Consider the following 288358-nt stretch of genomic DNA (forward strand, 5'->3'; position numbering starts at 1 on the left):
CCTCGTTGGTGGAAACTGCCCTCCTGCAAGGGTGGTGCTGAGATGAATATGGACCAACCGATGTCAGGCAATTCCTGTTGCAACTTATGGATCAACAGCCATATTCAGTGTTGTGGCAGGACACTGAAATGGCATTCATTGATCCAAAAAGCAGACCCTGCACCTGCATGAAAATGCTAGGAAGAAGGAGAAGGAGAAGGAGAAGGAGAAGGAGAAGGAGAAGGAGAAGGAGAAGGAGAAGGAGAAGGAGAAGGAGAAGGAGAAGGAGAAGGAGAAGGAGGAGGAGGAGGAGGAGGAGGAGGAGGAGGAGGAGGAGGAGGAGCAGAAGATTTCCAATATCAACTGTGAGGGATCATCTCATTTTACATAGTTCTAATATCTCAATGAACAAATGAATGTAAGAGTCACTACCTCTGTGACTGTAAGAGTCTCAGGCTGATAAAGATTCAAGTGACTGGGAGGTAAACAACTAGCTACAAACTGCTCATAATCAGCAGACAGACCTTCATCACTTCCAGTGCATTGTAAGGTTGTGAGAAAGAAGAGATTCTACTATAATGTACACTAAGCTACTGTATATTGGTTCTATACTGAATTATTGGAATTTGAGATCGCACATAAGGTTCACAGGCATACTGATAATCCAGAATGAGCAGGATTGGAAAACATTTTTGTGTCTGTGTGTGGAATGACTTATGTTAGACTATTATAAAATGCTTACTAACAAGGTCAGTTTTAGGCTAAGGCTGAATAGAAACTGGACTAGGGCACCAAAGGTTAGGAGGCACTACCGCGTCTCCTTCTGAATCATTCTAAAAATGCAAATCTTCATATTGGCAGTGGAAGGCGGTGCCAACAGTTAATATAGTCTAGGGCCACCATATACCCTTGAGCCAGCATTATTTATTAATATGTTAATCACAGAATCAGGAGGGGTTGTATATGTCCTTCATCAGCATCTAGATGCATTGATGGGGTAGATGAAGGTCAATAAACTGAGACTGAATCTTGACAAGATGGAGAGGTCTGGATCCCCAGGTTTGGGAATTGGGGAGTTCTAACTGGAGTTGCATTCCCCCAAAAAGAACATGTTCATGTCTGGGGAGCGTTTCAAGACTCATCATTGTTGTGTTAGACCCAAATGACTTCTATGATTGAAAGTTTATTACTAGCTTCAGTTGTATACCAACTGCACCCTTTCCTGGATAGGGAAAACCTAGCTACTATTGGTTGAGTTTTGGAAACTTCACATTTAGATTATTGTCAAGAGCTCGATGTGGAGCTACATTTGTACTTGTTCTAGAAGTTGCAAGTGGTACACAGTGCAGCAGCCATGTTGCTTAGAGAGATACCTGGCCGTGTACATGTTACACCATTGTTGAAACAACTGTGCTGGTTCCTAATTAGTTATCAAGTCAGGTTCAAGGTTTTGGTTATGACATCAAAATGAGACCAGAATACTCATTAGATTGCCTCTGCTATTATAGACCTTGTCAGTCATTGTGCATTAAGGGACGTGTACTGAGAACTGCTAAAGGTCATCTGGGCCTTCTCCCCCATTGTGGAATTTGTATTCCCCCTCCCCCCCAAAATCAGTAGTGTCTACTATATAAAATCTTCTAGGTTCATGGGAAAACTCTCTTTCCCCAGGCCTTCTTATATAAAATATTGAAAGAATGCTTCCCTTCCTTTTCCTCCCAATATATTTTGTTGGTTTTTCATTTATTTTTTCATTCATTCATTCATTCATTCATTCATTCATTCATTTCATTAGATTTAGACCCCACTCAACTCCAATGTGACTCTAAGCAGTGTCTAAATCTAATGAAATAAATCTAATTTACTGTAACTGATTATAATTTAATTTTAACCCAGACCTTTGTAAAGGAATACTGGAAGAATGCATTTTCCCCTATCCCCCTTTTTAATGAACATGTTTTATTTAATGTTTTGTATTGTTTTAATCCCCTTCATGGATCACTGCCTTGTCGTGGCGAAGGGGCTTGCGTAACTCAGTGAAGCCATGAGCTATACCGTGCAGGGCCACCCAAGACGGACAGGTCATGACAGAGAGTTCTGACAAAATGTGGTCCACTGGAGAAGGAAATGGCAACCCACTCCAGTATCCTTGCCAAGAAAACCCCATGGACAATGTTAAAAGGCTAAAAGATATGACGCCGGAAGATGAGCCCCTCAGGTCGGAAGGTGTCCAATATGCTACTGGGGAAGAGCGGAGGGCAATTCCAAGTAGCTCCAGAAAGAGTGAAGCAGCTGGGCCAAAGCCGAAAGGACGTTCAGCTGTGGATGTATCTGGAAGCGAAAAGAAGGTCCGATGCTGTAAAGAACAATATTGTATAGGTACCTGGAATGTAAGATCTATGAACCAAGGCAAGCTGGATGTGGTCAAACATGAGATGACAAGATTGAACGTCGACATCTTGGGAATCAGCGAACTGAAATGGACGGGAATGGGTGAATTTAATTCGGGTGACCATTATATCTACTACTGTGGGCAAGGAACCCTTAGAAGAAATGGAGTTGCACTCATAGTCAATAAGAGAGTGGGAAAGGCAGTAATGGGGTACAACCTCAAAAATGACAGAATGATCTCAGTGCGTATCCAAGGCAAACCATTCAATATCACAGTCATCCAAGTCTATGCCCCAACCACTGATGCTGAAGAAGCTGAAGTTGACCGCTTCTATGAAGACCTACAACACCTTCTAGAACTAGCACCAAAAAAAGATGTCCTTTTCATCATAAGGGATTGGAATGCTAAAGTAGGGAGTCAAGGAGTAATCGGAATAACAGGCAAATTTGGCCTTGGAGTACAAAATGAAGCAGGGCAAAGGCTAATAGAGTTCTGTCAAGAGAACAAGCTAGTCATAGCAAACACTCTTTTCCAACAACACAAGAGACGACTCTACACATGGACATCACCAGATGGTCAATACCGAAACCAGATTGATTATATACTTTGCAGCCAAAGATGGAGAAGCTCTATACAGACAGCAAAAACAAGACCAGGAGCTGACTGTGGCTCAGATCATGAGCTTCTTACTGCAAAATTTAGGCTTAAATTGAAGAATGTAGGGAAAACCACTAGACCACTCAGGTATGACTTAGATCATATTCCTTGTGAGTACACAGTGAAGGTGATGAATAGATTTAGAGGATTAGATTTGGTAGACAGAGTGCCTGAAGAACTATGGACGGAGGTCCGTAACATTGTACAGGAGGCAGCAACTAAAACCATCCCAAAGAAAAAGAAATGCAAGAAAGCAAAATGGCTGTCTGATGAGGCTTTACAAATAGCTGTGGAAAGAAGGAATGCGAAAAGCAAGGGTGAAAGGGCAGCTGAATGCAGATTTCCAGAGAATAGCCAGGAGAGATAAGAAGGCCTTCTTAAATGAACAATGCAAAGAAATTGAGGAAAACAATAGAATGGGGAAGACTAGAGATCTCTTCAAGAAAATTGGAGATATGAAAGGAACGTTTAGTGCAAAGATGGGCATGATAAAGGACAAAAAAGGCAGGGACCTAACAGAAGCAGAAGAGATTAAGAAGAGGTGGCAAGAATACACAGAAGAACTATACAAGAAAGATCTTAATGTCCCTGATGTCCACGCTGGTGTGATCACTGACCTTGAGCCAGACATCCTAGAGAGTGAAGTCAAGTGGGCCTTAGGAAGCATTGCTAACAACAAAGCTAGTGGAGATGACAGGATTCCAGCTGAGTTATTTAAAATACTAAAAGATGATGGTGTTAAAGTGCTGCACTCAATATGCCAGCAAGTTTGGAAAACGCAACAGTGGCCACGGGATTGGAAAAGGTCAGTTTACGTTCCAATTCCAAAGAAGGGCAACGCCAAAGAATGCTCAAACTATCGCACAATTGCACTCATTTCACATGCTAGCAAGGTTATGCTCAAAATCCTACAAGCTAGGCTTCAGCAATATATGAACCGAGAACTACTGGATGTACAAGCTGGGTTTCGAAGAGGCAGAGGAACTAGAGATCAAATCGCCAACATTCGCTGGATCATGGAGAAAGCACGAGAGTTCCAGAAAAATATCTACTTCTGCTTCATTGACTATGCAAAAGCCTTTGATTGTGTGGATCACAACAAACTGTGGCAATTTCTTAAAGAGATGGGAATACCAGACCACCTTACCTGTCTCCTGAGAAATCTGTATGCGGGCCAAGAAGCAACAGTTAGAACCGGTCATGGAACAACCGATTGGTTCAAAATAGGGAAAGGTGTACGACAAGGCTGTATACTGTCACCCTGCTTATTTAACCTATATGCAGAGTACATCATGAGAAATGCCAGGCTGGAAGAATCACAAGCCGGAATTAAGATTGCAGGGAGAATCATCAACAACCTCAGATATGCGGACGATACCACCCTAATGGCAGAAAGTGAAGAAGAACTAAAGAGCCTCTTGATGAGGGTGAAAGAGGAGAGTGCAAAAGCTGGCTTGAAACTCAACATTAAAAAAACTAAGATCATGGCATCTGGACCCATCAATTCCTGGCAAATAGAAGGGGTAGAAATGGAAGCAGTAACAGACTTCATTTATTTGGGCTCCAAGATCACCGCAGACGGAGACTGCAGCCATGAAATTAAAAGACGCTTGCTCCTTGGGAGGAAAGCTATGGCAAGCCTAGATAGCATATTAAAAAGCAGAGACGTCACCTTGCCGACAAAGATCCGCATAGTCAAAGCTATGGTTTTTCCAGTAGTAATGTATGGCTGTGAGAGCTGGACCATAAAAAGGCCGAGCGCCGAAGAATTGATGCCTTTGAACTGTGGTGCTGGAGAAGACTCTTAAGAGTTCCCTGGACTGCTAGGAGGTCAAACCAGTCAATCTTAAAGGAAATCAACCCTGATTGCTCATTGGAAGGATCGATAATGAAGCTCAAGCTCAGATATTTTGGCCACCTAATGCGAAGAGAGATCTCTTTGGAGAAGACCCTGATGCTGGGAAAGATTGAAGGCAAAAGGAGAAGAGGACGGCAGAGGATGAGATGGTTAGATAGCATCACTGAAGCAATGAGCATGAAACTGAGCAAACTCAGGGAGGCAGTGAAGGACAGGAAGGCCTGGCGCAATATGGTTCATGGGGTCACGAAGAGTCGGACACGACTTAACGACTAAACAACATTGTTTTAATGTATTTATTTATTTGTTTGTTTGTTTCATTAGATTTATATGCCACCCAACTCCAAGATGATTCTGGGCAGCCTCTAAACCTAATGAAAGAAATCTAATTTAATGTGTTATTAACCTAATTATTATATCAATATATTAAATAAATAAATATAAAAATAACATCTATATGATTTGGGCTGTGATCTGTGTGTTTCCCATATATTCAGAAAAAAATCATTGTAAATAATCTTACCATTTAAGGTTAACAGGTTAGCAACAAAGCCTTCAATGCAGGTCTTTTGCACTTCAAGAGAAAATTGTAACCTAAAGGTTCCTCCTGCATCCAACCTGACTTAGATCATCTACCTACTCTACATGCTGATCCATTAGCTGGGTATTCTCATTTTGTTCTGCCTTGCTCATCCAAAATGTGGTACTAAGGAGTTCCTGTTGATCCTAAGGTACTATGGCTATGAAAGTTCTATGAAAGATGTGATGAGCTACCAGTAATAGGTTGCCTATCTACTATATCTCTTCTACTAGTCAGTCTGAGTAACCAGTGAAAGACTCAGGATATTGACCAAGATAGCTTTAATTGCATTCTTGTTTGCACTTTACCCAAGAATCAGTAAGTAGTTTAGCACATTAAATATTAACACTACAAATAAAAGGCTGCTCTCTTATGGGCCCACTTCTAGGAGTTATTCAGGTGCCAAATACAAAGACCCTTTTCCCTAATTGTTTGGAGTTGGGTGGCTTAAAATGACACAAATAAACAAACAAATAAATACTCCTACTCAGGTTTCCAGCTTTCCTTTGCTGTACATAAATGGAGAATTGGGTTGTTGTTTTTAAAAAAAAAACACACACACCTTAATGGAATTAGAAGATAGAGCTGATCTTGTGTATCAAAGGCCCATTTGGAGCTCTTCTGTGAAGAACATTTGATGTTCAACTCCTCTTCTTTCAAAATGACCTAACAAGGAGGCACAATCCCATTTTATACTTGATAGTTGCATGGTGAGAGCAAGATAACAGTTTTATTTTGATAAAGGAATAAGATATGTTGTTTTAATTTGAGCTTTAAATATTTAAAAATAATGTTTATGCTTTTATTGAATATATTAAAGAATTTTAAAATTTGCTCCTTAAATAATGTATTACATTGCCTAAAATGCATGATGAATCATTCTTCTGGCATGGTTTAACTTTTTTCCAATCTCAGCTTATAAAAAGTACCTGAAAAATTCAGATGTACTCGTTTGCCTCTTCAGCTGTCAAAATATTCACTTATAAATATGAATGGGTTATTATGAAAGCTGCAATTGAAATGCAGCTCTGTTTTCGTAAGCGTAGTTTTAATATTCATTTGTTAAACCAACTTTCTGACTTCTAAAAAAATGGGTGAGAAATATAGTGGAAACCATCTTATATTTACATGAAAGAGTGCCTATTGAAATGTAATACATTTTTCTTGCTTCAAACTTCAATGCATCAATAATTTTCAGAAAATGTTTGAATTAATATTTTTTTCTATATATATTAACCCAGTGAGACCTTCAGATGAGCAAATGAAATGTGGGGAAGAGGTGCAAGAGAAGGAAACCCATTATAATTTGAAATAAAAAATAATTTGATGCAATCTGGAACATTTTTTTTAATGTGATATTTAGTCCTGGATGAAAAAACTAAATAATCTTATGCTTATTAACATGGACATTTTCAATTATAGTTAATATTGATATAACATTTCTCTTTTTTCTGTCGTCAAGCGTCTAAGTTATCTAAACATTAGAATGTTAATATTCTTTAGTCAATACTGTACAAATACCACTGTATCAAAATAATATAATGTATTATGTATGCTTTACAATAATATATTAAAAGAAAAAACAGAAGGAAATCATTTTCACTGGTAATAGAATGTCCCAATCTCTGTTTGGTTTAGTTGTTTGCTGTTTGTCTGTTTGTTAGTGACCTGTAAGATGAAAAGGAGTTATTAGACCTTTGGTGCACTGTATATTGATTGTTTGTATAATTGTTTCTAATTATTTGGATTGTTGGTTTTTTGGATTTATTTTCTGCTAGCCACTCAGAGTTGCAGTAACAAGATGGGTGGTATATAAATTGCAGGTAGGCAGGCAGGAACTGACAAATAGCTAGTACCAGTTTTGATCCCAGGATTTTTTTTTTTTTAAAAAGACAACACTTCATTCTCCAAGGCAGTTTGAGAACCAATTGAACGATTTCAGTTTATTGTACAGCTCTAATTTTGCAGAACTTATTTGATTCCATGTGCCGCACTGCTTTTCCCTTACTGGCTTTATGTTCTTATTACCTTTATTGTATTATGACTTTGCAATCTATATTTTTAATTTCGCTGTATACCACTTAAAGGGCTTGATTATTGGGTGGCCTAAAAATGTAACAAATAAAGTGCTTTCTCTTGTTCATAATGCAGATTTTTATTCACAGAGCAAAATTCCATAAACTGGACTTATGAGATGGTAATACATGACAATAATTAAATATATAATTACTGATCATCATTGTCTCTAAAGGACTCCTTTTGTTTGTTGATGACTCCATTCATATGGAAGTTTTCACCTATTTGCATTAGATGTCTCCTTGTAAAAGTCAATATGTCCTTATTTTCTGTACGTCAGTGAAAGCTGATTGGAATGTTGACTTTAAAGACAGGTCACAAAGTCAGAGAGAAGAAAAGCAACAACCTTTGCTGGAATGGAATGACTCTAAATGTCACAGAACAAAAGACTTGCTGAAGTGCAATGCAAAAATGTTTATATAGCAGTGTTTACAGAACATGCTGTAAGTCATGTCAGAGTTAGAGGATAACACAGTAGCTACACAAAGATCTGAATATGCAATGAGATTCTTCACTAATACATTACCTTGCTAATTAAAATGTGAACGAGCAGGGTTTAAAACTATCTCTTTAAGAAGACTGAAAAAAAGATGGTCAGTGCAGAGTCAGTTGGAAATGTAAGACAAATTGCTTCAAGCAGACCAGACTCTTTTTTGACTTAATCAATGCTCTTTTCAATCTTCAGTATCTTGCTGTGCCCTAGAGGTGAGCTTCTGGTTTTACCAGAAGATCAGCAAGGAGGAAGTATACCTCTTTCCCTTGGATGCATACTCTGTACAACTTTGTGTTCCCATGTAATGTTTCAGTAGGTAATGCAGAATTAAGGAAGCATTTATTTTAGATATAACTTGGGTTATACTTTGTTTTGTCCTGGTGGGGAACCTGTGTAGAGTACAATGATCTTTCTTAAACCTTGAGATGGTCTCATCACTCCCTGGTATAAACAAAGACTCTTTAACCTTGATGTTCTCATTCTTGGCAGGAATAGGCAAAGCATTCCTAGGACAAGATAAGAGGAACTAATCCGCCTTGGTTTTTTTTTTTTTTTCCTTATCAATAATATATAACAGGGATAGTTTGGGTTTTGTTTGTAAATCAAATATACTAAGCCTATTTAGCACAATTGTTGAAGCTTTCCCTTCTCAAAATGGTGGGAAACAATGTCACCAAATTATAGTAACTAGACTCAGAGATGGCTCCAAGGCCAGGGACATCCACGGGAGTGAGCTGGAGGGGGAGAATAGGTGTGTTCAATGATCAAAATGTTGGCTACAACTGCATGATTGAAGCCTTATGTTGTTCAGATGGTCACATCTGCCAGTTTGATTTTTTTTCTGATATTTCCCTTTGTTGAAGCCATTAAGATTACTTTCAGGCTCCAGGGGCACCAGGAGCAAGAGTTCAGAAGTTAATTAAATTCATCTTTAATTATCCTAATAAGATTGTGGTAGTCTAAAAGTCAAATAAATAAATAAATCCACAACAATTCCTACTATAAACCTCACTAAAGCCAAATATTACATCATACAATCAAATTTTAAAATCACTAGAAACTAGAGATTTTATTTTGAAAATAATACATTTTTGCAAATCAGCCAAGCACTGTATTTTAAACAAATGTACGCCATTTCTAACAATATGTTTTAAAGATAAACAAATCAAAATATCCTCAACATATATGGAAAAAAAATATACTTAAAAAAAAATCATAGTGATAACACAAGGAAAAAAGACTTATAACAAGATATCCTAACTTTTATAATTCCCTAAGTTTTACAAACAAAAACTTGTAATGGAGTGGATCACGAATGATCCAAATGACATTTAAAATGCATCTTAAGTTATTTATGACTTAAGTCCCATTAATTTCACTTAATCTAGGTAATGAAAGTAAATTGAATTTCAGTAGATTTGCTAAGACTAGATCTATGGGCAGAGAATTTCAGCTGGATTTCAGTAGATTCACTAAGCCTAGATCTATGGGCAGAGCACCATTGCTTGAGTTAAAAGTAAGAGAACTAGATAAGACTGATTTTGCAGAGCAGTAGCTAGTCTCAGCATATAATTGCTGTACAGTTAGTACTTAAATCAGTAATAATAAAATAGTGCCTGTAAGCCTCAGGTTCCCTCTTTATCAGGACTGTACAGAAACAGCATACAACCCAAGTTTATAGAATTTTAGTACTAGTTTCAAACATGCAAAATTCAACAACCCTAGAACTGATTATCATTCTTTTCTAGAGCAGACTATCTGGAAGAATGTCCTTCCATTTTTCCAGCACAGTGATTATAAGGCCTCACCAAAGTACTTTCAGTGTACATGAATGTACAATTGGAATTGCAAATGAATTGTATTCACCAAAGGACTAGATCACTCAGAACGCTTGTAGCATTTTTTAAAAAACATATTCATAGGCAGGTCTGCTTTCATAAGGAACAAACACTATTGATGTACCCTCTGAAACCGGAAAACTGCTTTCATAGTTATTTTCATCTGATAACATTGTTTACACAACTCCCCCCTCCTCCCAAAAAGAAAAATCAATAACAAGGGTGAATATTATGGAAAAAGGGCTTTCACAAAGCCTGGTACTCATAGAAGAGAATGGAGACCAACTTAATTATCAGCAGTGGGGAGCACTGTAACTGCCTCACTAATTTTTGCTCCATTCTCCCCAAGGTTCAGCTATCCCTTATTCTTTAATCCTCAGCAGATTTTCATTTTCTAGTCATGATCGGACCATGCAAAAGGTAATAAGGATCTACATTACTTCCTTTACATTTTCTGTCTTTCTTCTTTCCCCTTTCCCCTTTCCCCTTTTTCTTTCTCTGTGCTGATAGGAAAAAAAAAAAAAAGATGAAATAAATCTTTTGCTTGTTTGGGCCTGGAACAGGGCATGCTGATACAGCAAACTGAGGACCTAGTTCAATGCTGAGCACTAAAATAGGGCTTTCCAAGGCCAGGGAAACCACACTTGGAAATGTAATACATTTTTCAAGATTAATGTGCATATAATTTACACTATCGAATCTGTCTAGAAAGACTAGCTAACAATATTGATGCTTTTTTTCTCCTTGTTATTTTCCATACACCTTCATATAATCACTTGTCTCCACAGAGGACTCTTATAAAGTTTTATTTTGTCATTTCCTAAGAAGTTCTAGTGCTGATTTATCTTCCTTAAATCCCTTTTCAATAGATCTTTGGAATTAAGACAAAGGTTGGAACTAAAGGATTAAACCAACAATTTATTTGGATCCTGGGGTTGATGGGTTGCTTCTTGTTGGTCTGGTCTTTTGCTGATGCCCTCCATATTTGAAGATTACTGAGTTTCACTTGCTAAGGCTTCCACTGTCTTTTAAATCTCTTCATATCATCTCATCTATATTAAAAATTTAAACTTCTGGGATTTAATAATGATGAAGAATATTTATAGTGGAGCTTAAAGTACTGTATATAAACAAATACTATATGTTTCTGTTATAGCCACTGATGGATATTTAAGTTGTGATTCCCAATTGTATGGCTTTAGAACAAACATCTATTTATTACTTATACTGTACTATTAAAGAATAAACATTTTCTTTTTATCTCCTTATCTTCATAACAAACATATTGGATATATAGCTATATACTGTTTATTTTGAAATGAACACCTGAGGCTTTGAGGCAGCAGCATCCTAGTTAGTCCACACAGTAGTCCAATGATTTGAAGGAAAATTCAAAGATCATCTACAGTTGTGTGAAAAAGAAAGTACACTCTCTTTGAGTTCTATGGTTTTACGTATCAGGACATAATAAAAATCATTTGGTCCTTAGCAGTTCTCAAAAGTAGGTAAATACAACCTCAGATGAACAACAACACATGACATATTACACCATGTCATCATTTATTTTACAAAAAGAAAGCCAAAATGGAGAATCCATGTGTGAAAAACTAAGTACACCTTATGCTTCAACAGCTTGTAGAACCACCTTTAGCAGCAATAACTTGAAGAAATCATTTTCTGTATGACTTTATCAGTCTCTCACATCGTTGTGGAGGAATTTTGGCCCACTCTTCTTTACAACATTGCTTCACGGAGCTGTTCGTGAACCGAATTGTTCGTGAACAGAAGCATTCGTGAACCGAGGTACTACTGTACTTGTAACAGTCTTAATCTTTTGCTTATTCAAATATTGTTGTAGGATTTGATTTCTCTTCATTTCTTCTGTGTCCCATTGCACAGAGTTCCTCAAGGCTTTAACAAGCCTCTTTTGTAAATCCAGTAGGAAAAAATTATCCAGGTCACTCTCTTGGTTTGTCATTTATATTTCCTTTTTAAATTTTAAAACCTCAGCAAGTTTCTTTTGTAGATCCAGTGAAGCATTGTTTTCCAAACCATTCCTTTGGCCTGTCATTTGTAGTTCCACTTTTGATACCATCTGTATCTTGTCAGATAAAGTTTCTTGTACATCTGATATTTCTTCAATAACATCTTTTGGACATAGTCTATCCATAGAAGCAGACATCATTACTGACATTGTTGATATTGTGGCTACTATTTTCTGACTCCATTCTTCAAAAGGCTCCTTCAGTATTTTTATTGTCATAACCATCTTGCTGGCCTGAATATCTTTCCTCTATCTAAAATCTTTAATCCACTCTAGTGTCCAGTTTTTGAAATCATGAATTTATTTATCTATGTTGTGTCTTGTAAAAACCCAAACAGGATCTATTTCCCACAAGAAGCTGTTTGTACTTTATAATTAATTCCAAAATCTTATTGCAAAAGTTTTGATATTCCAATTTTATTTGGACTCTTAGTCCACTTATAACTTTCTAAGAGAAAATCTTATTTAGCTTTTTGCTGTTTATTTCAGATTCTTTAAATTCTTAAGTTTATGAATAAAATTTTCTTTCATTCAGAATTGAAGGCAGACTCACCCAGTGTTTTCAGACTTGTTGTTCCAAAGGTCTCTAATAGTTTAGAAGTACTTAATGAACAATTTCTGAAAGTGATTAGAAAGTAAGGTTTGCAAACTTAGTGTCCTTGCGGTTGCAAGCAAAATGGCTGATCCCATCATCTCCTGGTGCTCAAACCTGTGGAAAAGCATTGTCCTGTGGTCTCTTCCCAAGGAGCAGGTATCCATAGCACATGTGGGTGATCTCCCATCCTCTTCTTATTTGGAGAGGTTCCAAGCAACTAGTCTACTCAATGGTTCCTTGGTCTTTGCCACAGCGGTCAGATTCTCTTTCACAGAGCTGTCTTCAGTTCGCCATACTTCCCCCAGAAGCCCATTACATGACTTTTTCTTCAGTTTCACACCATCAATATAGTACTCCAATTTGTTGCTATTTTTCTATAAAACCCACATTGGATTGCTGACTTATATTTTTCTCCGGGTCTAGTAAAATTCATAGAACCTGAGTCAAGAGAGTCAAGTTTCTCCAGAAATAGTCAGAGTTAATAACTAATTAACAATTGTAGAAACTTGGTGGAATGAATATCTCAGCTCAGTAAGGTTGCCACCTCAATAATGTTGTTACAGAAGCTTTTGGAGAGGGAAAATGATATTCAGAAAATGTATACCTTGAATGAATGAGAAGAGTCAAAATGAAAATGAATTTGCATGAATGAATGAAACAAGCGTTTTGAAAAATAATGTGTTCTTCAAGATCCTTTGAAAGACCAGTAATACTAATAGCTTAAATGCATCATTAGAAGGAAATCAGGTGGAGACATGGTTAGATTTTAGAACAGAAATAGAGTTAAAGGAGAAAAAGGAGATTGCCAAGAAACTGACATTTAAAATTGAGGCAGTCATCAAAGGCAAGCCATTTTTGGTCTCTGTGGGAGACAGAACAATAAAATATGTTCTAGTATTACCTTTTTCCCCCCTAACTTTCTGTGGAAGTGTCTCTGCTCACTCATTTCAAATTCCCCAAACTGAACGTTACCATTTCAAAGGAAAACACTCTCCCTCCCTCCCTCCCTCCCTCCCTCCCTCCCTCCCTCCCTCCCTCCCTTCCTTCCTTCCTTCCTTCCTTCCTTCCTTCCTTCCTTCCTTCCTTCCTTCCTTCCTTCCTTCCTTCCTTCCTCTCATTCATTTCTATGCTGCCTCCTCTTAGGATTCTTGGATTCTTGGAGGATCACAATCACACAGTCATAAAAGTGTTACTTGATATCAGAATGTTGTCTGGCTTATTTAGCTTTGCACTAATATGTTTTTAGTGAACTTCACATCTTTCACGTACATTTTTAATATAGCAATATTTCCTAACATGGAATGATAGCATTGTTTCATCTCCTCTTCAAAGGAATGTTGAAGCTCTGATATTTAGGTGGGTGTATATCAATGATTCCATGTCTCAGGCCATTATTTTACCCTGCTGATTGTCACTGTATCAGGCACATAGCATTTAAGCAGAAGTGCCCAAGATGTTAGAGGCTGATTATTCATAATGTCTCAAAGGAAATAGCAGCCTCTGCTCTGTGGAATACCTCCCCTGAGATCTGGAAGGCCCCTCCCTACCCTCCTTGCCTTCCAAATGGCCTTGAAGAGCTGGCTCTTCCCACAAGCATTAGGGTAGGATGAGGCTGGAGCTCCACAAGATGGTACACTGATGTGTGGAAAAGCATTATCCTGGAGCACCAGTTTTTATTGTGGTTGTCTGAGGGCTTTGTTTTTTGTTTTTTGTTTTGTTGTTTTTATTGTTTTGCAAACCACTTAGGATTGTGGTTCATAATATGAGTGGCTATATATGTCAAAGAAATAAATGCATAAAAAAAATGATGTTACCTGGAACATGATAGTTTCCCATTTTGTTTTGTTTTTTATATGGGAAAACAATTACCTGAGACAGCCAGTGTGACAGGATTCTTTAACTCTTTCCTTGCTGTCATCTGCTTCCCTCCAACAAGTGAAAATGTATGGAATCTCTAACTTGTACTTCGCTTAGTGGTCCTACCTTTGAGGTAGACAATTCTTGAACACCAAAGTCATGAATATTAAAACAACTTTTGTTATAGGTTTACATTCTGCAACTCTGAATGTGCCTCTCCCCTCCCTGCTTTTATCCTAAAGTGAACTAGGGTGCCTGAGACATTTTCTCAAACAACTCAGACTTAACAAGTACCAGCATACAACAGACAACCTCAAGGAACAACCATGATCCCAGAGTATACAAATATACTCACAACCACCATCAAGACCACATCCCTAAGACAAGCTGAGGAAAGAAAAACAAAACTTCAAACTAAGGTGCTCTAAACCCCAGAAACAAAGAGGTACCTGAACCAGAATGGGTAATCAACATGTCCAGCTCATCACTAGCACAATATCCTCCAGGAAGGCCTCAACTGTAACATGGACAATGCTAATTAGCTAGAATTCCATGCAGTCTTAGAAGCATCATTTAAAACTATAGGACTTAACACAGAGACCCAAGAAAACAAAAAGCAGACAGCACAGATCAGAAGAACACAGTATCAGCACCAACTTGAAGCAGAGAACAGAGCAGCCCTCAAAAGCCTAAGGAAGGACCAAACCATCATCATCCTCCCATCAGACAAAGGCCAAAACACAGTTATTATGGATAAATCACAATACTTGCAAGAAGCCAAAAAGTTATTAGAGGACAAAGAAACCTACATCCCAGTTAACTCCAACCTAATACAGAAACTAGACAACCTAATCAAGAGAACCCTTAATGATCTAACCAAGAAAGGCCAGATCACAAAGAAGAACAGTGGTGGACGAAAAGCAGTGGACCCATCCTCCCACATTTCTATGGATGACCAAAAATACACAAGCCTGACATACCTCTTCAACCAATTGTATCTTTACCCAGGACTCCAACATACAAGATAGCAAAAGAACTGACAAAAAAGCTTGGACATCTCACAGAGAAGAGCAAATATTCTATCAACTCCTCACTACAGTGCCTCCAGAAAATCAAAGATGTACACATAGATGAAGATGAAATTATGGTCTCATTTGATGTCAAAGCACTCTTTACATCCATAAACCCAGAACTAGCAAAAGAATCCATATCAGCAGTACTACACAACACACCTGACCTAACCAATACACCCAGATCAAAATACCCAGAATCATGGACCTCATCAACCTCTGCCTCACTACCCATTTTCAGTTTGATGGACAAATATACCAACAAATCAGAGGCACACCCATGGGATCACCACTGTCAGGACTCATAGCAGAGATTGTAATGCAACACCTAGAAACTCTAGCATTTCCACACATACAACCTAAAGTATGGATCCAATATGTAGATGACACCTTTGTTATAATAAAAAAGGAACAACTAGAGAAGACACATGTAACTATCAACAACATCTTCAAAGGATTAAATTTACCAAAGAGGAAGAAAACAACAACATGCTACCCTTCCTGGATATCCTCATCAGCGGAGGAAACAACAGTAAATTAGAAATCCAAATCTATCAGAAGACAACTCACACTAATCAAGTACTCCATTACCAAAGTAACAACCCTACCTCCCACAAGGGGAGGTGTTCTAAGAACATTATTCAAACAAGCACAAATGCACTGCAGCAACTCAGAACAGTAGAGAAAGGAAACAGACCACCTATACAACATCTTCCAACAAAATGGATTCCATGCAACTTTATCAAAAAGTGCCTGACCACTCAACCTACCTCAATACAACCAGGACAAACTATGAAAAGGATAACACTGACATACATCAGAAACGTCTCAGAAACCGCCAACAGACTACTACAACCACATGGCATCTCCGTAGCCCACAAACCAACTAAAGCCCTCCAAAACATCTTAAGCAAACCAAAAGACTCAGTAGCCCAAGAAGAATAAAACAGGAGCCAGCTACAACATATAGCGTAAGGACTGTAACAACCACTGTGTAAGACAAACAGGCAGAAGGCTAGCAGAGCACACCCATGAACACCAACTAGCAGTCAGAAGACACAATGAAAACTCCTTAATCTCACAACACGTGGACAGACTTAACCATAGTTTCAACTGGGAAACTGTCAGCATCTTAGACCAAGCTAAATCCAAAAATGCGAAGGAATTCCTGGAAGTTTGGTATTCAGACAAGGCAGCCATCAACAGGCACATAGAGATAAACAATATCTACACACTAGTCAAAACAGACAATAAAAAGGAAAACAAAAGACCAGAACACCTCCTTGCCGGCAATCATCACGCAGATAAGCAGAGATTAACACCAAGATTATCACCAGACATACAATCAGCAGTAAACAATACTCTAATCAAGGAACTACCAGAAAGAAAAAATAAAACAAAACCGACACCCCCACCAACACTGGCAGGGCATGCCCCTGTATATAAATAGAGCAAACCCCATTCCATTCTAGCACCACTGAAGATGTTACCTAGCTGGGTAATGAAACTGACAAAAAAGCTTGCAAGAAAACAACCAAGCTCAGAGAACCCCAAGGACTCCACTCTTTCTCAAATTCCATTCCTTCTTTGGGCTGAGATTTCTCTTATCTGACCATTGCCTTGGCTGCAGCTCATCCTCCTCTTTCTCAAGGTTATTCACACAGCCCATTACACGTAGCAAAATGATGGTGGAGCATGTTTAAGCAGCAAGAAGATAAATGTAAAGTTAAGGCAATAAGTTAGCATGTAGAATTGGAGCAGCAAGAAGCCTTCCACTCTAGAAATCATGCTGAAGCTATCTGCTTCATGGGAGCAGCAGAACTCCCTGTAATGGGGCCTTCCACGTGAATTCAAACCTTCCATATCAAGGTCCCATCATAAGTGGAGGATTTTGCATGTACTGAAAGGCTTTCTGCTGCAGACATTTGTGAAATTGGCCTCCTCATCGATATCTTGAATAAGACTGAAGAGGGGAGTGGCTGCTTCTTGCTGCTCACATGTTTCATTAGACATATCTGGACAGGTTATTGATGATATGCATCTGCTGCCTGGCCAATTTCTCTATTCAATCACAATGCAGGTACATGCCTTTGATATTCTTGTGGTAGTACATTTCAGCTAATTAAACATTTATCACCACTCCTGATGTTAAATTAAAAAAATCTCCCATGTGCTTTTCCTGACCTGAATATAAAAGAGAATGTTGATGGGCTATTTTCTTCTCTGAACTAAATTATTTGACACATTTTCTGTAGGTGCTTTGCTATGTACTGAATATAGCCTTAATAGAGTACCATGGACTGAATGTTAGGTGAAGATTTGCAAATTATTTCCTCTTATTTCTAGCCTTGTAGCAACTGTCTGAAGCCTAGTTGTACTAAATGAATCAGAAAAGCACAGCTTATTAAGCCTATCACAGTCATCCAGCTACCAGGATGCGTTCATGCATATTTAAACTGATGTATAACAGAGAAATATTATGCAAAATCCAACTATTTTCATTTATTTATGTATTTATTTATTGCAATAAGAGTCTGGTAAAATGCCTCCATTTTACCAGACTCTAGATGATTCACAATCCATAAAAACATAGGTAAAAACAATCCAGTAATCTCTATAAAACTCAAAACACATTCCATTGAAATTCTAAATTAAAAACACAAATTAAGATTGAGATTTAAGATTAAATATAAGCAATAAAATATAAAGAACACTTCAACCTAACAAATAGCCTGTTAAGGCTCAAAGTCCTGGCAGAACAAAACCATCTTAAATGAGTTCCTAAAATATAATCATGTGGACCACTGGAAGCAAGCTATTCCATGATAATGGGGAAGTCATGGAGAAGGCCTGTATGTAGACTCTTGCCCCTTTCATCTCTTGCAAGAAGTATCTGAAGATCTGGTCCTAGTTAGAACACACAGAATGGACAGATTCTGTTAGAAGATGATCTCTAATGGTAAATGGGAGCCGAGCCATCCAGGGCTTTATAGATTAACACCGGCATTTTGTATGATACTCAGATTTATGAAAGGATTTATGAGTTCTGATGGCTGGTTTGGGTCCTATATATAAAGCTAAATTCTGCCTTATTCAGATACTAGAATTCAAGCCAGAGAGATATTTGTACAATTTCAGATAGACTCACACTTCAGTTTGCCATGTTCCTGTGATGTTGTCTTCCTTGGCTGAACCTATTTTTTTCTGGCTTGGCTGTGGCACAACTCAATTGGCAAAATGTCTATGTGGGATTTATGGCATTGGAGCTCTGCAGGGTTTCACAGTGGGCAGCTTGACTCTCCCTGCCTGAATTGGGAGCTCTTTAATAGATTTCACAGGCAAGCTTATCAGCAAGCTGACCTTAACCCTTTTAGTCCATCATTATCATAACCACCACTGCCATTATACCATTATCACCCTGAGTTGATTATCCCGTTTATACAAGCAGCATACAGTGAATTCTTGCCTTACCCAGCCTCTGGGCTCAAGGAACCATTGCTCTCCTTAATCACCACCCCCCACACACATACACAAACACTGATAACTACAACCATGTTCAGTACTTGGCTACAGAAATACCCGATTGCAATGCTGTCATGCCATCAGCAACCCAGATTTCAAGGTGAATGTATATTGGAGAAGACTCTTGATAGCCAGGTAGCTTTCTTTGCATGCTGCCAACTCAAATTGTTTTGCAAAATCAACATATGAATGCTTACCTATTTTTCTATCTGGAGTTAGAGTGAAGGGATTTTGTTACTCAGGGGATAAGGTCCTGACTGGATGACAATTCCTATTGGTTGGTCAGAGAAGCACTGCTTGGCTCATGGAGTCCTGAACTGGCAGAAGTTCAGGTGTTCAGTCAGTCAATTTCATAGTGCTTTGGAGGGATATATATAAAATTTTATTAAGAATTTTTACATAAATGAAAGGCAAATATGAAGAAAAAAGATGAAGAAAAGAAAAAAGAAAGAAAGAAAGAAAAAGAAAAAGAGCAAACAGTAAAACAGAAAAAAGATAGTGAAAGAAACAAGAATCAGGAAAAATAAGTGACTTCCAACCTTCTTTTCAACAGTTACAAACAAACTCATCATCCCTCCTCCCTCTTATTACAAAATCCCTTCAACCTTTTATTTAATCCTTTTTCAATCATCACATCCATAAATCATCAATTCATTTTTTTCCATTTTCAGCATTTCCATAAAAAGTTTCCAGTCTTTTATAAAAGTATTTATTATTTTGTCCCTGACCAAAGAGGTCAGTTTTGCCATTTCTGCCAGTTCTGACATCTTCACAATCCATTCCTCCATTGGGGGAATTTCAGTATTCCTCACGGACAATCTGAACAAGCAATTATCCCAGACTGGAACAAATGGAAGGGAAACTCATATATTCTGGTTACCTGTGTATACACAAACCATCAACATTTTTGAAAAATGCCCCAGATTCTTGATCAAAGGCAAACTAGATATGAATAGGGACCACTGTTGAAAAAGGAGGAAAAAAATGAGAGCATATTTAAAGGACCCCTTCATGGATCACTGCCTTGTTGTGGCGAAGGGGCTTGCATAACTCAGTGAAGCCATGAGCTATACCGTGCAGGGCCACCCAAGACGGACAGGTCATGACAGAGAGTTCTGACAAAATGTGGTCCACTGGAGAAGGAAATGGCAACCCACTCCAGTATCCTTGCCAAGAAAACCCCATGGACAATGTTAAAAGGCTAAAAGATATGACGTTGGAAGATGAGCCCCTCAGGTCGGAAGGTGTCCAATATGCTACTGGGGAAGAGCGGAGGGCAATTCCAAGTAGCTCCAGAAAGAGTGAAGCGGCTGGGCCAAAGCCGAAAGGACGTTCAGCTGTGGATGTATCTGGAAGCGAAAAGAAGGTCCGATGCTGTAAAGAACAATATTGTATAGGTACCTGGAATGTAAGATCTATGAACCAAGGCAAGCTGGATGTGGTCAAACATGAGATGACAAGATTGAATGTCGACATCTTGGGAATCAGCGAATTGAAATGGACGGGAATGGGTGAATTTAATTCAGGTGACCATTATATCTACTACTGTGGCCAAGAAACCCTTAGAAGAAATGGAGTTGCACTCATAGTCAATAAGAGAATGGGAAAGGCAGTAATGGGGTACAACCTCAAAAATGACAGAATGATCTCAGTGTGTATCCAAGGCAAACCATTCAACATCACAGTAATCCAAGTCTATCCCCCAACCACTGATGCCGAAGAAGCTGAAGTTGACCACTTCTATGAAGACCTACAACACCTTCTAGAACTAGCACCAAAAAAAGATCTCCCTTTCATCATAGGGGATTGGAATGCTAAAGTAGGAAGTCAAGGAGTAATCGGAATAACAGGCAGGTTTGGCCTTGGAGTACAAAATGAAGCAGGGCAAAGGCTAATAGAATTCTGTCAAGAGAACAAGCTAGTCATAGCAAACACTCTTTTCCAACAACACAAGAGACGTGGACATCACAACAACACATGGACATCACCAGATGGTCAATACCGAAACCAGATTGATTACATACTTTGCAGCCAAAGATGGAGAAGCTCTATACAGACAGCAAAAACAAGACCAGGAGCTGACTGTGGCTCAGATCATGAGCTTCTTACTGCAAAATTTAGGCTTAAATTGAAGAATATAGGGAAAACCACTAGACCACTCAGGTATGACTTAGATCATATTCCTTGTGAGTACACAGTGAAGGTGATGAATAGATTTAGAGGATTAGATTTGGTAGACAGAGTGCCTGAAGAACTATGGACGGAGGTCTGTAACATTGTACAGGAGGCAGCAACTAAAACCATCCCAAGGAGAAAGAAATGCAAGAAAGCAAAATGGCTGTCTGATGAGGCATTACAAATAGCTGTGGAAAGAAGGAATGTGAAAAGCAAGGGTGAAAGGGAAAGATATAAGCAACTGAATGCAGATTTCCAGAGAATAGCAAGGAGAGATAAGAAGGCCTTCTTAAATGAACAATGCAAAGAAATTGAGGAAAACAATAGAATGGGGAAGACTAGAGACCTCTTCAAGAAAATTGGAGATATGAAAGGAACGTTTAGTGCAAAGATGGGGATGATAAAGGACAAAAAAGGCAGGGACCTAACAGAAGCAGAAGAGATTAAGAAGAGGTGGCAAGAATACACAGAAGAATTATACAAGAAAGATCTTAATGTCCCTGATGTCCATGCTGGTGTGGTCACTGACCTTGAGCCAGACATCCTAGAGAGTGAAGTCAAGTGGGCCTTAGGAAGGATTGCTAACAACAAAGCTAGTGGAGATGACAGTATTCTAGCTGAGTTATTTAAAATACTAAAAGATGATGCTGTTAAAGTGCTGCACTCAATATGCCAGCAAGTTTGGAAAACGCAACAGTGGCCACAGGATTGGAAAAGGTCAGTTTACGTTCCAATTTCAAAGAAGGGCAATGCCAAAGACTGCTCAAACTATCGCACAATTGCACTCATTTCACATGCTAGCAAGGTTATGCTCAAAATCCTACAAGCTAGGCTTCAGCAATACATGAACCGAGAACTACCGGATGTACAAGCTGGGTTTCAAAGAGGCAGAGGAACTAGAGATCAAATTGCCAACATTCGCTGGATCATGGAGAAAGCACGAGAGTTCCAGAAAAACATCTACTTCTGCTTCATTGACTATGCAAAAGCCTTTGATTGTGTGGATCACAACAAACTGTGGCAAATTCTTAAAGAGATGGGAGTACCAGACCACCTTACCTGTCTCCTGAGAAATCTGAATGCGGGCCAAGAAGCAACAGTTAGAACCGGTCATGGAACAACCGATTGGTTCAAAATAGGGAAAGGAGTACGACAAGGCTGTATACTGTCACCCTGCTTATTTAACCTATATGCAGAGTACATCATGAGAAATGCCAGGCTGGAAGAATCACAAGCCGGAATTAAGATTGCAGGGAGAATCATCAACAACCTCAGATATGCAGACGATACCACCCTAATGACAGAAAGTGAAGAAGAACTAAAGAGCCTCTTGATGAGGGTGAAAGAGGAGAGTGCGAAAGCTGGCTTGAAACTCAACATTAAAAAAACTAAGATCATGGCATCTGGACCCATTAATTCCTTGCAAATAGAAGGAGTAGAAATGGAAGCAGTAACAGTCTTCATTTATTTGGGCTCCAAGATCACCGCAGACGGAGATTGCAGCCATGAAATTAAAAGACACTTGCTCCTTGGGAGGAAAGCTATGGGAAACCTCGATAGCATATTAAAAAGCAGAGACGTCACCTTGCCAACAAAGATCCGCATAGTCAAAGCTATGGTTTTTCCAGTAGTAATGTATGGCTCTGAGAGCTGGACCATAAAGAAGGCTGTGTGCCGAAGAATTGATGCCTTTGAACTGTGGTGCTGGAGAAGACTCTTAAGAGTCCCCTGGACTGCTAGGAGGTCAAACCAGTCAATCTTAAAGGAAATCAACCCTGATTGTTCATTGGAAGGACTGATAATGAAGCTCAAGCTCAGATACTTTGGTCACCTAATGCGAAGAGAGGAGTCTTTGTAAAAGACCCTGATGCTGGGAAAGATTGAAGGCAAAAGGAAAAGAGGACGGCAGAGGATGAGATGGTTAGATAGCATCACTGAAGCAATGAGCATGAAACTGAGCAAACTCAGGGAGGCAGTGAAGGACAGGAAGGCCTGGCGCAATATGGTTCATGGGGTCACGAAGAGTCGGACACAACTTAACGACTGAACAACAACAACAACAATATTTAAAGGATGCTCTTTCCGTCACCATATCTAACTTATGGTTTTCTAAGTGACATATGCTTTTCTAGTATTAATTCATCCCCTTTTCCCATAGCACCTTTCAGGAGCTACTGAATACCAAATATCTCCTACTGCTTAGAATTATAGGGATACAGTGGTACCTTGGGTTACGAACACCTCTATTAACGAACTTTTCGGGTTACGACCAGCTCCGACTGCAAAATTTTATCTCGGTTTGCGAACTCTGCCTCGGGGTACGAACAGGATACGTGGCCATTTTCCCTCCCGGGACACGCTCCGTGGCCATTTTTCCGCCCCTGACATGTGGTCCGCAGCCATTTTCTGCCCCTGACACATGGTCCGTGGCCATTTTTCCACCCCTGACATGTGGTCCGCAGCCATTTTCTGCCCCTGACACGTGGTCCGCGGCCATTTTCTGCCCCTGACACATGGCCGTAGGGAGGGGGACTCTCCCTCCAAGCAATAACTGCCTCCCTGTCGTCCACGCCAGAACGGATTAACGGTAATTACATTGAACCTTATGGGCAAATTTCCTTTGGGTTGCGACCAGTTCGGGGTACGACCAGAGTCACGGAATGAATTAAGTTCGTAACCCGAGGTTCCACTGTATCCATCAACATTTGAACACTATCTTTGATGAAACACAGTTATTCTTTTATATGAAACATATTTTCAAGTTTACTTTTGTGAAAGAGCTATCATATAAGGTAGTAGCAGGCATTTATTATTATTTATTTAAAAGATGTATATGGCCATACTCTTATACAACATAACCCTGAGCAGCTAACAATAACATACACAAATAACAAAACACAAGAAAATTAAAAACATTTCATACGACCAAGATGCCATAATATTCCTATCCTAAATATGCGTACTCTGAGATCAACTCTCATCCAGGCCCAATGCCGGGGGGGAAGAGCTATCTGTGGACATCCAGTTGATCTGGACTTGTTCTAGGGGCCTCAGCCAGTATGACTACATGGCAAAGGAATGTGGGAGTTGGAGTCCAATGCATCTACCAGATGGCATTTTCCTGATATAGGTAATGGAGTTACACCTTTGATTCTGCCTTTATATAGAACTTGTCCCTTCTACAGATGTCAACATGTTAGCGTAGTAGTGTGCTATGAAAAAGCCTATATATAAACAGTTGCTCACATGGGAACTTCCACACAGCCTGGATATGTGCACAGTCAGGTTGCTGATCATATTAAACACTGGCAGTATTCAAATGCTATCTTCTTACAGATGTGAATGTTTCTCTTAGACATTCTAGTAGAAATCTATTTATTGTGTTGCAATGTGGTCCAAAGGAAGAGTGGGAACCCTTTTTGATCTCAAGGTCTGCATAGGCTATGAAGTTAGAAAGGGAAGCAGGACAAGTATGGCAACTTGACCACCTTGGAGACATGTTGAAATAAGAAATGAAATGCATGACATCACAGTCAAGTCATGTGGTGTATGAAACATGCACTACAACCATTGAAAAGTTTTGTTAATCTCTTCAAACTCTTATTAGTTTCTTTCAAAATTACTATGGCTATTTGTATAAACAGGTTCTCTAGATATTAGGATCAGATTTCCCTAGTGACATTCTGTGTCACTCTATAAATGTGGAGACTTCACCTGAAATTACCTTATTATCTGTAAAGTATTTTTTTAATTATTTTTTTAGCCTGGGAAATCAACTCTGTGAATCCACCACACATTTCCTTTTCTTTTTGCTTGGAATGGTTTAGTATTCTCTCCTCTCCCAAGCACTCTGTAGAGACGGCTTCTTAATATGAATCTTACATTGCCCTCAGGAACTCTTGGCTTTGCCGACCAATTCTACAGGAGAGGGAGAAGGAAATACTCATATTATTAGCTGACATCAGCAAGGTACAAGGTTAAAGGGCTGGATTTTTTTTTCTTCTTTTGCCTTCATCTTTAATTGTTCCAATAAGAGAGAAATAAATGATGCTTGCTTTCAGGTTGTCATACTTGAGTCCTTAAGGAAAGGGAACATTTTGAATTCTGTAGATTCCTATGTAAAGATGGGAGAAATTACAAATGTCATTGTTGGGGAGAATTTCTGTAATAAAAATGAATGTTTTGCCTAGAATGATGTTTGTTTCAGACAATACCGTTTTTGACAACTGATTCACCATTTAAACAGTGGCAGAATAATATATCTAAATTTGTAAGGCAAAGGGAAAAAAACACGATTTAAATATAAGGTGTTACAAGATGCAAAGGAAAGAGGAGGATTGGGTTTATCTGATTTGAAATAGTATTTTGCAGCTTGCTGTTTAGAAACAGTGGGTGTTCCTGAGAAATAGAAGGCTTTTGGAGGTAGAAGGATATGACCTTAGATTTGGGTGGATATTTGTGGTATGATAAAATCAAGGTTAATGTGGATTTTAAAATCATTTTGTTAGATGTGCCATATTGAGAATATGAAATAAATACTAATCAAGGTTATGCCCAAAAACACCTTTGTGGCTCTCAGCACAAGAAGCATTTTATGGATGAGAAAAAATAGACAAACACAAATGGTTAACATACTATGAGATACTAGAATTCTGTCAAAAGGAATACAAAATAAATCAAGAGAGCAACTGATGGGAGAGAGACATAATTGTCAATGGTTTTCCTATTTACAATTATCAGAAAGATTCAAAGTGGACAAAAGAATTAATGATATTGAATATTCTTAAGACTGACTTTGAAATGGAATTGTGTACAAAAGATGAACCTTTGATTGCTAAAATGTATAAACTTTTACTGAAATTTGAAATGGAAGGAAAACAAGTGAAAGAATGTATGATAAAGTGGGCTAAACATTTTGGCTATAATATACAGATGGAACAATGGGAAAATATGTCGTTGAAAGGATTGAAATTTACACTATGTTATAATCATAAAGAGAACTTTTATATAATAATGTACCGTTGATATATGACACCAGAAAAATTATCTGGAATGTATAAAGGTACTTCAAATTTATGTTGGAAATGTAAACAACAGTAAGTGTCATTTTACCATGCTTGGTAGATGGGCAAAAAAACTAGAAGATTTTGGGATCAAATGCATATACTGATTCAGAGGAATTTAAAGATTAATATACAACTGAAATCAGAACTTTTCCTCTTGGGACCGATGGATAAACAGTTGGAAAAAAGTCGTGAAACTTTGTTTTTATATATAATAACCGCAGCAAGATTACTGTATACACAAAGATGGAAAGATTTGGCAATACCTACAATGGACGCTGTCAGATTCAGCTGGCATGGTACGGCAAGGCGAACACCGCTGCTCAGCTTCACCTAGTCAATTTCACCGCCCCAGGCTCTAGCAGCGAAAAAGGGGAAGTTAGCAAATCGCGAACTGATTGCTGACAGGTGGTGGTAGGTAACTCCGGCCGAGAGCAGATACATTGTATCATCGCCGGCTTCCCTCGAGTGCTGCAGGCAAAGGGAAGCGCAGTGGCTCGGAAGCACAGAGATCAGCGCGCGATTGAGAACTCCCGGCTTTATGCGCAACAGGAAAACCCAACAAAGGCAACAACCGTACAACCAATAGACGGCAATCAAGAAGACAAAAGAACCGGAGTGAATCTGCCATTTGGGCGAGGGGGGATTTCTGCGGGTAATCGGTGACTAAGCAACGGGGTAAAGCGCGGGAACAGGGAAACTATAAAATACCATTGTAAGTTATGCCAAGCCAACCCTGGCTTTGTCTGTACCTACCTACGTTACACTCTAGTAAACTTTGCTGAACTTGCGTGTCACAAGAGTTTCTTTGGAGCTGAATGGGGTAAACCTTACAGAGGCATGGTTAGTGAAGATGATTGAACTTGCTGAGATGGCCAAACTGAACTGTTTGACTAGAGAAAAGACAATATCTACATTTATTGCTGACTAGAAACCCCTTATGGGCTTTTTGCATAAAACAGGGGAAAAAAAAGAATTTATAATCTATAGTTTTGATGATTAAATAGGATAGATTATAGAAAGAAGAGAGTCACAATGTAAGCTTAGAGAAAGAGGTAAATCTACAATTGTACAACTGCTGTAAAGAAGATCGGAAGCCACTTCTTTATATCTTTCTTTCTTTTCTATTTTTCTTCTACTTCTTTTCTTTTTTTCTTTTTGCACTTTAGTTTTCTCTTTTATTTCTTCCTTTTTCTTTTTTCCTTATTAGTTTATTTTAGTTTGTATTAATTTTTACTCTTGTTTTTAAACTTTCAATAAAATTATGCTAAAAAAAAAGAATTCTGTAGATTCCAAGCTTCTCAGTGTATGCTTTGCTGGTACATTGATGGAATAATGTATACATACCTTTTTTTGCTCTCTTTTTTGCCCAAATTCTGACACTAGATGTGGACATCTTAAAGGCTACAGGATTTTATCCTTTCTTTTTAAAATTCTCCTCGTAAGGTAATCAGAATCTACAGTTTTGGCAGCTTGTTATCTAAACATTTTTAGATGTTTTCAGTAAGCAAGCAAGTATTTGTAAGAAGCAGTTAAGCTTAACCCTTGAAATTATTTAGAATATGATGGTGGTGATGGTGATGATGATGGATAATAGATATTGCCTAAGAACAAATCCAATATTTCCTTTACCTAGCTCAGTATTGTTTATTTTGACTGGCCCTGGCTCTCCAGAGGTTTAAATTTTCCTGAGAAGAGGAAACTTTTCTCCCACCCAATTATTTTACTCCCACCTAGCGTAAAATAAAAAGGTTACACTTTTTAGAGTGCATTGATTCTACTGGACAGAAAATTCCTAGAATTAGGAATTCGTTCATAGAATGAATGCTATTGCATGCAATTCTGTTTGTTCTGTTTTAACAGATCATGTTTTTACAAAGAAAAATATGGAAGTAGTGGTGGGAAAAGGTGGGAGAATTACAAAATAGGACAGCATTGCCTCTGGATCTCAACAAAATAGGACAGGGTGATTCACAGTAAATGCTCTCTGAGAAACTCCTCATAATTTGGAAATCTGATAATCCCCTCTTTGTAACTTGGTGTGTGAACTGAGAAAAGTGTGAAAAAAAGAGAACAGACTAGAGAGACCTTGAGCTGAGCTTGACATGCCAGAGCATACTTAGAAAGGTGATATTAGACAACTCCTAATATCCAAAACTTCCCCTGGTTTAGAGCCACCGCCCTCCATTCCTTTTTCCTTTTTCCATTTCCTCTGTTTCATATGAATTTTAGGAACATTTTAGGCCAAGAGTGGATGAATTAAGGCAAGGGCAGATTGATTACTATGTCCACTGTGCCTTGTACTGAGTGGCAGGCATTTAAACCTCAAAGGCAATTTAAAAAGGAGGAAAGTTAGAGGTGTAAGAAAGTGAAAAACTGAGAATGTAAATCAGAAGCAACTCCTTTTGACAGAGCAGAATATTGAGATGGGGTGGAAAATGGGGAGAAGCCAGCAAATAGGAATCCAGGCTGCTTTCTCTGTGAGTTGAAACTGGGATCATTGTAGCATATGAGGGCATTTAAGCACACTAGAAATACTAGAAGTAGTAATAATAACATGAAAAGATGCTGTCATGTTTGAATTCTTCCAATCTTTCTCCAGCTTAAGGAAAAACATGCATGCACCTACATGTACACAAATAAATTTTCTTTAAAAAGTTTCCCAAATAAGTTATTTTTCCCTGCCTTGCAGGCAAAGAAGGCTAATGTCTCCCTGCTGAAAGCATTAACTGATTGCGTTGTTGCTTGAGCACAGCAGCTGTCCTTACACATTTAGACTCCCAGTGACAACAAAATTAAGGCAGCTTTCCCTCCCGTTAGGCAATAAAATTATTTTCTGAACTTCTCAGAGAACGAAGGACTCTTTAGAGTTTTGGGGAAGCATAGGTGCAGGACAGGACTGCAGAAAATTAACCCCAGAGCAGATATGGGAAAGGTCAGCTCTGTTGTTAGTTTTTATTTGTTTACAGATTTAGAAAAAGGCTGGAATACTAAGAACTCATTAGTGTATTCCTTGATTATGTTGTAATTATCTGATATGGACAGATATACAAATATATTCTGGGCCAAATGGGAATGGTGTATTTCTTTTTCCATGCTGCAAAAATATTGCTTATTTATTTATTTATTTATTTATTTATTTATTTATTAAGTCAAATACAGAAATGAAGGAATTACATAAAGAATAGCATAACCACAAATTCAGGACTCCCCCCTGACACCTCTCTTTTCAAGATGATTTCAAATCTTCACTCCATAAAATCCACATTATTGAGGCCAACTAAGGCCCACTTTTTTCTTTATTTTAATAAAAAAAAGTATATATATTTTTTCCAAACTAGATTAAAAGAAATATTGTGTCTGAGACCCTGCAGACCCTTGAAGACCTGGTTTTGCCGTCAAGCCTGGGGCCCTGGTAGTATGAGTTGAACCCGTTTCTTGGCTGTATTGATTTGGGATGAATGTCATGGGTTGTTGCTCAGCTGCTATTTTGTTATTTATATTTTTGTTTATTGCTTTTCATTGTTAATGGCCCAGAGTAATGAACTTGAGAAGGGAGGCTATATAAATTTAATGAATGAATGAATGAACGAATGAATGAATGAACGAATGAATGAATGAATGATGTTGTGGCACAACAAAGCTGGATCTTAAACATTTAGCAGTACAACACTGAGTACATCAAAAATTTGGGGTTTTCCATGCATATATTCTATATTTCAATTTTACAGGGTATCTAAATGAGAATAGGCTTTTAGTAATATGTCTTAAATGTATGGTAGTTTATAATCTTAGCAATTTGTACTCTGTTGACCATTGTTCTTCTTATTCATGCTTAGTTCAGAGATTAATAGTGATTTTCAGTATTTTAAAATAATATATTAAGTTACTCATAATTAACTAATATTACTTGGGAAAATTATAAACTCCATAAAATATATAAATCTCTTCTCTATTAACTTGTAGTTTATTCTTTTAACTCTTTTATTTGTTTTATTTAAGGATGCTTATATGTCTTCTTTAAAAATGTTGGAAGGGAGGGAGGGAAGGAGGGAAGCTACATAGATATGTCCCATTCATGAAGCCACCTGAAGTAAAAAATTTTTTTTCCCTTTTTCACTAAAACAAACAAAAATAAACTAACAGACAGACAAAAAACATTCTGCTGCTAACAAGAAAAGAACTAATGTTAAAAGTCAACCAACAATAATATTGACTCTTCCCCAAAATATATCTTCCATAGAATGTAGGGAGATTTATTTTCAGTTAGCCTTAAGGAGTAGTCTTAATGAAAAATGAGTGTTGCCTGCATAATATTTTGATGATCTTACTATAACATAGGATGCAACAATGTAATTCTGAAAAACTTTATTTGCAACCCTGTCTGCAGAAATATATTCTCCAAAGTACACTTTAACTTTTATTCTTTATTAAGCAGGTTTCCTGTCTAATTTCTCAGTTTGTGCTTGTACTGAAAGACAAACTTAAAGACAGAGCTTCTAAGTAGATAAAATAAGTTAAAAGACAATGTCTCTAAGCAAACAAAAAATTTCAAACATTATTTGAGTTATTTAATATATTTTACAAGTTGCATGAGTGCTCATCTTTAGAAAATGACATATAGTAAACATATTTGTACTTCTCTTGTCTATTTCTCTCAATGAGATGCTGTAAATTATAGAGTTTTTCAAAGTGTAATAGAGACATTTATTTTCTAAAACATTTTTTTTCTATTCTGCTGTATATGAAAGTGTGAATTAATAGCACTGATGCAGCAAATACAAAATTGGTTAGTAAAATGCACATAACATTAAAAATAACCAGAAGTTATTAGCCATACTAAAAGAATATTATACTAAAGAAATGCTATTTTTTTGTTAAAATGTATGGCTGTTTTCATGGAAGAAAAAACTTCTAGCATTTTAGTATTTGATTGGCAAAACTTGTATTATTTATCAGAATTGGATTTTTTTTAAAGGAACCACCTGTGTTTCTAAAACATTATTCAAACAAGAAGGTGTGGATGGCTACTGGTTTTTCATTTTGTGATAGAAGAAAAATTCATCTAATAATTTATTCATCCAGTGACAATCATAATTTTCTAACCATCACCAGAATAAGCTGGAATATGCAATATCTGGGGTACTTTTAAAAGAAATGTGTCACAATGATGCAAATGATTGAACCTTAATGTTCTTTCTCCCCTACCCCCCTTTCCACAAGCTCTTCAGTTCAGAGACTCCTAAGTGTTTTATTGACCCTACAAAATTCAAGAATTTTTTGCTTAGAACACTTGCCACTAGTTATTAACCTATTTTGAGGAGTCTAGTCATCGTGGCACTACAGGAACAAGCAAAGATTGCACCCCTGAAAAGATTTGCAGAGTTAACCAAAATGTAGCAGACTACAGCTAAAATGACTGTACAGCTGGAGCACCACCATTACAGTAAACTTTTGAATATGTGAGTCAATTACATTTTTAAAATGTAAGATGTAATAGTATGGACAGAACATAGTGAAAGAGACTGGCTGCAGGTTGGCAAAAGAGTGTGACAAGTCTGCATACTGTCCCCTTATTTATTCATCCTCTATGTTGAATATATATTAAGGGAAACTGGATTGGAAGAAGATGAGCATGGTCTTAAAATTAGAGGAAGACACATCAATGCACTATGTTGATGACCCTACCCTGATAGCCAAAAATGCAAAGGATCTATAAGCCCTAGTATTAAAAGTCAAACAGCACAGTGAAAAAATTGGACTAAAATTAAACATAAAGAAGACCAAACTAATGACAACAGGTAGAACAACCAACCTTAGAATTGATAATGAAGATACCAAAGTGGTGGATAGATTCTGCCTTTTAGGATCAGGAAGGAACAAGCAGTCAAGAAATACACCACAGACTGACACTCGGTAGAGCACCCATGAATGTCTTGGAAAATATATTCAAATGCTGCGATGTGTCTATACCTACAAAGATCAGAATCACGCAAGCCATGGTATTCCCTATGATACTCTATGGAAGTGAAAGTTGGATTTTGAAGAAACAGGATAGGAAGAATATTGACGCTTTTGAACTTTGGTGTTGAAGAAGACTCCCGAGAATACCATGGATGGCCCAAAAGACAAACTGATGGATCACTGAACAAATCAACCCAGAATTCTCACTCAAGGCACAAATAACCAGGCTCAAATTATCCTACTTCAGGCACATTATGCAAAGACCAAGCTCTCTGGAAAAGGCTCTAATGCTGGGTGACATTTTATCATGCTTGGTGGACTTCTGAAAAAGCTGGCAATTTCTGGGTTCAAATACAAATAAAGGTACAATGAATTTTAAAGATCAATGTTCAACTGAAACCAGATCTTTTCTTGCTGGAATTAATGGACAGCCAATTTGATAAAAGCCATGGAAGGTTATTTTTATAGATGATTATTGCTGTGAGACTATTATATGCACAAAGATGGAAAGGCTCTGAAATACTCACAATGGAGGAAAGATGACAGAACTAGCAGAGATGGCAAAATTAACTTGTTTGCTAGAGAAAGATCAACAACTACATTTATCAGTGACTGGAAACCCCTGATGGACTTTTTGCTGAAAAAAGAGAAAAATGAACTTGTGATTTCTGGATTTGAAGATGTACTCCCCATCAAGGAACAGGTTTATAGTCTGTGAGTCCCCTTGAATTAACCATTGACATTGGACAGCCACACCATATCAGTCACAAGGAATATTTCTGCTTTCCTACCTGAAGGAGAAAGAATTACCTTCAGCAATTCATGTGTTTGTTAACTCAAGGGTGAATTATCACATTTCACTTTTCATGGAGTAGCCCTTTAAGATGATTCAGAAAATGTAGCTGGCCCAAAATGTGGCAGCAGAGATGGTAGGTAGATTCCCTCTTGGAACCCAGTTTACCAGTGTGTGCTGAAACATCTTCACTGCATATTAGTTGTTTTCTGGGTCCAATTCAAAGTATTCCTAAAGGTGCTTAAAGTCTTACTTTAGGCCTAATCAAGTACAGAATCTGTATTCCTGTATAGTCTTCTGTGTACTCTGAAGTCATGAATGAGGCATCTTTGGCGCATCTCACTGTGCATGCATTTAACGTCAACACTACATTCAACCCCCCCCCCCCCCCCAAGGTGGGACCTAAACTGCCACTGTGATCTGAATCTGAAGGGTAAATGTTGAGATTAATGAACAAGATCAGGTAAATGCTACAGGCCTTTTAATTCTTTTGTTGTCATTTTAATAATTTTTCTTATGGATGTTGAATATTTAGTACAAAGCCATAAAGGGAGTGGGTAACATTTAAGTACTTAAATAAATAAAATAATTGGCTCCATAATGCCTCCAGGAAGCAAGATGCTGGACTAGGTAAGTCTGTGGTCTGAGGTCCTCTGATGTACAGTGTTCATCACCACTCTGATGCTTGGATTAAAATTTCAAGTGTTAACTCTACTGTGTATATATTCATTCATTCATTCATTCATTCATTCATTCATTCATTCATTCATTCATTCTATGCTACTTGGCCAATTTGGTTGGACCACTTCTGGCAGAAGAGATCCAGAACAACAGATTAAAGTGGCTTTCAGGCATTAAAGTAATTCCTCATTAGCATGTATTACAGAAGGAATCTTTTGTATACCTGAAAAATAAACATGTTCTGAGAAACCATGGTAAACAATATGGTAATAGGATTGTATCTCATTGGTACTGGCTGGTACTGGCTGGTATCTCAGTGACCAAATTGCCTTCATTCATTATGTTATTTGCTCCATTTGGCTTCCACCTGGGAAAGGAACACACACAGTATTGTAATATGTCCCTGGCAAGCATCTTTGTAGTACAGATCTAAGAGGCATCTGATCTACCATAAATAATACAGGAACTCTTATTAAAGACTAGACACATGTTGAAGATTTGATTTAAAACCGACAGGAAGACTTGGTCTGGGATATTTAAATGTTATTAAATGCCAGGCTATGTACCAGTATAGTTTGGAGAGCCTATGAATCAGTAAAAGTTGGCAGTTTTATTTGGTTTAAGGAATGAACTGATACAAGATGACCAAATCATGGTTAATGTCTTTAATTTAAAAGAAAACCATCTCTCTGTGTGTCTGTGGTTGTAAGCAATAGTCCATGTTTTTTTTTTTAATATTGTCTCTTTGAAGTTATATTAAAATGCTTTCTAAACAGTTATTAAAGTAGAGAATACATTGTCATTTTTTTTTTAAATCCTCAGGGTAACTGTAAAAATCACTTCTATATTTATAGAAGAAATATTCGAGTAGCTGGCTCTGTGTAGAGAGAGGAGAGATAATGCTTGAAAATGATTGGGAGTCCATACATATGAGTTTCATGCCAGAGATAAATTAGATAAATTATTATGTTGGGACTTAGCTAAAATGTCTGCTGCTATATACTATCTAATAATTCAACTCCATTTCTTTGATTTTCCTTCTCAGGGAGAGAGGGATAATGAATAATTGACTATATGCATTTGTCTCCTCAGCTTCTAAAATAAATATTTTTACTTACTTCTCTTCTTCCAGCTAAGCAAGAATATGCATTGCCTCCAAGAACACTTAGAATGTAAGGAGTTGATAGGGTTAATTATTTCTATTATGGTCCCATCAGGACTGTGTAACAATAATAGCATCATGAAAGTAGTGGAAAAGAAGTAAAAGGTTCAATCTCACAAGTCTTAGTTATCTCTAAGATAATTGGCCTGTACGTATAGTACATGTAATTGCTTTAGTTTGCTCTTATCATGGGAAGGGTTATATGTCTGTGTCAGAGCACATGCAGAAGATCTGAAATTCAGTTCCTAGCAACGACAGTTACTAAGGGGTGTTTGCTGGGCTTGGAAAGACCTTTTGTATGGGTCTATGAATTGATGCTGCCTACAAGAGGGCACACTACAGAGCTCGACTGACAGTTCAAGTGTCCCTATGGCTGAGGTTCCAAGGGCTTCTGGTTAGAGAAATGACTTGTGGCTAAATGCATTTTTGATGTAATCCAACTGACCCAAAGACAACCTATTCCATCTCTGAGGCTGAGCTGTGTGTTTATATGGGAATTAGACCCATCATCAAAATACATTTAAAAAATTACCATATCTCCAAATAACCCCACAAGTGAACTGAAACAAGGGCTAAATATACGGAAGGAAGGAAGGAAGGAAGGAAGGAAGGAAGGAAGGAAGGAAGGAAGGAAGGAAGGAAGGAAGGAAGGAAGGAAGGAAGGAAGAGTTTAGGTCATAAGATAACATGTAACTTGTAGATTTCACAGAATCAGAGAATAAAAAAAGTCTGAAGGGATCTTGGAGATCATCTCTACCCTACCTGGTGGAAGAATCCACTATAAGAACTGGCAAGTTGTCATCCTGTAAGTCGGGCAACCTCAAGAAACAAGAATCACATGGCTTTCTGGAAAGTATCTTTATTGCTAGTATGTGAGAGAAACTTGAGAGCCTATCAAGGTAGTTCTCCTGCACAATTTATACTTTGTATAATTAAGGCAGAGTTACCCTGAGTCACTTCCTCATTCTTCCCTCCTCCCTTAACAAAATCTCTTCTGCAATGGCCCTGCTTCCTCCCTTAACTGTCTTGCTACCTGTTCAGGGTTTCCAAGGTCTGGTAAGCATTCTATCACAGCTAACCACTGTTTAAATGTCTGTTGCAAAGGAAAGTCCACCATCTCCTGAAACAATCTGTCCCAATGTTGAATGCCTCTTACCATTAGGAATTTTCCTTTTTTCGGTCTATATTCCTCACATTAAGCTATATAGAAATCTTGTACACTGCAAATTCTACAGGATGCACAAAAATTAACATTTTTGGATCTTGTCTGGCTATGGAAAGTTACAATTGATCTGAAACAATGACACATGAGGTGTGTACTTGTAGTAATGCATGAACATTCTTGCACTGGAGGACAAAAGAATATGCTCAAGTGACCTTCAAACTTTATAATTATGCTGGCCTAAGCTATTTTAAACTCTTGCAGGTCCCAAATATGACATATACTTCTTTTTTCTTTATTCTCAGAATAGTCCTTTGGTTGCTGATTCAACTAGTGTATATGGAAATAGGATTCATTAAGGTAGACATTTGGCTGGAAGGGATCATCTTGTTAGCCATAGAAGAGCAACTGTTATTCCCCTGTACCTCTCTTGACCTTGAGCTATTGGTATGAAGTCCCGATGTCCTCCTTTTCTCAGTTAAAAAAAAGATGCAGGTAAAACTGATATACAACTGGATGTTGAAACTTAGTAATATTCTTCTCAATTTTTTTTCCTACATGCTGAGCAAATGTGAAAAGTTGCTAACTTGAATGAAATATCTATTAACTAGGGTTGTTTTCCTTGTTTTAAGATACAAGCAATCCACTGAACTGATCCAATGAAATAAAATGGATATTTTATTTTATAAATATCTGCTTCCTAACTAGCTTCCATGTTATTCAATGCTCTTCAGGCAAAAAATTATTGCTTCAGAAAAAGAGTGGTTCAGAGAATTTCATTGACTATTTATAAAATGTGATGAACACCAGCCATTAATTTTGTTCTTGGCAGTCCTGTGTCCACCATAAGATAGGGTGGGGAGGAAAATACTAGGGACTAAACAGAGTGATTCAGTTTTGCTTTTATTCTTCCAAGAACACTATGTGAAGATTCTGGAGACTACAATATATAGCTGGGCTTCAGGTAGAGGGTTAAGTCATACAATATTTAGGATTGCCTTTGCTGCTTCCTTCTGAGTGTTTTCCTCTTGCAATCTGTGGTCAAAAGCTAGAACACAAAACAATAACATTTCTTCACTCTGTAGACTGGTCTGATTCAGGTCATTTTTGTCAATAAAGAAAGGAGTCAATCACTCTTGAAGGCCGTTTCTTTTTACATATCACTGAAGCAGGCTGGCAGTCATAGAGTAGCTGAGGTACCTCATTTAATCAACAGGCTCTACAACGTTGATTTCGCTTAAGAAATTGTGAAGGATAAGAATGTGCCATTAGATAATCCAGTGTTCTTTGGTTTCATATTTATTGAGGGAAGCACAATAATTGTGAAGCTTGAAATACCAGGAGAATGCATCCTGGATGTAGCCTAGCAGAGACATTAAACATTCAAATCTTGTGTTGTAAACAACTGACTTTTACTAGAGTAGGGATGGGTTATATTACTAACTAGAGGGATTTGTTATGAAGGAATCTTTCTTTAAGGATGAGACCTGATCATGAAATCTATTATTTCAGTCAAATGGGAGGAGGGGAGGAGGGCAAAAGTGGGTTAGCAGTTTTCTATTCAGAGAAACACTCTCTTCACAATTCCTTACAACTCAGGATGTAATTCTGCCCTAACAAACAGGTTAGAAGAATTAGCACAAATTAGAACTACTTAGGTATATGGGACTGGTTCTTTCATTGCTGCAACAATATAGTCAGCCTGGCAGAAAAGGATTTGTTTTGGAACAGACCCCCTTGGAGCCCTGACACAAATAATGCACAAACATTACATCATTTCTCCTTGGGCCCAAAATGCAGAAAATGACTCACTTGCGAAATTACATGTGGGGATGAGTTATGAGAATATTGATATATGAAATTATAAGCAGAGTAATATTCCATGGACAAAAATAAGCCTTCTATTACAAAGATCTTCTTGTAATTACTGAAGCGTTCTCTTGGTCTTCCCTTTCCATAGGCCTACACGATCCAGATTGCAAAAATTCAGGTAACCATTAGAGGGCAGGAAATGTACAGAAAATTCTTAGCTCCCATCTACCTGTTGTTTGGAGTTCTGCAACCTAAATATGGTGGTTTTACTGTCCCTAAACATTTTCTTCCACATCACACAGTATGTACAACATCGATTGTTTAAAAAAACTCTACTCCTAGATGCCCTCCAGATGTGTTTTAATGGCAATCTCCATCAGTCCTAGTTAGCAATTCTGGGACCTGTAGTCAGTAGGTCACTGGAGGGGAGAAAGCTATTCTGAGAAGGCTAGTAGTGTGTTTTGTGTGTGTATTTTCTTCAGTACACCCCAGTATACACACAAAGGGAGCTGTCTTTTATCTTTTTCCTTCATAATGATAATGCAACATAATTATGCAGGTTCTTCCCAGAGCATGTTGAGCCCACTTACATTATGTAAAGGAGCTAGACTGCTAGTTAGAAATCAGATGAGTCAGTGTAACACTTTAAAAGTGTGGAGAAATTAGGGAAGTCAAAATTAAGAGACAACTGGACTAAATCATAACACTTTTCCAAATACTATTACCTGTCAAGATCTAACCTGACTGATATTTGGAAGGGATTTTGGAGCCAGTATCCCCTAGCTCCATAAAAAAGAAACACGTGGAAAAGGGTTTCAAAAATTCATAATAATTCCAATCTGTCCATTTTCTGTTTTGCAATTCTCAACCCATATTCCAGTCTTTAAAAATCTTTGCAAGATTGCCTTCCCATCTTGCATGCATCTCAATAGCATCCAGTGTTTCATTAACTCTTGCAAAAGTTCATTAGCATCAGCATAACTAAAAATCCATGGCAAGATCATTCTGGATTGATTAGATTCATGTCAACTTTACTGATGAGAGCTCAGAACCAAAGAAAACTAGCTTGTTGAATACTGATCTCCAGAGGGAATGTGATATGTGGTGAACTGGCATTTCTTCATTCGGAAGTGACATTGACATGGATTTTAAAGTATGATAAAAAGTAACACCAGAAATGCCCCAAGCATCTTCTGGAAGTCATGTGAGACTTCTTCCACCATTTCCCAAGGGAGGTGAAACTTAGAGAGTAGAGTCAATCCAGATAGTGAGTTGTTCAATTCTAGTAATGATGAAACTAAAATGGGGCTACTGAACAATGATGAGAAGAGTTTGACCAAGAAATCCTAACAACAAGAAAATATATTGCATAGGGGGATCTGCACAGGCGAAATACCCAAACAACTCAATAATGTCTATGAATGTTTAATGCATGCAGAATATTAAGTATCTGCTTCAGGTGAAAGAATTGAATTGAATACTGAAAAAAGTCATGGCTTGCTAGCTGCCAAAAGGAAGCTCTAGAAATTGTCATAGTGTAACATTTTGCTGCAGTTCACTCCTCTGCCACAGCACTCCTTCCATCAGGGCTGTCAGCAGGGTGTGGTTTATGGTGCCGCACGTAAATATGTGTGGAACTTTGATTGCATTGTCAGAGCTGCCATCTTGACATTTTAACCAGATCCTGCAGATGTCCCTCCCTTCTGTAAGGTATGAAGCACCTGGCTTTTCCTTGAAACACTGAGGCAAGGCAGTTAGGTGAGCTCTGTGGGTTAGCTGTTTGTCTATGATGGAAGGGATTTATTTGGATCCTTGTCACATTGTGTACTGATTGTTACTGCAGTTGTTTTTAATTAGTTTGCATTGTTGTTTCTGTTTTATTACCATTAGCCACCTACAGTCACAGCAGCAAAGTGGGCACATGTAAATATAAATCTTTTAAATAAATAAACACATCATTCTTTTCACGTTCCAGTAATTTTATTTTAGTCTCTTCCCTAAAGGATCATTTCCTTCAGTCCTGTGAGATAGTTGAACTTCAGATTAAAAAGCAAAAAAATAATTCAATGATACTTTAATCTTTGGGGCTTCAATGCACCTAGAAATCCATACAATGGTTTTAAGAAAGAGAAGCCCTTTATGTGCATCCAAAGCGATAATATACAATTCTGCAGCTTTCTTGCTATCAACAGGTACTGTTGGTAAGAAGATAAATCAGTGTTTATAAAGTAGCTTGCTTCAATAGTTGCAGGGGCTGAAGTAATAAGAAAATTGCAGTCAGTGATTCTTTCATACATAAGAAACCATCATTTTTGGACAGTAACTGATATAAGTGTAATTTTATGCTTTCACTTGTTGGAGTCTTTTAATAGTGTATCTGTGCTACATCATGCCTTTTATAATCTGCTGTAAGCTGCTCAAGATTCAGCAGTATACAAGTATAACAAATAAATGCAGAAATAAATAAAATAAATAAGAACATTGTCAGACTCTTTGGCAGCTATCTATCTAAAGTGAAAGTGAGCCTTTTCCAAGCAAAATTATCACAGCGTGCTCTTTAACAAGATTTATTGAGATGGATCTGGTAGTGTTAAAAGAGTTCCAGCAACTGAGTTATTAACATTTTGATTATGATTGTGATGATGTGTCAACTCTTAGTGTCAAGTCAGTGTCAACTCTTAGTGATTTTCTTCAGGATGACCTGTTCCCAGGGTGGTCCTTCAAGTCTTCCAACACTGAATCCATCACTACTGTAATTGAGTCCATCCACCTTGCTGCTGGTTGTTCTCTGCCCAGCATTAGGACCTTCTCCAGAGAGCTACGTCTCTGCATAATGTGTCTAAGGTATAATTTGAACCTGGTCAACTGTGCCTTGAGTAAGAACTCTGAGTTGATTTGTTTGATGAACAAATTTCTTTGTTTTCTTGGCTCTCTATGGTATTCTCAGGAGTTTTCTCCAACATCAAAGTTCAAAAGCATCAATACACTTTCTATACTGCTTTTTCAAAGTCCAACTTTCCCATATCACAGGGAATACCATAGCTTGCACTATTCTGATCTTTGTAGGTATGAAAAAGTCATTGCACCTGAATATATTTTCCAAGGCTCTCATGGCTATTATATAAAATGCTAGTCTGTGGCATACTTTTTGACAACTGGTTCTTTTGCTGTTGATAGTTGATCTAAATGGCAGAAGCTATCTACCACTTCAATATCTTCATTGTCAGTTCCAAGGTTAGTTGCTGTATCAATTGTCATTAGCTTACTCTTCTTTATATTTCTTAGTCTTTCTCTCTTCATTTTGCTCTTTGACTTTTATTAGTAGACCTTGCAGATCCTTCACATTTTCAGCTATCAGAGTAGTGTCATCAGCATAGTGCAGGTTGTTGAAATTTCTTCCTTCAGTTTTAAAATCACACTCATCTTCCAATCTAGCTTCCCTCAATATATATTTAGCATATAAGTGGAATAAATAAAGAGAATATACAGACTCTTGCCCCTTTGCCAATCTGGAACCAGTCTTTCTCACCATATTCATTTGAAACTTTGGCTTCCTGATCAGTGTAAAAGTTTTATATGAGGAAAATGAGATGTTCTGGGACTTCCATTTTTCCATTCAACAGGCTGACAGAATTAATACCACTGAAGGCCTTTCTATAATCACTGAAGCACATCATGACTTCTTTTTGGTATTCTTTGCCTTTCTCAATTTTCCAGCATGCGTCAGCAATAACTTCTCCTGTTTCTCAGACTTTTCTAAAGCCAGCTTGAACATCTGGCATCTCCCTTTCCATGTAGGGCATTAATCTGCGTTGAATTACCCTAAGCATTATTTTGTTAGTGTGTGAAACTAAGGATATGGTATTACAGTTTGTACACTTTGTTAAGTCTCCTTTCTTTGGTATTGGTATATAGATTGACCTCTTCCAATTTGTTGGCCATTGTGCATTCTCACAATTTGCTGTCATAACTCCGTTTGCTTGCCATATTTCTATACATATCCCATGAATTCCTGTAGCCTTCTAACTTGGTAATGATTGGAATGCTGACCTAACTTCATCTTTTAGTACTAGAAGTTCTTATAAGTAGGGAATACCTTCTAAAGTATCTTGGATGTTGACATTTCTACTGCACAGAAATTCAGTATAGTCCTTCCATCTTTGATCTTTGAATTGGTTATTGTCAGTCCATTGGCATCCTTTAGCATTTCATTAAAGGTTGGAACCCCCTTCTGAATTCAAGGATATTTTGGAAGACTTTTTTGTTGCTCTGTGTCTATTTCGATTTCCAATGTGCCTACAGACATCTTCATAATACCACTTCTTATCTCTTCTAAAAGGTCCCTGAAATTCTTCCTGAGATCTTTGTTTTTCTTGGGCTTTTCTTATGTGTTTGTTCTGACATACAGTTTGCTTTCTTCTGTTTCTTGATATTTAGAAGTCACTTTTCACATTAATCCTTAACAATTTATTTAAATTCATTCCAGAGTTCCTCTGGTTCCCTATTAATGAAGTTCAGGACTTCAAAGGATTCCTGACGTTCTCCTTGAAAATAATATATCCTTAAGATTATATTCTGGAAACTGGTTGTCTTTCTTCTGCTGCTTTAGCTTAACTTGGAACTTGTGCATGAACAGTTCATGATCTGTTCCATAATAAACTCTATGCCATGTCTTTGTTGCTATCATTGACTTCTTTCACCTCTTTCTGTCAACAATATAGTGAATTTGGTTTTTGTGTAATCCATCTGGTGATGTCCATGTATATAGACATTGCTTTGGTTTGAAGACTGTGTTAGCAATGAAGAAATAATTGGATTGGCAGAAACGGAAGAGTTATCCTGCTTCATTTTAGTTTCCTAAGCCATATAGTCCAATTACCTTTTCCTCCTTAGAATTTCCAACATTTGCATTCCAATCTCCAGCCACAAGCAACACATCTTGCTGTCATGTTCTGTTGATTTCAGATTGAACTTGATCATAAAACCCATCAACCCTCTCTTCCTCTGCATCAGTGGTTGGAGCATAAACTTAAACAAGCATGTTAAAGGGTCATCCACAAAGTCTAATTGATATTATCTGGTCATTGGTTAAATTATACCCTAGTCCTGTTCTTGCTATATCATTTCTAACTATGAAAGCAACACTGCTCCTTCTTTGTTTTTCATGTCTTGTGTAGTGAACAGCATGATCTTCTGACTGAAAGTATCCAATTCCAACTCATCTCAATTTGCTGACACCTAAGATGTCTATGAATAGTCAAGTCATTGCAGCTTTCACTGTGTTGAGCTTCCCTATGTTCAGGCTTCTTACGTTCCCTGTTCCCACTCTAATTCTATCCTGGCAGCTTCAGCTTTTCTTTTCTTACATGGAAATAGTGTCAGCAATTAGATGTCCTGAAGGCTTTAATCTAGCCATGTCATAAACACCATTAGTACACCAAAAGTTTGTCAGCTGTTCCTCAGTAGCATGTTGAGGGGTCCATCATCTGTCACTTTATCTTCAATAATTTTATATTTTCTCTCTATGTGGTTTGCTTGGTAAAAATACAGAAATGGTTTCCTATTGCCTTCTCATGCGCAGTATGAATTGATGCCTTTGCCATTGTCACTAAAGTGATCATCTGCCTCCAGCATCTTCCTATATTGCTGCTGCCCAATGCAGGTGCCTGTTTGCTTAAATTGGGTAGTGGGATGACCTTCATACCTTGGATGACCCTGCTGGGAATACATATTCCAGGCATATACTCCTGAAGTTCTTCTCTCATCCCTGCAAGGAACAACCCCCTCCCTGCACAATGAGGCAGCAAAGCAGGACATGGGGGGCGGAATTTTCAAATTAGAACCAATTTTTATTTATGTCCATTCAGGCAAAAGTTTTCTAATTCTACGGCTATCAGGTTTCTGAGAAAATGGCAAAGAGGCAGGCCTTTGCACTGATAATGGGGACATTTGCAGCTGATTATTGACATAACCGTCTCTTAACTCTCTAATCAGTCTGAGAACCTAACTTTTACAAATACAATGATCAAGAATCTTCTGAAGTATGTCAGTAGGATCAGGAATTAGATATAAATTCCAAAGGGAATAATAATAATAATAATAATAATAATAATAATAATAATACCACCAACACCAGCACCAACACCAACACCAACACCACCTCTTTGATGTGGTGGTGGGGCTTGCATGCTCCAAGGAGGATGAGAGCTATGCCAGAGGTTCAACCATACTGGACAGGTCTCATCAGAGGAGCCAGACAAAGAGTGTCTCTCCCATAAACAATATGAGGAGATATAATTTACAGAAACCTATACTGCATCGGTCACTGCCTGGGTCAACAAGGACCACGCTAAGTATTCTAGTTCCTGGTCATCTGGTGACAAGTGGGCTTCAGGACTCAGGATTGTTGACTGAGCAACCAGGGCTAGCAGCTGCAGGACTACTGGAAAAAAAGTTGTTTACCTGTCACATGTCAGATTCAGTCGGCACAGCACAGCATGGCGAAGCGCTGCTCAGCCGTGCCTAGTCAATTTCACTGCCTGGGTGCTAGCCGAGGAAAAGGGGAAGTGAAAACTGCGAACTGATTACAGCAGGTGGTGACACTTAACTCAAACCACAAGTAGATACTTTGTATCAGTGCCGGCAAAGGGGAGCGCAGCGGATCAGAAGGGAAGCAATCAGCGCGTGATTGAGAACTCCCGGCTTTACGCGCAACAGGAAAACCCAACAAAGACAACAACCGCACAACCCATAGACGACAATCAAGAAGACAAAAGAACTGGACTGAATCTGCCATTTGGGCGAGGGGGGATTACTGCGGGTACTCTGTAACCAAGCAACGGGCAAAAGCGTGGGGATGGGGAAACTATAAAATACAATTGTAAGTTATGCCAAGCCAACCCTGGCTTTGTCTGTATTTACTTACATTATGGTTGAGTAAACTTTTTTGCTGAACACACGTGTCACAAGAGTTTCTGTGAGATGAACAGGGTAAACCTTACATACACAAATATATGAAGACTGAAAACAAATAAATAATGATCTGCTATTACAAATCAAGTCCAAAAAAGAGGATATCTGAAAAGAACGCACCACTTCTGGAAAGAACAACATCCAGAATCAGACATAACAGAACAGGGGCTAGCAGATCAGTCAATTTATAATATGAAATAAAATATTCACAGAAGTAGAACTGGAAGAACTGCAAAGGTCTACGCAGGGCAAAGAAATTGAAGCCTTGCCAGAAGTAGCTCAGACTATAGAGGCAAACCAGGGGGAGTCGGCACTAGAGGAAGCCAGAATAGCTATTGAAAATTGTTTTCATTCCCAAACCAGGCACCCTCTCCTCTGCCTTCTCCTCAGAAAGAACAAAGCCCTCTAACTACAAAACAAGAGGAACTGAAACAAAGAATAACTGAGCATCTAGAACAGCACAAAAACAACAGGATAAAGTTGCCTGCATTGAAGATTGTTACAAAGAAATATCTAGCACAAGTATTAAAAGATGCCAATACTGTAATATCAAATATAAGGACCATCTCATTGCAAGGAAAAGACCAACTAATGTACAGCACAGCTGCAGTTATAAGCGAATACCTTGGATGAAAAATCAACAAGCAAGAAAAAAAGCCAAAGAGTGCACCACCAAAATGGAAGATCAGGTTGGAAAATAAGATAAGCATGCTAAGATCAGATGCAAGCAAGCTAGAACAGATGAAAGAAAAGAAGCTGAAGAACAAAAAGACCAAAGAATACCTGATCAACAAGTATTATCTAGAAACAAGGAAGATCAAGGAAGCACTGGAAATAATAAAGCAGCAAATAACAGCCAGAGCCAAGAAGATCAGCTGATATGAAGCTCAAATTGCGCACTATAGACAGACTCTCCAATTTCAGTCGAATCAGAAATGTTTCAATGGAGAGACTGCAATGAACCAGTCAACACCTGTCAAAGAAGAAACTGTGCAGTTCTGGGCACAGCTATGAGACAACCCAAAGAAGTACAATAAGAATGCAGCCTGGATAAAGGAGCTAGATAAGAATACAAAAGAAGCTGAAATGAAAGAACTTGTAATAACAGCAGAAATGGTGGAGAAAAGGGCAAGGAAGGTCAAGAATTGGTTAGCACCAGGTGAAGATGAACTGCATGTTTTTTTGGTTGAAACATCTGACTGGTCTAATCCACTCATTGCCAAACAGCTTAACAATAGTCAATTGCAAAAGGCAGCTTTACTTGAAACATCTTACTTGCGACAATACCTTTAACACCACCAAACAATATCTGCCTATTCCTGGTCCTTCGGAAAGACTAATAAGTGGATAAAATGCCAAATACAGTCTAAACAATTGGCTGACTGTGTGAGCAACAATAATTTATTAAACTTTTATGCCACCTGACTCTCAATGACTCCAGGTGGCTCACAACTATCAAACAAAGAAATTATAAATCTATAAAACATAAAAGATAAAGATAAAAGATGGCAAGTGAATGAAGTGAGAGGTCTTGCTGTCCCTCACCAAAGGCCGTGGTGAAGAGTATGGTTATACAATTTTCTATGTAGATCAAAGATCACATTCTCCTATATGTATTAACTGAATAATGAATTCATGCCTGCAGACCTTGTTTCAAGTATTCTTGTCATGTGAAACGAAGTTTTCTTAGCAATGGCATCTTGGCTATGAGTCTATTCTGGCAACCTCATTTTTTTTGGCTCTAAGCTTTATTCACTCAGGTTTTTTGGAAGGTATCCAAACATATCTTGTTGTTGTTGTTTAGTCGTTAAGTCGTGTCCGACTCTTCGTGACCCCATGAACCATATTGCGCCAGGCCTTCCTGTCCTTCACTGCCTCCCTGAGTTTGCTCAGTTTCATGCTCATTGCTTCAGTGATGCTATCTAACCATCTCATCCTCTGCCGTCCTCTTCTCCTTTTGCCTTCAGTCTTTCCCAGCATCAGGGTCTTCTCCAAAGAGATCTCTCTTCGGATTAGGTGACCAAAGTATCTGAGCTTGAGCTTCATTATCGATCCTTCCAATGAGCAATCAGGGTTGATTTCCTTTAAGATTGACTGGTTTGACCTCCTAGCACTCCAGGGGACTCTCAAGAGTCTTCTCCAGCACCACAGTTCAAAGGCATCAATTCTTCGGCGCTCAGCCTTCTTTATGGTCCAGCTCTCACAGCCATACATTACTACGGGAAAAACCATAGCTTTGACTATGCGGATCTTTGTCGGCAAGGTGGCATCTCTGCTTTTTAATATGCTATCTAGGCTTGCCATAGCTTTCCTCCCAAGGAGCAAGCGTCTTTTAATTTCATGGCTGCAGTCTCCGTCTGCGGTGATCTTGGAGCCCAAATAAATGAAGTCTGTTACTGCTTCCATTTCTACCCCTTCTATTTGCCAGGAATTGATGGGTCCAGATGCCATGATCTTAGTTTTTTTTAATGTTAAGTTTCAAGCCAGCTTTTGCACTCTCCTCTTTCACCCTCATCAAGAGGCTCTTTAGTTCTTCTTCACTTTCTGCCATGAGGGTGGTATCGTCCGCATATCTGAGGTTGTTGATGATTCTCCCTGCAATCTTAATTCCGGCTTGTGATTCTTCCAGCCTGGCATTTCTCATGATGTACTCTGCATATAGGTTAAATAAGCAGGGTGACAGTATACAGCCTTGTCGTACACCTTTCCCTATTTTGAACCAATCGGTTGTTCCATGACCGGTTCTAACTGTTGCTTCTTGGCCCACATTCAGATTTCTCAGGAGACAGGTAAGGTGGTCTGGTACTCCCATCTCTTTAAGAACTTGCCACATTTTGTTGTGATCCACACAATCAAAGGCTTTTGCATAGTCAATGAAGCAGAAGTAGATATTTTTCTGGAACTCTCGTGCTTTCTCTATGATCCAGCGAATGTTGGCGATTTGATCTCTAGTTCCTCTGCCTCTTCGAAACCCAGCTTGTACATCCAGTAGTTCTCGGTTCATGTATTGCTGAAGCCTAGCTTGTAGGATTTTGAGCATAACCTTGCTAGCATGTGAAATGAGTGCAATTGTGCGATAGTTTGAGCAGTCTTTGGCATTGCCCTTCTTTGGAATTGGAACATAAACTGACCTTTTCCAATCCCATGGCCACTGTTGCGTTTTCCAAACTTGCTGGCATATTGAGTGCAGCACTTTAACACCATCATCTTTTAGTATTTTAAATAACTCAGCTGGAATACTGTCATCTCCACTAGCTTTGTTGTTAGCAATGCTTCCTAAGGCCCACTTGACTTCACTCTCTAAGATGTCTGGCTCAAGGTCAGTGATCACACCAGCGTGGACATCAGGGACATTAAGATCTGTCTTGTATAGTTCTTCTGTGTATTCTTGCCACCTCTTCTTAATCTCTTCTGCTTCTGTTAGGTCCCTGCCTTTTTTGTCCTTTATCATGCCCATCTTTGCACTAAACGTTCCTTTCATATCTCCAATTTTCTTGAAGAGGTCTCTAGTCTTCCCCATTCTATTGTTTTCCTCGATTTCTTTGCATTGTTCATTTAAGAAGGCCTTCTTATCTCTCCTTGCTATTCTCTGGAAATCTGCATTCAGTTGCTTATATCTTTCCCTTTCACCCTTGCTTTTCTCATTCCTTCTTTCCACAGCTATTTGTAAAGCCTCATCAGACAGCCATTTTGCTTTCTTGCATTTCTTTTTCTTTGGGATGGTTTTAGTTGCTGCCTCCTATACAATGTTACGGACCTCCATTCATAGTTCTTCAGGCACTCTGTCTACCAAATCTAATCCTCTAAATCTATTCATCACCTTCACTGTGTACTCACAAGGAATATGATCTAAGTCATACCTGAGTAGTCTAGTGGTTTTCCCTACATTCTTCAATTTAAGCCTAAATTTTGCAGTAAGAAGCTCATGATCTGAGCCACAGTCAGCTCCTGGTCTTGTTTTTGCTTTCTGTATAGAGCTTCTCCATCTTTGGCTGCAAAGTATATAATCAATCTGGTTTCGGTATTGACCATCTGGTGATGTCCATGTGTAGAGTCGTCTCTTGTGTTGTTGGAAAAGAGTGTTTGCTATGACTAGCTTGTTCTCTTGACAGAACTCTATTAGCCTTTGCCCTGCTTCATTTTGTACTCCAAGTGTGAGATTTGCCCCGTTCGACAGAGAAACTCTCGTGACACGTGTGGTTCACAAAGAAGGTTTACTCATGCGTAACGTAGTAGTCACAAGCAAAGCCAGGACTGGCTTGGTACAATTGCATCACTTGTTATATTCCCCCCTTCCCGCGCTTTTTCCCGCCTCGTGATCGCGTTGCGGCTGTGGGCAATTAGGCCCCCCAATGTCCCCCCTGATCGTTCATGATGGCAGGGTCGGTCAGAGTCCATTGTCCTTGATTGCCAGTCCCCCTCCGGCTGGGTTGGCCCCTCCCTGCTACGTGCAGACCCGCGGGTTCTGTGCTGCGTTGCGATCTTGTTTCGCTGCCCTGCGGCCCCGTTCCTTGCTTGCTCGCGCCGTTATCAGTTCGTAATTAAAAGCTTCCGCTGCGGTTTTCCTGTTTAGCTGGCCGCAGGTGGCTCGTTAATTAGCGGCGCTTTCGGTTCCTCTTTTCCCCGCTAGCTACCGCCGGTGGATTCCGCGTGGTCTGGTTGCGAGCTTCCCTGCAGCCCCGTGCTTCCCTGAAACCTCGTGCTGACCGAACCTGACATGCCGCCCCCCTGACGACAACTCCCCCCCTCGGTCCTATTTCGGCTTCCCGGGGTATTTACTGTAAAAGTCCCGCACTAGGTCCGGCGCCCTTATGTGGGCTTTACTCACCCATTCGCTGTGGGACTTGGGGAAATGTTTCCATTGCACTAGGAGCTGGGTCTGCCCCTTGTGCCTCCGGGCGTCCAGTATCCGGTTGATTTCGAAATGCTGCTCCCCCCCGACCATGATGGGTGGTGGTACTCCCTCCGCCTTGTGCCAGGCGTTCCCCGGCTGGTGCAACTTTAGCAGGCTGCAATGGAACACCGGGTGGATCTTCCCGAGGCTTTTCGGGAGCGTCAGCCTGACGGTCACCGGATTGATGATCTCCGAAATGGGGAACGGCCCCACAAACCTCGGGCTGAGTTTTTTCGATGCCTGGTGCGTCTTTAGGTTTTTGGTTGACAGATACACCTGGTCCCCCACTTTCCACTTTTCCTCGGGGAGCCTCTTGCGGTCCGCGTGCTTCTTGTAGTCGGCTTTGGCTCTTTGCAATGCCGCGTGCGCCGCTCGCCGGGTCTCGTCGATTTGGGCGAACCAGGCGTCCAGGGAGTTGATCTGGGATTCCGGCTGAGGCAGCTCCGGCATGGGGACGAATTCTCTCCCGGTGGCTACTTTGAACGGAGAGAACCCGGTGCTCTTGTGGACGGCGTTGTTGTATGCCACCTCCGCGAATGGTAGTAGCTCCGCCCAATCGTCCTGTTGGTGCCCCACGTAGCAGCGCAGGTACTGTTCGAGCCCCCCGTTCAGGCGTTCCGTGGCTCCGTCCGTCTGCGGGTGCGCCGCGGAGGATAGGGCTTGTTTCGTCCCCACCCGCTTCAGGAACTCCCGCCAGAACCGCGCGATGAAGTTGCCGCCCCGATCGCTGACGATACGTCGAGGTGCGCCGTGGAGTCGGTAGACATGTTGCACGAACAGTTTCGCCAGCCCCTCGGCCGTGGGGACTCGCCGGCACGCTACAAAGTGCGCTTGTTTGGAGAATAAGTCCGTGACCACCCAAATGGCGGTCTTCCCCTTACTCTCCGGGAGCTCCACTATGAAGTCCATGGCGACCTCTTGCCAAGGGCCGTCGGGTTCCGCTACCGGCTGGAGTAGGCCTCTAGGTTTGCCTTTGGCTCCTTTCGCCGTTGCGCACACCGGGCAACCCCTGAGTACGCCTCCACGTCCTTCCGGAGCGTGGGCCACCAAAACTGCCGCCGGATTAAGTGGAGTGTCTTTACGAAGCCGTAATGCCCCGCGCTCCGGCTGTCGTGGGCTCTCTCCATGACCTCCCGTCGGCAACCCTCGGGCACGTACAGCTTTCCTTCGTGCCACCACAATCCCTCTTGGCCGGTTAGCGCCTCTCGGTTCTGCTTGAGCCAACCGTCCCGCTCCGCTGCCTCCGCGAACCCTTGCCTTACTTCAGACGCCGCGTCCCGTCGCTCCCCCTTGGTCTGGCTTCGGGTCACCGCCTTTGCAGCCAGCCTGCTGGCGGGGATGACGGAGTCCACGATCTCCTCCCGTAGGCTGGCGTGTTGGGGCATGCGAGACAGTCCATCCGCTAAGAAGTTGCGCTTCCCGGGGATGTGTTTCAGTGTGAACCTGAACCTCCCGAAGTATTGGGACCACCGTGCCTGTTTGGGGGATAGCTTACGCGGGGTCTTCAGGGCCTCGAGGTTCTTATGGTCCGTCCACACCTCGAACGGTTCAGTTGCCCCCTCCAGTAGATGCCTCCACGTGGCCAGCGCCCACTTGACCGCGTACGCCTCTTTCTCCCACACCATCCACCTCCTCTCCGTCTCGGTGAATTTGCGGGAGGCGTAGGCGCACGGGTGGATGGCCCCTCCGGGCTGGGTTGGAGCAGGACTGCTCCCGTTGCCACGTCTGATGCATCCACTTGGATTATAAACCGCCGGTCTGGGTCGGGATGGCGCAGGATCGGCTCCGCGGTGAACCGCTGTTTTAGTTCCTCAAACGCCCCCTGGCATTCTGCAGTCCACGCGAGTGCCATGCTGGGCTTGGGGGTTTCCCAGTGCCCTTGGTTTTTAGCAGGTCGGTTAGGGGAAGGGCGATTTGGGCGAAGTTCGGGATGAACTGACGATAGAAGTTCGCAAACCCTAGGAAGCTTTGGAGTTGCCTCCGGGTTCGCGGCGCTTCCCAGCCCAGGACATCCCTTACTTTCGCCGGGTCCATCTCAATTCCCCGGCTGGATATTCGGTAGCCGAGGTAGTCTAGTTGCTCTCGATGGAACTCGCATTTTGAGAGCTTTGCGTACAGCTGTGCCTTCAGCAGTCTCTGGAGCACCGTGCGCACCAGGCTCACGTGCTCCGCCAGGGTCTCGGTGTAGATGAGGATGTCGTCCAGGTAGACCAGGACGCCCCGGTAGAGTAGGTCGTGCAGCACCTCATTAATTAGCTGCATAAATACCCCCGGGGCCCCTTTTAATCCGAACGGCATCACGGAAAACTGGTAGCTTCCGAGCGGGGTGTTGAACGCCGTCTTCCACTCATCTTTTGCGCGGATCCTAACTCTGAAGTAGGCTTCGCGCAAGTCCAGTTTTGTGAACACCCTCCCCTTCGACAGATGCGACATCAAGTCCTTCATCAGGGGGAGGGGGTATTTGTACTCCGTGCTGATTGCGTTCAGCCCCCGGTAGTCTACGCACATACGGAGCGAGCCGTCCTTCTTCTCCCGGAATAACACCGGGGCCGCTAATGGTGACTTCGCGGGTTGGATGAATCCCCGTGCTAGGTTCTTGTCTATGAACTCGCGCAGGGCTCCCATCTCCCTCCTCGACAGGGAGTACATTTTTGGCTTAGGCAGGGTCGCTCCTGGCTCTAGCTCGATGGCGCAATCACTGGGCCGGTGTGGTGGGAGCTGGTCAGACTCCTTCTCCCCGAACGCTGCCGCCAGGTCTCGATACTGCCTCGGGATTCCGCCGCCCGTCGGGGGTGCCCCGGGTCCGGCCCCTCGCTTTGCGGTTGCCTCGCCAGTCGCCGCTGCCTCCCCTCGCCTCGGGATCGTGGCGGGTCTCCGGGGTCCCGGCGCTGCTGCTGCTGCTGCTGCTGTTGCTGTCGCCGCCCGGGTCTCGGGCCCCATCTGCTCTCGTCCCGTCTCCCGGTGTCCCGGACCCTCCGCTTGTCCGCCGGTGGTTGCGGCTGCCTCCGTCTCCGCGGCTCGGTCCCCTCTGCTCTCGCCCCTCGCCGGTCTGTCGACCCCGAACCGCACTGCCTCCGCCGTCCAGTCGACTCGTGGGTTCCGCCGCCGCAGCCACGCCAAGCCGAGTACCACCGCGTAGTCGGCCACCGGGACCACCACGAACCTCAGTTCTTCCCGGTGACTCCCGATCGTCATCTGGACCGGCTCGGTGTAATACTGAGCTGGTCCCCCTGCCAGCGTGCCATCTAACTGGCTGAATGAAATGGGCTCCCGGAGGCGCCTCAGCTGTAGCCCGAGCCCCGAGACCACCGCTGGGTGCATCAAGCAGTGGGTGCAGCCCGAGTCCAGTAGCGCCCGTAGCTGCGCCTCCCCTCCGGATCTCACCCCCGGACGTGTATCCTCACCCGGAACGGTGGGCAGTCCTCGTCTCCTATTGGGTCCGCGCGCCTCGACTCCCTGCTCGCACTGGGACGCCGTTCAGTGCGAGCGCGCCTCGTTTCCCGCCGGCTCCGAGTCCTCTCCGGAGGATGCTGGCTCTGGGGTCGACCACCCCCGCGTCCTTTCTCGGTCACCGCCGCCACTGCCCCCTTCCGCGGTCGGTCACCGGTCCTTTTCCCGTTCGCACGCGGGGTTTTGACTTCGGGCCGTGGTGGGGCGCCTTCCCGCTCCGTCGGGCACTGCGCCGCTCGGTGGCCTCTGCCTCCGCATCGGAAACACAGATTCGGGGCTCTGGTCGCCTCTCGCCTCCCGGTGGACTGCCGTCGACCGCTCCGTCTCTCCTCGGGGGTCCTCTCCCTCGGCCGGTCCCTCGTCTGGTCCCGTCGTCTTGTGCTCTGTTGGATCTGCCGCCACGCCGATTCCGCCGTTCCGGCCAGCCAGATCCAATCCTTCACTGTGGCCGGGTCGTCCCGCCCCAGTGCCCGTTCCAGGATCTCTGGGTTGAGTCCCCTCTTAAAATACTTCACCTTCAGGGACTCCGGCCAGTCCGCGAGCTTCTCGGCCAACCTCCGGAACTCCAGGGCATATTCCGATACCGATTTGCCCCGCTGCCTGAATTGTAGGATGTCGTCCTCCGCCCGCTTGGCGCTCAATGTGTCCTCGAATCTGTCCCGGAGCGCCTGCATGAAGTCCGGGAAACTCCGTAGTTCCGCCGCGTTGGCATCGTACAGCCCGATCACCCAGCTGGCGGCTTGGCCATCTAGCAGCTCGGCCACGTAGGATACCCTGTCCTCGTCTCTAGCGAATAGGTGACCACCCCTCTGCATGAACCCCCTGACGTGCGTCAGAAAGTGCGGCAGCTGTTCGGGGTCCCCTGAGAACTTCCCAGTGATACCTCGAAGTCTCAGGGCGTTTGCCGCCCGTTGGTCCTCCGACCGGGGCGCCGTGGGTGGTGCCGGCGGGGGTGTCGGACCGCCCCTGTCGCTCGCCTCCTCGTTTACCGCCGGTGGCCCCACTCTCTGCAGTAGGGTCTGGAGCATCGCCTCCACGGCGTCTAGGCGTCGCTCGACTCTCTCCTCTAGTCGGGCGAATTTCTCGCTCCACTCTCGGTCCCGGAACCCCGAACCCCGGGTCATCGTAACGCCCGAATCGTCTGGTCCTTGATTCACGCCCATCGACCACCGCTCGGATGGAGTGCGCCCGGCCCTGGCCGCTGCCCCGTCGCTCCCGGGCGGCTCCGACCGCCCTTCCGCGAGCCTGGATCCCTCGCGCTCCAGCTGACCCACGGATTCCTCGTCGCTGGTCATGCCTGTATTGAGGAAGAAAACGCTCCTCGGTGGTACCGGGTAGCGCTGACGGTGAGTCCTGGCTTTATGTGAGATTTGCCCCGTTCGACAGAGAAACTCTCGTGACACGTGTGGTTCACAAAGAAGGTTTACTCATGCGTAACGTAGTAGTCACAAGCAAAGCCAGGACTGGCTTGGTACAATTGCATCACTTGTTATATTCCCCCTTCCCGCGCTTTTTCCCGCCTCGTGATCGCGTTGCGGCTGTGGGCAATTAGGCCCACCAAAGTCCCCCCTGATCGTTCATGATGGCAGGGTCGGTCAGAGTCCATTGTCCTTGATTGCCAGTCCCCCTCCGGCTGGGTTGGCCCCTCCCTGCTACGTGCAGACCCGCGGGTTCTGTGCTGCGTTGCGATCTTGTTTCGCTGCCCTGCGGCCCCGTTCCTTGCTTGCTCGCGCCGTTATCAGTTCGTAATTAAAAGCTTCCGCTGCGGTTTTCCTGTTTAGCTGGCCGCAGGTGGCTCGTTAATTAGCGGCGCTTTCGGTTCCTCTTTTCCCCGCTAGCTACCGCCGGTGGATTCCGCGTGGTCTGGTTGCGAGCTTCCCTGCAGCCCCGTGCTTCCCTGAAACCTCGTGCTGACCGAACCTGACACCAAGGCCAAACTTGCCTGTTATTCCGATTACTCCTTGACTTCCTACTTTAGCATTCCAATCCCCTATGATGAAAAGGACATCTTTTTTTGGTGCTAGTTCTAGAAGGTGTTGTAGGTCTTCATAGAAGCGGTCAACTTCAGCTTCTTCAGCATCAGTGGTTGGGGCATAGACTTGGATGACTGTGATATTGAATGGTTTGCCTTGGATACGCACTGAGATCATTCTGTCGTTTTTGAGGTTGTACCCCATTACTGCCTTTCCCACTCTCTTATTGACTATGAGTGCAACTCCATTTCTTCTAAGGGTTTCTTGCTCACAGTAGTAGATATAATGGTCACCCGAATTAAATTCACCCATTCCCCTCCATTTCAGTTCGCTGATTCCCAAGATGTCGATGTTCAATCTTGTCATCTCATTTTTGACCACATCCAGTTTGCCTTGGTTCATAGATCTTACATTCCAGGTACCTATACAATATTGTTCTTTACAGCATCGGACCTTCTTTTCGCTTCCAGATACATCCACAGCTGAACGTCCTTTCGGCTTTGGCCCAGCCGCTTCACTCTTTCTGGAGCTACTTGGAAATGCCCTCCGCTCTTCCCCAGTAGCATATTGGACACCTTCCGACCTGAGGGGCTCATCTTCCGGCGTCATATCTTTTAGCCTTTTAACATTGTCCATGGGGTTTTCTTGGCAAGGATACTGGAGTGGGTTGCCATTTCCTTCTCCAGTGGACCACATTTTGTCAGAACTCTCTGTCATGACCTGTCCGTCTTGGGTGGCCCTGCACGGTATAGCTCATGATTTCACTGAGTTACGCAAACCCCTTCGCCACGACAAGGCAGTGATCCATGAAGGGGAAACATATCTTACATATTTTTATGTAAGTCACTTTTATTCTCTGTTTTTAATTACTCTAAACAATATTTGTAATATTGTACCTGTTTTGGGTTTTGCTTTGTTAGTATCTAGAGACTATGAAATTATATATTATAGTCATATAAATGTTATTAATACATAAATAACTTGAGTCTTATGTTGGCTCACAAGCAACATTTCCACTGGTCTTTCAGAGGAACTTTAATATACTGAGTTGTATGTGTGGAAGTTAGCATATAAAATAGAACTATTTGTTTCTAAACTTCATTGAGAATCAAAGCAAATTGTCCAAAGTATGATTTTTAGACTAAGTGTTCACCTTGGGGCCAATCACATGAGAACTCTAGTGTATGTACATTTGGAGAGCATTGTAGATGTCTGATCTGCTGTACTGAAAGCCATGAAGTCTGATGGTAGCAGGGTGGAGGGGTGGAAGGAAGGAAGGAATTGTGGTCTGTTTGTCTCCTGATTCTTTTGGGCCATTCCCTGACCCTCTTCTGAGTTTGACCACAGACAGTCTAATGGGAGAAATTAACACCTACTAGCTCCAAGGTTGGCAAAGATTTATTGCCAGCCTTTTCGCTATCTTCCCTCGAAACACCCACAAAAAAACTGTTTTGCTGTGATTTTGCTGTGTGGGATCATCTTCTGTGAGAGTGGACTGTGTCTCCATCCTTGAATAGGAACATCCAAAGCCTTCCTGGGTAATACAGGATTGTAACCAACCTATCAATAAGCAAGTTTTGTCTATGAAAGCTCTACACTTTGTACAGCAAATAACATTTGACCAGAAGTAAATAAACATTTTGGCCATCTCAAGGAGATAGTTCCAAATATACTTCTTAGTACTTTTTTTTTTTTGGATATACTGTAAATGAAATGCATATTTATCTGCATCCTGCCTAAAGATGATGTCTTCCTATTTGTGTGAATGCTATACCCAATTCAAGAGGACTGACATTATACTCTAGAAGTTACACTTGTACAGATTTCTCTGAACAGTTCCTTTCTATCTTTAGTGAGTTTTCATATCATAAATTAGCCGTCCAAGGAAGCAGAGCAAAGCTGGAGCTTCAGTCTAAGTCTGTTCTTTGTAGACTTCATTACTTATACCAAGGAATACCAAATATGTGAAACCAGTCCCAGCAACAAATATTGCCTGCAAAGGCAATGAGAGGTAATAGCGTGAGGCCTGGCAGCTTGGTGAAATAGCCAGAGGCAACCCAGACCTTTGGGGAAAAAAGTGCTACACATGCTCAAATACAGTCAAAGGTGCCAGAAGAAGCCCTGTGGCAGATAGGCAGATGTTGATAACTATGGAAAGAAGGAATATATGCTGAGGAAGCCAGCCAAATTGTAAGGTAGATTTGGGATGAGAATTCCATATGTACCTTTGTTAGCAAAAAACATTAAGCATGAAAGACATATGGAGCCTGTAAAAAACAAGGGAGTACCCTGGATGCCTGACCACTTTGCACCTAAAATAACTTGTACAAAAAATGTCTCTACATATGTATTTCTACTCAACTGTTTCCTGTTTAAGACCTCAGTGTTTATGTTGACCCAAGAATATGTGACAAGGACAAGCACAGGTATTGTCTGTGGATCTGAAAATTCAGTTATAAGGCAAGGATGGTCTGATATTTTTTAACACGCAAAGTTTTTCTTCTGTAAAACATTCAGCCAAAGTAATTCACCAAAAATGATCTGAGGGGCTCATCTGAGAAAATAACAGAGCCATCTATGCCTCACTCTATGAAGATATTGGAAAAAAGCATTATTTTCAATAGAAAATAAATAGATTTCAAGAACTTGTGTCATCTGTGTAAGAAGAGGATATTCCCCCAGTGATGGCAATTAGTCATTTAATTGATGATAAATAAAATCAAGAATAAGAGTTTACAATCACAACTTGAAATATATAATAAGAAAAAAAGGCACTTGGTTGAATACAGTCCTCTGTAAACTCTAGTGGACAAGGACACAAAACTTGACAAAGCAGTGGAGGAACGACTAGGTGGTGTGTATATACACTTTAGAAGAAGGTTTAAAGCATGTTGCTTCATGAAGGCATTTGAGTAGAAATACAGTTGAGTAGAAATACATATGTAGAGACATTTTTTGTACAAGTTATTTTAGGTGCAAAGTGGTCAGGCATCCACATTCTAATGTGTTAGTGTTTTAATATTAAGTGTCCATTATTTTAGTTTTTATATTTGTTAATGATGCTTCTATTGCATTTTGTTGCCATTCCATTGTATTGTCATGCATCACTGTTAAAGGAATGGATGGCATATAATTTTTCTAAATAAGTGCTCTAAATAAATCAGTGGATGATAAGTATGTGACCTAGTGTTTGTATAATTAAGGACTTTATAAATTGCATTTCTGCATCCTGATCCTATGTCACATTAATTCTTATTCTACAATTGTAAAAAAGATGGACACTGAGATAAATGATAATTATTCAAGGAGAATAATAATAATAATAATAATAATAATAATAATAATAATAATAATACTTATTTACAGGATATTATTTCTGATCTTGAATCAGAATAGGCAATTAAGTCTATAGAATTTCCCATTAACAGACTTCCATATATGTTTGTCTATATGACACATTCAGATTACAGAAACCCTCGAGCTGTTTTAGCAAGCTATGTTGTGAATTTAAGCAGCTTGCTCTGTCTCTGCATTACAAGGCATTCCATATCTCTGACTTTTCAAATTTGGTGGGACTCATTTAGCATATTTTTCAAATGCTAACTGCCATAGAATATTAACTAATAATGATGCTTTTAGAAGACTCTCAGAGCTATACATCTCACCAGTAATTTCTTTGCATCAAGCTTATGCTTCTGTCAACACTGAGACAGTACTTCTTAAAATCAACTGATTCTTGTTTTAATATATGCTTGTAGAATTACCTAGAATTAGAGGCATGAAGTCCTAAAGTTTCATATGCAGACAACCAAGATTCTTGCTACTGCTGGAGACAATAAGAAAAATGTTGTCATTTCAAACACTGCATGAGAAGCTATATGCTGGCATGCCTTTGTTCCTGTCCTTACACATGATGTGGAGGCCATTTCTTCATATAGGCAAGATTTTTTAACATCAAAACCTCAGACAATATCAGATAACAATGCTTCCATTTAGCATTCAGTTTCATCATCCTAACTCACATCCTTCAGTTGTTATCAAAGTCACTGCAAAGAATTCAGCTCGAGTTCTCTCCTTCCCCCTGGGCAATTTTTTCTAACATCTTGAATTGGCTATCAAAACTCTTATTCTGCTTTCTTTCTTCTGTTTCACATGTGAGTATCACCACAGGTTTACAAAATCTATGTGATTTCTCTTTTTGGTAGGGCAATATGCTGCACATTCTTGAAAGAGATAAACAGAGACCAAAAGTATTTGATATCTACCTCTGTCTTCCCTGTAATCACTGTTTGACCATGTCCTTCTTACAGATATGAGAAATCTTTTGTTCTAGGTCATTCTCCAAAATGGAGGCAGCTGTTTATTTTCCAAAGAAACTGTCATTCAACAAAGCCATTTGAAAGCATCCCTATTACTTTTGTATCATGGTGGGACAGATTAATAAAATAACATGAACATCACTGCAGGTGTTCTCCTTAGTTGGAATTTATTATTTCTATGAATTCTCTGTTTCATTATTTGCCAAAGATCACTGGGTTATGGTATTCTCTGCCTCTCTTCCAATTCAGGGAGACTTCCTTGTGAGATGGGCAATGTCTAAATTTGAAATATAAATAAATAAATAAAAATTCCTGTGGAACAAGAGCAAATGGACACCAGAATAATTGCTCAATCTTGGACTGGATTGGACTACTGGATAATGTTGTGCCTTTTCTACTTGGAATTTCTGCTGTTTCTTTTACTGAAACTTCCAGAAGAGCTAATTTCAGGGAGACTGCAAGGATTACAATATATACAGGCATGCTTAATCAACAAATGATAACAATAATGCAATTCACTACAGGTCATGTCCTGTACTTAAAAGGCTAATAGTACTCTGTAAATACTAGTTATAGGTTAGGCCTGTGCAAATCCACAACAATGTGGTTCAAAATAGGCAAGATTGGGAGAGAGTATGATTTGATTAGAATTTGTGATTCAAGATTCAAAGACAAACAGTTTTGATTTGAGCTGATTCAAGATTCAGGTTGATAAAAGATTTGTCTGCAGATTATAATAGGGAAACCTCAAAAGCCTTGCAGCTGTTTCATTTTTTGGCAGAAGGAAATGAAAATTGCAGTAATGGAAGACTTTTTAGAGGATAAACCAGTATCAATTTGATATCATTAAAGGCTCTACTGTAATACATTTTCAAGTATTCCCTCTGCAACTGGAAGCATCTACTGAGGTGGAGATGGGACAAAAAATTCAAGATGGCAGGGTGATGAACACCTATAATCATTAACCTGACAGCCATTTATTCCTAGCTGAGAGACTTATAACTGCCACAATTATACAGAATTTTTAAAAATAACCCAAGAGTACCTACTGGACTGGCAAGCCTTGAGCCCATATTGTGAGTGCTGAGAGCTGAGTTGAATTCCAATCTTATTGGCAGGGCCAGAAGTCTAACATTTCATTAGCATAAGAGAAAGCAGAAGTTCAGGTTTTTTTCTGGCCACAGGTAAGAAGCTGGAAGCCAAGAAAATGATTGAAACACAAAGTTTTGTCACCTCGAAAGAGCTCTAATAGGCAAAAGTTATTTAAGGTGACAAAAGTCATGGATTGGGTAATCATATTATTGTAAGAGAGCCCATCACACTATCAACTTTTCCCCAGCATTTGCTGTATGTGTCATATACAGAACATATACAGTTTGTATAGAACCAGGTTGGCATAGTGGTTAAAGGCACCAGACTGGAAATCGGGAAACAGTGAGTTCGAGACCTATCTTATACATGAAGGCCACTGGGTGAATTTGGGCCAGTCACTCTCTCTCAGTCCTTGGAAGAAGGCAAAGGCAAACTGCTGCCAAGAAAACTATGGCCTTTCCCAGGCAATCACCAGGAGCCAAGACTGACTTGAAAGCACACACACAGAAAAATCCCCCAGAGTGAAACTAATGAGCTTTTAAGCCCCTACCAAGGCTACAAAATGCTTGGAAACCATCTGGTCTGATTCACTGCTCTGAAGTCGGTTATTGCTTCAGTTTGTGATTTTGTTTCATTATGGTGATTTAATTGAAACTCTTCTTCACAGCATCCTGTTAGTGATAGTGTTTATAGCACCTTGATAATCTGTTCAGAAATATTAGATATAGTCATTTCAAGATGAAAATCAGGAACCAGAGGTGCCCATAGAGGATGCCAAAAAAGTTAAGATGGTGGCTATATCTGTACAATCAAAGTCCTAACCATTTTTATATTTGTTGCATGTGTAATGTATGTAAAAAAGGGGCAGGTCTTTGATCACATGGTTGCAGCTGCCATCTTAATATTTTTAACACTCAAATCCTCTGTAGATGCCCCTGCCCAGGACTTCAAGTGGCTCCAAATTACCCAAAGTTGGTAACTTCCAGTGAGGACATGGTGAGCTGAACATCCTTGAAGGAATGGGAGTGGCATTGCAGCAGGGATCTGCAACCAGAAGATGATTTCTGGCTCCTTTCAATCTCTCCAGAAGAAAGAAAGATTGTGAGATTGCCCACATGCACTCTGGACAGCTGCTCCTTGTGAGTAGACTGCATGAACCAAGGTTTTTGCAGTTGGCTTGTGAATGGAGTAGCTGGGAGCCAAGCGAGTTCCACCAAGCTCATAGCCATTAACGTAGCTTATATGGACAAAAAGCTCACCTGAGCCTCATTTCTTAATCACTTTTGGAATTGTTTTTTAATTGCTTTTTAACTATTAAGAACCTTCGGATCAGCAAGTTTTACAACATTCACTGGGTGAGTCTCTTTCAATCCTTGGAGAAAGAAGTTTTAAGTACAAGATTAAGGACTTTAATTTGGGAGGGGGGAATAAGCAGCAAAAAGGCGATTAGAATCTTGATTTGAGAAAGTTATAAATGGACTAAGGGTCCAGAGGAATTTGAAACAATTTTGAAATTAATTATAAGAAATCTTCCCATGGGAAAATGGTATTGTTTAGTGAGCGGGGAAACATGATAAGATGGGATTTTGAAGGTTGGACACTGAAGGGAACCGGAAAGAACTAAAGTTTGTAATTAAAGGAGAAGAACACTTAAATTTGCCTTATTAATATAGAATGGAACAAAATACTTTGAATGAATTCAAGTATATTTGGGAACAATGGACTCAGAAGTTAATCTTAAGATTATCTGCTATTATAGACAGACTGGATTTAAAACAGGTTATAGAAGAGGAACAAGTATTACTGGACAAGACTGAGACTGAGGCTGACTCGAATGTGGTCAGGAAGTTACAGAAAATTATGTGGCCAGAGGCTGACTCGAAAGTTGTAAGAATGATATGGAAAAAGATGTTACGCTGGATATACAAATGAAACCTGCTAATGTCTTAATAATTAAATTAATTATTTAATTATTAATAAATAAATAAATAAATAAATAATTAAAAGGCATATACAAATAACAAACCAGAGAAGAGAGTTGGATAATTTTCTTATTTTGGATTTACAAAAGAGACTTCTCAAAGTTTTGAAGGATTTTCTGAGGAGAAAAGGAGAAAAGGAGAAAATGAAAAGAAATAAAGTTTTGGGACATTATTTAAAAGGATTAAAGATCAAGATTATTAAAATCAAAGGGAAGAAATATAAAGTTGGTTTATCTGATCAAGGCTAAAATATATATGTTGCTGTTTCTGGTAACCCTTAATGAATTTTTGCTGACAAGGACTGAATGACGAGGCTTTAAAGATTTGGAAAAAGATTTTTTTGTTGTGTTTTTAGAGAAAATGTCTTAAGTAAAGGGAAGGAATATAAACTTAGTTTATTTGATAGAGGTTAATACTCACACACACACACACACACACACACACACAATGTTTTCTGGTAACCCTTGACTAGGACTGAATGACAAGGCTTTAAGAATTTGTTTATAGATAAGAGATGAGATATGGGAAGAAGAGATCATGTGTTGTATTCTTAGAGAAGGTGATAAGTTACTGAAATTGTTTGTACTTGTGCTGAAGGGGGAAGTCATTTTTTAATATATTTCTTTTCTTCTTTACTATATTTCTATTTTTCTTTTCTATTTTTCTTTATATTTTCTTTTCTGTACTTTCTATCTCCTTTTTTCCATTCTTTTATACTTTTTTAGTTTGCATTAGTTTTAGTTTGTATTAGTCTTTTAGCTTTGTAACTGCAAAATTTAATAAAATTATTACAAACTACCCAAAGTTGGTGGAATAGTTACTTACCATTTGAGATAATTAACAAATGTGAAATATAATTTAAATCCTAAACTAAGATTAATATTCCTTTTTGAAATAGAAAGAAATTCCCAAACTACTGTCACAATTGCTTGGTCCATCCATATATGACTCCATCCTACATGTTTTATTGCCCTCATGACTACAGCCCTCAGCATCTCCAAATTGTTATGTACTCAAAATTTTGGGGACCATAAAATGGAGTTAGGGAGTTGCATGCAGATGGCCAGTCCCATGTTAATGAATTAATCCTTGTAAGTAGCTTAATGAAGGCAGCATGGCTGATGGTAAAGCAGAAATGAAACTTCACATATGTACAGATTTATTTTTGCAGATTCCTTTTTGAACTGAAGTTCAGGACATTGAGTCTGTAGATGACTTATAAGGATTTTAAAATGTTTTCTGCTTTTCAGCCAGAATGTGGTATTTTGGCTTGATTATATCTACTTCTATAGAATGCTAGCTTTCTTTCCACTTTTCTGATTGAATTATAAGTTTGCTAATTCTTCACTGTAAGCATATGGCTTGCTGGCTCCTGGCTCCTGGCTAACCTGTGAGCTGTGATAGTGTGGTCAGACATATGCTTTCCCTGCCTTCTGTTCACACAGGATCACTTTTGATCATGCCCATTTGCTATTTGCACATCTGACAGGTGCATTTGGTGCTTGAGGTCATGTGGTTGAGATGATGTATCTTTGTGTGACAGAAAAGCATGTTGTTTGTAAATCTAGACTTAGATCAAAGAATGTGTGTGTATATATCTATATCTATTTATATCACCACTTACTAAAGGCCTGAATTACATAGTAACACAAGAGGTTCTATCAAATTTCCATATTCCAAAATAAAGAGGGAAACAGCTCATTTCTTTTCAGCTTTAGGAAAAATAGTAGGAAAAAATCTCTCTCTCTCTCTCTCTCTGGTAGAGGCTGAGGTTTAGAGGAGTTAGTTGGCTCTATGAACTATTAGATTATTTAAAACTGTTGCAGTTGATTGGATATCTGGATTTATTTTATCTGTTTCTTTATATACTCTTGTGTGATACATGATATATCATAGATCATAGCACGAAAACAATCTCAAATAGGTTGAAAATTCTTTTTCCATCTTTCTAGAGTCATTTATTATGTACATATGTGTGCATGTTTGTGTTAAGGGGGATTTGGGGAGAGTGATTGGTAGCCTGAATATAAAATAATGCAGCAAAGGAAGCAGCCATTATCTTTCCTTCCACCCCCAACAATGTTCCTATGCAGCCTGCCATAGAACAATCTCTGTCATTGCATTTTGTAGAAACACAGAATTATGAAGGGCTATTGATTGTGTATTCACTGTGCTTGTCTGGTGGCAAAGAGTGTGAAACACAGAGAGACAGTTTAAAAATCCTTTGCTACATTATCTTAATAATAGCAACCTCCATCAAAAGTCATTAGAATTTACACCTCTCATTCCCTAGTCCCTCCCTCTAGAACAGTGTTTTCTCAACCTCAGCAGCTTTACAATGTGTGGACTTCAACTCCCAGAATTCCCCAGCCTGCATGATAGCTGGGGAATTCTGGGAGTTGAAGGCCTCACATCTTAAAGTTGCTGAGGGTAAGAAACACTGCTCTAGAAATTAGTGGAGAGAAGCAGGGGAACAATGTGATCCTAATGTATCAAGAATTTTAAGGCAGAACTTTGAAAAACATATCATAGCCTACAAAGCCATTTTCAACAGTCTGAACTAGATGGATCAACAATCTCATTTGGTATAAGTTTCCTGGATGCTCAGCATCAGATGTAAGCTGAGATGGGAGCAAAGTGAATCAATTCCCTATTTATCAGTTGGCAAATTGGAGAGATCTATTCTCTTTCCTTCAGTGACAATTCAAAGCAATGACAATTTCTTCAAGATGCTTATCCAGTTGTTCGATAGATCTCTTAAGTAAGAGTGAATTCACCTTAAGTATAATTGTATCTATACTTCCCTGAGAATCATCTCAATATCTGAAGACAAGATATGTATATTGTGTCAGGGCACTTTCACACTGTAGTCAATCCCTGAAAAGCAGTTTGAAGATACTGCAGAGAGACTATTACAGGCTCAAAAGTGTAAAGGTTCAACACTACCTACAACAGAGGAATGCTTGGTGAAGATGATGGAGCTTGCAGAGATGGCTAAATTAATGTTCTGGATCAGAGAAAAGCCACATACAGTATACTGTACATTTATGGCTGACTGGAAACCCTCATAGACTTTTTCATGAAACAGAAAAAAATGCACTTATGCACATATGACTTGTGGTTTTGATGATTAGGAAAAACAAAAAGGATAATAGAAAAAAGTGAGCTTTTTTTGTAATCATAGAGTAAGAAATAATTTTGTAATCATACACACATTTGCTGCAAAAGAAATCAGAAGCATCTTTTTTCTATTTCTTTTTATTCTTTCTTTTTGCTCCTTCCTTCCTTCCTTCCTTCCTTCCTTCCTTCCTTCCTTCCTTCCTTCATTCCTTCCTTCCTTCCTTCCTTCCTTCCTTCCTTCTATTCTGTATTAGTTTGTATTAGTTTTTATGTTCTCTTTAAAACTTTTAATAAAATTTATATAAGAAAAGCAGTTTGAAAATGAGCACAATTGCCTTCTCTTCCACTGAACTCACAAGGCTGAGAACAAGTAAGAATCACTATCCCATCAGTTCTGGAGTAACTCCAGTATTTATTTCTCCATACAAAAGGAAAATAAAATAGATTGCTTGCATGTATCTTTTTCACTCCTTATTTTGTGCTCTGTGCACTTATATCAAAGAAAAGAAAAAAATATATCTGGACCTTATGAAGGGGAGCTGCAGAGCCACAAGGCCACCTTTTCACTTAAAAGACAAGGAGCTGGGAGTGAGGCAAGAGTTCCTGTAAATGGGGAAATGGAATTCCCACAAGCTGTGCAGAATTACAACATTTTAGGGAAAAGACTGGATTAATGCAGTTTCAATTACAGTACTAAACCATGATATTGATCATGAGGGTCTGAAGCTGGTTTAGAAATTGTGTAGAGAGCTCATGTGAAACTATCACCATAAAAACCTTTAGATGGGTTCAATCATATATTTGAAAATGTTCCGATGAATTCTAAACTATCTGTCATCTTTCTACATGGCCATGAAATCAGCAGGAAATGATTTCAGAAGATTGTGACATTACTTTTTAATATCTCTGAGTCTGGGGCAGGGGAAGTGCTTTTTGGAATTCTTGTGGACATCTGGGACATATGTCATAGCTGAACGTGCCTTCTTTCTCAACATCAGGTTCATACCAAAATACTAATCTGTTGGGTCATCAAGATAATACTTTTTCAATTATACATTCCATGCGCACAATTCTAGAATCAAAAGAAGAAAAATCAATTGTTAGGATGACATATAGAAAAATTTATAAAGCCCATTTAATTTTTTAATCATGAATAAATATGATAAAAAAGGTTGAACATCTTTTCATATGGGATAGTGGTCCTAAAACAATACATTAATTAAACTGCTCAGTAAAAACATTTTAAAATATATTTGTAAAATGCATATTTTGGTTACATTTCTAAAAATGTAGACTTCTATCCTTGTGTAATGATTTTTTATTTTCTTGATAACTTATTTAGTTGTCTGGTCTCAAAGTTTTCCATACAAAACTTGGCTCATTAGTATTATTATTTGTTCTTTAAACTGAATTATAGTATTGGAATAAAATTCATGTGCTTTGTATGGTGTTTTTTTTCTGCTGATCCAAGATACTGCTATAAAAAAGAAAATGGTAAGGAAATATTTTTTTATTAAATTTGAAAATGCAATAAATATTGATTTAGTTTCAGACTGGTTCTGACAATATCGTACATCACAAACAATTGGAACTTTTTCTCATATTGGTCAGGACTGGTGATTCTTAATAGTTTGCATGTTTAAGATACATACAACAAAACACTGCAATACAACCTAGTGTACATTTTTTGTTTTTACTATTGCTATTTAACTCACAGAGATATTAAAAGCACAGATTTTAAATATGCTAATGTTCAGTTTCAGTATAATCTTACATATGTCCACTCAAAAAGACCTCAGACTCTCCTAGGAAACTAGGCAGAGGATTACAGCCTGAATTATATTTACATTTTAAAGGGGAATTAATTATATTTTCTTCATAGCTTCTATTTTCAGAGACAACAGATGAAACTGGTATATGGAGGTGAAGGGTTAGCCGAATCTTTCTGGTTGCTTATTGTTTTATTTTTAAAAGTGCAGTGTCTGCTTATTCGCTCCTTGCAGTTAAAAAATATCCAGCAGAATTGAAAATATAAATCAGGATTATAATTTTATTTGTGATTATGTCACCAACTGAAGGACAGGTGTGCATCCCTTTGGAGCTTAAACCTAGAGAAAGAAAGAGAGAAGACCATTGAAATTCATGAAGTAGAAGCATTGTTTCTGGTTTCAAAGAGTTAATAAATATATTTAAATGGCATGGGTTTTGACTCATTTAGGTTGCTATTCTTTTAAAGAGAATAAAAGCCTCTTCCTAGTCAAGAGAACCATGCCATCAGTTAACTGTGACTGTATTTCAAGGAGTTTTTTGTACTTCAACACTGTTCCCTAACACCGTGCTGTTATCTTTCTTGCATCATTGATCAAAACTTACAACTCTGTAGTTATATTTAGAGACTACCTGAGAAGTTCAAGCAACAGTCCAATAAAGAATATTGAGTCTGAATTCCAATCCAAATACCAGCTGAATGGCCCAATATGGTCTATATGTGTTTGCTTGACAATGAAATTTGAAAGGAAATCTATGGTCTCAGAATTTGGATAGGACTACTAGACTAGGCAAAGGGGCTACAGATTTCTTTGCTGCCACCTAATTGTCACATTTTTGCAGCTCAGATTTAGTAGCTCTAGGTTCAGGATCATGTGGAATACATGAGAAAATTAATTCAGGACAGACTTCTGCTTTGTACATGCAGATACCAGTCATAAAATGACATCACAGGGATGATGTCAGAGGGGACTGGGCTTCTCATCTTTAAGCAAATAGGGAATTTTACCTTTATTTATAATGAATTCTTTATTTATATACCATTGTTCCAATCACTAAGACTTTGAACAGTGCACGCCAAAGAAAATCAGAGAATAAAAATGTGATCAGTAATAATGAATATAGTTCTTATCACGAGCAAATTCTTGAATGGCGGGGAACCAAGAAGTTGTTCTGTTCTATTGTTTTAGGTTTTTCTCTACCCCTATAAATCTTGTGTATAACAAGGAAACTCATCAAATGCTCCATTTTGTCTTAGATCTGCCAGTCTTCTTCTTATCCCATTTTTCTTTCACTGTCTTTATAGTTCTCCTTGTTTATCAGACAGTGATCCTGACAATCCTTTAGCGTCACTTATTACTAATACCTCTGCATGGAATTTCCTACTCTCAATATTTATTTTACCCTTTATCTTATTAATGCATTTCCAGTTCTTATCTTACTGTTCGTACTCTTGCTCCCATATGCTCTGCCCTACCCACTTAGGTCAACCATGAGATACTTGTCATAGGTCCAAATGTGGATGATTTTGATATCAGAGGTCCATCTGCCTTTCTCCATGGTGGAGTCCATCTTGTGGAACAAATTACAGCTTGCCAAAAATACACTTTTTCACTCTTTTAATGTTTAATGCTTTAATGTTACAACTTTATTATTGTAGTTTTTAGAGGGTTTTGTCTGTAGCTTTTAATTATTATTTTTAAATCACTATAGTTTGGTAAGTTGCTCAGAGCCACGGATGACCTATCAGTTCTCCAAATCACCCACTCATTCTTGCTTTTTTCCCCCTCTCTCCAGTGTTACTCTTGGTTTCTAAAAATCATGTGTTGCCTCTTTTTCACTCAGTGGCTGCACATTCACTATGGAATCTTCTTTTCAGCCTTACAAATGTTTTTTCAATGGAGTTTCGTTCACAGATGTCATCACAGTAAACACACACAGACACACATACCAGGCCTTCATTAGCAACACTTTTTTTCCCCCCTTCCCTTTTGTCTTTCATTTTCAGCTGATTGTGAGCCTGTAGGCAGGGATGTTATACAGTTTAACCTATCGATCACACTTGGTATATTTTAAGCATTTCTAAAATAGTAAATAATGAGGATTATTGTGCTGAACACTAATTTCAGTGCAGTACAAATTTCCACACAATACAAATTTCCACACAGCTGCAGGTTTCATTTACATCAGCAAACTGCAGAGCTCTATATCCCAACCACCCAGGAAATCCAAATGCGCTTATTTAATATATCAATTGCTTTTCCTTTTCCTAACCAAGAGATGGTCCCTACATCCAGTTAGCTGCTTACTTAGATGCTGTCAGGTATGTGCCAAAAGTCCTTCCAGCATTCATCTTTTCCAGCATTCAAGGTCTATAGCAATTGTTTTGGAGGGAAGGGGGAGCAGGGGAGAGAACTCACTTGACTGGGTTGGAATTCTAATCTCTTCACTGCTGCTTCCATCTCCTCCATCACTTAGAGTTCTTATTTCGATGAGGTAATCTTCTTCCAAAGGTACTAGCAGCTCAGCAGATGTCATGTTGGTCTTCAGGGTATAAGTGGTGCTTTGTCGATTTTGCCTATACAAAATCTGAATATAAGAGGAGAAAAGGGCAGAGCAAAAAGGTTCCTTTTGTTTTTGTAGGGTTTCTCAACTGGCCTCATTTATTTTCTATTTATTTATTTATTAAACTCATAAAAGAATATTATTGTTTTAATTCATGAAACAAATTTCCAAGTACCCTCTGGGCTCATTCTGCAAAAAACATGATCTGTTCCTGTTGCTTATAAGTGTTGTCTATAGAGACTTATAGATCCTATGATGTCAGTGGGGCCATAAGGACATATTCACAGCGCCTGTCTGTTGTTCATCTAGTGGCACATCTGTTTACATTCGCATCATTTTTGTTGTTTAGTCGTTAAGTCGTGTCCGACTCTTCGTGACCCCATGAACCGTATTGCGCCAGGCCTTCCTGTCCTTCACTGCCTCCCTGAGTTTGCTCAGTTTCATGCTCATTGGTTCAGTGGTGCTATCTAACCATCTCATCCTCTGCCATCCTCTTCTCCTTTTGCCTTCAATCTTTCCTAGCATCAAGGTCTTCTCCAAAGAGATCTCTCTTCAGATTAGGTGACCAAAGTATCTGAGCTTGAGCTTCATTATCAATCCTTCCAATGAGCAATCAGGGTTGATTTCCTTTAAGATTGACTGGTTTGACCTCCTAGCAGTCCAGGGGACTCTCAAGAGTCTTCTCCAGCACCACAGTTCAAAGGCATCAATTCTTCGGCGCTCAGCCTTCTTTATGGTCCAGCTCTCACAGCCATACATTACTACTGGAAAAACCATAGCTTTGACTATGCGGATCTTTGTCGGCAAGGTGACGTCTCTGCTTTTTAATATGCTATCTAGGCTTGCCATAGCTTTCCTCCCAAGGAGCAAGCGTCTTTTAATTTCATGGCTGCAGTCTCCGTCTGCGGTGATCTTGGAGCCCAAATAAATGAAGTCTGTTACTGCTTCCATTTCTACCCCTTCTATTTGCCAGGAATTGATGGGTCCAGATGCCATGATCTTAGTTTTTTTAATGTTGAGTTTCAAGCCAGCTTTTGCACTCTCCTCTTTCACCCTCATCTAGAGGCTCTTTAGTTCTTCTTCACTTTCTGCCATGAGGGTGGTATTGTCTGCATATCTGAGGTTGTTGATGATTCTCCCTGCAATCTTAATTCCGGCTTGTGATTCTTCCAGCCTGGCATTTCTCATGATGTACTCTGCATATAGGTTAAATAAGCAGGGTGACAGTATACAGCCTTGTCGTACACCTTTCCCTATTTTGAACCAATCGGTTGTTCCATGACCGGTTCTAACTGTTGCTTCTTGGCCCGCATACAGATTTCTCAGGAGACAGGTAAGGTGGTCTGGTACCCCCATCTCTCTAAGAATTTGCCACAGTTTGTTGTGATCCACACAATCAAAGGCTTTTGCATAGTCAATGAAGCAGAAGTAGATGTTTTTCTGGAACCCTCGTGCTTTCTCTATGATCCAGCGAATGTTGGCGATTTGATCTCTAGTCCCTCTGCCTCTTCGAAATCCAGCTTGTACATCTGGTAGTTCTCGGTTCATGTATTGCTGAAGCCTAGCTTGTAGGATTTTGAGCATAACCTTGCTAGCATGTGAAATGAGTGCAATTGTGCGATAGTTTGAGCATTCTTTGGCATTGCCCTTCTTTGGAATTGGAACATAAACTGACCTTTTCCAATCCCATGGCCACTGTTGCGTTTTCCAAACTTGCTGGCATATTGAGTGCAGCACTTTAACACCATCATCTTTTAGTATTTTAAATAACTCAGCTGGAATACTGTCATCTCCACTAGCTTTGTTGTTAGCAATGCTTCCTAAGGCCCACTTGACTTCACTCTCTAGGATGTCTGGCTCAAGGTCAGTGATCACACCAGTGTGGACATCAGGGACATTAAGATCTTTCTTGTATAGTTCTTCTGTGTATTCTTGCCACCTCTTCTTAATCTCTTCTGCTTCTGTTAGGTCCCTGCCTTTTTGTCCTTTATCATGCCCATCTTTGCACTAAACGTTCCTTTGATATCTCCAATTTTCTTGTAGAGATCTCTAGTCTTCCCCATTCTATTGTTTTCCTCAATTTCTTTGCATTGTTCATTTAAGAAGGCCTTCTTATCTCTCCTGGCTATTCTCTGGAAATCTGCATTCAGTTGCTTATATCTTTCCCTTTCACCCTTGCTTTTCGCATTCCTTCTTTCCACAGCTATTTGTAAAGCTTCATCAGACAGCCATTTTGCTTTCTTGCATTTCTTTTTCTTTGGGATGGTTTTAGTTGCTGCCTCCTGTACAATGTTACGGACCTCCGTCCATAGTTCTTCAGGCACTCTGTCTACCAAATCTAATCCTCTAAATCTATTCATCACCTTCACTGTGTACTCACAAGGAATATGATCTAAGTCATAGCTGAGTGGTCTAGTGGTTTTCCCTACATTCTTCAATTTAAGCCTAAATTTTGCAGTAAGAAGCTCATGATCTGAGCCACAGTCAGCTCCTGGTCTTGTTTTTGCTGTCTGTATAGAGCTTCTCCATCTTTGGCTGCAAAGTATATAATCAATCTGGTTTCGGTATTGACTATCTGGTGATGTCCATGTGTAGAGTCGTCTCTTGTGTTGTTGGAAAAGAGTGTTTGCTATGACTAGCTTGTTCTCTTGACAGAACTCTATTAGCCTTTGCCCTGCTTCATTTTGTACTCCAAGGCCAAACTTGCCTGTTTGGGCAAGTTTACTTGATTACTCCTTGACTTCCTACTTTGGCATTTCAATCCCCTATGATGAAAAGGACATCTTTTTTTGGTGCTAGTTCTAGAAGGTGTTATAGGTCTTCATAGAAGCGGTCAACTTCAGCTTCTTCAGCATCAGTGGTTGGGGCATAGACTTGGATGACTGTGATATTGAATGGTTTGCCTTGGATACACACTGAGATCATTCTGTCGTTTTTGAGGTTGTACCCCATTACTGCCTTTCCCACTCTCTTATTGACTATGAGTGCAACTCCATTTCTTCTAAGGGTTTCTTGCCCACAGTAGTAGATATAATGGTCACCCGAAATATATTCACCCATTCCCATCCATTTCAGTTCGCTGATTCCCAAGATGTCGATGTTCAATCTTGTCATCTCATGTTTGACCACATCCAGCTTGCCTTGGTTCATAGATCTTACATTCCAGGTACCTATACAATATTGTTCTTTACAGCATCGGACCTTCTTTTCGCTTCCAGATACATCCACAGCTGAACGTCCTTTCGGATTTGGCCCAGCCGCTTCACTCTTTCTGGAGCTACTTGGAATTGCCTTCCGCTCTTCCCCAGTAGCATATTGGACACCTTCTGACCTGAGGGGCTCATCTTCCGGCGTCATATCTTTTAGCCTTTTAACATTGTCCATGGGGTTTTCTTGGCAAGGATACTGGAGTGGGTTGCCATTTCCTTCTCCAGTGGACCACATTTTGTCAGAACTCTCTGTCATGACCTGTCCGTCTTGGGTGGCCCTGCACGGTATAGCTCATGGCTTCACTCAGTTACGCAAGCCCCTTCACCACGACAAGGCAGTGATCCATGAAGGGGATTTGCATCATAAGCCGTCACAAATATAAGAAGTAACAATAGTCCAATATTTGGACCATTACGTTTACATGCACATTTGGCACATTTTGAAAATGTGTTCTGGACATCACTGAAAGCCAATTGCTGTGGTGGGAAACACCAGTCACAACATGTTGGAAGTGTTTCTCCTTTTTCTCTTTGTAAGTGAAAAGTTTTTCTCTTCCCAGTGACTCTGTTACAGATCACCCTGTCTCTGCTCTTCAGTCTATACTAGACTGATGTTTTCCCATTCCTATGCATGTATATGAAGTGAATCAGTGCCTGAATGACCATGAGTGTGTTTTTTGATATGTGCTGTATTTGTGGATAAGTGAAAAAAATACTAATAATGAGAGCCAAAGTGAAGGTAGTACTACCTGTAACATGCTAATTCTCTATCAAGCAATGGGGCTAGTTTTATTCAGATTTAGAAGAGCCACATGTGATCTGGAAAGTGTCATAGTTTAGTCACTTATTTAACTCATTAAGAACAAGGATGTTTTGTTAAAGTGAGCGAGAGCATATGACAGCCTTCTCCAATTATGACATGCTCCAACTGTGTGAACGCCTAACTCCTAATGTGCTAACTTCTTAGCAACTGGTTGACTTATCAACAGTCAGCAAGATGCATAGTCTAACTCCCAGAGAATTCTGGGAGTTAAGCTATACATTTTGAGGGTGCCTAGGTTTGAGAAGGCTGTCATATTATGCCTGAGTGATGCTGTAAAGTAGGATAGCATATTTGGATGTATCTATGGGTGATTTTCTGTACAGCCCAGATTTTAACAACCACGACAGGGAAAATACTTCCTCCACTTTCTAAATTAGATTTCTCTAATTAATAAATTTTGGGGGGAGGAAAAAACAGTTGCATGAATGTTTGACACCTGGCACCTAGTTGCATGCATTTTAGTTATAAAGCATCATCAGCAAAATAAACCCAGGAAGCCTGAAGTCTGTTGTCTTATGGGGATGGAGTGCAACCAAAGATTTTTTTTTTCTGTTCCTAAACTAATTTGTGATCACTTATCTCCTTTGGGATCCAAGCTTCCATAAGCTTGGTTTCATCCAGATAAGTTGGGACTACAATTCCTAGAATTCCCAGCCAGCATGGGTAGCTTCAAAACATCTGAATGGTGTCAGGTAGGGAAAGGCTGCTCTGCATAGAGACTTTTGAGCAATATTTGCATTTTGAAACAATAGCTTTTTGTCATCATTATTTCATAATCTGTGTTTTCTTTGACCACTAATACCTCACTTTGATATACATTTTTGCATTGACAAGTTTATTTATTTAAAGTGTCTGGATTGCAAACTAGCCAAATGCTGTTATGTAACTTCCTAAATTTCATAGTACATGCTCCAAATATCAATATGTTTTTATGTAGTAAACAACCTTTTAAAAAAAATAGATCAAAGTAGTTACAAGAGAAAGAAGTATTTAATTCAAAATACCACTACTCATGTAACATTTACCAGGATCTTCATGACAAACGTACTTTGTAGCCTAGGACATCAGACTCGTTTTCCATTGTTTTCACGCGGTCCCAGTTCAAGCATAGTTTTGAATTGGTCAGTCGCCAGACTATGTTTGCTGGGCGCTGACTTGGAGCTGTAATAAAAAGAAAAGCAAAATATTCATGAAATATTCAATTTCAGATTGCAACCGATGAACAGTTCACACAATTGTTGCAAATTCATCTGAGTTACAATAAATCAAGTCACTCTTTGCTGTGTAAGGTGTTTCTAGTCCTACTCAGAACTGGGGACATATCATTGATATGAAAATTGTATAAAGTTATGTGAACAACTGTCATTATTGCCCACAGTTTGACAATTATTTCTTTTAGTATCCACATGTTGGGTTTCATTAAGAGATTCACATACCGTTTGACTTTCAGTATCTATCAGAACAGAAATTATTGCTGGTGCTGACCTGCATTAATGGGGAAAAGGTTCACTGTCCTTCATGCCTTTTTCTCTCACTGTGGTGAACCTGATAACATTTATTCTTGCTTGGACATGATGGTGGGAGATGACAGCATCTCCTGACTGTCCCAGAAGAATGTTGATGCCAGCATAGGTCATAAAGGTAAGATAAAATTATTCAAGAAGCTGGACAATTCCCACTGGCATTCAGTAGATTTAACTAGGTCTCTTTTAGCACACCACAAGTAAGATATTGATTCAGTATTAACTTTCCTAGGAGATATTAATTCATTTCTGATACTTGGGTATTATTGAACTTGATCCATGCATAGTTTGATCTTATGCCCTTGTGTTACCCAACTGAGAATAAAAACAATTGCATCTCTGCAAATAATAAACCAGGAGAAAATAAACATGGGATGTACACTACCATAGAAACTAACATATAATCATAGCAGATCTAAGGAGAATTGCTTGCTGCCAATCCAGGCAGCTGGGAAACTGAAGAGGGGAACAATTTAAAATGACTGCAAGCTCTGGCTGTTGTTTCCATGGTCAATATTTGGGATGTAAATGAAGAAAGGGGAACTTGTTTATTTATTTATATTGTTATAGTATGTAGGAAAGTCTTGATCTGAAAAGCAGACCTTGCAACTGTGGGAAAACAAGGAGAAGGAGAAGGAGAAGGAGAAGGAGAAGGAGAAGGAGAAGGAGAAGGAGAAGGAGAAGGAGAAGGAGGAGGAGAAGGAGGAGGAGGAGGAGAAGGAGAAGGAGAAGGAGAAGGAGGAGTGTAGGAAATTGTGACTTCTAGGAGATGCTGATCATATGGTACAGCAATGTAGGTAGCAGCCTGGAAGTCTCCTGCAGATGGATGTAAGCTGAAATGAAGATAGTTGAGGCTTTTTAATAAATCTGATAATTGGCCAGAACCTAACAAAGTCTTCTTGTATCTTTTTACTCCCAAACTCTCTCTGAATGCTAGTTTTCTTATGCAACCATGTCTGCCTTTTCTTGGGATCCAGCCTAAGATACTGTAAATTGATGCTAGATTTTTAATTAATCATTTGTACCAACAATTGAAATCAGAATAGCATGTCTTGTTGAAAATTTATAGATATTTATATTATAAATATATTTGAAGCATTCTGTTCATACTTCTAAGTTTAGGTTTTCTGAAAAGCCTATAAAATTGGATAAGACAAAATTAGTCAAAATGGCCATTAAAATGGTCCCTTTTTGTCCGTGTGAAGACTGACCACAAATTCACAGCTGGAAAAAAGAAAGGGGGGAAAAAAAGTGTATAACTAGTTTTTAAAGAATATTGCCCCAAATTATATAATACATAGTTTTTACATTTTTCCCCCCAAGGATAGAGTTGACTGACAGGATAAATATTTCAGATTTATGAATCTCATAGTCAATATCTTGGCACAGGATGGCTGGTTGCACATTATTTAAACAAAGAAATGCAGAGTTCTATGCACAGTTACACAAAAATGTGTACCCACACATACATGCTCACACACAGAGACACACACAGAGACACACACAGAGGTGTATATATGTGTGTCGATGCATGTGCATATCTAATTATCTACCTAACAAATTTAGAAATGCTTTAATTAAAACAAAATAATGTAAAATATTAGACCACAGACTGAGAGCAAGTTGGTTCTGTGGGTGTCATCCAGCTGTAGTTTATGGATAAAACTCCTGCTTACTATTTTATATTTTTAACTGTAGTTGGAGAGGACATCTTCAACCAGAGGCAGGACACAGCTACCCTATTCAGGTATAGTCTCAGCCAATAACAATGTTCCTATGAAGTCCCTACTGGAAGTATTTAAAACTTTCCACCCTGGATCTGGGTAATATTCGCTTCTTCTTTCAGCATAAGTACCTTAGAACTCACTCCTCAGCACTCCCAATCTCCATGCTTTTGGAATGAAGCATCTCATGTAGAACCTTGTATGCAATAAATATTTCTTGGTTCCATTGAAGATCCTATATAACTGCATGTAACTGCTCCTGATCTGCTGTTAATTGCAGATGACAAGTTACATATAAATCCACAAATAGTTCAGAATATTTATCCTCTTCCTTTTCCTTTTCCTTTTCCTTTTCCTTTTCCTTTTCCTTTTCCTTTTCCTTTTCCTTTTCCTTTTCCTTTTCCTCTTCCTCTTCCTCTTCCTCTTCCTCTTCCTCTTCCTCCTCCTCCTATTCTTCTTCTTCTTCTTCTTCTTCTTCTTCTTCTTCTTCTTCTTCTTCTTCTTCTTCTTCTTCTTCTTCTTCTTCTTCTTCTTCTTCTTCTTCTTCTTCTTCTTCTTCTTCTTCTGATTGATGATGATTCACACATCTATATCCTTTATTAAAATATAGTAGATTCAGCCTTAATGTAAAACTTGTTTTTTGACATTATTTTTCTTCCCACTTTTTATAGCATTTTTTTTTAAAGTTCTATCCATGGGATAGATGGAATGATAGATAGATAAAGATAATCTACTTTTTGTTTGTAAAAATGAACTAATTGTGGTGATATGATTCAGAGATAGTCTGGAGACATTGTTATGGCCAAGCAGGCCATGTTGCAATGTTGTTGATTTTCATACACGTAGCCTCTCAATAAAGTCCCCAGCCAGAAAAAGGAGATATACTGTACATCACAATCCAATCCTAGTTGTTCTGTTAGTATTTTATCCAACTAGAATCAGGAATAAATAATAAGCTAATTTTAAATGAAGTGCAGAACCATTAAAGTCATTTTCCCAAAAAGCATTTTCAGATATATGACCAAAATGCTCCATATCTGAAAATATATTTGATATGCATCTGCCTTAATTTGGTACCTTACAGATATCTTGGGACTAAGTGATCATGCAATCTATGAATTCTTGAACCTGTAGCCCCAATACATCCAGCAAGCATCTATTTGAAGAACAGTAATATACATAATTTCAAATTGGATATGCAAAATAGGATTCTTTTAGTGAAGGACCCTATGTCCCTTATTCAGATGTAAGGAATGCTTCTGTTGCCTTAAAGAGATGGGGTAGTTACTGCTGTATGGCAAAGGATTGGTTCAACCTATAATCTTTCCCCCACTCTCTTTTTGATGTGCACTATGATGAACACTGTTTATAAGGATTCAGCATGCATTAAAAATAAATAACCACAAAGCACCCTTTACCTGGGCATTAGAGGCCACCTCTCCACATGTAACCTAAAAAGGAGAAAAAGTTAAAACAAAAAAGGGCAAGGTGATATTCCAGTGAGTTAAATATATTTATTGGGGGCCAATCTTATAACCTAAAGGAGATTATGAACAAGCAAGATTAACAGTAGCCCTATCAACTTAATAGAAGATAAATGGAAACACTTTTTTTTTTTTTTTTTACAGAGGATTGTAAACATCATTCCAGCTTTCATGCATGTCCAATTATACTTAATCAAGGAGGGAAACTGAGCATGAAAATGTTTGCATTATGAAACTTAGATGTCTCTGTCAGAGTTTTTAAGCTTCCTCTGTTTAGACCAGTGTTTCTCAACCTTGACAACTTGAAGATGTGTGGACTTCAACTCTCAGAATTCCCCAGCAGCATGCAACTAACAGAGTTGTACAAGTCTGCTTGTGTTCTTCTCCTTCCTCTTATACCGCAGTGAGTCATGGAGATACCAGCCAGACTCTCTTCCTATCTCCTTTCCCAGGCCTGAAGGAATACTTCTGCCCTTTTTGTTTGAGTAGAGGCTTCTGAATATTTCCCTCAAGGCCATTTCCATGGCTCTCTACTCTACCTTAGACTATTATTGTTATGGTTGGTCGCAGACTGGATTTTATCCACCTATAGAGTCCTTCCCAAGGACCTGGGATAGGCAGATGTTGTCTGATGGCATTAAAGGTATCATCACAGGATGTAAACTGTTCAAAGTATTTTTATTGTTGTTGTTGATGTTGTTGTTATTATTATTATTAGCCACCCAACTCCCAGTGATTCTGGGCACTTTACAAATTGTTAAAAACATTTAGAAATGAAGAAACAACCCGAAACACAAAAACAACAAACAACAAAAGAAACAAAGATGGCAGAACAAACAAACCCAGGTGGGAACAAAGAAAAAGAAGAAAAGGAGTCATTAATCATCCTCACCAAAGGCCTAGGTGAAGAGCCAGGTCTTCAGGGCCCTTTGAAACATCAGTGGGGTGGGAGCCATTTGAATCTCAGGAAAACCTCATTCCAGAAGGTAAGCACTGCTGCCGAGAATGTATACTTCTGGGATCCAGTTAGATGACATTGTTTATTTGAAGGAACCTGGAGCACACCAGATTCTACAATCTACAAGATCAAAGTGGCCAGGCACATACTATGGGAGACATGCGGTCTCTCAAGTATACAGGACTGATGCTATGTAGGGCTGTATAGGTATCTGTCAACACCGTGAATTGCACCTGGAAACAAACTGGCAACCAGTGCAGCCTACAAAGCAGAGGTGTTACATGGGCATATCAAGGCATCCCCATCACTGCTTATGCTGCTGCATTCTGGACCAGCTGAAGCTTCTGGGTGATCTTCAAGGGCAGCCCATGTAGAGTGTGTGGCAGTAGTCAAACTGTGAGGTTACCAGGGTATGAATATCTGAAGGGCCTCTCAATCCAGGAAAGGGTGCAACTGGCATCCCAAATGAAGCTGGGCAAAGCTCTTCCTGGTCACAGCTGCAACCTGCTCATCAAGCAGAGCTGTGATTCCAGGAAGACCCCCAAATTGTGCACCACCCTTTGAATGGGGAAGTGCTACCCTATCCAAAGTCAAAGACTGAGATTTTGAAGGTGCATGTTATGCCAGTGAAAATAGATATGGATTCATTAATGTGGTAAAAGAGTCTGGCAAATAATGCCCCAAAGCCAACTGAAATGAATGCATTTAAGCACACCTAATTCCTTCATAGATGGTGGATTTCTTATAGTAGGTTATAATGAAATAGCAACACTCATTTTCTCCTAATACTTTTATCAATAAGAAAATAAGTACATGCCCAAAGGCCAAAGCAAACAAAAAGAGGACTATGCTTCTTTTTCTTTATCATATTATTGTTAGATGCTGAAATTTCAAATGTTTACAAGCATTTCAACACTTTTAAACTCAAGGTTGGTAGAAATTCCAGCTGTAAATGTGATCAAGCCTTCAAAATGACAAAAGGACTATTTTTTTTTTTAAGCATTTATTATTTCTATTCCCAAATTATATACTGTATGGAACTTAGTGTGAATATAAACACTAAAGCATTTATTTATTTTGTTTTATATAAAGTAGAAATGTACAACCAAGGCGTCTGCAGAATCTAATGGTCTTTGTCACCAAAGAAATGGAAGAAATTAGCTTATGACTTAGGCTCCACCACTTACATATATCTGGGCAACATCACCATATAAATATTAAAAAGGGGTGGAGCTTGCACCATAATGTCACACTGCTCATTTCATCATTTGCCCTCCCCCAGAGGCACCCATTTACTGTCCTCACTGTACTGTCCAGTTGTGAACTTGTTAAAAATGTAAATGCCCAAGAGATAGATGAATATAGGAGACAGGAGGGTTTCATTTAAGAATATTGACCAACACACGAATACATTTCATAATCCATGGAATACAAGCATTATCTGGGGAAAAAAAGAAGCCACTTTTGATTTTAGTCATTTATTGTAATTAAGAATCCATGTCATAGCTTGCTGTTCAAATGGTTTGGATGTTTTTATACTGGATTGAAAGGATTCTTCATTTACTGTGAATCAAAGGCACGTGTGCTTTTCAGTCACTGCCAGCTGAAGATACTCACGTGATTTTTTTGTAGTTACATTCACTGGAACACTGGATGGTCCAGTTCCAGCTGTGTTGTAAGCCCTCACTGTGGCATAATACACGGTATTGGCCTTAAGGCTGGTAATGTTTTTTGCTGTTACGTTGCCAATGACTCTGACTTTCCCAGTTGTTGAGTCCTTTGAATCATCCATCCAATATAAGACCTAAAGTTTAATAACGAAGACAGAATTTTTCTCCCTCAATTATGACCAGAAATGTTGAAAACTAAAGCTTCAGAAGGGACAAATCATTTTAAAAATATCACCAGGATATAAAAAGAGTAGCACACATCACATATTAAATATAAAATACATGTAGGCGCACAAATTAATATTTTCCTTTTTTAAACATCCAAATGTGAAATTATTTTTATCCATGCAGTTATAATTAAACAGCTACTGACTTAGACATTTTTTTGAGTTTTAACAAATGTTTGAAGAAGACTAGTTAGTAGTCTATCAACTATCTTGAAATTAGCTATTCTAACAACAAAGTCATTTCCCAAGTGTGGATTACTCACACAAAGTGGGAGGTAGCAGCTAACTTAGCAGAACTCCAAATTTCGAAGAACTAAAATAATGATCAGGAAAAAATAGCCTAACAGACAGACTGACAGATGTAACCAGGTCCGAAAACACCACTGAGGTCCAAACCCTGCTTCTTGACACTGGAACGGCAACTCACTGTTGCAGAGGAAAATAACAGAACATTATTCTTTAGAGCTGTCATTGGCCCTAAATATCTATAGAAATTACGCCTTTAGTGAGATGCAGCAGGTTCAGAGATGTGTAGTTACTACTTTGTTATCTCTCCTCGTTCTGCTGTTAAGTACAGTACAGGGTCAAGCTGTTAGAATTACAGTTCTAATCTTGGCATCTCTCATATATCAGAGTGCTGTGCTGCATTTCAAAGGATACAACTGTAGTGTCTTCACACTTTGAATGATACCTATGTTTCCAGTCTTGTTATTTTGCATCCTTAATCAGTTGTAAAGTAATTCTTCCCTGTATCTGGCATGTGCATATTCACATTGTCTTTAATCAACATTCTACGTAAGATCTATATATCCTTGCAGCCTTTGCTTTTAGCTTTTCTGTGTGCAAGAAACCAGTCGCTCACTCTGAAGCTTTGAAACAATTAAATGATTGTTGGATCTTCTCCAGTTATTGGAGAATTTTCTTGGTAAAAATTTCACGACAGTACTTAATGGAGTAAGCTATACTGCTTGCTAGCTTGCTACTGAGATAAATGTCTTAAATGTGGGTGCCATCTTCCTTACATCTTTTTTCCATTTCCATATTTATTCATTATCTGAGGCCCTTCTAGAGATTCCTGTTGGCAATAATGGAGAGTAATACATTTTTGGTGGTAGTTCCCAACTATTGATGCCTCCCAGTTGAATTCTCTAACCTCTAATCCTATATTCCTTTTTTAGGTGTTTGGTCCATAATCCAGTTGTTTAGTATATTTCCTTCCTTCCTTCCTTCCTTCCTTCCTTCCTTCCTTCCTTCCTTCCTTCCTTCCTTCCTTCCTTCCTTCCTTCCTTCCTTCCTTCCTTCCTTCCTTCCTTCCTTCCTTCCTTCCCTTCTTTCCAAAAAAGGGACATAATTTTTTTTAAAGATAACATTCTACCTGTAATGGCATAATGAGATAGAAATGACTTAAATCAAAGAAAGGGTCAGTTGTCAAAAGTGAAATTCAGATGGTGAGAAAGTACACTAAAGAACACATGTGAACTTAGTGAACAGACAAGGTTATTTTAGAGAATACAGCAGATGGATACAGATGGGAAGCATATATTTTGGCTGATAATATCTAATAGGTTTTCAATGACACCACCTCATAGCCAAGAATCCTTCCAGTATGTCTGCTCCATGCAAGAGGGTTCCAAGAGACTTCCACTTCAGAAGACGAGAAGCTTTGTATTGAAATGCCAGTTGGTGCTATCTGGGGCTCTAGGAAAAAGAATAGGCACAGCAAACCTTGTTACTTAATTTTTTAGCAGACTATTGGTGAAAACATTGTGAACATAGTTGCATAATTGTTAAGGTGAAAGATAGAACAAACTGCATAATAGATCTGAAGTAATAAGGTTTATAGTCTAATCTGTAAGATTTATGTCTTCATTCAAAGATTTCCTGTGTATTAAGCATCAAACCACCATAACATCATGCTCATATTGCACCAAATCTATTAATGACAGCATTTCAGGTGGGTTTCCAAATTCTGTTTCAGAGGACATAAATAGATAGAAACAGTGAGATAGGTACTACTTTACTTACCATCCTCTCCAGAGTACACAAGGGATACTGGGCTCAGGGTGCCTATTCCTTCATGATTAAAGACACCTACTTTTACTTCAAAGGGAAATAGTGGCGGGATGCTTTCATTTCTGTAGACATATTTGGATGCTTCCACTGAAGTCACCACTGCTTTAGTCCAGCTCAAGGAGCCAACCGGCCGAAACATAATCAGGTATCCAAATCCTTCCCCATTTTGTAGTTCTTCAGGAATTGACTGCAAGAAGCATAATAATCACTTCTAACCACTGTACCTGCTCTCTTCATCCCATCCATATATTTTAGGTGCATTGAGTTGGTTGACTGGACCTTGAAGAGAAAATGTTTGTTCCACCAGTCAACGCAATATTGAAAATAATAATTAAAAGAAAAATCTATTGAGACAATCAATTAAGAGACAAAAGACCTAACCAGCAACATTAAAATTATATACTTAAACAAACAACAACAACAAAAAAAGGGGGGGAGAGAGAGAAGGGTCAATGGGGAAAAAAATAACTACAATATAAACCCAAACAATTAAGAACTGAAACAGCATTTCTTTATTAAAATACTCCATAACAGTGACCACTGAGCTCCCAGCTAAACTAACTGAGAGGCCCGACAATAGATTGACAAAGTATAATATAGAAGATAGAAAAAGTACATCAACAGTCCTGAATAACTAATTACATTACATGGGCAAGCAAAAAAAAAAAAACCCAACCGCATATCAGCAATAAGATAGTCAGCCAGACCCAGACTTGGTGCTTTGGTCTTTTCATCAAGATCTACATTTCTCTGTATTTTAGAGTAAGGTGACATTTTTCCATACTTCTTGCCAAAATGCAAGTCCACACCTTATTATCTGCTTTCTGTCTCATTACCCTGGGTCACTTTAAACTGAATTCTATTATCAAAGGGCACCCTGATTCCCAACAACTTTCTTAGTTCCACACAATCTTCTATCAACACAGAAGACATGATTTAAACAGAAAAATCTGTTTTAACGAAGAATATCAACTTTTCAAGACTATTAACTTTTAAACTAAAAAGAAGACTATCACTATTATCTCAGATTCAAACTGACTTTTCTCCCCTTCCTTTTCAACCCGCACTTTGCAATCTTAACCAGTTAGCTTTGAGATCTTACAATGGAAGAGGAGAAATGCAGCAGCTAAGGTATGCGCTGACTGCATTGGACACTTTTGTACCATATAACATGAGATCTTTGATAGGCTCACCTAACAGGTTTATTTCATGAGAACTGGGTGGGTGATGGAATTCAAATTGTTACCAGCCCAGCTCCGAATCTGCTTAGGTTTTTTGAGATCATTCAAGGTCAGCTAGCTTCTGCTGCCATCTGTGACTATCAGCATCTAAGTAATTATACATTCTGCTGTTTACTCTTGTCTGAGTCTTATGGAATAAAAAAGTTATACAGTGGCAATATTAAGTTTATTTATATCCATAATTTATTGGATTTTCTTTTCTTTATTTTAGTTTCTTAGGCTTGAAATATTAACTGGTAGATGATGGATGGCCAGAAGATGTGTGTGTGTGAATGGACATCGCTTACATAATTTAAATTGTTCCTGATGCTCCTGTAATCTCAGATTTAATCAGCTGGCTATTCCATTCATCATAGTAAAGCAGGACTATGGTGTTCTGTTGTGTTAGCTAGTTCCTAGAAGTAAAAGCTTCATGTCAAATTCAAATTAATTTGGAGCATCTGGGGGACTCAGATATTCTCTATGTTATTTTTTCTTCTTCTTCCTGGTATAAAGAAGAGAGAGATTATGAAAGGATGACTTCAGTGTATGGTGGCAAGTATATTTTAAAAGCCACTATTTACAAAGTGCCATTAATTTTTGGCCTGTAGTTTATATTCATTTACTTTAAAAAGCATGAAAATGATTGGAAGGTATGAAGAAATATTTTATATATATAAAAACTCCTGTTGCACCACTTACCCATTTTCTTTCTAATGAACCAAAATGCCCATTTTGTTCTGAGCTTTTCTTCCTTTTTTCCTGGCATTACACACAGAAAGCAACTGTCAGCTGTCAAGTCAATGGGAATAAAGGACTAGCACCCTTTATGTGCTCCTTGTCACATGCTGACAGAGGAACATTTTTTTCTCAGAAAGTTGGGTGTCATGCAGCTGTTTCTTAAAATAATACAGCTGAAATGTTACATTGGACTTATGCCATAGCTATAGTTGTAAAATAAATAAAAGAAATTTCTCCTTCTCACTTACAGCATATAGTGCACAGATACACACATACCAACTATATGTTCATAGTTCTTCATTCATTCATTTATTTGTTACATCACAAAGCCCAAAGCAATTCTCAGCTGTTTAGAATACTGCTAAAAACAAAGCATACCACAAAAATCTAGAAAAACAGAAACAGTGATCTATAACCATATAACAATATACATCCTGAGGCACAAACCCGAACTCAGTTCCCAAGCCCTACAGTAAAGCTGTCTTTATAGCCTTTCAGGAAAATTCCAAACTGAGTGCCAACTGAACCTTGGGGCGAAGCTGTTCCACAAGATGGTTATCACCCCAGAAAAACATTATTTTGGAGATTCACTCCTCTTACCTCACACATGTGGGAACCAGGATGAGAAAACAAGGTTGATCAATTCTAACCTTTGCATGTGGTCCAGAAAGATACCATTGTTGATGGTATTGAATGCTGCCAAGTGGTCAGGTAGGATGTGAAAGGGACATACACCCCACATCAGGTCCTGATGAAAAGTTATCTACCAGAGTAACCAATGCCAAAAACACATCTATTTTCTGTAGTGTTTCTGGAACATTATTTGTCCTAGTTCTTTAGATTTCTGCACTTTATTCAGTCTGACTGGTTTTTAAATTGGAATATTCTTCACATCAAATGGAAAAGATGCATGGTAATGAAACAAAGATTTACATCAATCAGTTTTTAGTGGAATTTAATCCTTCTGCAAAGTAGCCCTTACATGAAGACCTAGCTCTCCTGAGAAATCTATAATGTTGGGAAAGATGAAAGGAAAAGGAAGAAAAGAATGACTAGCAGCAAGCTGGATGAACTTAATCACAGTGACAATGGATGCACTGTTGGAAGACCTGAAGGACCAGACTGGGGATAGATCTTCCTGGAGAAAATCTATATATGTGGTTGCTAATAGTTGACACCAACATGATGGCACATAATCAAAGTAGCCCTGGAGAAACTGATTTTATGAAGCTTATTAAAAGAAATATACAACATAGGCTTTTAATTATTTTGCCAGTACAAATATGAAATTTTTAGACATTTGGAGGCAATGAGAAAAATGTGTTTTTCTGCCTGCTTTTCTTTTCAAACTACAAAAAATTGAATGCATATAAAATTTAATGTTTTATATCATTTACAGCTATAAAATATATTATGTATAACTTGGGTTATTCCTGAACCCATCATCCAAAAATCTTAGCATCTTCATCTTACCAGGATTCATTCTCAATTTATTGGCCCTTATCCAGCCAACATTGCAAATTGAGCAGGTGAAGAATGAAGGCAAAAGTAAACGAGAAGAAGTATGTAGTTATTTCAATTGTTGTTGCTGATAATTATGTAATTATAGTAGGTGGGGATAAGGAACTGTCAGTCTCAAATTGTTGCTGGAATATAACTCCTAACAGCTCCATCCATCCAGGATGGCCAAAGTTGAGACATGTTTGGTATTATAATTTGTTTATTTGATTATGATTGATTAGGTGCCATCAAGTTGATATGATCTGTTAGGGACAACATAGATAGTTCTTCACCAGAATGATCTAACCCCAGCCTGGCCCTTCAGGTCTTCCAATTTAAGCTATATGATACTTCAGTAGAAAGTAACTTAGAGCAACAGTTCCAGATCCAGCATACAGATTAAATATATATATGAATTTAAAAAATCAGTAAAATATATAACACAATATTACTCTGAGATAAACTAACAACAGTTGCTGCAAACACTGTTCTCAAGCAGGGACTGGTTCACGTCAGTTCCAGCTGTGTCAAGGCTGTTTCTGAGATAGAAACAAATTCTTAGAGAGTCCCTGAAACAATTTTTTTCCCTAAAAAGTTTTAATACATGGTGGCCACAACAGAAGTGAAAAAGGAGCAGAGGTGAGCATGGATAAGTCCCCCAATTCCGTTCTCAGTGGACATTTAAAAAACAAAAAACAAAACCAAAAGCATTACATTTTAGCAAAATTGGGAAATATCTGGAGAGTAGCTATCTGGCTCAACTGTATTGTCCAACTGTATGTGTGTGTGTGTGTGTGTGTGCATGTGTGTGCATGTGTGTGTGTGTGTGTGTGTGTGTATATATATATATATATATATATATATATATATACACATACATACATACATACATACATACATACATACATACATACATATACAGACAATAAGTATTCAGCTGGTAGCACTATTTAAAAGCAAGCTTGAAAACTAAACCCATAAATGCTATAGAGAACGTGCACTATGGAGTTGCAGAGATTATTATTCCTGCTTTGCTGGAAAGCAGGCCATACCTATGATTAGATAATGCAAGAGAGTTGCTTGTTTGACTCTGGCAGGCAGGAGTCAGCTCTGAGATAATGAAACATGGAGTTATGGGTGACACGTTCCCTGCGCATCCTCATAAGCTAAACTTTTATCCTCAGATGTGATGCAGAACACTGTCCCATGAGCAGTGAAAAACCCAAATCTAACTATGAGTCTAGTCAGCGTACGTGAAAGGAATAAGAGGCAACATCAGATCTTAGGCAGGGAAATACTTTGGGTTATCCTTGCTGGAGTGTTTCTTCACTATCCTCCAAAGTCACCGTTCACTAGAAATCCATGTTGATTTCATTGGAACTTACTCACTAGTAAATAAACCTAGGTTGAAGTCTTATGTATGAATTTTCTGTTTGCCAGCTAAATATTCATACAGTGGTACTTGATACTGAAAGGCCTAATCCTTTTTTTTTTTTTTTATGTATGACAAGATATAACTTATTATATTCCAAAATAAAAAGGGTGGAGGGACTGACAAGCAAATAAAACTGTGTAAAGTGTTTCATGCGGAAAACACTCAGACAGATTGGAATGTTAAGCTGCCTTCTGCATAACAATGATAAGCGGGCTATAGATGACTTCCAAATATCTTTACCACATTTCTCTCAGTTTACTCTTCTAAATTGCTAACAATGGCACAACAAAGTGATTTTGTTAGAGCTGTATTATAGGTTCCATTCATTATCTTGAAGAATTGAGATTGATTTACAAATTACCTCCCATGTGATGACAAGTTCAGATCGGCTTCCTCCACCTCCACTCACATTTGTGGGTGCCACTGTAGGAACTGACAGAAAGAAACACATACACACACACACAACAGACATTTATATTTTTTTAAAAAAAATCTGTCATATGCATGCATGGCTTTGTGAAAGGAAGGGGATAATGTGAAATCCAAAGTGACAGAGAGGTTTATATCACCACAGCTAGCTATGGGAAAAGAATAATAGGTTACTGAATTCCACTACTCTCTGGCTCACTGTATTCTTATTTGAACTGACCACGACTATATCTACAAATAAAATGTGGAAATTGTACATTGAATCTAACAGGGAGATTATGCTGGTAGTCCAGCTCCATCAAGATTTGGGGCTTGGTTTTGACATCCATTGGGATAGCAGTTTCCAGAAAACCCAGCCAGCTGTCATTGTGATATAACTAATGTCTCTGTCATAGATCATCTCACTGAAATCAATCTGAAGCAATAGGCATCTATAGGAGACTTCTGGATAGGCTGGAATCCTATACCCACTTACAGATAGTCCTTGACTTACAACCACAATTGGGACCAGAACTTCCATTGCCAAGTGATGCAGTTGTTATGTAAGTCACACCTGATTTTACAATCTTTTTTGCCACAGTCATTAAGTGAATCTGGCTTCCCCCACTGATTTTGCTTGCTGGAAGCTCCCTGGGAAGATCGCAAATGGTGATCATGTGACCCCAGGACTCTGCAACTGTCGTAAATACATACTGGTTGTCAGGCACCCAAATTTTAATCATGTGACTGCAGGGATGCTGTGATGGTTGTAAGTCAGTTTTTTTCAACACCATCATAACTTTGAATGGTTGTTAAATGAATGGTCATAAGTCGAGAACTAACTGTACTTGAACTCATAGGATTTACTTTTGTGTAGATATATCTGTTACCACCAATGCCACAAAATTATCCACATCATGAGCTACTGGATACCTTATAGTTCTTGTATAGTAATGCCTCAACATATCTTGACTTCCAATCTACAGTATAGCCAAGAAACATAACCTTTTCATCTTTGACAAATTTCTGATTTCTTTTACTGCTAGATACTCTATATTCACCAAAATAAATTTATATTTTATTTTTTGATCGAAATACATTGTCAAATTTTGCTGTTATCAATAACTTTGAGTGAATTGTTTTGGAGTTGCCAAACATGGGAAAGGGGAATGGGATGATTAACTAAAATGAAGAATTAAAATGAGACTTTTAAGCCAAGCACAGCTAACATTCCACTGTCCAATGAACTAGTTAATGCTCAATTAGAGCTTGCATTAAATAAGTTAAGTATTTACTGTATTTGCACGGAAAAGAAATTTATACCACTGCTCAACAAAGCCTCAACTGGATCATAGTTGAGAATCAGATGAAAATTTACAGTTAACTGCACAATTAATTCTTAGTTCCATTTTAATGAAATGAGTGGTGGCTCATTTGCTTCTAGAAAAAGTATCAATGCATGATCAGGTTTCAGTTGGCAATATAGACCTTATAAGACAAACTCTCCATTCCCCCTTTTATTACCATTTGTCACACCTGTTGCTCTGAGGCTGATTTTAATTAGCAATCTAACCATTTAGCAGAGAGCTACAAAATACAATTTGTTCCCTATTGTGTTTGGAACACTTATATAGCTAAAGTGAGTGGGGTTTATCCAAATCTCTAGGTCCTGCATAGTACATGAAAGCTGCTGTTTTATTTCTGTATCTTCCATACTGTAGATTTCAACACTCCTACAAAGGAGATATCTAACATGAATAAAGCTGTTCATTAAAGGTCATTTGAATAACTTTTGTTGAAAAAAATCCCTATCCCTTTCTGCTTTCTCTTTAGAATGTTTCAGCATATAAAATACTCTAAGTAGCATAAAAAGGGGGGAAAATGATATAGGTTCCATTTAACATATTTAGTTAAACAATTATATGCTGAGAATATTAAGCTTTCTGAATATTTGGAATGTGTTCAGTATTGGTAATCAAGGAGTGAGATGGGTTTCCCCTCTCTGATAAAATATACTGCTATATAGGGGGTGTAGGGCAAATTCGATGGGTGCACAGGTTCAGAGGAAGAATGGTAAGTCCAATAACATATATAATTATTTATTTATTTAGTTTGCAATTATGATAAAAAATGAGCAGAGGAACAATTGATATACCCTTAATTTATGTAAAAAAACAACCATAGGGTGGGCTGACTTTTATATTTCTTTGTAGAATTAAATTTATCTATTTAATTATTTAGTTTATGTAGCTACCCATTGCAGTCAAGTGACTCTAGGTGCCTCACAACAGAAAACATAAAAACACAATGATATATGAAGAAAACTGTATTTACAGTAATTACAATAAACAGTAATAATTCCATACATGCTAGGCTTAGTTTACAACCTGGTCTTAATGCCTGAGGGAAAAACCAGGTCTTCAAGGCTTTCTGGAAGGCAAACAAGGATGGGGTGATCCAGATCTCAGGGGGAGATGTTATTCCATTGGGCAAGCTGCATGACAGAAAAGGCATACTTCCTGTGTTCCACTAGAGGACATTGTTTCACATAAGGGACCTAAAGCATGCCTATCCTGCTAGATATGGTAGGAGAGACAGAGAGGTGGTACTGCAAATAACCTGATTCTGTGCCATGTAATTGATTCTGTGCCATCAAGTCATTTTTTTACTTCTAGCAACCACATAAATAGATTTTCTACATGGTTATCATTTCTAATCTGGTCTTCCAACAGTGCACTCATCACCACTGTAACTGAGTCAATCCACCTTGCTGCTGGTCATCATCTTCTTTTCTTTCCTTCTACCTTTCCCAGCATTAGAGCCTTCTCTACAGACCCAGGTCTTCACATAACATGTCCTAAGTAGGATAATTTATTCTGGTCATTTGTGCCTCAAGTAAGAACTCTTGGGTTGATTTGTTCAATGATCCATTTGTTTGTTTTCTTGGCTGTTCACATTATTCTCAAGAGTCTTCTCCAACACCAAAGTTCAAAAGAGTCAATACTCTTCCTATCCTGCTTCTTTAAAGGCCAACTTTCTCTTTCATAAATTGTCACCATGTCTAATACCATGGCTTGCACAATACTGATATTTGTAGATATGGAGATATCATGGCATTTGAATATCTTTTCCAAGGCTTTCATAGCTGCTTTACCAAGTGCTAGTCTGAAGCATATTTCCTGACTACTTGTTCCTTTACTGTTGACGGTTGATCCTAAAAGGCAGAAGCTTTTTACTACTTCAATATCTTCATTTCCAATTCTAAGGTTGGTTGTTCTAACTGTTGTCATTAGTTTGGTCTTCTTTATATTTAATTTTAGTCCCTTTTTTTTCATTTTGCTCTTTAATTATATTGCTAGGGCTTGAAGATCCTTTACATTTTTGGCTATCAGAGTAGTATAATCAGCATAGTGCACATTATTGATGTCTCTTCCTCCAATTTTAAACCACCCTCATCTTCTTCCAATCCAGCTTCCCTTAATATAATTCAGCATATAGGCTGAATCAATAAGGGGGGAGTATACAGCCTTGTCACACTCCTTTGCCAACCTGAGGCCAGTCTGCTTCACCATATTCTGTCTGTACTATGGCTTCCTGACCTGCATTTAAGTTTCCCATGAGGACGATGAGATGTTCTGGGATTCCCATTTTTCTGAGCACTTTCCACACAATTGATATGATTGACACAATCAAAGGCCTTTCTATAATCAATGAAGCATAAGACTTATTTTTGGGGTTTTTTTTTTTTTTTTGGCTTTCTCAATTATCCAGTATGCATCTGGAATAATGTCTCATGTTCCTTGGTCTTTCCTAAAGCCAGCTTGAAATCTCACATCTCTTTTTCCATGTAGGACTCTAATCTGCATTGGATGATCCTAAACAGTATTTTGCTACCATGTGAAATTAGGATATTGTATGACAGTTTGCACACTCTGTTAAGTCTTCTTTGTTGATATTGAAATGTAGATTGACCTCTTCCAATCTGTTGGCCACTGTATTGTTCTCCAAATTTGCTGGCATAGCTTGGCTAGAAATGTGGCTGATTCCTCTTCTGCTGCTTGCCATTTTTGTGTGGGTATTCCATCAGAAATAGTCATCAAAAGGCTATTCCTGTAGCCCTTTGATTTGGTAATGAGTGGAGTGCTGATCTAACTTCTAATACTAGAGGTTCTAGTAAGTACAGAATATCTAAGGTATCTTGGATGTTGAGGTCTGTACAGTGTTTCAGTATACTTCGATTTTAGTTTGATCTACTTTGAATTGGTTACTATCTGTCCATTGGCATCCTTTAGCATACCAGTTCCAGGCTGGAATCTCCTTCTGAGTTCAGAAGTCTTTTGGAAGGAAACTTTCCATTTTTCCACGTCTGTTACCATCTTCAATATCTTTACAGATGTTTTTGTAATACTTCTTGTCTCTTCTAACAGGTCTCTGAAACAAGTGACCACCAGCACCTTAAATTGCACCTGGAAGTCTACTGGGAGGCAGTACAGCTTGTAAAGCAGTGATATTTCATTGGCATACTATGATGAACTCCAAACTGCCCACAACATTGAATTCTGGACCAGCTATAGTTTCTGAATGCTCTTCAGGGGAAGCACAATATAGAGTGTGTTGCAGTAGTCCATCCATGAGGTGACTAAAGCATAAGCGACCATGAGCACAGCCTCCTGATCTAGGAATAGGCATAACTGACACACAGGATCAAGTTGTGCAAAGACCCTACTGGCCACAGCTGCCACCTGCTCCTTGAATGAGTAGCCACAAGTCTAGAAAGCCTTCCAAATTGTGCACCAGCTCTGTCTGAGGGAGTGTTACTCCATCCAGAGTCAAAGGTGGTAAAGCACCAGAATCAGAGGGCTCTAAATCCCACAGCCACTCAGTATTTCTGGAGTTGAGTCAAAGTCTCTTCTTCCCATCTTGTCTCTCACAGTCTCCAGGCACTGGGAAAGAACCTTGACAATATCACTTAGCCAGCCAAGGGCAGGGACGTACAGTTGAGCATCATCAGCATACTGATGTTATTTAACTTTGTGTCAGCAAATGACATCACCTAACAGCTTTATGTAGATGTTAAATAGGAGTGGAGAGAGACCATAGTCCGCTGCCACCTCATATTGCAGGGTCTAGTGCTAGAGCTCTCCCTCTATGAACATTGACAGAGCAGCATTGGAGGAAGGAGAATTCGTGTAAAACAGTGACCTCTAGGCCCAAACCTCTAAACAGTCCAAAATGATACCATGATTAATGGTATCAATTCACTGAGATATCAAGGAGGGCCAGGATAGGTGCACTACCCCTGTCCTAGGTCCATCAGAGGAAATCTGTAAGTGCAATCAATGCCATCTTGGAACTACTGTATAATCTAGACTGAAACCTGACTAAAAAGGGTCTAGGTAATTCACTTCCTCCAGGGCGTTTTGAACCTGTAATCCTACCACCTGCTCAACAACCTGACTCAAAAAGGAAAGGTTGGAGACTGGATGAAAGTTGTGCAGTTCTGTTGGATCCAGTGATGGCTTCTTCAGGAGTTGGTGAACCACCACTTCTTTCAAAGTGAACAGAACTCTCTAGCTGCCTCTGCCTCTGAGTAGCCAGTTTGAAGTCTGCCAGTAGCATAAGTCTGGGAAACTGTACTGGCAGCCCAGTCATGTCATCAAGCACTCAGTAGGGAAGCCACTATGCAACAGGGAGGCTGATATAAAAGCAGTAGACCCAATTAACTTCACAAACAGGGTCTCACATCTAGTTATTTCCAATACAGATACTGGCAGCTACAAGTTTCTTAGATGATAGTAGCCACTTGACATCTTGCTTAAGAGTTACAGCTGGGTGCCACACTCAAACCCATCCCCTCTGTGCCCAAGCAAATTTCAGTAATGCATAGCAAGTCAGCCCTCTTATCCATGAATAAATCAAGGCAAGTTTTTTTACACACCAACATTACATTAAGCAGTAGCAGTAATCAGAGACTAGGGCACAAAAGCTCCAAACAGCAGGCATAAGGGTTGAACATTTACTTGAATTGGTTGTGTTACTGAGCAGTGTGTTAAGAAACTCTTTTAAGTATTTCACATTTCTGAACAAGATGGAAAAGCAAGTTGCTGAAATAGATCCATGGACAGTGCCAGGTTTAAGAATCTTTTTTTGCGGGGCTGGAGGTGGTGTGGGGGGCTGCTGGCCATCATTCCATTCCCCCCAAAGGGAGGGAGAGAAAGAAAGGAATGGCCACTTAATACTTTTATATCTACACACAACTGTCTTCATATACATATACACATACAAACACATATATATTCTGATAAAAAACTAGGAATAGAAAAGGATGTAATTTTTGCTGTTAATCTGGTAAAAGTTAAAAGAACTGGAATGCATATATGCACTAAGTTTTGTACACTGATGCCAGTCTTTTTTTTTTTTTTTTCCTTTTAATCAATGAGGTCTACACAGCAGCATCCACTGGGGCCTTTAAACCAATTAATCTGATGAAAGCAGCATTGTACCACTAGATTCAAGCCCCACCCCTTTTGTATCTCCATTGCTGTACATGCTAAAGGCACAGAGCCTGTGGCATGATTGCATCATGCTGCCTTTGCCATTTTACTGAAAGCAGCTCGAGCCTACAAATATTCCTGGGTTTGCAACTGGGAAAAAAAAAAAGTCTTGAAAAATATGTATAAAAATAATGCACATTTTAGGAAATGTATGTGTGCAAATACATTAGGAAAGTCTTAATGAGTAGGATTGTATGCATTCAGATAGTTGCGTGTATGTCAGTATTATATAACTATGTTAATACTATAAATGTTATATATACTAGTATAAATGTGCTGATTAATATCCAACAGAATTTACTGATTTCTCCTTCCTTCCTTCCTTCCTTCCTTCCTTCCTTCCTTCCTTCCTTCCTTCCTTCCTTCCTTCCTTCCTTCCTTCCTTCCTTCCTTCCTTCCTTCCTTCTTTCTTTCTTTCTTTCTTTCTTTCTTTCTTTCTTTCTTTCTTTCTTTCTTTCTTTCTCAGTGCTATTCTATACATCTGTACAGAAGTAAGTTTAAGCAAGTACAATAAGGCTTAGACCAGGAAAATGGATATATAATTATACCCTTTAAAAAGAAATATTTTATTGAAGAGAGATAATAATACCACAAGGCACTTTTCCTTCATGGCTGGATCTAGGAGCAGTTGAAAACCCCCCTCCAAGGTGTGATAAGTGATCAAAAGAAAAAGAGAGCATTGTCTGGCACCCTTGGCATCCTCTCCCCCCTGCCCTGAATTTTTCCCCCATTATGGAAGATTTTATATTGCAGTTTAGCTATTATTAGTCTTAAATTAATGTGAAGTACTTTAGCTGCCAATATTTAGCTGGAAAATGGGGACAGAGAAATATAAAAAATAAATACAAATAACCTTCAAATCCCTTTATTGTGCTTTGAAGGTTACTGAAAAGTAAGCCATTGTGATTTAATGTTATAATGAGTAAAGCTGCATTTGAAGAGCTTCTAAACCCATCAACAATATTTTAAGTAGCTTACTCGATGCTTTGGTTCTTAGTAGCTCAGATGGTGTGCTCGGTTCCCCAATTCCAACACTGTTGGCAGCAACAACTCGAAACTCATATTCAACCCAGGGGTTTAGATCAACCACTGTAGCTGTGTGGGTCTTCCCGTTAATAACTTCAGGAACTTAACAAAAACAAAGAAGAAAAGGGTTAGAGACCTAACAGCTGAAAACAGCATAGAATGTAAGTTGGAAATATGTACCTGTTGAAACTGCTTGCCATCCAATGGAAAAAGGGGTCCTTGTCTGAACTGTGTATGTGTGGACAGGACTGTTATTATCTGCTCCTGATTTCCAGTTCAACACTGCAGTGGTACTAGAAACATGCTCAGTACTAACCTCCTTCGGTGGGCCAGGAATGCCTTTGAAATTGAAAGAAAAGATCCATGTTATTTTAGCAGAATTGTTTGAAAACCTATTGCTCCTTAGAGTTTACTGGCCAACTTAGTACTAATTCACCTGATCAAAGGGGGTTGTTTGAGATACACATGAGGTATTCCCTTCAGCCATCTAGTATGTGCCCTAATGGCGAGAGGATCTTACCTGAATACCTATATACAGTAGATTTGATTTGGAGAGATTCTTTAAGATCGAGGCTTAAGACCTTCCTGAAACTGAGAAAAAACAATACCCGGGGTATCTCAAAGGTAGTCATGCTGACTGGGAGGTGTAGTTCAGCAGCTTCTGTTGCCAGCAGTTCCTCATCCCTCTCAAAATAATGCAAACTAAACTACACAAAGTTTTTTTCTCTCCACTTTTTAGTCAATTATACAAAATGATTCCCATCTGTCTGTAGCCACAAAATCCCTTAAATGGTCTTATGACTGGAATCAACAGATTATATAAATGAAATAAACACTAAAATCCAAACTTCCATTCCTATTTCATTTTGCTACTTCCAGTTAATATGGAATGAACCCATTATTGTCATATCTGCTAAAATACAAGGTATCCTATAGTTCCCCTATCTTCTAATAGCTGCCTAGAGGATATGTGAATCAATTCCAGCCTACGGTGGGAATATGGCAAATTAAGTTTCCAAGATCAAATCTGCGAAGCAGCCACTTTCAACAATATTTATGTTCACACCTATTTCTTGACTGGTACCCCTGGGAGTGGCTTTCTTTCCCAATCACATCTAAACAATCATACCTTAGCCAGATAAAATCTCAGTTTCCGTTTCCATTCCAGCCTTCATCAAATGATTCAAGATTAAATAATTCTTGGCTCTAATATTTATAGGTCAGCCTTTAGGGCAACATACATTCTCAAAAGAAGAGAGTGAAGATAACAGGAGGAAGAAATCATGTGTATTACTACTTCCATCTGAATTAGTCAATTGCCTACTGAGCAAATTTTAGTCTCAAGGGAATATATAATAGTAGGACATATATCTGATCATCAGATATGCACATTTCATTTAACCAGCTTCTCTGAAATTTCAGAGTATCATGCTCTTCTGTATAGTTAGCTGAAGTTTTACAGTTTATAGACTTACCCCTTACAATTATTTCTGCTGATTCTGATAGAATGTCCATCGAAGTTTGGACGGTGCATGTGTATTTTCCAGAATGTTTTAGCTGAATATTTCTTATCATCAGATCCCCTACAGATTCCTTTATATAAAAAGAACACAAACATCTAATCACACATGATGCATTTCCCATAATGGATATTTCTGTAACTTGCTAAATATTAATAAAGATGCAGTTTTAAAATTGAATTATACATTACTGTCATCCATTTCTTTCATTCAAACACTTTTATTACAGCTTCCCACAAATAATGCCAACACTGAAAGCAAAAGCTAAATGGATTTGGCTATATAAAGCAATAAAGCTTCCACTGAGTAGATTTTGGAAATGGACTCAAAAGTAAATTAGAAGAAACATACCCATACAGTGAGTTTTGGGGACTCAGGACCAATTACTAGTACACGTGTAGTATAATAAGATTCTATCAAGCATGTTTTAGAAGAAGGTGCTCCATTCCTCCTCATGGTAGGACTGAGTCAGCTTCCCCTTAGTTGTAAGAAAGAACACTGAGATACCTAGACTGAATATTTCTTTAATTACTGCAGCCACTCAGAGTTCCTGTGCTGGAAATATCCTCTAGAAATATAACACCAGTAGAGATTTGCAACTATTTCTATACATAAGATCTCAGCTGTACATTTGGAGGCAATGTCTTCTTTAAAAGAAGTCATAAGAGATCTCTTTGAATCTTTGGAGGTTTTCAACTTTTTCCATGGTTGCTACTTGCCCTTTCCATGGAAAAAAAGTGATCCTCTAACTGTTCAGTTTCTTAAAGCATCCAAAGTACAGAGAAAGCATAGCATTTATAGAAATACTCTTTTTTTTTATGATCATTTAGGCCTGATAATAGATTCAAATAAGTATGCAGTGCCAGACTTACTACTAGAAGATAATTGGATAGACGATAGATGCCTAACTATACATTTCTCACACACATATAGTTTACAAACACACATTTAAAAAATGTCCCTTTATGTTGTTTACAGAGGAAAATTTTAAAACTATTTTTCATGTGATTTCAAAATGAGATGTTTTTAAATGTGTACACAAAAATAGATGCACACAATGATTGAACTAAACTTACACCTCCAGCTCTTTCAAAATGAGCCTTTCTTCTTTTAAAATCAATAAGATATCCATTGAATGACCATGAAAAGACAACCTCAATGGATGGATCCCTGGATACTTGACAGGGCAGAACTATACTTTCTCCAACAGTAACATCCATATCGCAAGGTGGGTTAGTGATGACAGTTTTTTCTGTTGGAGAAGAAAAAGTCCTTCTTGGTTATACATAAAGTTCACAAATATCAGTTATCTCAGGAATAACTACAAAGATCTCAAAGTCTTTTTCCAAAGATACCAGTTCAAAAAACCATTAAGTCATTTCAAGCATACCCCCAACCACTTAATTAACAACCTTCTAGTGTACTTAGGAGACAAGCAATGAGCTATAGATTTGATTCCTGCACCTCTTTACTATTGTTGAAATGATTGCCTGATAAATTAGAGATGACAACTCCCCTATTATAAGCAGTTTAAGTGAATACAGCTTATGTTGATGAAGGCATTATGCAATCATGGTAATTCATATGCATGTAAATAAATTGCACTAGGAAGTCTGGCTACAGTGATAAGTACAGTATCAATTATGTGGACTGGTAGGAAAAAAAGAGCTGGGGACAAAAAGGATGAGGGATGTATTTTGACATAACAGTATAATGGCTATCAATCTGGACAATAGTATAAATAGAGGACTCCAGTGTTTCCAATGTGCAAAGCTATGAAAACATCTGTTAGAAAATGTAGTTATTCACAATCCAACCAGCACTTATTTTGGGAAGCTAGCTAAATAGCATAATGTTTGTTTGTTTTTTTCCCCTCGGGCAGGGGGGGGGGAAGTCTGATTTTGAAAATGAGTTGATACTTTGAATCAGGCATAAAACTCTCTTGAAAATATAAGAGAATAGTTGGTACCCTTTTGCCCACCCTGACTGGCCCTAGATGGAGCACTGGAAAACAAACCTTTGTCTCTTCCTGCTTATGTGAACCAAAGTTCAGTTGAAAAGGCTATTTAAGTTGAAATCAGTTGTCTGAAGGCAAGTAACATGCACTTTTTAAAATGTATATAGCTTCTCTGTCTCTTTCTTTCTCTCTCTATTGCAGAATCAGGATTTCATCTCACCAAGATTAAGGGTTAATCTTTCAGATCACAATCCTGCTTTATCTCTTTTTATCTTTTTAACTGCCCAGGGTGGTCAACAGTTAGGCTGCATGATCTGAATATGAATTTCTAGCCAACTATATCTTTTTAAGCATGAATACAAAGACACCCCACAAAAAACAGTATCTAATTTTCCATGTTTTTCATGCATTTAATATACATGGAAGCTATTATCTGATAGAAATAATTGGAGCATCTGAAATATAATCTGCCCTTTGCTTAAGCATACCCACTAAGAAGCTGGGGAAAGGCCTACAATCATCATTTTATGTATTTCTCTTTGTGAAGAAAAGGCATCTGGAAAACAGAAGCCAGAAAATACCACACGCTATTGTTCCATTTTGTTTTATTATGCTATGTTAAGCAGTTCAACCATGCATTCTGTGAAATATGCATTCTTGCAGTCTTAGCAGAACAAAAAGTATCTCTTATAGAAGACTGAAGTCAGGTCTTCCTGGATATATCAGTCTAACCAGATCACATCAACTTCTATGAATGATGCTGAAATGATTGCTTCATTTGACCCAAGCTGTTGTTTCTTATGAGGCTTTCTTTAAAATTCCCATGCTGAACTTTTTAAACGGCTCTTAAAACTTCCATTTTCTCATTAGCTATCTGCTTTGCTTGCTATCTGCAGGAATGAATCATGGAGCATAACCTGCTTCCAAAAAGAAGAATAGACCAAGTACTCAGTGCACTTGAAGTATAATAGAGATTTCTGTCACAAAGGATAAACAGCCCAATGAGCAGCAGTAAACATTAGATTTGTGTGTTTGTTTTTAATTCTGACATTTCAGTTGAATACAATACAGAAGCAATGAGGCCTGTAATTGAACAGCCAAAACTTCTCCAGAAGGGAACCAAAACAAATGTTCTCTGAAAACACCGTAATTGTGATACTATGTTATTATTTTCAGTTTTTAATAAAATTTTCAATTGTCAAATTAAGGCTTTCCATTTTTAAAAACATAGTTGTAACATCATACACAGTTAGAATCCATCTCTGTTGTGTGTAAAATGCTATTCATTAATAACCATTAAATGCTGGTTGAGATCCAACAAGTACTCTTTAGAACACAGACGTAGTACTCTTTAAATATAGATCATCATCATCATGAGTTTGAAAAGTTCCAATCCCAAATCTCTTATATTCTGAAGTTCTCACTAATTATCCAAGTGACTTTATTTATTTATTTATTTGCCAAATTTACATGGCTGCCCATCTCACAAACAAGTGACTCTGACTGGCATACAACAGAGCTAAAAACACTATATATATATATATATATACATACATATATACACATACATATATATATATATATATATATATATATATATAAATAAACTACTACTACTACTATTAATATTATTATTATTATTATTATTATTATTTATTATTATACTTCAAAACAATAAAAACACAAAGCTAAAAGAGAAGAAATATTGGGCAAACAGCAGATGTTAATGACAATGGAGCCACCTCAATATTTCACCAGTCCCCCGGGGTCCCCTGCCTGATGGCACAACCAGGTTTTGAGGGACTTCTGGAAAGTCTAAAGGGATGAAGCCAGCCTCACTTTGGTGGTGGGGGTGGGGGAGATATTCCATAAAGTAGGCATCACATCAGAAAATGTCCACTGTCTAGGACCCACTAAATGTAGCTCCCTAGCTGACAGGACCCACAGCATGTCCTCTCTGCTGGATCTGGTGGGATGAGCTGATGTAATTGGGGGGAGGTGGTCCCTCGGATAACCTGGTCCCATGCCATGAAGGGCTTTAAAGTTTAAAACCAGCACCTTGAATTGGACCTGGAAACAGACTGGTAACCAATGCAGCTTGCAGAGCAGAGGTGTAAGGTGGTTTTTTTTTTAGAAACACACATAACTGCCCATGCCACTGCACTTTGCACCAGCTGAAGCTTCTGGATACTCTTCAAGGGCAGCCCCATGTATAGCACATTACAGTAGTCCAACTGGGAGGTGACTAGGGCATGACAGACTATTAAAGCCCCTCAATCTAGGAATGAGCACAAGCAAAGACCCTCCTAGCCACGACTGCCACCTGCTCTTCAAGCAGGAGTTGTGAATCTAGGAGGATCCCCAGATTTCAGACAGGGTCCATTTGGGGCAGTGTAACCCCATTCAGTACCAAAGATGGCATAGTCCTAGAACCGGTGGGCCCTAAAACCCAAAGCCGTTCAGTCTTCACAGGGTTCAGTTGAAGCCTGTTGTTCCCCATCCAGATCCTCACAACCTCCAGGCACCGGGAGAAGACATCCACTGCATTGCTTAATTCACCAGAGGCAGAGATGTATAACATCATCTTACTGATGACACCTCACCCCATGATGATGCATGAACTCACCCAGTGGCCTCATGTAGATGTTGAATAGGAGCAGAGAGAGCACCAAACCCTGTGGCACCCTATACAGTTGGGCCAAGGGTGAGATCTCTCCCCCCCCAAATCACCACCAGCTGGAATTGACCCCAAAGAAAGGAGGTGAACCAACACAACACTGTGCTGCCCACCCTCAATTGTCTGAGCCAATCCTGAAGGATACAATGGTTGATGGTATTGAAAGCTGCAGAGGAGTCAAGTAGGGCAAGGATGGGTGCATAACCGTCATCCTGCCTGCACCAGAGGTCATCCAAAAAGGTGACCAATGCTCTTTCCAACCCATACCCATGTCTGAATCCTGACTGGAAAGGATCCAGATAATCCACTTCATCCAAGGTTCTCTGATGCTGCTGTGCAACCACCTTCTCAACCACCTTCCCCAAAAAGGAGAGGTTAGATACTGGACGAAAATTGTCCAGTAGAGTGGGGTCTAGTGATTGCTTCTTCAGGAGGGAACAAATCAAGGTCTCCATAAAAGGTAAAGGAACAACTCCCTCACTCAAAGAATTCACTATCACTACAACCCATTCACACAACACCCCTCAGGCCACTTTAACAAGCCAAGAGGGGCATGGATCTAAGGAGCATGTGGCTGAGCTCACAGTCTGAAGGATCCTGTCTACTTCATCAGGGTTCATAATCTGCAATATTATGCTATGAGGAAGAATGAAAAGGAATGCTTGGTGGGATAATGAAGTCAAAGAGGCTGGGGATAAGAAATGGGAAAAAATAAGATATACAAATGTGGGGAGCAACGTAGTGGATAGCATGTGGTCTGTTCTGATGTATGTTTGCCAAAAGAAGCAAAAGTGGCTATGTAGAAGAGCATACTTCTATCCATCTAGCTACATGGAAATAGAATTGAGTATGTTGGGAGAAATATAAACATAATTTGAATGCAGTGGGAATGGGTTACCTTAAAAAGTGTCAGAAAATATAGGAAAAGATAGGTTTAAGAATGAATGGGTACTGAATGAATGTGAATTGAATTCAGGCATGAGTGAGCAGTATGAAAATAGTACATTATGAAGTTTGGTCATGTAAAGAGAATAAGTATCACAAAACAAATATAAGAAAGAAGGGTAAATGGATTAAAAGGAAGGAGAAGATTGAGGAAGTTATGGTATATGGAGTTGATGAGGTCCTGAAAGAGAGGAGTGAATAGTTTAAAGAACAAATTGATATGTATGAAGCTGTGTATGGCCAACATGGAAGCAAGAATGGTTTGCAAGGATAGAAAGATATAGAGCGGTGATGTATGCGTAAACTAGATTTAGCTATATTTCCTTATCTTTTTCTTGTGCCCATGCCTTCTATTCTTCGCATAATGTTGCTTACTTCAAAAAGGAATAGTACAATGGGAATGTATGTACATATGGACACTAACACTTCATTTCTGGTAAAATATTGTTGTGATCAAATTCATGGATTGGTTGTTTCAATTCAACTTTTCAACTTACGTCACTAGAGGATTTCAAACATTCAGTTAAGAAAGCCTGGTGAGCAGTTGGTTAATTTCAACTACAACCAGCTTTTATAGCCTGGGGAGGGTGGGTGGGCAGGAGGCAAACGAGTGACATCTCAAGAAAAATGGGTAAGAAAAGCATACAATGATAATTATATTGTTCTATTATAAAGTACAATAAAAAATGTTCTCATTTTTAGGGAAATATATTGTTTTAACATGTTGAAGAAAAAGTTAGATTTTTCTAACAGGAAGAATTGATTAAAGCACGTGAATGAGATATATGTACCTTTTTCAACTTAGTGTTGTCATTTTATTTATTAGATTTATATCACACTTCTCACACAGGAACTCAAGGAGCGCACATCCCGCTGTCTTCTGGCAACAACAACCTGTGAGGTAGATTGGGCTGAGAGAGTGACTGGCCCCAAATCACTCATGAGCTTCCATGAATGAGGATTAACTACAACTTGGTTCTCCCTATCCCTAGTTCAACACCTTAAATACTACATCAAACTGGATCTCTTTTATTTGTACGTACATGCATGTATCTGTACATAGTATGTACATGCATAGATTCACACATAAACATGCACATGCTGAAAGCAGCATAGTATTTAGACATGTAGGCAAAAAAATAATTAAATTGGGGCTGGGCAGTTTTATAAGAACAAAAGACAAACATTCCTCTGATAGGTCCAACTACAGCACTATCTCGTTCATGGCTATAGTTTAAATTCAGGTTATGTTATTTATTGCTAACTAGACTAGAACATCTCGCCTCTTCAGTGTGTTTGTTCTCTAATCACTGCTTCCATAACAACTGGTGAAACTTACTTCACCTGATTAATGAGCTTATGAAAATATGTTATTGGCAAGATAAAATTGCTAGGGAAGGAAGGAAGGAAGGAAGGAAGGAAGGAAGGAAGGAAGGAAGGAAGGAAGGAAGGAAGGAAGGAAGGAAGGAAGGAAGGAAGGAAGGAAGGAGGGAGGGAGGGAGGGAGGGAGGGAGGGAGGGAGGGAAGGAAGGAAGGAAGGAAGGAAGGAAGGAAGGAAGGAAGGAAGGAAGGAAGGAAGGAAGGAAGGAAGGAAGGAAGGAAGGAAAACTATGGAAAAGGAAAATAAATGTTACTACAAAATATATTGGACATTTGTTTTTTGTAAAACAGCCATCATTGTTAATGTTATCTAATGCCGACCTTTTTTACAGAGGGCTGATAATTATATTTAAATAATTTGTCTTAAATCCTATTCTTCATCAGTTATTGTACAATTTAATATCAGAATGCAGAGTTATCCATAAAGAAAACCAATTATTTTCAAATGTCAGACAAGATCAGATTGTTGAAAAACTGAAGGGAAGTGATCATCATTTAAGTTGCCCCTCTGTATTTGAGTTTGCTTACACTTGAATAACCTCTTCATGGATTCATTACTGGGGACTTAACAAAGTCATTATGAATCAACTCATGCTACTAGCTCTACAGCTATAAAAAAAATCTCTACTAACTGGAAGCCATGAAAGATTTCCCCCTTCCTGCCACTAAAAAAAAAATAAAATTCCCCTCTCACCCCTATGGGTGGTCTGTGTCTTCCTCAGTCTTGGGTCCTCTAGCAGAGGCCTGGGAGTTTGGGGGTTCTGCGCAGAATCTTAGCTGTTCCCAGCACTGCACTCTTCTGGACAGAGAGCTCTGATGTTGTTCCTGGGATCTGTTGGAGCCACAGCCCTGAGTGCTCCTACCACTACTGTGACCACTTTAGCCTTGACTTTCCATATCCTCTCTAGTTCTTCTTCAGGCCCTGGTATTTCTCCAGCTTCTCATTCTACTTTTTCCTGATGTTATTGTCACTTGGCACTGATACATCTATCACTACCTCTGTCTTCTGCTCTTTGTCTATTACCACGATGTCTGGTTGATTGGCCAGTACCTGCCTGTCCATCTGGATCTGGAAGTCCCACAGGATCTTAGCCCTGTTATTCTCCATGACCTTCTGTGGAATCTCCCATTTGGACTTGGGAGGGACTAGCCCATACACTGTGCAGATGTTCCTGCATACAATGCCAGCTACTTGGTTGTGCCGTTCAGTGTATGCTGTTCCTGCCTGCATCTTACACCCTGCCACTATGTGTTGGACTGTCTCTGAGGCATCTTTGCACAACCTGCAGCTTGGGTCTTGTCTAGTGTGGCAGACCCCTGCTTCTATGGATCTGGTGCTTAGTGCCTGTTTTTGTGCTGCCATGATCAATGCTTCAGTGCTGTCTTTTAGTCCAGCCCTTTCCAGCCACTGGTAGGATTTCCCAATGTCAGCCACCTCAGCTATCTGTTGATGGAATGTTCCATGCAGGGGCTTGTCTTGCCATGGTACTTCTTCCACTTGGACTTCCTCCCATGTCTGCTACTGCCTCAGGTGTTCTCTCAGCAGCTCATCTTTGGGTGCCATCTTACTGATGTATTCCTGGATGCTCTGGGTTTCATCCAGGACAGTGGCTTCGACACTTATCAGATCCTGCCCACCCTTTTTGTGGCTGGTGTACAATCTCTGGGTGTTGGACTTGAGGTGGAAACCTCTGTACATTGTGAGGAGCTTCCAGGTCTTCACATCAGCAGCCTCCATGTCCTCCTTTGGCCAGCTCACTATACCGGCAGGCTATCTGATGACTGGCAGGGCATACATGTTGATGGCATGGATCTTTTTCTTCCCATTAATCTGGCTCTTTAGGACCTGTCTTATCCTTTGGTGGTACTTGGATGTTACTGTCTTCCTTGCCTCCTCATTGTGGTTCCCATGTATCTGTAAGATATCAAGGTACTTGCAGCTGGTCTCTATGTCTGCTATGTGGCCCACTGTAGTTCCACCCCATCAGTCTTAACTACCTTCCCTCTTTTTACTACCATCCGGCCACACTTCTTCAGTCTGAATGACATCCCAATGTCCTCACTGTAGATCTGTTTTAGGTGGATCAGTGAGTCAATGTCTCATTCACTCTGAGCATATAGCTTGATGTCATCCATGTAGAGAAGGTGGCTGATGGTGATTCCACTCTTGAACTTGTACCTGTATCCAGTCCTTGTGATTATCTGGCTGAGAGGGTTTAAGCCTATGCAGAACAGCAGTGGGGACAGTGCATCATCTTGGTATATGCCACAGTTGATGGCCATTTGTGCGAGCTGTCCTGAGTTGACTTCCAGTGTTGTCTTCCACAGTCCCACTGAGTTCTTGAGGAAGGTCCTTAGTGTCCTGTTAACTTTGTATAATGCCAGGCATTCACAGATCCATGTGTGTGGCATTGAGTCATAGGCTTTCCTGTAGTCAATCCAGGCTGTGCTCAAGTTGGTTTGTCTAGAACCTGAGTCTTGGGCAACTGTTCTATCTATGAGCAACTGGTGTTTTGAGCCTTTGGTGTTGTTCCCAATGCCCTTCTGAGCTGTGCTTATGTACTGACCCATATGGTTTTGTAGCTTGGTGGCTATGATGCCTCTGCTCTCTCTGTCTCTGTCTCTGTCTCTGTCTCTGTCTCTGTCTCTGTCTCTCTGTCTCTCTGTCTCTCTGTCTCTCTCTCTCTCTCTATATATATATTAAGCCTGTCTACAGTCAGACTTCACCCACAGCTTTAGTACAGAGTTCCTGTATGTATATGTTTCTGATATGTGTGATACAGCACTCAGAAGACTGTCCAGAGATTCTGTATATTATGATCATATCAACTGATAAATATCAGAATTAGAAAGTATAATATCCAGAAAAGGAAAGGAAGGGAAGGGAAGGGAAGGGAAGGGAAGGGAAGGGAAGGGAAGGGAAGGGAAGGGAAGGGAAGGGAAGGGAGGGAGGGAGGGAGGGAGGGAGATTTAAAACTCAGGGTGTGCTTCAACACAGTAACCATTGTGTGTTGAAGTCAGAAGAAGCAAAACCCAGATTTTGGGTGATCCTCATTCCACTGAGTCACTCTATCTCAGCCCAGCCTACTCACCAGGCTATTGTTATGGGGTTGAATAGAACAAGCACTATGTATACTGCCTTGAACTCCTGAATGTAAAGTGAGATATACGGTAAATTTACTAAAACTCTATGGGAATTTTCTAGTGGACATTCAGAAGGCCACTCATTTACTAAGTGGCTTTCTGAATATCCACTAGAACATTCCCATAGAGTTTTTTTTTCTTTTCTTCTTCTTCTTCTTCTTTTATGAAAGTGATTGTGGAATCTGTATAGGCAAGAAGCTCTTGTTCATAGTGGACAAGATTTACTAGCAAGGTATTATTGATTCTAAATTCTTTAATTCAGAAGCTGGTTATTCTAGATGTGCTGGAATAAGACTCCTCTCCACAAATTCTATCCCAGAACTCTTATTTCAACTCATCACAACCCTTCTATATTTTTGTATATTTATTTTAGTAAAAATGGAAATCATGATAACTATTTTTAGTAAGCATTTACAGTCCTTAACCTTTCATAACCTCTCCCACCTAAGGTTAAAAGTTGCAAACACCTGTGATGAAATGTGATGGTTTCACATTTCTGCCTTGAATTCTATTAGCTACAAAGTCCTTGAGATATGCTGATTTCTTCGGAAGAGAGTCAATCTAGGCAGTTTTAATTCTTGACCTTTTTCACGTTGATTAGAACCTTGGCTTCATGCCATTCCTTTTGGATTGGTCTCTGGTGTTACATATTACAGCAGACACTATGACACATCATGCTGTAGCAGCTTTTTTTTTTTCCTTTGAGAGCACAGATGTCTGACTTTACAGTTAAGTACATTCTCTTTAAATGTCATTAGTTGATAACAATTGTGGCTATTGGTTTTGTAATAATTCCAGATGATTATTTTGGGGGCTGAACTATATCAACACAGAGGTACTGTGATGGAATGGTTTGATGAAGGCCACACTCAGGGAGATAAGCATTCCCTTAGCCCCCAACAGGAGCATGAGAAGGTTAAGAAGATGAGACTGGCACCACCCTAAGGAATTCACAGTGTTTTGGCTTGCTGGCTTGGGAAGTTTAGATTCAGTCTGGAGAGATTGATGTCAGGTTCATCCCAAAGAACTCCATGAGACAGTACAGATATAGTTCTGTTGCATTTATTAGCTTCCACCTCCTATTCCCATCTTCTTAACCTTCCCACACTCATGTTGGGGGCTAAGGGAATATCTCCCTGAATGCAGCCTTCATCAAACCATTCCATCACAGGTACCTTAGTTTCAAACTGAGAGGCCTCTGATCCACTTGTCTCCTTTAATTGAAACTATGGTAGTAGAAAATACTATTAAAATAATTTAGTGACTTGCTATCACTAAATGATGTGCTAGGTATCTTATAAATGGAAAAGTGTGTTTTTAGTTTTGGATCATTATTCCAATTCCTGTATCTTGTAGATTATACAAGAAGTTGGAATATATTTGTAAAATTCTGCTTTCCTTTAAAAGTAAATAGATCTATACTCATCTTCTCCAATGGACTTGCAGGATATCCATTTAATAAAGTCCATTTTAGTGGATGATGCCAGAAGAATGGCATGCATTACACCTTTCCATATAGACCTTGCATGTTTTAACCCAAGTCAATACTCATCATCTGCAAATGTCAGTTCTCCTATGTGAAACAACAATCTTCTTTATATAACTTTTGTGCAATGAAACTGGAATAACAAATACCTGCCCACAATAAGTCCATGTTGACACTTCCTTAAACTGAAAATATACTTCTACTCCCACATATCAATTTTACATTTCCTTTAGTTTACCTGTTTTAACTGGGAGACATTTCCATGCTGGTCCAAAGCATGGATAAGTAGGGACACTGGAGAAAGATCAGGTGACCTGCTCCAGCACCATCACCAAAGCTTTATGGAAAGGTTCTTGAAGAAAAGTTCAAAGGCTATTATCAGAAAGTATGACCCCAGGCTAGGTCTCAAACAGGTTACTGGGGAAGAGCAAAGACATGCCACAAGTAGCCTAAGAAATAATTATGCAGAAAGGGGAATTCTTGGAGCCTGAATGCTGATGAAGCTTTCCTTGACAAAAGGAACTCTCTGTGCTAGGAGAAAATGAACAAGACTGGCATGTGAAATGTATGAAGCATGAACTATAAAAGCTGGATATCATCAAGAAAGAAATGCCAAGGACCGAAATAGACATTCTTGGTGTCAATGAGATCAAGTGGACTGGAAATGGCTACTTTCAATCAGATGACTTACAGGGTAAATGGAAATGTCAACATCAGAAGGAAATGACAACATCAGAAGAGTACAATTAATTAACAAACAAGAAAATCATCAAGTCACTTGAAAGCTTCTGAACAGTAAATGACAGAATAATGGTTATCTGAAACTCTGGATATCACAATTTCCCAAATTTATGCACCAACAGATGCATCCAAAGAAGAAACAGAACAGTTCTGTGCTGATACTCAAGTGCACTACAACAAACACCAAAATGAGATTATATACATCATGGGAGATTTCAGTGCCAAAATTGGAGACAAAGAAGCGGCAGCAACTGTTGGTAGATTTGCCTGCTGTGGAAAATGCCCACCTAAATAAGAAACAAAATCATTTGAAGATAGATGCAACAAAGTATCGTTTATTGGCAGGCACAAACTTACAGTGAATGCTGGGCTGCCAGCCAAAGTACCATCAAAGAGCCCTGAAGCCTACAAGGTTACCAATTATATACCCTCAGAAGACTCAGAAGATGACACAAAAGAATTACAAAGGAAATATAAATTATTATATGACCCTTGGGTCTAGAATGCAACATCAGATAAGGAAAGAGGGTGACATTACTACTAGGTCCATTCTGGTACCTCTAAATTCTGCATTTCTAAAGGTGGCTTTCCATCTGTCCTCCCTTCCTGATAACAGCACCGACTAAAATAAACAATTACAGCAAAACAGTAGCTGTTTTATTATGGTCATATATTTGATTTTTTCCCCCCACTTTGAGGAAAAACAACCACCTGCTTTTTGTTATCTGTCTTCTTTTCCTCCAAGGTCATCATTTACAAGGCCTTGAAAAGCTAGGTGTTCCCTTGGGCATTGGGATAAGGTAAGGCTGGAGGCCTGCGATTGCAATTGTTGATTGGTTGGGGAGTGTTGGTTTAGGTGCCATGATTCATTTTTTGTTTTTTTTAATTTTTCTTTATTTATTTGTATCTTGGTTTTAATATTCTCATGGGTTTATTATAGTTTTGTGAGCTGTCCAGAGTTGTGACGCATAAGAAGGGAGGCCATGCAAGTCTTTTAAGTAAATGAATAAATTCATTTTCTGCCCCACCAAAAAGAATATTGCATCCAGGAAAAATGATATTGACAAAATTTCAATTCTATATGCAGTCAAAATAAAGAACAGATTCCACTTACAGTACTTAACTTTATGGAAAAATAACCAGATGAACTATGGGAAGAAATGAAAAACATCATCAGTGAAATAGCCAAGAAACACGTCCATGCAAAAAACCCAATGAAGACAAGCAAATGGTTGTCAGAGGAAACTATCCAAATTGCTGAACAGAGAAGGAAAGCTAAAGCCATGGTTAACAGAGATGAAGGTGGTGAAGTACAGAGTTTCAACATTAAGCTAGAAAGGACAAAATTACTGGAATGAGCATTGCAAAGAAATAGAAGAAAGAAAAAATGTGCCTAATAAAGAAAGCTTGGATACCATATACTGCATGCAAAGGGACAATAATGGGAAGAGGTAGGAAAGCACTGAATGATCAGAAGCAAATACAAAAATGGAAGGAATACACTGAGGAATGGTATATGATTAGTAATGTTCTTCAACCATGTAACAGAGATTTGAAAGAGAGCCAGATATAATGGAGGAAGTTAGCATGGGCAATGAAACAGCTGCCAAAAAAAAAAAAAAAAAAAACAAGCTCTGGCACTGATGGCATGCCATCAGAACTGTATACATCAGTACCAACAGCAGCAGTTACAAAATTATGGGGCATCAATGAATGGCCAAAAGATTGGAAAAGTCAATGTTCATGTTAGTCCCAAAGGAGGGTGACACAGACAACTGCTCCAACTATCTCACAACAGCCCTGATATCAGTAAATTTTGTTCCAAATCATACAACAATAGGGCCCAACAATGGAAAAAGAGATGTCTGATGTGTAGGCTGGTTTTAGAAGAGGAAGGGGCACACAAGACCACCCTGCAAATGTTTGATGGATCATAAAATAAGCACAGGAATTTCAAAAGGATGTATATTTATGCTCATCAACGATAGCAAAGCCTACACTGAACGTGAAAAACTATGGAAATATCTGAAAGAAACTGACATTCCAGAACAGTTGATTTAGTTAATAAAATCATCATACAACAATGAAGAAGCCACTGTCAGAACAGTTTATGGAGACACAGAATGATTCAAAATTGGAAAAGATGTGCTGCAGGGCTATATTCTATCCCCACTTCTATTCAATTTATATACAGAGGAAGTTTTGAGAAACCTTAACTTAGAAGAATTGGAAATTGAAACAAAGATTGGTGGCAAAAACATTAACAATTTAAACTTGGTTGTTTTCTTGCAGATGTTACCAAACTAGGTAACATCTTCAGTACTAGAAGGGCATGGGGTTTATCTGCAAGAAAACAACCAAGCTCAGAAAACACCAAGGACTCCACAGTTCAACTCTGAGCTACATATATTCTCTTCTATTGGTATTAACAGCCTAAGTTATGCAGATCATACCACTCTACTAGCAGAAAATGAAGAAGATATAAAACAACTTATCCTGAAAATCAAGTCAGAAAGTAAAATTGCTGGATTGTAGCTAAACACTAAAACAAACAACAAAACAACTAAAGTAATGATAACAGCTGAAATTGTGACATCAGGATAAAAATTGACAATGAAAAAATTGAATCAGACCAGGAATTTATTTTCCTTCATTCCAAAGTCTACTGAACAGGAGACACTGGACCTGAAAATTAAATTTAGTATATTACTGGGGCATACTGCAATGACTAGCAAGAGGATCTGAAAAACCAAGGACATCGGTCTTAATACTAAATGCAGAATAGAAAATGTTATTGCTTTTCCTATAACTATGGTTATGAAAATTAAATACTGGCTATGACCAAGAAACATTAAATAAAGTTGTAAAACTTTGAAAAGAATGGAGAGAGTGAACCTATAAAGTCTCTGAAAGTGAGATGTAACCAACAGGGTACATCATGTTGATTGATTCAGATGTCCTGATTTCCTTGGATAGCTTCTTCAACACCTGGTAGATGGGTTTAATTGTGGATTTTTTGTGGAGTTCTTGGTGCTCTTTGAGCTTGGTTGTTTGCTTGCAGATGTTTTATTACACCACTAGCTAGCATCATAGTTGGGTAATGAAACATCTGGAAGCAAACAATCAAACTCAGAGAGCACTAAGAACTCCACAGTTCAACCCTGAGCTACAGATATTCTCTTCTATTGGTAGAGATTTTCCTGGTTAGTATCTGATCTCCATTTAGTATGTTTATGAGTATACTAATATTCATTGCAACAACTGAAATACGTTAAAGATAAGCTTTCACAATTTTCTCCAGTAGTTTGGCATCAGAAAGATTCCCATAACCATACTGGTGGAAATTCTGTATTTCAAACACCACAGCTACTAACTTTTTTTCCTACTCTTGCCTATAATTATTGTTTTTCATAGACATATTGATGAAAAAAATTCTGCTTTTGCTTGAATATTGGATTGGTTGCTCCTGAAAAAAGTCTGAAGCTTCCTGACAGCATCTTAGGATAGGGACACTGGCTCAAATACTTTTTTTGTGGTGACCTGCCCAGTCTCATTCTACAGTCTCTTTTTGTTTTGTTTTTGTTCTAGCTTTTATGTTTGCCATATATAGGTAGAATTTAGCCAGGAAGCAAGATAATGTCTTCAGGTAATGTCCTTTGGTGGTGCCCTGTTGTTCCAAATTGCCTCTGCCTTCCTAAATCAGATTTTATTCTTCAGCTCACAGTAAGTGTCCTGTGTATGTCACCTGTCTCAGTTTGAGATTCATTTTGTCTGGATTTAATTTAATGTCCTTCTCTGCAGTCTGAAGGAAAGACTGTACTTTCCAATAATGGCCTTTTTCTGCTTCTGTATCATTTGTCCTTTCTCCAATAATCAGGATATCATTTGCAATCTCTTTTATGGTAGGCAAACTTTCAACAGCCTGGCTGTTTCCTCTGAAATATGCAGGGAGATGCTGATTGGAAGAGGTAATGATTTACATCAAACAAAAGGTGTAGAGAATGTTGTCAGTTGCTTGACTTTTTATTTTACTTCACATGCTAGGAGCCATTGCTAACATCACAATAAGTGAATATTCAAGCTCTGGAAAGATTGGGCAGGATGTTATGACTACACCTATTGGTTAATTGCATCATCTGAAGGCCCAGTTTAATGGCTAGGGGGTTATGCAAATGTGCAATTTCCTTGATGGGTTCTTTACTACAAACAGGTTGCTTATCCAGGGAATGTTAGATTGTGCTGCTATGATTATATCCCCCTTTTGCAAGCTTTTGAGTTCTTTACAAGCAGACTCATATAATGCTATTGGAACACATTTTCCTCCGTGGGAAACACATGGGTGTAATAAGGGTCAATTTAGTTGCAGTTCACTTTCAGAACATCTTTGGCATAGTCCCCATTGCTCTGGAAGGGAGTTTTCATGCCCTGGAATTTTGTATAATACAGATAAAATTCTGATGCCGTATTCTGATTCATTGCTTGGATAACTGTGCTGCCTAAAAGGAGAGATTAGTCCCTTTCTTTCACAACTACAATACAAATCTGTAAGTTTTATTCTTTTTGGGACTTGTAAGTGCCAGATTACATTTCCCTGCTGTCTGCATAATGCTCTTATTTTACATTTTCAGGAGGCAGCTGCTCGACCAAATAATTATGCTAAGGTCTGTTTCATTATTGGGGAATTTATTAAGTCCACTGACAATTATCCTTTCCTGCTAATCCTTGTCATTTAAAATGATACTGCCAAGAGCAACTACAACTGTATCACCATGGATTCGGAGATTGAGGAGAGAACCTCAAGAGCCTGGAGGTTCAGGTGGTGTTCTCACCCATCTCTCCACTGAAGGAGAAAGGAAAACATTGCAGGTGAATGATTGCCTTCAGTAATTATGTCATTGGGAAGTATTTGATTTTTGGAGCTATGGTCCAAGTTCTTTGGATGAAGGTCCAAAGCTAGCAAGAAGGTCTGCACTTTACAAGTGTTTGGGTGAAGTATAGCAAGCTTGATTATCTGCTTATTATTACATGTATTGTACTGGCCAACTCACTAGACTCTGGGCAATTAACAGCCTCCTGAAGGCCCCAGTACAACAAAATACAACAACAATCAACAACATCATGTCACCCTATAAATATAACAGATATAAAAAAGATTAAAATGGCAGTCTGGGTAAAACCAAAATAAAAATAACCTCCCCCATTCAAATCAACAGTCAGTCTAGATCAAATCACTTCCCCAGAACCCATTCAAAGAAAATTTATTGGTAGCCAATACAGAAAGTACCTGGTAAACCTCCAGAGGCAAAGCCTATCATAGAGGCTTATCTCTGGGCCCATGTTTGCTCAATAGCAGGGATAGGATACTAAGTGAAGAGGGGATAGGCAGAATCACTTTGGAGGAGATGGTCCCTAAGGGCACCTTTAGACCACACCATAGAGGTCAAACACAGAATGTTGAGTAGGACTTGGAAGTCTATTGGTGACAAATGTAGGAACTGTAGAACAGGTGTTATATGTTAATAGCAGCCTCACCCCATAATAGCTTAGCCACTGCATTTTGTAGAAAATGTAGCTTCCGAGTTAACTTCAAAGAGACCCCATGCAGGATGCATTACAATAATGTAATGGTGAAGTGATAAGAACCTGAATCACTGTTGCAAGAGCCTCTAGAGGCAGGTATGTTATGAGTGATGTACCAGTTCTGTCAGGATTATGAACCCTGAGATTTGAGGACAAATACTAACTCTATCTTGCTGAGATTTAATCTCAGCTTGATTTATTCCATCCAGCCACTGAGAGTCTCCAGATAGTGGGTCAAGACTTCCACATCTCTGGTCTGGCCTGACCTTAGCTGATAATGTGAAGCTAGGTATCATCAGTGTTCCAAAATCAATAGAATAGTTCTCTGGTAGTTTCACATAAATGTTAAATAGCATGGGAAGAGGACCAAACCCTGTGGTATCTTGCCGTGGAACAAACATGGTCTTGATTGTTCCTGCCCCATGACTATTTCCCTAATTATTCAGATAGGCAGGAGTGGAATCACTGTAAAATGGTACCTCCAACCCCCAACACTTATGCATGGTTCAGAAGGATACAATAGTCAACATCACAGAACCTGATGAGAGGTTGAATAAGACTGGAAGGGGCATCTCCCTCACTTCGTCCAACAGGTTATCAGTGATACAAGTCAGGTTCATCTCTTCATTTACAACAATATTATATGTGGAAGAGGTCTTATTTTGGCATTAAACAACAATACCCTGAAGCCAGCGTTTCCAGCAATCTCCAGTTCCCATGGTAGGCATCGCAGGGAGCTTTCTTCCTCCAGATAAAGGAGGAAGCTTGAAATTAACCTATTTGATCTCTGGATGGCCATTCCTTGTGAGCAAATCACAAAAACAGAACTTTTTGAGAGCGGCTTATGAATGGAGTGGCTGGGAGTTGAGGATTACATTGCTGTTCGTGGCTGAGGTGCAGCCTGTATAAGGACATGGAAATCAGCTGAACCCCAGTTCAATAGCAGTTTTGGATTATAATTATTCTTCAGTTTAAGAGAGACTTCTTTTTACAGCAGGTAAGTATTTCTCTTGGTATTTTTCACATATTTGGGGGGGACTATAAACTTTGGGAAGATCTGGAGATTTAAAATAATTTATTTTTTGAAAACTCCACAAAAAGCGGGATGATTAAAGTGATATGAGAAAGCTAGCAATGGAGAAAAGGGAAGATTTTCTTTTAATTTTATTAAAAAATTAAATTGATATATATTATATATCAATTTGATGATTAGTAAAATTAATAGTTCATAGAAAAAATGGATGTTAAGTTGTAATCCTAGAGTAAGAGTTTAATGCATGTTTTACTGATATCTGCTGTAAAAGAAGTCAGAAGTCATTCTTTTTTGGTATTTCTGTTTCTTTTTCTTTCTTTTTCTGAACTTCTGCTTTCCTTCTTTCTCTTTATTCTTTATTTTCTTCTATTCTTGATTAGTTCTTGTTTTTATCTTTCTGCTTTTAAAATTTAATAAAGTTATTATATTAAAAAAAAAGAATACAATAAGACCAAGAAAGGAAGACCTTATGCCACTTCTGCCAAAGTCTACATCGAAGTTCCAATCCATGTTTTTTAAGTAGTAGTAGTAGTAGTAGTAATAATAATAATAATAATAATAATAGGCAACTTTACTTGGAACAGCTTACATCCTGTAACAATACCCTTAACATCATCAAACAACAACATCTGCCTATCCCAGGTCCTTGGGTAGGACTCGATAGGTGGATAAAAATGCCAAATCCAATCTAAAGATCTGACTGACTGTGTGACCAACCATAATAATAATAATAACCAACAATAATAATATAATTTATTAAACTTGTATGCTGTCTGACTCTCCATGACTCTGGGCAGAATATATAACTTTTGCACCCTAATTAGGCACACCTGGATTTTACCAAGGACAACTAGGACAAGTCTATCTTATCTTGAAATACTTTTCCCTTCTGCCAAGAATGAAACTGTTAAGGGTCAGGGTTGAGGATTTCTGCCAAGAACAAGACCATCAAGGCTAAGGAGTCTTCCATTTGAAGATGAAAAGATCATTGTATTCTACACAGGTGTTTCACCAAGGACAGCACAAAACAAAGTACGACTCTTTAGTGTTTTTTGGTCCCAGGCCTGGGGTTGATGTTTATTTTTTGTCTAAGGTTCTTGTTTTGTTTTGTTGATTCTGTTGTTTATTAGATCATTTTAGTCTGGGCTGTTAATCTGATTTAATGTTTTTAGCTATTTTTTTTTTATTTTTATTTTTGTATGCTGCCTAGAGTCCACTGGAATTGGGCAGCCAATAAATTATTATTATTATTAGTAATAGTAGTAGTAGTAGTAGTAGTAGTAATAGTAATAATAATAATAATGCCATATCCAATCTAAACATCTGGCTGACTATGTGACCAACAATAATAGTACCAATAGTTATAGGTGCCTTAGATGCAATCCCAAAACGTCTGGAGCACTGCTTGAACATCATCAGCATTGACAAAATCACCATCAGTCAATTGCAAAAGGCAGCTTTACTTGGAACACCTTATATTCTGCAACAATACCTTTAACACCATCAAACAACATCTGCCTATCCCAGGTCCTTGGGAAGCACCCAATAGGTGGATAAAAATGCCAAATCCAGTCTAAAGATCTGATTGACTGTGCGACCAACCATAATAAGTAAAATAAATTGCTTGTTTAAGTCTTGCTGAATTCTGTACTATATTCTGAACCATTATATAAACATACAAAATCATATAGAGTTCTATGTACCATGCACCAAAGGGAAAGAGGTATTTAACACTATTTAATTTCTTTTCGCCAGTCTTCTGGTAGAATCACCACCACTACACTCTCCTTGCCTGTCATCATGGATATATGGCCTCCACCCATATTCCCACCATCAGTTAGATTGATTGATTGATTGATTGATTGATTGATTGATTGATTGATTGTTAAACTTGTATGGCGCCCATCTCCCCCAACGGGAGACTCTGGGCAGCTCACAATAACAAAAAAAGGAAAAAACACCAATCCTTCCAACAATGGCTAAAATCCATAAATAATTAAAATAGAAACATACATTAAAAATATCCTACCCCCCCCCTGTAATTTTTAGCCCTAAAACCTTCAAGATGCTGGGGAGGGAACCAACCCATCACCCCACCAGCCATCTCCACAGATGCGAGCCCCGATCCGGCCCCCAGGCCTTCTGGCAGAGCCAGGATTTAACCCCTTTTCTGAAGGCCATGAGGGAGGGGGCACACCAGACCTCGGGAGGCAAGATGTTCCATAGGGCGGGAGCCACCGCAGAAAAGGCCCTCTGCCTAGACCCCACCAATCGAAATTCCTTGACCGGTGGGGTCTGCAACCTGCCCCTTCTGCTGGACCGAGTGGGGCAGGCTGAAATAAATGGGGCGAGACAGTTCCTCAGATGACCTGGTCCTGTGCCATAAAGGGCTTTAAAGGTGATGACCAACACCTTGAATTGGACCCAGAAACAAACTGGCAACCAATGCAGCTCACGCAACAGCGGTGTTATATGTGCCCTCCTAGCGGTATTAAGAACTGTCTGCACTGCCACATTCTGCACCAGCTGTAGCTTCCAGATACTCTTCAAGGGTAGCCCCATGTAGAGCGTGTTACAGTAGTCCAAACCGGAGGTGACCAGGGCATGAGTGACCGTGTGGAGGGCCTCCTGATCCAGGAAGGGGTGTAACTGCCGCACAACACTAAGTCGTGCAAAGGCCCTCCTAGCCACGACTGCCACCTGCTCTTTGAGCAGGAGTCGTGAGTCCAGGAGGACCCCCAGATTACGCACCGGGTCTATCTGGGGTAGTGCGACCCCGTCAAGAACCAAAGATGACAAACTCCTAGATCTTGAGGCTTCCCATATCCACAGCCACTCCGTCTTACCAGGGTTTAGTTGAAATCTGTTGTCCCCCATCCAGGCCCCCACAGCCTCCAGGCACCGCGAGAGGGCAGTCACAGTGCCACTTAAGACACCTGGGATGGAGATGCATAATTTGGTATCATCAGCATACTGATGATACCTCACCCCATGGTGCCGGATGATCTCACCCAACGGTTTCATGTAGATGTTAAATAGGAGCGGTGAAAGCACCGACCCCTGAGGCACCCCACAAAGTAGGGGCCGGGGGCTGGACCTCTCGCTCCCTATCAACATTGATTGGGTTTGGCCTTGGAGAAAGGAGCTGAACCAGCACAACACTGTGCCACCCAGCCCCAACTCCTGCAGCCGACCCAAAAGGATACCATGGTCGATGGTATCGAAAGCCACCAAGAGGTCAAGAAGAACAAGGATGGATGCACTCCCCGCATCCCGGTCTCGGCAGAGATCATCCAAAAGTGCGACCAATGCTGTTTCTGTCCCATAACTAGGCCTGAACCCTGACTGATAGGGGTCCAGATAATCCGTTTCCTCCAGGATCCTCTGAAGCTGCCGCGCGACCACCTTCTCTACCACCTTTCCTAAAAAGGGGAGGTGGGAGACTGGATGAAAATTGTCCAGAAGGGTGGGGTCTAGTGATGGTTTCTTGAGGAGTTTTTTTTTTCATTTCAATTTCAAGAATTTTCCATTCTTGTTCCCATCTAAGTCCAAACCAGCTCACTAACTACCAAAACACACACACACACACACACACACTTTATTATGGTCACAAACCAGAATACATACAAATACAAGCAATTAGTCATAAAATGTAGCATCAAATAACTAATAAAATGTCAGTGTATGTCCTTATCTGCTTCAGCAGACATCCTTGAAAGATATTATACTGCTACAAACATGTGTAGCAAGATAATAGAATTTTGCAACTGGATACGTCAGGTTTGGGTTTTTAGCAGACAGAAGATAAAAGATAAAATATTCATCTGGGCAGCCAGGCCTTTTGTTAAGTAAAGGGATTAATAACCTTGCCTAATTTTTATGTAAAATTTACATCTTAAGATAACATGTTCAATCAGTTCCAGGTCGAATCGCCAAAATCTTTGAGGAGCTGGTATATTGTTATATACGACCTCTAACACTGCCCATTGGAGGCCATCATAGCAGAAAATATCCATTGATAACTTGCAAAGACAAATGTTTTTAAGTAGTCTCCTTGGAGGTAAACTACCAAAATACATCTAGCTTGATACTTGGGGGAGGGGAGGTTAGAATATTGTGAGAACACTCAGGTGAACTCCCAAAACATAATCATCTTTCTATGAGCATTTTAGTTGCCTCTTAACATATATCTCTTATCAACATAACAAGTATCTAACCCACTCCACTCTGGAGAATCCCCACCCCCAAGCCTTACAGACTCTCACAGGGGATTGCAGATCCCCCCCTTCTCATTCAGGGAGGGCTTTGTGTTCTTTCTTCATTTCTCATGCAAGGAATCTCTACTACCAAGGCCTCTGCCAGACCCAGACCTTCTTGTTTTTGCAACTACTGCTGCTTTTTGGGAAAGGATTATTTCTATAAGTCCCAGAAACCATAGAGTTCCTTCAGTGCAAAAAGCTAAGTGCAGATTATCTGAAAGGTAACTTTTTCCCCCATGGCTATTGGGTCTTGTTAGTAATCAACCTTTTACTTGAAGACCCAAACAACCCTTTCAGAAGACACTCAGTTCATGAGCTAGTCACCTTCTGTAAACTCCATTCAAGCTCAGTACACAGGGAATATATATATATATATATATATATATATATATATATATATATATATATATATATATTTAAGAGGTATGAGACTATGGTTTAGTAAGTAAATGAAGCCACTCAGTGCCATTTTTTTTTCTATTCTTGTGTGGCCCTTTAATCTAATTCTGAGATTTTCCCAAGACTAATCATGCTGCATGAATCTAGAACAATTGCCATTTTGTTGGCAGAAACTGGAACTTAAAACAAAGGATGGTCATGAGTTCAGATACTGGTTCCTGATACCTGAAAATGGTGGCTGCTCCATGTTTCTCAACTAGCTTTAGATAAACCTCATGACTTAGCCACATTTATAGGGGGTAAGATGGAATCAAGTGCTGGCTCAGTAACTAGGATGTTTGGCTTAATGTTGCTTAGAATATCTCAATGGTTCCTTCACTTACTTTTGCCTGAAACTTGATCATTTTGACCAATACACATACACCAATGTGTCTCTCTGCCTGGCCCACTGAAAAATTAATTTTCCAATGAAATTTTCTTTAAATAAATTATTGTTCTCACTTTGATCAGGTAAAATATCCTAGGTTATATTCTAGACAGGTACCAAATGTACCAACGTCACTTTGTGTGAGATCGGCGGCTATATAAATAAATAAGTGAGATGGGCGGCATGGATGGATGGATGGATGGATGATATATGTGCCTGAAAATCTGGAGTTTCAGGAAGACACATTTGCACAATTTTGATTTCTGAGACTGAACAAGGGTTGTATAATCTCTCAATATCTTCCTACCCCTTAGAGCTTCTTTTGCAAAACAGCCATTTCCTTGAAATGCTTCATGATCTAAATTTGAAATATAAATCAATCAATAAATAAATACATCCAGTCTGAAGCTTGGGTACTAATTTTGAATTTGTTGTCTGCATCTCCCTCTAAGAATGGTATCAAAGCACAGGTATTGCCTGCACCTTGGCCAGGCACCCTCTGGGTTGCCACAGGCATCTCCACATCCTTGTCCTGCTAAGAAAATAAGTTTCAAACCACATTCACAGAGTACTACATTCTCTGACATCTCAGCATGGTTAATAAAACATGCATGTGGATTTCCAATATGCATATAATACAAATAAAGACAAGAAAGTACCTTTCACAATTAAGTTTCCTGAATTCCTTGCAACTCCAAATTGATTCATTGCTATGCAGCTGTATACTCCTGCATCAGATTTGGAAATATTATATATCTTCAGACTGTTATCTTCTAAGATAAAGATTCTGAAGGGGGAGGAAAAAAAAATAAACAAAACCATGCAAACCAATTATTAACATGGTATGATACTGAAGACTAACAGCAATAACTGTGATATAATGTTATTTGTAATATTTGGACATTAATCATAGTTGCTGTTGATTACAGCACACTGAAGCACATTTCAGCCAAATTTTCATTTCAGTGCATCATTGATCATTATATTAGATACAGATTAGACACAGCAGAATTTACTAATATTCTAACTTTACAACTAGTCCACATCTTTCTCTGGCCAATTTATTCCTGCAGAGGAAGAAATAAATCCACAATATGAGCTCTAAGTGTGGTGTGTTTCTTCAGGGAGTAAAATATGTTTTCAGTCTCAGATGGTGAGCTATTTACAGTACGAACTATGAGATGATGCAAGTTCTAACAGTTTGAAGAAATATTATTCATCACTGAGGTGGTTGTATTCAGTCCAAACAGTCAAATGATGAAAGGAACTTAAGCTGATTATCATAGGAAGGTTAATATGTCACATAGTTATCAATTACCAGTTTAAGGCAATTTATTATTAGCAGTAGCAGAGTAATAATCAGTTGAAGACAACAAACATGGATTAAATGATTACATCAAGGCAAGCAAAGATTATAATTTTATAATTTTAAATTTTCCTGAATGTGATATAATTCCAAAATTAATAAAAAAGTTGTTGAAAATGATAATAACATTTAAGTGAGTTTTGCAAAGTGATCACTATCTAGAATACAACACACCGGATATAAGAATAATTGAAAAGGAAAAAAAATAGAGAGAGATTTCTGGAAAAAAATATCCAATTAAATTGGGAACCAAAGTGATTGCAGACAGATGCAACAAAGTACCTTGAATTGGCACACACATCTACAATGATCACTGGGCTCCTCATCAAAGGAATACAATAGAGCTTCAAGACCCACAAGGTTACAGGTTAGATACCCTCTGGAAATGATACATAGGACTTACGAAAGCAGTGTAAATTATAGCCCAACCTTTCTTGCAGGAATGTAGGATCTAATAACAACATGAGGTGACCTTACTATGGGTTGACCTGCCAGTCTACATTTTGCTCTTCCGAAGAGACCCCAAGCCTGCCCTTTCTCCTGATACTAGCACCTTCTAACATAAATAATGTTTTTTGTTTTGTTTTTTACTGTATCCATATATCGACTCCACACCACAGAAAAGACAACAACCTTGCTTTTGTCATCTGTCTCCTTCGCCTCCCGGGTTATCAGGCAGCTTCAGATTGTCTGCCCTGCCTAATATGTATTTCAGTATCGCATAAGTAAGGAGAAGGTTAGTTGTCCTTCACAACCCAGAGACAGTAGAATGGAGGAAAAAGAATTGGAAACAATTACAAAACATAGAGTTCTAACAATCAAAATGGGTAGAACTCACAAAATCATCCCTATATTTATTGGAGCAGGCAGAATAGAAGATGAAACAAAATTTTACAAGCACTAAATATTTCAGTCATATCAGCTGTGGATTTGCCAAACCAAACCAAACCAAACCAAACCAAACCAAACCAAACCAAACCAAACCAAACCAAACCAAACCAAACCTGTTGCTAAACACATATTATATCTTAAGACATTGCTTAGATTATTCCTAAGTTTCTGGATAGAGTTCAAATTTCCAAAGGACATCAGTTAAAGCTGTGATTCTTTTCATTTGTTCTTTCTACTATTATTGTGTTATTCCAATAATAATAAGACAGATATTCAGGTCTGGGAGCAGAAGTGTATTCTTCAGAGCATATGTGACAAAGAGCACTCCATGGCTTTGTTACAGGAGAAAACCTATAGCAGCATCTGGTTTGTTTGTTTGTTTTTTACTACCCAGTTATCCTTATATTATAATCTGAACTTCTCTTCTTGCTTATTTATGCAGAAGACCAGAAATGCTGCTGTTATAGAGGCGCATATGCTGGCTCTATGTTCATATTAACTTTGTCACTTCTTCCCCCATACTTGGCAGTTTCACAAGAAGTATGTTTTCACTTGATGTTTTTCTAGTGGTACCTCTATCTCATATTTTGCAAATACTATTTTCCTTCTGCTTTCCTACTCTGTCCTTAATTAGGATATTTAGAATTAGTGTACTGGTGCTCCAGAAGGGAGGGAAAATCTATTGTTCCTCCAGATTGCAAGATTGCAGTTCCCATCATTTCTTACCACTGGCCATGCTGGTTAATATCACTAGGAGCCACATCTTGCTCATCCTTATGCTGGGGGTTGCATTTTCTCCTTTGTAAAAGTGGATGATTGCTTCCAAATGTTCTCATCTTCATTAATACTTGTCTGAGGTAATTTTTTTCCAGCTCTCAAAAATGGAAGTTTTTGTGACTCAACTGCTACCCACTGTTGCTACATTTTAATGTTTCATTTGAGCTTTTCTCGTCCAAATGGTGAGCCAGAAAGTACTGATCCCCAAATAAGAAAATAAACAGTGTAATAGTCCCTCAGTTAAAAGCTCCTTTAGAGTAGCTCCTGGCAGTGCATGATTATCTTAAGGTGAAAAGGTAGAAAGAGAAGAGACAGAGGACCTCTTGCAACATTGGCCTGATGACATAAGATTCTTAAAAAAAACACACACAGACATTTTGTGCTAGAAAAACAACATTGTGTTATTCCAAGTGAAAAAAATTGCTCTTTTATAAAGAATTAATTTACGTAAGGCCCAGCTGCTATGCTGTCTTTTTTATATGCAATTTTTAACGGTTGAAAATAAGTTCAAGTGATGAAAAGGGAAGTATCCAGGCCACATTTTCCCAAAGAAAGAGAAGGAGTAGCAAAGAACAAACAAGCAAACAAAATAAAAACACCCCCCCCCCCCTTAATTACTCATTGTAGAGAACTGCTGTGCCATCTGCAAAGCGCAAGAGCAAACTATGATTTCAGTGGAGCCAAAGATGCTGATTTGGAGTTAATTATCACTGACTTTGTTCAACCAACTGTCAAACACAAGAGAATTTTCCCACCTGTGCTCAGTGTTTGAGGTGATAAGGAATCAAAGTAAAAAAAAAAGAAAAGAAAGGCAAATGCCCTGGGAGTTGCTTAGCATGGTGACATTTTTTTCTCTCCCTCTCAATTTGTTCCCACTGCTGAATCAGTGGGTTCCTTTGTTGCTCTGCCTGTATTCAGTTTGAACATCTGTAGTGCCATCAATTGAGTTTTAAGACAGCAATAGACATGGAATTTTTCAAACATGAGAAATGGGGGCTGATTCTACACCTGATCAGCTGCACTCCCCCAAATATACAGAAGAGATTTCTATTGCATAGAAAGACAAGACAGAATGGAAATATTGATATAATTGCACTTTTGCTGAAATTTTAGAAGTGACCTCTGGTATCTACTGTGACTTTGACAAATAATGTTGATGAAGTTCAAGTTGGAATGAAGAAGTGAACCAGGTATTTTACATGATTATTCCTGAATGGTTTCTCCTGATAAATAAAGCAAAATAAGTTCCTTTGTTTTTTATTTATTTATCAAATTTAATGGCCACCCATCTCACAAAAAAGTGACTCTGGATGGTGTACAATAAAATTATAAAGCAGTTAACATATAAAAACATTTATTTGGGGGGGGAGATGGGTGGCATATAAATGTAATAAATAATTTTATATTTTATATACTATAAATAAATAAATAAAATAAAAATATAAAATAATATATTATTTATATAATGTAAAAACAAATAATAAAAATAAAAATATAAAATATAAAATATAAAATTAAATAATAAATAAAATATAAGTACATTATAAATATATACATATAACTATAAAATAAATATTGTATATTGTATGTAAAAACAATTATGCTTCAGATCTTTTTCAGGGAACTGGGCTAACAAACTGAGTTGGATGGTGGCTTGGTAATCTTTTGGAACTAGTTAGAGCATACTCTGAAGATACAATCATGTGTGTGCTGATTTTCATTAATATTTAGAACAAATTAAGTTAATGGGACCTGCTTGTCCTGTTATGGTGGACATTTCTTAGCATACTAGCATACAGCTGGAACAGGGTAAAGGGATAATTAGCAAGAAGGGAATTAATTTTTGTATCTACATTCAGTGGAGAAGAGGGGATTACAAGAGAGCAAGCAGGCACACAATGGGGAATGCACATCAAAATGAATGCACTGGCATTGGCTGTTTGCCTAGCTTACTCTCTTGTAATCCCTTTCTCATCAATCTCTCTGCAGGGGGAGCGGGGAGAAAAGAAAATGGATTAGGCACAGTGCATTAACTGATCATATTTCAATCATATACCACTGTATAGTTATTTTTTTTAAAAAAAAATCTGTGCCTTGATCATTTGCATATCACTAATGTTAGATGTCCAGAAAGATAAATGTGTTGGTCTCCATTATATTTTCTAATTATACCCAGCTACAAAACTTTCATTTTCTTTTCTCAGTCCATCTACTCATGCCTATTCAAGACATCTCACAAAAGAGCAATTAACAACCAATTCACACAGAAGTTTTAATTACATGATACTATGTCCACAATCAGTTGATGAACTTCCATTTGATGTACTATTAGAAGTCAAGATGAGGAATGATTAAAAAAAAAAATAGCAGGTAATACTATGTATGTTATTCTAGAGCTGCATAAATGCAACTAATCCCAGTCTAGATATATTTGATTTAGTACTACTTACATCCTACTGAAATCATCTTTGCATTTAAACATATAACAATACTATCTAGTTGAGTAGTATAGCAGAAAGACATCTAGCAATCTCTGTTCTGTTCTGTCCTTTCAATGAATGTATACAAATATTGCATTTTGAGGCAACATACTTGAGAAGATGATGTCAGGTTCAGCTGGTGCGGCACTGCTAGGAAACCTGGCCAGCCGGGCTGAGCCAATTCTACCGCCCGCTCGCAAGCCAGGGAAAAAGAGGAAGTGAGAGCTGTGGCTGATTAATGGACCACCTGTGCCCACTTAACAAGGAAACCACAGAGTGGATGTTTTGTATCCATTCTGATGAGCGGCGTGCACCGAGACAGAGGGCAAAGCCGTGGGCTGCGGAAAGGCGATCACCACGCGATTGAGAAAACCCCGGTTTTGCACACAACGGAAAGGACCCTGGGGAAACAAGACTATGCCGGAGGGGCAGAGGAATCTAGGGACAATGGGAAACGGGCTGAACCTGCCATTTGGAACATTAAGGGGGATTATTGGGGTATCGATAATCCATAACATGTAACTTGACGACCAGGTGAAATGCGGGCAGGGGAGAGCTATAAATTGTACCACGAAATGTGCCCAGCCAGTCCTGGCTTTGTTTGTAACTGTTGCATTACGCTTGAGTAAATCTCTTTGTGAAACACACGTGTCACGGGAGTTTCTCTTGACGAACGGGGCATTCCTTACAGATGATAGGTAGGCAGCTCCAGGAATACCTTGGGCTTCAACCTTGGCCAATTCAAAAATAAGAATACTACCACTTACTAAATAGCATACACTTTAATGTTATCATAGGGAAATTACTTTCATATTCAGTTATCCTGTTCGATACACTTTATTTGGATTTGAGTCCTAGATGACTTGTATGTTTTGTTGTACATAACAAAAAGTGTTACTAATCTCAGATTATCTGGAAAAATCTCAGATAGGCATAATGTCATTATTATGTGTAATTCTACTGTTAGTTGTTCATGCTTACAGTGGATAGTGAATTGAAGCAGTCTCCTATGAGCCTAAATTAATGTAATTAATGTAGTAATTAAATGGTTTACAGATAATTTAAATGGATATTTGTGACCTTCTGTCTAGGATAAATTACTCCTAATCCATCTTTACTTTCTGTTAATGCTTTCTGTCCTATAGCAGATATATAACAAAAGAAAAATAAACAGAAAACTCTCTTGTCGGATCAAGGATGTTATTATTCCTAGAGCAGCAACTTTATCTACAGTACATGTAAGAAGTGCTGGGTGGAAGGAAATTTAGGTAAGAACACACTTCGAATACTCTGTAAAATTGTAGTCACATTTAAAAAAAGAAATTGTAGAAATGGAAAATCTGCAGAAAGGGAGCTAGGAATGATTAAAGTGTTCACACTTTTTAGAATATATAGAGGACATATAAAATCCTGCATGACATGGAAGATATAGATTTTGTCTGTTTCTCACAATTTTAAAACATTAAACCTAAGTGCAGGGAGATAGAGGACTGATAAAAGGAAGTACTTCTTTATGCAATTATAATTAATGTGATGATGGTCAACAATTTATTTCAAAATTAAAACCAATCATTAAAATAATTTGCAATTAAAAGCTTGATGAAAGAGAAGTTTTTAACAACTTAATAAATGCTATGAGACTGAGAGTTAAATCCATCTCCTTGAAGAGTACATTTCATAACCTGGGAGTCACAAGCAGAAGGCACTTTTCCATGTACTTCTGGAACCATGGACATCTTCGGAAGGGACTCTTCTACTGATTGATGTAACCAGGCAGGTTCACCGCAAGAGTGGTAATCAGGGCCTAAGCTATTTAAGGCTTTAAATATCAAGATCAGCACTTTAAATTGTGCATACTAGACAACCTACACCCAATGCAGATCTTTCAGTACAAGTATCATATGATCCCTGCACCTTTTCAAGGCAGTCCACATAAAGTGTATTGCATTGTAACCAAGCCTGGATAACTGTTGTAAGGGCTTTACAGCATCACCCCCTATTGATTCCCCATTCACCATCAAAGTGATCTGAGGATGTGTTTTTCTGCTTTACTTCCATAGTACACTTTTCCATGTTATGTCACCTCGAGCGCTCCTATTGATTTTGGATAGCACAAGTTTTGTACACTAACCCCAGCAATTTGTTGGCAGTTTTACACAGGCAGGAACATTCATTCAATTGAGTCAATGCTTACCATGGTCTCTATTACCATTTAGAGCTACCATAAATATTATAAAAACATCAGAGTTATAACACCTGTTTTTAAGAAGAAGGTTGCTGGTTCACAACACAGCAGGTCAGGTTGGTCAGCCTCCTGCTTACTCAGTGACTTTGGACCAATGACTTTCTATTAGCCCATCCAACCTCATAGAATAATTGTTTATGGGAAAAATTAAAGGAGTGCTATGTATGCCACCCTGTGCTCCTGAAGGAAAAATGGGATACAAACCTAATAAATAAATAGTCAGGGCAATAATTACAATTATTAATTCACATTGTGTTGTTTACAGGAATTTGTACCTAAAGTTGCTGCTTTGCTACTGGATAAACCACAAGTTTAAATTATATTTATAATTTTGAGAAGTGAAAATAGAACTATAGCAGAACTGCAGCGGCAGTGCTTATTAGTACAAGATAGTGTTAAATTTCAATTGGCCAGAGAGGCAGTTAGAAAAAGAAAATGATTCTGCTGAATAGTCTAAAATTTTGCATAAATCTCATATCTCAGTAGATGATGCAATATGTGATGACTTGAAGCATGAAGGGAAATCTATGGCTTTGATTTCTGTCATTTCACTCTTTAATCAAAAATAAAGCTGCAGTGATTAATTAAAGTTAGATAATGAAGAATCAATCCCATTGGTCCACTAGAAGTTATATTAGTTAATACTAGCATGTCATCAAGAGAAGAGAACAATTTGCGTTAATTTTGTCTCAGTCCTGAAACTTCCTAATGTACTGTAACTTGAATAGTCCTGATTCTAACCTAAAGTCCATTTAATTTTTTTTGTTTTTTAAATCTGGAAATGGAGAAGAACTTTCTACTGAGATGAGAATAGAGTAATAAGGTCTAGTTATAGGAGCTGCTACAAATGTATATGCTACTAGATAAAAAAAGGTCAAAAAAGAAAGAGGGGAAAAAAGAATATTAGAAAGAATGATTTGATAATAAAAAAGTAAATTCAACCACATATTTTAAAAATCCATGAATGGAACTTAAAAAGGGTTCAACATGTTTTAAAGAATTAATGCAGATAAATAGTACTATAGAATACCTTAACTTTTTTTTCTTTTTGCAGATAATAACATTGAAAAGAACAACTTAGTATTAAAAATCCAGCTTTGTATTCAGCCACATCTTTCCACCATTTTTTCTCTGTCAAAACTGAAAGCCTAATATAGTATGGAAGAAAACAACATGGAAAATGCCAACCATGCTCTAACAACAACAAAAATAATAAACTTTAGGAAATGGAAGAAATACTGTAGTTCCAGATATAATGTATTAGATTTCAGAGATATATCATTTAGCAATTATTGAGAAAATTATATATTTTGCTAATTAGAAAATGTCACTTTCTCTCTCCCTTTGGAGAAAATTCTTGGAGAACACTGAAAGCTTAGTTTCCCCTTTTAAAGTCTTACAAAATCTTTAAAACTTGGCATATAGCTGTAATTACAGGTTTGTAAAATTGTTTTCTGTTGGATGATTTTTTTTCTTTTTGTGTGTGGTGAATTGTTCATTTTTATTTTGGGTATGACTGTTTAAAAATGAATTAATAAAAACAATTTGCCCCCAAGCAAAGAAAAAAAGGAAAAAGGAAAAAACCAACAAAATGGAAATGAGGATATTAAGTATTATTCATCTATCCAATAGCCTTTAGTTGTTTTTATAAAGCCTACTAAAATATGTGAAGCCTTTCTGTTATTTGAATCCCATTTGTAATATTTCAGCCTGAGATTTTGTAGTGCAACAGTATAAAAAGTACAATGGCAAAAACAAGCATAGGGTAGCACCATCCATAGAAAACTGAAAATTCAGTTCCGTTTTCCCATGAGTTTTACATCAATACATTTTATATCCAGCTTTCTTTTTCTCCAAGGTCAATTAATCATTGGTTATTATGCATAACCATTTGTTTATTCTCTCACCTTTTTCATGATACAAAATCCCAGCTTGGTGGGCCTGTCAATCAGACATCTTCTTATGTTAATATATGAGATGAACATTTCTTAAAGAACCCAAGCTGAATGTTTATTTTAAATTAAAGTATCCACCCCCTATTTCCATCTTGGTCAGGACAGGACCAAATACTTTACAACTCAAGATATAGCAGTAATTGACACCATCTTCTACTACCCTCAGGCTGACATGCATAACACCCAAGGCTTGGTGAAAAAAAAGATCACACACACAGAGCAAATGCTTTGCCTCAAGTGGTTTAAAGAGGAATGATACACATCAGTTAAATATCAATCCATTGTCTTAGCCTGGCACTTAAAATCTATTCTTCCTTATTTGGGATCAAGTCATTTCTGTACCCAAATTGCTTTATGGGTCCTCTCCTCATTCTTCTATTTTACAGACCTCACAGTAGTGAAGCAATCAAATGAAATAATTATACTATTATAAAGCAAGTGAGGAAATAGCATCCAGTCCTGAGGAGTGTGAAGCAAATGGGTACTACTGGTGAATTACTTAAAAGCAGGCCAAGGCCACAATTAGGGACACATTTAACCCAGATGCATACTCTTGAGTTATTCATAAATATCTTCAGAATATCTGTAACCCTGATATCCCCAGTGAACTTGTTGCCTTTCTGTTCAGACTGAACAAATAAAGCAGCTTGTGGAGTGAAGATTTCAACAAAGTGAAGATTTCCTTGGTCTGTAGAACAGGCAGAAATACAAAAGATAAAACTTAGCTTAGAGGAACAGGCAGTGTTAGAGAAACATAGACTGATGTAAAGACTAAGATTCTGATCCATTTTATTAAGATCTTGAAGGCATTTAGTACATTCTTACATTTGATCAATTATGGTGCTATGAAGTCTTTTTTGGACTTCCCAAAAATCTTCTCTCTGTTGCCAGAGGTTGCCAAATGGGTTCTATGACCCTAAATTTGAGAAGGCTTTTGGTTTTGAACAACTATGGCCCTACTTCTGAAACTCAGTGGAACTGAAAAAGCAGTTTATGATCAGATATGTAGATCAGCTTTTTAAAGACAACAGAGTTTTAAGATCTCATGTCTGGAATAGTCTCCTTCTGTTTGGGCCCTGTCAAGATTTGACATGCAAAGGTTGCAATACTGCTCATATAAAAGATTTAAAAAAAATAGGCATACCTATACATAGGCATACCTTTTACCTTGCTGTAGAGTTTCAGTGCCTTTTTTCCAACTAATAACAGCCCTGGGAGAGGCATTTGGTTTGCATCCAATGGTTATTTCACCTCCCACATGGACGACTGAAGTTTTTTTCATGGGATGTTTAGAAAAATCAGGAGCTGAAGCTATAAATAAGTAAAATAAGAAAACAACTTTGGAGCTAAGGAGCAAAACCTGAAGCTCCAAGCCATGTGTGGTCCCATCAAAAATGTTGGGTATGGCCCTTAGAGACTCTCCATGATTTAATAGCATATTGAAAAATTTAATATGATAGAAAAAGGGAATATTAAAATATATGGAGAGTATTCATATTAACTGTATTAAATTAATACATTTGCAGTAACACGTACATTTCTATAGTTTACATCATAGAGGAGATGTAGCCCTCACAAACCATCCAAAGATAAGATGCAGTCCTTGACACCCCAAAGTTACACACATGTGCTCTATAAACATGCCTTAACACATAGAAATGAATGAGGCTGCAGTCCTACACACATTAACTGGCAGCAAGATCCACTAAATTCAATTAGATTTCTTTCTGAATAGGGCAGTACATAATTTGTTTGTTTGTTGTTTATTTATTAAATTTATATGCCGTCCATCTCCCCCAAATTCCTTCTTTTTTTCCTTATGATATGCATGCATTTTCTTATTTAAAATTGTCTTCCTAATAAACTTTTAAGAAATTTTACTTGTTTTAAATCTCTGTTGTCCTATTTACTTTTTTTCAGCCTTAAACTTACCCATGACTCTTAACTCAGCATTGGAATAAATGGAGTCATATTTGTTTTCTGCCACACACTGATAGAGACCGGAATCCAAAACGTTCAGCATACTTATAGTAAGAGTGCCATTTTCAATTTGAATTCTTTCCTTCAAAAGTAAGAAAGGCAACAGTTCATAACCAAATGACTCCAATGTCTGCACTGTTGTTGACAGAGCTTTTACACTATATATATATAGTGTAAATATATATATATATTTAAATTGTTGTTAGCCGCCTAGAGTTTGTATGTAAGATGGGCAGCCATATAAATAAATAAAATAAATACATGTTTAAAATGGGAAGAGAAGAAATGGCCTCTGCTTGAATGGGAAGGAAGCTGCATTTCAAATTTCCCAACATCTTATGAGACGCGTTCATAATTTTACATAAATAATAGTAATTCCTTGTTCTGTAATAGTTTCCCCACAAACATTGCTTTTAAACAAATGTAATACCCTTCTAGTCAAGGTAATATAATGGCTGTACATTTTATGATTTTATATTTTATAATTTTGCACAGTCTACAGTGGCAGAAATGGAATAAGTAAATCTGAAATGCATGTATTATCATATGATATGCAAATTAATTCACATACCACATTTATATCCAATACACAGAATTGCCCTGTGTGATCTCATATAGAAGTCTTTATACATGTAGAAACACCATGCAATCACACAGGGTTCCTAATAATGGGCATTCAGCACATACAGATGAATGTCTCATAGACACCTCTTTCAAATGCTATACTGAATAACCAGTAGGAATCACAACGTTAGCTACAGGTAAAAGACAGATGTAGCGCCCTCTCCCTATTAATATTCGCCACCTATCCTTTCCATTCAGTGAATGAGACTAGATTTCAGGTGTAGGATCTCTTGATTATCATTATATGGGATCTAATTCTGGGTGGATGCATTATGAGTAAATGTATAATTATTTAAGACAAAGTCAGTTGCATGAAATTGTCACATGCTTTGTGAAGATAGTAGTAGCATCAAGACATTTTTAAAAATAATTTGCTTAGCACTCCAAAAGTCCTTTAGAAAATTATCCCCTTAGAACTGACCCATTCCAATTCTGCTTAGCTTAACATTTTGATGAGAACACACCCTCAGGTTGCATGGCTGCTACAGAAAAACTAATTAACAACACTCCAGTAGTTTTTACTGTTAGAGAACGGTCTTTTACTAATAACTTATCTGTGCTTTATTCTACCTCCAAGCTTTGAATGTCCTTAGAATGAATTCCCCTCTCTCTGTCTCTCTCACACATAGACACATCAAAACATTTAATTCTGGTATTTTATGTCATGTGAAACTCAACCTCCCAATCTTTCTCAGTTGATTTTCTTTTGAACTAAATAAGCAATTTGGTGAATAACATGCACAAATAAAAACAATAGGCAAATGAACAAGTTTAGGATGATCTGAACTGACAAAAGTAGATACATAATAAATCTATAATTTTTTTTTATTATACTGTTACTGATAATTTATCTTTAAACTCCAGGAAAAGATAATACGAGATTGATCCCACATTCATATAATGCTAAAACTTGGTATCACCCAAGGAAACTGATTTATTATAGATTCAAAAGAGTATATTCCTCTTCAGACATTTAGGCTTCGAAATATTAATTGGGTGCTGCATAACTCCAACCCTAATATAATGGATCAGACATAGTTATTTATCCAGGAATCCATGCTTTGAGTGGAATACATGTGAAGTTTCCATACAGTCCAGAACACCATGCTTTCAGGAATTCTGGATAGCACAGAAGCTTCTGTATGGCAATGTAGATTAAGGGCCTCCTTCATGCAGGAATTCATATTTATCACTAAGACACTTACAGGAGAAGCTGCTTGGTAGTGCTATAGTGGAGATGTGCTACATGATCCTTCCTTTTTCATATAGTGCATAACTATATTAGAAGACTTATTACCACAAGATGTGCTGGTGGCTTTAAAAACTTTGCAAATCCTGATCATCTTTTTTTCGACTTAGCCCCCCCCCCAAAAAAAAACAAAACAAAACAAAAAAACCTAGGATTACTTAGCTACAATTCAGTAACAATTTGCCATCTTATAGTGACAGGAAGTTTTTTTAAGCACTGAAATAAGGGTTGAGCCTCTGGTAGAGTCAACACATCTATTTTAGCAAACAAATGAGTGGGGATGCATCTTATCTTATTTAGCACTATAGCTGTAGTTAACTTCAAAAAATAAAAGCATCCGAAAGATAGGGTGAAGTGGTGATTTTCAACAGAATCCAAATCTAATACACATCTTACCTCTGATATAAGCGGTTTACCATTTTTAAACCAACTATATGAAGGTTTTGGGTGACCAGTTGCTTCACATTCCCAAACTAAAGTTTCATAAAGAGAGAGCTGTGCATTCTCAATGGTTTTGTTCCATTCTGGAACAGCTGTAGCAACAAAGAAAAAGTTATTGTAACTATTTTTAGTGTATGTTGTCCCAAAATTTTGGCAATATAACCAATCAAAAACATAAATTGACATTAAAATCTATTAAAAAAGAAACCTGGCCACGTACATTTTAAGGAGGCAATTTGTATATGAAAGTCCACAATTAGAATATAACAATAGATGCTTTCCCCCATGTCTCTCCTAACAATTCTATCCTTTCCCAATGCAGTGCATCCAATTCACCTGTCATTCTGGCTCTGATCCATTCATCCTAGTCTAAAATATTGAACACTGATATATTGCAAGTGTTCACACATTATGCCAATCAAAACATGTCTTGCCTCCTTTTGTTTTAGTTGTTGTATGAACTCAGCTATTGTTTTATGTTTTCACATCTTCTGTGTACCTAGTCAGTTGTAGTATATTCAATAAGTCATTACTAAACAAACTATGGCATAGAGTCACATGAAAATCCAGCCATGATATACAGTGCTACTTGTCTGTGGCAAATTCAGATAGTTTGTGCTGAGTTCTTTAAAATGGTCATTATCTATTTACATTAACCTTTATTTGTCTAATCTCCATTGATGTACAGCATCTTACAATATATTCACTGAATTCTAAAATGAATTTTAAGTTTCAACTCTCCAATACTTTTAATGAATTCAGATATTTTTGCTCTTAATAATATCCTGTGAGAACTAAGCATTTAAATATTTTCCCTAAAACATCACTAGTATTCTGTCTGTAACCAAATCAATTTGCTCACCATATGTAAACAGTTGGCCCCGGGCAACATCTCTTCCTTGTACATTTCTTGCAATACATTCATAAGAAGCTTCATCTTCCTGTTGAAAATCTGGGATTTCAAGGATTCCTTTGGATGTATTGATTTTTCTGGCCAATGGGATGCCATCTGATCTCTTCCAAGTGATACTGGGAACAGGACTAAATGAACACAAGACATTACAAAATGTAGGACCAGACATGGTTTAAAGCAAAACTGTTTATGGAAGATTGCACTCTCTTGAATGGTGGAGTATTATCAACAGCGAAATATTAAACAAATTATTTTGAATGAAAATAAGCTTATCAATGGGTTTTAATAAATGTAGAGATAACAAATAATTGATCAGTGGATTTCACCTTCTTGGAGAAATTCTAGTGACTATGGAACTATGCTATGCATATGATGGTGAGGACGAGCCACCTTTGACATTGCTTGCCATTCAAAATAGAAAGAAACTGCTGATGATTTGGCCACATGCTTGATAAATGTTCCATCCTTTCTTATTTATAGTAGCAGAGGTATTAACAGAAGAGCTGATATTATGATAGCTTGATTTAGATATCAAATGTTGATGCTGTATTTTCTACAGACACTGGAAAGATCTAGGGGGAAAGGTATCTGCACTATCCAACATAATCTTTTGTTCCAGATTGTGTATCAGATTTGCATCCTGGAACAAACTGAGGCTGTGTAAAGTGGATTGTTGCATCCATAGGAGCTGGACTTTTTTCTGTCTTCATTAGATTATAACAAGAACAAAGTTCCTTGATGAAACATAATATTTGGAAACCAGTGTTTCTGAAGTAACGCTTCAGCGGTTCGAGTCCAGCCTTCGCGTTAGCAGGGTGAGCTCCTGTTTCCTCCCCAGTTCCTGTCAACCCAACAGTTTGAAAACTCACGTGAGTAGATAAATGGGTACTCTCACTCTGGTGGGAGGAAAAATGCTGGCGGCGCCTTGCAAAAAGGAGTCGGGAGCAGTTGCTGGTAAGCGCGAAAAACTGTGCGGGCCCGAAAAGGGCACGAAGCAACGGAAACCCCGCCTCCTGCACTCGCCAGCTGGGCTCTGCTCTAGGAAGAAGGCTCTGGCAAACCACTTCCGAAACACTTGCCTTGAAAACTGCAAGGACTTGTCCAAGCAGTCACTGCAGAGTCGGTAACGACTGAGCGCAGATTAAAAAAAAAAAAAAAAGACAGACTGAAATTCAAGTTTTCATTCACAGGACAAGCCTTTCTCCCTTCACCTACTTTAGCTTCTTCTCATGTTCCTTCCCCAAACCTGCAACTTCAAGACTGGGTAAGTGAAGATGGTGATATCTTCCACTGTTATGAGAAAGAAAACAGGTCTGATGTATGACTTCTGGTGTGCATCAAGCTCTCAGAAACTTGGGTCAGGCCCATGGTTGCCATGGTGGCCATGAATTGCCCCAGACAGGGTTAAGATGAAATTCCCTCAAAATTTAAAGCTTTGAAGACACCATTGCCAACCTGGTTATGGAACCTAGCAGCTCAGGCAGGGTGCTGTTGCACAGAAGGGACTTCAGTATAGCAGGAAGAAACCCAACTGCTCCCTAGAACCCAGTTTCAACCACAGGGCCTCATACCCTGTTATCTGAAGCTCATAGCCTCTGAAAACCATTATGTTTCTGTGGAAGACAACTGTTCCCCCCCCCCCCCCAAGCTTGTGGCTTTAAAGCATAAAACCCAGGTGGACATATCTCCAAGAAGGGAACTCTCTCCTTCTGCCCTACCCAGGCCTCAGTTTTACATGCCAGGTTGGTTGCCTTATCCACAATTAAATCATGGTCTTATTACATAACAGTTTGGCATTCCATAATGAAGCCCAGGGCCATAAAGAATCTGAAGCCATGACCTTGGGGATGAATCCTGAGAGTGGGAGGCCAGGGCAGGTTTTAACCACTGGCCCCCACTATCCACCTGAGTGGCCAGTCCTCAGCTTCCCACCATATCCCCTTCTTCCTGCATTATGATCTTAATGGGACTACCTGTCCTCTCTTTTACCCTTTGGTTCCTCCCACCCTCACTACTCCCCTTCCAGGTCATAGAGAGCATCCAGTTATCTTATCCTCACGCTTAGTCCTTATATAGTTTACCTTTCTCTTTTTGGAATCTTTAAATATGTTTTGCATCTACTGTTATGGAATTATCACTGATTTACAACACTTGAAATGAAGCCCATAATCCTCAACTGCAATTATACTCCCAGCTACATGTTTGTCTCTCCTTAAAACTTTTAAATCAGACTAATTAGCCATAAACAGTACTGCTGCAACACAATTTCCCAACTGTAGATTTTAATATAACAATTTAAAATAAATTATTTTTAGATGTTTATAAAATACATTGAGTGCTTGATTCATGCAATTATTTTAAGTATGGAGATGACTCACTTGAATTTGGACTTTAAAAAAGTTCCTTATCAAAGCCTCTTGAGTAAAGTTAGCAGTTGTAGTGTAATAAGAGCTGTCCTTTTATAGATTGCCAAAGTACTAAAACAAAGGGAAATAAAAAGCAAAAAGCAAAGAAAGGAACAGGCAGTAAGAAATGGAGACCCTCAATGTTCTGTATTGGGACTGGTCTTTTTAATGTGTTCATAGATTATCTTAATTTAGGAGTAAAATGGCCAAGTCTGCAGATAATATCAAACCATTCAGGATGATGAAAACCAAAAGTGATTATGAAGAGCTTGAGAAAGATCTCTTTAAACTGGCTGAATGGTCAAGGAAATGGCAAATATGATTTAATTTAAACAAGTGGAAAGTGATGGAACTTGGGGGAAAACACCACCCCCACCACATATACACAGAGTTACAGCATGAACTGTCTATTACTAACCAAAGAAAAGGGTCATAGTAGATAATTCTAGCAGATGTGCAATAAATGTGAAAAAGGTAAGTTCCATACTAGTGATCATTAGGAAAAGAATGATGAATCAAAGAAACAACACTGTCATGTCTTTATATAAATTTTCTGGTATATCATCTGTGTCTGAAGTATTTGCTACAATTCTGGTTGCTACATTTGAAAAAGGATATAATAGATCTGGAAAAAGTTCAGAAAAGGACAACCAAAATGAACAGCAACTCAAGCATGAGAAAGAATTAGAAAGTTTGGGACTCTTTAGCTGAGAAAAAGAGTGATTGAGAAGAAACATAATGAAGATATATAAAATGATGCAAGACATGAGGGAAATCAATAGGGAGAGGTTTTTCGTCTCTCAAGATACTAGGAAACTGACTGGAAGGAAATGTCAAGCAGACAAAAGAAAGCATTTATTTCCATCAAATCATTTTGATTCCTAGTTACCACTTCGATAGATTTTCTCCATTAAACTAGCTTGTATGAGTTTAAAATTAAGAAGATGGTCTAACTTAGTTTCAATCTTACTTCCATTTGTAGGAGAACAGTAGCAGGAGTGAGGTGTATCTCTATATTCTGTCTATGAGTACCTGAGACTGGTTAGCTTTATGAAAAACAAATTGTTGAACTACTAAGAGCTTTGGTTAGATCCAGCAGACAATTCATATATTCTGTGTGGAATGAAACTTTCTTTTTAATCCAAAGTACATCATCAAAAAAGCAGTGAGTCATTTAGAGAATCCAGGCATGTTAAGGAAATCCTATTTAAACTCACCTTGGATGGTGTGAAAAAAAGTAGGGTTGCACTTGATTTATGCTTGGATGAGGGGCTACCAAGAAATCCAGAGCTATTAACTAGACTGGGTAGTTGGGGGAAAAAAATCTTCCATTTTGCCACCAAGCGGGGCGGGGCGGGGCGGGGGGGGGGATCAAGATATCTGTATATTCACCTGGAACAGAGCTTGATTTGAAGGGGAATTTTAGACATGACCCTTCCTGCATTATAGCCTTAATGGAACTGCCTGTCCTTTCTTTTCCCCTTCGGTTCCTCCCACCCTCCTTACTCTCCTTCCAGGCTATAAAGCACATCCAGTTATCTCATCCTCACCCTTAGTCTGACTTAGTCTCACTTATTTCTGACTGTTCAGAAATAAGTTCTGTTAAATAAGACTTTCTCCCAAGTGGGTGAGTATAGGGTTGTAGCCTTATGATATTAAAAAAAAGAAAAGAAAAAAAGAAACCAGCTGTGCGCAAATTTGCTGCATGGAAAAAGCATAAGAATCAATCCAAGAGAGGGAAATATATACAAAATGTATAATTCAGCAAAGGGATGTACTTTGACTTGAAACAAAACAAAACAAGCAGTTCTGTGACGTTTTAAATGTTGTCAAGTAAATTATGGTTTGGGAATTGATAGGCTAAAGCAGGAGTGCCAAACCCAGTCCTGCATGTCCTCCATATGTTTGGGTGAGGTATGTAGGGCTCCTCCAAAAAGTTGCTACTGATTTATCATTTTCATTTGACAGGGAAGGAAACTGCAAAATACAAGGGAGTCATCATATCAACTGTAATTAAATTAAATTAAATATTTCTTTTTATTTTTCTTTTGCCCTGTTTTTCATCCCTTTTTGGTGTGTAACCTCTGATATAAGATTTGAAGATCAGGTGTAGCCTTCGGCCCCAAAACTACCGCACAGCCCCAGGTTCTATCTTGTTTGGTCAGATCCAGTCTGCAGCAGGTAATATTACTCACCCACGTTCTCATGTAAAATCTTTTTATGGTAAATCTGTTTAGGAGTGAAAAAAGAGAGAACCTAGAAGCCTTGCTGCCTTTAATGGGGCCCACTGAAGCACCTGAGAAACCAGAGACCAGTAAAGCAGAAGCTGCATTAAAGATAATCTAATACTAATCCTTTCCCCAGGCAAGAAACAAGAAAGGTGATGCAAAGAAAGAATAGCCTGGAGAAGACCACACAAACAAACTGCCCTCCAACTGACTGCATTTCAGAACAAATACAATATTCCATGTGAGCAGCTTATTACAAATCAAAACATTTGACATAAAAGTAAAGAGAAAGCTGAAAATTATAAATTGCAAGCCAAAAGCAGAACAGTGACAAGAAGAAAGGCTTGGTAGGCTAGGGAGAAGGCTGGTCTTATTTTGCATTTTTATAGCTTTTTATCATTTTAATTTATGTCTAGATCAATTGACTTTATACAGTAAAATGCTCCAGAATGAACAAGGCTATAAATACTTCTTGAGTTCCTGGTAGCATCAGAAAACGTAGACAATACACATTTTTATTTATTATGCCAGCAGAAGACGGGGAAATATTAATAGTCATCCATTTCATAGGATGCTCTTGTGCTGCAGCAAATGGAAGCAATCAGCCTGGCCACACCTGAAAGATGGTGAACATTTTGGAACAGCTTTTATCAGAGGTTCTGTGTCTATGGCTTACCATTGCTGCAAATGATGTCATGGAAAGATATGCAATAGTAATATTTCAAGACTTCAGTTTGAGAAACAAGTATTTCATGTTGATGATGTTTGTTCCATTGATTGGGAACACATCCTTGCTTCCAAAGAAAGTACATGTTCAAAGGAAAGCCTGAAGCTTGCACAATTCATGTGCTGCCGTGTATCTGACACTGTGTCCTGTTTGATTTTAGGATTGATAAGTACCATTGGCTTTCAACTGGTTTCAGAAGCCAGTTCATGGGGCTAATTTTTACTATATAATATGGGACAAGGCAGATGGACTATATGTAAAATTGCCCCCTTTTCTACTAGGAGCCTATGTGAAATAGGCCTGATACATGCCCCATTGCTGAGCGATAAGGTCTATGGGGAATGGTTCCAACTGTGCATGAATGTTGTATCCATTTCTTTTAAAAATGCACTAGATATCAATATGTTTCTGGTCATGATGTGAAGTGTGATTTAGCAGAAAATGAAAAGCTATACAAGTTTTGTATCTGCAACACTTAAGGATATGTTATTTTCATTCCTTCTGAGTATTCTTTACATCCTAGTGTGAGCTGTTGCTGGGCTGATGAAGATGCACAAGGCTACATTAGATGTAATTTAGATTTTTTTTTCAGTCCAGTTGTTCTTTCTCACTATACCATGTAGCACTGAAAAAAAGCATTATCATTATTTTAGGCAGAGTTTTTCACTAGCCTATGCATTTTTAGTGCAGCCTGAGGTTTTAATTACTTGCCATAATGTGTCTCTTTTTAATATGCAAATGGTGGTTTATGATTTATGATGAGTTGCTTATTATTTTTGCTTCTACTACTGTAATATTATTTTTAACTGTTGATAGCCACTTGAATGCTAGTTTAGAGAACAAAGGTGGAATATAAGTTATTTTATTTATTTATTTTAAAAACCCCTAAAATGTATGGTATTTTGCTTGAAGAAATGCAAAAACATATTGGCAGTGGAGTACTTTGTCTTTGCATTATCTATATAAATTTGGCATAGTGATAAAATGGATAGAAATGTAAACATAAAACTAATATTCAACAATACATGCTTATACTGGGTAGAGTTTATTTTGCCAAGAAACTGCCCTCTCAGGATTCAGGCAGAGATATTTTCCAGCACTTTTACTTGTAAGGCAAATTAGGTTGCAGCCTAGAATAACAATTAATTCTGCTGCCACATGCCATGATTTTTTAATATGGAAATTATTGGGCTCCTTCCTCAGGCTTTGCTCTGTACTTCTTGCTCCTTTATAGCAGAATATGGAGATGCAGGAAGTGAAAAGTTTGTCGAATGTTGAAAATACACTAATTTGCTACCTTTAACTTTGCCAGTTCAAGGACTACAAACAACTATAATAAAAAATTACCCAGTGAATCCCAATTTCTAATGGCAAAACACTCCTTTCTCCTTAACTGGAAATAACAGGGACTGGAACAGAGACTTATTCATGCAAAATGTGTGTTCAGCCACTGAATTCTGAGCAGCCCAGGCCTTCCCTGTCAGTTGCTATTTTTCATTTCTAATGTGGTATCCATATTTTGTTAAGATGTATGCCTTTAATTGGAACTTTTTCTTCAGACTTCCATCATCTTGGGCTTAATGTGAAATATTTTGTGATCAGGTCAAAGATAAGACATAATTGGAGTAGACATGTTGTAGATTGATAGAGATCGTGGATGGCATTTGTGAGAGCATCACAGGCTTTTAAACTGATATGGTGTTATTGATGTTCTTGTTACTTGTACAGAAATTAAAAAAGCAAAAAAAGCATAACCCTCATAGAAAATACTTGTTTTAGAAGAGAAAGGGAGAATCAGAGGGACTTACTTGTTCCATGGTAAAAAACAACAACAAAAAAAAAAAACCCCCAAAAACCCACCAACCATTTACCTGTTTTTTAGTCTCTGAGAAATTCTTTTCACCTTTTGCAATACTTTAGGAACAAGCAAAAGTTGGCATGAAAACTTCAAAATAGAGACAGCGTTTCACAAGGAAAGACTCATGTGCCAACACATTAGTTCAAGTTCATTGTGACCTGGATAATGAGCATGGCTGGCTGGGGAATTCTGGGAGTTGAAGTCCACACCTCTTAAAGTTCCCAAGGTTGAGGAATACTGCTCTAGGATATTTCCCAATAAGTGCCGTCTTTCTTTTTTCTTTTTCCCCCTTTTCCTCTTCCTCTTCAAGGTCTTTGTCTGTCTAAGAACCTTCCTTTAGTTAAATAGTAGTAAACACTTGGCTGTTCTTTGTTCTTTCTTTTCTTTTTGCCAATTTGCCAACTGTGCTATGAGTATTAGGAACTAAGAGTCATAAGGAGCCCACCCAAGGGAAGATTAACGATGAGTTTTACAGAATAGGATCTCAGATAAACTAGGCCCCTGTGGATGTTTACAGACATTCAGTCTCCATCCTTAAGGGTGGAGAGTTGTGGATATATTTCTGATCTCCAAATTTGCTGAACATGTTTATATTTCATATTTAAGCTTCCCTGGTATGATAACTTTGGTATGAACATTCCATGCCACACATATGTAAATCATCTGCTGGAGTGGTTCAGCATATACACATAGCCCCGCTACTCTATGAAAGTTTACATTAATGCCTATTTTTGTTCTAGTATGACACTCTGACCTTTCCCTTACTCTCTGTGCTAGTTATCACATCGCAGTTGATATCCGACACTTGTGAATTTGACACCATTTGTGCAGTGAAAATTCTCATTGCTTTCCTTAATCTAATCAAAGTGATTCTGAGGGATACCTCAGTTCTCTGCAGTAGATTGGGGGGGGGGGGGGGGGAAGAAAGACTGCAGAGAGGAAAAGAAATCTATTTGATTCACATAGATAGACATGATTGGATGCAAACTAATGTCTACAGAAACAATTGTGACAACATGGTTACCACATCTTCATCTCAAAACAGAGAAACAATAGGTTTAATCCAATTCCCTATTTAGTATGAGTTAGAAAATATATTTTGCACAGTGGAAACAGTTTAGGATGAGATAGACAGGAATATAGTGGATTAATTGTAAATGTGCATACATGTATTAGTGAATACCATCTTGATGCATGAAGACTGGAAAATAAGAATCTGGTAACTCTAAAACTATTTGTGCACTTCTGGCTGCTATTTCTTTCTGTGACAAGAAGGGAAGCAGTCAAGCAGCAGTTATGTTAACTATCTACAGCAGGGTTCCTCAACCTTGGCAACTTTAAGATGGGTGGACTTCAACTCTTGCTGGCTGGGGAATTCTGGGAGTTGAAGTCCCCCCGTCTTAAAGTTACCAAGGTTGAGGAACCCTGATCTACAGTATAGATGAGAACATTTCTACCCAGCTATCAACTACATTACACAATAGTCACCACATTGAACAAGCACCATATTCATAATATAAACAGAAAGTTCACTAAATAGACATGTGAATATTTTCTTTTCTAAATTTTCTTTTGGCTTTATCATTCATTATAGTAAACTCTGTAGATCTCACTGTCTTTGAAAAATAAATACATGGACAGACATTTTAAGTACTCTGAGGGGGGAAAAAATGTCTCCAGGAAACTGACAAGCTCTCAATTTCATTTTCTTCTATTTAATTCATTTTACCAACTGTGAATCCTGTTTGATTCCACTGTTTATAAATTATCACAAAAAAAAACTTTGCAAAGCTATTCATAAATAAGGAAACAAAACTTCCAGAACACGGTCACACAGCCCGGAAGACCCACACCAACCATCGTATTCTGGCCATGAAAGCCTTCGACAATACTATTCATAAATATTTTCAGGCATACTACTAATGTATGCATTTATATCACTTTTTGTGATCTGTTTTCCATCAGAAACTGCCTTTTTATCAATATTTCCTTTAACATACAACTTTGAGCTGTTAACTGAAACATAAACTTTTAGATATTATGGTTTTCAGTAAGTGTGAATTCAGCATATTCTGCTAACATTTCTGATGGACCAAATTTTATACCCACCCCTATGAGTTCTAGGTATATAAAAGATAGCTGCACTCCTATTTTTTTCTTCACAGTAATATGTAATTTGAATTAATAGGGTTTAATTTTGAATATATTTAGAATTAGAGTTTGCTTTTAATGCCTTTGTGACCCAGGATTTTATGTTCATTACAAAATGTCTCCTTAGCAGTGATCCATTAGAAATCAGCAATGAAAATCCTTTAACAAGGGGGAAAAGAAAAAAAACCTGTAAAATGAACACATTAAAAATTCATACTCAACTGAGAGCTTTTGCTACTGTTCACTTTAATAGAAGAGTTGGTGTTTGATGTGATAATTTAAGCACTATGGAAAAATATAAAGTTTTAATTAATGGTAGAATACATTTTGTGACCTTAGTTTTAGAAATATGAATGAGCAAAGGGTCCCTTACTCACTTGTGTTTATTGTCCAATAATATAATCAGAAAAGTATCCTTTGTGTACAGAATCATATTCTATGTTGTATCCATGTTAGCAGATTAGATTTCTTGGTAGTTACTAAAAGCTTATGAACATGGCTAATAATTATTTAAAAAGGCAGACTGCAATTAGTGCAACCATATTTGAAGTATATATATGCAGAAATTAAACTTCCAATTATATTCATAATTTTTAACAAGGGATTCCAAAAATAATATTGCAATTAACTTTATGAATGTAACCATTTAAATATAAATCTGAATTTTTCAGAAGTACTTGATTGGACTACCAGAAAATGCTCTACATGGAGACAACCCAGAAACTGGAAGATTATAACAAGACGGCCCCACAGATAGAAAGACACCTATGTTAAAGTCACTGCATTAGTTGCCAATAGGTTTTCAGACCCAATTCAAAGTGCTGGTGATTACCTTTAAAGCTCTAAAAAGCTCAGCACTGGGATACATCAGACAATGAAATCTGTCTGTCTAGTCAGATCATCTGGAGAGAGGCTATTGAAAGTTCCCTCCCCCCATCATGTCATGGGGCATAGGTGAGACAGCAGGCAGTCCCCACCTTATAAAATACTTTCCCACCAGAAGTATACTGAGCCCCCATCTTGTTTCAATTCCAGTAAGACAGGTTTATTTCAATGCATTCTTGGTCTCAGTTGATTGCCTGAGACCAATACTTATATTTTCCCCGCACTCAATCGTGACCAATTCTGCAGCGACTGCTTGGACGAGTCCCTGCAGTTTTCAAGGCAAGGTGTTTCGGAAGTGGTTTGCCAGAGCCTCCTTCCTAGAGCAGAGCCCAGCTGGCGAGCGCAGGAGGTGAGGTTTCTGTTGCTTCGCACCTTTTTTGGGTGTGCACGGCTTCCGCGCTACCGGCAACTAGTCCCGTCTCCTTTTTGCAAGGCGCCACCAGCATTTTTCCTCCCACCGGGGTGAGAGTCCCCATTTCTCTACTCACATAAGTTTTTGAGCTGCTGGGTTGGCAGGAGCTGGGGAGGAAGCAGGAGCTCACTCTGCTGCGCGGAGCTGGGCTCGAACCACTGAAGTGTCGACCATTTCTGGCCGGCAACTTTCAGCATATAGACATTGTTCTGATTTGCTTATTTATTATTAAGTTTTTGCTTTTCTTTTTGTTGATGTTGTATGATCAGGATAGAATATAAGTACTTTTGAATGAATGAATGAATGAATGAATGAATGAATGAATGAATGAATGAATGAAGACTCTGTAGCTGTCAGTTCCTATACAGCAGAGCTATGCAGTCTTCAGAGGGTGTGAGTGCATAAAGCAGCTTCCCTCTGCAATGTCTTAAAGTAACTGCATCTTTTCCTTTGGCAAAATACCTGAAAGCAGTGTGATTCCAGGAAAAGGTGTGGCTGCTTTGAGGTGTCACAGAAAGAACTGGGCATGGTCAGCCCCAAAGGTAAAGTCGATTGAACATAATTTAAATGCAATTTTTATTTGAAGTAAAGAAAATTAACTAAATTCAGTTAATATGGACTCTGCTCATGTATTTATGAATTTTGCCCTGAATTTTGGAAAAACTTTGCATCTGACTCAGTGGGGGCTTTGGTTGGGTATCTCCCATGTTATGGGAAGCCAACTGTTGGTATTGGAAGTAGTTTTCAGATGATTCTCCCAAGAACACTGGAATAACACTGTATTACATTATGATATGCAGAACCTTTAGACTGTGAAATGTTTTGATCTAGACACAGCCACTCTGGGTGGTCAAAGTGTGAAACAATAGATCTGTGTTTCAAGAGTTTTGTTCTGAGGTTGGAACAAAACACAGCATTTTATTCTGACCATGAAGCAAATGGCATCATTTCAGGAGTTCTGGCACTTCCAACCATGACGATTGGGCTCTTGTTTTGTGACTTGTGATTGTGTTCCTTTTTTCCAAATTTTACTCAGCCTGGCTAGTACACCAGCAGAGAAAAATCACGTTGCTAATGGTTTAGACTGGGTGGAGGGCTGGGAGAGCAGCCAGGCAGAAGAAGGCAGCTTTCAGACATGTGCCAGCCACTCAGCCTGCTGATAACTTACTGTAGTTTAGAAAAAATAATAAAATCAATCAGGCTTTGGTGTAAGGTGTTGGATGCACCATTCCTATTCACCAAATTATTTCCTTTACAGGAAGGGAGCAGCAGAATACAGGAAGGATCACCTGCCATCCCAATTTCTATCTTTATTCTCCTGCTGTTATGTTAGAAAAAAAAAGAAAAGATTAAGGCTGGAACAGCCAAAGGCCACTCCCTTTGGGGCTGTCCATGCTAATTAACCTGTATTGTTTCGGTAGCTCTGGAAAGTTCCACACCGTTTGGTATATAGATCATGTAAATTCTTGCCCAATGATCATTCTTCTCCCTGTTTTTAGAGCCACTTTGGTGTAGTGGTTAAGGCACCAGGTTAGAAAGACGGAGTTCTAGTCCCGCCTTAGGCACAAGGCCAGCTGGATGACCTTCGGCCAGTCATTCTCTCTCAGCCCTAGGAAGGAGGCAGTGGCCGACCACTTCTGAAATCTTGCCCCGAAAACTGCAAGGACTAGTCCAGGGAGTCTCCAAGAGTCAAGTCTGACTGGAAGGAACAAATATATATATATATATAATATCCCTGATTTTGCCTACCTTTTATCCTGTTTTTTCCAGTTAACAGTTTTTGAAGTTTATTGATCCTTAATAAGTAAAGTAGTAATAAGTAAACATCATATATTATGATATTTAATAAGTAAACATCATATATTATGTTTCATATGCATACACGTGTGTGTGTATTCTAGCTGATCTGAATGGTGTATGCACTTGTTTTGATTTGAATACAGGGACTGACTGGGAATGTGCTTGGTGGAAACTAACAGGAAATTACCGATAGTGATTTTCCAACATATAAGAATTAAAAGCAGGTAAATGGGTTGCACAAATGTTATTCTATCCTTGATCTGTGTGTGCTTTTGTCTGTATGTATATCTTTGTACAGCAGGAATCATTAATAGTTTTAGTCAGTGATGTCACAAAAGTAAATAAACAAACCCCACATGGTGCAGATATCATCAGATCATGATGAATTCTAGCAGAAGTGATACAATTATTCCCAGGAAGCACACAGTTAATTTGAAGAGCCCTAATCTTGTCTGAATTGACCACTTATAAACCTTGGTCACTGCTAATCCTACTATTTTCTTTTTCTTGAAGTTTTTAAATGCCATCACCTACAGTAAATAAACAGAACAGGCAAAGCTCCATATTGAGTGTTTTTGTAGCAAATAAAACTCCAACTTTTGAAGTTACTGTCTGCCTTGAAAACCTACATATACAGTGTTTTCAATGAAACCTCTAAATGGATATAATGGCCATATTCTATTTTGAATGTTTTGAAGTAAATAAGACCCTATTGATTGTTTTGTAAATGGTTTGGCCAATTAGTGCAAGAAAAAAATAACTTTTTAAAATTGTCCTGTGCCTTTTGAAGCCTAAAGACCTATTGGTGATGCAATAAATGCACACTAATGTAACCATAGTGAAAACAGAACAAAAAGCCATAGCCAGAAAACTGTAATTGAACAGAATGAGATAGAACTCTAGGCATGTATGGAGTGCATTCTGCAAAATAAATGTTTAACAATAGATAAAGAGAGGGAGTGCTGATTACATGCCAGGTGTGATGGACGGCATGAGCGAAGAGGATCTTGGAATGGAGCTTCAAGGTTACAGGGAGGGGGAGAGACATTCCAAGCATCTCCTCAGCCTCCAGCCGGAGTGTGTGAAAGTTAAGAGAAGGAGACTGGCCCCTCCCTAAGGGGCTCAGGGTTATAGTTGCTCTTGTTGAGGAATTAGAGTTAGTCTGGCACGATTCTGTCTAATAGGTGTAAGCTAGTAAAGTAACTGAACTGTTCCTGGATTTGTCTCACTGTGGTTCTTGGGCTGAACCTGACACCAGGGCACGTTCCAGTGCAGTTAATCTAGGCATGTGCAGAGAGTAAGATTCCAGTAGAAGAGAATATGTGTAGCTCGGGCTTGAACTGTGGAGTCCCTGGAGTTCTCTGAGCTTGGCTGTTTTCTTGCAAACATGTTATTACCTGGCTAGGTAGCACAGAAGATGTTACCTAGCCAGGTAACAAAACATTTGCACGAAAACAGCCAAGCTCAGAGAACTCCAAGGACTCCACAGTTCAACCCTGAGCTACACATATTCTCTTCTCTTCTACTTGTACCACATACGGGCGTCAAACGCTTCAGAAAGCACACAGATGGGAGAAATTTGCATGCAGGCAAACCTCCACCAAGGAACAACTATTCTTTCTATATGAATGCCTAAGACAGCATACCCTGCCTACAGTGTCAGATACAAACCTCCAATAAACTGCACAGCTGGATGAAAAAATAGTGCAACAAAGCGGCCATAAAATGATGCAACTAATTATCATGGATGTGCACCTCAGACTTAGCAAACCCCATTCCATTCTAGCACTGAAGATGTTACCTAGCTGGGTAATGAGACGTTTGCAAAAAAACAGCCAAGCTCAGAGAACTCCAAGGACTCCAGGGAGTAAGATTGGCAGACAGGTCATAAAATCAAGTTGGGATGGGGAAACATGCTACATCTGTTGCCTGATTTTCTTTTAAAGTAAGCGAGATGTCAATTGCCTACAGAAAAATTAGTAGGGAGATTTTTTTTTTTTTAAGAAATGAAAACTTTAAAAAAACAACATATTAATGTTTTCAGGCAGGGGCTGAGAGATATCTTGATTGAATATATTAGCATGCAGATTAGCTCTTGTGTTTGCCCTGTTATTTGTTGGTTGCACACTGAAAGTTTATTTCAGAATTTGAACAGCCCTCTCTTTTCTCTCTTAAGGGATTTTCTGGTAACTAATTCTAATCTAAGCTGATTTTTTTTTTCATTAGTTGAAAATAGAGAGGTGTTCTTATTGCTTTCTATCAGGATTTAACTGAACGTTTTCTAAATATTTTACCTCACGCAATGTTCCTATTATATGGGTAGTAGATAGTATTCGGCCTAACTGCCATCCCACTTATACTTGTAATCTTAAAATGAAAAGTAAGAAAGCAGCAGGTAGTCATGAATACGCATTATTTTCTGCAATCATAATACTCTAAATAGTTTGTGTTTTGTTACACTGAAACACTGAAACAGGTGTTTAAATTTCAATGCTTTGTTCAGAGGTTAAAACAAAACATGGTTTGGTTTCATGCACACCCTGAATTATTATGATGAAGATACAGGAATGATGCATGCATTCTGGGACACCCTCTATTCAGGGGCAATAAATATAATATGAACCATAGAGCATACCTTGGAATCTTGCATTAAGCATACCGTATTCATGGTAGACATGGAGTTTTCACGGTTGGTGCTAATTTGGAGAGTATTTCTTAAAAGTACAAAGTTAGCAATAAAAAACAATGGTGACATCAGTACTGCATGATGTCTGTCACATGTGCAGGTTCATACTAAAATAAATACCACTGGGTGTGTACAGCCAATATGGCATCGCATCAGAGTGCCATAGCACTGCCATCTGCAAGACAATTTCGACTGTCTTAAGGGGTACAGGAATTGGTTAGCAAAATGTATTTAGTATTTTTTAAGGATCACATCTCAGGATTTCCTACCCCTCACCACTTCCATAAAAATGGTCCAGAAAAAATGCGCTCTCAGTGGTTTGAAACACTAGAATGTTTTTTAAGAAGAAATGGTCTGAACAATTTTTTACCTGGGCTTGGTAGTTAGAGGCCTTTAAAAATATACTTTTACCTCCCAATGTTTGGTCTGGTCAGTAATCATATTTAATGACTGCAGAATTGTCCTAAAGCAGAAATAAGATCACTTCCCTGTCAACATAGATGAATTGTAATCAATGACCCAGTTGTCCTGTCATATACAAACAGATCTTCTTTCTGATAATATTTGAGCAATACAGGGTGCCTGAGATAGTGATACTGTTATACATTTTGTTTAACCTCTGAAATGGCAAAACACATGTCATCTGCTCCCTCTGGTTTTCCATTTTTATTTGGAATTTGGATACATGTTTAATACAATTACAGATGAAATTGTAGTAGGATCATTACCTCATCTTAGAAACTTTATTGGAGCTGCTACCTTTTCTCTTTAATAAGAGATATATCCTGGGGTTGCTCATTGCGATAGCAGTGCAACAAAAGCGACAGATGCAAACTTCATGCTGTTACAAGGAACAACACATTCTCAAATGTGTTGCACTTAAAGCTAAGGTTCTCTTGTGCTTTACCATAAATAAGTGAGCTCAGTACACAAATGTGCATCTTTGTGAAGATAAATCTCAACTTAGTTTGTCTGAAAGCATCAAAGCACAAGGCTGCAGTTGGTACTTTTATTTATATTCTGCAGAACAGACAGCAGGCGTATGGATCCATAAGTTCCCAAATTAAAAGTGAAGAAGAAAAATATTTTCTTCAAAGTGACAAGATGAGACACACTTGGCATCAATTTCAGTTTGACTGAAACAACACAAGAATCGCCAATAAGAAAATAAACCTCTTTCTTGAAATGAAGTCATGGGCAGACCATCTCTCAGTCCGTTCTACAGTATATCACTTAGCCTTTGCAGAACATTTCTTAATAAAATTAAGTTTACAGCTCAGATAATTAAGATCATGCCTGGTTAAACAGATGAGACAAAGAAGAAATCAAAACATAGCAGTGTGATGTGATTGTAAAATGAGCAAATGCAGTCTGAGCTTGTATCCAAAGAAATCTAATTTCTGTATCACAGGAGGTGTATGTAGTTCTAGGCATCAAGGATTCAGATAGCCTTGAATAGATGCAGACAAGGGCAACAAGGATGATGAGAATACTAGAAAGTAAGAGCTGCAAAGAGAAATTGAAGTAGCTGTGTATATTTCGTTTTGAGAAGAAAAGATTGAGAGGTGATATGATAACATTCCTCAAATACCCAAAAGGCTATCACTCAGAAGGAAGTCTCAACCTGTTAACCATCATTCTGGAGCAGTGTTTCTCAACCTTGACAACTTTAAGATGTGTGGACTTCAACTCCCAGAATTCCCCAGTCAGCATGTTAAAAAACAACAATTGTATGAACAGGTCACCAATGGAACTGATTATTCAGAAAAGAGAAGGCTTCTCTTCAGTAAATTGTGTTCAGGTAAAGGCTGGAAAGCCATCTGCTTGGGATGCTTTGATCTGGATTTCTGCCTATACACAGTAATGGACTGGACTTGGTAGGTTGGGGTGGCTCTTTTCAATTAGATGTTATTATAGAACAGTCAAGATAATCATAGCAGCACATTGCCACATTTAATTTTGCATAATTAAGATGTATAGTTGGTGAGCAAAATGAAAGCTATTTAACAAAACAGTGAAACTGAGGTCCCATTTCAGAAGGGTACAAGGGGGAATTGATTATTATGGGTGCAATTAGCAGGAAACAGAGGAGATGTTCTTGTCAGTGTCCACCCAGTGATGGGCAGAGGTTCCTGGGGGATAAATATAATAATGCAGCACACAACACAGTACACTGATAAGATAGATTTAGAAGAGAACTGTGCTTTTGACTAAATACCAATATTTGTACAATTTTTGATATTGCTAATATGTTTCCCAGCACCAATTTAACTAAGTGGTTTGACAGTGGGGCGGTGGTGTTGAATAATAGTTGGACTTCTAGTTACAATGTATTGCCACTTTGGCACAAAGAATCTGATTCGGTGCCAGTTTTGCAATCTTGAGGACATACCAGATATTAGATGAGTGGTAGATTCTGATTGGTTATCATGGGACCCAGGATGCAGTTCCATCTGACTGAGCAGGGTTCTGTTTATGTTTTGCTGAACAGGATAGAAAGTGAGCGTAGGACAAGAGGTTGGCTGGGGAAGAGAAACCTGATAAGCATGAAATGTCATTCAAACAACAGTTTTCTTGAACTGTCCAAGAAACTCCATGCAGACATTGTGGTTTTTTTTTCTAATTTGTTTATTTTGATATATGCCTGTTGGTGGACCCCATGCACATGTTCATTGGCACACAATGAATGTGTGCATAATCTAATGTGAACATAATCTAATTTCTGTACATTTGCATATTCTGTGTTAAGCTCTGAAAAGAAATGAGTAAGTGTGCCTGCCTGACTATCTGATGGAGGTCTTTAAATAGGAAACCTGCCTTTTCAACACCAGGCTAACTATATTACGTGACTAAAACTCATAATTATTAGCCAGTTCAAATTTCTTTAATTGGGTAAGAGTCCTAGACCTGAGTTAATCTCAAATTTTAATTGTGATTTTTTTGGACTATTATGACAGATAGTGGTGTCCTTTTTTCTTTTTAAGTTAAACTCTGCTGTAGTTATAATTTGACTCTATTTTTTCTTCTTGATCCCTAATTGGTCTTTTTTTGCGGGGTGAGAGACAGGTACTTCACTATAACTGTGTTATCTCCTGTCAAATAGTATAAAATGCAGCAAAGCTAAATTAGTCCTTTGACCTTCGTTTCTTGAAACTAATCCCATTAAGAGGTAATATACACAATTTGTGTTTCCACTTACAAGAAGGAAAATGAAGAGGATTGGAAGGACTTAAATAACATTTTCTTTGCTGGGGTAACTTTTCCAATTCCTCACCTAAAACATAAAAGACTTCTTTCCGGAAAATTACTTTCTGCTTATTTATTATTTTAATAAGCAGAATTTTGGTTTTGGTTTTTTCATCAAATGTGTTTCAAAGCAAATAGTTGTTGTTGGTTTTTTTCAATTTTTTTTTTTCCAGGGTCCTCAAAGCTTAGTGCCCCTAGCTATATTCATTTACAACTCTTTTCATCATATTGGTTGAGGAAAATGGAAATCACAGTTTTACACAAGCTGGAAGACTCCAAATTGCATAAGGGTATCCAAGAAAAAGTATAGATACAATAAAAATGGCATGAAAAAATGAGGGGAGGGGGGTGGGCAGAAACCAGAATTTTCAGATAATTGCTTTGGCAAAAACTATTGAAAAAAGGGCAGAGGGACAATTTTTTTTAAGTGTTTATTTTAAAGATTTTCATACCCTGACAAAATTGGGCCCATTTCTATACTTGTGGTTTATCGTGTCACCCAGACATCACTATAGTGATATAAGGCTCATCTACACTAGTGATAGGTTGCCACAGTGATGGCTGAGTTATGCTATAAGATGCTAAAAGTCATCTTTATCTATTGGCCTACTTATGCAATTCATTTTTTCTTCCTTTGGGTTTTCCTCCCTGGGTTAGGTGTCATATATGATTAATGAAATAAGGTTTAATGTCAAGGAAATGGCATTAAATTTTCAAAATCAAATTTAGTTTTAAGTATATGGCCCCAATATACAAATGAAGAGACAAAGCAATCTATAAAAAGTGCAGTCCTTTCATACTGGCTAGGTAGGTTTTTGGCAGCAACTTGACAACTTTGTCAGGCTTTGACACCTAGTATGTTGGCTTGGGAATAAAGGTATTACAAATATCCCACTTTGTGAGCTACGTGTCCCTCTAAACAAGCCTGAGGGGAGACAGCTGCTTTTGTGGAGCACTTTGTAGGAATTGCGGTTTGGTTGAAAAGTTTGTCATATTTAAACAAAGTGGCCAATATTTTTTTAATTATTTTTTTTCAAAAAGCCTTGTACCAGCTAGCTGCATTTCATGATCCCAGATGTACTTGGGTATAACCCTACACAGCACTGATTCATTCACACATGAATTTTACAACAAAAAATGAAGTTGGTAGCTCTAGAAGTCTTGCAATGCTGAGACCAGCCAGCTAATTTATGTTCCTCCAAAGGTAAAGAAAGAAATCAATGTAGATCAATGGCTATTAGCTTTGATGGCAATGGGATTGCCTCTGAAAGCTTTTGTTGGGAAACTAGTAGGCTTCCTTGTGCAGTTGGTTGGCCACTGTGACAACAAACTGCTGGACTAGATGAGTAGGACACTGCTTATGTTTTTATCTTTAAGTTTATGCTTACGTTCTTAAAAGAAGATCCATATAGCCACCTTACATACTGTAACTCAATGAGCATTGCACAGCCCATACAACTGTAATCTTCTAACAGAGGCTTTCTGGAAATGAGAAGATATCTATTGTGGAGTCCTTGGTGTTCTCTGTGCTTGGTTGTTTTCTTGCAAAGATTTTGTTACCTGGCTAGGCAACATCTTCAGTGCTAGAATGGAATGCGGTTTGCTCTTTGTTTATATATAGTGCATCTATGCCACTGTATATAAACAGAGAGCAAACCCCATCCCATTCTAGCACTGAAGATGTTACCTAGCTGGGTAATGAAACGTTTGCAAGAAAACAACCAAGCTCAGAGAACACCAAGGACTCTACAGTTCAACCCTGAGCTACACATGTTCTCTTCTATTGGAAGATATCTATAGCAAGGAAATATGTCACAAAGACATAATGCAAGTCTGTTAAATCTCATCCTGGAATCACCCCTACTACTGAATTCCAGGGTGTCTGGATATAACAGTTCCCCCAGTTGAAAAGATTCTACCACAGATAGATAATTACTGTATTTTTCCGACAATAAGACGCCCCCATGTACAAGACGACCCCCACTTTTCCAACCCAAAATTAAGAAATCAATATTTTAAAGATAGTGCAGAACACATTTTTATTTAGTAATTAGTTAACATTTACTTGATACACTCGGTGGGAGGAGGTCCAAACCATCTCTCTGCAGCTCTATTTCCAGGCTCTTTTGCATAACTAATTACATTCAAGCATGAGTGAAACTGCGATAGCTTGTCTCTGCAAACAGCCTTCCTCCAATTGGCTTGTTCAGCATCAGCTGACGTCAGTTACATCAGGCTCGTGACTGGAGGAAGTCTGTTTGGGAGACAAGCTATTTCACTCGTGATTGGAGGCTAGCAATAGGAGGAAGCCTCTCTGCAGAAACAAAGTATGGGCAGTGTTGCAACCGCGTGATTCTCGGCTGACTCCCTTGAATAAGACGCCCTTCAATTTTTAGGGGAAGGATTTTAGGAAAAAGTATCGTCTTATAGTTGGAAAAATACGGTAAGTTGTTGCCACTTGTGTTTGACTTGGGAGATGTTCATTTGCTTATTTTACATTTTGGGAGGAATCAACTTACAGGAGAACCCACTTCCCTAGGCCTAAGCTTTTAGACAAATGTATCCAGTTTTTCCCTTTAAACAAAATGACCAGCCTCAAGCAGTTTTAGAATGTGTGTTGCTAGCACAAATCGAACACCAGAGTTACAATGAAAAAAAGGGCTTTAATTTTAATAAAGGCAACCAAGTGAATTGTTGCAGAATAAAATAATTGATATAAGAGGTCTAACTACGTACAGGAGCTATCAATCAATAATCAGCACACAAAGAAATGAAAAAGAAACCAGAAAACTAAACAACTGAACAGAAAAGTATTGAAAAGAAGTAAAGCACTTGGCATTTCTGCCTATACTTTCCCCACCAACTTTATTCCATGGGCCCCACTTTTGCCTGGATTTGGGGCAGAAGCCTTCATTTATTGGCCCAGTCAGTAAATCTACTTCTCCATTTCCTGCCATTCTGAGAACATGCAGCTAATATCTGACTAGAAAAAGAAAAATTCCAGCTGTTTCTTTCTGGAAGAAGACTGGGGCTTTAGAGAGCTGTAGAAAACTTAAGAGTCACCAGCTAATCTGTACTGTCTACTCCATTAGAGAATCAATTTAGTTGGTGAACCCAGCTTGCACTGGCCATGGTTTTAGAAGAGGAGAAGTGGGCTGTAAAGAGAGTACCTCTCTTTTCATCACATGCTGCTATTGGGGGTGTTCTAGGCCCCCGTGTAGCATCACAGAGGGCTTGGAGGTGTTATTTTTCAGCGCTGGTGTTAGATTCATTGTTTGTTTTTAAGCTATTGCTGGGTTCAGTCTGACTATATTATCAGTATACCTGTTAAGTAATAAATGGAAAGTAACAGGAAAGTAGAAAATGGCCTGCCTCCTAAGAAGGAAGTCAACAAAGACACTGAGTACTGACTCGGCCCATTTTTCTTTCAAATGGGTAGCGCTACAGATTAGAAGGTGAAAGCTTGGACAGGTGTGTTCAGAGCTGTGCACATTGGATTTTAGCATTAAAGATTTACTAAAGAGAAGCTAGGCAAGATAGCTGGAAAACTTCCTTAAACTAGTTATGTTTATAATGAAGTCGATTTGAAAATACTTATTTAATGGTTACTGCCTTCACAGAAAATTACAGAACCTGTAGACTGCATGCCATAGTAACTGAGATGTACCAACTTTTTATGTTGTTTGATACCAACAGGATTTGGTGGCAATTGTATTTGTTCTTTGTTATTAAGTAAGGCTAATAATTGTGCATTATTTAAAAGCAGGTATCTGATGAGGAATTTTAATTTGATTAATCATATATGTTATACTTACCTGGAGTAATTATTTTGAAAGAACTCTTTATATACACAGGCATAAGAGTACCGATATTTCACACACTCTTAAGTGAAAAAATAATCAGCTTTACATAAAATGACCTTGGAAAATGTAAATGGTTGCAGTGTTAACATAAGCTTTGCATATTGAAATACCTTCTATAGTTAGGAAGTATGTGCAAAGGTGTGTGAACATATTGGTTATCAGAAAACTGATATCAGTTTTGTCAATGCTTAAATAAAAATACTTTGGTTGAAATTGAATCTTAAATATACAGCCTGAAAGCAACTAAACAGGTAAGCAATGTTTAAACCATATTGTTTCATGTCATTTGCACTGCTGCGTTTGAAATATTGACATGAACGTTACTATGTGTTTTATTACTACGTTTTCTATGATATTCATTTGCTTGTGAACTTTCTCTAAAGCTTTTTTTTTTTTTGCAGCATTTGCAGATGTTGTATAATATTTGTATATCCCGGAGTGGAGGTAGGAGATGAATGTTCATATTTTTTAACAATACATGTATGACTGCATATAGAGTTCTATAACATAATACATTGCTATATGTGTGGGGGGGGGCGGGGGAGGAAGCTGCATTGCAAAAGTATGCATTGTGAAAGTTAATTGCAATTTTGTTTGCATATCAGTTTGATAAGGGGAGGTTTGGAAAGTTTGTATTAGAATGTGAAATGAATGAATATGGATTTCATCTGTAAAACTTTGTACATTCATCTTTGATAAGGTCAAATCATGTGAAAATGCTAAATAAAATAATTTTTGTGACCATGAGTCAGCATTCAAATCCAATGCCCTATTTAGCCAAGTGTTTGAGAAATGCCTTTATTTTATTACCAATTTTTTTTTATTATTTTTTAAACAAAAGATGAAAATCCTTACTTTCCAAGGGCAAAACATTCCAGCTGAATGGATGTGCCTTTTGCTGCCTGCATAGTTTCTGGAAAACGCACTTCAATCTTTGGCTCATATTCCCCCATCACACCTGTTGAATACCAAAACAGCTTGCAATCCAGTTGCGCTTCAGACTTACTACAACAAAATAGCAGCATTAAAAAACAACAACAAAAAACGGTGGCTTTACTTGTTCCCATGGAAACTAATAAGTGTCTTTCCAGTGAAAGTGGGCCACTATGGAGAATTTCATCATTCTACAATGACTAATGTGAATTCCATAAATCAACTCACAACAGTGAGCTCCCCTTGACCTCTTGATCCAGATTATGAAATGAGGCCCAGCCTTGGTAATTGCCAGAAAGCACATTGCATTCTGTTCCAATTCATAAAATAAATACATAAATAAATGAATCTAGTTCTAAAGTCTTGCCAATCAGTCAGAATAGAAAAACCATTCAAAAAATATCCTGCCAAACATTAAGAGTTTAATTTCCCTGCCAAATGCTTTTCTGACTTAATTTTGAAGAAGCCAGAGTTGAATATACTGATTGATGTTTATAGGAACTGAAGTGAAACCATTCTTATAATAAGCCTAACATAGAAACATGTTTGGAGAGCACAAGGTTGGGAGAAAGGTATTATGTAGCATGAATTCAAGCAGATATAGTCATAGTTATACAATAGACCATCAAGGGTAAAACAAAATTTTTAATGATCTTTAGCATGCTAAGCAACTTTAAGGGTACTATATTGAAATGGCTGCCATGAGGGCAAAGCCCTTCACAAAATTGGGCACAACCCAGTCAAATGTATTTAATGTCAATTTTAACTAATTAAATGATGTACAGTAATTCATAAAATGCAGGCATAGACCTTTAAATTAATTAGGTTCCTTCTCAACACCCATTCTGATTACAATTCTACTAATACATTTATTTCCTCCTTCCAGCTGTAAAATAAATTTATTACCTGTCCCCCATCTATTAGTAAATGTGTTTTCCTCAACTACAATAACTTACATTAAATTAAATTTACAAACTGATTCCCTAATCCAGCCTCTATCACCTTTACAATGAATTTTAGAATTGATTTTCCAATTGATGTCCACCCCAATCCCAGATAACTCTAAGACATTTGAAGGAGAAGTGGGTTATCCTAGTAAAAGGGGCCAATGAAAGCATGTCAGCAGGAATTTCTTCGCTGTTCTGGCCAAAGCATGAAAAAGAGACATACAGTCAGGCCTACACATCCCCAAACTTTCCCCTGTCCTCTAGCTAAGACAGGCATACACATAGTCCCAGTTCTCCTTCTCTGAGACACATCTGCTCTTCCCAGTGAAGGGGATGACAATCCCTTCATTTCTGTGGCTCTTGGCAGCAATAACACAGTATTTTATTTGTTGTGGCTTTGAGAAACAGGCCTCATGTTTTTGTCTCCCTGGCTATTCTAGTGAAAGAAAACAGAATTGCTTCATTTGCCCTGCCATTTTTATTCCCATACACTAGGAAGAAGGAAAACTCTGGCTTCCAACAAAGGCAGCCTCTTTGAGACTTTGCATGGAAGATATGAAGCCTATGGGCCTTGCTGGGGTTTAGTGAGGGACAGACCCACACATAGGGGGCTGGAAAAAGGCACTGTTGAGTGGGCCGTGCATAGGAACCTTTAGGAACTACACTGATGACTCTACTTACACAAATGATTTGGCCACTAGGGAGCAAATATTACAGACAAATACCATCTGTTGTTTCCTGAAGCAAATATCTACTGGGGGAAAGTAAATAATTGAGTGCTGGGCCTGGAGATGTTAATGTGAATATTATCCATCTAACAACATAATCTCTAATTTAAAGGATTCCACAATGTTTCTCACCTATATATCTCATTATGGATATAGCAACCATTCCAAGTTCTCTGTGTTATTTTATTTCTGTAGTATGAGTATGAAATGCTCTGCATTTTTGTTGCTATTTCATCAAAACATTTTGTGTACTCTGCTTAGGTCCATGGCTTGGAGGAAGCAATCTCATTTGTTAATGGATTTCTGAACTATGTATTTTCAATTGTGAACATTTAATTAAAAAGTTTCCTTCAGAAAAGAGCCTTCTTGCTTCAGCGCCTAAGCTGGATTAGATCTAGTTTGATGCATCTTACATCCAAACAACAAATGCCTGTCACATCTGAATTTGAAGATTCTTGAAATAATTCAGTGAATATGGGAATTAAGATTTGGTTTAGTCTACTCTTTTCCATTGCAATGAATTTGGGTTATGTGGCATGTTTTGTTTGCAGGACAGTTTAAACATGATAGAACAGAGTTTCAAGGCTTCTATCTAGGATACAGTTAAATGACCTAGTCTTTTGTTGGTGGCATTGACTGCCAGCCATTCAGAGCTATTTTAAACTGATGGTTTGGAGCCATTTCTACAAACATATCTACAGAATAGGGCCATATCCACAGAAATATCCCAATATCTACAAAAAATGGCTCCTGTCAATTGTACTTCTATAGGCACTCTGGGTGCCATCTCCAAGTAACATTAGATGGGGACCTATGAGAACAAGGACCTTTTTATTTGTGGGATCTCCCCCTTCTGAATGCCCTCCCTATAAGACAAGTATGGTGCTAATGTTGATCCTTTCATCTAAACTAAGACTTTCCTCTTCACCCAAAGTAGGTAGGTAGGTAGGTATGTAGGTACAGTTAGTTTTGATTTTAAGTGCCCATTATAGTAGGATCTCTCTCTCTCTCTCTTCCTATGTTGTTAATAAATGTGTTTCTATTTTGATGTTTTATTGTTTATTATTTTGATCACCTGTAAAGTACCCAGAGAACTCTGGCTATTGGGTTGAAATAGCAGTAGTAATGGCAACAACAACAATATTCCCCCTTCCCCCAGGATAGGGACTAGCAGTCTAACAGATCTGAGTTGGGATTCCCCTTGATGAGGCACATTGCATCATGGAGGCAACACAATTTTCCTTACCAAGGTAATGGGATTTACCTCAGGAGTCACCTGATATAACTTGAAGCCTTTACCAGTAGTTCTAATGGGTGGAGGAAGCTTCTGCCTATCTTATTAGAATTACTGGAGGGCATTGGAACTGCTGGAGGAAACATCAGAAGAGGGGAAGCAAGTAGGCAAAGCAGATACTCACATTTTGGAACAGGGAAATCAGTAGAGTGGTCCAGTCAAACCTCCATTAAACTGGATCACTTCACAGACTTACTCTTTAACAGAGGATTCCTAGCATATTCTCCCGACATATTTTCCAACTTATTTGGAAGAATAAATGGCACCATATAACTGAAGCCAGTTTTGAAGTGTGTTCATCTACCGTTCATAAATCTATAATGGGATATGAGAATGACCTTGGGAGACAGGAGGAAGATCTGCAGCCTAGACAACCATCATGTAAAAGGTGTCTCAGCTCACAGAAGGAAAGAGGGAGTGGAATGCATTTCAGAGGGGACCCTCCCTAATTTTCTGGAAAGTAAAAGTAAGGGAGGGGAGAAGCACCTTCAGACTTACAAGGTTCTATTACTGTAACCTTACAATAAAAGTAGTGTTAGTACTCATGGTTTGTGCTTCTTGTCTGGACTACCTTGAAAAGCTGACAATATCATCCTTTACACATTCACTCAATTCCTTCATTTTATCAACAAAAGTTAGAAATGAAGCAAAGACTCCAAGAATCCTTAAATTAAATGAGTAATGCAAATCTACCTACTTTCCTGCAGAGATTGGGTGCCATTTCAGAATAAATGTAATAAATTAGGATTATATTAAAACAAAACAACAAAAACAAAAACGTACCATCACTACGAAGCACAAGTGGCGTGGGTGGCCCCTGCACACTTCGTTTTATTTCTTTGTTTGATACAACACAAGTGTAGATGCCCACATCAGAAGCTTCCACTTTGGCAATATATAAATTTCCTGTCTCTTGCGAGACAAACCGACGATCATCTTCCTGAACATATAAGGGGCTATTGTTGAAAATCCAAGCGTATGATAAATCTGGAAAACATCAAATGCTTATTGCATATATTTTCCTAACAAAGTTGGGAAAGTTAGCATGTTTAGAACATCTTTTAATTAATTGTCTACATTTGCTTTGATTTTGATTAAATAAAACAGGATATATCAGTAAATATAGGACACAATGTTACAGTGTGTGTGTGTGTGTGTGTGTGTGTGTGTTTTAATGTAGACACCTCTTTCCATTTTTATCCTGGAGTGACTGCAGATACAATAGTGCTTACTTTAAATAATAATATACCAAATGCTATTATATAAAAGACAAAATCATTTTTAAAACATTTGCCTCTATGATGAGAAGCAATTGGAATGCACAAATAGATTCAGTACTGTTAAAGTATTAAATCACAGAGGTTATGATGATTTGGAATTCAACTTGTAACATTTCAGCCCTCACAGATCACAGCCCTCAATGTCAGCTTCAAAGCAATTCCTGCATAAATATTTTCAACCGTGGAGACTTTTCACCCTGGAGACTGCATGTGATCCAGGATAACAGGCTCAGTCCTATGCACCAATGTTGGGACTAGCCTGACAAAAGAGAAAAGGGAAGACCTCGTCTGTTCTTGCTTTTACTGTTTTCCTTCTTCAGTTCCTTATTTAGACAAGATTGTGGGATCATCACAATAATATGATAATATTAGACAGACATGCTTTCCAAAGTTCATTGATAATTATAAGTAAAAACTACTTTAGAATTAGGTTAAAGGAAATGCAAGCCTGTGTGATCCTAACACTATTAATTTATTTTAATTTTGTCTTCAGAGAGCCAGGAGTGATTTATTTTAATGATTCAAAGATAAAAGGTGACATCTGAAGATGGCAATCTTTCTCACTTTTGACTTGGCTGAAAAAAGTAGTAGAGGCTGAAAGCAAAGCAAACCCTTAAAACTCAACCAGTTTATTTATTTATTTGATTGATTGATTTCTATCCTGTATTTTCTCTAGCAACTCAAGAAAGCATACATAGCTGTCATTCCTCCAATTTTCCTATAAATACAATCCTGTATTGAGTGATAATAACTCAACTGGCCGAAGTCACCCACTGACTTTCCATGTTTAGGGTGGAATAGGCCCATTTCTGGATAGCTCATTGCCTACACAACCATCATAACTTCGCACAGTCTTCCACTTCACAACCCATCCATACTTGATAGCTATTTTGTCAGGTTATTTTTAAACATAGGTTTAGCACTCTTCTGAAAAGCAGTAAACCCATGTTCAAACATACCCCAAGCAAGAGCTGACAAGCACAGAGATTGCACCAGGAAATGATATAAAGAACACCAGCTTTTTCTTTCTTATTTCACCTTATAGCCTCTCACAGCCACAGTTAGTCGGATGCTATTTGGGCTTACAGTCTTGATGGACATGGGAAGACCCTGATTTTACAAATGGACTCTCCCACTGACCAAGGAAGAATGGCTCTGGAGGTTAGTGTACAGTCTGGAGAGCAGGGGGGTGGCATATCTGCAGCAGCCTACAGTGGTCAGTAGGTGCTGGCTGACCCCAGCCCTGTGGGATCCTATTAGTGTAATATTGACCAAAGCTCATGAAGGTCATCAGATTGCATTCACAAAAAAATTGTTGTGGCTTGTTGCCTGCTTAAAAAGAAAAGTCCATTTTAGAGCCAAAATTGATGCTAAGCTTCCTCAAATATAGGTTGGGGATTAGTTGAGGCTATGAGGTGAAACAGGAAAAAAAAAGCTGGTTATTCTTTATGTCATTTCATGGTGCAATCCCCCTCTATGCTTGCCAGCTGTTGCTTGGGGCATGTTTGAACATGGGTTTACTGCTTTTCAGAAGAACTAGTTTGATGTAGTGCTTAAAGGCGCTGGACTGGAAGCTGATAGGGCCATGAGTACCATTCCTGTCTTAGGCACAAAATCCATCTGGGTGACTTTGGGGCAGTCACTCCCTATTAGCCCTAGGAAGAAAGCAAGGGCAAAGCATTTCTGAAATTCTTGCAAAGAAAACTGCAGGGACTTCTTCATTTAGTTGCCAGGAGTCAAGAGTGACTGAAAGGCACACAAAAGCAAAAAATCCTGAATGTGTAGCGGGGGGAAGGGGAGGTAGACAGTTCGTGCTGTGTAAGTGGGGAGAAGTACCAAGTATGTTTTCCAAGTTAATCAGAAAAAGCTTTGGCAGGGGGAGAGGAGGTGAAGACTCTGCAGAAAATAGCATACATGGTTAATACATAAGGCCAGCATGACTAAAACTCTTGTATTGGCTAAAGCTTCTAATTTCCCCCTTGGATTTGTCCCCCTGATTTTAACTGATGATTTTATTTTGTCCTGGAGTAGGACTTTGCATGAGAAATTGAAATGCTACCATTTCTCACCTGATGCAACTCTGATGATTAGAAAGGAGTACATCTTGGCAGCCCTTAAAAACAGCATGCCCTGGATTAGCAAAGCTGATTAGATCTGACTGCTCTATCTAAATATGGGTTCATGGGTAGTTTTTTGAAGCCAGGGTGATACTTAAGCAAATGTACAGTTTCTAAATTCAGAAGAGTTCTAACTTTGACAAGATTTAATGCCTTTCCAACAGCTGCTCTTACAGGAAAATTTCAGGATTTTCGATTCAAACAAAAACTTTGTCTCTGTGGTGAAGAAATTAGTGAAACATTAAGATGTATTTTGTTATATTGTCCTTATTACAAAGATGTCCAGCCGCAGATAATAATTCTCCATCTCAGATTTCCAGGCCACCTGTATTCATTCTATTTACAATAATTATTGTCTAACTAACCTGATTTTATTTCCTGAATGTGGCTAAGTTTTGCTGTACCATGTGTAAATATGTAACGCATTGATCACGTCAGTTTCATAATTAATTTTATTACTATTTTATTTACTTTCTCAGAAATTGTCATCTTTTTTAAAAAAATTGGTCAATGACCATAATAAACCTTATTTATTAATTGATTCATTAATACTGCAAAAAACTCCAAAACAGCCTCCAAAACATGTTACCTTCAAAATTGTTACCTTTAAAATAAGAAAATGTGTGATTAAGGGGTCACATAGTGGGTTCACTGTCTAAACTGATTTCTCTTTCTCTTTCTCTTTCAGTCACTTGGTAGCTCTATCCAAACATTCAGTAAAAATAAGTTATCATCTTTTGCCCTTCCCCACTGCTTAGTCAGTAGAAACTATATTGGTATAAAATGGACTGTCCCCACCGCTGATCCTATCCTTCCTCTATTACCTTTGTTTCAGGTCACTGCAGTCACCTAATTTCCCTCTAAAGTGATGGGCAAAAAAGCCCAACAGATTTTAGGTGCCTTGAGGCTGCCCTTGGATGATGTCGGAATATGGGGAAAACTTACTTTAAAGCCAGTATAGCTAAGAATGACTTCAGTGTGTTTCAATTTGCTGGGGATAAGATGAAGGCATAGGAACACAGTAGAAAAGGAAACATTATCAGAGTAGGTGCAAGTAGGGAAAGGCCATACATGGGCAGCCCCAATAAACCTCACCACTCAGATGAAGTCCATGTCCACAGGACATTCACATATATGTAGAGTGGACATTTGCAGATAGAAAAGTATGTTCTGACTTCCACTCTGTCTCATCATGGTTGTTTGTACATGCAGGAACTAATGCATGTTCAATTATATGCCCAAAGCCAGTTTTTGTTAAATTAATAGATTTCCTGTGGATTCTGATATTGTCTGAGCAACGTTGTATGGTGTCAGGTACTCATACAGCTAATATGAGATACAAATAGGCTGTTTTGTTTTGTTTCCAAATCTATTTTTATATAGGCATTTTATGTAGATTTGCACTATGCTTTTTTCCTAAACATTATCAACGATGCCTTGAGTTCTGCCCCGCTGCTTACAGAATTAACATATTACCTCATTGGTGCTGTACCAGAAGGACATTAAACCAGCACTGATGGAAGTGAGCTACAAGAGTGGCCACAGACATCTATTTCATTCAGTGTTTCCTTTAGAATGGACCCATACACACACACACACACACACACACACGCATACATATTTGGATTATGCACTGACATGTTTTGAGGACCAACTAACCTTTATGCTAACTTTTTTTGTGGATCTCTCCCCTTCCCACCTGACATGGCTGTCTCCTTTAGGTGCTGGTACCTCATTTCCCTGCTGCTCTGATCTGTGTGACTGACTGCCCTTCTGTTTTGTGGTTTCTTCTCACCTTCTGTCACATTTTTCCTTCTTGTTGCCTGGAATTTGACAGCTGATGGTGGATCTCTCTCTATCATGCTCCAGCAGTGGCAAGAGTGGCATGGAAATTATTATTTTTTAAAATAAAGCGCAGTAAATCAGAAGTTTTGAAATCTAGCAGTTTAGCATCCCTTAATTAAATGTATAATTCATGAGTTTAGAACTTTCTGCCAACAGATTCATTTCCAAATGTTGCCTCCTTTCTTCACCCTGAAACTCCTTGCCATCCTCAATGCCATTTTACAAACATTATTTATGTTTTCAGTTGCAAAACCCATGGGATGATAATGACTCTCTAAACAGCAGTACTTTCTGAGGAACTTTATGCTGACTTCCTATAATATTATGTGACTATAATTAGAAACAGCAAGTCACTTGGGACCTATCAAAGATATTTTCCTTTTGAAAACCTTTCCCTCTCTCTCTAGAAAAGCTCGCATAATACAGTTAATACAGATTTAGCAATAGGAGGTTTGTGAAATCATAACTGCAGTATTTTGGCCGGGAGATGTGCCTAACATTCAAAGCATGGCTTCTCAAAAATGCAAGCAGTGAAGTAAGCAAACAAGCAGGGAGAGCAAACATGAATTTGGCAAGAGAATTAAAAAAGGCAGAAGAGATAGAAGAATCAAGAGGGAGAGAGACTGATGTTCACTGCTTATAATTGACTGCTAATGTCTGCCAATAGTTTCCTGAGTGATGTTGATAGGTTTCCTGAATGATTGCCCACTATATCTGATAGGAGCATTGCTCTTGCTGACCTAGTTGGGACAATTCAAGGGGGCCTATAAGGAATCCAGTTTCAAGAGAGCAAGTTCACAGGAACAAACAGGAGTTCAGCAGGGGAGGTCAAGAGGCAGGCACTTTTTCTTCTCTGCCTTCTTCTTTCAGTCCACACTAGTACTCACCCAGAGAGGCAGCTTCTGAGTGCTTGAGACCATAACAAGCAAACAAGGAAGATTTAGCTAGTGGACCTGGCAAAGAAAGCTCCAAGTAACATGGATAGTGAAGGAGGCTTCACTGTGACTTGCAAAGTGTATGAAGCTGAAGAGGACCCGAACTATACCTGCTGCAAGTTCAAACTTGTTTCCTTCTTGGGGAGAAAGTGAAGGGACTTGAAGAGAGAGTTGCTACACTGAAATTCATCAGGGAAGATGAAAAACAAGAACAGTTGAATCTTTCTAGGAAGCATAGAGAAGTGAAGAAAACACCAAAGAACAGGGGAGAAAAAGCCCTTTGGCAGAGGCAAACACATGGATGAATATCCCTTCACCCCATCAAAAACAAAACAAAACAAAAACCAAGAACAGGAAGCACTCAGTACCAGTGGAATTCAGGAACTGGTATCAGGTTTTTCCTCTAGAGGACAATCAACTGCTACCTGAATAAACCATGCCATTGAACTAGGTTTTTCAAACTGGGTTTGGCTAAACCTCAATGGTTTTTAAGAGACTAAGGTCAAAGGAAAAAAAAAAAGGTTCATCTGAATGTAGCCAATTTTCTATCACAAGAGTTTACTTCTTGATCTGAGATTCTGGGTTTTCTTTTTTAACTAGCAGGTTCCATAGCCTGAAAAAAAATGGAGAACCCCTGCCACATAACATTGTAGAAGATACTTGAGTTCCCATGAATCAAAGAAATCCAAGAGCCACTCAGAGAAAGAGGCATGTTGTTGTAGTGTGAGAGTTGTAATTAAGTGGCACCAAGGCTGCTGTATGCAGACCCAATATGACAATGTGGGAAGTGTGTTGTCTTCCAGAAACACTTATCTGAAGCATTTTATGTGACATAAAGGCTACCAAGACTATTCAAAACTATGGACAATTATCCTTTCCTCTTGATCCAAGTGAGGATTGACCAAATAACATATCCAACAATAACATGACCAAATGAGGCCTTGAAAGAATCTCTGGGGATTACAAGACATTAGAAAGGATAGTGAAGCAACTGGGACCATAGACAGCATTTTTTTTCATCAGTGCTTTCAGCTGAGGATTATTGCAGAAAAAGAGAAATCAGGATGTTGGTGGTCAAAAACTGTCACGCAAATGGCATTATTGTGAAGGATTTGGATTTTTGGTAGCCTATGCTACCTTCACAAAGGACTCTTAGGAAAAAATGCAATATTTATTTATTTGTTTGTTTGTTTGTTTGTTCGGCTTGTATGCCGCCCATCTCCCCCACGGGTGACTCTGGGCGGCTCACAATAAAAACGAAGAAATACAATTCTCTCCAAGATGGCTAAAAACTATAAATAATTTAAAAACATATTAAAATACCGTAAAAAACCTCCTCTAATTTTGGCCCTATAAAAATCTGTAAGATGCTGGGGGGGGGGAACCCATCATCCCACCAGCCATCTCCACAGGTGCGAGCCCTCCTCTGGCCCCCAGGCCTTCTGGCAAAGCCAGGATTTAATACCTTTCCTGAAGGCCATGAGGGAGGGGGCACACCAGATCTCAGGAGGCAGGATGTTCCATAGGGCGGGCGCTACAGCAGAAAAGGCTCTCTGCCTAGACCCCACCAATTGAAATTCCCTGACCGGTGGGGTCTGCAACCTGCCCCTTCTGCTGGACCGAGTGGGACGGGCTGAAGTGACCAGGGCAAGGCGGTTCCTCAGATAACCTGGTCCCGTGCCATGAAGGGCTTTAAAGGTGATAACCAACACCTTGAATTGGACCCGGAAACAAACTGGTAACCAATGCAGCACGCGCAACAGCGGTGTTATATGTGCCCTCCTAGGGGCATTAAGAACTGTCCGCGCCGCCGCATTCTGCACCAGCTGTAGCTTCCGGATACTCTTCAAGGGTAGCCCCATGTAAAGCGCATTACAGTAGTCCAACCCAGAGGTGACCAGGGCATGAGTGACCGTGCGGAGGTCCCCCTGATCCAGGAAGGGGCGCAACTGCCGCACGACACGAAGTCGTGCAAAGGCCCTCCTGGCCACGACTGCCACCTGCTCTTCGAACAGGAGTCGTGAGTCCAGGAGAACCCCCAAATTACGCACCGGGTCTGTCTGGGGTAGTGCAACCCCGTCAAGAACCAAAGATGACAAAGTCCTAGATCTTGAGGCTCCCCGTATCCACAGCCACTCCGTCTTACCAGGGTTCAGCTGAAGCCTGTTGTCCCCCATCCAGGCCCCCACAGCCTCCAGGCACCGCGAAAGGGTAGTCACAGCATCACTTAAGGCACCAGGGATGGAGATGTATAGTTGGGTACATACTGATGATATTTCATTCCATGGCGCCAGATGATCTCACCCAGCGGCTTCATGTAAATATTAAATAGGAGCGGTGAAAGCACTGACCCCTGTGGCACCCCACACAGTAGGGGCCGGGGGCTGGACTTCTCGCTCCCTATCAACACCGATTGGGTTCGGCCTTGGAGAAAGGAGCTGAACCAGCACAGCATTGTGCCACCCAACCCCAACTCCTGCAGCCGACCCAAAAGGATACCATGGTCGATGGTATCGAAAGCCGCCGAGAGGACAAGAAGAGCAAGGATGGATGCACTACCCCCATTCCGTTCTCGCCAGAGATCATCTAAAAGTGCGACCAATGCTGTTTCTGTCCCATAACCAGGCCTGAATCCTGACTGATAGGGGTCCAGATAATCCATTTCCTCCAGGATCCTCTGAAGCTGCCGCACGACCACCTTTTCTACCACCTTCCCTAAAAAGGGGAGATGGGAGACTGGACGAAAATTGTCCAGGAAGGTGGGGTCTAGCGATGGTTTCTTGAGGAGAGGGCGGACCAAAGCCTCTTTGAAAGGCTTCGGGGACACCCCCTCCTGCAAGGATGAATTAACCACCACCAGGACCCACCCTAGGGTCACCTCCTTGGTGGATCTAACCAACCAGGAGGGACACGGATCTAAATCACAGGTGGTCGCGCTGACAGCCCCGAGGACCCTGTCCACTTCCTCAGGGACAACAGGATCAAACCGCTCCCAGATAACTGGGCAAGAACGCTCCCCGGTCAACTCTTCTGGACCTACTCCACGCTTGGCTTCCAACTGAGAACGGATCTGAGCAATTTTATCTATCAGGTGTTCAGCAAATTCCTCTGCACAACCCTGCAAGTAGTCCCCCGCCCCGCCTTTTCCCAGGAGGGCCCGGGTGACCCTAAACAGGGCTGCAGGGCGACACTCTGAGGATGCAATAAGAGTGGAGAAATATTGACGTTTCGCCAACCTTACCGCCACTAGGTAGGCCTTAATAGCCACTCTAACCTGTGTTCAGTCTGATTCGTCCCGGGTTTTCCGCCAGCGGCGCTCTAGCCATCTCTTAGCCCTTTTCAGCTCCCTCAACTCCTCCGTGAACCACGGGGAGCGCCGGGAGTGATGGGCCAAGAGAGGACGCACAGGCGCGATCCTGTCCAAGGCCCCAGCCGCCTCCTTATTCCAGGCTGTGGCCAGAGCCTCTGCTGGGCCGTGCAGCAAGGCCTCAGGAACAACCCCCAGCTCCCTTTGGAACCCATCCGGGTCCATCAGTCGCCGGGGGCGGACCGTTCGAATAGGTCCCGCCTCCCTGCGGAGGGGGGCAGCATAGGAGAATCCTGCCGCCACCAGGGAGTGATCTGACCATGACAGGGGGGATAATGTAAAATCCCCCACCAGATCATGCTGCCACTGCTCCGACAAGAAAACCATGTCTGGAGTGTGACCACTGTCCCGAGTCAGGCCATCGATGACCTGGGATAGGCCCATGGCTGCCATGGTAGCTATGAACTCCCGAGCCACCTCTGAGGCCAACCCCAGGGATGCAGATTAAAGTCCCCCAAGACCATAAGTCTGGGGAACTCCACTGCCAACCCCGAGATGGCCTCCAGCAGTTCAGGCAGGGAGGCTGCTATGCAGCAGGGAGGCTGGTATACCAGCAGCACTCCCAACTGATCCCGTGTGCCCAACCTCAGGAACAGGGTCTCACATCCAGCAACTTGTGGAGCAGGGCCCCTGAAGGCCAATAGGGATTCCCTGATGACTACTGCCACTCCCCCTCCCCTCCCCTTTATATTTAAAGATAAAAATATATCTTTAAAAAAATGGGAAGCGTTTGACAAGTATCTTGTTAGTTTCATCAGGAGGGTATTAAACTAGGAGGAAAGGAGGAGGGAGCAAAAATTCAGAACTGAATAGGCATCCAAGGATTGAGGCCAAGAAAACACAAAAGGAGAGGCAGGAACCCAGGATGTGAAATCAGAGTATTGTAGGACACAGCACAGACACCAGTAGTATCTGAGTGCTCAAAATTCAGATGTTTTTGTACCAATGCACACAGTATGGAAAATGAACAGGGAGATCCTAATTCAGGAAGACAAATATGATGTGATAGGTATCCCTGAAATTTGGTGGGATAATACTCATGATTGGCATAAAACACCAGAAGGCTACAATTTATTGAAAAGAATAGACCCAGTACTTGGGTATAAATAAAAGGAGAGAGAAATAAAAGTGATGACCTTGTGGGAGTTAATAAAGACCACCTGGATGAAGTATTTCTGCATCAGATAGCAGTCTTTCAAAGAGGTATGCAATAATGATAATGAGGGGTTTCAATTATCCTACATCTTTGGTAATCTAACTTGCCAGAATCTAAGGTCCAACAAATCCTCGCCTTCTCTTGCTGACTTTATTTATCAGAAGGTGAAAGAAGAAATAAGGGGGTCTGTTATCCTGGACTTAATCCTCAACAATAGGGAGAAATTGGTTGAAGAAGTGAAGGTAATTGTCACTTTGGGAAAAGTGATTATATTGTCCTTGAATTTGTGATATCCAGAGGAGGATGGAGGAGTGTCAGAACTTCATACTGGACTTTAAAATAGAAGATTTTAATCAACTCTAAGGGAAACTAAGTTGGATCCAATGATTTCAAATCCGTAAGGAGATGTGTCCAGGAAGGATGGGAGTTCATAAGAAATTAGATATTGAAAACACAATTGGAAACAGTTCCCCAAGAAGGAAAAACAGAAGAAATCTAAAGAGGTCAGTGTGGATTACACATAGGACTCTCTAAAATATCAAAGAGAAAAGGGAATAAGTATAGGGCTGGAAAATAATTGAAGAATACAAGACAGTGTTTAAAAATTGTAGGAAATCTGACAAAAACTGCTGAACCTCAGAATGAGCTGAAGCATGCAAGAGATACTGAGAATAACAAAAATAGATTCTTTAGGAATGTTAAAAATAAAAGGAAAACCTAGTGTATTGTCCCTTGCAAGGAGAAAGTGGTAAAACAGTAATGTATAATAATGAGAAGGCAAAACATCTTAACTGCTATAATCCATCTGTTTTCTCTCAGAAGAGAAATAGAGCTCTGGCTATCATGGTTATGGCACTAGGAGCAGGAGGGAGCCTAGGATAGGCAAAGAGAAGGTAGGAGTGAATTTAGGTAATTTACATACATGAAATTTGCAGGCATGACAATTATATCCCAAGGTTTTGAAGGATCTAGTGGAGAAGACTGCATAACTGCTGTCAGAATGTCTAGAAGTCCAATGAGAATTCCAAAAGACTGGAACAGAGTAAATGTCATTTCCATCTTCAAAATACGGAAGAAGGAGAACATGGAAACTACAGAGCCATCAACTTGGTGTCTATACTCACAATGCCTTTAAACAGATTATCAAGCAAGTTATCAAGTGGACTTCCCAGAGTGCAGGAGAAGAAGCAGTGGGTAGAAACTACCAGGAAATACTGTAGGTTCAGGCTAGATATCAGGAGGAAGTTTCTGACTGGAAAAGCTGTCAGTGAAACAAATTGCAACATGACATGATGACTTCTTTGCTAGGGATCTTCAAACAGAAGTTGGATGGTCATTTGTCAGTGATAACACAAGGGATCTTGCACTGATCAAGACCTTGGATTAGGTCTTAGCTCTAAGATTCTAAAATTATAAGGACTCTTGCTTTAATAAGTGAAAGCAGAAACTGATACCAGCAAAGCTAACTGAATCAGTTCTTCTCACACATTGCTTTTCAGGAGTCTTCCCTCCCCTAACCTGTACTAGCTAGTTACCCTTTTCAAATACTCCAGTCAGAGCCAGTGACTTTGGGCTCTTCTGTATTACACAGTAATTTTCAGTTTATCTGTTCTGTTCAAGGTTGTTTTTCATGCTAATTTTGATCTCATCAGACCATTTAAAGATTTTTGAAAGTAGATTCTTCAGAACAGAATCTTTGGTTTTGGTTCCTTTTGGAGCATGAAGCTGGTTTATAGGTTTCTTCTGAAACTGACAGAGCACAGAGGTCTCCATAAATTTCCATAGGCATGAAACCCATTTTCCACTCTAAAACAACTCATAGAGGCAAAAAAGCAAAACAAACAAACCAGCAATCCTGTTCATATATTCACATGTGGGCTACCTATCCACTCATTTTTAGAGTATTTAGTTGGTTTATATCTGCATTTTGTGAAATTACAGGCAAAGTGGGATTTTGGGAGCTCTTGGCTTTTTCTTTTTTTGAATAATTGAAGCAAGGCTTGGAAATAGTCCATCTTTCTAGAGCCAAATGTGGAGGGGTTTAGCTGTCCCCATTTTGGAAGTCATATTCAAAATAACCCATGTTTGCCAAATGTATTGAATAATTCACCTTATTGTATGAAAAATTGGGAACTTTAATTCAGTATGAAAACAAAATGTTATATTAATTAGAAAGCATCAGCTATGCAGTACAGTTAAAATTATGAAAAATTGCTTGCAATGGAGCAGTAAAAGAAGATGGAAACAGAGATAATTTTTTTATCCATTATTTGATAATTGTATATTAGAAGCATAATCCATCATAGTGTAAGTACAGTGGGGATATGTACATAGATCATAATAGGCTGCCATAAAATTCTATTTTCCCTTTCTTATTCAGTGTATCCAAGGCCATGATAAGCTGCTGAAAGTCTCCACTGCAGTCTTGATTATTGTATCTGTATGCAGCTTGCTCTAACTAGTTGTATTAAGTTATCATTACTTGGCACAGTGGATAGGATGGGATCAGAAGGGAAAGAAAACAGCATTTTCTTATATCCTACCATAAATCAAGAACTGGAGAGAATTATATTGATTCTGTGCTTTCATAAGTACTTAGTTAAAATTTGCCTATTTCTTTATAAACAGGATGGAAAAAAGCAGTGCGGTATGCCTTCACAATATGGAAATGACCATACTTACTGAGTTTGGTTCAGAAAGATGAAAATGTTGTTCAGTTCATGTTTTAAAAATAATAATAATAATAATTTAAAAAAAAAAACCTTACTCACATTTACAAATTTCACCATAACCACACAGATGGAAGAGAATGGAAAGGACAGATCCAGCCATTGCTATCATAAATCATAGGAGGTATGTTCATGCACTAAATTAGATTTTGTCCCAAAAACTTATACACATAAAAATTCATAGGACTTTCTACACATCTGTTCTTTGTGCTGGCAAATACTGAAGAACATAATATAAAATGCCTCATATTACCTCCATAGTGTGGTGGAGGTACACAGAATAGAACAACTCCTTGTCCTTCTCTGACTGATACAGTGCTTCTTGCTTTAGTTTCAAAGTTTTCAAGATCTTGAGGAGAGAGAGAGAGAGACAGACAGAGAGAGAGAGAGAGAGAGAGAGAGGGAGGGAGGGAGGGAGGGAGGGAGGGAGAGAAAGAAGTGTTAGATGTATCCATTTTGGAACCACAAAGCCAGTGTTGTTGTCCATGCTAAGATGACTCCAGCCTAAGTATAAGAACGGTGTGCTGTAATATTTTTCATCTTTTGCTTCTTGAGTTTTACTTTCTGAAAAGTTATTGTCTATTTAGAGGTGGCTGAACTGGATGGCAACAAATTACAACCTCACATAAATACACTGTGTACTCTCATAAATATGTATGGAGATTAGAGCCATGAATTTAAACAACAGGAAAACACATTTTCTATGTTTTAAAAGCATTTGATTGCATCTCTTCCTCTGCCACTGGTTCTGAAAACTCAATGGATTTTTCCACCAGATGTTTATTCTATAAAATGGTCATTCTGTGTGCCTAGGTTAGATATGCTAGTGACTCCTGTGAAATCTACTGAGTTAGGCTATGCTAACATATCACACCTGTTTTATTCCAGAAATCTATAATACAGGCACAAGATTATTCAGTTCATTGCTAAATGATGTCCATAGGTCCCCAAATTAAATAAAATATTTTTAAATTAAATTTTAAAATAGCTGGAGAGATAAAAAAAATCTCAAGAGAGTTCAACCAATATTTTTGCAGAAGATTTCATAGCAGATCACATGGAACACCAAGAGTCAACAGATGATGGGTTAGAACGCATGAGAATTCAGGGATGAAATTACCAAAATCTCATGAGATTTGATAATCTTGGCAATTTTAATTTGTCCAAAAAAAAATAAATAAGTGGGAGTGGCATTTGGCCATTATGAGATCACATGATGGAACCTGGTACTGAAAAGTTTGTTATGCTTTATCCTATCTTCAGTTTAGTCAATCAGACTAAAGTAAGGAATTTTTTTTTTAATGTAAACCAAGTTCTATATATTCTTAACACAATATTAGCCACATTTAATTTAATGGAATTTGCTTCTAATGTCAGCCAAAAAATATACCAAGATTGCATTGGAAGCAGAAATATATTTTTTGTTAGTAAGTAAAGTTATTTATTTATTTAGTTAGTTAGTTAGCTAGCTAGTTTATTGGATTTATAAGCCAACTAATCACAAAAGTAACTCCAGGTAGCATATAAAAAAGTTTAAAACACATCATAAACAAATAAAAAAGCAACTATAATGACAAAACAATAAAATGGTACATCAAGGAAATACAAAAAGATCAAAATATCAAAATCTAATTGGGTTCATAAATCACCCTGCCCCCAAGCCTGCTGGAAAGGCCAAGGTTTTAGAGCTTTCCTAAAAACAGGATTGAGGCTATTCTTAATCTATGACTTAGAATTTATATGCATATTACAAAATATTGTGAAATGGAATGTATTCTGTTCATTTTTACATTTTTAAGTTATGATAAATTATAACTGAGTCTTCACTCACATCTCAGCTGCTATCTTAATAAGAAACTTGTCTTTACACATCACTGAAATGTTATAAAGTTCACATTCAAAATCTTGTTCTAACTCCACATGGTTCTCAACTTTAGTCTTAAAGTAATGATTGAGTTTTGAATATCTCAGAATACCAAGCAACAAAATGAAAAGAGGAGAAGAAAAAGATTGGCTGAAATTGTTAATCCTTTAACAATTTGATTTAATTTAATTTAATTTAATTTCAATTTAATCATTCTTTTAAAATTTAATATGTAGAGGAGATGGCATATGACTAATTTGGACTGTACTTGTGCAGATTTCAGAAGTCACTTAGGATATGTTTCTTTGTCTCAGAAATCCTATGGGTAGTTGTAGAGTCAACCTTGACTTTTGGTGACTCCATGAATACATCTATGCAGGGTTGTTTCGTTTTGGCAAAAGAATGATAGTAGTTTGCCATTTCCTTCTTCTGGGATATATTTTCAACTTCTTAATCTAGCTTATGTTCTTAGTATTCTCCGGTCATTTCCCACTGAAATACTAACCAGGTTTGATACTGCTTTAAAAGCCTGATAACTGACATTCCCCCGTGATGGCTTTCCTTCAGATTTCATTGAAGTGTGGGAAATCAGGGAAGTCTTTGAAAGGATTACCTTATGATTCTACACATACACCAAAGCTGTAAATGCAAGAACACCATACTCCATTAAATATTCCCACCTGCCAAAAAACCTAATTTGAAACAAAATCTTAAACAAATTCTTTTTCATCAAATTGAATGAAGACTGGTACAAAAGACAAAACAATTTCTTTGCCCAGCAATAGATCTAGGAGCAGCACTAGACCTAAATGCAATCTGAAAGCTGCCCAGTATCAAGCTGAACCTAATATCCACCCGTCTGTCTGTCTGTCCATCCATCCATCCATCCATCCATCCATCCATCCATCCATCCATCCATCCACCCAAATGTATATTGCTGCCTATCTGAAATACATAACTCTGGACAACAAACAATACATACAAAAACAATAAAAACCCATAACCCATGAAAAAATACAGTACAAGGATAAACAAACAAACAAACAAATAAATAAATAAATAAATAAAAAACCGAGGCTCTGCATAACAATTCTGTAAAACACACAAATTTATTGGGCTCCCTAACATCCTGTAGAGACTAAGGAAGTTGTCCTTAATGGAAATATGCAGCAACCATCTCTTAGACAAAAGGAGCTGAAACATTTTTTAAGTCAAGAAAAATGAGATAACATTTGGAAATGGCTCAGGCAGACACCTCCTTAATTCATTGAAGTATAAGAAGGAGGAGGAGAATAGCAATATTCTGTTACTATAGCGGTCTCAGCAAAAGTAGCTTTAGCCTAAGGTGGAGTGGATTTCCTGGTCTGGTCTGCCTAGTGGGGCTGACACATCTTGGCACACCCCTAAGATTTTGGGGAAATCCCAAAATTTAAAGGCCTTACAGAAGGTCTAGAGGGGCAGGCTCATGCTGTTCCATAGGGCATGCCTCCTTGGTTCTGGTAAATGGCAATGTTTCATAAAAGGGACCTGAAGCATGCCCTCCCTGTCAGATCTGGTGAAACAAGCAGATTGGAGATAGACAGTCTACAAGTAACCTAGACTTTAAACCATAAGTAACCATGAAGGGCTTTAAAGGTGATAACCAGCACTTGGAATTTTACCCAAAAACTTACTGGCAACCAATGCCACTGGTGCAGCAGTGGTATAACAGGACAAATGTTGAAGCACCCAAAACTGCGTGTGCCACCACAGTCTGCACCAGTTGAAGTTTCTGAGTGCTCTTCAAGGGCAGACCCATATAGAACCCATTGCAGTGTTACCTGGGAAGTGACTAAGGGATGAGTGACAGGGAGCAGAACCTCCTGGTCTGGAAGCTGGCACAAAAGACATACCTGTGCAAAGGAGTGTTGGATCAACCAATACACTACCTCAGTCACAAAAGTAATTCTAGGCAGCTAATCTAATTGTAGGCTACACAGTTCCACATTTCATCTAATGACAGCCGCTATTACTTCAATTATCACACCTTTTCTCCCCCCCCCTTGCTTTAGCATCTAATGTATTCAAAGTGTTCTGGAGATCTTAAAAAAAAAAAAGAAAAGAAAAACTTATTACTTGTGGCATTCTGATTAGCCACAGAATAGTATTCTTCTGTTCTGGATGCTGGCATTTTTTCTCACCGCTCAATATTTTTACTTTTGTGTTTTGCAGATGTTGGAAACAGGACATCCACAGGTGGGGGGGGTGTCAAAAATCAGGAGAGTGTGCACAACTGTGCAGTTGAAGCCCCCCTCTTTTTTACATGTGTGTGATGCATGGAACACATGTTAAAAAGGAATGAGATCTTGACTTTATAGTTGCATCCACCATCCTGACTTTTTTGATCTTACCAATACCCATGGTAGGAAAGATTATAGTGCCTAAAAAACCCTCCAGATTCAGAGATAAAGTGCCTTCGGATGTCAGTTGCTGGCTTCTGTGTGTGACTAGATATGCACAACATACTTGCCTAGGCTAAGTTGGGTCTGGTTAGTTTGGCTTCAGTGTGCTGCACAAACCCAGCCATTCTCTTGTATGAAGAAGACCATTACTTTAAGCCATAATAGGGCATTTGTTTGGGCATAGAATGCTATGTGAACAAAACTACTGGGTATTTTTAACTCAGGTGTGAAGTTCTGAATGTTGTTCAAACCTACCCTAGTTTAAGGAAGATGTATGTATGTATGTATGTATGTATGTATGTATGTATGTATGTATTTTCATTTTCATTTTCAAGATTTATAAGGCCTCCCGACTCAAACAATGTGACTCTGGGCAGTGTGTAGTACAAAAAACAAACAATAAATAAAAAGAAAAAAAGAGAAAAAACCCACCATATACTGAAGATCGGTACACTCTTTCTATCTGGGATGGTCTTCCTCTTCCACCGAGCGCGCAGCTTCGGGAGGGACGCACATGGAGTGGTGAGGGAGGAAGGGGACACCCGCCTAGCCAGCCAGATCAGCCGAATCAACCCTGGCAATCAATGGGGTGACAGATGTCGCAGCCAGATTGCCCTCACATCCATATACCAATAAATGCAAAATATAAATACAAAATATATTTTTTTTCAGAAACAACTGGTTAACTATGACTGGATCAGGAAGCTGTCCCAAAAGAACTTCTTAGCTGATAAGCAAGTTTCTTCTCTTATATTAATATTATCATTAGGTCCTTTTATCACCCCATGTGTATTTCTAGTGCATTTGTGCTAGAGCTAGGTATTTTGGGTACATGGATTGCTAATTAATCGGGAATAACATATTCCTGTATCCCTCCCTTTCACTTTGTTATGTTTAATTTTTAGGTGCTTCTTATTACCCCAGTCAATTTCAGAAAAATAATGTAGAAGTACATGATCATATACAAAGCTCACATTGATTCATATATGAATTAGTACTTTCTGTTACCTAATGCCTTAACTTAAGATGACATGAGCTAAATGAAGTCCTTTTTTTTTTTTTCCTTATCATCAGAAAGAACAAAGCAGAGGTCAGGTGTTCAACATGGACTGCATTTGCTAATAGGCATTTTAGGCACAGCAGCTTTATTTCACAGATGGCATATTCACCGTGTTTCCTGCAGAAACCTATGAATAAGTTATCACCTGACTTGCCTTAATTCTCCTTTTCCTCCCCCTGCCAGCATTTGTCTTCCTCTGTGAGCATGGGTGTCCCTCACACTGCATTTTGCTATCAGCTGCAATTTCCTTCCAATTTCCTTTCCATTGCCCCTTCCCCAGCACTCCTCATTCCTCATTGCTTTCTGACAAATAACTATCGGCACGCGGCAGCTAATCAGTCAAATCTGGAATGATACCAGGTTGACTGAGCAGAATCCTCAGGTGTACTTTTGATCCTTCTGAGAATGCCACGGAAGCAGCTGCATCCGGTAGCAAGTCATCACCAAATGCAGGAGCCATTCCCAGACCACAGCAAGCCCAAGATAAGCTCGTGGCAAGGAAAACATATGTTCCCTTGTGTTCACCAAATTAGATTATCTCAAGAACATTACTAATATATACTGAACCATATGGGGACATTTCCAGAGGATGCTGGGAAGCAAGCTGATAGAACAGGCAAGCGGTTCACTTGGCATTCATGCCTGCTCTTGAGATTTCACTCAGGACTTTCATGATAAGCATTGCTTTTCTTAAAGAACTATGGTGGCATTTCATGCAGAGACAGCTTATATTTTCATACTGCAGTTGATAAAGGACATGCTGAATGCCTATGACTCTTACTGGGTATGGTATCATCTTTCCTAGCTACTGAAAGGACCAATAAAGAAGCCAAGTCTGAATTTTCAGTATTGCAAGTATGGAGTCTCCAGTAGGCCATACTGCAGCTGCAGTGTTCTTGCATAACTTACCGCTTAGAACGAGCTACTACTCCTGAAGGCAAATAAGTAAAGTGAATGTGAATAAAAAATATAAATATGAATAAAAGGAAATGGCTGTCCCATCTCTAGAAGAGCCCAGTTTTCTTGGGCTTCACTGCATGGGATTGGGGAGATACATACTCTAGGAGAAACATAATACTGTATAATACCAAGATTTCTGTTAACATTCTTGTTTGGGATATCTAAGAGAGCAGATATGAAGAATTTGTATTTACTTATACACAGTTCTCAAGTTTTGCTATATACATATGACTATAGTACACAAAGCATGTTTGCATTTGCATTAAAATATGCATGCTGGTAAAACATGGCAATATGTGTATGCAATCTTAACCTGTATGTGTGTGTATGTGTATAAAATAAAGTGCATATGTTCCACATTCTCTAGTTACATATAGATATGTAACTCCCTCTCCCTCTCCCTCTCCCTCCCTCTCTCTCCTTCAAAGAACCTGAGCCTTTTCCTGGGATAACACAACTACGTGATCCTAGGAAAAGATTTGGCAGACAGGTGCTAGGTGAGCAGTCCTCTGCTCTCCCAAGCAAAAATTATGCACTCAGTTACAAAGCCCTGCTGAGCCCTACTAAAAAGATTCTTCTTGCTTAATTTAGATATTCTGAACAGCGAGTGGAATAACAGAAAATGGCAAGAGCAATGAAGTTAGAAAATGATAAACAATCTGCTCTAATCGCCTCGCAATGCACTTCCCAAAAAGATGTGCAAATCCACAGTGATTGCTGAGGTGTTTAGTTTAGGTGATGAAAAATTGTATCAGGAGAGCTGTACTAATGCAATGTACACAAACATTTGTCTCCTCTGTGTGCTCATGTGGTTCCAGAAGCATTAATGGGAATAACAAACTGACATACAATAGAGAATATATTTTCTACCTCCTCATTCTCTCCACCTCCCGTGGCCTCAATATTTAATGCCCACAATTAACATTAAACTGATGGCATTAGGAGTTTATCACTCAGCCTTCAATTAACTGGATTGCAGAGTGCTGAAATAATAAAACAGAACAATTCTAGGAAGGTTTGCAATAAAGAGATGTTATTGCAAAGGAACCTCTGCTTCCTAGGCCTCATTAGCTTGAGCCAGAAAGGGCAATAGTAAGGAGATAGTTAGGGTTTTCCTGCTGGTTTCCCTTCAGCTAAGTGAAATCACCATAGTCCTTCTCACTTGGCAGGGGCACACTAAAGGAACAGGGGTAGGGTTAATCCTGGATCTCTCAGTCCACCCCTGAGGTGAACTGGAGCAGCCCCTGGAACATCCTTCCCAACGGCTGGTCAAGCTCTCTCAGTGTCATCTTCAAAGATGGAGTTTTCCACTAACTGGGGATTCCCAAGGACTTCTTCTAGGGTTCAACTGCTATCCCATCAATAAGAGCCTTCTCTGCTAGTGGAATGGGAATTTATCAACATTCCCTAGCCTGTTGCTGCCAATTTGCAGCACTGCAGCCAACATTTTATCTTGCTGTAAACCACCCAGGGTCACTTCATGAGATGGGCGATGACAAATTTGATAAATAACTAAATTAAAAAAATATTTTCCCCTTTTTAACGTAGAAGGATATTAATGCTATGTAGAATTTTCGGGTTTAAGTTTAAGAAACCATGTTTTTCCTTGAGTCAAAGCCATTTCCTTTGATGTATAAAAATTAGCTTTTTCAGGGGCAGTGATGAAAGTAATCCAACAATAGGACTGTATTCTAAAGTCCTTGGTCAAAGCTAAGAAAGAAACAAACTTGGGTGGGAAAAGAGGAGATGCAACATATTTTACAAAAGACAAAGGGGTTCCTGCGACCATCAGCTATCTCAAGACACATAAATTTGCCACTTGAGGAATTTTATCTAAAGATGTCTGTCTTATCTCACTTTTAACAAAAACAAATGAAGCCTTTATTGCCATCAATGATTTGTTGCTTTTTCACACACCTATCATATATCGAATGTATGTAATCATTTGTTTCTGTACCCTATAAAAAGACTTGACCCACCTTAATAAACACTTTTTTGCTTCGCCTGAAATACTAGTGGTTCGTATTGTCAAGGAGCAAAACAGCCACTTTACAAAGGTATTGGGCATTTCTCTCTCAAATTCAGGGGCTAGGTTCTTTCCAGCTCCACACCAACTTGGGTACCTGAGTTTTTGGGGCAACATTTATTTCATGATATGTATTAGCGTACTTTTTCTTTCCTTAATGAAGGTTGGGGAACTTCAATTTTTTAACCTCCAAAGGTGTACTTGGTCATGTCAGAGTGGGTGGCTACAATTTCTTCTGTCTTTTTAGGGTGCTTGTAGATTTCAGGATGAATTTTAAGAATGTGAGATAGAAATACCCACTTTTCCCCTTAGTTTAGGAAAAAATCAGCCTTATTTTAGGATGTTTGGGGAGGGGTTAAGGCTTGAAATAGATGCCTTAAGTCTCCACAAGGCTGAAGACATCTATTTCTCTCTTAAAAATTTCCCGTCCCACCCTTCCAGCTGCAGGACGGTTCTTTCCCATCTGTCCTGTTGGTTTTGCATCTCCATGACTATGTCAAGTCAAATCAAAACTTTATTATGGTCATAGACCAGCATATCCATAACTATGCTTGTTATGTCTGCCAGAGAGAAGTGAACCTCACTGACAGCTGTTTCTTCCATTTCTCTGTCATTTGGATGTGGAAATATCAACCGCATGGAAGAAGGAAAGTGTTGCACCATTAACAGCTGGAAAAAACTCATGGGGGTCCTGCAGGGCAGCTCCCCTCCCCACCACACACAAGTGCTTACTTCCATCATGATACTCTGTTCTTCCAGGGGCTGTAAAACATCTTTTACAGTTCTATCTGTAGGAATATCAAGTGGTCAATATTCCTATGGGTAGAATGTTTTTATAAATCTGATTCAAAATGGCTATTCCAGTAGCAGAATCTTCTGGTTTGGATGGTGGGGGGAAACTTTACATATACAGAACTATGTTTTTCCAGCCCAGACTTTGAAGAGGAGAAGCAATTAATACCTAGTAGTAACCTGCAAAGCTTTCTGGAATGGAAGCTCCATATAAGGCAGGCTGTGGGGGTAGTAGCTTTTCTCCTGGCACCTGGAAGTGGGTATGCGGGTGAGCCCTTAGATAAACTGACAAGGAAATAGAAGAACTGAGAATATGTACTATTTACTAAAATGCAATTAGCAAGTAATGTTAATCAAGAATTAGCCTTATTTATAAATATTAGGTACCAATATTCTTACATATGGTTTTTCATCACACCTTACCTAATGGACTACTTGACTCCTCTTTTGGGTGTTTCCATCTGTCCTTTGCTTTTGAAGTGATCAGATTTGTTTTTTACTTATATTGTGAGATCAGACTCTCATAGGTGTGGCCAGGCATAAAACTCCTTGTTAACAGAAAGCACACTGGTGAGGATTTTCCCACACCTTCTCTAGTCAGGTAAGATATGCCCTTCCACTTGACCTCTATCTTTTTTCCAGGTAAGTTGGCATTGAAAGTCTGAAAGGCAAGTAGTGTGTCATGGAAAGTGCCCTTGTTACTAACTTTTAGAGGTTGTGATCCTTAACAGGTGTACCTGGAAAATGTCTAACCCTAACATCAGTTGGGCATATTCCTGGTTAATTTATGTTAGCAGTGTCAAGTGTGGGAACTTCAGCACAAATGCAAATTATAAACTAAATGGAGAGATTTACCATTTATTTTACTGATGACAGCCACCTTGTTCTATATGGCTGTGGGCAAAGGATCCATTAATCAGGCAGCCTAACTGCTGAGCATTGTTGAAGCAAGGAGCCAAGCCCTCCATTTCTAGCTTAGGAATGGAGCAATTCATCTTCAGAGCTCTGCTGGAAGCCATCATAGCTGACTGGCCCACAAGGTAGTTCAGTTCAGTTCAGCAGTGACCAGATTTGCCAGGTACTGGCTGCATCCATAAGAGAGTCTCAGTTGTTTTCTCCAATCTCTTGCCACTGTTATGGACAGTGTGTTTAAAGGAATATTAAAAAGAAGAAAATTTGTTCCTAATGAAAACCTTCCAAGTGATTAATAACCAGAAACCAAGAAGAGATACATATTTAATGTCAAATTTTAAGAAATATCAATTTAATAGCAATCAGTGCAACCAATATCGGAAATAGCACATTTGATTCTGGTATATAATTAGCAATCATTACGCCAGGAAGTCCTCCTTATGACTTGGTGAGACTTTCTTGGCAGGGGATGCCATAAACAGTGTGCCATAACCAAAGGGTCAGCATCTGCTTATACAAAGTGGTATGGATACTAGACCTTTGAATCCCAGAGTGTAAAATGGAACTGCAATTCTATCAGACAAAGTACTAGGTGCAACCCTAACATCTTCATGTCCTCAGAGTAATTCCAGAGTGAAGATGGCCACTTCTCAGTCCTGGGCTAGGCATTGTTTTTCTGCCACTGGGCCTGATAAGTTTGTGATAATAGTGAGGATTAAAGGCTTTAGGAGGAGTGGACAATAGGTACAAATCCCATATCATTTCAATGAATCAGAAAAAAGATACCTTTTATCCAAGTTTTAAAAAATTAAAAAATAAATCCAAGATTACTTTAGTTTTTGGGTCCCTAGCATAACTCAGTTCCTGAGCATGGTGGACCAAAAAAAAAAAAAAACCCAAGAAAAAAAGAAACCTACTTTGACACAGGATGCCATAAGTGTGTTTGCACATAGGATCTCAAATGAACATTTTCCCTTCGATGTTTTTGGTTTCTTAAATGGGCACAACCAGTTTAAGTGAAATGCAGCTGCCAGGGCCTTTTTAAGACTCTGAGAAGCCCTGTAATTTTTCCCTACTTTTTTTGTACTTTATAATAAATCAGCCTGGGTTCGTATGGAGAAATATTGAAATACTATAAATACTGACAGAATTCTTCGAATAATATTTTAACTTTAATTCTGATGACTTTAATAAAGAACATTGATCCATATGTTAATGTCAAATTCAAATCAGATGACTCTCCTCAGTGTGTGGGAGTCTCAGTGATTGCCCCTCCCCCTCATAAAGGTCCTGGGACCTGGCAACATGACTATGGTCATCACACTTTCATTTTATACTTTATGGAGTAGTGGGGGGGGGGGCTCTTCTCCAACAAAGAAGCCCTTGGTCACCAACAGCACTGATGCAAGTTCTTAAATGTATTGAAAAGTGAGTGTAAAGACACTATTGCCACTTCTATATTTCACTGGTTATAAAATCTGTCATCTGCAGCAGCAAATATGCATTATAAAATAAGTTTTGGCACAAACTTGCAATAGGGTGCACCAAGTAGAAATGCAGATCAAAAAGAAAAGAGATGGTTTTATAGATATCTTTTGGGCTACAATTCCCATAGTTCCTTTCCATTGATTACATCAGTTGGAGCTATTTGGAGCTGAAGTCCAGAATATCTTGAGGACCAAACTGCCTGCTGAGTAGGGCTCACTGTACCTGTTTTCCGCATAGCCACTTCTATCTCTAAGTTTACATTATGCATAATTGACTGGGTGAAAGGCAGGACAAAGATAAAAATAGCAATCATGACAGTTTTGTTTGAGCCAAACAATTCCACTTACTCGGAGAGGAATAATTGATAAATGCAATTAGTTACTTTAAGAATTGTCTTAACTTATTTAGAAGGGTTTGTTAGACAGCCTTGTCTTTCTAATACATGCTATGGGTAATTAGAGCAAGTTGAATGTATCACCTTGCATAATAACAAACAGTTATTCAGTATAAATGCAATTTCACACTTTTTTGAACTTCAGATTTTATTCTATAAATATTTTGTCATTCTAAATTTTTAATTATTATTCTTGTAATTATAGTCCATTACTGGATAATGCAAAAGTGAAAAGAAATAATTCTGCCAGCGAATTTTATCTTCTGGAAGGAGAAAAGAAGGAATTATCAGAGGACTTCTTCATGTTTCTTTGATTATGTTCTGGAATACTTTGCTTTTGCTATGTTATGACATGAATAATAACCCTGGATATGCTGGTTTGTACTACAATTTTTCATCGAAGCCTATGTAACAGAAAAGTATGAAACGTAGCAATTTTCTAAGAGTGCCTATCGTTAAAATTTGCATAAGCAGCTCACCATCTGTGTTCATGGGGCAGCCATTTATAATCTATGTTACCAGTGATGCTAATTATATACTGCACAAATGGTCCTTAATCAAGAGAGGAGCTCTCTGCTAACTGACACAGATGCAAACATACTCTATCTCACATACACACTCGTTTTCCAACAATCTCCAGTACATTTTATAGGGCATTACTTTTAAAAGGTACAAAGGTTTCATTCATTCATTCATTCATTCATTCATTCATTCATTCATTCATTCATTCATTCATCTAATTTTACCTGAGTATGTCCTGCCTAGACAGCTATTGTAGTGGTTAAAGTGTTGGACTGGTACTGGTTGTTGGACTGGACTGGTAATGGGGAGATCCAGGTTTAAGTCTAGTCTCAGACATAGAAGTTTACTGAATAATTTTGAGATGGGTGGCTATATAAATGTGATAAATAAACAAACAAACAAACAAATAAATAAATAAATTTTGGGCTGGTCACTCTTTTTTAGTCCAACCTGCCTCACAGGGTTTTTTGTGGGGAAAACTGGGAGGACACTAGGTATATCATTTGACTCCTGCTTGAAGGGTGAGGTGTACATCCAAGAAATAAATAAATAGCAATAAAAACAAAATGTAAGCCCATTAAACCAAACATTGTAGTGTTGTTACAATCTTCTTCTTCTTCTTCTTCTTCTTCTTCTTCTTCTTCTTCTTCTTCTTCTTCTTCTTCTTCTTCTTCTTCTTCTTCTTCTTCTTCTTCTTCTTCTTCTCTTGGCTGAAGAGAAAAGTCTTAACTGTTTGTCAGAAAATAAATGAGGGAGTGGAAGAGAAACCCTATAAGATTCCCAGAATCTTTAAGAGTGCCTTGCCTGCCTAGTGCAACACCTAGAGAAGGTCATGCGGAGAAAAGAAGTCCCCTAAATTATCACCCCTTAACTGATAAGTAAAGGGAATGCAACTGAATTTTATTATTTATTTTTGGTTTCCAAGGGCAGCAGCAGGCAGGCCTACTGATCTGATGATATCACTAGTGGACAGATGGCTGTAAATTTGTTCAGTTTGGAGGCCACTAAAGAGACATGAAGCTTGGAGGCCATGGATTGTGTTAAAGGTTAAAACTGATAGTTTGAATTGTTCTTAGAAATCAACTGGCAACCAGACAGGAGCAATATCTTTCATGTCTTTGGTGCATTTTGCACTCACTAAACTTTTCAGATGCTCTTCAAGAATAGTCCCACATAAAATACATTGCGAAAATAACCATGTCAGATTACAAGTGGATAATACGTATTAGTTATAAGCATTGGGGTTAAGAAGTCCAATTGATTTCAGTGAGACATAATACAGTTACTATATCTTTAGCCAAATCTCAACCATAATATCAGAAAAGCAATATGTTTCCAAGATAAAGTCTGAAGACAAGAATCCAGAAGTGGAATCATTTGCCTTTGCGTCAAAGAATGTGTGTATATGTATGTATGTGTGTGTGTATTCATATCTGCCTATATTAATGTGCAGTTGAAATGAGAAGTGCAGAACAAGGGTTCTTAAAACAGCTGTGTACTATGACATTCATTGTACTAGCAATTACTTTAATCACATTGAAGGAACCCAAAATAGTTATCTCTCTGAGACTCATGCATATTTGCATTTACTGCTTAAGCTGGTCCTATTTTATGCTCAAGATAGGGTGACTTTAAGCTGGCTTAAGAAAGGTATACAATCTGGACACAGACTATTACATCCTCCTACTGGAAAATTCCCCTGCTTCTGTGCCCTCCCTCCTATCTGTTCTAAAAGAGCATTTCTGTAGACAGGTGTTCTGGGCCACGTATATTTTTATATATACAGTGTGGGTGTGAGAGTGTGTGTCCATATTGTACAAACATGTCCATTGCGGCATAAGAAGCCTTTTTGTCCCCCTGATGCTTAAAATTGCTGATTGTGTCATCAATTATGTGTTCTGTGCTAGTTGTCTACTGTGTAATTGCTCTGAAAAGGCTATAATGAATATTGTATGGAATTCATTATAATTATAATGAATTAAAGATCAGTTTGTGAATTCATGCTTTGTGTGTAGAAGGTCCTAGGATTCTACACTGTCCTAAGGCTTGGAAAAGACCTTGTTCTGAGGCTCTAGAAAACTGCTTCTATGGAGTGAAGATAGTATTTTAATATCTAATTATTATCTAATAACATAATATAAACCACTAAGGAAAGTCTCTCTGAGTAAGAATAACAATTAAAAATAGTTTTAAGTGGACTATTCTACATGTGTTGGACTATAACCCCCAACAAGATGGTCGGAATTTGGAGGAGGTGAAATCAAATAAACCTAGATAAGTCCTTGTTTGGGGAAAATCCCACTTATAAATATCAGGATGCTTTTGTTTAATCATTTAATTTATCATGAGATATAGACCCCACCCAATTTTCCAATAATAAAAAGATAGCTATTACTCATTATTGATTTCTCCCCTCCTTCATTTTAGCTCTCAAATCTTTTGTGTGTTGTACCAAAAATAAAATGAAAAGCTCTAGTGGATATGGGGATATTACATTCAAGAATTTATTGGAATCTAGGACAATAAAGGGAACTTTACCACACAGCAAATAAAGAGACTGGTTTTAACCTTCAAAAATATTAAATTTTATCAATAAAAATCTAACTGCTTTGAGACTTATATATGTTTTTTTTTCTAACAATACCTAGAGAATACCTATTGCTTTTTTAAAGAGAACTTTCTTGAGACTATGTTATGCTTTTTATGGTAAGATATGTTTGATATAGGATAAATGTTCTATACATCACTAAAACCCTTATATATGATAGATGTTATATACTTTACTAAAGCCCCTTGAACTGAAGTAAAATGCTCGCAGTTCTTTTTAAATTCATAAATCTTGTGCTGCTTAACTACTTTAAATAACTGATCCCAGTATGGAATGTATATTAGGTGTTCCCTTGGGAGAATTAACAGTAGGGCAAAACTTTCTGCATTCCAAACCAGAGGTAAGGTTTCATCCAGGAATGAACTTTCATGTTTTTACAAATCAGGAATATTTGTGAAGCAGATACATTGTGGAAAGAATTCTTTTTGATTCCCAGATCTAAGATGTTTTTTAGCTTAAGGGTAGTGTTCATTGATGGTACATATATTTTTCATGTGTATCATCACAGGTTCAATCGAGACCACACATTGGACTTCAGAGGAGTTTCAGTGCAGTCCAGCCCCAAGCAGCCACAACTGAATACCATCAAGAGACACAGACATCTTCCAAATGTTGCCAATGTCTCTAATGCTCCTGCAATTCATGCTCCCTCAAACCCATTGGTCTTCTTTATAGTGGAAGGGAAGTCAATATCTATCTATCTATCTATCTATCTATCTATCTATCTATCTATCTATCTATCTATCTATCTATCTATTTAAGGACAACGCCTAAGCATGCCCCTCCCATATAGTGCCTTTTGGGACTTCAAAAAAAACATATTTTAGTAACTCAGAGAAACATTTGTTAAGGTCCCATGGCAGGAGAAACTATGGGAAGAGGAGCTCAAAATGAGTAGCAGTTCCTTAAGAAGCAATATTAAAAGCACACTTGCGAACAATTCCAGTCAGGAGAAAAAAAAAAAAAAAGGATAGAAAGAACTAAAAGCTTACAAAGCTCTACAAAAAGCTTAGCAAAGATGTGAATACAAAAAAGTGACACCTACAGGAAATAGAATTAGCTGATCATAATTCTATTACATAAGGATGAATGAATCCTTATGTAACCTTGAGGAAATCCTGGTGAACTTTTTGATAGTAAGAGCGGAGGCAAAACAGCCACCTGTCAGGGTGGCTTTAATTTGGATTCCAGGGGGTTGGACGCAGCGGCCTAAAGGGCACCTTCAAACTTTATGATTCCTCCACTCACCAAATAGAAAGGTGTAATTATCAGACAGCTCACGGGGAAGAGTTTCTCTGTGTTTCATTTTCCTAAAAAAATTGTATTCTCTGATCCAGTCTTCTGAACAGCTGTTTGATGGGCAGGGGGTGAATGTCTCTAAGCTTTTGATCCTGAAACCTTAATATTCTTGTAGGGCTAAATTACCTCTCATATTTTTCAGAAGAAGGCAGGAATAAATATACAGATGATGATGATGATGATGATGATGATGATGATGATGATGATGATGATGATAGCCACAAGACAATCGGCACCAGAAGAACGATGCAAAACTTAGGATAAATGGACATTTCTGACTTATTAAATGGGCAAGTTAAAAAGAATATTCTCTGTCATTATATCCCTAATTATATAAAACAAATTAAACAAACTTGAAAGAAAATTAAATGCAGGTAACATAATTAAAGCCATAAATACTTGGGCCATTCAGGTTATCTGATATTGTGCAGGTATAATTGATTGGCAACAAGTTGAATTAGACATACTTGATAGAAAAACAAGAAAATTAATGGCCGGGAATCATGCTTTCCACTGAAGGAGTGATGTTGACAGGGTCTACTTTGCCAGAAGTAAAGGTGGGGAGGTGCTGCAAGTAAAGAAAACCATGAAAGAAGAGAAACACATCTCAATTGACTGTATCAGGCACCGGATGGAATCACTGCTGGTGGAAGGTGGTAAAGAAAAACTACTAAAGACTACAACATCAAAATATTAAAAAAAAAAAAAAAAAAGGAAGCAATCGAAATCTAAATTGATGTCTGGAAATCTAAACCTCTTCCTGCTCAACATATCTGTGATAGTGAAGGGAAATCAGATTAATAAATGATTTTCAGGGAATTTCTTAAAAAAGAAACTGAAGGAACAATCAGGGCAGCTTAGGGACAGGCTATGCAAACAAACATCATCAAAGCCAGAATTGAATATATTTAAACTGATGGAATGTTCCAACTATGTCAGATCAAAGATGAAACTGTAGATCGCCTCATTAGTGGCTGTTGCACAATCACCCAAGCTTCATAAGCATCACTATAATAGAATTGCAAAAATTGTGCATTGCAATTTATATGAAAAGTTTGGCTTGGTTATTAACAAAATCTACTGGGACCATGCACCTGACAAGTGTTAGAAAATGAGGAGTTCAAAATCTTATGGGATTTTTTAGACACCTGAAACACAACATACCTGACATTACTAATATTGAAAAGAAAAAAACATGGTTCATAGATGTAGCAGGAGACGTGGAACTGATGAAAAACAAATGAACAAAGTAACAAAATATCAGGATTTACAAATTGAAGTTGAAAGAGTTAGAAGAAAAAGCCAGCTGTAATATCAATAGTAATTGGAGCTCTTGGGATCATACCAAAGAGATTCAACAAATATCTGGAAGTTTAAAATTGACTGGAATTTGCAAAAACCGCCTTACCTGGAACTTACTACTTGTTATAATGATATGTCCTAGGCTCTTGGTTAGAACCCAAATCATTGGAAAATATCCAGTCTAAAAACAGTGATATTTGTTGGATGAATAGATGATGATGATGATTCTACAATAGCATTTCTTTATTTTCATTTCTAAAATCCCTGAAATACATTCAGCTGTCTTGTTGGTTTTATTCAGTAAAACAATCTATACATTAGCATTCACAAGCTCGGCATCACTGAAATATATCATTTATTTGAAGGAAGCAGATCTTGCATCTTGGGCATCTTCCAACTATGATAAAGCAAGATGAGCTTGAAATATGTAGATAGCCTACTAGCATCCAGACCAGATGTATAAGAAGCCAGTTGGGAAGATACCTATAAATGCATTTTAGAAACTGATCTAACTGCATTTATTTTTCCAATTTTTATTGATAAGTACAAGTAAAAATTACAAGGCAGCGTGGCAGTTAACATTTGGAGATGTCTTGGTTAGAAAGAGTTGCTCTATGAGTAACATTTTAACTTACATCGAACACAAGTGAAAATAATTGCATTCATTAGGAAAGGCTGACAACAATTCACAGCTGCAGAGCAGCTTACTAGGGCAAATACTACCAGGTTTGCTGTTCTAAACATAGACTTTGTCGGAGCTTGGAAGCTAAATAGGGATGGACCTAGAAAGTACTTGATTAGGGGACTACCAAGGAATAGTACAGTTATTGGGGAAGTTTGACAGCATCATGGAAGAAGGCAATGCCAAATCACCTCTCAATTGTTTCTATGAAAACTACATGGACATATCCATGCTCCACTTGGAGTCAACTGTCTTTTCAAATGTCAGGGGAAAATGTGTAGATACTCTAGAACTCTTCCAAAGATAGTGGAACAATCAATCAATTCATGTTTTTATTGGAAGAATTTTTTTCTTCCAAAGGGAAAAAGCAGATGTGTGCATTTTTAAATGCAATCTCAAGACAATTCTGCACTGGTGCCTAAGCTGCTTGTTTCCTATGCTGTTCCCAGCTATTTTTTATACCAGTTTCAGAAATTCCAGTCTGGACTGTAGCAGGTTGGGAACTGGACTCTGTTGGTGGATTATCTGGACTGTGGCCACTGCAAGACTTGATTGGTTGTTCCCTTGTTTTTTGCCCTTCCCATCTGTGCAGGAAAGGCAACTCTTGATGGCTGGCTTCCTTGTGGACCTACCGGTGCCTGCCTTTTCCTGTAGGGATTGTTCTCTCCTCAGCTAGTCCCTCTGCTTTTCCTTTCCTTTCCTTTCCCAGATGTTTGTACACATGGATGCCTTCACCTCCTTCCCACATGATCATGCTTGACACTAAAGCAGATGCTTTGTTTTCCCCTTATGGAACCCTAATTGCTCTGATGCTATAGTAATTAAACCAACAGGGGAAAAATGTCATTCCTACATTCTTCTGTAGGTCCAGGAAAATTTGTGACAAGGAAGAAGAGATAGACCAGCTTCATAGAAATAAATAGCAACATAGTGTATATCTTGCAGCAATTACTACCTCTGGGGAGAGCGTGTGCCAGCCACTGTAGCTAATCAGAGCTGGGGCTGCCGCTAGATTGGAATGCAGTTGAAGAATACCCACTTCAAAGGGCTTAAGATGGCTCAGGTTCAAATAAAGTTTCAAATCATGGGTAGAAAACATGGGTGAGGGGTGCATTTGCAATGGGCTATGAGTGACAGAAGGACAATGTCAACTGTTTCTGCCAAGCAGAAAGTATCCCCAGAATGGAAACAGTGATTGTAGGCTGAAGCAGTTACTGTCTGCTAGATTTATTTATGTATTTATTAAATTTGCACACCGCCTGACTCTGGGAAAGGTCTTGCAAGTATCAGGTTATACCTAAAATTATGGGACAAAGATGCAGTAATTGACCTCTATAGATTAAGTAAAAAAGTACCTTTAGCTAATAGTCTAAACTCCAATAGTCCATGGCTGAATTCTCAGATCAATGTCTTGGTGCTGAACATTTATAAACTTGGAAGTTTACCTTTAGGCTCAGTGATTCATATCTTAAATGGGGAGACAAAAATATACTTCTGATAGCATTCGCCAGCTGCAAGGAACTTCTTATCCACTAAGAATGTAACATTCTCTTTCCCTTCTCTATCCCTGTGGCCTGAATTATGCTTGTCATCCACCCTCTCCCAATCATAGCCAAGGAAAGAGACAGAACATACACAAGGTCCACTCATATATGAGTGGACTTCAACTCCCAGAATTCCCCAGCCAGCTATGTTGAAGTCCACTCATCTTAAAGTGGATAAGTTTGGACAACACTGGCTTAGACCATTTAACTAAACCTGGTGCCCATCTTACCCCTTTAGTACCTTTCTTTTCTCTTTCCCAAGTTAGGAAATAGGAAGAAAAGAGACAACTATGAACTGAGCTCTGGAAACCCTTGACAACGTGGACCTGTGATCAATCCAGTAAGATACAACCATTTCAATTATTTTCTTGCTTCAAGGTCTAGATTACAGAGTGAACAACTGACAAAAAGTGCTCAGATATTAGAATCTGCAACATTTCTCAACACATGTGATAAAAAGGAGATACCACCTAGTCTGTCCCAGAAGCACTTCTTTTTTGGGGGGGAAAAAAAGGCTGCCTTCTGACTTGAGAATTTGGGACCTATCCATACCTACAAGTAGGGAGAGAACTGAATATTCTGTGTCAGCCTATCCATATTTTACCACCTCATCTGCAGAATGGAAGTCAAGTTTGTGCAAAGCCAGTGTATTCAATGCAGTTTCTATTATGCATATATAGTAGACCAACTATTCCTTGCAGCTCCTTTGGTCTTTGGGTATAGATCCGTGATTCACTGAATATGTTTGCCAGCCCTACACTGAACATATCTGGGAAAAAAGGAAGAAGGATTATTAGGGAACTTCATCCGCTTTCCTGATGAGCAATTAGCAACAAGCCTCAATACAACTTCCTCTCAGCGAGAAATGTTTGTGCTTACTCTGCAAGCCAGCCCATTGAAAACTCACCCGAGATGCCAAACAAAAGCTCCTTTTTTAAACAGCTCCAGCCCTGTTTACAAGAGAAGAGAAAGCTTTTTACAATATGGACAATTTGCAAGTGTGAAAGGGTTGTCTGACTCTGGGGTATTGCTTCCCTGTGAAGCCCATTAATCTTGCATGAGAATTAAAGCGCTTGTCAATATCTCTTGAAATTAACAAGCTAAAATCACAGTAGGTGACAGACAAGTGCCTTTCATATGGCGATGGAAGTGAACTGAGTTAAATAGGAACCATCATTCCTTCCTCTGATTAGTGATGGAGCCAGAGACAGAGTGATTTGCATGTATTAGCAGGAGCTGCATTTCCCATCCCTGACAAATTGGTTATTTTAAATAATACCAGGTTTGCTGTTCTTACCCACCATGAATAGTAATGAGTAGCATTTTTTTGTTTCATTCTTATATCCCTCCTTCCATTTCTTACCATTATTTCCCTGTGTTTATTTTTACCTGGAAATGATTCGTCATATTTTAATAATCACAGTCACATTTACCTGAGTCTTTTGAATGTACTGTATGTACTGTGATTTTAGATCACCCAAAAACTACAGCTTGAGAACTGGAGACATGTTTCTTAGCCTCTTAAAGTAATTTCTAACCTACTGTACCTTTTTGTCCATTTTGATGCCAAGGGAATGCCTAATAATTAAAATTAAATAAACATCAAGGGAGTGCCTAATAATTAAAACAATAAAATATAAAATGCAAAATAAACATTAACTTGTCATGATAAAAAAAGAGAAAAGGATTTAAAAAAAAGATGGCAGGAAATATGCTTAGCAGAGGAAACTAAACTTAAAAGTACCCAGAAATAAAATATATATTTACAGCCTGACAGCAAACTGTTATAGAAAGATTCAATTAGGCTTTCTGGGGGAGGTTGTTCATATGGTTATGAGCTCAATATGGCAATTTCTTGCAAGTACAGAGGATCTGATAGACTCAAAGACTTTTCAGCTGATTTCCATGAAGGGAAGAAATGTGAGTTCACTAGAATTCTTCTATTCTTGCCATGAATACAGTATATTGGTCTGACCATTATTAGTGAATGCTTTGGATTCATCAGTGTGTATTGCAATTCAGCATTGGAATTATACCATAAATGACAACATGGCTACAAAGGACTTTCAGAAATAAGTTCGCACAAAATGCTGTATCTACCAAAATGTCAAGGGAAACACAAGACAAGCTTATTAAAGGTGTCAAAGTCCACAATGCTATCAGAATTTTTTTTTTTTTTGCATCTTGGCATAGCTGATATCAAGAATATATAAACTTTTCCAGCATGATTATAACACCTAAGACAACCTCTATATTTCCTATGTGTCATCTCTCTCTCTCTCTCTCATTTCTTTATTTTCATAGAGGCTATATTAAGAGCAGCAGGTGGACAGTAGTACTGCTCTATTCAGGGTACACAAACAAAACTCATCCATGAATTAAGGCTGAAATCTTGCCTTCTTTAATTCCTAGAAAATAGCTATTTTATTGTATGCATGTTAACTAGTTCATTGATATTTATTTTAAGATGAAGTTTGGATTACTCGAATCATTCTGTTTACCTGTTAATCTCCTGTTCAGACTGCAGTTAAACTATATGGAAATTGAATCAATTGGCAGCTGTCCCTTAGGCTGTGGCTTTGTGGCTTTGTGGCTGGCTTTATTTTCTTGGGGTTCCCTTCTACTCTTTGGCATTATATGGGGCTGTACCTACAACTTTCTTCTATGAGGGTTCATAAATATGAACATTGCTGGCTAAACATAAGCAACTTAGGTGAACTACTGTTAAGTGCTTGGAAATGTTTAGCTGGCCTGACCAATGATTAACAACAGTGGATAACCTGGTACCCTCAACAGTGATTAGGCATATGTGGACATTAACAGAGCTCCACGATGAACCTGGGATTGTGCAGAAACTTAAACATTTTTCTCTGTTAAAGCACTTATACAGCTGGAAAGGATCTGCTGCTGCATTTTCTGGTGCCTGTGCTCTGCTAGTCCTTGAGAAACAGTTTCTGATTAATTTTAACATGAAACTCACATCCTAGAATAAGTTACTCTAATTGAATGAATGTAATGGTTGTGGATGGGTTAATAATTGATCTTTTCATGGTGAAAACAAGAACTGGGATAACAGAAAACTGGGAAAAGACAACTTTCCTATGTGCCTGCCTGCTGTCATGGAGAACACATTGCTATATAGAATAGAGTTACCTAAATATGAGTGAGAATTTTTTATGGAACTCTTTTATAGAAGCTGTTTTTCAATGTATCACATCCTTTTTATGGACTTACATTTCCATTATATTTTATATTTTTATATTTTATGGAATTCAAATGAAGGAATATGATTTATATCTATAAATGAAGTCTAAAAATGTTCTGGTGGACAGGAAGCAAAGGAAGATTTGTAATCCTTAGAAGCTGGGTCTTTAAAGTTGTAGGAGTTATATCTAATTGGGTTCTAAAACATGTGGTACAAACATGCTTCCATTCCATGACAATATTTAGGATTTCAGTTTAGGATTTCAGCCAACATGCAATTTTGTAAATGTTTTAACACTTCTCCTTTTGGTTTTCCAAAAATTATTTTACCCAGATTCATGCTTATCGGAAACAGAATTGCTAAGTCTTTCATCACTAAGGGTCATTTTATCTAACACTTTCTAGCTGTGTGCAAGTGATATCCATTAGAAAATCCTCTTATGTGAAGAGGTCCTGATGACAATATCCAGTTTAGTTTAGTTTAGTTTAGTTTAGTTTAGTTTAGTTTAGTTTAGTTTAGTTTAGTTTAGTTTAGTTTAGTTTAGTTTAGTTTAGTTTAGTTTAGTTTAGTTTAAAGCACTGCCTAACTCCAAATGACTCTGGGTGGCTCACAATATAAGAAGAACAACAACAGCAACAAACAAATAAATAAGTAAATAAATAAAATGAAATATGGAAAACAAAAAAGGCAGAGGAGGGGGGTCTGGCCAACAACACCCATACACACATGCACACACAAATCCTGCCAGCAGCTGCATACACCCTATCTCAAGGCCTGGGAGAACACCATCAGGGTGGGAGAGCCCACACAGTTGTCAGGGGGAACCTCATTCTAGATTTTCTAACTGTCAGTAAAGAACCTCCTTATATGGAGGAAAAATGTTTTCCTTGATTGTGCTAAATATATTTTTCTTAATTTGATTGTATAACTCTCATTCTACTAATTATGACTTATTTTAAAACTTGTCATATCCTATCTAGGTTAGCAAGTAACATACAAAGTTCCAAACTCATCATAACATACTGTAAATACCAGGACTGTGAGAATTTTTGGCCAGCATGCCAGAAATGCATGTCTGAAAATTCTCAGAATTGTAGAAAGCACCAACATACCTCATGGGATTTTGTTGTGGGAAAAAATAGGGGAGGATCTGTATGCCACCTTGAGCTCCTGTACAAATCGCAAGATATAAATTGAAAGAATGAACAAATGAATGAATGAATAATAGCTATTACGTTGATCTTTTTCCTTTCTTATTTTGTCTGTACAGTAATCCTTAGTTTATGGGAAATAAATATATGACAGAGTACTCCATAATGTTCTGATCCTAATGATTATTAAATGTGTGCTTGATGGAATAATAGTTAAACGAATACTTAGCTGTCTTGACTCAGTAGTCAAGTAGACTCAGAGAATGATAACTCATGGTCCTTTACCAAACTGGATAGCTTCAAACTGGAAGGTGATATCAAGATACAGATTAAAGGGAGGTATCAAGTGGGATATCAGAAATTTCAGAACTAGTTGGAGTAGGTTCTTGGATTGAATGCATTCCCACTATCACAAATTGAACGTGAACAAGAGAGAGAGATTGTTGTATTCCATTCTGATTGGCCCACTACTCTATTCATCCCTTATTTCTGTTTTCAGGACTGCCACCTCTCAGCCATGATAGTGGTTAAGAACCTAATGGTCTAAACTGATGAGGGATTTTCTTTAAAACTCATCAGTAAAACCACCCAAACTTGTAGCTTCCATTTAATGAATGTTCATAGGGTCACCAATTTCTTACAATGGAGATGACAAAGCAGCTGGTTCAAATCCTGTCTCATATCTAGACTGTTGAAGCAGCTTGTTGGCCAAATGACCTCTCTTCATCCTCTGTTCCAGATCCATAACAGTGCAGTTTTCAGGGTACTGGGTCTCCACCCAACTTCCCATGCCTTCCTCTAAATAGGCCGACTATCTATTTAGGATGCTGGGGCTAACTCACTGGGCCTTAATCATGTGCACACCTAATTCTTTGGAAAATCTGCTTGTAGCTCATGTATCTATGTGCTCAGCTTAATAGCCTTGCCAGGACCTATGGTACCTCCTTATTCTAAAATAACCATATCAGGTTCGGCAGCTTTTTCCTATCTAGCACCAGTCCTCTGTGATCAATTTCCAGCAGAATTATGCCTGCAGTCTGATCTATCAAAAATTAAAAAGGCATTAAAATGTTTCTTTTTTTATGGGCTTTGGTGAAGCTGATATATTCATTTTATGCAATAATGTATTGCTATATAGATACAGTTTTTAATGATTGTTTTAAATGTTATGGACATTCAGGTTACTAAAGCTCTAAATTGTAGTTATGATTTTAAATTGGATTCCAGTGAATTAATTTTTGATGTTATATTGCATTTAGTTATAAGCTATTCAACTACTACTATTACTACCTAAGCTATGTTCTCTTCAACATGCTTATTAATCATTTGGAAGAGGTTTTGGCAAAATGGTTATCATATTTGCAGATGACACAAAATAAGGAAGGATATAATATCCTAGAAGAAAGAAATAAAATTCAAAAAGGTTAAAGAAATGATCTGAAAATAACAGGCATAAATTCAAAATTATAGACTTAGAAAATAGAACATGTACCACACATAGTTTGTGGGACATGATTGTTTGACATGATTGTGGGACATGATTGATTATGTGTCATCAAGTTGTTGTCAACTCTGAGAGACCATATAGATAGATTTTCTTCATGAAAATCTGTCCCAAACCTACTCTTTCAGGTCTTCCAAAAGTGCACTCGTCACCACTGTAGCTGAGTCCATCCACCTTGCTGCCAGTCATCTTCTTTTTGTCTTTCCTTCCACCTTTCCCAGCCTTCTGCAGAGAACTGATTTAAATAATTTGAGCCTGGTCATTTGTGCCTTCAGTGAACACTTTGGGTTGATTTGTTCAATGATCCATTGGTTTGTTTCCTTGGCCATCTATGGTATTTTCAGCAGTCTTCTCCAATGCCAAAATTCAAAACCATCAATACTCTTCCTATCCTGCTTTTCCAAAGTCCAACTTTCACTTTCAGGGGGTATCACAGGAATACCATGGCTTGCACGATTGTGATCTTTGTAGGTTTAGACACATCATGGCATTTGAATCTACCAAGCATTTGCTCTATCAAGTGTTAGTCTGCAACATATTTCTTGATTGCTTGTTGCTTTACATGAAAGCTGGCTGGGTGACTTTGGGCCAGTCACTCTCTCTCAGCCCAACCCATCTCATAGGGGTGTTGTTGTGGGGAAAATAGGAGGCAGGAGTATTAGGTATGTTCACTGCCTTGAGTTATATATATTAAAAGTTGGGATAAAATAATAATAATAATAATAATAATGATAATAATGATAATAATAATAATAATAATAATAATAATAATAATAATAATAATAAAAAATTGGCAAAATCACCATCAGTCAATTACAAAAGACAGCTTTACTTGGGACAGCTTATATCCTATGACAATACCTTTAACACCATCAAACCATCAAACAACAAAATCTGCCTATTCCAGGTCCTCGGGAAGGACTTGATAGGTGGATAAAAGTGCCAAATCCAGTCTAAACATCTGGCTGACTGTGTGACCAACCATAATTTTAGTCATTGCATTGATTCCTCTGTCAACAATACTGAACAAGTCAGGCCATGGCTATCAAACATCAAAACATCTGCCAGGCTATCCCACCTCCTTTACATGGATGAGCTGAAGCTGTATGGAAAAACACCATCTGAAATAGACTTGCTGCTCAACACTGTCTGAATATACAGCCAAGATATTGCAGTAGAGTTTGGGCTGGACAAACATGCCACCCTTATTGTCAACCGGGGGAAAATAGTGAAAACTGAAGGAATCAAGATGCCCTATGGAAATAACATCAAGAGTCTGGATGAAGAAGATCATTACAAATACCAGAACATCCTTCAAGCTGACAACATCAAGCACATTGAAATCAAGAAGAAGGTTAGTAGTGAATACATCAGAAGAGTGAAGAAGATCTTAAAGTCCAAACTCAGTGGCAGAAATACCATCAAGGCAATTAACACCTGGGCAATTGCAGTCATTAGATACACATCTGGAATAGTGGACTGGACTCAAGCAGAACTAGAAGCCCTGGATAGGAAGACCAGAAGAATAATGCCCCTCAGGCATGCAGTGATGTTGATAGACTCTACCTACCAAGGAGTATAGGTGGGTGTGGAATATTGCAAGTACACTAGAACACTGAAGAAGAAAAAAAGGGCATTAGAAGAATATCTGAAGGATAGTGAAAAAGTTGCACTGAAGCTCATACACCATGAAGGCTTACCGAATACTGAAGAGACCAAACTGGCCTACAAGAAAGACCAAATGAAGAATAGAAAAGAGACAGGGCAAGGCAAAGTATTCCATGGTCAGTACACGCACACACATAAAACTAGCAGGCAAAGCAGATAACAGCAAGACCTGGCAATGGCTAAGAGCAGGAAAGTTGAAGAAAGAGACAGAGGGGCTAACTTTGGCTGCACAAGACCAAGTCTTAAGAAGAAATGCATACAAAGCTAGAATTGAGAAGACAGCAACAGACAGCAAATGTTACTTCTGCAAAGAAGCTGAAGAAACAGTGGACCACTTAGTCAGCTGCTGCAAGAAGATTGCACAGACTGACTACAAACAACGGCATGACAAAGTAGCAACAATGGTGCATTGGCATATCTGCAAGAAATACCATTTGTCTGCAAGCAAGAACTGGTGGGACCACAAAACAGACAAAATAATAGAAAATGAAGAATCTAAAGTGCTCTGGGACTTTGGAATTCAAACACACAAGCAGCTGCCACACAATACCCCAGACTTAACAATTGTTGATAAGAAAGACAAAAAAGTCTGGATATTGGACATTGGAATACCTGGAGACAGCAGAATAGAAGCAAAAGAGAAAGAACTGGAGAAAATCACAAAAAAAATAAAGACCTGCAAATAGAATTAGAATGACTGTGGCAAAAGAAAGCAAAGATAGTACTAATAGTAATAGGCACCTTGGGTGCAATCCCAATAAATCTGGGGAATCACTTGAAGACCATTTGTCAATTGCAAAAGGCAGCTTACATCCTGCAATAACTTTAACAATATCAAACAACAACATCTGCTTATCCCAGGACCTTAGGAAGGACTCTATAGGTGGATAAAAATGCCAAATCCAGTCTAAACATCTGGCTGACTGTTTAACCAACTCATGACTGGAACTCCCTTCTGATTTCAGAGAAATTTCCTTGCTTTTCCATGTCTGCTTCCATCTTAAATCCCTTTACAGATGTTGGTGTAATATTGCTTCTTGTCTCTTCTAACAGTTCTCTGAAACTCTGTTAAATTCCTTTCTGAGATTTTTGTTTGTCTTGGCTCTCTTCTCTTCTCTTCTCTTCTCTTCTCTTCTCTTCTCTTCTCTTCTCTTCTCTTCTCTTCTCTTCTCTTCTCTTCTCTTCTCTTCTCTTCTCTTCTCTCCTCTCCTCTCCTCTCCTCTCCTCTCCTCTCCTCTCCTCTCCTCTCCTCTCCTCTCCTCTCCTCTCCATGGTTTGTTCTGACATCCAGTTTGCTTTCTCTTCTTTCTTCACTTTTGGCAGTCTGTTTTCACATTCATCCTTAGCAACATTTTAATGTTATTCCATAATTCCTCTGGTTCTCTATAAATGAGATTCAGGACTTCAAAGCAATTCCTGATGTTCTCCTTGAAAATGCTGGGTATATTTTCAAGATTATATCATGGAAACTGACTGGCTTTCTACTTCTTCTTTAGCTTAACTTGGAGCTTACATATAAGCCGTTTGTGACCTGTTCCCCAGCCAGCACCTGCCCATGTCTATAACTGAGCTCCTTCACCCCCTTTTAGTAATAATATAGTTAATTTGATTTTTATATACTCCATCTATAGTCCATGTATAGAGTCATCATTTTGGTTGTTTGAAGACAGTGTTAGGAGATTCTGAAAAAATTATCCTTCTGATTCATTTTAGTTTCCTAAACCATACAATCCAACTACATTTTCCTCTTTAATGTTTCTAGCTTGGACATTCCAGTCTCCAATCACAATCAGCACACCTTGCTTGCATGTTCTGTCGATTTCAAATTGAACTTGATCAACTCATCAATCTCCTCCTCTTCTGCATCAGTGGTTGGAGCATAAACCTGAATGATTGTCATATTAAAAGGTTGTCCATAAAGTCTAATCAATGTTAGCTGGTAATTGATTGCATTATAGCCAAAGGCAAGATGGGTAATGGAGGTCAACATTGGTGGCCCATCAGTTGACAACCATGGCATATTTGAAGAATGTGATTTGGAGTGTAACAGGAGTAAATGGTGAAGCCAAAAATAAGGAATTAAAGAAAGAAGAATATAATTACTTAAGGTATTTATTGCATTTGTATCCCACCTCAATCAATTTGCATAATATGTTCTATGTCTGTGAAACTAAGAGAAAGGCAAAAATACAATAGATCTGAATGAAGGTATTTTATTCTAGTAGAGTTGATTAACCCATGTGAGGAAGGGAATAGAAGGTGTGGGTTTAATTAGGAATTAAAGGATAAAATGTATGTCAGAAAATATAAATTAGTGAAATCTAGGTAATTGCATAATGAAAGTAGGAATCTATAGGGCCATTCAGAAACCTAAGAATGAATTAGAATGGTGACTATTTGGTGACATCTGTTAGAAAAAGCTATTTTTGTTAGCATTATGTGCATTAAGCCTATGTCTTTTCAGATGTACACATGGCAGAGTATTGAATATAAATCTAAAAGCATGATTGATTTCATTGCTTAAAATAATAGATTGATAGAATTAGTGAATATTACAAGAATGATGAAAGGTTCTGAATGAGGTACAGAACTATGTTTCAAGCTAACGTGGGTGGTAAAATATAAAGATGTAAGATCCATGTCATCTAGTGGAACTTTTCCAAAGGGGCCTGTTGCAATCTGGACCAAAGAAAGGATCTGTTGTACCCTTGGTAGCCCACTGTGAGAAATTTGAGGGACACTCTGAAGATCCAGTTGTTCATATTTGCCATGACTTAGCTTGTGCAGTTAATGCAATTCCAGAAGTAAAAGTGTCTACAGCACTGTTCTGTTTTATTGGATGAGTTTCAGGGTGAAACTGATTTTCTAGATCCATTTCAATCCAGTTTCAGGGTGATCAGAAACCACCTTGGTTGTCCTGTGGGATGACCTGTGCCAGGAAAAAGAGAGGGGCAGTGTGATCCCCTCAGTTCTTTTGGACCTCTCAGGATGTTTTGATACCATTAACCAGCAAGGATGATCTGGGGTTAGAAAAATAAATTCTTATGAGAAAAAATGAGAAATGCTTAACCTTGAAAAGAGATGGTTAGAGGGGATGTGGTAGCATTTGTACCTGAAAGGATGTCACAGAGAAATGAGCAAAGATGTACCTTCTATCATCTAGATGGCAAGATATGAAATAATGAACTTAAGTTACAGGAAGGCAGATACTAGTTGAATGCTACAAAAATAACCCAACAGTAAGAGCAGTTCAACTATGGAACCAATTACCTCAAGAAATGGTGATCGCTTACACAGCTAGAGACTCAATTTCTTTAATTTGAAATTCTCTATGGAGTGGACAATAGACTTGATGTTCTGAATTGCTGTTTCCAACTTTATCATTCTCTGATTTCATTAGGGCCTGATTTAGGAGCAGACAGAGAGAAGTTCTTAACAAGTGGTGAGCAGCTGTGAGTGGCCATAGGATAGTTAGCAAATGAAAGATGTGCCTTTTTCCTAACTAAATTTGTAGTTATGCCTGTGTGGGAATCTTTACAGTAACAGACCACAACAATCTCAGCTTTCTAGTCATACAAGATAAATGGTGTGGATTCCAATTGTGTTATGTGTGAGTTCATATGGAATAACTATGATCTACTTTCCAATTCATTAGACTGATAGGATTATCTACTCTCCTCTGTTACTTAGTAGAGAAAAAAAAGATACATAGCTACATGCCATTCATATTGGACATGTTTGCTTTGGCTCTGAGAATGATAATTCTGACAAAGATGTCCTATCAACCATATCTATCTATCTATCTATCTATCTATCTATCTATCTATCTATCTATCTATCTATCTATCTATCTATCTATCTTCTATCTATCCTTATACCCTACCTATTTCCCTCATAGCATGTTAAATAAACCAAGTCAGCAAATATTTAAAACAGTTTGCAAAAATAATTTGTGACAAGGGTTTAATAAGTACTCCAAGGGCTATTTTCATACTAGATAAAACAGTGCACTATATGGGGCTGACTACAACCTCAGCCTTCCCCAGCTAGTAAAAGGTTACATTTCCTTTGAGCTGAGCTTGACTTGTGGTGACTCTGTGGACATATCCATCATTTTGCAGCAACATGAGAGTCATTTACTATTGCCTTCTTTTAGAGTCCTTTTTTGGGGGTTGGGGAATTTCTAGTTCTAGCCTACAACTCTGGTATTCTCTGGCAGTTTCCCATCTAAGTACTAACCAACTCTATTTCAACTTAACTTCTTAAATCAATCAGCCATGTATGGCCACATTTTGAGAAATCTTCCCCAGTTACTGCCCTTTGGATGTGTTAGGCTTCAGCTCCCAGAATTTCCAGGCAGTGAATAGCTTTCTGGAGAAGACTGTAATGCTGAGAAAGGTGGAAAGAAATTCAAAAAGAGGATGACCAGCATCAAGGGGAATGGACACATTACAACAGCAATGGAGGAACCATTAGAAGACCTGAACCAGGTTGGAGACAGATCATCCAGGAGAAAATCTATGTGATCACTAAGAGTTGACACCAGCTTGATGGCACATCATCGTATTAAGTGCTACCTTGCCATCTGTATGTTAGTTGGATACAGCCTCACAAGAGGTGAAATGTAGCTGAGTTCAAGTAAATGCCTCTTTGTGGGAAGAGATTTTCCACCTCCCTCAAAGGAAGCAGTGGTTTGTTCCCTTCTCAAGAGGTCATTGCTGGACCTGACTATACTGGGGAATTTTCACCCAGTCTCCAACCTTCCCTTCAAAGGATTCTTGAGGAAGCAGATTATCTAACCATAACCTATTGTAGTCAGGATTCAAACCAGATTACAGCATCAAGATGACACTGCTTGTGCTTATAGATGACCTCTGGTGAGCCTGGGAGGAGAATATTGTGTCTATCCTGGTTCCCTTTGATCTCTCAGAAACTTTTGTTACCACTGATATTTCTGGGTTAGCTGAGGGGGTTGGGAGTGAGGGTTCTGCAGTGGTTCTTCTTCCTCCAAGGCTGTTCAAATCAGAGGGTTTTTTTGGGGGGGAGGGGGATGGACAAGAAGTCCAGTCCTGGGCCTTTGCTTTGTGGAGTGCTGCAGACTCAATTGTCTCCCCACTTTTGTTTAACATCTTTATGAAATCACTGGTGAGGTCATCCATTGGCACTATTATACATCTCTACCCTGAGCCATCCAGTGCTGTTGAAATGCTTTTCCAGTGCCTGGAGGCTTGTGGGTCTGGATGTGGAAAAACTGGCTTTGGTTCAACCTTACATGTCTGACTGTCTATGGATATTAAAGCCTTCTGGAACTAGTGATTGTCCATTGTAACTCTGAATGGGATTACATTCCCCCAAGCAGAGTTGGTGCGGAAACTGAGAACCCTCATGGAGGGTGGCAGCTGTAGCTGTAGCCTTCACAAATACATTTAATGTGCCAGTTGTGCCTCTTCCTAGATCAGGAGGCACTGCTCACGGTCACTCATGCCTTAGTCACCTCCCAGTTAGACTATTGCAATGAACTCTACATCGGCCTGTCCTTAAAGAGCATTCAGAAGCTTCACCTTATCCAGAATGCGGTGGCACCTGTAGTATTGGGCACATCATGGTTTGCCCATGTTCTACCATGGCTACATGAGCTGCACTGGCTTAGAGTGGGTTTTCAGTGCAAATCCACATGCCGATTGTCACCTTTTAAAGCCTAGGTGGCATAGGGCCAGGTTACTCATGGGTCTGCCTATCCCCAATGGTTTCTGCCTGTCTTTGGCAGTATGGGCATACTCTGGGTCCCTTTGGTGAGGCAGTGTCATCCAGTGGGTCATAGAAAGTGTGACTTTTTTATCATGGCATCTGCCCTATGGAACAGCCTCCCCTGTGGAGATGGCCTAAAATTTGCTTGTCTTTCAGAAGGCTATGAAAACCTGGCTGTTTCCCCAGCCATTGGAACCAGGATGTTTAAGTTACTGGAGCTCTGGCATGTATGTGATAAAAAAAAAAATTAAAATTAAGATTTTTATAGAGCTTCAATTTGATCTTTTTCTTGATTTTAAAGAATTTGTTTTTACAGGTAGTCCTCATTTAGTGACTGCTTCATTTAGTGACCATTTGCAGTTATGATACTGATGAAAAAGTAACTTTGTGACCAATCCCCATATTTACAACCTTCGCAAATCTGTAACACAGGTCTGACCACTTTGTTTAAAAACTGAGTTGTGGTCCCAGTTGCAGTTGCAAAACAAGGACTACCCATATTTTGTTTGCAACCCAGTTTCACTGGATAGATGGGTAGTCATATACATTTGAATAATCATGGCCAAATTATTCAAAGTTTTTGAAATGCTATTTTCTGATCCTTTCCTCACACATATACATACATACATCAAGCTGAGTATTGTCTTAATTATCTTCATGTCCAGTTGAATCTACTCTGATTAGGGAATTACCCACCCACCCAAATATACAGTCTCTTGCTTCCTCCTGTTGTATAAATGTAATAATGTAATATAGGGATATTTAAAATTATTAATTAACTGAACTTCTCTAACAGGCTGATGCATAAAGAAATTCAAAGATAAATATTTATTTTTAACTACCCTACTGAAAGTCACAGTTCTGCATATTTAAAATCAGAAAAGTTTTTCTACTACCTTCAAAGATCTAAATTAGAAATCCAAATAGGATTATTTCCCTTTGCATATTCCTGTTCACACTTGGTTATATAATGTTTATAGTTGTCATTTATCAGTTCTGTTTATCTTGTGACCATGCACTTATTAAGGAAGTTAAACTCTGTCACAGATGATAACATTTAATCCCGAGCATGGAATCAATGCATCTATACATTTATGTAGCCTTTGAACATTATTGCACTGCAGAGGACCATTATTGCGATCCTGGCTTGTGTTATCTAGTAATTCAAAAACTTGTAGTGGAAATTAGCTTCTAAATATAGAGTATAAGTTTTCACAGCTGCTATTTATTTGTGAAATGACATCTGGGTAAGGGTATGAAAGGCAATGAATAAGTGCTGATATTTTAGTAGCTGTGCTTCTAGCTTCTTCAGAGCGGATTTGAACTGAATGCAGCAAAAGATGCCATGTTCTCCTGTGTTTAATGGAATGGAATGACCACAGCTACTTGTTAATCACCATGCAGGTGACAGTTGATAACCTCCCTCCTCATTTAAATTATTACGATGCTTATTGATTTCTATTGCCTCTGTAGTAATTTTTGGGGGAAAAAATCTGCTTTGTTGTGCCAGGAGGCTGACATTTTGTAGATCTACTTTGTGATTAGTGTTCAGCCATCACTAGCAATGCAGCTTAATGTTGCATTCATGTTTCTTAATTCTGTATTCTGTGGGAAGTGAACATTAAAATGGACAAACAGGACATTCCACAGAAGGCAGAATTAAAAAATATAAAATGAATGTTTAGCTGAAAATAGGACAATTAGCTTTGGCTGAACACTAGTCACAAGGTCCAAATATTAAATCTATAATAATATGATCAAATATTAAATCTATAATGAAATAACAAGAATCTGATTCAAAAATCCCTAGCCAGTTTTTTTTCTTTTTACAAAAATAATATGAGAAAATGTATCACATAGGAAGTTCTAAGATAATATAGAAGAAAAAGAAAACAGGAAAGGATATCAAATAGGAAACAGGAGAGGATATCAAAAGATAACAAAATGAAAAGAGAAATCAGATCCCAGTATCTTAGTTCAAAGAGCACTATTCTATTCTGATATTGTTACTGCGTGAGAGATGCTGTAGTACTCCGTCTTCCATCGTGGGGTATTGATATATCGAAGTACTCTAGAATGTGATTCTTTTCTATGCTAATATTTGTTCTGCTGTACAGCATTACTCTGCAATGCTGGTACACACCAGAATTACATATTAGACTCTTCCCAGATTAACTGGCTCTCAGTGTTATTGAAGTGGTGCGGAGAGGATATTTTGTAGCATTACCTGAGCACCACTGCAGCACCATCTGATACTGTGAATGGCAGAGCAAGTCCAACGATTTATCAACATGCAGTTGACTTTCTATGTATCTTGTACAGTATTAAACATTTTCATTTAATGCCAGCTTGAAACTTGCCTTTTTCTCTGGGTCTGTGTTTTTGAAAAAGAAATCTATTCCTAACCCAGTTAATTGGGAGAGAAAACAAACAACCACATTTATTGATTAGATACACTCACCCTGAATGTACTCTTGAATACAGATTTATCACCACTTGGCAACTTGGAGAACAACACATTATAGCCACCACAGAAATTGACATTCCTGCAACTAGTTTTCTAAAACCAAGCCAAGCTATTGAGCATGTGAATTATGGCAGTGAGCTTCCCTGCAAGCAATAATGTGGAGTGGCAGTGGAGAAATTAAATCTGTGACGGTCAAGTATAAAACATTAATGCAGATTGTTAGTTAAGCTCTATGCCTGTTTAGGAGAAACTTTTCATGAAGAGAGCAGACTGAACATAACATGACTCTGGGAAAGGTCCTCTCCATTACCTGCTACCTGAAGCCTTTAAATGCAGATGCTTGGGACCGTATCTGGCACCTTTTAAGAATGACCCCCTCCAATACATAGCACCAAATAAGAATACGGTTACTTCTAAATTTTATCTAAGGAAACTTTTTCAGATTAATTATGTTGAAATTCCTACATAGAAAATGAATTTCTATGTGGGGCTGGGGGGTGGGGGAGATGCAACATAAGAAAAAAAGGATGCAACCAAATAGAATTGCAATAGGAGTAGCAAAAAAGACCAAAAAAAGTGATAGTTCTTAAACATTAAAACTACAGAAAAGTAGAATAAAAATGTAAGTCAGGAGGTCTTTGCCTTACAACCAAATATAGGTGTCATGCTTAGTATACAAATGATCCAATGTTCAATCTCTGTTATTTCCAGGTAGGGGTAGCAAAGATGGAAAAATGATGGTGGTGATGATGATGATGATGATGATGATGATGATGATTTTCCCAGCTTTCCATATACTCCCTTTTGAAGAAGTTTACAATATATTTTTTAAAAAATAAAATATAAAGTAAAATAAATGTAAACTATATGAAATATGCATTTAAAAGGGGGGGAGGGAGAAATGAAAATGGAATAAAATTCTTCATAAAAGGAACTCTGACATAATAGTAAGCATCCCAAGGATTTCCGTAGGGAAGACATTCCAGACATCAGATGCCACCATTGAGAAGTCCTGTCCACAAGTAACTACAATATTAAATTTGTCAATTATGACACATGCAACAGGATCGTTTTTGATGAGTTTAATGATCTGAACTGTAATGAGGAAGATAGGACATCCAATAGCAAAGTTGACCTAGGAATCCCTCCACACTATAAATGAAGTGAAACTCCATTTAGAATAGACAAGCTCCTAAATTCTCACATGCAGGAAATACCCACCCACAAAATCATCTTCCTATCACAGGGAACCTTACTGTATTTGCCCCCATCCATTCCATCACTGTAACCAGACACTGATTTAGAACATGAGTCTTGATTCAGATGTTGAAGCTCATTTCCCCATCACTGGGTTTTTCTCAGTAAGAATTAAGATCAGAAAAATAAGGACTGGATTGCTCCTTGCAGGAGTGCTCAGACAAGATGGTCTGGAAGGGTGGATGCATAAAACAATTTACTAAGGCACTCCATCTCAAATATCAGATAAATGAGGTGAAGAATGTCAACAAAGCCAGTTGAATCGAGTCCCCCTTTGGTTGTTTTTATTATGGTGCTGGGTCACTATTTTATATTCTGTATTTCATACTTACGTTTTGTGGATGTTTTAACATTATGCGTGTGATGGGTGGTGGTGGTGGTAGTTTATGTTGTACACCACCCCAAACCACACTGTTTAGTTGGGCAGCCTTATAAATTCAGTAATATTTATTTATATTTATCTATCAAATTTACACACCACCCATCTCACTACATAAGTGACTCTAGGCAGCTTACAAATAAAAAAGTGATAAAAACAGTAAAAAAAATCTTTACAAAAAACATACATGGTTAAAAGATGGGGAGAGTGTCCTTAGACCACCAGCTACCCCCAGTGCTGTGAGCCCCCTTTAGATCCCCATGCTAGGTGGTAGTGCCAGGTCTTAATGCTGTTCTGGAAAGCCAGGAGAGTGGGGGCCAGCCTCACATCTGGGGGCAAGATGTTTCATAGGTGGGGGCAACAGCAGAAAAGGCTCTCCTCCTAACCCAACTAGTCAGAATGCTTTAACCGATGAGGTCCATAACATGCCCTTCCTGCTGGATCAGGCCATTGTGACTGTAATGATAGATAGATAGATAGATAGATAGATAGATAGATAGATAGATAGATAGATAGATAGATAGATAGAATAAAGCAGGGCACAAAGAAAGGTTTTTTTTAAGCTGCTTGTTCTGCCTGCATAGAAGTGCATTGTGATGCTTTAACTTTGTACACACATGTCCAGGAAAATACTCACAGAAAGAAAAGCAATTGGCAAGCACTTTCCTGGAACAGAAATGTGGGAGGGCACAGAAACAGGGCCATTGTCCAGTGGGAGCTTGCAGTACCTGCAGTAATTATTTTTTCTTAATTATGTGTTAAAATTTAAGCAAGACTTTTGGAGGAGTAAACAGTGATCTATCAGACAAGGGCTGGGCTAGCTGACCTATAAAGTTCCTTCCAATTGATTGTTTAAGGATATTCCTTATTCTACCCTAGTGGTCAGCATACTCTTAGAGAGTCCAACTGAAATGCTCAAAAGCATAGGAGAAATAGCAGAAGGGATTGCCTTTACATGGATACCATAAACAAACAAACAAACAAACAAATAATCTAAGAATCGTCTCATCCTCTACATGCTTTCTTTTGTCTGACCTTTGCAGGACAGGAAAATGTATAATAGAAACAGAAAATGATTAATAATTAATATTTTACTGATGACAGAAATAGCATCATAAAACTGATTTTAGAAGCATGTTTTATTAATGAGAATTAAAAACATCTCTGTCTTAGTGTAGCAGGCGGCCCAAATAGGGATGAGGTTAGAAAGATAGGGAAGAGGAAAAAGAGCACAACTTAGTTCAAGTTGCTTTTGAATATGTCTCTGTTTAGGTATCTGTGAAAAGTTTAAGGAGATGTGGTCTGGGGTTGATTCTAAGTGGTCTGGGTTCCCCCCTCCCCTCAGAATGACTGTATTATATTTTAGAATTTTTTTTTTTATCCACACTTAATCGTTACTGATTCTGTGGTGACTGCCTGGAGGAGTCCCTGCAGTTTTCAAGGCAAGGTGTTTCAGAAGTGGTTTGCCATTGCCTCCTTCCTAGAGCAGAGCCCAGCTGGTGAGCACAGGAGGCGGGGTTTCTGTTGCTTCGCGCCTTTTTCGGGCGTGCGCGGCTTCCATGTTACAGGCAACTGCTCCCATCTCCCCTGCAAGCGCCGCCAGCATTTTCCTCCCACCAGGGTGGAAGTCCCCATTTCTCTACTCACATAAGTTTTCGAGCTGCTGGGTTGGCAGGAGCTGGGGAGGAAGCAGGAGCTCGCTCTGCTGCACGGAGCTGGGCTCGAACTGCTGAAGTGTTGACCATTTCTGGCCAGCAACTTTCAGCATCATTAAGCCGCTGTGCCACTGCATCCCCCTTTTAGAAAATAAAAATGGGCAATATGTGAAACCTAGTGTTTTGTTTGAAGTCTGCCTACTTGTTCAGGGCGTGAAGGAGGGTTACATTTGTTGTGTGGTAGGGAGCATTCTGAGATGTTCAGTTAGGCTGAGAAAGTAGCAAGGAGCATCCTAAATTTTTGCCTTTGGATAAGTGACCATTTTGTGAGTGGCCATACCTATCATGGTGGCCCTTTTATGACAGTGCCCTTAATGTGCTCTCAAAATTCTAAATGAGATGTTTCTATCATTTCACTGTCCTATAGATGCTCACTTTACAAGCAAGATGAATTCATTCCTCATATGACCTGCTTGTTCTGAGTCCATTGATATGGTAGATAAACAAGTTATGTGGGTCTTGTTTCGAGATTGTTGGAAGAGCTTTGATCAAGTCAACCATCTGAAGAGACACATTATTTACTTAACCTTTCCCTAGCTCCCTTAGCAATTTCTGTGTTACATTTTTCAGAAAGTTAGGTGCTTCAGACTTTTCCAGCAAAAACAACAAAGAGCCCCTTAGAATTAGTTTCATACCTTAGAAACTAATCAAGATATTATTACATAAGCTTCTGCAGATAATAGCCCACTTCATCAGGATATAATCCCGAAAAAGAAATATTCCATAGAGACAGCTGGTGTTTGGTGGGAGGGAAGCTGAGGTAGGGAGAAAAGGGTTAAAGAAGTTGAAAGCCAGTGAGAATTGCTCATAGTGACTTTTAACAAAGCAGGAGTTAGGTGTGACTCAGACATTCTTGCTTTGATGACCTGGTTAACATATGTAGTATAATTAGGAACCTTGGTCTTTGTTTAATCCATGAAAAATGGTGTCAAATCTTCTAATAAATCATAACTGGCTAATATCAGACTTCACATTTCCTTTTCTCTATAATTGCCACCTCAGCTCACCGACTGTATCATAAGTATAACATACCAAAGGCAATTTCCAAAAAATCCATGGGGGAGAGCAGATCAGATCCCCTGAATACTCTGTCTCTAACCTCAAGGTCACTCTCCTTGAGAAAAGAAATTACAAAGACCAATTTACTTCTGAAGCAATTGAGCTAGAATGTGCTTATTTTAATATCCCTTCTTCTGACCTTCCCTATCTCTGTTAGTACTGTTAGAATTCGTATACAAGGCTGTGTGCCTAAGCAATTTTATCTTTTTAAAGATATTTGTGCTAAAGTAAATTGTGCAATGTTGGCAATTGTTCTGAGCAAATATTCACCATTCTGAAGTAGATTTTTCTCCATTTCATTCAAGTATGGGATATAGCCTAGTTTTCATATACCACAATCTCTAGTAAAAAGATACTCACTTTGTGTTTATGAGGATATGCCTATCATTTGAATATATAATTAATGATATGTGGTAATACAATGGAAAAAAAACATAGCAACAATTGATCTTATTAATGATTTCAGTACACAAAGGCTCACCTGTGCACAAACACTCACATGCATTGCTATATCTATGCTTAAAGGACAACTGCATATTTTAGCTGCGGACCACAATGCTGTGCCAATTACAAAGCAGAGGTGAGGAGGTGTATGTGCCTGTTAATGTGGCTAAATGTCAGGAAGGTAATTACAGCAGGCGACATTTATGGGACTATGCTGGACATCATTATTCTTTTGTGATTACTGTATTTTCCAGCCTGTAGCTTAGCACGGAATAGATATTTTACAAACAGCAATCTTGACATGGAAAACACTCTTCTCCCCCTCAAAAAAAAAAAAAGGGGGGGGGTTGTTGTCACAACAACTCTATTAACCAAAAAGTAATTTGTGTTCATCTTTCTTGACCTTTCAGTCATCTGTGGATAATTATTGCAAAGCCTTGAATATCTGTTTCACTAATGCTATTTACTAGATAAAAAGATCTTGGAACTGAGCATGAAAAAGATAAAAGGAGCAAGTTCATCCAATTTGTGGCAAATTTTATTGCAATTTTCATTGCCTAATAAATTGTTTTCAGTACATAAAATAATTGCATAAAGGTGATGTGAACATCAAATATGCTTTTTCCAAAACTTACATGCAAACTGAAGCTTTGCTTTCCTGCTCAGAATCGTTCCAAATGAATTTGTGACCAAACATTGGTATGTTCCAATATCCTGCTTCTTACGTGGATTATTGATTGCCAAGCTGCCTCCAACCAGCCTGTAGTGATAACTCATGTTAAGATCAATATCTGTGCCATTTTGCTTCCACCTTTGAGGGGGGAAAAATCAAATTATACTTATAATTTACAGAGGCTATTCAGGTTTCACTTTTATGTTGTTGCTGTAACATACCTGCAACAATGAAAAGCACAGTTAAAATATTAGAATATTGTATCATATTTTACAGCAGACTAATTTTTATATCCCTCTTGCAAATTCCACTGTAAATTTTACAGTCTGAAAAAAACTCTTTTTAATGGGGTATTCTATGCAAACAGCCAAATGTCTACAAAAATAATTGCAACTTATTTCTATCACCTAAGCCATACATTTCAATAGTAGTACAGAGAATGACATGACTACAGATACTTTTTTTTTTTCTTATATACTATAAAGGGTATCTGGAAATACTCTGTATTTTACAGCCCATGCAACTAATGCAATAAATTTGCTTATAGTAAAGATTTCAGAGATATAAATCAGAACAAATTATACTTCAAAAGGCAAGAAGAAAGCAGGAAAGGGATATTTATACTACTTGTATGAGGGTGATAATGTAATAATGATAACACTGTTATTTTAAAACATGATCTGTCTCTCTTAGCCTGTTAGAGAGAAAATGAATCGTGTCTGCAACAGATCACAGCTATTTACAAATGTCAGAATAAATTGTGTTTCATAGATAATCATATTTTCCACTGGAATAATAATAAAACTTCGGGTAGATTAGCCATTTGTTGTCATGAAAAAAATATGTTACCTAAAATCAAGTCTACCGTTTCTGGGTAGCAACATTCCACACAACCACTTGATAGAAACAAAGAATTAAAATTGTCTGTATTCTGCTCTCATTTAGTGGTCACCTAGAACTGAAGACTCTGGTCCCAGACTCAAAATCAGATTTGCTTTCTGCTTTCTGGCTGAATTCTTTTCATAGAATGGCAATCCAAAAGATTTGGAGAGACAAATGTTTTCTTGTGGGGAGGAGGAGGTTGATAATAAACAGGAGCATTTGCAGGAGTCAGAAAAAGTTGTCAGAAAAAGCCCACTGTATGATAGATGTGGCAATGGCAACAAAAAATCTCAATCACTAGAAAAATCCTGCAAATCCAAAGCACAACATCAAAGATGTTGAGACCCAAGTACAATGTTGACCTTACATACTTAGGTTCATGCTTTGGAATAATTTCATTTTGAAAACAGCAGATCAACTTTTGGGGCATAGGGAAAGTCATTGGCAATTGGTGCTCTTTAGATCCGTTTGTTGCCCATTAAGCCTTCAGGTATTTCAGTTGCTGCAAGAGGAATTTAGTTTGCCTAAATCTGCAAAATGGCAGTGTAGCCTGAGCAGAAGAGATTGTGCCTCTGCCTCCAAATTCTCTTTGTTCCCTTGGAGTGTTCTTATTCCACCCAAGTCTCCTAAGTCCAAGGAAACATTAGTGAAAGCAAATTATATTTAAAGTGGGCAACTTGCTACCAGCATGGTGAATGTAGCCCAATGCCCACTTCCCAAAACCTGCTTTGCAATTGCCATCAAAATATTGTTTGACAAAGCTTGACACTTGGAAAGTGTTACGTATAAATCTAATTCCACAAGGTATTTTAGATTGATTGATTGATTGATTGATTGATTGATTGATTGGAGTGATGAGACAGGAGTTGGGGAAATTTTTCACCTTCTTCCTGTTCCTTTTCAACCTGACATTCCACTCAAAAGCCAGTGTGCCAACAGTCCAAATATTTTCCTGCCCTTGGCATAAGGTAAGATAACCACCTTTTTGTCTCTGCTTGAATTCTTTGTTGTATCTCAAGACTACTACTGGGGAAGTGGTTTTAGAAGGAGTTGTAATGGAGAGGCATCTGGTGCTCCTACATTTGTGAGTGGCAGATGAAGAGGAGACCTCACTGAGAGGTCTCTCTCCCTGGGAATGTGAAACATCTTTAATATACACTATTTGGAACCTGGCTGAAAATTTCTTTTTGTGACTTGTATTCAGACAAGATCAATTCCAATGGAAACTAAGCCAAATTAAATTTAAATTAAATTATCTTGCCAATTTGTTAGACTACATAATTAGTGCCTGCAAACTTCACAATGGAAAGGCAACTCCTAACTTGATGTTTAATGGGCATAGCATAATTGACCTGACTCTACTGCAAAATAAATTATTAAATATAAATAAAGCTTAATCTGAAGAGCTTATTTTTAAAATGGAAGTGTTTGAATAGATACCTATGCATGGAAAAGTCATTCACGTTCAAAGGCTGAGTAGGAATTTCAGAGAGATATAGTGGAAAAAAGGCTTTTAGATAAATACATATTTTTCAAAATGAGTGAAGCTGAATGGATATTACATCAATTGAGTTCTATAAACAATTGCCTGTAGCTCAGAATCATTTCTTGGATCCGTCTTTCAAAGGTTTGCCTTTATGCAGTCATAAGGTAACAGGGTCTTGCTAGCTAGCTGTTGCTGCTCATTTTAACTCTTCAGTTCTTATGTTCTTTATCTAATTTCACATTTTTATCAGGTCTAGTGGACCTGTTGGGCATTCTGCAGCATTTCATAACTCAATCCTCTGAATTTCATTTTATTCTCCCCTCACCACCCGTTTAAATCTATATACAATGTATGTCCTCTGGATCCAAAATTTTCTAATGCTGGAAACACTAGTGGTTAATTTGCCAGCTCACTTTAATTTCAGAATCAATCACTGAAATAACTGCTGTCATCATTACATGGCTCCCAATTAAACCCTATAATTGTTTCTCAACACAGATGCAAAGTTGTTGGCTTACTTGCAGCAAATGAATTTTTCACAGTGTCCCCATAATCATTCTAATCACACAGTATGATTATTATTAAACTGTGCATATAGATAAGGAATTCAGCTCCTGGTTATGGTCTTCTCTTAATTAATATGTTTAAATCAATGAAGTAAAGCTATTAATGGATGCATATGATTGCCAGGTGAGTCTTTAATCAGATCATGCATACCCTGATGAATTACTTAAAATTCAGCAAGAAATAAAAACTTGGAAATTATTTCAAATAATGTAAATTCAGTACAGATTAATCGTTTTAACATGCAAGCATAAAATCCTTCTTGTATTTGTGTAAAACATGCAACTCAAAGAATTCATGAAAGCTCAGTGTGTGTCATGGAGGAAGCCATTTATACTGACTCTACTTCATAAATCTTCCATAATAAGCAAGGTCCCCAGACATATAGAGAGTTCCAGTTGCATTTCAGCTAAAGTGAACAGAACCCCCCTTGGTGACTCTAAGGTAGTCTAGGGTGATCAAGAACTGAAAGGATGAACATTGGTACATAGATATGATCCTATTCCACTCTACTAGGAATATTCTTGTCCCATTTCTCATGTGGCTTGGTTTTTCCATTTAGAGAGATGGTTTCAGAGGATGGAAGAGTGGTTTTGGTCCCATTCAGTTTGGATATGTTGGTCTCACAGGCCAGATTAAGCCTGCAGACCAGAAATTCCCCACTGCTGCTCTGTGTGCTTTGATTATAATTCTAGATAGAGAATGTAGCTACAGTAAGCACAAACATCAGAAATTAGACAGAGCAGGAAGAGGGAATCTATTCTTCTGGCAGATTTGTTCTTGAACAATTGGATGCAGATGGAGAAAACCCAGTGCAAACACTGCTATGAGAGCAAAATATTTAAAATTGGTACTGGCTTGATGTGATGGCGTGTGAGGGTGACCTTGGAAGATGGGGGAAGAGATGCTAACTAAGAGAAAGGAGCCCGCAACAGAGTAACAGCCAGAAAAAGAAGCTTAGGAAGGATCTGCCCTAACTACTCAGGTGGTAAATAGGGAAGGTGGGAGATTTGTACTTTCAGACTTGCAAGATTCTATCAATATAGCCTATCAATAAAGTAGAAGTAGCTCATTTGGTTGTGTTTTCTTTCTGGTTTACCTGGGAGGGCTGACACTTGGCCACATTCTATAACTATGAATTTATCATTTTAGCAATCCTGTATCCTTCTTTTCATGGATAAAAAGTTCTACCAAAATTTTCAGGTTCAAGTCCTTCCTTCCTTCCTTCCTCCCTCCCTCCCTTCCTTGAACAAGAGAACAAACCTCAGTCCCAAAGAACTTTTGTTATAAAATTTGATATGGGGAAAATAATGTTGAGGGATAGGAGGAATAGCCAAACATTTGGCCAATTTTGAATTAGAACAGATAATTTTAATTAAATGTAATTTTAATCAAAGTTATTTCAGTTATGCAAGTCACAAGTGTGACACCAGTCCTGTGAGCATGAATTCAGTAGTCATGTTTTGTGGCTAATTGGGATCATGTTGTAGAACTAGTATGGCAAGAGAAGTTGATTCTCTTGTAGCAACATTAGGTTCCTAAGATCTTAACATCTATTTCAGCTGAAATACTTTAAATCACTCTGATCAGAGGTGCATAGCTTCTTGAACTAAACAGCTAGTTTGTAATGATGAATCAATCAATCAATCAATCAAACAACCATAAGTGTACTCAGAAAACCTTGTTCTTCTTAGTGATGGATGAACTCCCATCAACAAAGTACAGACTTTGTCTTGGCAAAACAAAGTATTTTCTTTAAAATCATAAAATAGTTTGACCAGTATTTTCCAAATATAGAAATTCTGTCACATTTCCAAATATAGAAACTCTGTCACATTCATCAAGAACCAGAAGGGATCCAAGCACCTCAGCTATTGCCCTGACATATTATTCCACCACTGAAATAGGTTATTTTGTGGGAAGGGAAAGACAAGAAGTGAAAACTGACTTGAGTTGGAGGAAGGATTGAAATCTAGCATGAGCCTGCCCCCAAATTTAACCTGAAACTGATTTTTATGTTTTTGAACCAGGGTAAATTAAACTTAATCACAGTATCTTTTTCCTACCATCTCTGTTTTATCATTTCAACTACCTTAGAAAATGTGTACCCAATTAATACCAAAATAGGGGGCATTTTTTCATGGTGAATGGGTACAGCAGCATGTACGTCCTTGTATTTAAGCCTATACTTTGGCTTACCATAAATTGTAAGTGGGGATAAGTCCTCTTGGCAGTCAAGTCACTGTTTTCCTTTCCTAAAAATTGCCTTTGCACAGAAGACCTTTTTTACATAATAGTAAACCAGCTAAAATGCCATAGAAAAGTAGTGGTGTACAGTGAAACAGTATCCTTAATTAAAGTTCAGTGAAGGCCCAGATAATATTGGGAACAATTTTGCTAAGCTCATTTAATCGATGGTATATATAATATTTTACATTTCTATTTTAAATCAAGGTTTAATGTTTCATCATTTCCATGGGGTAGTTGTTAAAAATACATACATATACAGTACTGCAATCAACAGTCTTATCTTAATGATAGTATTCCAAATAACATAAATATTAATTATTTTTACAGAGTTGTACTTAGCTAAATCCAATTATTTCTGTACAATCTCAAGGATTTGGATGTGTGTTTGCATAAGGGTGTGATTTTCTGTTGCCTTCAATGTTCTGTACGCTAAAAAACAATGGAACAGTAGCAATTTACATTTTTACAGATATGTGTGTGTGTGCGTGCATGCATGTATTTATAAAAACCATACATGGATGAGACAGGAGAACCTGGAATTGATGGAATGCTACTACAACAGTACACCTAATGAGAGGGGATTGTGATGGAATGGAATTATGAAGGCCAGGCTCAGGGAGAAAAACATTTTCTTACATCTCCTGAGGAGTGTGGGAGATACAAGAGGATGAGACTGGCACCTCCCTGAGGAATTCACAATGTTGTGGCTGGCATTACTTGGGAGCTGGGGTTTTAGTCTGGGAAGATTCTTGCTAGAGGTTGTAGCTAATAAACATAGCTGTACTGAATTTACATGGTCTCTTGGAGTTCCTTGGGCTAGGCTTGACAGGGATATATGAAACATCTGAGGGAATTATGCATGGACAGAAGACTAACTGAAAAACATCTAGTATTCCAACACTTCAACATAGTGAAGAAGAAGCTTCTCCCACAACTTGACATAGAGCAATTCCATGTTACATCTTGGACTCAAGAAGACCTGGAAGAACAACTGGATGTGCAGCCAACACCTGAAGCTGGAACATCACTGCTACCCTACATTACAGAACACAGCAACTGACATGAGGCATAAGATCATGGATAAACTAGCTACAGTCAACCCTCGAGACCGATTACCAAGGCTCAATGGAGAAGTACCATCAGATAGTATGCTAGAAGATGACAATGGAGCCCTCACAACAGTCCCTAACACCATAACTCAAACCAATGAATTGATATACACTACAGCTGCTGTAATCCTGGAGTTGCTTGGCTATATGATCAAGAAAAACAGTAGTACATACCCCCCCACACACAAGGAAATGAGGTTGGAGGCTAAGATCAAGGCAACTCAGAGAGAAGTTAGTCAGCTGGAGGAACTATAGAAGGGTGTGAAGATTAAGGATAAGACTTGACTACTGAAAAAATACAAGGGCCTGACTCCATCTAAAGCCCTAGAGGCTGCTAAACAAAGGCTGCCAGACTATGGAAGCAAAGGCGAAGAAGATAAATGTTCTCCAAAGAAAGGTGTACTCCCAGTTGTAGTGCAACAACACAGTAACAGCAGAACCATTGACAGCAGAAACTGAACAGTACTGGAAGAACATATGGGAGAAAGAGAAGATACATAAAACCAGTGCAAAATGGCTGCAGGACCTGAAAGCAGATCACAGCAGTCTCCCAGATACATAAAGAAAAGAGATCAGATACATAAAGAAAGAGAAGATACATAAAACCAGTGCAAAATGGCTGCAGGACCTGAAAGCAGATCACAGCAGTCTCCCAGAACAGGAACCAGTCACCATCACAGTAGCAGACATCCAACAGCAGATCAAGAACATGAAGAGCTGGACAGCACCTGGCTTGGACATGATCTACACCTACTGGCTAAAAAAAACTAAAGCAGTGCATAAACAACTGGGGCACAGATGAGCCAGCTGCTAGCAGCAGGCTCCCACCCAGATTGGCTAACAGAAGGAAGGACAAAACCACATGAGCATTGGGAACAACACCAGAGGCTCAAAACACCAGTTGCTCATAGATAGAGCAGTTGCCCAAGACTCAAGTTCTAGGCAGACCAATCTAAGCACAGCCTGGATTGACTACAGGAAAGCCTATGATTCAATGCCACACAAGTGGATCTGTGAATGCCTGGCACTATCCAAAGTCAACAGGGCTTTAGGGACTTTCCTCAAGAACTCAATGGGACTATATAAGTCAACACTGGAAGTCAACTCAAGACACCTTGCACAAGTGACCATCAAGTGTGGCATATACCAAGGTGATGCACTGTCCCCACTGCTTGAACCCCCTCAGCCAGATAATCACAAGGACTGGATACAGGTACAATTTCAAGAGTGGAACTACCATCAGCCACCTCTTCTACATGGATGACATCAAGCTGTATGCTTACAGTGAATGAGACATCAACCCACTGATCCACCTGGCATGGATCTACAGTGAGGACATTGGGATGTCATTGAGACTGGAGAAGTGTGGCCGGGTGATAGTAAGGAGAGGAAAGGTAGGTAAGACTGATGGGGTGGAACTACAGTAAGCTACATAGCAGACACAGAGACCAGCTACAAGTACCTGGGTATCCCACAGTCACATGGGAACCACAATGAGGAGGCAAGGAAGACAGCAACATCCAAGTACCACCAAAGGATAAGACAGGTCCTGAAGAGCCACCTCAATAGGAAGAACAAGATCCATGCCATCAACACATACACCCTGCCAGTTATCAGATACCCTGCCAGTATAGTGAGCTGGCCAAAGGAGGACATGAAGACAGTACTGGTCATAGATGTAGCAGTGCCAAGTGACAACAACATCAGGAAGAAGGAGTATGAGAAGCTGGAGAAGAATCAGGGCCTGAAGAAGAACTAGAGAGGATATGGAAAGTAAAGGCTAAAGTGGTCCCAGTGGTGGTAGGAGCACTTGGGGCTGTGACTCCTAAGCTGGGGGAGTGGCTCCAACAGATCCCAGGAACAACATCAGGGCTCTCTGTCCAGAAGGGTGCGGTGCTAGGAACAGTTAAGATACTGCGCAGACCCGAGGACCCGAGATTGAGGAAGACACATACCACCCATAGGGGTGAGAAAGGAATTTTTATATCTATATATATTAAAAAATGTCATTCAATAGTTGGAATGCACCCTTGGCATACTAGCATTAAAAGCATATAAAAAGACATTAAATAAGCTTTTTCTGAGTAAAATATAGAAGATAGAGCTGTGCTAATTATTTTAGTAAATAACAACAACAAAAATGTGCCATTTAAAGTCTAAATAAATAAATAAATAAAACTACCTGCATCTTTTTCACTCTACATTCTCACCTGCCTCTTAGGCCATCCCAAACATGTCTGTCTTTGTATTTCTTATTGTGGATAATCACGTCTGGGATAAACTCTGGATTATATTATAAAAGAAAAAAATCCCCTCTCACTCCTGTGAGTGGTATGTGTCTTCCTCAATCATGGGTCCTTTACCAGAGGCCTGGGAGTTTGAGGGTTCGTTACAGTATCTGCTGTTCCTAGCACTGCACTGTTCTGGACAGAGAGCTGTGATGTTATTCCTGGGATCTGTTGGAGCCACTCTCCCAGCTTAGGAGTCACAGCCCCGAGTGCTCCTACCACTACTGGGACCACTTTGGCCTTGATTTTCCACATCCTCTCTAGTTCTTCCTTCAGGCCTTGGTACTTCTCCAGCTTCTCATACTCCGTCTTCTTAATGTTGCTGTCACTTAGCACCACTACCTCTATCATCATTACTGTCTTCTGGTCCTTGTCTGCTACCACAATGACTTGTTGATTGGCCAGGACCTGCCTGTCCATCTGGAACCGGAAGTCCCACAGGATCTTAGCCCTGTTATTCTCCACAACCTTCTGTGGAATCTCTCATCTGTACTTGAGAGGGTCTAGCCCATACATTGTGCAGATGTTCCTGTATACAATGCCAGCTACTTGGTTTATGCTGTTCCTGCTTGCATCTTACACCCTGCCACTATGTGTTGGACTGTCTGTGAGGCCTCTCTGCACAGTCTGCACCTTGGGTCTGTCTAGTGTGGTAGACCCCTGCTTCTATGGATCTGGTGCTTAGCGCCTGTTCTTGTGCTGCTATGATCAGTGCCTCAGTGCTGTTTTTTAGTCCAGTCCTTTCCAGCCACTGGTAGGATTTCCCAATGTCAGCCACCTCAGCTATCTGTCGATGGTATGTTCCATGCAGGGGCTTGTCTTGCCATGGTACTTCTTCCACTTGGACTTCCTCCCATGTCTGCTACTGCCTCAGGCATTCTCTCAGCAGCTCATCTTTGGGTGCCATCTTAGTGATGCATTCCTGGATGCTCTGGGTTTCATCCAAGACAGTGGCTTTGACACTCACCAGACTTCCATCTAATAGTGTGTGTGTGTGTGTGTGTGTGTGTGTGTGTATCCATTGTGATTAAAATTAAATACTATAATTGCATCTGTCATCACAATGTAAATATTTATCTCCTGTATTGCAATTGCTTACTCTTGATTTGAAAATTATTGAGTTTTCCCATTGGCCTCTACTCAATAACACTCAAAATAATAACATAAATACAAGCTATCTTACCGATAGTGTAGCAAGGGAGTACCTTTTGCTGTACAGTTCAAAAGCACTTCTGAATTTTCTGAATTCTCTGAATATATGACATCAGATGGCTCTTGAATAAAAACAGGACCATGGAGAATTTGTTCATCTATGAAACAAAACACATTAAGCAGATTTAAAACGTAATATTTTATCTAAAGACAATTCAAAATGTATCTGTTTTTCCAGCAAGACCTTAGCCATATTTTACAATTGACACTTTTGTGCAAAGAGTTCTATCTTAATGAGTTCTGCATGAAAGAACTAAACAATTTTGAGATATCTAATTTTTCCTCTCTATTCAGAAACAGCAAACATGGCATTTATCATAAAAGAGCTGTAAATAATAATAATAATAATAATAATAATAATAATAATAGGATAAAAATGCCAAATCCAGTCTAAACATCTGGCTCACTGTGTGACCAACAATAATAACAATAACTACTACTCTCAGTGAGGCACTACCTTGATGTGGTTGTGGGGCTTGAGTGCTCCAAGGAGGATGAGAGCTATGCCAGAGGTTCAAACATACTGGACAGGTCTCATCAGAGGAGCCAGACAAAGAGTGTCTCTCCCAGAAACAATATGAGGAGATATAATTTACAGAAACCTATACTGCATCAGTCACTGCCTGGGTCAACAAGGACCATGCTAAGTATTCTAGTTCCTGGACATCTGGTGACAAGTGGGCTTCAGGACTCAGGATTGTTGGCTGAGCAACCAGGGCCAGAAGCTGCAGGACTACTGGAAAAAAAGTTGTTTACCTGTCACAAATATATGAAGACTGAAAACAAAGAAATAATGATCTGCTATTACAAATCAAGTCCAAAAAAGAGGATATCTGAAAAGAATGCACCACTTCTGGAAAGAACAACATCTAGAATCAGACATAACAGAATAGGGGCTAGCAGATCAGTCAATTTATAATGTGAAATAAAATATTCACAGAAGTAGAATTGAAAGAAGTGCAAAGGTCTACCCAGAGCAAAGAAATTGAAGCCTTGCCAGAAGTAGCTCAGACTATAGAGGCAAACCAGGGGGAGTCGGCACTAGAGGAAGCCAGAATAGCTATTGAAAATTGTTTTCATTCCCAAACCAGGCACCCTCTCTTCTGCCTTCTCCTCAGAAAGAACAAAGCCCTCTAACTACAAAACAAGAAGAACTGAAACAAAGAATAACTGAGCATCTAGAACACCACAAAAACAACAGGATAAGGTTGCCTGCATTGAGGATTGTTACAAAGAAATGTCTAGCACAAGTATTAAAAATGCCAATACTGTAATATCAAATATAAGGACCAGCTCGCTGAAGAAACAAATTAACTAATTTACAGCACAGCTGCAGTTATAACTTAATACCTTGGATGCAAAATCTACAAACAAGAAAAAAAGCCAAAGAGTGCACCACCAAAATGAAAGATCAGGTTGGAAAATAAGATCAGCATGATAAGATCAGATGCAAGCAAGCTAGAACAGATGAAAGAAAAGAAGTTGAAGAACAAAAAGGCCAAAGAATACCTAATCAAGAAATATCACCTAGAAACAAGGAGGATCAAAGAAGCACTGGAAATAATAAATCAGCAAATAACAGCCATAATGTACAAACTCGAATTGCACACTATAGGCAGAATCTCCAATTTCAGTTGAATCAGAAATGTTTCTACTAATCCATCAATGGAGAGATTGCAATGAACCAGTCAACACCTGACAAAGAAGAAAAAGTTCAGTTCTGGGCACAGCCATGAGACAACCCAAAGAAATACAACAAGAATGCAACTTGGATAAAGGAGGTGGATAAGAATAAAAAAGAAGGTGAAATGAAAGAACAGCAGAAAAGGTGGAGAAAAGGGCAAGGAAGTTCAAGAATTCATAAGCACCAGGTGAAGATGAATTGCACTGTTTTTGTTTGAAATATCTGAGTGGTCTACACCCTTTCATTGACAAGCAGTTTAGCAACTTACTGCAAGGAGGAGAAATTGAAGATTGGATTTCTAACTGGAGTGGTAGCTGATGCAGTCCAACAGCATCTAGTTGAAAACAAGCTATTTCCATCTGAGCAGAAAGAAAACCACCCAAAAAGCAGAGAGACCAAAAAAAATCAGCTCCTAATTGACAAGATGATTTTGGAAAACTGCAAAAGAAGGAATACCAACTTCATTGTAGTTTGGACTGATTACAAGAACACATCAACTCCCTGACAGATTGGATGCCTAGAAGTGCCTAGAAATAGCAGGAGACAATAGAAACATCAGAAACTTTGTGCAAAGGTCAATGGCACAAAGGAAGACACAGTTGCTGGTCAATGGTGATAGACTGGGGAAGGTTTACATCAAGAGAGGAATCTTTCAAGGAGACTCACTATTACCACTACTGTTCATTATTTCATTGATTCCTCTGTCAACAATACTGAACAATTCAGGCCATGGCTATCAAACATCAAAAACATCTGCCAGGTTATCCCACCTCCTTTACATGGATGATCTGAAGCTCTATGGAAAAATACCATCTGAAATGGAATCGCTGCTCAACACTGTCCGAATATACAGCCAAGATATTGTAATGGAATTTGGACTGGACAAATGTGTCACTCTTATTACAACAGGGGAAAAATAGTGAAAACTGAAGGAATCAAGATGCCCTATGAAAATAACAGAGTGTCTGGATGAAGATGATCACTACAAATACCTGGGCATCCTTCAAGCTGACAACATCAAGCACACTGAAGTCAAGAAGAAGGTTAGTAGTGAATACATCAGAAGAGTGAAGGAGATCCAAATCCCAAATTCAGTGGAGGAAATACCAACAAGGCAATTAATACCTGGGCAATTTCAGTCATTAGATACACATCTGGAATAGTGGACTGGACTCAAGCAGAACTAGAAGCCCTGGATAGGAAGACCAGAAAAATAATGACAATGAATCATGCCCTTCATCCACGCAGTGACATTGACAGACTCAGTGAAGATACATTGAAGCTAGTATACCATGAAGTCTTACTAAATACTGAAGAGACCATACTGGCCTTTAAGAAAGACCAAATGAAGCATAGAAAAGAGACATGGCAAGGCAAAATATTATATGACCAGTGCATAAAAGAATTACCCGGCAAAGCAGATAACAAGACCTGGCAATGGCTAAGAGCAGGAAAGTTAAAAGAAAGCTAGTATACCATGAAGGCTTACTGAATACCAAAAAAACCAAACTGGCCACTGACCACCTAGTTATCTCCTGCAAGAAAATTGCACAGACTGACTACAAACAATGGCATGACAAAGTAGCAACAATGATTCATTGGAATATCTGCAAGAAATACCATTTGCCTGCAAGCAAGAACTGGTGGGACCACAAAACAGACAAACTAATAGAAAATGAAGAAGCTAAAGTGCTCTGCGATTTTATAATTCAAACTGACAAGCACTTCCACACAATACCTCAGATTTAACAATTGTTGATAAGAAAGACAAAAAAGTCTGGATAATGGACATTGCAATACCTGGAGACAGCAGAAGAGAAGAGGAAGAAAAAGAACTGGAGAAAATCACAAAATATAAAGACCCGCAAATAGAAATAGAACAACTGTGGCAAAAGAAAGCAAAGATAGTACCAATAGTGATAGGTGCCTTGGGGGCAATCCAGAAACATCTGGAGCACCAGTTGAAAACTATTGACAAACTCACCATCTGTCAACTGCAAAAGGCAGCTTTACTTGGAACAGCTTACATCCTGTGATGATACCTTTAACACCATCTGCCTATCCCAGGTCCTTGGGAAGGACTTGATGGCTGGATAAAAATGCCAGATCCAGTCTGAAAAACTGGCTAACTGTGTGAATAATAATAATAATAGTAATAACAAAAATAATAGCCAAAAGTGGGAAGTACCCCTTCCCTCTTTCCTTGAGGTCTTTTAACTTAACTAGCCATGTGTTGAGGTATCCATCTAGTGGAATTTAAACACAATTGAAATATACAATATTCATGTGCCCTTAATGTTCACCTATCACTTTGCTGCTTTATAGTCAAAGCTGTAAAAACATAGGGTACTTCTTGCCCTTCATTTATTTCAAAATCTTACGAGTGGAAATTGCTTTCAGTCTTTCTCAGATAGTATGCAGGCAATTTCCTCTTTCCATACAACCACAAACATTTCATGTCTGATTAACAATGAGACCTCATTTCTTGAAGATTTGTGGGGGCTTATTTACATAATGAAGGTGAGGAAATGCACTTGCTTTTATCCCTGCTTCAGAATTGTAAGATGCTTGTTGCCTACACCTTGCCTATATCTTACCTGTGTAGAATGATCATTCAGGAAAATACAGTAAACCCTGGTAAGTGGATTACCATAACACAAAGAACTGAATAGAACTAGGCAGATATTACAGTGCAGACTCCTCTGACCAAAAAACCCATGTACCAAGTGTCATGTTAGTTTCCTCTATATGTGTTCATTTGATGCGATTCACTTAGCAACAACATCTACAGTCCGTAGGACAAGTGTTATCATCATAAAAAGCAAGCCAGTTTAAGAATGTACACTTCATTAAGTAATAAAATCTTACCTCTGGGTACAATTTACTTGGACTTACCTCAGTCTGACCAATACATGATCTGTGCTTCCCCCTCCACCAGTATTGGCCATCCACTATTTCTTGAGTGCAAAAACAGACATCATCATCCATTCAATCCCAACACACACACACACACTTTTTTTTTTTTTTGTCCCTTCAAGTCAATGTTGACTCTTGATGACTGGCTGGATAAGTCCCTGCAGTTTTCTTGGCAAGATTTCAGAAGTGGTTTGCCATTGCCCTCTTCTTCCTAGGGCTGAGAGAGAGCAACTGGCCCAAAATTGCCCTGCTGGTTTTGTGCCTAAAATGGGACTAGACCTCAGTCTCCTGGTTTCTAGCCTTAACCAAGCTGGCTCTCTACCCAGTATAATCCGTACCCATTGCAAAAACACTCCCATCTGTGTTTTCAAACTTCGAAAGTCCCATTTTCCATCCTGAGCCATCTTAAACCCTTCTGACCACTTAGATTACTGTGCTTTATTCCAATCTAGTGGCATCCCCAGTTCTGATTGGCTCCAGTGCTTGGCATGGCCTCTTCCCTCCAGTGGCTATATGGCATTTCATTCTGGGCTCCTGTTCTCAGCTGGTCAGCAGTTTCCTTGTATGTTTGTTTGTTTCTTCCAGTTGATCCTGCAATGGTTATGAAGATCATGAAGTGTGTAATGCCTCCTGGCCACCATATTTTCCGCATCCCTTCTGAGAGCAGACCTCAGTTCCACCCTTACATCTCCTAGTGAGTATTCTTTTAATTTGTGCCCTCACAGGATGAAGCATCCTTTCTTCGCCACCTTATGCCCACTGCCAATGGTTTCCTTTGGTCCTTCTGCTCCTCCTTTTCCTTTTTTTTAATCGTTAAGGTACAACACAGGCATGTTGAAACAAAGCTATCAAGTTTCAGTGAATGCTACTTTGCTTCTATGAAGATGAACCATCCTGCTGAACACTGATTAGCTGCTACATCTAAGAATTAAAATGTGAATCTATGAAATGAAAGGGCTTGTGTGTAGAAAAACTGCAGCCCAGGAACCATGTGTGGCCCACAACCTTCCTTTTCAAGGTCTCAAACTGCCTACATAAATAAGATTCAAATTTTCAGATGTCTTGGGGTGTGTTTATGGGGTTTGCTCGGGATCAAGAAAGAAAATGGATTCCTTAAAGTGGCATTCAGACCCCATAGACCCCTTAAAGCTTATAATTCCCCAAATTGGTCCAATTGTTCCCTTTGGGGGTATTTTAAGAGGCAAAATCTTCATCCTTGGATTACATGATGAAGTACCATGAGGTTCTTCTTAAGCAAGTTACAACAAGTCATATCAGGACAAGTTTAGCCTTTCTTTTTTTCCATAAGAAGCACAGAGATGGAATAGACAGATTGCAATTAATTTAGCATTCATGTTACTTGGGATGGTTTGGTTGATCTGGGACAGAAGTGAACAATCAGTAGCCAAAGGTGCATGGTGATCCTGACTCCCCTTTGTCAGCCTCAGTGCTCCCCAAAATCACACCTCCAATATTTGGGATCAAAGAATGGTGCTGTGATCTCTGTAGATTCTCAGCAGGACACTTAAAGCAAAGAAAAATGGGGTATTAAATCTGGGATAGTTTGACACATATAGAAAGGATTATTCCATTTCCCTCCCACACAGAGACACACAAGTGTAGTAGTAATGAAATGAAATTCTCATCCTTGTCCTTTCAATGACAACATTCATGATCACCATATCCACTTGGGCCATCGGGTTGTTGTTGTTTTTTTAAATGGGTGGTGCCTAGCTTATCTTATATTGAATAAGTCAGTCATTAGAACTGTATTGCAGAAATCTGGTTTATAGTCAAAGCATGGAAATCATGGTGATCTCCATCATGATTTTCCAGTCATCCTCAATGGGCACAGTTGGCTTGGACAAGCATGGCTGTATTGCCCAATCTAAAGCATAGTTAATGAGCTCATTCTCAGATGTTGCAACTAACAGAGACAGCCAGCCTAGCAATTCAAATATCTCTTCCAAAGCTCAGTTAATCTTTATCTAGAAGTACTCACTCAGCAGCGTTTCGAGGCTGTTTTTAATGCATTTTTACTTTTTAACAAAGGTGCCCAGCCAGAAGACCCAGAGGCTACAGTATATGCAGATTCTGAGAACCTTAAGTCTCAGAGATTTTTTTGGGGGAAAAAAAGGTTGCCAAATTGTGGTTTCTATTTTCTGCTACAATAAAATTTACAAATGGGTGAGAAATTTTGGAAGTCCCTGGGAGCTGGGCCTAAGGGCTGTTAAATATACACCTCTGTTCTGCTGGAGGAAAACTTAACAAAGCAAACCAAAATCAGCCCAAGAAAGGGCTGAGTGCTAACTCATAGATGAAGAAAGAGAAATGGAAAATGGGAGAAGTGAAAGGGAGTGGTTCAAATACTAAATATGAAATATGGCATTTGTTACAGCAGCTTTCCCCCTTTTGTCCATTCTCTAGGTTAGTAGTATTCTGTGGAAAGCTTGGTTAGGAAGAAATTTATAAAAGGGTTCCACACTGAGTACATCAGGAAACATGTTTTTACATGTGCTTTATTCTCATTTTTCTTTGCAAATTCCCATCCAAGCATAATGTATAAAGCATAACAGTTTACAGTTGGCAATTGTTACATGGCAAAACTAAGAAGATGGCTATTTGGACAGGTACTGTTGACATCTATTGAGTTGCTTTGGACCGTTATTATATTATATAATAGGAGTTTGACCTGTCATCCAATATGTGAAATTTGCCCACCTCTGCTATTGGCTGTCCACCAAAGATCACACAGAAGAGGAAATGATTCAGTTGTATATTTGATTCAACCATATATAAGAAAGCCTGGATGCTCTGAAATTACATGCTATATTTCCTGCATGGTTCTTTTGTACTGTTGTGGAAGATGCATGAAAGATCAATTGTTTTCATTTGTGCAGGTGATTTGTTTTATATCATGAACTTGGCCATGTCCTTCAGACACCAAAGTATTATAGAAGCAGATATCTAATAACAGAGACAAATATCTACCACAAAGTTAGAAGGATGTGTCTTTATGATATATAGTAATCTTGACATGCATGCTATTCAATGAAGTTTCATTAGTTTTGTGTTCCTGGACAAGACAAATAAATAATAATGAACCTTTTTTTCCAATCTACTGCACAAGCATTTTGTCACTGTGATTTGAGTTATAAGCGAATTCTAGATATAGTGGCAGATACTGTTTGCTGCTTTATATTGTCACAGCGTTCATCTGCCATTATTACCAAACTGACTGAAGGTTCCATTTGATGATTTACAATAGAAGAGGAGATAATAGCTATATCACTTAATATCCTGTCAGTTAAATAAATCCAACACTTTTACTACTATAACTTTTACTTAGTAAAATAATGTACAGCTGAACTTTGAAAGCAGTGATAATTAAAAAAAAACAACTGAATAGATTAAGGTTGCCATATCCCTCATAAAGAATGGGTTTAGTTTCTCTAGAACTCAAATGGCTCTGGAGTGTACTGAAGAAAGAAAGAAAGAAAGAAAGAAAGAAAGAAAGAAAGAAAGAAAGAAAGAAAGAAAGAAAGAAAGAAAGAAAGAAAGAAAGAAAGAAAGAAAGAAAGAAAGACAGACAGACAGACAGTATGCTGTCCATCCAAATACCTTGCCACACATATTGCTGGCCTAAAAATAGTGTGCAGTTTGTAAAGAATAAACTAAATCACTCTGTCTGCTGGATGGAATCTGATAGCACACCTCTCTGGGGATATGAAAAGTGTGTAGAATAGGGCACCTTGTTCCAAGAAAGAGAATTTTACTCAGCATGTAAATTCCTGTGTCAGGTTCTCTTCATCTTATCTATTAATTGAATGTAAAGCATATTTTTTGAAACCATTGTTTTTATTATATGAATGAGCTACATAATATCTTTAGCTCTCCTTCTCTGCACAATGCTGGAAGCATCTGACTGTTTTCAAGTAATTTTTAGGGGTATGTGAACTTAATGGGTTTTTTTGAGAAAAAGCCATGATCGACAACCATGTTTTGTTTCAGTTTGTTCGCACTAACTATTGGTTAAACAATCCATTTCCTGTACAGAAATACCACCCTTGTCTAAACAAGGAATCAGAAGTGTCTGATTTCTTTTTCACGGAGATGAACAAAGAGGAGAGCAATGGGACAACATATGAGGATGACATTTTTTCAGCCACTGAAACAGGGAATCTGTTGTTTTCCATTACATATCACTTGGACACTTTGTTCTGATGCCATCATATTATGTTTTTCTACCCAGATTAGTAGCAGCCAATTATATGGAGCAGGAAAGATAGGCACGTTTATTACATGTTGCAGATGAAGAAAATTTGACACAAAGGTCCTTGAACTCAGGATAAATGAATGGGCTAGGTCACATACTTAACTCCCATTGATGACATGCATTATCTTTCTATAGGGCTCAACAGTCCTGCATTGTGTACACATTTAAGAACTAACTTCAACTTAGTCTAGCTGTAATCCACTTTTTTCACTGGCAGAATTTCCCATAATGAAGTATTTCTGGGTGCTTTACACTAAAAAATAGAAAACAATAAAAAGAAAAAAATTATGTGTCTAGACAAACACAGCCCCTATAACATAACACAAACTATAGAGATTCCACAAATACCCTACCATGGGCTTGTGAGAACAGCCAAGCTTTTAAAGATTTCCTGAACGTTACCAGGTTGGAAGCCAAATGAATCTTAGGGGAATATCATTCTAGAGGGAAGGTACCATGACAGAGAAGGCACAGGTCCTGATAGGTCCTGATAGGTGGCATTTTTGATCGAGGGGACCTGAAGTGCACCAACTTTGCCTTACTTACTAGGCAGGAAGAAACCATGGAGATAGGTGGTCCCTCAAATAACCTGGCCCTATGCCATGAAGGGCTTTATAGGTGATAACCAGCACCTTGAATTGTACCTGGAAGCTCATGGGCAACCATTGCAGCTTGTAGAACAGTGGTATCACATGCCCAACATTGCCTGTGCCATTGCATTCTGGACCAGCTGTAGCTTCCAAGCAGTCTTCTACAGCAATCCCAGGTAGGGTGCATTGTAATAGTCTGACTGTATGAAGGGCCTCCCAATCCAGGAACAGGCAGAATAGGTGTACCAGGCCCTCTTGGCTTCATCTGCCCCTGCACTTCAAGCAGAAACTATGACTCTAAGACAGGTCCAAGATTGCACACCAGTCTTAAGTGACGGAGCGCAGCCCCATCCAAGACTAAAGTTGGAAAGTTCCCCCAAATCCACAGTGATTTGATCTTGGCAGGATTAAGCCTGAATCTGTTCCTCCCTATTCAGAAGAATTCTTCTCTTTCCACTGATAGCCTTTTCAATTATGCATAGTAGTTCAAATGAAATGTGAAATTGTTCTGAGTTAATTATCAATGTATCTAAAAAGATTGAATGATTATAACATGATGCCTGCCCCTCTGCCAGTCCAACAGATAATGCCAGGACTGACTTGGAATTTTCAGTAAACTTAATGTTTGGGAAAGTTCAATATGACACCATTTGGAAGCAATTATTTTTATAGCATGATGTATGACTGTTCAAGAGAAATCTTCAGAATGCTCAAGGATACATTAAAGACTGTTCAGACAGCAAGTTGCTGATTGCTTGCAGATAATTGACAACTGGCTGTGAGAAACTTGAAAAATAAATCACTCCAAGCAATTAGGGGAATGTGAAACTAAGCAAGATTAAAGGGAAGAGTATATTTTCACCATCTATAATTGGAAAGAAGTGCAAGTGATATTAATTTAAAACGTAGCACAAGACCCTTAAGATTAATAGAGAAGTATGTTCTATGAATATTTGAGTAATAGGATGTTTCTTATTTTACACTAAGCATAACTCTGTATGTTGCCAGGTCAGCTAAGTTAAAGAAAAAACGGACAGAGAGGGCAGGGAGTAAAGTTCGAAGAATCCAGATGAGGAGGACATCCAAGCAGAAAGCAGTCATTTAACCGTCACTCAGATGGAAGGATTAAGGAAAAAGAAGTATGGAATATGGAGAGTGTGGAGAGAAAAGAGTTAAAACAACAACCAATGGAAACAAGAAGTGACTTCTAAGACCTTGGTCATTATACCCTTATCCTCATTCACACTGAACTTCTACTTCTGGGATAGATAGCTCTGGTTCTTATTCTGAATATTTGTATTTTCTTTTTTGTTTTTATATTTCCAGGGAATTATTATTTCTTCCTCCCATCTCAATAGAAAGTTGCTCTCTCTGTCTCTGTCTCCCTCCCTGGATCTCTATCATGAGTACAATGCAGTTAATAAGAGCTGCACGTACTTCCTTAGGTAGTGCATAACTAATAGCGCTTTGCAGCATCTCAAAGGAATGCTATGCTTCAACAAAATTTCCATTGATGCACTTGGACACAGAGAACGAGGACCTTATTCCTAAGCAGAACAAGAGTTGCATTGCTTTGCTCAAGAAAAGTTACTTCTGTGCAGAGTCAGTCTGGGTCCTTTTCAAATGAGACAACATCAGCTCCACCTTGGTACTTCTTTATCAAGCATTGAGACAGAATCCACCTGCTTCTAATGACAAATAACTTCTAAAACCTAATTTATATAATTCTATTGCTGCAATGTTTGTTAGTGGATATTAGCTTAAAGAATTTTGTAAATGGCATAGAAGTTTAAGGCTTCTAGAAACTCATCTAAAGGCTTTAATTACTGTCTTCTAGTTTAATGTGTAAGTGAAATTATGCCTGGATGTACGTATGATCAAAAGCTGTTTTAAAAGATCCATTCATGGAGGAACGGTTGCATGGAACAAGCTTTTGGTTCTGCTATTTGGAAAACCAACTTTTAACTCTCATTTTGGGGAAAATTAATTCAATAGTCAAAACTGTTGGAGAAACTGTGGAAGCACACATTCTTTTTACTGAGGAAACAGTGGTTGTGCACTTCATCCTCACATAGGGACTGACATTAATTCTACATGCTCTTCTAGATAGAAAGGGTCGGGAGAGGTGAGAAGTATTAATCAATTATGGGGAAATAGCAGGGTTGGTTTGATACAAGGTCTACTGCTGGTGAAAATGGTGAGTCATTGAAAGTATATAATTACTTGGTTTACAGAAGAGAAACATCACTCTAGATTGTCCATGGACAATTAAAAATAGTTGTTCCATTTTGGCTACTTTCTACATTCACTTGACTACTAAAATGTATGTAAGCTCAAGCACCATAAGTCTATGGACAACACTGGTGTTCAAATAAATAAATAAACAAACAACCCAAGAAAAGAAAGTGAGAGAGAGCTATGAGTCTGGCACAACTTATGGAGAAACACAATGAAAATTAAGGTTAAGATGAAGATAAAAGATCCCTGAGTTTCAAATAATGTTAGGAATCAAGTGAAACGCACCCCACAATTGTAATCAGTTAGTGTATTTGCATAGATTTTGTTTTTTGTTTTTTTAAATTATGCTAGTAGTATAATTAGTCTCACACTTGAAATTCACAGTGAGAATGTACAGGTGAATCCTAAAGATTGCAAGAGATTCAAAACAAATTGGGATGTTTTGGGCCTATTGGGTTTATTCTAGGAGGTTAAACAAGGAGCAGGTAGTGAAATGATCAAACAGCCTTTTGTCTGAAAAAAAGAAGTAGATCTGGTTCTGGAAATAGGAGTGAATATCATATGAAAATGGTGATATTTCTAGATAAAATTGTGAAGAACAAAATAAACCTTGAGTCATTTCTGAGCCAAAATGATATCTAAGGATTCAGAGCAAGGTATCAAATAAGCAGCAAATTAATGAAGTGTCTGTCGCCAAGAAAAAGACCAAAACTCTTTGGATTCAGTGGAATCTTTCTTAAGATATAGTGCCCAAAACTACACATAATCCTTGAAGTGGGGTCTGATCCACTGGAAATATAGTGGCAGTATTATTTTCTGTGATATAGAAATTAAATTTCTACTGAAGCAGCCTGAAAACGCATCTGTCCTTTTAGCAATCAGGCCACACTGCTAATTTATATTCATCTTGTGATTAGCTGCTGCTCCAAAATCCTTTTCATGTGCCAAGCCATGTATTCCCCAACTTATATTTGATTTATTTGTTCCTAAGTAAAGAATTTTGAATTTGTCTTTCTTAAATGTCATTCTGTTATTTTCAGCCCCTTTCTCTAACCTATCAAAATCAGAGTGTTAGGCATCCCACCAAACTTTGTGTTATATGCAAATGTGATTCGAATTCCCTCCAGTTATTCATCCAAGCAATTAATAAAATCTTGAAAGGTATTGGTCCCAGGATCAAACCCTTTGGCAATGTACAGATAATAGTATATACTCTACTATATCTTACCTGCTTAGTAGAGGAAGAGAAATACTTTTCTTAATTCCAATATGTCACAAGCATATATGGACAATAACAATCAAGATATTTTGTTCCTGCAGTTTCCACCAAAGTCTGAGCCAGTGTCCCACTGGAAACTAAATCAAGGCTCTGAATCAAGTTTTTGGGATCATATCTAAGCAAACACAAGATATCATAATTTATGTGTACAGACACCTATCACACCCAAGCTCTTCTGTAGCAGTAAGCAAAATAGAATACAGGTGGAATATTCCAACAGTCCAAGATGTTGCCTATGCAAGTGGTTACAAGAACATTTAAGCGGCAACCAAATATGAACTTAGAAAGAGGTCAAATTATAGGCCACAAATTTGCATTATGTTGGAAGAAACTACCTATGATATATATACAGGACAAAAAACCAGAAGATTCAAAACATCAGAAATTTCATAATAAATATCTAAAAAATAATTCAGTTAATATCTGAAGTGAGTTTCACTACTGAAACTAAAAAAAAAAAAAAATACTTGGGGAAGTATTCACATCACATCTAAAGTACTTTTCTATCCAAATAAATTATATCTCTATGATGATTCTATTGAATGAATATTTATACATTTTGTTTTGATAGGTGACATAATAAAGATTGACCCTAAAACTTCTCTTTGTGGTATAGATAAATACTACCTTTAATCACTCTCCAGATGAAAACATGTAAGGGAGATAATTAATTTAAAAAAATGCTACAATTGGATCTGTTCATTTTATTTTAGTACGCTAACTTAAACACCTAAAAGCAAAATACTAAGTTAACCTAGATGCATTGATAATTCCTCATAAGAGAGATTCAAATACTACCTTACTTTGTTTTTATATAGGTTACCATATAGAACAATAATGTATTTTAAAAAATAATTAATGCCTTACATAAGGTACTAATAGATACAAAGCAACTACATAAAATCATTAGTTCTGTAGCATTTCAACACAGGTGAGACATGCTTCTTAGAATTAATACAGCTATGCATACAGACACAACAAGTGTGCAAACTGAATTTGTTATTAAACAATTTCAATGGTTTTTTCACTAATATATGACCATATACTAAAAAAAAAATTAAAATGTATTCTGATCCAGCAAAAGTGCCCACAAATAGCTATCCATTTGTGAATTGTCCCCAGGCTGCTGCAGAAATTGAATTAATATAATATGATATAGTAAATGTATTTTCTACCCCAATCCAACAGTTCATGATCTATGTTGTGATTTTTCACATGCTTCAGCAAAACAAAAGACAAAAAAAACCCCAAAACCCTGATATATGCCAGGACATACAACAGGGCACTGAAGAGAAATATGCATATTGCTTAAAACAGTGATTCATATATTGTCCACGCTAGTATTTTTTTAAAAATCCATAAGCTGTTGCTTGTTAGGGAAAGGGAACCCTTATTTATACAAATGTTCTCTGAATGATTTGCAGAGTTACATTATCATGGTACTTGTCTTAGGCATATTAGAAATATGCCCTAATAGGAATATATCTGATGAACCAAAAAAAGACAACTTAATTTTCTTAGTTAGAAAATAGAATGCCTTTAGCACAGCTGATTAATTAATGTGCTTCTATCCCTCTGAAGTGCCATTAAAAATAAAATTGTTCAGCAATTAAAAGATAATAATGCAAACTAATATGATGAGACATAGGAGCTTTCTTTACTGTCAGTTCTGAAGTATGTCAAAGGATAATTTGGGGCAGACTTGTAATTTTTTTTAAACACAAAATATTCACCTCTGCAGAGATTAGATTCTGTCAGATGAAACCAAATATTCTAACTGGGAGATAGCAAAACTGAAACACCAAGAGAGGTCCTATATATGTTTGTTTTTATACAGTAGGAAGCCTTAAATATTATGTATAAAATAATTTTTTCTACTTCTGAATCAAACCAAAAATGTTGAATTCTTCAATCATTTTGCAAAGTTGGATGAACAAGATAAACTGTATACTGACAGATGATTCCTTGTCTCCATTATATTCAGTAGTTTTGCTATTCAAGTATAGACATTAAGAGCAAATTTACTCTAGAGGTCATTCATCTAACCAGCATTGTCCTTAGAGTATTTTGTGTGTAGCACTTGTATGATTTACACTGGTGACCTAGACTACATCTTCTCTATCTTACTTAAAAGTATTATCTGGAAACATCAGTTGAGCAAAACCATGATAGGCAATGGATGTCAATATTTATGGACTCATCTGTAGATCATCATGCAATATGGAACATTGTAACTTGGAATATATGAAGAATAAATGATAAACAGTATGAATTAATAAAATGAATGAAAAATAGATATGTTCTGTGTCTATGGAACTAATAGAACTGGAAGGACTATAATAGAATAGAAGTGAAGCTGTATATTTAATTATGAATGAAAGGGCTAAATGTATGTCAGAAAATATGAATTGATATCATCTAGTTGGTTGTGGGTATGTATAAAAGAAGGAATCCACAGTTAGTGACAGTTGCATGGTGATAATGAAAGACTTTTGGTAAATTGTTTTGAGACAAATTGTGGAGCATTCTAAATGAATGTAATCCATGGGGGAAAATGACATTCTCTTAGATTACATGAATGGATGTGTAGGAATAAAGTGATGGGCCATTTAGAGACCTAGGAAAGGATGCAGGGAAAAAAAAAGTATTTTCTGAAGTCTAGTCATATGTACAAATGGCAAATGAATAAATATAAATCTAAAAGTGTTATTGATTTAACTTTTATGATGAAAGATTGAGAGAACAATGAAGGATATGAGGGTGATAAAATATTCTAAATATGGGACAGTTTCTAGAGTGGATTTTGGGAAAAAATGGGCATGAAAGAAAAGAAGACTATAGAAAAATTAGAATGACTGAAGGGAAAAAAAATGAATCCAGGATGAAAAAGTATTATAACATAGATAAATCCCCTAGCAGAATGAAGGGAAAGTGAATGTAAGGAAAGGAAGCTATGGAAACTCCTTGGAACGGTGAAAGTAATTATTTTCCAGAGTACTAAAGAAGTTTGTGGAATTATGCTAATGGGAAATATGAAAAATAATGATTGGTGAAATGATGAAGTGAAAGAGGCTGTGGATGGGGGGAAAGATATGGATAAGAGTCCTGCAAAACCTGAGAACAATTTTGTATAATGCATATAGAGAGAAAACGATAATTGCAAAGAATATAATTCAAGAGAACAAGGGATAATTAGTATTAAAAGAAATAGAGTATTTTTATGATAATAATAAAAAATAGTTCTGGAATTGGGTGAAGATTTAAAAATGCAATCAATGAATAAATAGCATTCTTGGGCAAAAATGGATTAAAGTGAAGCCAGAACACTGTGACATCTGTGTAAACATCTGTAAGAACATTGAAAAATGGCTAGGCTGCAGGTGTGATAACTCTAGAAATGTTAAAATATGGATGAGATTTGCTTGTGGAGTAGCTGCATGACTTGTTTAATGTGAGTCTGAAGGCTATATTCAGAAATGTCAGTTGAAAGTATGTAATTACAAAGAGAAAGGTAGGAAGAGAAAATGCAAAAACTAGATTGTATGATGGAACAAAAAGTATGGTTGTCAACATTAATGTATCAAAGACCAAGGTAGTTGTGTTTGCCATGGAAAAGCAAGTGAGAAATTGCAAGTTATAGTTAAAGAAATAGAAACAGTAGATGAATTTGTGTACCTTGACATAACATTATTAAAGAGTGGGATATGGATGGGAAAAAAAATGGGGATATGAAAGTCCTGCTACAAAAATAGTGAGTAGTATCTGCTGTCTTGAAAAGGATGTCAAAAGAAGTAGAAGTGGTTATGCGCAAAAGCATGCTTCTTCCTGCTTTGTCGAATGCAGTGGGAATGGATGCTTAAGATGGGTGGATGAAAATATTATTATTATGGTTGGTTGCACAGTTAGCCAGATGTTTAGACTGGATTTGACATTTTTATCCACCTATCGAGTCCGTCCCAAGGACCTGGGATAGGCAGATGTCGTTTGATGGTGTTAAAGGTATCGTCGCAGGATGTAAGCTGTTCCAAGTAAAGCTGACTTTTGCAATTTTTTATTATTCATTGTTTCCAGGGAGAAGGATCTTACCAGGATGAGAGTAGGGAAGGCTTTACTTTTTATTTATTTATTTATTTTCCATCTGGTCTGCAAGTGTTTGTGGCAATATGTAAACAGAAAAATAATTTTGGCTGTAATTATCCTTCCTTCCTTCCTTCCTTCCTTCCTTCCTTCCTTCCTTCCTTCCTTCCTTCCTTCCTTCCTTCCTTCCTTCCTTCCTTCCTTCCTTCCTCCCTCCCTCCCTCCCTCCCTGACTCTATTGCATCCCTGGAAACCAGCATTTTTCAGACTGCAACAGGGAAGAAAGGATCATATTAGCCAACTCTCCAAAACTGTTTTTAAATGATGAAAAAAAGTTAAATAGTAAAACCCTTCCCTTCCATAAAACAGTTCTAGCATTTGGTTTCCAGTGTTCCAATCTTTCCTTTTCTTTGTGGAACTCTAGATTTTTTGTTTTACTTTTGCAACCTCCTTTGGACCTTACTTACTTCTGCAACCAAACAGGACAGACTCAGACTCCAACGAATAGTTAAGTCTGCAGAAAGGATCATTGCAATCCATCTGCCTTCTGTAGAAGAACTATATACTGTGAGGGTCAAAAGGAGGGCAGAGAGGATATCTGCAGACTCTTCTCATCCTGGGTACAATCTGTTCCAACTTCTTCCTTCAGGACGGCGCCATAGAGCTCCTTATGTTAAAACATTCAGACATCAGAATAGTTTTTTCCCTCGTGCCATTGCTTTGCTGAATACCATGTGATCTTTTTTTGCTCTTATCCAAACGCACCGTTGATTTTGCTGTTATCACTGAAGATAAATTCCTTGTGTATGTTTTATACTTGGCCATTAAAAGTATTGGTATTGGTATTTTATATATCTTATTATTTTCATACCTCCATTTTCTCTCTCTTCACTGTTCCAAGTTACCTGAGTTTCTTGCTTTGCCTATCAACTTTGCACATTGTCTCTCACTTCCTTTATTTCAAGCACATTCTTTCTGAGCACATCTGCTTTGTCACCTCATTTAGCCTTCAGATCTTTTTTTCAAGCATGCTTCTTGCATGTTTTTCAAATCATGCTTGACACAAATAACCTTTTTTTCGAAATGCTATATACTACATAAAAGTCTTTCCCCATCTCTTGATTATGCTGCTGGTTTTCCATAAAGGGAACATATACCAGTGAATTTCACATTATGCATTTTAGGTGGTGGATATTTTTCTTACTTCTTTTTGACATTTCTGTCATGTTTTATTTTAAAGCACAATTTTTTAAAAAGCCCAACATTATAATTAATAATCAAATAAAAATCAATATGTTGAGTTTAATTGTCATAACACATTGAAAAATAACTTAGTGGCAAGGAAGGCCCTTTTAAAGCTTTGACTGATAAAGCAATTGTAGCCCTAACAGGAAATGAAACCTGGCTTAGTGACTCACACACTGGTAAACTCAATGCTGGACAATTACAATGTGCTTTTTATGGACAACTCTTGAAGATGGGCTGAAAATTGTGCTGGTCCAAAATGTAACAATAAGAGTGGTGATGGAACTTCCTAAGGGTTGTTCATTACTCCTCATGTTGCAACCACTTCAGTAATTTATCTAGTCTTCTAAGACCAGTTCAAGGTGCTCACTGTAATGTACCTTTCTTGTGTGGGAGTCTTTTCCTTTACTATTTTTTTGTTCTGCTGCCACTAAACTCCTTTTCTTTTCTGCTTTAAATATTTTTTCCTAAGGTTATATAACTGGGTGGAGCATGTGGAAGACTCTTGATTGGCACAGAATCAAAGGGATCAATTGATTTTTATTAAATAATTTAAACATAGCTTTTTAATGGGTTCTTTTACTTTTACAATGCAACTATAGCCGATCAATACTAGCTGACCCTAAAATTATTCCCAAGTCTGTCTCCCTGACAAGACAATGTATTCCCAGGGCTCCTTCAGATCTGTCCTTCTACCTATACCTCTCAAGGCCCCCTCCTGCCTGTATTGCCATCTTCTGATTTGACCTTCCACCCTCCAACTATATCTCCTAATTTACCTAAATCTAGCATCCTCATTCACAACTAGATGACATGGCTAAGCCTCAGAAAGTGGCTTTTTATAGCTTCCAACTTTATTGGTTACCCAATATGATTTGCAGCCATAGAAAATAAACTCTTACATATACATTAGATCATTTTTCTTGACAGGGCATCTGCAACCAAATTTTGTTTCCCAGGAATATATTCAGATATATAGGAAAACTGTTTGCAGATCTTTGCAGCTGGGTGTTGTTATTGGATATAGTCTGTAACCATGTCAGTGCCTTGCCAGCTATTAATAAAGTGAATTCTTGTCTCCATATTTAAGGCTTAAGATGGTCAAAAACCATACTGTATCCTAAGTGTCAATTTGTAAGTGAGACATGCCACTGGATCATGGCACAGAACATATTTCAAATTATTGTTGGCAATTAGGTGTCCATAAAATCTTATCCAGAAATGGCTTTTTGTTAAGTCAGACAAAGGAGCAGATAAAGCAGCCTCTTTAGGGGAACAAACCTTAGATCACAATTAGCTAAGCCATTTGGGCTCTAGGGAACAGATGAGATCTTAGTTCTGCGCTGTTCTCTTAATTAATTAATTAATTAATTAATGTCCTGCCTGAACAACTTGATTTGGTTGCTATGCTGGCAAATGCTCACGTCCATCATTATAACCATCGACCTGACCCATGACATCACGGGGTTGACACACTGGAAAGGGGGATGTCACATCTTGGATCTAATTTTTTGTCTTGGGGCAGTGGCAATATGATCCTTGCTGGGGATGATCAGGTTGGAAGATTACCCACAGGACCACTATGAAGATTTTTCATGGCATGTGTCAGATAAAATCTCTCATTTTTGCTCAGTTGGACTGTGGTTGTGCAGGTCCTTTGCAGTTGGGCAAGGCATGTTCTGATGAGGTTATCTGGGAACAGTTTGTTTCTGTTGCCCTTGAGGAATTGGGCAGGGTCCTTGAAGCTGTAAGTGCATCCACCTACATTTTAGAAGCATACGACCCCTGCTGTCATGGCCAGCTCCAACTCAAAGGAGTCTGAAATAGAGAAGCCTACTCCAGGAGTGCTGGTTGGACTTCAACCTGATGAAACTTCAAGCATTCAGACACCTGAGGTTGATCCACTCAGCAGTCCCCAGGAGCAGCTGCATCTACTGTCAGAAGTTGGAGCTAGAAAGACTGCCCAGCTCCAAAGCATGCTTTGTGCCACAGAGAGCAGGGCAACAGGAATGACAGGGGGACATTCTCAGCCTTGACTAAATTCACCAGCATGAGCTCTTTTTAAGAGCAGCTGGTAGACTGGCTTCCTTTGCTGGGAACAACAATTATATACCTGGGTCCTCGATCACCCAGTGCACTCTATTCCAGTGGAGATTTGACAATTTTCCCAGCTCAAGCCCTGGTAACCATTACACAAAATGGCTCTCTACTACTGGTGCCATCCTCAATAATGCATTGACATTATCAGTACCTGTCTCTTCATTGCAGAAATAGCATGCACATTTTAGGCAGCAATAGTTGGAACAGTTCTTATACTAAAGAACATTAACACAAGGCAACAGACCAGTTCTTTTTTACTATTACAAGATGACAGTCAAGTACTTTTAAAAGGCTAATACTGAGATTTGTTTATTCTTTAATTGGGTAGAAAATTTTAAAAATGAACCCATTTGTTTCATTCATGCTAATTATGAAGATAAATGATTATTTAAACTAATAAATCATGAACGGAAATGTGTTCCTTTTTCTGTTGTGCCTTTGTTTTTCATTCGTGTTGGAATGAGAAATGGAAATACCCTCTGCAGGTCAAAAGTAGATGGAGACAGTGAAACTGACAGAAATAAACACTGTTCTCTAACATGGGAATTCCCTGATTATTCTTTCTCAGATGTGACAAATCATATGCCTTAAAAAGTGAATAATAGACTGTTTGCAAATGTCATGACATTTGGATGGATGACCCCAAACTTACAACTGGGAAAACAGTAGCTGGTTCTCTCATTAAAAACAAAATAAAGCACAATAAAATAAAAGCAGAGAAAGCTTATTGGATGGAGACCTTTTAAATAGCCCATAGAATTGAAATACTTTATTCAGTCTGCCTGAAATTGAGCAGAACTGCTGTCCTGGCAGGATTATAGAAAGATTTTTAAAAATTACACCATTTGTCTGGAAACTCTGAAATCTGAGTATGCCAGTAGCAGAAGGCTGGCTGGGCTTCCCACCAAAATCAATGGAAGAATGAATGTGGCAGTACCATAGTAAAAATAGATATTTCTTAAATTCTTCCACCTCTAAAAAGCAGTCTTTTTGAGAGTTTTTCTGCCTCTTTAAAGCAAGTTATATTAGTCGTAAACCATAGATTAGGGCAATGTTGGGGGAAAAAAACATTCTATACCTAAATAGAATCCTTACGTCCATGAAAAGTCAGGCATTACAGATTGCCCAAAAGGAAGATTAGGCTTTTTTTCCAAAATAATTTACATTTATGAGATACAGACAATTTTTTTTCAATCTATTTTTATTTTTTTTCTTTTATTTTTTTTTTTTTACATCTCATTGTCACTGAACATTAAAATATTTCAACTGTGAGTTAGTTTTACTTTTTTTTTTTTTCTGCTGGTTCTTAAAGTTTCTGCTTAGGCTACACTATGAGGTGTTTCAGACTTGGAGAACAAGGGCTCCCCACAGATGTTATGGGGTGTCTGTGGTTTCCAGTAGTTCCTATATGAGCAAGAATGAAAGACTTCAAGATTAAATCATCCTATCCATCAGAAATATTCTATTAAAGGTCTCATGATGAATAAGAATGCTGGAAGATGTAGGTAGAATAATAATAATAATAATAACAACAACAACAATAAGAATATAAAAGTTATTATAAATAATATTATTATAAATATTATTATTACAAATAAAAAGGACTATTGTCTGAGCAACCAGGGCCAGCAGCTATAGAACTACTGGAAGAAAAGTTGTTTACCCATTGCAAATATATGAAGACTGAAAACAAAGAAATAATGATCTGCTATTACAAATCAAGTCCAATGAGAAGAGTATATCTGAAAATAACGCACCAGTCCTGGAAAGAACAATATCCAGAATAAGAAATAAAAGGACAGAGGCTAGCAGATCAATGTCAATCACAACATGAAATAAAGCATTCCCAGAACTAGAATTGAAAGGACTGCAAAGATCTACCCAATGCAAAGAAATCGAAGCCTTGCCAGAAGTAGCTCAGACAGTAGAGCCTTCTCCTCAGAAGGAACAAAGTCCTCTAACTAAAGAAGAGGAGGAATTGAAACAAAGAATGAACATCTAGAACAGCACAGAGACAACAAAATAAGGTTGCCTGCACAGAAGATTGTTACAAAGAAATGTCTAGCACAAGTATTAAAAGATGCCAATACTGTAATATCAAATATAAGGACCAGCTTGCTGAAGAAACAAACCAACTGATGTACAGAACGGCTGCAGTTATAACTGAATACCTTGGATGCAAAATCAACAAACAAGAAAAAAAGCCAAACAGTGCATCACCAAAATGGAAGATCAGGTTGGAAAATAAAATCAGCATGCTAAGATCAGAGGCAAGCAAGCTAGAACAGATGAAAGAAAAGAAACTGAAGAACAAAAAGACCAAAGAATACCTGATCAAGAAATATCACCTAGAAACAAGGAAGATCAAGGAAGCACTGGAAATAATAAAGCAACAAATAACAGCTGTAGCTAAGAAGATCAGCAGATACAAAGCTCAAATTGAACATTACAGGCAGAATCTACAATTTCAGTTGAATAAGAAACATTTCTACCAACTTATCAATGGAGAGACTGCAATAAGCCTGACAAAGAAGAAACAGTACAGTTCTGGGTGCAGCCATGGGGCAACACAAAAAAATACAAAAAGAATGCAACTTGGATAAAGGAGATATATAAGAATACAAAAGAAGGTGAAATGAAAGAACTTGTAAAAACAGCAGAAATGGTGGAGAAAAGGGCAAGGAAGATCAAGAATTGGTCAGCACCAGATGAAGATGAACAGAATGGTTTTTGGCTGAAATATCTTATTGCTCTGCACCCAATCATTATCAAGCAGTTTAACAATCTACTGCGAGGAGGTGAAATTGAAGATTGGTTAACATCTGGCAAAACCTACCTGATAATGAAAGATCCAGCAAAAGGGCAGCACCAGGCAATTACAGGCCAATTACCTGCTTGCCAACAACTTTCAAATTGCTAACTGGAGTGGTAGCTGATGCAGTCCAACAGCATTTGGTTGAAAACAAGCTCTTTCCATCTGAACAGAAAGAAAACTGCCCAAAAAGCAGAGGGACAAAAAAATCAGCTCCTAATTGACAAGATGATTTTGGAAAACTGCAAAAGAAGGAAGATCAACTTGAATACAGCTTGGATTGATTACAAGAATGCATTCAACTCCACATGACTGGATAATCAAGTGCCTAGAAATAACAGGAGTCAGTAGAAACATCAGAAGCTTTCTGCAAAGATCAATGGCACAAAGGAAGACACCGTTGATGGTCAATCATGATAGACTGGGAGAGGTTAACATCAAGAGAGGAATCTTTCAAGGACACTCACTATCACCACTACTGTTTGTCATTGCATTGATTCCTCTGTCAACAATACTGAACAAGTCAGGCCATGGCTCTCAAACATCAAAAACATCTGCCAGGTTATGCCACCTCAGTGAAAACTCAAGGAATCAAGATGCCCTATGGAAATAACATCGAGTGTCTGGATGAAGAAGATCTCTACAAATACCTGGGCATCCTTCAGGCTGAAAACATCAAGCACACTGAACTCAAGAAGAAGGTTAGTAGGGAATACATCAGAAGAGTGAAGATCTTAAAGTCCAAATTCAGTGGAGGAAGTACCATCAAGGCGATTAACACCTGGGCAATTCCATTCATAAGATACAACTGGAATACTGGACTGGACTCAAGCAGGACTAGAAGCCCTGGATAGGAAGACCAGAAAAATCATGTCAATGAATCATGCCCTTCAACCATGCAGCGATGTTGACAGACTCTACTTACCAAGAAGGATAGGTGAGTGTGGAATGTTATGAGTACACCAGACAGTTAAAGAAAAAAAAAGGCATAGGAAGAATATCTGAAGGACAGTGAAGAAGATGCACTGAAGCTAGTACACCATGAAGGCTTACTGAATATCAAAGAAACCAAACTGGCCTATAAGAAAGACCAAATGAAAAATAGAAAAGAGACATGGCAAGGCAAAGTATTACATGGGCAGTACACACACACAGACACACACACACACACACACTAGCAGGCAAAGCAGATAACAAGAAGACCTGGCAATGGCTAAGAGCAGGTAAGTTGAAGAAAGAGACAAGGGGCTAATTCTGGCTGCACAAGACCAAGTGTTAAGAACAAATGTATACAAAGCCAGAATTGAGAAGACAGCAACAGACAGCAAATGCCGCCTCTGCAAAGAAGCTGAAGAAACAGTGGACCACCTATTTAGCTGCTGCAGGAAGATTGCACAGACTGACTACAAACAATGGCATGACAAAGTAGCAACAATGGTGCATTGGAATATCTGCAAGAAATACCATTTGCCTGCCAGCAAGAACTGGTGGAACCCAAAACAGATAAATTAACAGAAAATGAAGAAGCTAAAGTACTCTGGCAATACCTGGAGACAGCAGAATAGAAGAGAAAGAACAGGAGAAAATCATGAAATATAAAAACCATCAAATAGAATTAGAATAACTATGGCAAAAGAAAGCAAAGATAGTACCAATAATAACAGGTGCCTTGGGTGCAATCCCAAAACATCTGGAGCACCATTGGAACGCCATTGGCATTGAGCAAATCACCATCAGCCAATTGTGAAAAGCAGCTTTACCTGGAACAGCTTATATCTTGCAACAGCACCGTTAACACCATCAAACAACAACATCTGCCTATCCCAGGTCCTTGGGAAGGACTCGATAGGTGGATAAAAATGCCAATCCAGTCTAAACATCTGGCTGACTGTGCGACCAATCATCATCATCATCATCATCATCATCATCACAACAACAACAACAACAGCCACGTAGGGCCTTTCCTGCCCTATCTTTTTCTTACCTCCTCACCCTGCTATTTTTAAGAGGGCTAGATGGCAGGGTTTTTCTGTTGTGGCCCTATAGTTTGGAACAGACATCCCTGGAGGGCCATGAGCGAACATCCCTCTCAGCATTTTGTAAAACGGTTAAAATAACTATAGTGTACTTTGCTTTTAACCCTAGTTAAGCATTTATGAGTCTTTATTTGGGGGAGGTTCTTGATTATGATGCTGTATCTTCTCTGCATGCTTTGCGTATGCTGCTGGAGGTCTTTGGATTTGGCTAGATTATAAAACTTGCAAATAAATAAACTAATACCAGACCTCTTTTGCTGCTGATGTTGACATCTTAATAGACCTATTCACTACTATAAGGAGAGGAGAATTCTGTTAATGCTGACCGGTAAGGCAAGAATCTTATCATGTTGACAGAAAAGGAAAGGTACTTCCTACTTTTATTGTGGCTGAATTGGTTTGGGTAGAATTGGGTGGTATCCAGCTTGAAATGGATTCTCAGAAATTGAACAAGGCAGCTGACTTTTACAAACAGCATTACTCAATATTTCATGATATCCCTACTAGGGGGCCTTCTAAACCAAGGCCAGAAGTAAAACCAAAAGTGTTCATGATTTAACAACCTTGTGGATTGTTTACAAGATTTTAGGAGTATAGAAATGGAAATTTGCCCAGAAATCAGAATAGCACTCTTCAAAGGGAGAAAAAAAAAAGGATTAGCTCATTATCCACATTGGTGAAAATATAAATTTATAAATAAACAAAATATTTGACAAAATTCCCAAAGAAGAAGAGTTCTGAGTAACACATATCCTATTCTTCAAGGTAGAAGATCAAAGAATATTCTCCAAAGCAAAGTAGGTGACCTATTCTTGATTTAGGTTATCTTGAATTGGGCTTGGAAATATACTGAGCCCTTTTTTTCAGCCTAGTAGCCAGAAAGCTTCATTTTACAGGAACTGAAACTTGTGAATGATTCAGTTTCATATAAACCGTACTTTAATAGTCCAGTTTGGAGGTTACTAGAGAATTTCTAAGTAAGGATAGCTTTTCTCATTGCTGGCACACATGTTTAAGCTTCTTAAACAATCTTCAATCCATATATCTGCACAAGAATGCAGTTTTCCAGATATGCATGTATATACACAATATTGTATATATTATGGAAATTAGGTTAATTACCCTGATGGGTTCAGTTAGTTATTGAAGGGTATGGGTTACATAATAAAATTTTGTCAGTAGTCTAGGAGCCAAAGAATAGAACTGAATTAATTCAGCTCTGAGACAGAAGATAAGTCATCCATCACTACTTTCTAAAAATTATAATCTGTTCAACATATTGTACTTTCTGACCTAGGCCAGACATAGAGAACAGAAGGCTGCCATGGTCAATAGTGTCAAAAAGCCATTCACTCTTCTGTCATTTGAACTCTAGATATTGACCCTATTATTTAATTAATATTAACTCTTCGGAATATAAAGAAGGAAATATAATTCTTCAGTTTGCCTGAGGATGCTTCCATATAATCTGTCTGTTCCAGAAAGAAGGTAGGCCTTCAACAGAGTCACTAAACCCATAGGAAAATCTTGTAAATACTCAGGAAAACTTCAAGAAGCTACCAATATTGGAGAGTTGGGCCATCTCGCCCTGCAAATCACCTGAAGGTCTAATTGGTCCAGCAGTGATCTAGTCTTGATAAAGAAGCATTGCTGGATCTCCCATTCACAGGCAAACATCCTATATGATGATTCTGTATCCTATAGAGTAGATCTGGCAGGAGGCTTAGCATGTGCTTGATGGTTTATATATTGCTCATGGTTGTCATAGCAACCATAACATCTTTAGATAAATGTTGAAATCCCCACCACCAAAGCAAGCTTGGGATCCTCAGCATCAGTCTTAAAAACACTGTCAGCTCAGGAAGGTAGACTATAGTATAGTGGGGGTGAACAGTTTTCCCCCCAAGTCCTGAAAAACCCAGCATGTATTGGTTTATACAGGTACTGTAATTTTAACCTAGAATAAACATTTTTGGTGTATTTGCAGACTAGGTATTGTATTGTATTGTATTGTATTGTATTGTATTGTATTGTATTGTATTGTATTGTATTGTATTGTATTGTATTGTATTTATTTTATTTTATTTAGAAATACATTGCAAAATATGGCAGCATTCTGATCCACTGATGAGCCTGAGAGCTATCATCAGGTTAATTCATGTTAAAATATACTGTAAAAGAAGACTGAATAGTCTTTAACTAATGTAATACTGTAGTACTGCACTTGATAGCTGCTCGGGAGAGGCACATATCCTTGTCTTCTGCCATCAAGTTTTGATTATAGAAAATTAACACACTCCTCCTGGATGAGGTCATTGCCATAATGCTTTCTCCTGAAGCAACTTGGCATTTACTAATAGCACATCCAGACTGAAAGATTCTGCGGACTAATCACCAATATTGTTAAGGCTGGAGGGCAGGCTGGAAGGCAGGCTGGAAGGAGAGACAGCATTCATATTTCAAATTCACCTTCCCTTTTCCCTTTATTCTAGTCCCTCACCCTTACATCTATCATTTTATAATGACCTCCAGAACTCTCATGTAGTGATCAGTCCATGTCAAACGTACATCAATATTACATATATTTATATCTTATTACGTTCCACCTCATTTTATGCTTCTCTTTACATGAACATTCTTATTTGTTTTAGGATTCAGCTTTCCCAACTGACACATTTTTCAACAGATGTTTTCAGATTATATGCATCATAAAGGCTAGAAAAAATGAGATAGACACTAGAGAATCCCCAGCAATTATATTATATTCATGCTGCACCATATTCATCTTGACAAATTCTACCATTTCTCTTTCAAAGAAACCCAGCTTCTTCACTGTTCCTACTGCTGCTGGGGTTCTTCAAAGGTTGTCTTTGGTGATCTTTTGGTGCTCACAGTAGTTTACAAGCTAACAGCTTTGCTCATCCAGCAAAAAGCTACTTGATTTCTGTTATAATATGTTCTGCCAATGAAATAAATATGCTCCCGGAATAGTAGCATTTTCCTTTTTTTTTTTAATGCATAGTCTACTTTAAAACACACACACACACACACACACACACACACACAGTGGCTTATATACAAGAAAACCAAACCCATAAAATGCATAAAGCAACCATCAAAAAAAAGAAGAAAACAATCATAAGAAGACTATACCAACATCACAACACACACATGCAAGGCAAATTAAACTCACTCCAACAAAACCAAAATGAAGAATGGAAATTGCATCAATATATTCATAAAGTGGGGGGGGGGGGGGGGGAGGCAGAGCCCAGCCCTGATCTAAAAAATAAAGAAGTTTCATTGAATAATTCATGGTGTTGCACTCCCCAACCAAGAATTCCTACGTCATACCTTTTTAAAAAATTTTGTTACTTTTTATCTAAGTCCATAATTGAATCTTGGTTATGAGACGTGGAAAACTTCATACATGGGTAGTATTTTATAGATCCAAGGGGAGGAAAAAAATTGCAGTTCCTGGGAATGTTTTTTAAGACTGCACATTGCCTTTAACAAAGATTTTAAGCTGATCATGTATTTAATTATACAATTGTATTCTCTCCTCTTAAAAGTAAAAAAGACATATTTAAAAAATAATAATTCTTGATTGTTTCGCTTTCAATTTAATAAAAGAGATAATAAAAGCAGAACCGATTCTTTGAATCTGTTATGAAGCTGAATGAAAACATAAAATTATTTCTAAACTGCTAGGAGAATGCTCTTTTCTCAGGATAATAAGCTTTTTATAGACAGAGGTAAAATTATTTGACATTTAAAAAGAGAAAATTTTAAAAATCATCAGAGGAAAAAGGATATTTTTTCTTAGATAAAGAAACACATTAAAGGGTTTATAATATCTCAATTATTTAAAGATTTTGCAAAAGTTTAAAATTAGAGGCTACAAAAATGAGGACACAACTCATGAAATAAATCTTTGTAGTACACCGAACAAGTAAGAATAAAATAGATATATTCAAGAGTGGGTCAAAAAATCTCTGGGGTGCTGACTTAAGTTTTAGAAGTATGTATGTATAATACTTTTCTGCCAGATAAATCAATTTCCGCCAAAATTAAAGGAAAGATTCTTTCTTTTGAACTGTACAATGAACGTTTTTTCAGATATGATGAAAACATGGTGCAGCAACATGACTTAAAACTGGATTGGGCTTCTGTAAAGTTTAAAAAGTTAGTGATGGTATATTTCTAACAGCACTTCAAGTAAATGCTGAAACAACTCCTGCAATTTTTGGGGGGAAATGGGGGTGCAATTTTCAGCATTGCACTCACTTTCTTTTATCCCATGATCTTGGATGATATAATTAATAGGACCCCATGTAACAAAAATGAGGACTTTTTGCCCAAACTCATGTGTTGTGAACCAAGGGCCTGTCTTAAATAGAGAATCCTCATAAGTCTATTTGTGACTTTCTAAAGCTTATAAAATAGGAGAAGTGCCATATTTTTTCCCTTTGTTTCTAGTATTATTTGAAAAAGAAACAAAGAAGGCAAAAAAAATTTTCTTCTCAAATTCAGTATGAATTTTTCTATTAATAACAGAAGTATATGAATTTGCAGACATTTTTAATCTCTGGATGGTTTTTCTCCCCCTTTTATCGGGAACCAATATATAAGTAGCATTTCCATTTTAACAATAGCAGAAAGAAACTGCCAGGATGAATATTAATAATAAATATTCAGCTGTTAAAATAATGATCTCAATTTATTTCCATCATACCTCTTGCCTCTGGTTATATGTTTACATGAGATTATATCATTTCAACAGTGCTGCTTTTTTTTCCCATGAAAAAGTGAAGAAAAAAAAAGATGGAGTTGATTTTGCTGCCATGTAATGTCATTATCCATCTATACATTATTTGTGCCTTTTGGCATAAGCAAAAAGACTTGTTATGACATAAAATATAATTGCTGAGAAAAGGAGAACAGTGAAGCATTAGTCAAATGACATGCATTTTTCAAAGAGAAAAAAAAATCTAGTTGTGTTAATTAAATTAAAATATTCCTTGAAGACATTGTGCACTTATATTTACTTCATTGTTCCATTACTGGAATAATGCTGTTCTTCAGGAATCAAAACATTGTTCTTCTCTTCTCTGTTTATTATTGAAATAATAAGAGATTTCAGATCAGAAAGGAGCAATCCATTCTGTGGCTTGGAAACTGAAAGAGCTACACCACTGTGTCTGTCCAGCTCAAGGTTGTAATCCTATATATAGTTACCTGGGTATGAGTCCTATTGAGCACCATGGGATTTACTTTTGAGTGGAAAGAATTATAACTTTATTTCTACTTAGATTCTCCTTGCTTTAACTTTAACTTTTTAAACTTAAAAAAAAAAAAAAGCTTTAACTGTTTTTTTTTTTTTAAATCCACATATGCCTTCCATAAAATGCACAGATTTTGGTATGTACTTTTTTAATGTGTACATTTTCCAAGTATTTTTAATACAATAAAATATAATGTATACATTTTGCAAGCATACATGTGTTGTAAGCTGCTTGTTATAAATATATGCACAGACCACTTACAAATTATATTAGAAAGGGAGCACAGATATATGTAAAAAAAATAAATGGCACATTTTCTTGACTTAAACAAATTGGTACACATGGCATGGCTGTACAGAAAATAACCCTGTAAAATGTGGAGCAATGTAAATATTGAAGGATAACTGCTTTTTGAACTGGGGACGGTGCCTGTAGTTTTAGGAAGTGTGAATTTGGAAATCTCAGTTTGCTGCACATAGCTTCATAATTTAGATGCACTCTTGTATACTACCTGGAAGAAAACTCCAGTCTAGCTTCCAACCATTCACACCATCTTGACACACAATTTTTAGATTCGCCAACAGGTTTTAGCATAATTGCATCCCTAAAGAATGTATTTCCAGGATGATTATACTTCAACGAAAATCAGTGTCTCAAATACAGTATGTGTTAACTGTATTTATTTACTTGCTACTTTGAAACACTACTTCTCTCAAGGCAATTCAACACAACACAAAAGGGAAAGGAAATTCACATGGAAGCACACAGTGATCATATTCAGACACAGTTCAGGAAGAAGAGGAACCAAGCTAGCCTATTTCACAGCCTTCTTTTGAGGCAACCCAGTAACCACTGTAATGTTAGAAGAGAGTAATGTAATGGCAGCTGGTCCAACTGACTTAATGGGGATGAATTTATCTTCTCATTTTTCATTTACACAAGGAGGTGGAATGGCTGTTTTAAAATATTGGGCTGATGGAATTCAATTATCTGCCTTCCTAAGTTAGTCATTCACTTAGCTCATGTTCAGATAGAAAAGATTTCAGTTTTGCCCACACTCTACTTAGGAAAAATACAATGTCACCTTGTTTTAATTTGCTCCAGAATGTTTATTTTATTTATTTATTTAGTAAACTTATCCCCGCCCATCTCCCCACAATGGGGGACTCTGGGCAGCTTACATCAAATTAAAACCATAAATACATAATTAAAAGTTATAAAAGGAACCACACTTACACAGATAGAAAAAAGATAAAAAATCCAAGAGGCAATGTTACTTGCATTATTTTCTGTTTCATTATTTTATATGCTGCTGAGTCATGAATTTATGATTAATTTAAAGCTCCCTAGTTGTTGTAATTAGCATAATTGTATCCTGGGAATATGACTAACATGAGACCAATAGTTGGATAGAGGAAAAAGTCAGACAAATTGTTACACCAAGGGATTGGATAATAATTTTATAAAACTCAAAGCTGAGTTTTTGTAAAACTCAAAGTGATGTATTTCATTTGAACAGTCCATGCTGACATCAGAACACTATGCCATCTTGGAGAAAAAGGAATATTGAAGTTTGCTTTTCATCAAACTGTGACTCTTTACAATTCATGATAACTCCCTTTATGTATATTATTTTTCTAAGGACTTTCTACATCTTGACATGGTCAACACAATCAAAGGCCTTTCTATGACCAATAAATCACATATTGACTTCTTTCTGGTATTCTTTGACTTTCTCAGTTACCCAGTGTACATCAACAATAATGTCTCTTGTTCTAAAGCCAGCTTGAACATCTGGCATCTCCCTTTCCATGTAGGGCTCTAATCTGTGTTGTGTGATTGGTGCACTGTTGGAAGACCTGAAGGGCCAGATCATACCTGATAAGATCTAAGTGGTCACTAAAACTCAACATCAACTTGATGACAATCAATCAATCAATCAATCAATCATCTAATTATGGGTGGCCCAAGTGGAAACACAAAGTTTGCTAGCTTTGCACTACATTTGGCTGGACTATGCAGGTAAGGACACAATAAGTAGGGACTTGATGAATATTAAAACAAAACTAAAAGAAATCCTTCAGAGTGATAAAAAATTCACATATTGCTACTCAGAATTTTGGGACCTGAACTGAGACACAGTCTTAATGGTCAGCATGTTAATTGTGTGTCCAATGAGGACTTGATTCAGAAAGTCCTCCCTTAACATTTAAACATATGGTGGTTGGAGAAGAGGTAACGATAGGACTGACATCAACACAGGAACTATGTTAAATTACCAGGTGGCTTCAGAATGAATAACAAAAGTTCTTCATATACGTTACGTGTTGTTGCACCATGATACAACCCCATAATTATACCATCTAACCAGACAAAGAATCTGTCCTGATTTCAAATGTCCCAATTGTGCATAGAAAATGCATTTTAAAAGATGCTATGCTGTCTTATTTATTATAACTGGAAGGAGCCAGTTTGGTGTAGTGGTTGAAGTATCAGGCTATAAAGCAGGAGACTGTGTGTTCCGGTCCTGCTTTAGGCACAAAGTCACCTGGGCAAGTTTGGGCCAGTTACACTCTCTCAGACCTAGGAAGAAGGCAATGACAAGCCACTTCTGAAAATTTGGCAAGAAAATTGTAGGGACTTGTCTGGCAGGAATCAAAACATTGACTTGAAAGAACAAATTTCCTGTTATAACTAAGAATGGAAATCTTCACCAGTTCCTGCAATTTACTGAGTTTATTATATTAGTTTGCTTTGATGAGTCCAGGATGGTGCAGTAGTAAAAGTGTTGGACTACAAGTGGATGGTTACAGGCTTAAATCCACCCTCAGGCATGAAGGTTCACTGCATATTTTTAGTCTTTCTTTCTCTAAGTACAATTCACCACATCAGTTTCTTGTTCAAAAAAAGTGGAAAAAGACCGTGCTATATATACTGCTTTGAGTTTCAGAGGGAAAAGTATGTTATAAATCAATCAATGAATGAGAACCAAATAATTACCAAAATAAATGTAGTAAGCCTCTATTAGTGGTATCTTTTTTTCCTCATAATTCACCCAATTTATAGTTTAGGCTCCAATTTTCCAGTGTGGTATTGCATTACTGCAACATCCTCTTCAGTCTTTGATATGTTCGCTTTTAAAAGAAGAGATATTTGTCCCCCTCCCCAAGGTTTCCTCCCTATAAATCCTAGCTATTCCCAGCATTTTGGAGGAGAGAGAACTATGTTAAAGTGGATAAATATGAGGTGTCTTTCATAAGAGAAGAGATGTCAACCCTAATTCAACATCATTATAATGTTTGAATATACAGGAATTTGAAGTCAGTCTTTTAAGCAATGTATGAAGTCTATCTAAATGGACAAATATGTCCAATTCACTTTCACCTTCCATTAAAAATTTAAAAACATGAGTTCTTTTCATCCTATTTATAAAAGAATTGCTTATGTAGATTAGCCCACTAGAATGCATGCATTTACTTTAAAAGACATGCTACTATATATTTACCAATCAAATCTAAAAGCTTAATAATCAAACACTTTACCTGCAAAACAGCTTATGAACAAAAGCAGAAGTACGAGTTTCCATAGCAACATCATCTCCAATTTCCAAGGTCAAAAATTCCTCCCATCCAATCATCTGAGAAAGATGTAGGACTATGTCACTCTTCCTGATATTATTTTACAAGCTGTAAAATAAAATTATTGGTTGAGAGTATATACAAATATATTGGTTTAATTTTTAATTGGATCATTTTTATACTATTCGGTATCAGACCGACATTCTCAATGAACTTTCTATTATGCTTCTAATGCTCCCCCCACCCCCATGGCTAGTCATATAACATGTATTGACTATCAACAGATATCAAGTGGAATCATTGGGCACTTGCTCAAACTGAATTTCACTAGTATTCTTATAACCAGTCATCTTGTTGGCACTTTGAGTTACACTCAAATCATTTGCAAGAGAACCAAGGTAAATATTATACCAATTCATTGGAAATTCATAGTTGTGTTTCTAGAAATGCACAATACATAACTCTCCATACAACATGCTACATAAATTTTCAAGTTTACAAAATGCCTTGTGATCACCCCTTCAGAAAATATTAATGGAATAAATTCCTGGACTATGTAAGTCAGGTCCAGATTTCAACTTCAGCATGAAAAGTATAAAGTTACATAAAAATATGACACTGATGAAAACCAATTAGTCCAATATCAGCTATAATGGATGATAATGTTAGGAAAAAATGTATTTTAGCAGGAAAAAAAGTAAGTTTGAGAAAAAATTAGTTGCAGAAACTTTAAAATAAAAACAAATTTCTTCCATATATATGTACATACTCAGTAGAACCATATTCTCAAGACTTCCTTAGGAACATGGCAAACTGAAGAGGGCGCCACAAAACTGGAGCCAATTATTGCAGTTAAGAACGAGGAGCCGAGAAGTAGATCATCTCCTTCGATCCTCTCTGGAGAAAGAGAGGATGTGAGATTGCCCAAGTTGTGCTCCACACAGTTGCTTCTCATGAGGAGACGGAAAGGAAGGGGTCTCCAGAGGGTGGGAGAACCAGGAGATGAGGGAATTTACCATTCTTGCGCTAGCCACAGTCAGAGCCTTCAAAGGACCTTTGCTAACCACTTTTGGAAATTGCCTATTAACTGCTTTAAAGAAGTTAGACACCGTCAAAATGACAAGGCTGGAAGCAGTGGGTGAGTGCCTTCAATCTTTAATATGAGAAATATTAAACTTTAAGCTTTAAGTATTTAAAATAAACAGCAAAAACCAAGACAAGGTTTTGACTATAGAAACTTTTAAATGGATTAAGGGCACAAAAAATGTTAGAATATTTTATTTTGAATATTAAGACTTTGAAATTAATTTTGAAGAATAAATGCATTTCTGTGGGAATGAAAAACTATTTTCAATACTGGAGACATAACAAGTTAAGCAACTTATAATGGCATTATGAGATATTTTTAAGGAATTGCACTGGGACCTTGAATCAACAATGTCAGCTGCTTGTGTGCTATGAACAGTCTGTTCCCAGAAGAAGCTGTTACAGAAAAAGATCTGCAACTGATTATGGAGAACAACATGAATAAGAATCTGTCATTGGATATACCAAAAAAAAAATAAAAATGGATGGGACTTTAAAAATTAAGAAGAAAATAAAATTGCCAATCCCAGAGAGCAATTGAAATAATTTCTTCTGGTTGGACTTGTTAAAGTTTTAAAGAAATTCAAGACAAGGGTCAATAATCATTTGAGTGGATTAAAGAATAAGATTGTTTTACACAAAAGGAAGGAACATAAAGTTAGCTTATTTGATCAGAGTTAAAATGGGACATGATATTTTGGGGGATTCCTTCTGGTCTTGCTGACATCTGGACTGGAAAGAACATTGTGTACTGGATTTGCTTAAGAGCTGAGATACATAATAATGAGTTTTATATTTGTTAAATAATATTTTAGGGCTGTGTTTGGACTTTTTGCTGACGCCTGGTTTGGAAAAGGCATTGGTTATTGGGCTTGAGTTGAGTTATGGGATGAAGAGTTTTATATTTGTTAATTAGGAGGTGAAGAGATACTGAAATTGTTTATACTTGTGATGACGGTGGGAAGTTGCTTTCTTTATTTTTTTTCTCTATTTCTTTCTTTTTTTCTTTCTTGCACCTTTTACCTTGTCTTTTTCTTTTTAGCTTGCATTATCTTTTATTATTATAGTTAAAACTTTTAACTGAAAAGAATTATAGAAAAGAACCATATTCTCAACAGGAGGATTGGATTATCTCAAAGGATATAAGAATGAGACTTCCTGACTAATATGTGAACTGAAATACAAATATCTTTTATTTTTTATTGATTTTTATACCTTTTCAAAACACAATGAAATAACCCACAGGATAATGCAATGTGCGAAGCCCGTCAGTTCAGCATTAATATCTCTTCTGAAGATAAAAAAAGTCTGTAGCTGTACACATTTGAATCTGTTTGCTAAAAAGAAAATAAAAATCAGTAGCAGCAAAACAGTTCACTTTTCTTTTGATTGCCAGACATAAAGATGTAGGGACTTGGAGTGGGATGGGTGTGGAATTGAAAAGAGGGTCCATTCCTGCCCCCCAATATTTTTGTTGTTGTCTTGCTGTTTCAAAAGAATTGAAATCTTTATTCTAAAAAGAAAGCTGGGTTAAGAAATATTTTCATTTAAATATTGAATGGTTAAAAAGGTATCCACATTCCAAACCCCATAGATAAAGACAATTCAGCAGGAATACTTTTATATAAAGGATTATTATATCCCACATTCTGAAGATAATCAGGTTTGCAAGAATTGACATTGCTACCACCATTAGAGCACTGCATTGTTCAAAGAGAAAATGATGTCCTTTGCCAGTGGAATCTTTTATTCATTGGTGGATATGCTTTTGATTCCCTCCAGCTGGAGGAGGCATGAAAGTACTGGAGGTGCAGTGAAATTGGCATTGTCTATACCATTCTAGTCCACAAGAAATAAAGAATTGATCAGCCTGCTTGATCAAGAGTGCAGAGCCAGCCTAAAGGTTCTAAAGTTGAGTTAGGGTTAGAGATTCTATTTCCTGCTCTATTAAATCTGCTTGAAACTCACAAAGATAGGGCAACAGGAAGGGACTGAAAGAAGATGACATAAACTTCTTTACTAATTTGCCATAAGAATTGGGAATTCAGCATATTAAATTAGTATAAGTTTGTAAATTATATAAAATATGTGAATGTTATTAATGTAATTTGTTGCTCACTTATGTATCTAGCAGAAGTTATGCACAGTGCATTGTATGGTTCTAAAATAATAGTTATGGTTCTATAAAATATGTTACAAAGAGTATTTTAATTTTTCTTACATTTCTTCCTTCTTTCTACCCTTGTGCCAAAATATCCTTGCCTTGAGTAAACCAGTTTTTCCTAGTTGCAAAAACATTCTGGAAATATTATATATGGAGTTGGATTGAAATTTATTTTTCTGATATAATTTGTAGCTTGGGTCCAAGTCTATATATTATATAAGGAAAAAGAGAATGTAAATCAGTGCACTTGAGCACAAAAATAAAGAATTCAAAAAGGGAGTAAAAGGGATGGAAGAAGGGGATTAATGGAGGGGATGATGGTGATGATGATGATGATGATGATGATAATTTGGTCATCTTTTAACCTGTCAGCAACTCTTTCTTTTGCCACCAACCTATTTTTGCTAACAGTTGAGTTCAACCTATCTATTAGGTATCTATTTATCTATTCTCTCTCTCACTCACTCTCTGAATACTCGATTTGCAGGCAGCTAATGTGAGTTTCCTTATGAATGCCAATTGTATTCAGCTACTCTTTTTCTTTTCAAACTTCTTCTCCCTAAGGCAGTTTCTATACTGGAAAATAAAGGCACCGGGCAGGTTAACACTACCTAGGGAGATTTACCAACATATTTTCCTTTTTTTCTACTCTTTAAATCAACAGAACAATCAATTTGGGGTAAACAGACACACTTGTTAGTTACTAGAACTCACAGTTATATAATTTTTGCAAGTACGAACAGCTAGACTTGGTTATAGGCCCTTCACACTGAATGCACAAAGATTACTCAAAGGCATTGGAAGTTGGTCTTGCATGCATGCCTACACCTTTCACGTATTTCAGCCTTAGTGGAACAAGGAGATGTCTCCATATCTATGTGTTTCTGCAGTCAGTTCACCTACACAGTCCCCAGGAATAAGGGTGTACAAGATACACATCCTATAAGAAAACATATGGGTTGAGCCTCCAGGGCTAAACTGTACAGGGTTGAGCATTCATATGGAAACACAGCTACTGAACTGAGACCCCACATGATTATGTTTAATTAATTTATGCAGTCTAACCACTTGACACATTGCCACTCTTTCACCCCCTTTTTTATTACCTATGAAAGCAAGAGGGAGGAGGTGCCTTACAGTTTTTGCTGCTGCCTGCTTAGATATTTGTTGGTCAAAATAATGAATTAGTCATGATCACTTTTCTCAATCTTCATTACAGATTTGAGTGAATATAACAACATTACAGTATGTATAACATTATAACAACATTATAGTATCCAGAGAGAATATCTTCAGTTGGTGAAGATATCAGGGCCCAGGCTAGTACTTCTCCCAGGGCTTCAGGCTAGGAAGGAAAGGGAGAGGAAATTACAATAAAGACATATCCTACCTGCCCTGTGGTTAGAATGGGCTGTTTCTGAAGGGCAGAAATGGATGATTCCACATTTCACGCACATGATCCAGGAAGGGGCACAACATGAACTTGAGGAAAGGCCCTCCTGGCCACAACTCCATCTGCTCTTTGAGCAGGAGTTGTGAGTCTAGAAGGACCCCCAGATTATGCACTGGGTCTGTCTAGGATAATGCAACCCCATCCAGAACAAAAGATGATACACACACCCCCTGGATATAGAGGGACCTCCAACCCACAGCCACTCTGTCTTACCATGGTTTAGTTGAAGCCTGTTGCGCCCCATCCAGACCCCCACAACCTCCAGGCACTGTGAAAGGGTGGTCATGGCATCACTCATGTATGTATAACTGCATATTGATAATACCTCATTCCCATGGTGATGGATGATCTCACCCAGCGGTTTCATGTAGATGTTAAAAAGGAGCGGAGAGAATACTGAACCCTGTGGCACCCCACAACAGAGGGGCTGAGGGCTGGACCTCTCGCTCCCAATCAACACCTATTGGGACTGATCTTGGAGGAAGGAGGTGAACCAGCACAAAACTGTGCTGCCCACTCCCAACTCCACAAGTCAACCCAAAAGGATACCAAGGTCAATGGTATCAAAAGCCACTGACAGGTCAAGAAGAGCAAGGATGGATGCACTATCCCCACCCCACTCAGGCCAGACAGCATCCATGAGTGTGACCAGTGCTGTTTCCATCCCATATCTGTGCCTGAAACCTGACTGAAAAGGGTCCAGATAATTTGTTTCATCCAGGAACCTCTGGTGCTGCAGCACCACTGCCTTCTTGACCACCCTCCCTAAAAAGGGGAGGTGGGAGACTGGATGAAAATTGTCTAAAACGGTGAGATCCAGCAATGCTTTCTTGAGGAGGGCATACACCAGCACCTCTTTAAAGACATCTAGAAACACTCCATCCCTCAAAGATGAGTTCACCATTGCCTGGATCCACCCACAAGTCACCTCCCCAGCAGCCTTAAGCAGCTAGGAGGGGCATGGATCTAATTGACAAGTTAACAATCATTAACAGTCCAGAGGACCCTGTCCACTTCCTTGGGCTCAACAGGATTTTTCCTGTTCATTATTCCACTGATTTTCAGAGACATGACTTATATCTCTGAATTCAACATATTGAATTATGTTTCTTGGTGTCTTGGAGGTTTCTTTAGACTATGTTTAGTTATTATTTCCTTTTGCTATCTTTATTATCTCATTGACCAGCTTCTTTTGTACCATTGTCTTATGTGCTGAAGTGCAGTCTTCAGCATCGAAAAGAAAAGAAATACACATGGCCATCTTTCATGGGTATGCTCAGATCATCTTTCTACTGTCCAAGCTGTATGAGCGTTTTTATTAATCTGGCAAATCTTGTGCTCCCTCACTTTATGGCATGCAGCAGTTTTCATTTTACATCCAATGAGAATTTCTCACCACATTTCTTCTAGTATTTTTAAAAAATCATGCACATATCCTTAAATTGTGACAGCTTGTGCTTTTTTAGGTCAGGGAAAGTCATAGGTGTGATAAGCCCCAGCTGTCATCATATGGGATGCATTCATAAGAAATACTTGTCATATGAAGTTGAGAATGTTATGTAAAATAAATTCGGTATAAGCATAAAGTTTTTCCCTCAAAGATTTTAAATAAGACAGGTGAGCCCTGTAGAGTTTTCTTCTTCCAATCAACAAATGAAGAGATATTTCAGATGATTCCATGTTATTTCTACTACCAGATATATTATTTTCTCCTCACACCAGACTCTCAATAGTTTGTGATCATTGAACACATGACATCTCAATGGGGGGGGGGGGCAATTCTGGATTATAATTTTGTTTCCTGTATTGCAAAGCCCCACATCCTCTGTGATTAAAGTAGCATACTCATAACCCTCAATTATTCTAGATGGTCTTCACATCAGACTATGCTTCTCCATACAGCACGGTTGGGATCTGAACAGTATGGGTAGACACACATGGGGATTTTAGGAATCAAGGATAATATCCATCTCCATCCTTCTCCATACTCAGAGGTCTCGTGAACTCAGGCCTGAATACAACTTTTGTCAAAAACAAAATGTAGTGTAAACCAAAAGGTGGCTTACCCCACCAAGAAAGAAGTGGAATCATATACAAAATCAACTGCCAAGATTGCATTGAAGGGCAAACAGAAAGCCAATTATAGCAAACAATAAAAGATTACATACAGTAATTGCAACAAAGAACCCAGATCAGAACTACCTAATAGCCACCCATGCCCTCAAAATGAACCACATATTTGACTAGGATAATATAGAAATAATCAGCCAAGCAACCTGCAGAAGAGCCACAGAATTCCTGGAAACTGGGTGGTCAAATAATGGACCCATCAAAGCACAATAGCAGATATGATTTACCACCCAATCAGGTGCAAGATCCAAACTATTCAAAACAGTCAAGGTGGATCAATCAGAACAGAACTAACATCACATCCAACCACCAATGGACACTTCCTAAGAAGTATCCAATCACCAACCAATCCCACATAATTCAAACCCATGTACATTTGACATACAGCAAGGCAACTCCCACTTCTGGACCCTTGCACTGATGAAGTTTTGCTGGAATGCATAGCAGAATGTCTGCAGCACTTGTGACCTACACTTTGGTGCAGATCTTCCTGAGCCCAGAGAACCCCAAACAAAGTATATTATATAATATCAGTAGCTACAGTATATGCTAAAATATGGGCATAGTGATTAAAGTCGTGGACTGCAACTAGGAGGATCCAGGTCTATGTCCACCTTCAGCTCTGAAAGTTCACAGATTGATTTTGGGCCACTCCCTTTCTCTCAGCCCAGCTGACCTCACAAGGTGATAGCAAGATACACAATAACCTTCTTTAACTATTCAGAAGAGAGGTAAGTGGAATCTCTTCCAGGTAAAAGAACTTGAAGTCTGGAATAAGGGAATAGTAATCTTATCTATTTCCTCTGTATTCTCTAGGGCATAGTCTGTTAATGCACCTGGTACAGTTGGCATAAAATACAGGCGAAATTGTTCATGTAAGTAAAAGTAAGTTGCTTTTTACAGGCTAATATATAAACAGCTATTTCCTGTACTGGAAAATCATTTGTAAACAAACAGTAAAATCATCTTTAATCATAACTACTAAGTCATGTAATGATTATAGTCCTAAGTAAAAAGGGGAGAATTTCAGCAGCAGCAGCAGCAACAACAGCATGTTCTTTTGGCATTAATAATTATTGGGAAAGACACTATAAAGACAGAGAATTATCTATAATGCTCAAGTCCTGTGGAATTGATTTTATGCTTGACATTTCCCACTCACTTTTTATTTCTTACAGTTTATATATGGTAGTAATAATTCTGAGCACGAAACCTCTTGGGCACAATAACAATTTCCTTCAGGTATTTGGAATTCATGGCCAGTTTTAGTTACCAGCCTTTATGCTTTCCTACCATCCATGCCTTTTCAGGAAATGGACACATCAACCAACAAATGGAAGTTCTCAGACCTTCTTCTTTGTCCAAGTTTAAAATATTCAGGGGGATGTGAAGCAGGCTTCAGTCATAGTAATCAAATGTGAGAGAAAGTTTGTTTAGTATCTACTACCAAACAATGTCCCAGATCGAATAAGCTATCTCAGTGTATATATTTAATTTCTCCTCTTGATCTCTTTTGAAACATGGGGTTGTGACATTTGGATTTCTCTCACAGAAGAATGGACACTGTTCACTGATAGTCTTCCTCTTTCCACCTTAACCAGCTGTGTCCAGAAATTGAGGCCAGATTTGGAGAGTGAAAAACAGCTTTGTACAAGCAGAAAATTATTTGGATCATCACTGAATGGAGCTCATTGTTTTAAAAGTCGGTTTGGGACTATTTTGACAGAATTCATATGACTCATGGAGAATGCTACATATGATATTTGGAGGAGCAGATTTGGAGATCTATCTTAATTCTATGGAAACAAAGGCACACATTACATATGTGCAGAAAACTAAGAAACCAGCCCTAATGTTGTGATCATATGACAACAGGACAATGAAACCCCAAGAATTCTTGGTGCTGCTTTGCTCAAACAATCCCCCCCCCCCATTTTCTCTTATCAGTGTATAAATACTTAAATTTTCTATGTCCCAAAATAAGTGGCAACAACTATTTTTATATCGATTTACCAATAACAGGAGTTCTCCACTCTTCTGCAGTAACTATAATAATTAATACAGAGAGGAAAAAATAAAAATTAAACTCTACCTCCTAGTCTTAGCAGCAGTTATAATATTAACACTCAAACAAGTTAGTTTCTTATTAATCAAGTCTTATTTGTTACTTGTGATATAATTTGTCAACTATTCTTTCACCTTCTAACATTTTTTTGGTTCTATTAAATACAAAGCAAGATTAAATATGCTTGGAACAGACACTGGGTTGATGTTTCACAACTTTCTTATAGACCAAGAATCAGAGAAAAATGTATCATTATATATATTTGAATTTATTTCAAAGTAAGAGAATAGACTCATAATGTCACACCAAGGCTTCCCTGGGGTAATGTCAGTAATCTTAATCACCATTTCACAACAGCATTAACAGATGTTTAGCTACTGTATGCCAGCTATACCTTTCTTAACTGAAGAAGAGTCACCTGCTGGGGGTGATGGGCAGCATACAAATTTAAACAAATAAACAAATAAACAAATAAATATATAAGACAAAATTCAGAGCCAGAATTGCAATATTAGAATAATTTCAGCAACAGATTAGATACCACAAACACTGGCTCATGGATTCACATTATCAGTTCAGCCCCAAATAATCAAAATAATGGTTCATCAGGAAAAGTGAAGCCAGCCTCTCTGTCCCTAAGTTAATTGATCTGATTTATTCATTTGATTTCTAGCCTGACATTTCCTCAGGAGCTCAAGGTGATACACCCTAAAAAACTAACTTATTTTTAATTGGAGCCTTAAAAATTATGAAATATAGTGGGAAGAAAGTGGGGAAGGAAGAGTTCAGTTGGTGGGAGAAGGAGGAGCAGATGTGGGGGCCATGGGAAAGAAATGTTTCAGAGACTGCCTGAATTGGCTTGCTAAACATTTGCTAGGGAATTTATTCTTACAGTTTTCAAGATTATGTTTTTATCCTTGACTAGCATTAAAGATGTGGGCTTGCCAGCTGTGACAAAAAATGTACTCGGCAGTATAGAGATACTTAAAAATGATGCAAATCACCTTGCCTAGTAACCAGGTACAACTGAATGAATCACTTGTAGGGCTCTCTGTGTCCATACATAATGTAGTCAAGCTTATTCAGATCTGCTTTGAGGACTAACTTTGAAAATGTCAACCTGGATGATCTCTACATCCATAAAAATTGGCCACGTTCTCCATGTCTGAATTCAACATGCTTTTCTGATATCTGCAAGCAGAACTACCTAACCTAAAATCCTGAAAAGAACCATGGAGAAGTGCTTACTACCTAATTTAAAGATATGAATTTTAATAATAATGATAATGATAATACTGAAAGTATACTGTTGCCTTTTTATTTTGGTGAAGAGTTTAAAAAAAAATCTAGATGTTTACAGGAAAATATTGCTGCTTTGAAATTACAGGTAGCATCGTTCTATTTTAAAAAAAAAAATTCAAAATTGTCATCCTGATTTATATGTATTCAACTTAAGCTCATCCCTGTAAATTTCAGTGAAAATCCATTAAAATGCAAATTGAATGGCATATCCCAATAATTATAGAATTCAATTGACAACTCTCCCTCTCCAAATGTTTTTATGAACTGAAATCCTTGAGTGTGATATTTGATGAAATTACACTGAATAACTTTTGGAAGTAGTTTGCCTTGTCAGATCAACATCCTACAGCTTGGTAGTGATATACAACCTGCAATTGATAGTCAACTTTGGTATCAAAAATGTCAGAAATCAGAAGTTACGTCACCTTATTTCTTTATAGAAAACCCAATTTCAATCATATTCCTCATAAGTCTACTAACAAGATTTCCATAAGGGAGTGCAATAAGTCTCAATGCATAGTGAAAAAGATAAACAGCCTCCATCTTGCAGTTTAAAGCAATCATAATTCTCATCATCCCTAAAAAGGATGTTGTACTTCCTATTACAATTTAAATGTAATATGCCTGAGTCTTAACATAATGGAATGGAATGAGTGATAATAAACTTATGGTGAGACCTTCCTGTCTTTTTCAAAGTTTTTTCTTCTTTTGACATAACTGTTAAATCTTCCTATATTTTATATACCTCTGCATGCATAAAAAATGAATCCTTAGAAACTTTAGCAACTGGACAGCAAATTGATCTGGCAAATATCCCATTGGTTACAAGTTCCCTCCTTCTAGTGGGATTTATCTTATTTCTCTTTAAATTATCTTAATTAATTCTAAGTGTGCATCGATCTTTACAAAGTAGCATATGCAAATCTTATCCCCTATTGCTTATTTTTTTGTTATATATTCTCTGCTTTGGTGATGCTTACAGGCCCACCAATTTTAGCAATGGTCTCTGAAGGTCCATAGTGCCATGAAAATGGTTCAGATTAATTAAAGAAAGAATTAAATTGAGTTATTTCATCTGCGCTGTTGTCAGTAATGCACCATATGTTAAGTGAATCCGAAACTGGAGGAATTGCAATAGAAAGGCCACCTTTTTCTGTATCACCCACAGTCATGGTTCATACGTAGCACTTTGTAAATCTGTTCCTTTGTAAACAATGAACTAAAAGGTAAATTTTATCTCTCAGGCAAGAAATGAGAAAGCTGCCAGATTATTAAAAACTTGAACTTTGTTTGGCAGTCTTAATTCCAACATGGATATAAATTCTAAGCTTTGGATTTTTCAAGAGAACTGCCAGGAAATATTGTGAACAAAAATACAGCTACAAACAAGCCTATTTGCACAATGAAGAGAGTCACTCTCTTACAGTTTTAGGGAATTTTAATTGCCTGTCAATAATCATTTGGGATTTTCTAAGCCAAATAGAAAAAAGGATAGTAGGTACATTCTCCATTCACGTATCACAAATTGGGCTTAATTTAAAGAAAATAACCAATTTCTGAAATGAAGATTTTAATACCTAAACCCCTTATTTTATTAGTGATGTGTAAGTTAAACAACAGCATAGACTTACTCCTCATAGAGATTCCTCTGAGTCCAGGAAAGATAACACTTAATAAGAATAAAATACAACCTTGTGTAAGTGTTAATTGGATATGGGCATCTGTGCAGGGGATCGATGAAAGGCAAACAAGGGTACTTGCATAATGCTGTCCTCAAGCAAGTGCCACGGCTGACATACTTGTATCAGGTGTTGGGATACAAATAGGTAAAGGTGGCATTTGCATGATGATGGTGTCGTGCATGGGGCATTATTTTGGTGTCATAGGGTCTTTTTCCAGATGCCACTGCTTGTAGAAGCTGTTCATGTAGGCATTAGAAGAAATACTGTTTCATCCTTCTTCGTTATGCGAGATATAGAAAGGCAGCTGTACTTGGCCAAGCTGCAGTTCTAAGTGAAAAATTATTTCTCGTGTCAGGCCCAGCCCAAGAACAACAGGGAAACAGTCCAGCCAAGTTCAATTCTTTTATTGCTTACACCATATAGACAGAATCTTGCCAGACTAAATCTGTACTATGTTAACCTAATAGATATACCTTGGGACAATGTAGGAAGTGGCTAACTTAAGTCTCTTCTTCTTTCTATGCTCCTGCTCTGGACTGTGCTGCCTCTTGACTCCCCCCTTTCCCTCCTGGAATGTGCTCCCTCCTTCCTGAGAACCTGGATCTCTACCATATTCAATTGCATTTGTTATTTATGTATTTATGTATTTATGTATTTGTTATTTATTTAGATGGTTGCATCCCAACTTTTGACTACAAGAGCCCATAAGTAGCTTACAACACAGAGAGACACATATAGACACACAAATTTTTTTTAGATTTTTGTATCCCACTTTTATTATTTTTATAAATAACTGAAGGGGGCAAACATACCTGATACGCCTTCCTCCTCCCATTTTCCCCACAACAACCACCCTGTGAGGTGAATTGGGCTGAGAGAGAGGGAGTGGCCCAAAGTCACCCAGCCGGCTTCCATGCTTAAGGCAGGACTAGAACTCACAGCCTCCTGCTTTTTAGCCTGGGGCCTTTTTGTATTGCAATGAAATACCAAAGAACTGGCATCAGAACTGTGGACTTGCACTCCAGGTGAAATCAAAATTTCTTAGTTACACACTAAGAACTAAAACAGACATAATCAATTAAACTTTCTGAAAAAGAGCAAACTACAGTCTTGGGACCACTAATGTAAAGACCTTGTCCCATGTCCCATCTCTCAATCAACATGCTTTCTTTTTTTTTTTAAATAATTTTATTAGAATTTGCAAATACAAAGATAAAAGACTAATACAAACTAAGGAAAATATTAAAAAAACAAAGGAAAAAAAAAGAAGTGTAAAGAGATAGGAAAAAAGAAAGGAAAAAGAAGATATATAAAAGATGACTCCCTCCTCCCTCCAGACAAGTATAAACAATTTCAGTAATTTAACACCTTCTCTGGTATAATAATAATAATAATAATAATAATAATAATAATAATAATAATAATAAAAAAAAAGATCTCTTCTTCCCATATCTCATCCCTTATCAATAATTAAATTGTAAAAGCTCATCATTCAGTCCTAATCAGCAAAAGTCTATTAAGAGCTACCAGAAATAGTAACATATGTATTTTAACCTTAATCAAAGAAATCCATTTTGTAATCCAATTTATCATTTTCTTTAAGAAGTAAAGCAAAAGAAATCTTTCCCCATTTATAAGCAGACCCTTAAAACCTCATCATTCAGTCCTGGTCAAAAAAACCAATCAACATGCTTTTGAGAGCAGAATTGAAGTGGCATGAAGCCTATGGCTAGGAATGTCATTTAGGAGTTTAGCATAATTGTTGGAAAGTTGCCTAGCAAAGTTAGAACTTGCTATGCTTATCTGTGCTCTAATCACACCTAAGCTAGCTTGTCGTATTATGTATGTGGAACAAGATCTGAAGGCCATTTGGAAATTCCCGCTGAGGCGGAATCTGGCTGCCCAGCTCCTGGTGAAATATGTGATACCAGATACTATATATATTACTAGCTCCAAGCTCCAATTCATAGTATTAATTTTGACCTAAAATGCTGTAGAGAATTTGGCACCAGGTTACTAAGACCTAGACGAGTGTTTCTCAACCTCAGCAACTTTAAGACGTCTGGACTCCCAAAATTCCCCTGCCACAATTCTGGGAGTTGAAGTCCACACATCTTGAAGTTGCTGAGGTTGAGAAACACTGATCTAGATGAACATAGGTGCCTGGTAAAAGCCAAAATGGCTTTGAAATGTTGTTATGAGTGTAATGATATCATGACACAAGTATGAAAATTATTACTCAAGTATATAATTTGTATCATTTGTGTGATAGCATCATGATATATGTGATGTCACATCTGTTGATGTTTGTAGAAATACACATTAGAATTTACAATACAGAACATTAATCAGCAGAAATAATGCTGTGTCATTATAGCTGAAAGGAAGCTGATGTAAGAAGGAAAGGAAGCTGATGTAAGAAGTTGATGAAATATGTATTATACTTACATACCAGGATGATGCAATGTACGTTCCTATTGGTCATTGGATGTATAAATGTACACTTGTATCTGTGTACTGTCTCTCTATCTTTCTCCAGCTCGCTATTCTACATTGAGCTTTGGATTGGATACTGTTATATTGTCTCATTGGACCACTGTGGAACTGCTGTATGCTGTTCATTAGAGAACTTCTGTACAAAGCTGTATGTATGTAAATAGACACTTAAAACTAATTATTGTGTCTGAGTACTTTCTTCAGCTAGGACCTGAAGACATAGTGGACAGATTCCTGCTTTAACCAAGCAAACCTTTGATAACATCTTTCTCTCTCTTCCTGTTGAATGCCCAATATATGAAAATGTCTGTTCTGTAAGAATTGCCTCAGAGGCTCTACTTAAAGTTGATTTTTAGGTGCAAGAAACAGTAATGGTCCCCAATTCAGGATTTTTTTCCCCTTAATTGACTAGGATCTGTGTGGAGTCATCTGTGAGTATTTTAAGGAGAGCTGTAAATATCTTATATATTTATTATGCTTTTTCTGGATTTTAACTGCTTAGAGTTAAAACCATACTTAACCTCTTTTCATTACTGCTGGCATATTTTGCTTTAGCAGGTTTGCATTTCTGTTTTATAGTGCAGTTCTGTAACTGCTTAACTGCTTCGAATCCTTAAATTATGTAATATATGTACTTTACATACTGTAATCTGTAGTCTGCCTGGAATTGGTCAGATTAGGATAGATATAAGTTTTGTTCAATAAACAAAACAAGCAGAAACTTTGCCATGTTTTATAGCATCAGTTGTCTTGTGAAGACTTGGTCCTGAAAATGGCACATATATTATACCCTTGAAAGGAAAATTACCCCCAAATTAAGATGAATCCCCTTCCAGAAGGAAAATTAGACAGAAAACAACCTGCCTGTCTGCATTATTTTACTTTCATGAAGATGAGCTGTTCATTTTAACGATAAACTATTTGGGAAAAATATATAGTCTTTCTTTCAGGTAAATACAGAAAATGGCCAAATAAACACATAAGTGAATACAGTAAATGGCTATATAAATAAACCAGTAGAATAAGGAACAGGCACACTTATGTAATACCCAATGGTCGCTACTATCACCTAGCCTGAAATTATTATTACTAGGGATGGCTTTGGATCTTCTGCTTCAGAAAGATTTGTTAGCTGAGCATCACCTACATCTAAATAATTTCCCTAATACTGATGTTCATGAACATAAAAGTATGAAATTGCTAGCCGACTTGGAATGATACCAACTGCAGTTTCTTGCTTTCCACCAGCATTTGCTATTCCAGGTAGCATTCAAAATACAGCAGCATCTACACTTTCCTTTCTTTGTCAGTCTCACAGAGGAATGCACCTTCAGAGGGATGAGCTGAGATCAGGAACATGCATCCCAGGAAAGAGTTAAATACATCCTTCTTCCTCTACACCCAATTCCTGATAAAATTAGCCATCCAACCCAACTGACTTGAAAGAAAACAAAAACTTCAGGAGATATTGATCACAAATCTCTCCTGTCACATCTAATTAAGCCCTGAGAATAATTGGTTTAAAGTTGCTCAGTTGGGAAGAACAAAAAGCAGTTTGAACTAAACTGCTACTCATTCTACTACCATAAGGATATGAAACTATGGCTTATTTTGCCCTATGTTCTTGGGATCCCACTTGGTATTCTGAAAGTCCAGTGCTGAAAAACAGATCTGCAGCCATGGTGCGTTAAGAGGATCCCTGCTGCCCCCACCCCCATGCAGATCATCATCATCATCATCATCATCATCATCATCATCATCATCATCATCATCCAAGCTTTAATTTATTAATTTATTATTTAATTATTTTATTTTATTTATTTAATAAATAAAGACCAACCTTTAAGAACAAATGCATACGTCAGAACTGAGAAGACAGCAACAGTCAGCAAATTCCACCTCTGCAAAGGAGCTGAAGAAACAATGGACCACCTAGTTAGCTGCTGCAAGAAGATTGCATGGACTGACTACAAACAATGGCATGACAAAGGGCTTTCATTGGTTTGTGTGCCATGGAGATGCAAACTAGAAACCCAAGTTTATTGGAAGACAACCCACACTAATCAAGTACTCCATTACCAAAGCAACAGCCCAACCTCCCACAAGAGGAGCTGTGTAAGAACATTATTCAAGTGAGCACAAACGCACTGCAGCAACCCAGAACAGCATAAAAAGGAAACAGACCACCTATACAATATCTTCCAACAAAATGGATATCCATGCAACTTTATCAAAAGTGCCTGGCCACTCAACCTACTACACAACCAACACAAGCTATGAAAAGGATCACATTGCCATAAATCAGAAATGTCTCAGAAACCACCAGCAGTCTATTACAACCACATGGGATCCCCATGGCACACAAGCCAACTAAAGCCCTCCAAAATATCTTAAGTTAACCAAAAGACCCAGTAGCCCAAGAAGAAAAATGGGAGTCATCTACAACATACAGTGCAAGGACTGCAACAAACATTATGTAGGACAGACAGCCAGAAGACTGGCAGAGTACATCCACGAACACCAACTAGCCGTCAGAAGACATGATGAAAACTTCTTAATCTCACAACTCATGGACAGATATAACCATAATTTTAACTGGGAAACTGTCAGCATTTTAGACCAAGCAAAATCCAAAAATGCAAGGGGATTCTTGGAAGCTTGGCATTCAGACAAGGCGGCATTTAACAGACACATAGAGAGAAACAGCATCTACACACTATTCAAAAGAGACAAAAGACCAGAACAGCTCTTCACCAGCAATTATCACCAAGATAAGCAGAGGTTACCACAGGGCACACAAGCAAGCAGCAAACAATGCCCTAATCAAGAACAACCAGAGGAACAAAACAAAACCCCCACCCCCACCAACACTGGCAGGGCATGCAAGAGTATATAAACAGAGAGCAAATCCCATCCCATTCCAGCACAGAAGATGTTACCTAGCTGGATAATGAAACATTTGCAGGAAAAGAACCAAGCTCAGAGAACCCCAAGGACTCCACATTAAACCAGCTCCTAGCCAATGAGGCATGGTGTGTAACTTAGTAAAACAGGTTCACAGAAAGTACTTGCCCAATAATGCCAAATCATCAGATTATCTACCTCTGAAACACACACAGGTGCCACTATTAGTTTATGAAAAATACGTGCACAATTAATCTATAAAGTGTCATGAATATGGGTGTTTTCAAATTATGGTAATAATTTGGAACACACTCTGATCTGTGGATTTTACATCTGTAGATATTACAGCAACTGACACAAAACATAAGGGAAATGTAACATATAACATTCTTGTGCCTTATTGGGTATTTTTAGAGATGTGTTATGAAACTTTTTTTCCATTGAAGCAAATTCAATGGCAAATTCAATTTCCATTGAGTTATAATGGGTGGAATTCTTTAGAAGGCAATGAGAAGCTAGGTACAAATGTCTTGCTGTGATCAAATGCAGCAATTTTATATAGTATTTGCTATCTCTTATCAAGAGGCAGAATATTTCTGAATTGTCTGCCAGTGACAGAGGCAGGAAAAGAGTCAACCCATAACCACAACTCTGAAATCTCAAAATGTGAAATCAAATAATAATAATAATATATTTTAATTAAAAAAATAGAACTGGGTTTCAAATCAGATTCCATTCTCCTTGGGGTGGGAGGTTGAGACAGACCTTGCGTTATTAATCAAAAGTCCTACAAAGTTCAGTGGGAATTACTGGAAATTCACATGCCAGTGTAGTGTACCAAGTAAGGTAAAAGTTTCCTCTACGGACATTAAATTATCTGTGTGGGTTTCTGTGTGCTAATGGCACAGAGATAGATGCCAGTAATCCATTTTAAAGTTATGCTTCTTTTAAGCATTAACTGAGGCCCATTGTACCTAAATCTAGTAGGTAAATTGTATTTGATTCTGTGGAATAAGAATAGAGAATTATTTTATCAGCAGCCATGTTTCAGTGATGCAACTCTGATATGCACTAAATTTGGGGTATCTGATCTAGCTGCAACCCTTTATATGATCACTGGATGGCAGCAAATTAGAATTTCCTGTCTATATTTTTCTGTCATCTAGGGGGCATCTGAATTTTTGCAGCCAGATCTGATAGACCCTACTTTTAATGTTAAGCACATAATTTGCTTGTTGCATGATTTCAGTTATATTAAGAGCAAAACTAGTTTACTAAAAACATATAATTATTTATCCAGTTGCCAGTTTTAGCATATGCATGTAGAAGTAACTGCCACAAAATCAGTATCACTTCCAAAACTATGTGTAGGATTAGGAAGTTAATGCTTTATTTTTACATGACACTTTCCATTATACTGTTATTAACCTAAAAAGAAAATTCCTATGCAACTATATTTTCAGTAACTATTCAAATATCTATTTTTGTGATGCTTTACCCATTAATATCTGCATGTTCCATGCAACAGTAAAAATGCGGCCATGGTAGACAATATCATGTACAGTATAACTGCAATATATTTCTTAATGAAACTAGTGGTACGATTCTGGAGCAGTGTTTATCTAAAAGCCATATTTTGCATACAGCGGCAGCAACAGCAACAGGAAAATGCTTCTATGTTTCATAAATGAAATAATTGTTTAATGGATTCGTTCAAGCAACACATAGTTCTATACAGTTTTAAAAGAGTCTGAAGATCCTAAATCAAGAAGCAATGTATAGAGTAAGGTAGAGAATAATGCATATATAGAATAATGCAGAAAACACCAATTCACCCTTCTAACTGTTTGCTTGTTCTTGCTTTGTTCAGTTAATGACAGTTTGCTCTCATGACATTGGCATTCATGTGAAATATATGTGTCATTTAATTTGCTCTTTGAGGAGAATTTGATTCTTCAATATATAACTTTATCAAGTTTGCTTTCACTTACTCTGTATGAATCCGGAAATAACTTGCCTAGTGCCTACATGATCAGTTGGCCATAAAAAAAAGAACAGCTAAGAATCTTTTCAAATTCAAAAATTGATTGAGACCCTAGGAGGATATGAACCATATGTACAACAAATAAATCTTTATCAAAACACACGAAGAAAGAACAAAAACAACATACCAGAATGAACACAAAATCTGTTTTATGGACTCAGCCAATTTTATCAAGGAAATTTCATCATCTGCGATCAAACAAAAGAAGCAAATAACTAGATCTCTGAGTTAATCATGGTGACTTGCAATAGTCTAGTAATACCAAACAGATTTTATACAGAAATTCCTACCTTTAACCTTACTTTAATTACATGTATTTATTTATTTGATATGCTGCCAGCTTCAATTGATTCTCTACAGTTTACAATAATTGGAATCAACACCCTAAAACAAACAGAGGAGAATATGTGTAGCTCAGGGTTGAACTGTGGAGTCCTTGGGGTTCTCTGAGCTTGGTTCTTTTCTTGCAACCTCTTGCGACTGTGGTAACCTCTGCTTATCTGGGTGATGATTGCTGGTGAGCCACCAGGTACACAATCAAGCAGTGAACAGTACCCTAATCAAGGAACTATCAGAGGAACAAAACAAAACTCCCACCCCCACCAACACTGGCAGGGCATGCCCCAGTATACAAACAGAGAGCAAACCCCATCCCATTCTAGCACTGACTGTTACCTAGTCGGGTAATGAAACGTTTGCAAGCAAAGAACCAAGCTCAAAGAACCCCAAGGACTCCACCCTAAAACAAAACTGACTCAACAAAATGATAAATTAGACAATACCAATACAAATGAAAAACAGACAAACAGATAAATAATGGTGTTCCATAACCATTCAGATCATTAGGCTCCAACTGACCTGCAGGAGAATTCCACTTTCAAGGGCTTTCTAAAAGCTTAGGTGCAACCTGAACCTTGAGAGGAGGCTCTTCCCTAGGGGTGGCCCTACAGAAAAACTTTGGCTTGGATTTGGGGTCTCTACATTCCTCACCCCTAAGTTTCCCCTCCTAGAAATATAAAGGGTGGATTGGCGGATTCCTTGAAGAAGACAGTCTTGCAGGTGCTGTGGTGCTGAGCCATGTAGGGCTTTAAAGGTTAAAGCCAGCCCTTTGAATGGCCCTCAGGAGCCTATTAGCAACCAGTGCAATGCCTGAACCCCCAAAGCTATATCGCTGTATTGTACTGTATGCTGTACAATTCCCTTTGCACCAGTTGCAGCTTCCGGGTAGCCTTTAGAGCAGTGTTTCTCAACCTTGGCAGCTTTCAGATGGGTGGACTTCAACTCCCAGAATTCTCCAACCAGCAAGGCTGGCTGGGGAATTCTGGGAGTTGAAGTCTACCCATCTGAAAAACTGCCAAGATTGAGAAACCTGCTTTAGAGGTATAGAGTGCATTGCTATAGTCCATATGGGTGATGGTAAAGAAGGGAGTGATTTGCCACCATGTCTCGGCTAAAAAGAGATACTGAAGAATGAAAATATATGAATGTAGACCATGCAGCCTAGAATATTACAAAAATTTTTTTAAAAATCATAAATCTTGAGCATGGTTGGTGGTTGGTATGGGGTAAATAATAATATATATACATGATGGTATCATATCCAAATGCCCTGACTTACACACTTGTGTCACTACAACTATTTCTTTCTTGCTATAACTGCCCACTTGCCAGAGGGCTGGTGGCATTTGTATGATGGCGTGATCTCACATGTGTCATCATTTTGGTACCACCATCATTTGCTGCAGATGCCGCTGTGATGCACTTAAAGATCTTTTAATGCTTAAAAAAAAAAAAGATGAAATACTTTGCCCAAATCCAACCGAAAAAAATAAATTCTCCACTCAGTATGCATATTCTCAGAGGCAGCTTTTATCATACCAAGGCAAAAAAACAAAAGTCCAATCACAACACACATATATAAAATTATATTGATTGTGGTATCATGTTGGCCTAGCTATTCTTTTCTCTTTATTTTGGACTCATTAATCTGCTATAACATGATTAATGGCTTACTTAAAGGGTAATTTAATTTGTAGTATACTGTGTAGGAAAGGTTATTCCTTGTTTTGCTTCAGCAACATGAAATCTAACTTCAGAAACAAGGGACCTTTTGTTACAATCTATACCCTCTGATTTGGGAGTAAAACTCCCATATTGAGTAAACTGAGTGGGACATATTTATAGCAGATATGAAGAAGCCCCACAGTTAGGGTCTCAGTAACAAAACCCTCTTAGTGATAGCATCACAAATAATGTAATTGAGGTCGGTCTAAAACCTATTATTAAGAGTGCAGATAAGGCAATCATTGCCTTAAGTTTTATCCTAAGCCAAAACTGCAGATCTTTTTAAAAAGAAAATGTTTAAAGCAACAGCTAAAGACAGCAGATATATAAAATATGTGTCCGGCTGGTAGAAGTACAATTGAATGTAAAAACAGCTGTGCTGGTTCAGAATATACATACATATATACATATATATGTATATATGTATGTATGTGTGTGTGTATATATATATATATATATGTATATATATATATATACACACACATACACATTATATAATATTCTAGGCTACATGGTCTACATTCATATATTTTCCTTCTTCGGCATCTCTTTTTAGCTGAGACCTGGTGGCAGTCACTCCGTTCTTTATCATCACCTATCTATCTATCATTGTCAGGCTTTTGAGGTAGACCAAGTCAGGAAAAATATACCACAAGAAATACTAGAACTCTACTTTATTAGTAATAATAGAGTCTTGAAAGACTGACAGTGATTCTCCTTCCCTCCCTTTTATACCGAAGAAAGACAAGAGAGGGCAATCCTGAGTGTCTTTCTCATACCTACCTGTTTTCCTGGGCTAAGTTCACATTTTCCTAATGGCTATCTCTGTACTCCTCAACAACCATCCTGTTTCTGCAGTATCCAACCTGGTTCTCCTGAAAATGCTAAGCAGATTGTACTGGATTTTTAAAAGCAGAAATATCATATGACTTTAAGCATCACAAGAAGAGGACTCATGCAGCGGGTGAAGTCTAGGGACATTAGTTAGGAAATTCAATTTTCTATATAGCTATCCAGAAAATATTAGGTCAATCACACATTTTCAGTATAATCTATCCCATAAGCTTTTTAGAAGAATAAGATTAGGTAGGCAGGGGTGACTAATGAAATAACTCAGCTGTCAGCCTTACTGGGTAGACCAGACAGAAACAGGACCAAATAAGCTAATTCTAACTTATATAAAGCTACATTAACAGAAATGTACAAATTTAGTCTGATGTCAAATGTACAAATGTAGTCTGAAAGTACTATTCTCCCGCCAACTCCTTTACAGCCTGAAAAACCAGGAAGGGTCTTTTCTGAGCTTCTTGCCCCACCCATTTTACAGCTGTGGGCTATGCTGTCTCTCATCTGACTGTTCCCTAGGCAGCAGCTCTTTTCCCAGTCTCCCAAAGTCTTTCCCACTTACCATTACATCAGCTGACCTGAATCAAAGTTAAGGGTAAAATTTGTTTGATTTGCACCATGACATGAATTGGCCTAATTCACACTATCTAAAGTATTGTGCAAAATAACAGTCAACAATTTCATTTTACATACTTTTTCCATTTTTATGATGTGTTCATTAGGAAAACAGCCTATAAAAATACAACTTTTACAAAAATATTACACAAAAATACACAGATAGGAGCAGAGGTACAAAAGCTAAGGTTCTAGGGCCTCATGTGGCCTATGAAGGTTTGGGGAATGGAATTTAAAAGTTATCATCAAATTGTTTCTCTTAATGTGATGAAAGGGGGAAAGCATTAAATATATTTCCAGAGAGTAAACATGTTTAAAATGTAAATGAATTCCAATGAGACTCACTCCTTAACCTGGTGCCATGTAGTACTTTCTGAGTGTACAGGTAGTCCTCAACTTAGAACCATTCATATAATGACCATTCAAAATTATGATGGCACTGAAAAAAGTGAATTATGACCTTACTCTTACGACTGTCTCAGTGTCCCCACGTTCATGTGATCAAAGTTCGGGCACTTGGCAACAAGCATATATTTATGAGGGTTGCATCATCTTGAGGTCACATGAACACCATTTGTGACCTTCCCAGGCGGCTTCTGACAAGCAAAGTCAATGGGGGAAGTCGGATTGGCTTAATGATCGTAGTGATTCACGTAACAACCATGGCAAAAAAGGTGGTAAAATTGGGTGCAATTTATTAACAATCCCATTGCTTAGCAACCAAAATTCTGGTCCCAACTGTGGTTGTAAATTGAGGACTACCTGTAGCCCCTAGTAGTCCTTTCAAAGGCCAAGTGTGACAATTCACATAGGAAATAGCCTGCAGCTCTCTATTAGATGGAAACCCTTTACAAAGAAAATGTGCATAATTTTATGAAGAGTTTTAGATTGAACTTGTATTTGAAAAATGAAACTCTTCCAAAAGCAAAATAGAATCTGTCCTCATTCTAAGCTCTTTAAAGAAGTTAATAAATACAAGAACAAAATAATAATGTACTAATTACTTGTTTTCAAAACTGATTATTTCCCTTTTCTAGAGAGTATTCAAGGTGGCTTACAAAATTAGAGATATAAAACAATGCACTGATATTTGCCTGACAATTTGTTTTTGGAGACAGAGTATTGGACTAAATAAACACTTAGTTTTATCTAGTAAAGCAATCATTAAGTTCTTAAGATGTCAGTTCTATTTGGAGATGAGACAATGTGAGGGCTGAATTCTGGGCAGCAATAGCAATGATCTAGGAACTCAGAAACAGGAGCTGCAACATAAGATCAGAGTTGAGGGATAAAGTCAGGTCTCAGGAGAACAATTCAAGATCAAAGGACAAAGCAGGAATTAGGCCTTGAAAAGCAAAACACAAGTCAGGCCTGGAGAACAACCAGAGAATATTGATTATTCTCCAGGAAGAGAATAACCATGCTCAGGAAAATGTGTTACTCAGGCAAGTCCCAACTGAACCTGCTTTCTGGCATTTGGCTCATTTCATTCATTTATTATGATAATCGTTAATCAGAAACATAGTGTATGTTGATTTTTACTTAACCTATAAGCAATCTAATTTAGATTCCTGTTACCATCATTTGATGATTACAGCAGCCCCTAGTGTAACACCTGACTAGTGTCCATTCTGGATAATATCTGATAGAAGAATCTGCATGTATAATTCTTCAGTCCTAGTATTAGGTAGGAGCGAGGCAATACGTTATTGGCAGGAAGTCCTTATGGCAATAATATAATTAAGACATTTTAGGAAGGACGTTGACAAACTGCAGCAGTGGAGAGTAACCAAGATGATAAGGGGGCTGGAAAGATAAACGTATGAGGAACAGCTGAAAATTCTGGGTATATTTAGTCTGGAAAGGAAAAGATTGTAGGATGACATGATAGCTGTCTTCTAAAAAGCTATAATGTAGAAGTTGGGACAGGATTTTTCAGAGCTGTTACAGAAGACCAGGCAGGAAAAACTGGGCTTCACTTACTAGGAAATAGAATTTAGTTGGACATTAAAAAATTGTAATGGTAAGAGCTCTTTGACAAAGGAACAGACTGCCTCTAAAAGAGTGAACAGTTCTTTTGCTGGAAGTGTTTAAACAGAGGCTGTATAGCATCTGTTGGAAATGCTAGAGGAGAGGATTCAAACAATGGGCAGGGATTAGACTAGATTATCTTCAAGTTTCCTTCTAACCCTTACATTTTATGTTTCTATGAACATTTGAGCCACTACCACTACCTTCCCTGTACTGCATGGCTGTAATCACTCCTATTATTTGGCCTGATGAAATCTGCCCTACATAAAGCTTATGGAAGGTTATTCAAGTATAAAATATCCTGTAATTAGGACCAGTGAGCTTGGAGAAATAATCTGTAGACTGTGTCTGATCCTGGTACCTCAATTGTATCCTGCCCATTTTCACACATAGCTCTTTGAGACACATTGCTAGTAATAGGCTTAACAAACTGATCTGGGCCTTTTCCAGCTGTTGTAATCTATGTAAATGAGTTGTAGTCTGCAGTTGTAGTTCATATAAATATATATTCTGTGCCATTGAGGAACTCAGCTGTGACTTCCTCGTGGAACTTCCTAACAGTAAATGCCATCTGCTAGAGCTCAAACAAAATCTCAGGATTGCAGTAGTGTTACTTGGAGCACTCTCAACTACATATTTAAAAGGTGTCTTCCATGATCTGGATGCTTGGAAAATAATCCCTATATAAAGTTTGACTTACTCTATGGGATTCTTTTGTAATTTCCATCAATGTAATTCAGGTCACTTGATGAAAACCATTACCTTCATCTTCTGATAATTAATGGGTCATCCACAAGCTGTACAATAAGAAATTGAATGCTAAGGGGTCTTTTCTCCTGGTCTGTTGGAGAGGAGTAAAAGCAAAAAATAGTATCTATCTGCTAATTTGGGTGAGTGTTAACTAAAACAGATTAAATTTTCTGATACAAAGACTGAAAAGCAGGGGAACGGCAACACATCCCTGTTTGATCCCTTTATTTGTTGGCATAGCATTGGATAATTGGCTGGTGTGATGACATCTTACCTGAGAGATGTATTTGCATAAAGCTGCTGGATAAGAAATAAAAGTTGTCATTCTGTCATGATGCTCTCACGTTTTCTCCAGAATTTGTCTCTTGGAATAAAATCTGATTTTAAATTAGGCAAAGAGAAGGGTAATAGGACCAATCCGACAACTGCATTGGGCAAAAGAACCATGGCAGTTTCCTCTGACCACTTCTTCTGGATCCTACCCACATATGATGTAATTCTTTCTGAGTCTCCCCATGCTTTCCAGGCTGCTTTCCCTGATCTCCGGTTGGCTTCTGAGACAGCAACCCAACAACAGTAACCGTTGCATGTTGCTAGCTTGAGTTCTCTTTTTCACTGAGTTATCTCTTTTAATGCATACTATCAATGCCACTGGGAATCCAACCAAGCAGGCAGTGAGAAAGAGCAATATGTACAACACAAACTAACTTGCATCTTCTACACTTGGCCAAACCTCTCAGGCACAATGAAGCAAGTTGTTAAGTCTGTCTGTCTTCTAATTAAAACAGGGTAGGGAAGGAGGTAGGACTTTCAATGAGCTGGAAACATTTCCAGATTCAGCCTCTGCACTTCTATCTTCCTGATGAACCCCAGGACTTGCATCATAGCAGGACTGGAGAAAATTAGGCAGGGTAAGTTTGCAAGAGCAGGAGCTTTGCATACGCAGTTGACTTCACCTGATTATCTTCAATTATTTTTCTATTGTAATTCCCCAATTCTAATCCTCCCTTTTTCCTGAGTTTTCCTTAAAGATGACCAGATGGCTGAAATTAGAAATGAGGGCTAAGAAACTGCTTGTTTATGTCTTATTTATTTGTTAGATAAATATTCAG

General features: G+C 38.3%; 1 protein-coding gene across 1 annotated transcript; it reads right to left on the reverse strand.

Annotated features, from left to right (window-relative positions):
• Nucleotides 1-67561: 67561 nt before the first annotated feature.
• LOC103061671 (contactin-6) lies at nt 67562-227627 on the reverse strand. Its single transcript, XM_088134694.1, has 21 exons — nt 227470-227627; nt 217670-217845; nt 176797-176892; nt 163898-164101; nt 160068-160170; nt 136901-137079; nt 135994-136130; nt 133677-133806; nt 132905-133055; nt 122690-122817; nt 99079-99254; nt 97958-98075; nt 96663-96821; nt 96435-96584; nt 88856-88926; nt 83551-83785; nt 83108-83223; nt 81246-81432; nt 74988-75100; nt 69763-69931; nt 67562-67683 (listed from the first exon to the last, which is right to left on the reverse strand). The coding sequence occupies exons 2-21, from the start codon at nt 217809-217811 to the stop codon at nt 67562-67564; spliced, it is 2886 nt and encodes a 961-aa protein (XP_087990820.1). The 5' UTR covers nt 217812-217845; nt 227470-227627.
• Between the last annotated feature and the right edge of the window lie 60731 nt (nt 227628-288358).

Source organism: Python bivittatus, unplaced genomic scaffold, assembly GCF_059951505.1.
Source record: "Python bivittatus isolate LINGU-HERP-01145 unplaced genomic scaffold, Pbiv_v1 ctg000080_np1212, whole genome shotgun sequence".
NCBI lineage: Eukaryota > Metazoa > Chordata > Lepidosauria > Squamata > Pythonidae > Python > Python bivittatus.

Excerpts from the sequence above, each read along its gene's own strand:
- LOC103061671 (XM_088134694.1), bottom strand. The coding sequence starts at position 217,811 with ATGAGTTATCACTACAGGCTGGTTGGAGGCAGCTTGGCAATCAATAAT. Across the intron at positions 164,102-176,796 it reads ACCTCCACCACACTATGGAG|ATTTATCATACGCTTGGATT; the intron begins GTAATATGAGGC and ends GATGTTTTCCAG. Across the intron at positions 88,927-96,434 it reads ACTAAGAACCAAAGCATCGA|TTCCTACAGTGGCACCCACA; the intron begins GTAAGCTACTTA and ends TCTTTCTGTCAG.